The sequence below is a fragment of the Tetranychus urticae genome, chromosome 1, assembly GCF_039701765.1.
Source record: "Tetranychus urticae isolate SD_2017Ah chromosome 1, NJAU_TeUrti_SD_1.0, whole genome shotgun sequence".
NCBI lineage: Eukaryota > Metazoa > Arthropoda > Arachnida > Trombidiformes > Tetranychidae > Tetranychus > Tetranychus urticae.
The window spans coordinates 15,560,853-15,824,040 of NC_142958.1; the positions used below are offsets into that span (position 1 = coordinate 15,560,853).

General features: G+C 31.6%; 14 protein-coding genes and 1 long non-coding RNA gene across 24 annotated transcripts; 12 read left to right on the forward strand and 3 right to left on the reverse strand.

Annotated features, from left to right (window-relative positions):
- Positions 1 to 931: 931 nt before the first annotated feature.
- On the forward strand, positions 932 to 2,438 carry LOC107367619 (uncharacterized). The gene is made up of 2 exons (XM_089267134.1): positions 932 to 1,113; positions 1,177 to 2,438. The coding sequence occupies exons 1-2, from the start codon at positions 1,061 to 1,063 to the stop codon at positions 2,423 to 2,425; spliced, it is 1,302 nt and encodes a 433-aa protein (XP_089123260.1). The 5' UTR covers positions 932 to 1,060; the 3' UTR covers positions 2,426 to 2,438.
- Positions 2,439 to 3,264: 826 nt separating this feature from the next.
- Positions 3,265 to 9,541, forward strand: LOC107367618 (uncharacterized). Its single transcript, XM_089270374.1, has 16 exons — positions 3,265 to 3,736; positions 3,818 to 5,357; positions 5,424 to 5,494; positions 5,563 to 5,710; positions 5,773 to 5,912; positions 5,986 to 6,079; positions 6,140 to 6,288; positions 6,367 to 6,510; positions 6,579 to 6,839; positions 6,899 to 7,012; positions 7,087 to 7,143; positions 7,575 to 7,722; positions 7,796 to 7,969; positions 8,049 to 8,172; positions 8,239 to 8,978; positions 9,060 to 9,541. The coding sequence occupies exons 2-16, from the start codon at positions 5,297 to 5,299 to the stop codon at positions 9,539 to 9,541; spliced, it is 2,907 nt and encodes a 968-aa protein (XP_089126500.1). The 5' UTR covers positions 3,265 to 3,736; positions 3,818 to 5,296.
- Positions 9,542 to 11,664: 2,123 nt separating this feature from the next.
- Positions 11,665 to 13,039, reverse strand: LOC107367640 (procathepsin L-like). The gene is made up of 4 exons (XM_015935366.3): positions 12,882 to 13,039; positions 12,664 to 12,816; positions 12,051 to 12,580; positions 11,665 to 11,985 (listed from the first exon to the last, which is right to left on the reverse strand). The coding sequence occupies exons 3-4, from the start codon at positions 12,560 to 12,562 to the stop codon at positions 11,775 to 11,777; spliced, it is 723 nt and encodes a 240-aa protein (XP_015790852.2). The 5' UTR covers positions 12,563 to 12,580; positions 12,664 to 12,816; positions 12,882 to 13,039; the 3' UTR covers positions 11,665 to 11,774.
- An 829-nt stretch (positions 13,040 to 13,868) lies between these two features.
- LOC107367617 (uncharacterized) lies at positions 13,869 to 15,253 on the forward strand. Its single transcript, XM_015935342.3, has 2 exons — positions 13,869 to 14,567; positions 14,649 to 15,253. The coding sequence occupies exons 1-2, from the start codon at positions 14,048 to 14,050 to the stop codon at positions 15,125 to 15,127; spliced, it is 999 nt and encodes a 332-aa protein (XP_015790828.2). The 5' UTR covers positions 13,869 to 14,047; the 3' UTR covers positions 15,128 to 15,253.
- A 5,785-nt stretch (positions 15,254 to 21,038) lies between these two features.
- Positions 21,039 to 59,646, forward strand: LOC107367788 (lachesin-like). Of its 2 annotated transcripts, XM_015935539.3 has the most exons (8): positions 21,039 to 21,791; positions 24,015 to 24,145; positions 25,152 to 25,359; positions 39,754 to 39,936; positions 56,518 to 56,646; positions 58,184 to 58,471; positions 58,770 to 58,838; positions 59,398 to 59,646. In XM_015935539.3, the coding sequence occupies exons 1-8, from the start codon at positions 21,470 to 21,472 to the stop codon at positions 59,517 to 59,519; spliced, it is 1,452 nt and encodes a 483-aa protein (XP_015791025.1). In that variant the 5' UTR covers positions 21,039 to 21,469; the 3' UTR covers positions 59,520 to 59,646. The 2 variants fall into 2 exon arrangements, with proteins under 2 accessions (XP_015791025.1, XP_089122410.1); XM_089266284.1 differs by lacking the exon at positions 58,184 to 58,471 and having other exon boundaries at positions 21,046 to 21,791.
- A 2,649-nt stretch (positions 59,647 to 62,295) lies between these two features.
- LOC112539692 (uncharacterized) lies at positions 62,296 to 63,085 on the forward strand. Its single transcript, XM_089266753.1, has 2 exons — positions 62,296 to 62,555; positions 62,592 to 63,085. Exons 1-2 carry the CDS (start codon positions 62,405 to 62,407, stop codon positions 62,927 to 62,929), a joined length of 489 nt encoding a protein of 162 aa, XP_089122879.1. The 5' UTR covers positions 62,296 to 62,404; the 3' UTR covers positions 62,930 to 63,085.
- Positions 63,086 to 71,783: 8,698 nt separating this feature from the next.
- On the forward strand, positions 71,784 to 198,742 carry rdgA (retinal degeneration A). 9 transcript variants are annotated; one of them, XM_089266289.1, is made up of 13 exons: positions 159,360 to 161,320; positions 184,473 to 184,551; positions 186,149 to 186,232; positions 186,776 to 186,910; positions 188,729 to 188,830; positions 188,977 to 189,129; positions 189,385 to 190,764; positions 191,710 to 191,903; positions 191,993 to 192,090; positions 192,170 to 192,367; positions 193,052 to 193,577; positions 194,962 to 195,011; positions 195,050 to 198,742. In XM_089266289.1, the coding sequence occupies exons 1-12, from the start codon at positions 159,969 to 159,971 to the stop codon at positions 194,990 to 194,992; spliced, it is 4,332 nt and encodes a 1,443-aa protein (XP_089122415.1). In that variant the 5' UTR covers positions 159,360 to 159,968; the 3' UTR covers positions 194,993 to 195,011; positions 195,050 to 198,742. The 9 variants fall into 9 exon arrangements, with proteins under 9 accessions (XP_089122417.1, XP_089122413.1, XP_015793751.1 ...); XM_089266290.1 differs by having other exon boundaries at positions 159,361 to 161,320; positions 193,052 to 193,507; XM_089266291.1 differs by lacking the exon at positions 159,360 to 161,320 and adding an exon at positions 71,784 to 72,193 and having other exon boundaries at positions 193,052 to 194,242; positions 194,962 to 198,742.
- LOC149094659 (uncharacterized) lies at positions 92,392 to 100,159 on the forward strand. Its single transcript, XM_089266292.1, has 3 exons — positions 92,392 to 94,695; positions 99,438 to 99,519; positions 99,650 to 100,159. The coding sequence occupies exons 1-3, from the start codon at positions 93,635 to 93,637 to the stop codon at positions 99,695 to 99,697; spliced, it is 1,191 nt and encodes a 396-aa protein (XP_089122418.1). The 5' UTR covers positions 92,392 to 93,634; the 3' UTR covers positions 99,698 to 100,159.
- Positions 198,743 to 199,643: 901 nt separating the features above from the next.
- Positions 199,644 to 201,173, forward strand: ATPsynB (ATP synthase subunit b, mitochondrial). The gene is made up of 3 exons (XM_015938576.3): positions 199,644 to 199,768; positions 199,908 to 200,605; positions 200,684 to 201,173. Exons 1-3 carry the CDS (start codon positions 199,741 to 199,743, stop codon positions 201,059 to 201,061), a joined length of 1,104 nt encoding a protein of 367 aa, XP_015794062.2. The 5' UTR covers positions 199,644 to 199,740; the 3' UTR covers positions 201,062 to 201,173.
- Positions 201,174 to 202,011: 838 nt separating this feature from the next.
- LOC107370269 (uncharacterized) lies at positions 202,012 to 203,031 on the forward strand. Its single transcript, XR_001570585.3, has 2 exons — positions 202,012 to 202,491; positions 202,685 to 203,031. It is a non-coding gene; the product is annotated as an uncharacterized LOC107370269 (long non-coding RNA).
- A 2,080-nt stretch (positions 203,032 to 205,111) lies between these two features.
- LOC107370286 (uncharacterized) lies at positions 205,112 to 209,927 on the reverse strand. Its single transcript, XM_015938280.3, has 5 exons — positions 209,790 to 209,927; positions 209,510 to 209,667; positions 209,275 to 209,398; positions 205,475 to 205,604; positions 205,112 to 205,407 (listed from the first exon to the last, which is right to left on the reverse strand). The coding sequence occupies exons 1-5, from the start codon at positions 209,842 to 209,844 to the stop codon at positions 205,224 to 205,226; spliced, it is 651 nt and encodes a 216-aa protein (XP_015793766.1). The 5' UTR covers positions 209,845 to 209,927; the 3' UTR covers positions 205,112 to 205,223.
- Positions 206,007 to 206,887, forward strand: LOC107370284 (uncharacterized). Its single transcript, XM_015938279.3, has one exon. It carries the CDS (start codon positions 206,068 to 206,070, stop codon positions 206,818 to 206,820), a length of 753 nt encoding a protein of 250 aa, XP_015793765.3. The 5' UTR covers positions 206,007 to 206,067; the 3' UTR covers positions 206,821 to 206,887.
- On the forward strand, positions 208,187 to 209,118 carry LOC107370283 (uncharacterized). Its single transcript, XM_015938278.3, has one exon. It carries the CDS (start codon positions 208,246 to 208,248, stop codon positions 209,023 to 209,025), a length of 780 nt encoding a protein of 259 aa, XP_015793764.2. The 5' UTR covers positions 208,187 to 208,245; the 3' UTR covers positions 209,026 to 209,118.
- A 4,474-nt stretch (positions 209,928 to 214,401) lies between the features above and the next one.
- LOC107370282 (uncharacterized) lies at positions 214,402 to 216,395 on the forward strand. The gene has a single exon (XM_015938277.3). The coding sequence runs from the start codon at positions 215,177 to 215,179 to the stop codon at positions 216,182 to 216,184; it is 1,008 nt and encodes a 335-aa protein (XP_015793763.2). The 5' UTR covers positions 214,402 to 215,176; the 3' UTR covers positions 216,185 to 216,395.
- Positions 216,396 to 252,568: 36,173 nt separating this feature from the next.
- LOC107370290 (uncharacterized) lies at positions 252,569 to 255,196 on the reverse strand. The gene is made up of 2 exons (XM_015938285.3): positions 254,032 to 255,196; positions 252,569 to 253,773 (listed from the first exon to the last, which is right to left on the reverse strand). The coding sequence occupies exons 1-2, from the start codon at positions 254,952 to 254,954 to the stop codon at positions 252,924 to 252,926; spliced, it is 1,773 nt and encodes a 590-aa protein (XP_015793771.1). The 5' UTR covers positions 254,955 to 255,196; the 3' UTR covers positions 252,569 to 252,923.
- Between the last annotated feature and the right edge of the window lie 7,992 nt (positions 255,197 to 263,188).

Sequence of the window (263,188 nt, forward strand, 5' to 3'; positions counted from 1 at the left end):
TAAAGATGAAAACAGAAAAAAAGAAACAAATAAAACGTGTTTTTCAATCACAAATTCAATTGATTCATTAATAGATAGAAATAAATATTTTCAACAGAAAATATGATTCAGTTGTTGATGGCGCTCTTGATAATGAACAAGAACAGAGATTACAGTTAATGGTGACGATTACATGTGAGGTGAAGAATCGTAATAATTGATGATCATTTAGTTAAGAATCAATTTTATAACTGATTTCGAGTTGACAACATGAATGATTTGATTGAATAAATGATAACAAAAGAAACTGAATTAACTGTTTTAAAGAAAGATTGAAACAAAACTGTTTTCTTTGTCCCATAAACATTATCATTTATCTCGTTATTATTTTTTTTTTGCTTCATCAAAGTTAACTTTTGCTTGATTGTTGCATGAGCTGCCATCTGCAGTTATAACAGCTATTTAATCGACTAGATTTGGCTCAGTTACTCCATCTATCGGGTCGTTTACCCATTATTGATCTCTTAAAGTTTGGAAAAATAAAGTTTCAAGTTTTCAAAAGAAATGATGCTGATAGTAAGTGTCTAAAATTGGTAATGGTCTCATTACCAGGTCGAATACTCATCGATTGAAATTTATTTTCTTTCGAGGATGAAAAAATTCATTAAATAAATAATGAAATAGAATCAAAAAACTTAACTTATTAAAACTACAACTTTGTTTGTATTTCATGTTCAATTGCCATAGTTAAAACATAATTAGCATTTTCAAATTTTTCTGAGAGATTTGTTTTATCATTGTTATTGTATGAGTTAATCTGAATATCCATCTTTAACTTTCTTATTCCAACACAGTTACATCTAATCAACTGAAAGTGATGCTAATAATAATAAATTGACATTTGATAACTTGATCTCAGTGCATTCAGTCAATGTTAACCAATAAATCTTATCAACTACCAAGAAGAAGAGAAATATAAATGCAAACAAAAGTTTTATTTAATTGGAAACTTGCGCCTCAATAGCAACAATTAACTGTAACAACAAACTGAATTACAACGAATCTATAAAATCTAGTCACAATGGCAACTGGAAATGATAAACCACTCAAAATATTGTTCACTGCTTTGTTTAGGTAAGTTTGACTTGAATTTGAATCGACTTTGAATTTTCGTTAATTTAAACCTTTTTCATGCAGTCCTGGCCATTTGAATGCGTGTCTTGGTATCGGTTTGTTGCTTAAGAAACGAGGTCATCAAGTTTATGTTGCTCATCTTCCTAAGTACCGTTCACTTGTCGAAAAACATGGATTCGAGTTTATTTCATTGTTTGACTATGCTGAACCCGAATTTCCAATCATGGAATCACCACCCACACTTGGAGATCGTTTGAGATATGTATTCGAAAGTTCGCTGAAATTTACACCATTGGAGCGGTTAAAAGAGATGAAGACACATCCTTTCAATCATTTGATTCAAGGCTCCAAAGGCGATAATTATGCTATGATGAAGATTGTTAAAGAGATTAATCCCGATGTTTGCTTGGCTGATTACCTCTTCAATATGCCTTGGATGTTTGCTGTCGACTGTCCAGTGATTCCTGTCAAGTCTCTTAATCCAATTGATTTGTATAATGGTCCTCCTCCTCGTTCAGGATGTTCAGTTCATGATCCACCGACTGTTTGGGAAGAGTTCAGGCGATCGGGCCGGAAAATTAATCTAGAAATGGAAAGTGATCTTGAAAAGTTGTTCGCTCATTTTAATGTTGAATTTAAATCGTATAACTATGCACAACATTTGGGAATCTACATTTATCCGGGTCCATTGGATTACCATGAATTGGGTCCACCAAAAGAAAATTGGGTTCGTCTTGACTCATCTATTCGCTCGACAGAAACACCAAATTTCGAGTTACCAGAGAAACTTAAAGATAAACCAGGAAAATTGATTTATATCTCAATGGGAACGTTGGCTTCATTTGTAACTGAATTACTAACCATGATATTAACTCCATTGGCCAACTCACCTCATCGTTTCATCGTGTCAACTGGTGTTGATGGTGACTCAATCAAACTCCATGATAACATGTGGGGAGATAAATTTGTCAACGAGGTTGCTATTTTACCCAAAGTCGATTTATTCATAACTCATGGAGGAAGCAATTCTTTGATCGAAAGCTTAGCTGTTGGTAAACCATTAATAGTTATACCTCTAATTGTTGATCAGCATGATAATGCCCAACGAATAGTTGATCTTGGCTTAGGTTTGAAAATAAAATTGCATCAATTTAGTGGGGAAAAGCTGTTGCAAGCAATTGAAGAAGTGCTCAATAGTGAAAAAATTAGTTTAAATGTTGCTCGAGTGAGTGAAGAGCTGAAAAAGTCTGATTCAAGTGATAAAGTTGTTCCTCTAATAGAGCAACTCGCTCGAAATAAATCACTATGTTAAGGTGTTTGTAAAACATTTTCAAGTCTATCTTTGTATCAATATTATTAGGTGCGGGAATAAGTTCCCGGCTTTTTTAAGAGAAGTTTGAAATGTGTTTTAAGGAGAAGGAGTTGAGCTAGAATATTCAAAAGAATTATTAGCGAAAGAGGAGACTTTGGTGCATATTTCAAATGGTCAAACAGATCTTAAGATCAGCATTCTAGGATTTCTCAGGCCAATAAACTTTCGAGGTGATTTTTCGGTTTTTCATCTTCATTGGGCCCCACTTCAGAAAAATTAGTTCTCATAGCTTCAGAGAGATAGAAATTCGATTATGATATGTCTAGTGAGTGAAGCGGCTGGAAAAAAACTGCCCGTTCAAGTACGATTGGACTTTTATTTGGGGTTTTCTCAGATATTGGATATTTACAAATCGCGTTTTAGCATGAAATTTTACAGCCCATTTTCTCATTTTCTATGTTCTGCTAGTAACAATTGATCCATTCACATTAGACTATGTTTTGATCTGTTAGTGGAATAAATTTTTTTAGGTACTAACAGTTTGAAGTGAAAAGCTGACTTTTTTGAGGTCAAAAACCGCTTTTTGAAGCGGCTTCGAGACCTAGTTTTTTGGGCTTTTTAAAATGAAAATTTTCTCTCAAAATATGTTGGAACGTATGCAGAAAAGTTTTTTGACGATGTTTGAACAGTTTCCAGATAGTAATTCACGAGAAAATTCGAGTTAGAACAATCCCCGCAGAACCTTTTTTTCTGGATCGGAATTAATCATTTAAAATCGATATTTTGACCACTAAAATGTACCGAATCGAATGTGCCTTTCTTTGTAATAAATAGTTGTTAGTACACTCTATTAGAAAAAACGCTCAAACGACACTGAAAAAAAGAACCGATGGCAATGGAAGCCTCTTCGAAAAAAGCCAAGAACTTATTCCCGCACCTAATAATACCTTACTCTTTGGAATCGACTCTTGCTTTTATTGCACCAGCTGCCATCTTTAGTTATAACAGTTACTTAACAGACTAGATTTGGCTCAGTTACTCCATCTGCTGCATTGTTAACTAGTGATGCAGTATTGCATAAGAATCAAATTACGCGCTCAGTTTTCAGCTGATGCATTAAAGCATGCAAGTGGAATTGAACAACTCTCAAGAATTGAACAGTTTGTGACAGTGTGATTTGTTTCATGAAGATTTTTCATTTAAGAATTGATTACTTAGTTCTTGTTTTATGATGCAACCTAATAACCTTTTTACATACGTTAATATGTTTTATGATAATGAAATAATTTATTGTAAACTACTTTATCTAAGGTAGGTAACATCATTTTTTAATCAAATTTCATTACGAAGTGTCAAAATCAACGATTAACAGTTCGTCCTCATTTATTTCAGGATCATAATCTAGCAGATTGTAACCAGTAACTTTCTTGTTCATCAATAAAATGGAGTGCCCAATAAGTAAACCTGATTCATCAAGAATGATGGTTTCAGTCCAATATTAAATTGCCCGACAACTGGTCTGATTTGGCGGTTTTACTGAACAATGTTATGTATAAGTTCGAAAAATCGCTTCTCTCTCCCAACAAGAATGAGTTGACACTTTATGGAAAGGAAGATCAATAATTTCCCGAGATAGAGATGCTGTTATTGAAAACTAAGTTAACCGCTATTATGAGCTCTCGATTCTATCTTATGATTGTTTTTTGGAAGATTTGGTTTAATCAATGTGTAACTGGCCTCATTCGAATGTTTACTAGAAACAGTGATTGATGTCAATGAAAATTTCACTGTGAATAATCCTTTGTGTGGATAATGCCGGACTTTTCATTCTCCTCACATGATGAATTACTATAACGACTTCAACTCGGAATCTTTTTCAGGAATGGGTTTTCGTGTACCAACCGGAATTGCTCGACTATTCAATAATAACTCAATACACTATTGCTGTATCACTTAACTCAAGATGCATATTATGAAAAGGGCTGAATTTGACGAATTCGATATTAAAACAAAGGACACAATATGATAGAGAAACTTTATCTTTCCAGAATCACGTAAATTTGCGGAATTTCATAAAGCAGTGCATTCACAGCACGGCAGAAGACAATGGCATTTATTAGATCTTTCACTTCTTGATTCACTGGTTTGGTCTATGGAACCAATCGTAGAGTAACAAATTAAGGACGATTAATTGTATCTGAAAGGGTAATGAGCACGATGAAACTGGCTATGTATCCAAGCCAAATTATTTAATTTGACGCATTTGACTAACTTCGTAAAGTCTTTTAATCAATAAATTTCTGAAAAAAGCTCTAAATCAATGCAATTTATCTTTTCCAATTTTTGTTATCATTAGGGGTGTTTCCGATGAAAAATGGATCGAGTTATCTAGATCCAAAAAAAATCGATTAAGATCAATTTACATCGACATTTTTGGACTTAATTTGTTCTAAATGATCTAACGGCTGAAAAAAACATTGTCAGCTAAAAAAGTCACCGGAAGTGGATTAAATTAACATTTCATCGGAAAAATCCATTGTGACAAATCCATCCACAAAACGTCACAATTTATTGACAATGAATCAAATCCAATCTCAATAAATTTTTGATCGGAAACACCTTAGATTAAAGTGAATATCTGATGTCAAGTGTATCTTGATTGCTTCAATTACCCATCAATTGAGTACGGACAGTTTGATGGAATTCCGAATTCACATGAAAACTTGAATTCATTTCGAGTGCATGAGTTTGCCTATTTAGGGCGTTTTGTTATTGTTTATTGTAAATAAAAACTGAAGTCAAAATTTATGTTTATTTCATTTTGTTGTCATTAAGTTAAGTATTTGTGAATAATCAACTGGAACACACAATATGATTATGTTGACTTTGTTTGTATTTTTATGCACAACTGTCATAAGTGAAGTTTTTTCAGGTAAATTGTAACTGATTGATTGAAAAGCAATATCGACTGAGTATATTAATCAACCTATCATTTTAGTGATGCCTATACAGCTTCCTATGTACCTTGAAGATGGTAATTACTTGATAAAAGCGAAACTTGCAGTAAGAGTAAGTAAAACGAAACAAATCCAAGCTTGTTCGTCTCAGCTTAAATACGAATTTATTACAACTTCCAGGACAGTAGCCTTCAAATAAATATCATTGAGTACATCAAATCCATCAATGGAACAATCAGAGGCAGAATAGATTTTAAAATCGATGAAGCTGATGTTCTCTCAATATTTTATACGAATAAGGAGCAGTTAAATCGATTATTTGTTGGTGGTAAGTGCTTATAAAAGATTTTAATTTTCATTCATTAGTTTGATTTCATCTCTATTTTTTAGAAACCTGTTCGTTATTAAAATACAGTACAAGCGGTTGGAATTTACACTTGAATGTTTTGTTGTATAAAGGTTTTCTCAATCATTTGTTGTATGTCGGACCTTCAGTTATATTCAGAATCACTGGATACAGCTATGTCTGGGTAAGTCAAGTTGTTCAAGTCATTTAATCTACAATGTACATTCGAACTCATTCGGGTTACCTTTTGAATCCAGAAAACAGCAGAAGATGAAGTTATCAGAGGTGCTAAAGAACATGCTGCTAAAGTGACCCTTGATCGAGACCTCGATGTGTGGTTTTACTTCAAAGGTAAGTGTTTTTTTCAATGATGTGATTAACCCAAATTGATTGACAATAATGAGCATACAGACGAGAATTATGAAACTGGAATCGCAAAACCAAATAAAGTCAAGTTTCTTGGCTATGATGCAGGTATCGCTTATGCACCAAATGGAATGTATTGGTTTGACATTTATATGAACGCACGAGTTGAACAAAATTTCGATACAATTGTTACTGTAAGTAATTTCTTTGGTTAATTTGTTAATCAATTGCTTAAAATTTCTTGTCCTGTTTCGATTTAAATATAAACCTAGCCAAAGCCAACTATTTACTGTCAACAATCAGCTATTGATTCACTGGGTTATCCACATGAACCTTTTCCAAGAATAACAGAACATTCAATTCATTTCATTTCTAAAACCAAAAGTTTCAATGCTGGCCCATCAAAGAGAGAAGAAGTAAGATTTTTATCATTTCATTGGGTGAATATTTTAATGTAAAATTAATTTACATGCATTTATTGTAGGTTTATGCTGATGAAAGGTATCAAATCCTAAGCATTAAAAGTTCAACTGGTGGAGATAATAAGACTGAAACCATTTATGATTATCAATTAGGAATTGAATATGAATTGACAGAAGACGGAAATTGTTCAGTTTCTCCAATGAAACTATCAGCACCGGGTTTAGTTCAAGATTCATCATTGGGTTATGACATCTTTAAACTTGATTTGAATCGATTGCTCAACTTTCATTTGAATTACCGCTATTATGGACCAGCACTTTTCGTAAGAACTTTGTGGGTGCTTTTAATCATGATGTAACAATAAGTTAATGTTTATTTTAGGATGAACGGAATGGAATCGGAACACATGCTTGGCAAATAAGTGAAGAAAAGGCAAAAGTTGAGGAAAAAACGTATCCATATGTCGTTACTACTCAGTATTTTAACAAGTTGACAGTGAGTTTATCCAAATTCAGGAACAAAAAAATGATAAATAAATGGATTTACTTCTTTAAATGCTGTCTTCATAGGATATGTCTTCTGGCTATACTCTTGTTGGTACCATAATCAGTGCCTATGACATCGAAGTAAGTAACGTTCGAAGGGGTTGTTCAAATTTACAGTTGCTAGTAATTAACTCTATTTATAATTTTATAAGATTAAGTTAGATTAGAAAGTTTATCACTGAAACCGAATTGGAAGAAATCGAAAGAAAGATTCTTAATTATTAAATCGATGATAAAGTCTGGAAATTCCTTTTTCGAAATTGATTTATAATATTACTCAGTATAACTCAGCGAATGCCTGACCAGATGCTCAACATCAATGTAACTTTACCTTGAAACAGCGAAAATAAATGTCGCTAAACTTACATGTACTCGAGTCAAGTTTCAATGGTTACAAATTTATCAAGTTAAACATCTTAAATCTGAAAAGCTCTGGGTCAAATAACGAACAGCCGTAAAAAAATGATAAATAACAAAATATTTTGCATTAAATATTCCAATATTCTTTACAGTATAAATTAAATGCTTCACGTACGACCGAATACTTCTTTTATGGACATGAGATAAGCTCATCAGAATCAACAAGAAAGTTTAATGTTAAAAACTGCTATCCTGATCCTGCATCGAGAAAGACTATTGCAATGTATTTCACTTGTAAAGGTTAGTATCAAATCATAATTCAATTTAAACTGTCCCTTGAAAAGTAAACGAGTATTTTTTATCCATATTTTAGATATTCCTTGTGACTACTTTGATCAATATTATTACCAATTTCAAGATAAAGTTAAAGAATCACTAGTCGACTCTGGAACAATTGCAGCTTCGAGAATCGCAAGCATTGTGCCAATATTTAATTCCGATGAAATTATTATTTACATTACGATTTTGGACTTTCCAAGAATAAAAGGTAACGAAGCTTTACTGAAGAATGTCGAATGAGAAGTCACAATAAGTTAGTTTACTAATATTTCTTTTTTGCTAAATAGATGCATTCGAGATGCGAAATATGAAATTAGATGAAAAAACTTTAACAAAAGCGTCAAAAGTCATAATTGATGGCGATGAAGAAGATTGTTTGATGAAAAATTCTTATAGATATGAACCTTTCGAGTAAGTACTTGCGCTTAAGTCCAGTAATTATTGATTCAAGTTTGTAAATCTTTTAAACATTAACAGAGCCATTGCATACTGTAAGACTGTGGATGGATACTTGTGCCAGAGAATCGATGGTAAAAACGTAAAGCTTGTGGAAGATCACGATAATGGAGTTTCTTGTTCAGTTTTCATGACTCCATTGAAGAACGTATTTCGCTATAGCCAAGAAATACCGTTGGAAAACCTTCATGAGAGACTCAATCACATTAGTATTTCATTACAATCGCCTCAGAACAACAAGATGCTTACCTTTGCTCCATATCATGTGGCGGATGCAACAAAAGTCAATGACAATGAACATGCTCCGCTATTCAATTCAATCTTTAAAAATATCAAGTTCGTTGAAGACAAACTTAAGACGATGTCAGTTATTGGCGCTACTGATTCGAGTTCTTGTTACCGAAAATGTGCCAATTCAGACGAGAATAGTTGTAATTCATTCTCGTTTTGTGTTTATAATGATAGAGTTGAATGTCTTGTGTCTACCAATGAAAATATTTCGCCTCAAACAACATCTTCTGATGCCTCATGCACCACCTACTTAATGGACAATCTACAAAAGTTCAAGAAAATTCCGTCAAAAAGATTTACTGATAATCAAAATTCAGTATCGTTCGATAGTTCTCTTGGAAAATGCGCTTCTTTTTGTTACAATTCTGATTCATGTAAATCATTCCAATTCTGTTCTGGCTCATGCAGTATGGCAGGTTATTACACGGATGCAGCAAGTGATTACAGTGAAGATTGTGATATTTATATTCGTAAGTAAAATTCACTAATCGTTATACCAATTATCGCTGACGATTAATACAAACTAAAGATTTCTTTTATTTATAATTCAGCAAAAGTATTGGATAGGTTTGAAGTGACTGGAACAATGATTTTCGAGGACGTTTTTCACACTGAAATGAATCTCAGTTCCGATCAATGTGCTGCTCTTTGTCATGACTGGAACGATAAAGAAGTCACTTGTCAGTCTTTCAATTATTGCCCAGCTCATGCTAAAAAGCTGAGTATTTGTCAATTATCAAAGTATTATCCAAGTCATACTGCTGATGTGAAACTTGTTCATTCGGATACTTGTCAAAATTATCAAAGGAGTGAGCAAAGTTTGATTGACCAACAAAAAAACAACGCAATCACTAGAAGTCCGCACATTGGAACAATTTTTGGTTCAACCGTGTTATTCGCGGCAGCTGGACTTATTTTTGGAGCTCTTGTTGCTATTGTGACCACAAAATTTTATTACAGCAAGAAAAATGATCCATCTGATTCCTACAACCGTCACACATTCAGTTGGGATAAACAGTTGAATGAAGATTAATTGTAGGTGAAATCTAATTATGTTTTAAAAAGTGAATAAAAATCAACAATATGAAACCATCAACTTGATTTGATAATTCAGTGATGATAAAGTGATTCAAATCGAATTAAAATCTATCTGCTTCGATAATGACTGATCGCATGTCCTTTTCACTCAGTACAATCAATCCACTTTGAAAACCAAATTTTTAATGCTAACCGGCGTCAATGGGAAAACTTAAACTATTAATACAATAGAATCGTGTCCTACATCAAAAGTAACCAAAGTTGAACTTTGAAAACGATTTTATCTAAAATCAGATCGAGTAGTAAGTAAGAATCGAATGAATTTAAATTGTACAAATGAATCTTATTTCTCTAAAAGTCCATACGATTAAAGCTATTAACTTGAAATAAAATTTTTTTGCGCTTGTGAATCACACATCTCATATTAAAAGTTAAATCTTTAAAGTTTAAAGTTTATCTCGCTCATTGAACTTGCTCGAAGGAAAATACCTTCATGCCATTTTTATTTCCAATATTTTCGTTTTAATTATATTTTAATTATAGCCACAATTACGAGTTTTTAGCATAGCTTACTTATTTCTGGGTTTGTAGCATTGTACAGGGCTATTCAGCTACTTAGTAAGATGTTGAACGCCAATAACTTTGCAACCAGACATACCTTTGACCTGGGAATCGAATGCAGTGAGTTTGGGGGACATTCATTTTTTATGTTTCAAGGACAAGGTCATTCAAGGTCATTTTTCGGAAATCGCTGCTGCTCATGTTAGAGGTCATTCTGAGGGCCGGACATCATTTTCGAAGACAAAAAATCTTCCTGATCAATTTTCGACACTCTGTGATGAACGCTGCTTGAGTTATTGACATTTAAGTTTCAAAACTGCGTTAATTTACATTTTTTATTTTTATGAAAATTCGCATTTTTTATGCTCATAAGGACTAAATTGGAACTAATCGGCAAAAAGAATTCATCAAAAATTGTTGTAAAAATTGAATAAGACCTTGTTAAATAAACTTGCTTAACCCCATTCGTGTAAAGCGCTCCTGGAGCTTTGAGCAGTCACCTGGATCGCTAGAATGTAGTGGAAAATGAATTTGGGTTTTGATTACGCCCCAATGAGCATAAAAAATGCGAATTTTCATAAAAATAAAAAATGTAAATTAACGCAGTTTTGAAACTTAAATGTCAATAACTCAAGCAGCGTTCATCACAGAGTGTCGAAAATTGATCAGGAAGATTTTTTGTCTTCGAAAATGATGTCCGGCCCTCAGAATGACCTCTAACATGAGCAGCAGCGATTTCCGAAAAATGACCTTGAATGACCTTGTCCTTGAAACATAAAAAATGAATGTCCCCCAAACTCACTGCATTCGATTCCCAGGTCAAAGGTATGTCTGGTTGCAAAGTTATTGGCGTTCAACATCTTACTAAGTAGCTGAATAGCCCTGTATAATGTTTTATCTTGTTTTGATTTTTGAAAACTATTTTTACCCAAAAACCTTGAACATTATCTATTCAACGTTGCACGAATTTTTGCGATATGATTATTCTTTAAATCTATGTACAGTTAACTACCATAAATTGTTAGTACCAGCAATTTTCAGCAGATTATCCAATAATTACTCAGCCATAAAGATTAAACTGTTTGACTCGAACCCTTTATTCACATGTTCTTTGTAAGGCTATGCTAAAGGAGGAGTACCAAAAGAATAGGGAGAACGGTCACAGATATTTTCATTCTCCTCTCACATTTTTTTCGGGCTAACTGTTTGCTATTTTATTATTAATTCTGCCAACTTTTACCCACAGTTCAATGTTTGGAAACACGTTTCGAAGCCTTTTAAACATTATTATCTTGATATTTCATTGATCGACCATTTCTCAGTGTTTATCAATTTTATTTTCTTGTTGATCATGTTTTGGTTTAACCTTCGATTGGATTGCCTTGATGCACTTAAAAAAGGTTAATCGTTTGCCTGAACAAGAAAATATAATAAGAGAACCTTGAATTTCACTTTTTTACTTTTACCTTTTTCTCAGTGAGATACCTTCACATGAGATACACAGCTATTGATGTTATTCAAATCTAACTAGGGAAAATGGAGTTACCATATCAAATCAGAAGTTATTCATTTTTTATTTATTCCCGAGTTGGCAATTATTTGATCTGATTTTATTGACAAAAATATAAGTTAGTATTTGATTCAAATTACATTGATTCAAGAGAGCATCAGATTCTTGGGTAACTTGAGTTGTAAATAGCAATTCCACAAGTATTGTTTCCTCTCAATATTCGACCGTAACCATTTTCACCCCAATGTTCCCCCCAACTGTTCTTGAAGATCCAATAAGGAGTTCCATTTTCAGTTCCATAGCCGACTATTGGAACCAAGTGGGTAATTTTATCTTTAGGGCAATTAGGACTATTATAAATCCCTTCTCTATTAATGAAAGTCGACAATGGTTGATGATTAAATCTGTAAATAGCAAACGTTGGATAACTTACTTGTAAAACACGAAATCCTGCAGATCTGCGTAAATGTATCCAGCGACAACATGCTCAGCAACAGCATCACGGAGAGCATTCTCGTTGTACCTTGGAACGTATACAAAATCTTTTATTTTAATCCTGTCACATTCAGAGTTGACTTTGCAAGCCTTTTGACCAAATAAGTCATCATGTGATTCATACGGGTAACAATCTTCTAGACGTAATCCTTTACTCATTGCATATTGGTAACCGGTGCTCACAAATCCTATAGTGCAGCCTTTGGATTTAGGAGCACAGTCTAGTATATCTTGTGCTGAAAGATTAACCAATTTACCGGTTTCTTGAGCATAGGCAGCTTCGATTACTGCTGCACCAGTAAATGCCCAACAAGATGGACATGCACCTTGATCTTTAATTCTAGTCAAGATACCTTTTGTCCTCCAATCAACTGATTCTGGAGCTTTGAAATACGATTTATGATGAAATTTAACATCTAATGGTTGTGGTTCCACTTCTATCTCAGGCATTTTCGTTTCATTGATTGTCTTTGATTTTCAAATTCAAATAAGAAAAGTCAATAAATCACTCTAATCATTATAATGTATGAATAAATATTGAAATACTTTACCAAATCAGCAAACTTTGTGATTCCCAATTGATAACTGTGTTCACCTCGAATGGCCTTTTCATTGTGAAGTTTAATTTTCTTCAAATTTTCATTGAAAATATTCTTTCGATAAGTTTCTTCCTCGGAATTGAGATAAGTTTTGCCATGAGTTTCCTGTTAAACAAGGTACATAATGAAGGTTTAATCATCAATCTTCTTAAATATTAATAGTTACTCACCTTAAACAGTGTCCATTCCTTGTCGGTCAAAATAACACTTGATGTTGCAAAAGTAAAAGAGTTACAATAACTAAAAGCTGGTACATTTTGTACTGGGCAATGAGATACTTCAGCGTTTCATTATTGCTCACAAGCGTTTTGTAACGATATTTATACTAAAACTGTAGAACTACTCGGAGGCTGTGATTCATTGCAATCAAGATTTTTGGCGTTTTCTTATCGATCTGAGGGGTAATCACAAGATGAAATATTTAATCATCTTTTCATTCTTTACTAATAATGTTTCAATACGTCCATGAAAAATAAAGTCTGATGATCTGAAAATATAACCATTTCTGATTCTTGTCGTATTGCTGGAATGTGTGCAAGACTGATTTCTTTGTAATTAATAGGGTTATGTCATTTTTCTGTGTGAATTTAGTTACAATTAATACACTAACTCTGAATTATTTGTTAATATTATTCAATGAATGCAAGTTTCATTTAAGCTCGAAATGTTAAGTTATCATTTACGGTATTTTTTTGATACGTTTCATTGTAAAAATGTTATCATTCATTTATCACAAATAATTTGTATTGTTGAAACAAATAAGATCTGTGGAGCTTCAATTGATATCAACTTTAACAATTGAACAATAAGTAAAATAATTTCAGCCAGCTGATTTTTACAACGATAAATTGATAAGAAGTATGTTTAGGATTGAGTATCTAGATTTTGCCAGTTATGATTACTTCCATTGGTAAACTCAGCTCTTTTATTTTCTGATGCTGTTGCACTTGAATATTCATGTTACTTAAAAATGCCCATTCCTTTTCGGTCAATATAACACTTGGTGTTGTAAAAGTGAAAAGGGCTACAATAATGAAAAAATCTTAAGAGACTGAAATAAGCTGAAACTATGACTCATGGAAATTGTTGGTCTTATATCATATTGAATTCAATATTGTTGATGATATTAAACTATCCAAGGAATACTTGTTGAGAAAAATGTAGCATTGAAATACAGCCGAGAAAAAAAAGTTTGACATAACTAGTTAGTTACCACTAACTTCACGCATATACAATCGTTCATGTTTGTTCAAATGTTTGGTTTATGATCCACCGACTGTTTGATTGACTGTTTGACCGACCGAAGATTTCATTTACTTTGCTTCAGGACAACAAGATGTTTACCTTTACTCCATATCATGTGGCGGATGCAACAAAAGTCAATGACAATGAACATGATTCATTATTTGATTCAATCATTAGAAATACAAAGTTGGTTGAAGACAAAATGAAGACAATATCAGTTACTGATGCAACAGATTCGAGTTCTTGTTACCGAAAATGTGCCAATTCAGTTGAGAATAATTGTAATTCATTCTCGTTTTGTGCTTATAATGATAGAGTTGAATGTCTTGTGTCTACCAATATAAATATTTCGCCTCAAACATCATCATCTGATGCCTCATGCATCACCTACTTAATTGAAAATCTACAAAAGTCTAAGAAAATTCCTTCCAAAAGATTCACTGATAATCAAAATACAGTATCATTCGATAGCTCTCTCGGAAAATGTGCTTCTTTTTGTTACAATTCTGATTCATGTAAATCATTCCAATTCTGTTCTGGCTCATGCAGTATGGCAGGTTATTACACGGATGAAGCAAGTGATTATAGTGAAGATTGTGATATTTATATTCGTAAGTAAAATTCACTAATCGTTATACCAATTATCGCTGACGATTAATACAAACTAAAGATTTCTTTTATTTATAATTCAGCAAAAGTATTGGATAGGTTTGAAGTAACTGGAACAATGATTGTCGAGGACGTTTTTTACACCGAAATGAATCTTGATGCTGATCAATGTGCTGCTCTTTGTCATGATTGGAACGATAAAGAAGTCACTTGTCAGTCTTTCAATTATTGCCCAGCTCATGCTAAAAAGCTGAGCATTTGTCAATTATCAAAGTATTATCCAAGTCATGATGCTGATGTGAAACTTGTTCATTCGGATACTTGTCAAAATTATCAAAGGAGTGAGCAAAGTTTGATTGACCAACAAAAAAACAACGCAATCACTAGAAGTACGCACATTGGAACAATTTTTGGTTCAATCGTGTTATTCGCGGCAGCTGGACTTATTTTTGGAGCTCTTGTTGCTATTGTGACCACACAATTTTATTACAGCAAGAAAAATGATCCATCTGATTCCTACAACCGTCACACATTCAGTTGGGATAAACAGTTGAATGAATGATGATTGATTGCAGATAAATCTAATAATAAGTTATTAAAAACAAACAATATAAAGCTGGTTATTGTACAATTCAGTGATATCACTAATTCATAATTAATTATAATTCAATTTAAAAAATTAAGTTAACCACACTAGAGTCTGCTACAATCAACACTAATCGCAATGTCCTACACGCTGAGTCAATAAATTCAATCCACATTTAAGACTCGAATTCGCAATAAAAATCCTTTTCAATGAGAAAACTGTTTAAATCCCTTGAAATAAATCATCAGAATCAACATGGTGAGGGACTTTTGCGTTTACCTAATAATTTGCTGAATATTATTAAGAATTTTTAAAATTGATGAATCAAAGTGGCGAAACAGAGATGAGTTTAAAACAGAACAGATTTAAAGATGACAAAAGGAATTGATTAAAAGGTTAGAATGGACTAAAAACGAATAAAATCTCTTTTGAGAAAGAAATCTATTCTTCTCAGCAATGTTAAGGTTTGCCTGTCAGGCCTAACAGCATTCAGAAGGTGAATCCATTTATTAGTCTGATTTCAATCAAGATGCTCTTTCCTCGAGTTTTCATTTCAATCACACATTTAAGTTACACATCAATATGAATGAAGAAAAGAAGAGGAGAAAAAAATGTTAAAGTAATGATTTTTTGTTCGAATTGGAAAATTTTCCTTCCATTGTATGAGAGCTTTCAAAGTCGATAACCAATAGAGTCAATTTTGCATCATTTTTCCTTCTCGTGCAAACAGAAGCAGAAGAAAAAAGTTTTTACCTTATTCAGATTTTCTTTATTCAATTGACTTGAGAAAAAAAGTAAAAGACTTGAATATAAGATTATAAAAGTGTATTTTCAATGTCAAGAAAATCTGTTGAATCACATTGGTGCACATTCATCATGATAGTTTTATATCTGTCTACTTTGAACACCATTTTCTTTCCCTTCACTTGTTCGAACCTCTCATCTTGAACAGAACATTTGTTTACCATTTAAATGCAATATAACTCGAAATGTATGCATTGGGTTTCAACCTTTTTTCACTTATTCTCAGTTCATCTATCACAATGTGAATACTAATCTGTCTGTCATTTTGCCTCCCATTCATTCCTCTGCATTCATTCAATATTTTCATTTTTTCTTCTCAGTCTTTTTTATTGGATACTTTTTTATATTCGCATAAAAAGAAACGTTCAATTTAACTTTTCATTCAATTGTCAACTTGTTTAGACCTTTTCTTTTTAAAATTGCTGCTTAAATACAAAGAAATGATTGTTTCTCCGATTCAACAATTTTTTCTTGCTTCACATCAACAATGATGCAAAATGATCACTTAAAATAACACAATATTTGCAACCAAAAAGGCACTAGAACAGGTACATTTGCTTGACAGTTGATTTTTAACTTGTTTAGTTTCCTTGCGAAGCTCAATTTGTCCGATATTTAATCTCAAAGCTTTAATGTTGCTTCAACAGAAAAGAAAATTTCGATCGAATTCAAAGTAAAATTTTGATTGGGACAACATATTTTGATGAAACTTGAATAAGAATCATCACTTTGGAAGATGCTTGTTCTATTTCTGGGAGTTTTTTTCTATTTTCTTAGTTATCGCACCCTTATGCTTATGATATCTGAATAATGAGATGAATACATTAAGAGATGATAATTTGCGAATAAAAAAACCATCGATTGTAATTGACATTAAATGATTGTTTCTTGCTTTATTTACGTTTTAACCATTAACCATTGTCATTTATAATGTTTCTCATATTTATCGCTCAATTAGCTCAACTCAGTTTATCCGATCAATTCATTGACTTTCATCTTTCCCCTGTCTGCTTACTTTAGTTTCTGCATGTCAAATGCAGAGAAACAGACAGACGAATAAGAGTGGGGAAAACGAGGCAATAATGATGATTAGCATCATTTGATTACAATTTATTCACAATTATTGTGAGGCTCATGTTTATGCTGATAATGATGATGGTTTCAAGATGAGATTTACGGAAAATACATGTATCATGATAATTGAGAAGAATCGAGAATTTTTTGCTGCTCTCTTCTGGAAAGAGATGCTCAATAATCTGTGCAATCAACAACATCCAAGAAGGAAAATTGATTTAAATCGAGAATGGATAATGTTATTCGAGCTTCTAATTAATGGGTCAATGATGCTCAATTCCCAAAATGGTTCATTTTTTCCTTCTGAGTTATACATATTTTTGCTTCATTGTTCATGCCAAAAATAAATTATACTCTCAACTGATAAATGGAAATATTATGATACTTCACAAGAGTCACTTTCAATCTGTAATGCGTCGCATTTTTTTCCATCTATTAAAGGCTTCGAAAAGGTCGCCTGAAAATCACAAAGGTCGATTCTATTGACATTACATTACATTTCTGCATTTTTATTAAAATCACTAATTTGCACGAACTTTTTCTAAAATTTGTAATATTGCTCGATAAGTTTATTGTAAAAAATCAAATTAAAAAAGCTAGCCTTAAGGTTTCCAAAAGTTTCAAGCCCAATTGTCTGAAAACCCATTTTCTGAATCGAACTCAAGACACTTTTCAAAGCCCGCTTGGCTCTATCGATTAGCATTATAATTTGTTTGATTCACATAAGGTGAGCTATTAGCATCCATTGCTCGACATGAAACTGACTGAGAGTAAGAAGTTTCCTCTGCATGGTTATCCTTTATTTCACTCAAGTAAATATCACATCGGCTTCAGTATCATCCATCTTAATTGCATTTGAGAATAATCACGGAAATACAAATTTCATCCTCTTCTTGGTTGCATATTGAAGCATAAAGAAAAAGTTCACAATAGTTTGATGGGCGAATTTGATCAGCTTGTAATGAATTGGCAGAAATAGTGAAAATTATGTCTCATAATATTGATGTTTATTTTTCAAACACTTTCTTTATCTCTTCTACATTTGTGCTCAACACTTGTATGAATAATTCCATCATGAAATCCGATGCCTTTTCGATGCTCTTCTCATCATGATTCATTTTCTCTTTATGCTTCTTCATTTCCAATGTCAACTCGTTCAACTATCAATGATTAATCAAGCATGAAATATTATTCAGTCTGTATTGATAGAAATGTCTCACTTTAATTTGGGCAACTAAGATTGTTGAATCAGATTACAGTATAAAAAAGTGTTGAGTTACAAGTTGATGACTTATCAGTATTAATGAAAATGTTCTTGTCGATGAAAAGAGCAACATTTTGGGTTTTATATTTGCACGATCAATGCAAAAAAATGAAAGACAATTTAGTTTCATTCGACTTCCATTCCACATTCATTTCTTCATTTGAATTGCAAGTTTTGATCGAAAAAATTGCTTCGAACAGGAATATTATTATGGCTCAGTAGATTGATCAAGAGACAGTCAATGTCATAATCTGACCTGAATAACACTTTTATTCAGAGAAAGAGCAATTCTTAACTGCATAAGTTCTTTCTACATGTTGATTGATTTCAAGAACTGTTGCCTGATGCTTAAAAAATTAGACTGAATTAGCACTGTCGATAATTGAATACAGTTTCATTCGAACTCTATTTTGATTTCTTATCATTTCGTAACAGTAAAACGAGATGAAAGCGAAGCAATCCAGGGACAGATTGGAGGAATTCCAGAAGCCTTGGAATGAGTTTTCGTTGATAAGTTCGTTTCTCTGTTAATGAAGTCCGTTAAAAACATTCATAGTTTTGATCTGAAGTCTTACGTCCATGTTGAATGTCTTATACTGTTGATTCTTCGAACTCAGCATCTTCTTGGATGTTTCTTCTTTTGTTTCATTTTTTTATCTTAATCTTCAATTTCGAAGTTCATTTCATTGTGCAAGCAATCATTTAAGTCCATTTTCTTTATCAATAAAATGCTTTTCCATCACCATTATCATCATCAATTTTTGTTGAAACTTTTTTCTTCATTCTTTTCGGTTCGTTTTCCTACTTTACTTTTTTCACCTTTTTAGTTTTTGGAGTTACTTTTCTCATGATTTATCAATGACTACATAAAAAAGATTGGAAAAGTTTAGATAACATTTAATAAGCTCAATTTAACTTTATATTATTATTGTTCAAGGCAAAAGTTAGGGAAAAGATTGAAAATCAAATGTGTTTACCGAAAGGTTTTAAGTGCTAAAATAATAGTTTATAAACAAAAGGGTAAAGCAGAAGAAAACTGGAAATTATGAAACGAAAGAGTTTTTCATTCTTTTCTGAGCAGATATTAATAAAATAATTTGGGAATTTCTTTCTTTTTTTCATTCCAATTATCTTTCAAGTTTAGATGGAAGCTTTACTTGTTAAGAATTTCAAAAGTTTTGGTAAACATGTTTGAGGCAAACAGTGAATGAACAGTTTACAATGAACAAAGTGTTAGTATGTTTTAACAAGACAAATGAATCTTGTTTACACGTCTAACAATCAACTTGAGATTGAACTTTCTAATCAGTGCAATCATATTGAATCTTGAATCATCTTGAATGTTACATGGTAAAAGTTACGATCATTATTACCGTAAGATGTTTTCAACAAAATTCATGAAAAGTTTTCGTTTTCAAACTGTTTTCTGATTCAAAAGTCTCAAAATTTCACATAAACTACAAACACAACTTTCAAACTATGCTGGAAATGCTTTGAAAGTATTGACGAGCAAGTTGTGTCGAAATAAAATTAGAAGTCACAAAGAAAATCAATTACTGAGCCAAGAATTTGAATTGCTAATTTGATTACATCTGAAATTAATTTATTTAGCACTGAAAAGACTGAATAGTGATCAACAATTGAAATTTTGAGCTCTGAAATTCTCATTGTAAACTAATTAGACTTTCTTTAGTTTTGCATGTACACTGATTGACCTAAATATGATTACTTTTGTGTTCATTTCTTTCCATTAATAGTCTCTCTAATCAATTTCAAATGTTCAGGTTCAATGTTGGTATAATAACACAGTTAGAAATCTAATAAAAAGAAACTCTCAAGTCTAACATTACTTAAAGCCTCACATTTTGATCACATCAACTAATTGGTTCAAAAGTCAAACATGATATTAGTATCGAAATTAGCAATCCTTTTGTATCATAAAACACATAATTATACTGTTAATGAGGTATGAAAGTAAGGATACGATGAATCGAAAATGGCGAATTTCGATCATCATTTCTGTACCAGATTTTGTCCCAACCAAATCATTCAACAATTGCAATTGCAACCTTTACTGAATGTTTATTCGTACATATTTTATAAGAGCATTTAATAAAAACTCTGAGAGTGATTTTGAAAAGTTTTCACTTGAAAGAGCTTTAAACTCAGAATTGTACATCTTCGAATGATTAATAGCTCGATGAGCTTTGCCTTCTCAATTATGACCGATATTTGGATGCAAATTCGATATAAAGTTAATAAGAGTTATTTATGCTTAATTTTAGTCAGCTTTGATTATTTAATATTTGGATATGAATAACTTTACAATGCAAAACAAAGTTGATCAACAATATCAGTTAAAACAAATGCTATTCTTTTGATGCAAATAAGCATTTACTCTCGACTGTTGAACATCAAGTTGTGGCTACAAAACTGCATCTTAATTCTGTATATCTTCAGAAAACTTAGTGAAAGCTAATTCTATTCAAAATAATAAATAGTGAAACATTTTTCATCCTACGATTCAACGAATGTCAAATTTACGATATTGCATGAAAATTCCACATTCTAGAGACTTTCAAGTTTGATATTGAACATTGTGAATGAAACTGCAACCAAAATGTGAATGCAAGACAATGAATAGCGACTAGCATTTCATTTGGATGATAAACTGCGCAAAGTCAGCATCTCTTTATCGACTTCTCCCTTACTCGACTTTCATCACTGGAAACAGAAAAGTTTAGTTTCATTCTTTCATCACAATCATCATCTTCACTCTTTCCTTCAATTAGAGCACGTTAACTGCAACTTTTCATTCCTTGTGTGTTTAACAGTTTCAACAATCAACAGATTCTCAGTACAACTTGTTCAACTTCAACACGTTAACCATCATTAGTTTTAATCATGAAACGATCCAACTCAACAATTGATAGTCAACAGGATAGTACAAGAAAGTTTCACGAAAACGACTGGAGACAAACAAATTGCCTTTAAAGGATTAACACTTGAATATAACTTCGATTTGTTTTGTAATCAGTTTTAGTTGAATTTGCATTTCCATTTCGCTTTATGATTAACCAATTCTGCAAATGGTTTTGTGACAATCTGCTAGGAATATCACGGCTCATGTTTAATTGTTTTTGTTTCATTAAATACTTCATTGTTCTTCCAATCAAATGAGGATGAAGTTAATGACAAGGAAAATGTTTACCTCACCTTGTTATTCAAACTTGATGAGTTATTTTTGCTTCCTATCAACATTACAAGTAACTTGTGGAACCAACTTTATCTCATCCTTTCCTTCCTCAACTGTTGACAATGAGACTTCATTATTCTTCCATCATGACCATTCAAATGCTTACCCTCAACTAAACCATCCCAGTAAACCAATAAAATCAAAAAAGATTAAGTCAAGTGTACAGAAAAGAAGTTATAAAGAAAATCCATTGGATTCTCCTTATAGTTATTTTTCAACTGAACCTTCCGTCACAAACTCAGGTGAGTTGATCAATCTTGAAATGTTGTTGTAACAATCCTTGTTCAAAGTGAAAACAGAATGAAGAATGTAAAAGTTTTTTTTACACAACTAAATTTGATTATACTTGATTTCAATGAAGAGAGCAATAAAATTTTACTCCCAAGAATCAGATTAACTTTTACTCCCAATTGTGATAACACATTTTTCTTGTTGCATTTCATTTCGCACTTAACTTTTATTCATAGTAAACGGAAATAGAAATTTTGATTTCCGTTCATCTTCATTTTAACAAGCCTGAAATTCAAACATTTTCCCTTCATCCAACCAAGTCAACAGTTTTTGGCTTTTTGTCTATTCATGATTTCCCTTTCAATTTAACCTTTTCCATTGTAATGTCAATTCCTTTCATCTCTCCGAGCAAATTCCACTAAAGACTGGACTAATCTCTAACATGCTCTGGGAGGGAAAAGCTTTTAGTAAAATATCTCAGTCTTCAGGAGATACGCGTTTTAATTGAACCAATTGGAAATTACAAAGAGAGTGATTTGCTAGAGAAAGCAATCTCGACCAGTAAATTTTTCAAAACACTAATGAGCATCTACATGATGCTGAGAGAGAAGAAGATGCTCATTGAAATGAATAAAAAGCTTCAGTCATTGTCTCTTTGATAGCGAAAGTCCAGTCAATTGGACTGAAAAAACTCCCAGCATGGAGTGGATTGAATTGTAACGCAACTTTATTACGCTTTTCTGGTCAAGATATGATGAAGTTGAGTATGTAAGATCAATTGCAAGTTGAACAATCAACTGTTTGTACAAGAAAGGATGCATTGGAATTAATATATTAATATGATTAAAGTAATATTTGGTAGTTTCAATGCGAGTAAACAAAATCATCTTTTCTCATTCTCATGTCATCAATATTACAAGGCGCAATGCAAGTATGAAAGCCTAAAAAAAGAAGAAAGAAAAAATAAAAGTTATTAATATAATAATAATATAATAATAATGCATTGATCAGTCAATCGGTTTAATCAGAAACGGAAAAAGAAGAGTAAATAAAGAAGAGGAAAATGGTAAACATCGAAGCAAATTATTTATCAATCAACTGTTTTACTCATTTAATTAATTTTAATATGATGACAGAGACCCGAGCTCTTTGTAAATACAAAAAAATGCCATAAAAGACGATAAATTGTAGAGAGAAGGTTAAGTTGACCACAGATAATCTGAGTTGGAATTGTTTTGATCGTTTAAGGAAGCTTAACTTGGATCAAAGTTTGGGTTTAAGCAATATGGTTAAATGATCCGAAGCCAATTCAATTAGACTTGAACTGTCTTTAAATGATGCAGGGAAACACGAGTCTTAGCATTAAAGACTAGACAGTAAAAGACGGTTTGTCGAGAAGCAAAAGTTGAAAAATTATCATTTGATGAAATGCATTTGGTTATAGTTGATGATGTTAACTAGGAGTTGCAAGTTTTCATGAGCAAAGTTGAGAAAAGTTGGAGTGAAAAAATGAGGAAAAGGGATTTTCTTTCATGTATAAAGTTCTGAACATTAAAGTGATAATGTTATTGTTGTTTTTTTGATGATTATGAGAATGATGATGATGATGATGGAAAAGAGAAATGAAAAGTTGAATGGTTAGTGTTCATGGGGCTAATCTGAATCCTGGTTATTCAGAAAGGAAATCCGTGGGAAGAAGGCGTAAGAATTGGCAGAATCACGCAACTTGATTCACCATTAACTCAATTTGTTTGCTTTTCCATCATCAACTTTCTTCCTTGTTACCTTTTCTTCTTCTCTTCCTTTCTCTACCTTTTAAACCTTCCATGCTACCTTCATCATCATCATCATCATCTTTTTTCAATTATATTTATTCATATATTTACTTCTTATACACACACAGAAATCCTTTTTTCTCCTCCTTCTTCTCCTTTTTTTGATTTATCACTTTCAATTAACTCATTTGGGTTTTTTTATTATAACCCTTTTTTGATGTGTTATTTCAATCATCATCATTACGCTGTTCACTTTTGTATAATAGTATAAATAGAAAGTGAAAACCAAAAGACTGTGTAAATGTTGTGTTAATAGGGAACAAAAATAATCATCGCCTTCAAAGTAATCATAATGATCTGATTAATTATGTTATTCAAAAATGCCTACAATAAATGTTGAATTTTGATTAATTTTCTGTTTCTTTTTTGTCTGCCTTTTTCTCTCGTCGACATTGATAGATGAAAATGATCCAGGAGACAATTATATTGGAGATGTTCCCGAGTTTGTTGATGCCATTTCAAATATAACAGTTCCGATTGGACGTGAAGCCAGATTAACATGTATTGTAAGGAACCTCGGAGTTTTCAAGGTAAAACTATTTTCGCGTTTCATCCACTTTCTGTTTCTTTAAGCCCGACACTCTTACAGCTATGCACAAAGAGTTTCCTGGAAAAACTTTTAGCCTTTCATTTGCTTTGCATTCAGTGGTCATCGAAATGTTTTTGCAGACAAATGCCATCCAGTCGAAGCATTTCATATTAAATTGAAAAATGTTATATGAAAAATTATCCAGCAAAGTATATCTCTTTTTTTGTGCATTCAAAGGCTATCGATATGTTTTGTTTAATAAAATTCAATTTGTGAGGCAACATGAATCTATCATCAGATGACCATTTTTTCTGTATCGATAGTTCGTGATATTTTTTCGTGGTTTCCCTTTTTCATTTCATCCTTCATTCACCTTCATTCACATTGATCAGGTTATGGTTCATCATTAATCGTATCATTTCATATTTATTTTCATATTGCTTTTTCATACTGAATAATCAATTGTCTTTTTACCCTTGTACTGATGCATGGAAGGAAAACAAAAAAAAAGATCAAAATGCATTAACAGATTATGCACAAGATCTTATACAAAATGCAAGATCAATTTTATTATTTGTATTTACACCTTGCAAACGGAGAGGAAATAAAAGAAGAGAAAAGGAAATGAAATGAAAAAGAGTCAATTAATTTCAATTCATCAGTTGATTAATGATGCCATTGCACTGTTATGACAAATCAAATTGCAAACCAATAAATGTTTAGACTTGAATGTGAAAAATTTATGTTAAGAGGAAAACATTTTTCAATAACAGCACAAAACGTAAATTTTCAGTGTAAGCACAAAACAATTTTGACAGAATGTTTAGTCTTCCAAATCAAACAAAAAACATTTCAATAAACATTAACATGACCTGCAGTTGCAGCAGTTAATCAGTGCAGAAGCCTCGACCGCCTGCCCATCCCATCAGTTAGGGTTCCACCGCAAGTTTATTGAAAAGTAAATGAATGTTTATTGATGCTTTTTTCTTAATGCACTTAATCCTCAGGTTGCTTGGATGAGGATCGAAGATCAGACTATTTTAACAATACATGATCACATAATAACTCGCAATTATCGAATTGGATTGAGTCACAGTGAACTTCGCGTTTGGAATTTGATTATCAATGATGCCCAGGAAGAGGATAGAGGAGGCTATATGTGCCAAATAAATACAGTTCCAATGCTCTATCAAATTGGATTTCTCGATGTTGTTGGTAAGTAGATTATTACCTTTAACCATTGGCATAACTCAGTGAATCGGAAGCATAAAGATGGTGTGTAACAAGAGACAAAATTTGACTTTGAAATGAACAACTTTATTCCCTGAGAAATGATCAAATATGTCAGTGAGCCTGTCGAAACATAGTAATTGTGATTGAGAATTAAATTGTGTTTTTTAGTTAAAAAAAGTGTGCAACAACCAGCGAGACAAAATGACATTTTAATCAAAATTTATTGATTCGAGGAAAGAAGGCGTTTAAAGGATGAAAACAAAGTATCTAAACGAGTTAACATGTGTTGATCATTGATGCTCCTTTTGAAACTCATTAACGATCAACCTTTTTTATCACCTTTGCCTTGTTAAACTGTTCACTTTAACATTATCTCGACTAACATTCAACTCTTTGAGGGTCAAACCATTTAATGATCAATATTATATCCTTTTTTTGTCGCTCTTCTTCTCCTTCTCATCGGTGTATCAAAAAATAAAAATAATGTTGATGTGAATCATTGGAAACATCATCATTGAGACATCCCCATGTGCACTCACCATCATCATGCTCATCTTTTCCTTTCTCCTTTTTTCCCTCAACTTTTTTACTTCTCAATCTACTTTGAGATGTTTGCTGAACAAAAAAGCCAGCTCAAAGCAAAAAGTTGATGATGAGCAACAACATCAACAAGAAGCAACTTGAATGAGTTTAAACAAAAAAAGATGAAACACAAAACACACTTACACACTGGGAGTAAAAAAATATTACAAACAACGCAACCTTAGGCTAAAAAGGATGAAGAATATGTCGTGATGTGAATAACATTGTGTTTATCAAGCTTGTTTGTTTGATGTTATTCATGTCTCTCTTCATCATCATCTTCTCTTCGGTCCGTTTTACTCTTTTCCCTCTGACTTGGCGTGTAAAACATTTTTACTCAATTTTGCTCAGCTTTCAACTTTTTACCTTCCAAACCTTTTTGTTACCTTGAAACTTGAGATTTTATTACATGGAATCATCTCGAGTCTAGAAACTTTTTTGTTTCTTTTACTATTTCTGTTTCACTTTTCTGTTCTCTTCACACATTCACATTCCATATCAATACAGTTTTCACCTTTTCTCATCCTTCATTCGCCCACTTTTCTTGTTTATTTATTTTCTTGGGCTCAAGTTTTCTGTCCCTTTCATTGTTGATGTTAATTCCATTTCATTCAACTTTAGCCCTTCGATCATTGCAAGAGAACAAAGTTTATCTTTTTGTTTCTCCTGCTTTTCACTCTTTTTTATTATATTAGCTTCTCTTCCATCAATATTTGATTGTGTTTACATTGTCTGGCCACAATCAAGACGCTTGTTCAATTGTTTGAAAGCAAAAACAGGTTAAACAATGTATCACAAACATGAAAACAATGTAAAAATAAATAAGCTTCGAATGGGGAAAATGAAAAAAAGAACTTGACTCTTGGCTCATGACAAGGAATCTCATACTATTTTCGAACCTGTAGTCGGTGAATGAATACGAAACAATTCCAATCACTAGCTGAAGCAATGCACTTTTTACAATCGACTAATAACGACCATTTTTCCTTCAAACATTCAGACGATTCAGACTTTACATTTCATAGTAGCATTCGGAAAATAAAATGAGAAACCCAAAGTTCCTTTGTGAAAATCTTTTTATTGAGCGTTCAGTTCGCATTCATATTAACAAGTAACAAGGAAATCTTGAATATTAAGCAAAAAGTTACTTCAATAGTTTAATATCGTTAGTTTCAAATGAAAAGTGGAAAGTTGTTGTCCCACAACTGTTCATATAATTATTTGGACAAAGAGTAACAAATGAGTTTTGGCTTAGTTAATGATTAGCAAACTGTGATTGCAGCTGAAAGCCATTGAGTCCATTTTAGATTGAAATGAAGTTTGACTAAAAGCGCTTTGATGATTTAATTTTCACTAAAAGTATGCAATTATTTAATGATGGATTTACCAATAGATGGTAATAACATTTTGAGACAACAAAAGAAAAGGGTTGATGTGTTTATTAACATGAACGCATAATGGATACAAAAGGAGTGTAATAATAAACATGATAAAGATAATAGTTAATATGAAAAAAGCTTGTTCCGATGCTTCAAAATGAAAGAATAGTTGGGAGTGAAAGAAGAAAAAAAGTCGAGTTTTCCTCTTTTGGTAAACTTTTTGTTGCTGCTAAATAGCTTAGCATGGGAATGGTAAAAAAAGAGGATGATATAGGAAGCCATCCATTGGGAGATTTAGCATTCATATAAAATGGTCATAAATCCTCTTGCCAAAACTGAAGACAAGGATGCAGTTTAAAGTCATTTTTACCTTGAATCTCTCGTTATCCTTTGCCTCAACTCAATTCCCATTACCTTTTGGTTTCATCTCATTTTCCTTCTCGCTCATAACTTTCTGCTTAACCATTCAATATTTTTTGGATTTATCCAGTTACTTTTCTCTACTTTATAATATTTAGATTATTACTTTATCAACATGATGATGATGTTGATGGGTTGGAGTAAAATATCAGCCTTTTTTTACTCGGTGAGAGGCAGGGAGTTGGGAAGGAAAAGGAAGAAAAAATTAATACATATTTCTCTTCATCTTTACCCTGTTTTAATATCTGCTAATACCAAATCTTGTTTATTCTGATTATTCCCTGTTATTCAATCTTCCTGTTATCATGCGGGCTTCCGAACAAAATTAAGCTTTAACCTGACCCAAATCAATTTATCTCAATTATTATTTGGTCGTATTATTATAATTTTACGAAAGGTTCAATGATGATGTGATATTGATAATGAAGAGTGCAAAGGGAAAGCGATGAAAATGAATGAATTTGATAAATCCATTTAGCTTTTTAGTTCCAAGGAAAATTTTTTACTTCTTCTCTCTTCTCCTTTAGTTAACCCTGATGAACACTCATCATTATCATCACCATTACCTTGTCCATTCAAACTAATTGGTTCATGTTTGATTTCAACTTTTCTCTCAATTTCTTCTTTTCTATTTTTTCTCTTTGAAAAATTTTCTCATAAAAATGGAAACAAAAATGATGCCATTTTATTAGTATTAATTGATTGAGCGATATATCCTTAATGAGCTTCACTTATTTCATTAACTCTCTCATCATCATTTGTTTTAATTGTTAGCAAATTTTTCGACTCTTTTTTCGCTTCCAATTAATATTCTCACAAGCAATATCTCAATGATATCTATTAATAATGAAAACTTTGCCAATGCAATAAAATCGAGTTTATTAAATCGAAAGAAACAGTAAAAGATGAAATTAATTACCGATGGAATCATGAGAAGCAAAGATGAAAAGAAGTGTTTTCTTGATCTTTACTCCCAGTAAACTGGGAGTGAAAATTGAATAGTAAATCAAAGTTTCTTGTAACACTGAAGCATGAAATAATTTGTAGAAAAGAGGAAGAAAAAATGTGTTTCTTATTCATCATTTTGAGAGTTCAATGTTTTATGGTAAAAGTAGAGTGATGAATATTGTTGAACATTATGTTGATACATTGTAATCAAATGAATGAAGTGTTATAAGTAAATAAACGGAGTAAAGTTTAAAATTCAATGTTGCCTGTGATTGTAAATGATAATAATAATGATAATAAAAGTTGACAGGAGAAGCAGCAATAACAGTGGCAATATCATCATGATTTGTGTCATTATGCATTCGCTGTAGGATGCTTCAAGCTATCAACTAGAAAAAAAAGTTTTTGATAAATAAATGAATATACATGTCAATTCCAACTTGCTCTTTACTTTGCCAACTTTTGCCTAAACTGAGGCTCTCCTTTGACTACAAAAGAGATGAACACGGATGAAAGGAAAATGTTGAAATGTTGATAAAATGGTTGCAAATGCATGAAAAAACGACTAACATTTTGCACTCTAACTTGCATCTGGTTTGTTCATTCATCACACATGGATTAGAAGGGGAACTTGCAAAGGGATATTTAAAGTGCAACATGATTGAACTGAAGCAAGCAACAAAGTCAAATATCATTATTAATACAAGTTGATTTGATGTATTCATTGTATAAGATTGTTGGAGTGCAATTTTGGTAAACATGAAATTTAACAGCATTGACTCATTGAGAGTCGACTTGATTATATTTGGAAAGAAAGGACGTGACTGAATAGAATTCATATTTTCTTGTTAATATCTATTCACATGTTTATTTATCTGTTGTACACATTTTCATCTCTCTCTCGAAATCTTTTTTTTTCGAAAAACTTTTCAATGTTTGCTACTTTTTTCCAATGGAAAAGCTGAATTTTCCAAAAATGAATCCACAATCATGATCATGATTACACTCCAATTTACAGACTTTTCAAGTTCAAATTTTCTTTTCATGATTAGCTGATTCGAGTTGAGATAATCTCTTGATGTTTATATTTCGAAACTGAGTTTAGACAAATGTTGAAATTTCCATCTGATTTTATGGAAAAGAAAGAAGGGAAAGTCGAAAATGTCTTTTCATTGTTGAGGCCATTGCTTACCTGGTTATCATTTGAGTAGGAAGGAGAAAATTTTCTTGTGCATTCATTTATCATTTTAGCTTTTAAAATGTTCACATTTCTCTCTTTTACTGAATGGAAAAATTAATCAATTCTGGAAATTCATCATTCCTGGTTGCTAAGTGTTTTGTGTTTAACGAAATTCCTCATTTCAAGTTGATATCAAAAATAATATTAATTATTATTTCTTAAGTAACTTTGACTTTTCTCTCGGGAAATTTCAACATTTACAAAGAAGTAAAAGTTGATAAAATTTAATGTAAACAGCTACAATAATTATACATTATTAAAGTAACTCGAACCAGAATTTATATCGATTTGAATCATTTCATCATTAAAAACATTACATTTTCGTGTCAATACCATAATCTCAATTTTACTTCAACTTGCGTTTGTTTTCTGGTAACAGCAACTTTGCATTATTCAGACTTGTTTAAACTTTTCACAAAACTTGGGAAATGCAATTTTCTTGCTTCCATCATTCAATTTACAAGCCAATTTCAACAGAATGCTGCAACTTCATGATTAGACAAAGTCACAAACAATTTCATTCCAGATGATGAATTGTTTTTACACTTATTTTCCCTTCTTTTTTTATCGCGTTACTTGATAAATCAAAATTGATATTATCTTGGAGTGAAAATTGGATCGAATGAAATTGAAATGAATAGAGTCTCGTTTGATTATATTATGTTTCCATGTTTCAGGTTAACCCACATAAATTTCAAGTTTATGGTTTTTTTGTTTAGTTTATCAAAGCACTAAAAGGAGACGAGAAAAAAATAGAAACACAAAATTGGCTGAAGAGAAAAAGTTGGCTGAAATGGTTTAAAATGCAAAAAAAAGGTTGAATTGAAATACAATTACAATGAAAAGAAGAGAAAAATCGTGAAATAAAGTTCCCTTTAACCAGCAACTAGAGAAGAAGAAAAATTGAAAAGAAAAAATCTTGTTAATTCTCTAACACATTCCCTGAAAAGTTTGCAAAATAAAACTCTTCATGTGCAATAAAACTATCATTGAGCTTTCAAATAAATATTAATATCACTAAAACATTCGTAACTCTTTTAAATCAGTAAATCAAAAAGGCTCAGAACGTGTTGAGTTAGAAGTGGAACCATCTGTTGAAAGTTTCTCCTTTTTCTTCCAACGAAAGCGATGAACATTGAATTTGCTTGAATCAATTTCCATCAACAGTTTCAGCAACTAATTAATAGCGAACTATGAAAGGTGCTAAAGTCAACGAAGACGAAATTGAACTAAAAATGAACATGAATACTTGAAGAGCTAAATGCAGTTTGCAAATTTAATGTCATTTATCAGTCTGCTTTTGCTTCGCATTTCAATGAGAAATGTAAAGTGAAAAGCTTCTAAGAATCTATTGCAATGTTTATTAATGTATAATGTTATATGAATACTGTTCAATCCAGATAAAACATCTTGACACTACTTGATGCCATGCAATATGAAAGCAATATTAATATTTATTTTGCTTTTTTCCCTTATTCTTTGTTACTTTTTGCTTCTTGCATTTTTGTTGAGGCAAATGAAGTTTACAATTCAATGGAAACAAAAATCATCAATGGGTTGGAGAACAATTTTATTTATCAATTTCTATCCAATTCTCAGTGAATTGCCTTTTTCTCTCCATTCCATTTCACCATGATAATGATGTTATCTTCATCTTTTCATTCCATAATAAATAATGTAATGTTGATAAGTAAAATGATAAAAGCAAACAGAAGCAAGTTCAAGTTGAAAAATCAACAAGAATATCATGAAATCGAAAATCAAAAGCAGAAGGAAAACAGGAAATTTACTCAAAAATCGTTGCATAAAACAAAATGAAAAGGAATGGAAAGAAAAATATGGCAAAATTATGTTAAAATAAAAATCAAAAAATGAATAACAAATCTTTTCCAATTTCGGGTCTCGAGTTTTGTTTCCTCAGACAATTTCAGTTAAGTCTTGTTCAACTTCATCAGAGCTAACAGTCAAAGCCATGGAAACTATCATTTCAAATTCTTTACCTTATTAGTGTTTCAAAGAAAAAGAAACTCAGCAAATAGTGAGATAAAAATTTTACCTCTTTCTCCTCAATTCGGGATAAAAAGGATGAAACAGAATCATCTTTTTTCCAACCTTCTGTTTCTATTCTTTTTGCTCTTTTCCTACCAGAAATAAATCGGATTCATCATTTTCCTTTTGCCATGATTACAAATCGATTTTCATACCTTTTTTCAAGACCAATAAAATAGTATAAATATTTAGTTCAACTTGATTCAAACCCCTTTACATAACAAACAAAATATACTTTTCTGTTCGCCTCGCAACTCCAAAACAAACTTGCAACTTGAAACTTGAAAGGACAAAATGCAAAACTAATTTGCAAAAGCAAAAGTGAAAAACGAAACAATAATCGAAAAACTCGAAGAATTTGCAATAGAATTCAAAAAACTTAAACACTCGACCAGAATGAATTCAAATTGTCATCCCTCAAATATTCGAGGAAATCATGAACAGTAGAAACTTTGAAAGTTTTTCCATCTGCAAACCTGTTGTTTCTGTCTAAAAGTATTCCATTTTTAATCATTAAACAGTTTTCGAGGAAAAAGAAGGAGTTTAAACGGAAATTAAATCTAAATTAAAAATATTTTCCATTGTTGCAGTTTAATAAGAGTTTACCTTTTTGTTGAATTTTGGTCAAATTATTTTCTGGTTCAATTGAGAAAAATAGTTTTTCATCTAATTTGATTTATTTATTTATTCTCGCTTCTCTAGTTAAGGTTGAAACGTTTCCAGCAGATAATGTGGTTAGTCGATGATGAATCTGACAATATTGCAAGAGATGAGAATTGGACATTTTTGACCTTTCTTCGTTTACCTCATGATTTTGTTGAATCACGTTCGATTGTTGAAATTGATAATAATATTGAATGAAAAAAAGAGACAAAAAAAGGAGAGAGAAAAGCTATCAAACTGGGAGTGAAGTTTTATCAAGTTTGTCATCAATGAAAATGATATATATTTGTGATAATCATTTTCACTGTTTATTGTTACTGAATTTTCTCATCTTTTCCTTCTTTTTTTTCTCATTTTCTGTTCTGAATGTAAAAAGAAAAGTTGAAAAAAAGTTGATTTCTTGTGAATTTTCTTTCTTCTCTTCCATTGATACCTTTTGTTCTTTTATTCTTTTCATCAACTTTTCAATTCTATTCCATCTTTTTTCTTTCATTTCTTCTTCTATAATCAATTCGACTTCAACACTGTTCAGACGATTCCATAAGTTAAATAACTTTATTTTCAAGCAAATTGTTTCTCTCACCATTGATTCATCCAGAGTTGAGCTCGGGCTGTCTATCAAGACTTTTCTTCCTTTTTGCTCATCTTCCACTTTTCCTCCATCTTTGTCAAACTAGTCATTAACTGTGCTGAGATAAGGAGAAATAAAATTTCGAGACCATCAATGAGCTCAATTACTCGAGAATTATCTTGACAAACAAATATGCTGAGCTTGGTAATCATTGGTTGTTTCAATGTTCACAAGCCCAAACTTTGATTGTTATTTCTGTTGAGACTAGTCGAGAAACTTATTCACTTTTACTAAAAACAATGAATTAGTACAAGTCTTTTTTCTGCTGATGGAACACCAATGATTAGCTTTAGAACTCAATCAATTTTACTTTTATCTTTACCAAAAGATCGTACAGTCAATCGATAAGTTCACATCAATTCCAACAGATCAAATCTAAAAGTTGAAAGTTGCTTCAACAGTTTCAAGTCAAAGTATAATTGAAAGGCAATCTTGACTCTTGAACAATTGTTCATTTCAATGATTATCGTTTTAATGAAAACCGAGTCAAGCTGCATTAATCAAATGCCATGGGAATATGGAAATTCAAGTCACTCCATGTTTTTCTCCCTGTGCCCATCGATGAAAATTGAATCATCAAAATTGCAATCCAGAAAGTGGATCAAAATTTTCAACTTTAACCTTGCAAAGAATGAGTGAAACAAAATGAAGCCAAATAAGACAAAGCATGAAAAGAATGGAAATAAACCTGGAAGCGTTCAAATCGAAAGTTAAACTTGGAACAACACTGAACAAGAATAACCTTTCTTTCTGTTCTCTCTCTCTTTAAACCAAACAACCTTCAGGGTATTGAGAATTTTCAACTTTTGAAATGATCTGAAAGATGATGGGAGAGAAGAGAAGAAGAAACGTTTCGAAAAACTAACACAAAGTTTGAGTTGTTTTTTGCTCTTATTTTCACTTTTGTACAGTTTACTCATTCAACTTGTTTGCCAGTAAAAGCCGCAAGTCAAATCTTTAAGAGTTTCAAACAATTTAATTGATTAAAAGAAAGAATCCAGAGAAAGAAAGACGAATCAAGGAAAAAAGCGAAATTGAAACAAAATCGTTTAGCTAAAGGGTGACCTTAATTTTCTTAATTGAACAAATCTTTTATAACTTCGACTTCGACTAGAGTCAACATTTTGAAACCAACTTTTAATCACTTTACATTGCTAGTTATATTGACTTTACGACCAGAAAATATGTCAAATGTAACGTTTTCCAGTCGATAATCAGTCAAAAACATCATGTAACTATTCCTTGTTTAATATTCATGAGTTGCTTCGATAGAAATTAAAGTCTGTGGAAGCAAATTAAACATCGAATTTCAATTTGTTTCTAAGTTAGTTTCGTCGTGGTTAAAAACTGATCGATTTGATGGAAGAAATGATAATGAAAAGTTTGAATGAAAATGAAATTTCAAGATTTCTAATGAGCTAAACAAGTTGGAAGAAGAAAACGTTTGTGTTTATCGAGTTTTGATTTCCATTTCTTTTTTCGTTGTCCAATATTCTGTTTTGATAATCTCTACTACTGAATAGTCTTTCACTTGCTGTTGGACTGTGTTTTGCTCTTTACGCCAACCTTGGTGTTTCAGTGGTTCAACAATAACTCAATATCGGTTCAAGTTGAGGAAACAAGGAAAGGGATTAGAAAAGGAATGAAAGAGATAAATAAAATAACCTTACATCCAAGATGAAATCCCATTTAATCTTTGGTCAGAAAAAGTAAACTAAAGAAACGAAATAATGAATAGGTTTGTTTTCATCTTCTAATCTCTGTATTTGTACCAATTTTGTTGAGCTAATACAATAACCTCTGAGAATTGCGATACTTTTATTTAGGTAAATAATTTCTGATTGAAAAGTTCCAAGTCAATCAAACTCCCAATTCACCATCAAAGTGAACATTTTAAATGAAGTCTTTTGCAAACACTTTGTTGCAGTTTTGGCAAAAACTATTCTAGTTGAGGAGAGAAAAAATTGCTCACGGAAAATGAAATTGAATGGAAAAAAGATGCTTTTTCCAAGACAAAAACTCGACTAATGATAGGTTAAATTCCGATTCAGTTTTTTCTTTCTTGCTGCTGCTTGCTTTCGTGTTTATTGTTGCTCAACAATTTTCTGTCAGTTGGACTCGAAACTCTGTTGACGTTGAAATCTCTTCTTCCAAGCTTACACTTTCTGCTGAAATCTCATTTTATGTTTCGCTTTTGCATCAACAGGAAATATAATCTTATCTTGTTGAAGATGGATATTATTAGCTATTATATCAAGAGCTAATATTTGGACAAGAGAAATGTTTTTGTCAACAAAATGATAATAATGTTAAACAAGATGATGAAGATGATGAGGTTGGATAAACCGTGAACCAGTGTAAAGACAAAGCACAAGGCAAACCCTGGACAGACTAGCTACTGCAATTGATGAGAGTGAGCATCAAGAGATGAAAAAATATATTTATTTCTGGTCAACATTTAGATATCAAAACGAGCATAATCATTTCAAGTGATACTTAATTTTTACTTTACCATTATATTTTGTCAACATCTTTATCAACCCATTTATCCAATGCATTCATACAAGTGTCTTATGGTGAAACAACTTACACTCCAACATCAATCTCAAAACTCTCACCTAATAATTGCAAATCCAGCAACAAGATTGAAATTATTTTCCTTTTGATCTTTTCGAGCATAAATGATGCAAAAAATAACATTTCGCTCGAAAATAACCACGAAAAAGTTGGTTAGAAGTTCTAAAAAAACTAAAGTTCGAACTTTTGTTCTTAAAAAAGTCCAAAAAGAGAAAAATTTTCAGCTGAAACCAAACAAAAAAATCTATGAACAGAAATGTCTTGAATTCGGAAAAGTTCAAACCAAAAGTTTTTGTGAAAGTTCAAATTCCGCTTATGGATTTGGTTGAATGCACTGGTAAATGAATCTGGAAATTCGTTGAATGTTTGTTTGATTCCAAACCTGGATGATTAGTTAATCTCTCGAGTTTCATCGCATTTGAATGACTTTCCAGTTTCATGTAAACAGCTTTTCGAACTGCATTTCAACTCTTTGATTGCAATAAACTATGAAACCAGAATTTCTTGAAAGTTTTATCGATTCTCTTTTGCAAAAACATTTCAAATCTCAAATTCTGGCAATAATAATTGATTAATTCAGTGAATATAAAATTTTGTCAAAAAAGTTGCAAAAATTAAATAAAGGCGCAAAAACTTGAATAAGCACAAATCTTATCCTTTTCACAACTTTCAGTTTATATATTAGTATGCAAATTTTTACATGAAATTATTTTTTCTCTTTTCAAATAATACTTTTTTTCTTCCATGAAAAGATTGAATCTCTCTTTTACAAAACATTTTCAACACTTTATTCCAATTTTTTTTCTCAACTCCTTCCTTCTCTTAAACAAATTGCGACTCAAGCTTGGAGTGAATGTTGCTTTATCTTACAGCTTCTTTTTTAATTATCATTATTATTATCACTCAGTTTTATTATTAATAGAATGGTTATTTATGATTAAATTAATGCAAAAAGAAAATGAAAGGCTTAGAATTTGCTTCTATTCACAGTTAGTAATGATTATCTATTTTATGGAAATTCCGTACAAGAATGGATTCTAAACATGATAAACATTGAACCATTCATGATGGAGTAACACCAAATTTTGCATCATTACCAATGAATATAAATGAAGAGATTTGCCTGATAACTTAAGTTTATCATGCTCATCATTTGTCGATCACTGGAAACGAGGAAAAATGGTGAAAACAGAAAAAAAGGAAAAAAACTTTCCATTCCATTGTATCGACTGTACTTTTCTTTGCCAATTGCATCATTTGGTTGGAGTGAAAAAAGAAAATTTCAATTCAAATGAACTTTTTTTCCATTTTCTTTGTTTAAAAGATTCTCATGCTTTTTTACCTTTCACTTTTCATCATGAGCTTTGTTTACAAATGAATCAAAGCAAGAAACGAGAGAAAAAATCATCTTTAACATGAAATCAAATTCAGTGGACCTTAAAGTTGAAATGATGAACCAAAAATGAAAAGTTGAAAGAAGCAAGAAAAAAAGATGAAAAAATGCAAAACTAAATCATGTATTTTCATGTAATAATCGGTTAATATTAAAATGCTATCAATGTTTATATAAGTTAAATGTTCAACTTTACTTTATTGGGTTGCATTGAATGTAAAAAATGGTTAAATTATAACAAAAACTCCATATTTATATTGATATTCATTGGTTTTTTTACTCATTTCCTTTTCCCCTGTTCTTTTTTCTTCTCCACTATTTTGCATTTTACTTTTTTCTCACCTTTTAATATTAGTTTAGATTGAGTATTAAAAAGATATAAGCTATTATTTGGAAAAGTGAAATTGTTATCTGAAGGAAATGCAGAAAGAATATTCTTAGTTTCAAGTTTTTTTTTTGTTTCATTTCTCGAGTAATTTTTTTGCTCTTTAACCTTTTTCAATTTTCATTTTCAGTGTTGCTCAACTTTATACTTTTTTGATTCTTCACTTTTTTTCTGAGCTATGCTCAAGTCAAGTTTATATCCATTGGAGCGGCAACTATTTATGCATGCGAATTAATTTGTTCATGTTTCATCTATTTAATCGACATTATATTTCATTTTATAAAGTCATAAAGCATCGAGAATTCGTTTCCTTCAGAACTCTCTTCTAAACAGAAAAATCTTTTTCATAAATGTTTACCAAAAATGCACAGTTCAATATTACATGTTACGCCTCCGTAGCAAAGAAATTTGAGGCATCTTTGATTTAAGTACTTATTCTTGTAATATCTCGTTACTCGAGTCAAAGTATTATTGGAACGTGTCAGTGTAGCTTCAGAATAAGTTGCAAGACTTTAATTGCGCCTAATATTAACTCGGAGCAGTCAGAATTAATTTTGACTCCATAAGCTTGAATTGCTAATCGTGTGTCAAAGGGATGAGTTTTGGCAAAATAATAGCGATTAAATATAAAAAGATAACAAATTAAACATTTGAAGTTGAGTTTTGTTACTAAAAGTAAGGATTTGCATTCAACACAGAATATTCAATCAATGAAATGCATGTTAAAAATGTTTTTTTGTTCTATTTGCAAGACTTTTATTCTAATATGGAACCTTTATTCATTATTATTAAAATGCGAGCATACCTAGTAATCATGTTAACATAATTACCCTGTTGAATCAAAAAGCTATGCTAATCATGATAGAGTAATATCAAAATATATCTCTATTATAAAACAAGATAATAAATGAAAAGAGATAAATGTTGATACAAGGGAATTGGTTCACATTAATATCATCTAGTCTTAAGATGGAGAGAAGATTAAGTCAGCAAAAGACACGCATCATGATCAAAGCATTGTATCACATTCAATCATTCATCTGTTGAATTAATGATTAAATCAACTTTTCAGCCGGAATCAATGATGCATCAGCCATGACAATACGCTAGAGTCAATCATCTCTAAAGAAAGTTCAACAATTATTTAACAAAAAGGCGCAAAAGCCAAATGCATCTTTGACGAAACTCGATGAGCTAAAAAGCGCTTCCGAATACAGAACATGTGAAGAGTTAATCGAATATTGAACATTCATAAAAAAGCTATAAAATAGTCTTGATAAATAACTTTGATGCTCTATTGCAATATCAACTGAAGTCTTTTTCCTTTTCAATATGGATAAACATTGAAATATCATTAACAATAAATCAATTTGCGGTTCTAATGAAATCTCAGAGTAAAGACATTTTCCTTGTTTTTATATGATAATAAAAAATTGTTGATAGCGCATTACATTTGAATCTCAAACAGACCAAACCAAATTGATCTAAATATCTCAAGAGAATAATTTCCTGATAACCTTTTGCATGGAACTTTTTTTCCATCTCTCCTCGAATCAATTTGCAGTTATTCATCGTCAAGCTTTTTGCACAAACAAACCAAAACTGATTGCAATTTGGCACTTTTCAAGTCGAATTTCCAAAATCAAAAGAGATGAAATGACTTGGAAAAAATAATAAACTAAACGAAAAAAATAAGATAAGATAAGCGAAAAAAGTATAAAGTTCATGAGATTTTTGTTTTTAGATAATTTACAGGTCTTGTTGCATCATGAACAGAGTTTAATCTTGAATTATCATTTTTTGCATAAAGTTGTTACTTTTTTTAGCCATCTCATCAGATGCACATCAAGATCTTGACAAAGAGTCCAAAAATGATTAAATTTTGATTACACACTACACAAGCTTGTTTTCGAGCTCGATTTTTTTCATGTTATCTCGTCAATACAATTATCACGTTGCAGTGATGCTGCTTATCCGTTCACTGATAACCTTGCCAGATACCTTCTGTTGCAATCAAGTTTGGCTAATTTGCTTTTCTCTTTTGTCTTAACTTTTTTCCCACTTTTCTCTTGTTTCATCTGCACCACGTTTACCTATTCTAATTTCCAGTTCCTCCTCGTATATTAACGGCGGAAACAAGTGTCGATGTGATGAGACGTGAGAACAGTAATGCAACATTAACTTGTCGAGCTCGAGGCTACCCATTGCCAAGGATAACTTGGCGTCGTGAGGATGGTAAACCCATCGAGTATGGCAACTGGCAGGAGAAAAAAGATCAGGGAATCCAACCACGTAAGTTGATTTTCCTCATTCTTTTCGTTTCTTTTTTTTCTCCTTTTCTCATTCCACTTTTCCTACTCTTTACCATCACACCTTTTTTACCTGTTTTTTCTTCTTTTCTTCATGTATCTTTGTTTCATCCTTTTTTCATCGTTTCTTCACCTTTTCCTTTCTTCTATCGCCAACTTTTATTTTTTGCTCAACAGTTTTTTCTTCTATCCTGACATTTTATCATTTCAGTTTCTTATTCATTGTTCTTGAAACGTTCTTGCCTTTTGCAATCCATCATCAAATGAAACCTGAGAAATGATAAACTGCATTCTATTTCATGTATTACCTTACTCTTAGCCTACTTCAATTGCAAACCAGACGCAACTTGAATCAACTTCGAGCTTCAATTTTACTCATTTCAAGATTTTCCTCTTCTCATTCAACTTATTAATTCTCAGGTGCTTCAGCATAAAATTTCTTAGAAAATGTAAACATTCTTTCCAGTTGAATATTTTCCACGAGAAATTTACTAATTTGTTTTATTCATTAGCAAATTTGTGAATTACAAATTTTTTTTCAACCTTATTCCCAAAATGACTTTGAACCCAATGTTGATCTCAACAATATTCATAGTCATCAACTCAAAAAGCTTATTATCACTTTAAGAATGCTTTGAATGTTAAACGGAAAATTCAGTTGAATAAGGATTTAGTCGCATGCATATTCAATCCTGTGTTAATACCTGTTGACAATCAAGAATAAGATTTACTCTAATCTCGCAACCCAAAAATGTAATTCCGTACACATTTAACGCACGAAGAAGAAACTAATTGCATTCAAAAAAATGATGATAAACATAAATTTAAATTTCTCTCAACCAACTATTAAAAAAATGATTAAATTTGACTCAGTTAATTGAATAGAGTTTCAAATTTTTGAAAAGTTTCGAAATGAAATATTCCAAAATTCAATTTCTTTCACTTTGAGTAGGCTTTTAGTAAACCTTTAATTCTCAATTAATCAGACTCAATAAACCTCGAACAATCAACAAAATCGTTCAAACCAATGAAACGAATCGAATTGCAAGAGTATTGTCTTTCAGTTGATTAAACTCGAAACTTCGAATCCATAAAATTCAATTGACTTTTACACTTTTGCGGTTGCATTTTTTGTCGAAATACAATTTTTCATTACAACAGTTTTTGTCCAATTAATCGATTCCATGTAAATCATGATTGGAGGAAACTCGAAGATTTTTGCAGTTTTCTTATCATAAATAACTGAACAATTGACGAGTCACATGCTTGTCAGGTTTTCCTTCCAAGTTAACGTTTTCCCTAAAATTACTTTTCTGGTTCCATCAATAAAGTACTCGTTATCTTTACCATCGTTAACCCAAGTTGGCTCAAGTAAAAATAACAAATTTCAAGTCGATGAAACTCATGGTACGGAAAAGTGATAAAAATAATGATAATAATAAAACTTTTAAAAGTCAATTGAGGTTGACTTAAAGAAGTATCTGTTGGATGAAAACGTTTTAACAGTTTATCTCTGATCCTGTAAAGTTTTTTGCTGTTGAATGGGATTGCCTTAAGTGTTTTACCGAGCATCCACATCATTTGTGAGATGAACATTTTTTTTCCTCCATGAGTACAAGAAAAAAAAAGTTTAGCCTTTTGTTGAGCATTTTTCCGCTCTTCATTTCCCTATCACTTTGTGAACAAAAAAGTAATGGAAAAGTGTATAACCTTTTTTAATGTTGACAGGCTCATTTTGTTTCAAATTTGCACTTCTCATCAGATTCAACAACTTATTCTTTCATCACTTTTTAAATTTTATTCATTGAAAAAACAGACGAAAAGAAAATATCGTTAACATTTTCATCATTATCTGACAATCTTGGAATTCATTCTTCAGCGAAAAAAACATCAAAACTTGAACTGAAGATAGAATGTGTTTTGAAATTTATCGTCTCATTTTACGAAACTTAACCTTTATTTACTTGACTTGCAACTTTTCTTGGATTCATTTCATTTCGAATTTTTCGCAATTTCTTTTCATGGGTCAGTCTGAGAATCCAAGAATGGTTTGAAAGCAATTTTCATGATTTTCATCATTCAGTATTTACGATAATTAATAACCATTATAGTCAATTTACTTTGGCTAATTGAAAATTCTATCATCTTGTAAAAATAATATCGTCAAGAGATTTCACGGTTATCTGAAGAAATTAATCTTTTCTCGTTAGCAAAACTTGTTTCATTTTCAGGAATATTCAATGCATCATGAGGTACTTGAGGTGGTTACTGAAAATGCCTGACCATTAATATTATGGAATGAGTAGAAATGGAATTAGATTTTTAACAAGTTGAAAGAAAACATTGTATTTTCCTTATCAACATATTTTCCTCCAGATGAATGAAGGAAACAATTCGTCATGAAAATGTTTACACGCTTATAAAAGCTGAAAATGCCTGAAACTATTTTCATCTGGATAAGTAATTCCAACAACAAGCTAAATAGGGAATCATCATCACTGTAAAGTATTTATCACTTCCAGTTATACTCTTGCCATTCAAGTTAACCTTGTAAATGTTTTCAATAAAAACAAGTCCAAATGAACGTAAAAGTCAGAATGGATGGTATTGGCCATTTGAAAGAAAAGAGTCAATCAGTAGTTCCATGTGGGAAGCAAAATAAAACAATAACAATTTCGATATCAGGGAGTTTATTTTTTTCCACTTTTCTTCTTTTGTAATGATGAAAATTAACCAATTACAATTGTTTGGTCAGCAATTAAGAAAACAGAGAAAATAAGGAATGAAAAAAAGGAAAAGATGAGGAAGAAAAATATCACCAATAAAAGAGTATTTGGAAGAAGAAGAAGAAAAAAGTAAAAGAAGAAAAGCGAATCAAAGTGGCTTAAGGTGATTATGAGTGTAATGGTTTCTTATGAAAATATAACCATGTAAAGTAAGACTCTTCAAGACCACTAAAAGTTCTGAGAGCAAGATTGTCAGAGAAGAGAAGCAAAAGGACAATTAGTTTTTTTGGTGTTTTTGCCTTTACTCTCTTGTCTCGATTGTTGTTTTGGGTCAATTTCGAGTTTAACTTGTCTTCTTAATGCTTCATCACCGTCATCATTGCCAACCATCTTTTACCTCTTTTCATTTCTTTTTATTTCCTTTTTTTCTCCCTTCATCTTTGCCTTTTCCTTGCTCACCAGCAAATATTACCTCTTTAGTTCATCACCTCTTCAACCAGAATCACCCTTGAGCTATTGTTAACTGGACAAGTTGAATTTGTCCCAATAGAATCAAAAAGACGAGATGAAAGAAAACTGAGATTTCCGTATTTTCTTCATCAATTTCCGTTCCAAAAAAAAGAAAGTCCAACCTTTCATCTCAAGCACAGTGATTAAGTTATTCACAAGAGTCTAACGAGTCGAGGATGAATAACTAAACAATTTTCAGCGAAATGAGACATTTCACAGAAATCAATTTCTTGGCTTCAGATAGTTACAGATTATTCTTCTGATTTTTTGATGGAAATATTTCTTTGCATTTCGCATAAAATTGTCATTAATTGCTACAATGTAATTTCAACTGAGAGTAAGACACTCATGAAAAGTTCGTACAAGTTGCGTGACATTTTATTGTCTAGAAGAGTTTACTTCTGATGATGATAACGATGATGAAAACTTGTGAGTTTTATGGATTTTTTATTTACTACAAAAATGCCAATTGAATAATGTCGATTCAATTGTAATTAAAGGTTACATGGCATTTCACAGGGAAACCCAAAGCTTCATTTTATTGTTTCTATTATTGCCCTGAATTCAAGTCTTTTTTTATTCTCGTTTCCTTTTTGACCATCGCTTTCAACCTATTTAATCTTGGTTTAACCTTAAGCTAATTTACCTTTAAATGGAATCACCAAAGACAATCAAAGCTTCATTCCAGTTGCTTGTTCATCTTCTTTTGTCTTCTTGTTGGCCTTTTTTGTTCTTTACTCTTTTTTCCCTTCTTTTTACCCTATCAATTTCGAACCTTATTTATCTCGATGCTTTTTTTATACAATCAACGTTTACTTGATATTTATACTTATTTCCTTTCCAACTTTCATTACTTTTTATCGTTACAGACAAAACCTATAAGAAGAAACTCTTTATTATTCGACTTTTATTCTCATTTACTAATTTATTTTTTGACATTTTTTCACTTTCTTTTCTCATTTACTTGCAACTTTTACTTTTTTCATTCTCATTCTCATTCTCATCATCAGCCTTTCATCATTTCATCATTTCAAGTCATGCTTTTTTAGTTATACTTGATTAGCACCTAATTTGGTGTAAATTAAGGTTCAACTTAATCAGTGTGATAACAAGATTAATCATGCTCAACTTGAAATAAATCTTTGTCAACTTTGTAGCCTCGTTGTTCTGTATTTATGCTCATTTAAATTAACTTTGATGCAGAAAATCGTTTTTTTGATTGTCAACTATTTTCGTCTCCAATTACTCAATGCATCTGGCTAAATCCCTTTAATCTGTGTCGTTTGAGGATAAATAAACTTTTCTTCAGTATCAAGCAATAGTCTAATTTCATTTCATTAGAAAAGCTTTTGTCAAATTAAGGATTACAATCATTTTTATTCACGATATTAGATAATAGAGGGAAACGATTGATTAAAATGACTGAATTGGAAAGATTCTTACATAAAATTTCGCGAAATTATAATTTCTGGATGAAACTAAGCTTACTTTTTATGTTAGCCCAACCAAACAGATTTTTTTGTGTAGTTCAAGATCTACTACTGACATATACACTGCAGCGTAAAAGTTTGGAACCGGTATTCATTTTGATGTAGGGACTAAACTATTGATCATAATTGGATGAACTTTTACAAGATCGTAGGTCTCAGTGATCAATATCAACGTTTGCTCTATATGCTTACACTCATTATGGCACAGGATTCTTCGATGTACATTGCAGAGTATTGCAAGGTTAGATTTTTGTTTTCGACTTTTCGAACTTTTCATACTTGCTGTACTTCAGCAGCAGACCTGTTTCATGACATTATATCTTGTTTCCCTGAATTATCACTAAATTAGGTTTCTAAATGAAATCTTCAATCGTTTTGCTTGGCCGTAACGCAATCGGAACCGTGATCTATATTTGATCCCCAACTTCCACCCTGAGTGATCTGAGTGAGCTCAAAGTCTAGTAAACTGGTGTAGATTTAGTTAATTTTTTGGTTAAAAATGTATAGCACAAGACTTTAATTGATAAATATAGTCATATAATTTGCGATTCATGTGAATAAAATGATTACAAAGAAATGGTGGAATTCTAGTTTTTATAATAAGATTTATTAAATTGAATTATTTTCCATTTTAAAATACATATGTAAAGGATGTAATGCGTAAAAAGTGAAGATTATTTTAATTTGAGTAGAATGAAGATAGAAATGACAATGATAAGAATGGTGCCGGAAAGAGAAGAAGACACAAACTGGACATTCTTATCAGTGTCTTTTTTACTTTAATTCTTTTCAAATCTATATCTATACCATATATAAAGTCAAAACATGAAATTTTTGCGTAAAGATTGTGGCCAAACTAAAAGGATTCTAAAGGAAATTTTTTCACAGCCTGAAAGCCATGATTAAACTACATCCACGAAAAATAGTCTGAGCTTCATCGGAATTCAGGTACCTGAGAAATTAGCGTTTAAACAGGGTAGGGGAAAAAATGCAGAATCCGTATCTTTTACCATTGACTTTGGGGGAAAAATTTTTTTGATTTAGGTTGATTGCTGGTTTATTGTTAAATTAGAAGGATACGTAAAATCATTTTTCGAGTAAAGAGTTAGGTAAAAAATATGTTGCCTCAACTGTTGAACCAAGTTTTATTTTATTTTTTCTCATTGACAATGGTTTTTCATCAATAATTTGAATTTTTAAATGTGGATTGGATTTTTTGTATTCAGTGAAAAGATCAGTCATGATCGTGGCTCAGCTTGTTAAAATAATCCTAAATTTTTACGCGTTACACCCTTTATAGTGTGTAAAATGTATATTTTCGGGCACATTGATTTATTTTTGCAAAAATTTTCAGTCGTTTGCTTTACGTGAATATCCAAGTATATATTCTTAATCTCAGATTGATCGATGCGACTTTTTATGCGAGATTTGAAGCTACCGGGCTGAAATTCAACATATCGTTTAGTCTCATCAAAATAACAAAAAATCAAATGAAATTTTTGTTATTTTGATAATACTTAACGCAGGCTGAATGGCTTTTAAGACTGAAGAGGCTGGAGTGTCTGAAGATAACGGCTGTTCTAGAACAGTGTGATCGTCTGAACTGGATGGGAAATCTTGGCGAACAGCAGGTCTTATAGAACCAGAAAGCGCGATGATTCCAACAAAATGATAGAAAAAACGATTTTTCACACATAATTTTGATTTTTCAACTATTTCAATTTGACTAAAAGACTAAAAAATTCACTGAATCACTTTTCAAACTTCAATCTTCAATTGATACTTTTTCTCTGGAAAAAACGACTTTTATACTCATTCAATGATACAGATGTGCAAATAGCTGCATTGTCCGATGCCATAAAATAACATCAGGTAATCAACAAAAATTATAATCATGTCAATTTCATGCCAATGTTTATTTGTATAGTAATTTTTGAACTCGAGGATAATCAAACTGGAAAAGAATAAAATATCGTGGAGTTTCTTATACTGAATTAATCTAGCTTTACACAAGTGATGCTTGTTGATTTAAAAAGCTAAACAGCTTAATCCAACTTACCATTCCTGAGATATTGATAAATTACGAAAAGTGATTGAGGTAATGGAGTCTGCACGATATTTGATTGTATTCCATTTTGATTTACCTCGAGGTTTTAAATTACTAAACAGATATTTATTGTTATTGAATTGATATGCAGACAAATTTTGTTGAGTCATTGATGTTTTTATGAAAAAATGCAGCTATATGCACATCTGTATCAATGGATAGTATAAAAAGTGGGTTTTTGCTGCTCGAAGACGAGACACACTGTTATGGAAAAGCCTTTAGCTGCAGATGCTCCAGCAACTCCCGTCTTGGCAGCTATTTAGTCTGTATTCAATCAGCGTTCAGTCAGATCAAAATAACAGTTTTGTTATTGTATTTTAATGAGACTGAAGGACGCTTCGACTCCTTGTGACATAGCCGCATAGATAAATCTTCGATTGATTTTATATTCACGCGAATCGAACGATTGAAGTGCCCGAGAACGTATTCCAAAATGCAAAATAATCCAATTTAATAAATCTTATTATTTAATCTAGAATTTCATCCAAAAGCTCATGGCATGTAGAACTAATATGGAATACCAGAGGTTTCTCGGTCAGTAGCTGCATAAGGCGAAATGTATGGAAAAAGGTCAAAATAAGGGTTTTTCATAGTTATCTTTGAAATGACTTATCAGGTCAAAACTAATTATAAATCATTAAATTCATGAATATTAGCCAGAGTCATTCTTGGTGAAGTTGAAAGATGAAACAGGAAAAGGTCAAAAAGTTAAAATTTGAAATGATTTTAGATTAAAGGTAAATCATGACTAATAATTCATATTAAACATTTAAATAAATAAGGTTAGTTTAAGTTATAATAAATCAAGTAAAGTTGATACTTTTAACTAACAATTATCATGATAATTTTTGGACTCTTTATATATAACACGTAAAATAGTGAAGAGAAGAGATGAAAAGAGAAAGCCTAATTTAAGTTGAACTGATGATGATTGTTGTATGTAAATGTCTCAAGATATATGCACATGTACAAAAATGTAACTAGGAATGATTTTCATGATTACCTTTAACATCCTCTTCATCATCACTATCATCACCATTATTATAAAGAGCATAATAATGGCAATCATCCAAATCTGTGCAGTCAAACAAGGTTACCCTTTGATTCCTTTACTTTTTTCTGGTGTCATTTTTATTATCATACACTAGTCAAACTGTAATCATCATTATCATTAAACCATCAAAAATGTTGAGCAAGGTTGGAAAGGGCAAAACTTTGAACCACAAAGAAGGAAAGAAATTATCATCATTTAGTGCTAAGTTCAAGCTCATTTGTTTCATTTCATTTCTTTTCTGTTGCATTTATTCTTCATCTCACATTTTCAGCCTAATCATGAGGTTGCCTTTTGCTTCCTGTGATTGCTTATTAGAAGCAAATTACATTGTAAACAATAAGCACAGTAAAGTTAATCGTTGGACCAATTACTGTGGGTGGATCAGGAGGGGTTCAAGTATGCTCAGTATTTTTCAACTTTTGTCTCTGATTACCTTTTTCATGTTGATCGGTTTCCTCTTTTCTCTTGCCTCGACTTTTCAAAGAAATTATTCATTTGTACAAGTTTGATGATCTGAATGATTAAATGAATTGATAATGTAAATTATTTTCAACGTAATTCTAAAGGATCAAGTTTATTCTCTGATAGTTTCACAAAATTGTTGAAAAACTATTCTGATTGCTGGTGTCACAAATCTTAAAAATTGAGTGAAATTTGCAAAATCCATTTACTGTATAAAAATACTTATTTGACTTTCACGTAAGACTGTGCCAGGACATTGCGCCTGTTCAGGTTCTGTACACAAGTTTAACTTTTATCTCGCTCAATATTTTTATTGCTTTATTCAATCTGTATTGCTGCATCGTAATTTCAGCAATGAAATTTGTGATTAAAAAGCGAGGGAATATTGACAAGATGTTTTTTTCATGAAAATCTTGCAAAACTATCGACCATGATTGTTGATCGAGTGATAGATTATCGTTTGATTGAGCGGTGAAAGGATATTTTTGTTGAGGTTTACTGATCTCTAAGATATTGTTAAAAGGTTAACTTTGCAAAGTCACTTTAATCAGATGAAAATAAAATCAACTTGAAAGTGAGTAACAAAACAGTCACACAGAATCTTACACAATGTAGTGTTCACATTGACCAACACAATGAGCCCAATGAAACCAACAAACTTACGGAGAGTGAAACAAAAATTAAGACTAATGGTAAATGGGTTTGTCATTGGACCTTCAAAGTCATAATTTACTACTTGTTTGCCGAGGAAAAACTTAAGGTCAAAATAAAGGTTACAATAAGTCAATCGGGAGAATGAATCCTTTGCTTTCCTTTTACTCTTTTCCCATTTTCTTTAGTTTATTTTCTTCATCATCATTACAACAAACATCATCACTTTTTGACCAATCGATGGCTTTTCTTTTCTTCCTTGACTTATTGTCATTCTCCATGCCTTTGATAATCTTTTCATTCAAACAACATTAGAAAAAAAAGTTTGATCTCAACACTATCCAGCCCAGTCTCGATCCTTAAAAGGAGAAAAGTCGCATTCCATTATGATACAAGTTCGATAAATTTATTAAAATATAAATCAGCGCCATGGCACAATCTAATATGATTGATCTCGCAAGATCTGCCTTGGCACATAATTGGATTCTTATGTTTAAGATGCAACATTTTTTAGTTTAATTTGCATGTTTTTCGGAGCTAGTATTGTCTTCAGATGGAAATTGATCATTTTCATTTTGATAAGCGAGTTGATGTTAGCTGCAGTGTCAGTTAAGTAACTCTGATCAGTGATATCAGAAGCGTATGGTTCCCTATTAATAAGAGCTCAGCTCAATCTTCAATGTTGCTTACTTGGTTATAACCAAGCTGTTCATTTGGTTTGCCTGCAAAATATTTCGTTTTACACTTTTCTATAAATAACAATAACATTTCATTCGATGAATTTTTATACAAAATATTTCTTTGTGAAAATAATGAAATTTTTCTCGAGTAAATGTTACAAATTGAAACAAAATAAACTTTTCAGCAATTCATCACGATTTGCCAATATTGTAACCAAACTCTTTTACTTTCATTTTTACCAACAAAAGCTCATTATTATAACAATATTAATAGAAATCGAATATAAATCAACATGAACGATATTCTGATTGAACTTACAGGCAAAAACTTATAATAAATTTCCAATATCGTTGATAATGGAATGGAAAAGAGTTTTAATCTCAATAATTCATTCACTTTTTTATACGCTTTACTTGATACACTTTATAACTCTAACACTTTCATGGGTTTGCTAAAATGATTGACCAACAAAGAATATCGAGAAAAAATTTAAATTACCGAATCAAATTTAAAGTGAACTGAAACTTTGAAACTCTTTTTTCCATTCGGTAATCAGATTATCATGCATTTCACTGAAACTTTGAAACATTTGAATAAAAAATGATAGACAAAGTTTCTCTTCTTTTCGGTTCAATCTTTTTCTACCTTTACTGACTTGTGATTTATGTTCAACAGTTTAAATAGTTTATAAACTATTTTCAAGTAAGCAAAAAGACTAAACTAATAATATTTCAAGTTTGTATAAATCAAGTTCAGGTCAACCCATGAATAAAATTTTCTCTCAACATTACGATAACTTGAAGAATGGATAAGGAAGGAAACGCAAAACATGGTAAAAGAAAATTTTTTTCCCATCAAATGATGAATGTTGAATCATTTAGAGAATCATGAAAGGCAATATTTTGTTTCAAACTAAAATGATGGAATCCCAAATTACGTTTCATGGAAAGGTAATGAAAAGTAAATAAAGAAATATCAAAAGATAATTTGTTGATGAACAAGTTGGAACTCTTGATTAGCAACTTTCATTCCCTTCTATTCATCACTCTTGCAAGGTAATTAATAGTTGAACCTGAGATTGCAAATTACGTAAATTTGAACGAATTCAACTTGAGAATAATTTTAGTTGATATTATTTCAATTCTCGCGAGATTTCCGGTCAAATTAAAATTCATCCAAATAATCAGTTTACAGTTTTTTTTCCTTCTTCACTCCTTCATTAAAAGTAATCAAATGAAGAGTAAATCGTTTAGTGACTTGGTTTGATGGAACAGCCAAGATAGATTTGATTCGAGCAGAATTTTGATGGTGAAGAAAAGAGCATAAAAGGTTACTCTTCTGATCGAAATGATAATATTCAGTTTGATAGATATAAATAAATTCTCAGATTTCAAGTGAAATTTGAACTCAAATCAGTGAGGAAGAAGAAAACAGAAAAGAAGGAATTTAGAAGAGAAAAAGACTTTAAAATGGTAATTTGTCATTTGATCAATCATATTCTGAGATTGCAACTTTTCCATTTCATTTTTGCTTCCATCATTTTGTTCAGCATCAACAGTATCCACCATCATCATCATCATTACCATCTTCTCTTTCGTCATCACTTCACTTCATTTTTCTCTTTTCTCTTCTTCTCTTTTCATCATCATTATCATCATGTTATTTTCATGATAATTTATGAATAAATGAATCAACTTTCCATTTTGTATCATCAATATTTCCAACAGTAAACAGATAAATCTCTTTTTTTATTCATTCCAATTTTTCCACCTTCAAGTTGCAAGTTTACTCGATTACAATGAAAACTTTTCCAACACTTTTCTTATTCATTTGAAAAGTTGGAAACAAAAAGTTTTTTTATCTCTTCAATTCGTTGCAACTAGCAAAAGGTAAAAGGTGCAAATCGTTAGCCATGAAAAGAGAAGTAAAATTGTGATGAAAATTTCTTTAGGCTATCATGGTGTTCTGGTGAGGTTTAAACATTACGCCAATGTTGAAATTTAATATGACTTTTCTTCTTCTTTTTGCACATCATTTTACTCTAATTAGGCCAACAATTGTTCAACTTTAAATTATAAATTGAATCCATTAACTTGAATCAATTTATTCTTCGTCTTGATTCGTGTTTCCCATTTCCTGATGATTCAAATGAAGATAATAATTGCATAAAGAGAAAGAATATTTTTTTCTTCTCTCTTCTTCTACTTCTTGGAATTTCCTTGCAGCATTTTGCTCCAATGATTATTATTGTTAAATGTTGTTCAATTTAACATCTGAACATGAACGATAAGAAGAAAAAGGGTTTGAATATAAGAATATTAGAAGTGAAAAAATGCAACGAATAATTCATGATTCAGAAGCGTGTATTGATCAGTGAATCAATACAATCAAACAATAACTCAACAAAGTCGAGTGTTTTTTCATCAACAAAACTGATAAAAATGTTGTTAACTCACCATCATCATTATGTTGTGTATAATAAAAAATAATCATTATGAAGAGAAGAATTAGTTTCAATCATTTTCCTTCTTTTTCCTTCTCTTTCACTGTTGATCAATTTACAATTCTCAAAAATCGTAAACTCAATTTGTTCATGAAATGAGAAACGAAAAGATTTGGTAAAACCAATTAGAGATTGAGTCGTTCTTTTGATTGTTCATTTTCTTCAAAGTGGACAATTAACTTGTAAAATGGATTCAGGTTAATAGAAGCAATTGTTGAAATTGCCAGCCATTTGCTCATTTATAGTTTCCATCATTTCCATCAGAATCGTTGCAACCATTTGCTCAAGTAAAACTCTTCCGTTCTAGACTTCTGAGACTTCTACATTATCTTAGAAGTGCGTGCAGAATCATAACTGATGAATATTATTAAACCATTAAACCTTTTCCAATTAATGTATGGTCATTACAGAGTTCAGTCTCTGAATTTCGTTTCTCTTGTAGTTTCAACTTGAGCAAAGCAAATCAAACTTGGTTCAGTTCGTTAGTTTACACAAAATATTTTCTAGGATCAACCAAAACTGTGAAGTTTCTTTTGGTCTGTTAACACGATTGGTTTACGAAATTGACTTGAAACGAGATCGTTTAAGAGAATGTTATTTATTGCATTTTACCTGAAACTTTCAGTTCGCAACTAATGCATTCTCTGGTTTTTAATCGTCAAGAATTTGGAAAATTCAAAAGAATGGAATTCAATTTAGAAAAATTTTCTACGTTTGAAATAAGATATTCAGATTTGACTGGGTTTTCGTTTACTCTTCCTGGAAAAGGTTGGTTGATTGGAATGTTTTCATTGTTATCGATTTTATTGTTTGGTAAAGTTTGGATAACAACAATCAAATAATTGTTGTTGTTGAAATGATGAAAAGTCAGTGTCAGAATGAATTTAATTGTAGATTATTTGGTGATTTTCACTTCGATGGATAAATATTTGGTTTAATCAAGTGAACAAAAGTGAGACAACCTTTGGGTTCAATGAATATAAGCATTTGTATAATTACCAAAGGCTGTCACATTCTTGAAGGAAAAAGATCTTTCTTTAGTGGGAAGAGGATAAAAAGTAGAGGAAAACAGGCAAAGAGAAAAGGGTAAAGAAAAATTGTTTCAGAATACTTTTCAACAGATAACTTTCAATATCTATTCTGATTTATTCTTTTCCTTGTTTCTCTACTTTTTTCTTCTGGTTAAAATGGTTAGTATTATTAGTAACGCAATTTCACTTTTACCATGTAAAACAATGGAATAATATTGATCATCATCATCATTGCCGTCATCATCATGATATTGATGCATCAGTTTATCGATCGAAAAGTGGAAAAAAGGAAAACAGAACAAAGAACAAAGAAGATGATGATGATGATAAGCATCCAAAGTTGAAGTAAAATTATCAGTTGCATTTGAAAATGAACACCAATTACGAGCAGTTCTGGTCAAGATTTCATTTCCTTCCTTTCCTTGCCAGCAGAAAGTGAACAAAGAATAATTTATTAAATCTAAAAATATGTCCATTTCATTTTCCATTTGAATTGAATCATTTTGGAAACTCTGATTTATCAATCCAAATTGAGAAACGAAATCAATTGAATCAAGTTTTAAATCCAATGGCGAAATGATGAAATGAATATTGCATTGAAATCCATGAATCAAAGTGAAACATTTTGCAGTTTTGGAAATGAAACAAGAATAAAAAAATTGAAACATTGACTGTTGAAATTATTCATTCGTGTGTTGATGCTCAACTTGTTTCTCTGTGAAATCAAAGTATCTATTTATAGTTAGATTCAACATTGAAATAGACTTTTCTCTTTTTTTGCTGTTGATGATAAACGAAGTGAATTACTTTTGATAAATTTTTCCAATTAGTGGTCAAACTTGTTTAACCCATTGAATTAATCAAAAAATGATTGGTAAAAGTTTCAATTTTCATGTTAATTTTTCATTAGACTAAGTGTTATCTTTTGACGTTTCACTAAACCTTTTTGTACAGTCAACAATGAAAGATTAATTAGCCTGAAAAATGATTCTGAAGAGACAAAAAAAGATGAGAAGACAAAGCTAACGTGAAAAAGGAGAAAAAAAATTCTATTTACAGTGATGATGATCATTTGATATGAGAGTATCGTCATTCCCTGTATAAACAGAACATGATTGGAAAAAAAGAGAGAAAAGGAAAATGAACATTTTTGATTAAATATGATGATAAAATTTGATTATAGTAATGATAATGATAACATGAGATGAAAACAAAGTAAACCACTTGACTCAAGTTTCTTGTTAATATCAATTCTATTTCCGGAAGATTAATGAGTTTTGACATTTTATCCTCACAGAAGAGGCCAACAAGGAACTGAAGAAAAAGGTAAATCTAGATATTTATTGGAATATCAAAGTTTACTAATTTTCAGTTTCGTTGCTTCTTTCAGTCAATTGAGTTTTTATGGCAGCTATTGGGAGTTGAAAACAGGGAGTGAAACAGGGAGTGAAGTTAAGTTAAGTAGGAATATTTTTTTGGTTTGTTCTTCAAACTTGCAATTCCATTGGAATTGAAGTGAGCCGAGATTTGCGAGTGTAAATTGGTTAATGTTGATGTTAATGATGAGTTTAATCTTGGTTGAGACGAACTTTGGATCGAAAATCTGAGCGCATTGAAAGTGTAGACCCAATTGAACCCTTGGGAAGCATTAAGGTTCGTTGGTAAATTAATTTAAATTGAACAAGGTCCTAACATTTAAAGATGATATGAGTTTGGAGACAAAAATAATCCAAGATGATTCTATTTACGATGAAAGGTTCAATTTACATTATCATGAAGCATTTTATGCTTAAAAGCAGAGCACAAAAAGTCGTTTCCATCAGGTGGATATAGAATGAAATAACCTAAGATAAGCTCATGAAATCATGGTAATGAGAAAAAATAATTGTTGCTCATTTCTTTAGCATAAAGTGTAATTTGAGAGGCAAAAATCTTTTCCAACTTTTTTCTCCATTTTCATCCTTTTCTTTTTTTCATGTCTTTTTTCACCTCACCTTTTAGGTTAAACAAGGTTAAACTTTTGATTTGAATGGCTCGATGAACCAGAATTGAGCATGGAAAAAGAATGAAACTTTCTTGCTCTATCAAAATGAAAATTGTCATTACTTTTTATTTGCATTCTTTGCACAATCCATTGATGAGATTGACTCAATTCGAAGGAAAATACATTTAAAATCTTCGAACTTGTATTTCCATTATTATCGTTGATTTATCGAACAAGAACATGAAGTTGAAAGTGTTGTAAATTATACAATTTTGATTATTTTTGTAGTAAAAAAAGTACGAAATTGAAAAGTATTTAAGTTGTGTCTGCATGGAAATTAAATTGAATTTTCATTTGAATACTTTTACTCTTCTCTGGTAAAATGTAGTTTCATTAATACAATGAGTTGAGCAATCGAAATTTTTTCTGTTTTCATATCAAATTTCTTAAACAAATTTATCGTAACTTTTCATTTTCTTAATAACAATGATATTAATCTCAACATTTATTTGTATAACTTTGAATGAGTACAAATTTGAACTTTCACATTATTCAACGTAAACATTTCAATTATTTGTTTATCGAAGTTATTGTTTGATATTTCATTTCTTATTAATCATTTGGAAAGTGATAAAACTATTTATACAGGAAAATTTCGAAGCTAAACTTTTCGATTTTTTGAAAATGCAGAAATCTATTTTCATAATTTTGTGCAGTTGAGTTTTCGGTGTTTGACCTTTTTGTTCAGTTTTTTGTTCAACTTACGTTGGAAAACCTTTTCCAGGATCGAGATGCCTTTTCTGAAGAAACCTTTAAACTCTTTTTTATCTCGTTTTCAGAATTTTCTCTGAAAATTAATTCTCTTAAGTTGTTGATGGTGATACACTTTGCTTTCAAAAGTAAAGTTATCATTAAAAATTCATCTTGAAAAATTAATTATCATCACGTTATGTTTGCTTACCTTACCAAATTTGGTTCGTTGAAAAGCTGTTCAGGTTAACTGAGTTTCTTGTTTTTCCATCATTTTCATTCTTTGCCCAGCTTTTAGTCATTATCATCACACAAAAATTGCTTGAATATTACATTATATTGAATACAATATTTGAAATGAGGGACGAAAACCAATTTTTCCCTCCAAGTATAATTCACTGTTTATTCATTAATCATTTTTTGCCTCTTCATGCTCTTTCCACCCGACACTCTGAATCAAATCTTTTCCTTTCCAGCACTTTTCCATCCTGATATTATCTGACCTTTTTACTCTTTTCAACTTTACATTCTTTACAAACATTTTCGTCTTCATCCATGATAACAATGCCTCCTAACTAATTAACAAAAATTTCTTTTTTCATTCATTCTTTTCAGCTGAAGAATTTGAAGGCGAACAACTGACCATAAACAAAGTGAGTCGTCTTCACATGGGTGCTTACCTTTGTATAGCTACCAATGGTGTTCAACCTTCAGTTAGCCACCGAATCATCTTAAATGTTCACTGTAAGTCAACTTTGATTCCTTTGTATCCACCATAACCTCAGTCTCCATCGACACATTAACCGACCCTCAAGCCTTGACTTAGCTTAACCTAAATTCACTTGACTTACGGTTGATGATTATTGGCTGTTGTTGCCTCTAATGGGAAACGAAAGTAAACGATAAAAACAATAGATATTAATGATACATATTTAGTGTTGATCACAACTCACCTCACTTGACTTTTATTCATCTTTTGCCTCCCATTTACAGTCCCAGTTCATGTAGCCAATATTGTTTTGTTCCAGTTCTCCACTTTTTTCCATAACATTTTCTTCTCGCTCATTTTCAGTGTTGATCATCATATAGCACTCAATTATCACTTCATTCTTAACAATTCTTTTCAATATACCAACATTCGTTATACTCACTCCCACCACTACCATCATCATCATCATTATTAGTATTGTTATTATTATCATTATCATTACCTTATTCTTTAGCTGACATTATGCTTTATTAAGATTCTAACGCCTAACGAGCCTGAATTGAACTGTGAATATCCACTCAACCTTCACTATCATTTTCTTTCTTCCACAACAAAATCTTCTTGTTCCTTTCATTTACTTTTTCTCCTCTTATCTCTCTATTACTGATTCTTACTCATCCTTTTTTTAACATGACTTTTAGCCTTTCATTGTCTCTCTCTCACTCTCCGTCTCACTCTTCTGAATAACATCATCTTTATCTAGCCTCCAACCCATGAATCTCTCCCTCTTGGTCTGATTAATGGTATTATCTGTGTAGAAACATGTTCATCTCAACTTATCTCACACACTCACTATTCATCTTGATTGTTGTCTTCACTTTTTTTCCCTCTTCCTGACTGTCTTTTTATGTCGCCCTCTTACCGTCTCTTTCGCCATTATAACACTTTCATTCACTAACCATTATCATTCAGTTCAACTTGCCTTCTCATCAACATTTCTCATCGCCATCACTATCACCATCAATATGAGTTTATCATCATCTTAATCATCTTATTCTTTGTCTAAATAATGTTGACCAATAGCATTTTTTTGTCTCTCTTTTCATTCTTCATATTGCTCATCTTTGGCGACAAAACAACATGTTTCTCCATCACAATGAGCGATTCCTTTTGCTGTACACAAAACCAAATGATAATCATGATCGCAAGTCAAGCTGACTGCCTTTTTCTGTCCCATCAGTTTGACTCCTTGTCCTGTGTTCATCCAATTTGACACAAATCAATGATCAATTGCATCAGCCTTTTTTGTCTTCCAAATCATTCCTCTTTCTCTTCTCTCTTTACTGAATCTTGATTCTTTACTTATCTCCATCTTACTCCTATCAATTCCCATTCTTGTTGTACTTTTTCATTGTTATTCTGTTATTTATTTTTTCTCTGATTTTTTCCTCTTCTTTTTTTCTCTTTATCACTCGGATTCGTCTTAAATAATCTTACAAATCTTCTTCCTTTTCTTATTTCTTTTTTCTCTCTTTCTGCTATTCTTTTGTCTACTAAACATACTGTGATCAGTTCCGCCAATGATATGGGTACCAAATCAGCTAATCGCTGCATCAATGGGCAGTGATGCAGTATTGATTTGCAATACAGAATCTTCACCAAAATCAATCAACTATTGGACAAAAGATGATGAAGATGCCTTAATATCTAACGATAAATATGAGATACACACCGTTGAGAGGCTTTATCGAGCCCAAATGATACTTAAAATAAAAGACATTTCACCAAATGATTTTGGAACCTTCAAGTGTTATGCTCGAAACTCACTTGGTTCAACTGAAGGTTCAATCAAATTATATGGTATAACACCTTTTCTTTTATCCATAATCTTGTTCCTCTGAATTATCCTTATCATAATGATAGTAACACTATTCATCTGATAAAATTTTCCTCCCACACTTTTTCCTATTCAATTCATTTCGCATGAAAATGACTTTGAATTCTCAACTTTACTTTTGCCTCCCTCATATTATTCACATATTTTTTGCTAAATGATTAGCCTTTCAGTTCCAGGTTTTATTTGGTCGATCAAATTTGTTTTTCCCTTTAGGCCAATTCGTAGCTAAAAGTAAATATTTTTTTTCATTTTATTCCACAGGCATTCACTCTCCTGGAGGTAAAGGTGCTCGTCGTGATCCAACCAATGCTAGAAGTCGAAGTTCTAACGGTAATTTAATCATAAAATTGCATTTTATAAAAATGTTTTTCGAATTTTCAAAGAAACGAAAATTTCGCAAAAATATTGTCCAACGTTAAATAGCAACCTTGTTTTATTGATTTATAAATTTGTCTTCGCTTAAAGAAAATAAATTATTGAATCAGAACCAGAATTTCTAGCCCGATAGACAATAGTTCCTAGCACTTGATGCAATAATGAATGATGATAGAAAAATATTGAAGTCCCGATACATGAAAGTCGATAAATAGTTATCTAATCAATGTTGTAATGAAATTGTGTATCAATATTGAATCAATACTAAAAAGATAATTCAGACGGAATCAATGATTAAAAGTAGATTGCTTAGCGACAAAAACTATCGATAACAAGATAATAGTTTATTCAGTTTCAGTGCAACGAAAATTCAACTAATGAAAGAATTGTATTACTAATTTTGCCTTTTCATTTCTATTTATTCTCTAAATGAAATTCTGGAACAAACATGAATGAAAACACACATTGGATACCTTGGAATTTTCACACAACTTTACTGGTTGACCCTTCTCAGATGGTTCCGATGTTAATAATGATATAACTTCAGGTAACCAAAAGCAAAGTAAAACAATGTCCATAGTTGTTAACCTTGTAAATATCATTTTCAATTTAATCTTTGTAACTATAAATTATTAAGCAAACGATATTATAATAAAGTGTAAAAATTTCTTTCATGTAACACAAAGTTGTATATTGTTTCCATGTAAATTAATCGACAATTGAGTGGCGAAGAGAAAATAAAATTTAAATTTGCTTTTTTCTATCCAATCTGTTGCATTCATTTCGGTCTTACGATCTTTCACTAAATAATTTGCTCGGCATAATACAGCAACTTTCGTCATTCTATATTTGACGTCAAAATCATGAGCCAAAAAATGTTGAGTACATCATGATGCACGTTTTACGCCAAGTTTAAACATCTTTGCAAAATTGAATCAATGTTAATAGCTTCAATATCGAGAGGAAATATTGATGAGTAAACAATAATGAATATTTTATTGAAACGTGAACAATCCTGGGTTAATGGAACCATTTTTCATCTTTTCTTAATCATTACATAAGATACTCCCATGTCAAGTTTCCGATTGACCTGTTATCAAGAATGTCAGTTGTTCGAAGGAAAGAAAAAGCGTTCAGACTATAGATTATATAAGTGATTATAATGAGATGAATTCTTGTTTTCTTTCAGCCTTTGCTTGGTTGAACTTTTTTGCTTCTTTGTCCATCAAGTTTACATGCTATTCATGTTTTACTTTTGACCTTTCGATTAAACCCCGAACAGACTGTTTAAAAATAGAATAGATCCTTGAATTTTATGAGCAAGTATAAAAATTATCTAATTTCAGGTCGCTTTCAAATCGCTCTTGATGGGATCTTAGCATTCATAAGAAGTGGCTACAAAAATAAAAGTGAGAAATGAGTTGGAAGTTGATAATTTTTGGACATTAGCATGAATACAGCTAATATATGCAAAATTGTGCACTGGCCTATGGGAATGTGGGGCTATACATTGAAAAATTGAAATAGAGTCAATCCTTCTTAATCCTGCGAATGAACCTGTAAATTCTAATAAATTACTCGTGTGAAGTTGAAATGCTTGATGATACACATACTGCCATCTCTATTAGAATATTCAAAGTACTGCAAGCTGTATCCGATTAAAAATAGTTATACCACTTTTAATCTTGGTGCGATAAGATTAAATCTAACGAGGGAACCTCTCGAATTGTTAAATCGATATCGAGATTTTATTTTTAGATATCGGTACATTCGACCTTCGACCGGACTAATATAATAGAATTAGCTGCCACCTTTTCGATTTCGGCATTTTATTAACTTTTTTCGAAAAAAAATTGTATGCTCTTCTATGGGGATTTGTATTTGTTTTATTAGATGAATCTACATGGTGGGCCAGATACTAAATTGAAACGACTTTGATTTTATTAAATTTCATGAGATTATCACACAGAGATGCAAATTGATTAGCACATTGATTAGCATCTTACAACATTCAAGCATTTTTGCAATCAACAAAAATTGACTATCTCAGTTAATTACTGAGTTATTTAAATTTAATTGAAAAATGGAAAAAATTTACAGCTCCCATTGAATAGCATTGATTTCTATCAAAAATACAGTTTTTAATAAAACAAAATTCAGCACGTTTTTTGGCTATCAGTCTGATGATATCTGGGCTATGAAATAAAGTTTCCTGAATAAAGTTCATCCCTCCATAGTAATGTTGATTCGATCTTGAAACTAACTCCTCCTAAAAATTTAACAGAATTAAGAAGGTTTTTAGGTAAAGTTAATTACAACAGAAAGTTTATCGATAATATTACTGAAATTTTAGAACCATTGCATCAATTACTTCGAAAAGAAAATAAATTCTGCTTAAACTCAGACTGCCAGAAATCTTTTAATTTAATTAAATCATTACTTACCTCAGAGCCAGTATTGAAAATGTTCAATCCCAATAATGAAATATTAGTTCTCGAGACAGATACAAGCAAAATAGAAATTGGGGCAGTTCTTAAACAATGTGATGAATCTAAACAGTTAAATCCTGTTGGTTACTTTTGAAAAAAATTGACTAATTATCGGCAAAATTATCCAGCTACTCATCTTGAGTGTTTAGCGGTCGTTGAATCAATTAAATTCTGGCATCATTATCTTTATGAAAGGCAATTTACTGTCATTACTGATCATATTGCCCTGAAATCAATTAAAAAAATTAATAAACTTAATATTCGGTTATTTACATGGGCTTTCTTATTGGTCAAATACAATTTCGGAGTAAAATACCGACCTGGAATTGAGAATTTAGTAGCTGACTATTTGTCCAGAGAACTGATTTCTATTGAAGAGATTGAATTGCCTCTCAAATTGGTTAATTTTATTAATTTTAATGAAATTAGAAATGAACAAATCAAATTGAAAATGAATTTGTCATAACTGGTTAATGAAAATGGATTGTGTTTTAAAATTGCCAAAAGGGGAAAAAAAGGTTATTTTACCTGAAAATTTAAGGATGAAGGTAATGGAAAGAGTCCATCAACAATTCGGACACACTCCTCGAGCCAACCAGAGAAAGCACTTATTTTGATAAATAACTGTTTTTTTGTAAAGCAGACCAATGTTTGATAGACTCGTATGCAAAATTATCAAAAATCAAAATCAAACTCAAACAATCGTTTGATAATATCATAATATTTGATTGTCTCGCATGTCAAATTGAATTAAAAATAGATTTTGATTAAACTTGAATAAATATTTTGATCAGTATTTTATTATATCGAATTTTGGGTTTCACGCGGAGTAATTTTAATACAATTTGACAGATCTAACAGACTATGTCCATAAATTAATTCAGATGTATAAACATCTGTGCATGTGAATGAGTATAAAAGTCTAGTTTTTCAGAGAAAATGTATCAATTGAAGATTAAACTGTGAAAAGTAATTAAGTGATTTTTATATTCGTTCAAACTTATAAAATCAACTAATCATAAAAAAGTTAAAATGCAATTAGATAAATCCGTATCGTATTTCTTTTTGATGGCAATTATTGCTATCGTTGGTTTCATTATGACTGTGTCTGTTTCAGCTGCAACATCAGGTTCTTCAGCCACTTCAGGTTCTTCAGCCATTTCGAGTTCTTCAGCCACTTCAGGTTCTTCGTCCGCTCCAGGTTCTCCATCCGCTCCAGGTTCTTCGTCCGCTCCAGGTTCTCCATCCGCTCCAGGTTCACCAGCCGCTCCAGGTTCTCCATCCGCTCCAGTCGCTCCAGGTATTCAAAATGCTAAAGCTTCTTTATCTCTTTGTATACCAAGTCTCAATGTTGATTTAAATCTATTTAACATCCTTGATCTGCTAAGCGAAGAACAGATTCTTAATCTAACCCCTTATTGTATAAAACTACTACTAACTCTCAATGGTGTTGATTGCAGCGGATTTACAGATGAATATCTTCATGCACATGCTCTTGAATTACTGATACATGCTAATAAAGGATCGAAACAGAGGATCGTAGGATTGTTAAGATGATAGTGTTCATTGAATTAACATTCATGCAGTTATTCATTGATAAGATTCTCGGCCTCGCTTCTTATCCATGAATATATACAATGTAGTGATCTAACATGAGTTGTACAATTTCATTACAATTAACACATACTGATTAAAATAAAAAAATAAAATTAACCAGATTGTCACTAGTTATTACATTTACCACAAAATTCAGCACGTTTTTTGGCTATCAGTCTGATGATATCTGGGCTATGAAATAAAGTTTCCTGAATAAAGTTCATCCCTCCATAGTAATGTTGATTCGATCTTGAAACTAACTCCTCCTAAAAATTTAACAGAATTAAGAAGGTTTTTAGGTAAAGTTAATTACAACAGAAAGTTTATCGATAATATTACTGAAATTTTAGAACCATTGCATCAATTACTTCGAAAAGAAAATAAATTCTGCTTAAACTCAGACTGCCAGAAATCTTTTAATTTAATTAAATCATTACTTACCTCAGAGCCAGTATTGAAAATGTTCAATCCCAATAATGAAATAGTTCTCGAGACAGATACAAGCAAAATAGAAATTGGGGCAGTTCTTAAACAATGTGATGAATCTAAACAGTTACATCCTGTTGGTTACTGGAAGAAGACCGAAGAAACTGGACGGAGAATAGTTGCAGCGAAAGCGTTTATTAAGCTGGGGACGTATGCAGGTTAACAATAGAGGTATACAATAAATGGTTCACAATTAAGGGTACAATTAGTATTGACGATTAACAAGTAAGGTTTACAATTTGAACACAATTAAAGTTACAATGGTATGAGTTACAATAGAGTTACAATAGAGTTACAATAGTTTAGGTGGTTTTACGACTATAGGAAGGTAAAGGTAAAAGGAAGGAAAAGGGAACCACCGAATTCTACCTAGAATTGACCGGTGGCTGGAGAACTAGTTGAAGTGAACTGGGAAGTTAATTTGACTTTTACAATTACAAGCGAACTCTTTTTATACTAATTTTCCATTTGACTCTCTCATTTGAATTTAGCTCACTCTATTGATTTCTTTATGATTAATTATAACTAATATTACTTTGGCTAATTAATGTTAATTAAACTTGGATGAAATATAATTAGTCAATGGTACATTAGCTATAAACTAGAAGATTAACCTGAAGTTGACCAGTAGTAATAATTATTGGTCATTATCACTGGTCAACCACTATGACTAAATATTCAAAATTAAAAATGCAAACTTTCAACTAAGTGATAATCAATAAATTGATTATTTCATTTGTTACACATGCCGGCCGCTATTTGGAACAGTCCCTGTTCTTTCAACCAATCTTCAACGTTTTTCCCATTGAAGTCAAAGAATCGCACTGTCTCACCATCAGGTGCTTTCCTGTGCTGCTCTAACACTTGATAGTACCTTCTGTACAAGCGAATAACATATCTCGCAATTAAGGCTGATTCTGGAATAATTTCATCTGGTTTGCTGTCTTTTAAACCTTTAGTTTTTGGCAAATAAAATCTGATTAATCTTTCCAGAGGAACGTTTCCAAACAACGATTTGGCATTTACATGTTCAATATCATTGATAAGCAAATCATTAGGTGTGATCTGAAGGCTGGTAAAGGCCTCATCTTTGCTATCAAAAGTGAGCAATCGCATGTCTTTACAAAGATGCAATACATCTTTCTTGATTTCATCTAAAGATTTAGCTCCTTCCATCTTCAGCTTTTCCTGAATCAATTTAACATTAGTGGCGTAGATCCATTTAGCTCCTCCTTTTCTACTATGATAATGACCTGCAATTGCCACACTTTTGAGAGTACAGGACGGATAGTTACAATTAACATATAAAGATACATTTTTCTTCTTATCATTTTCAGGTCCAAGTCTTAACAAATCATTGAGACAAGAATAGAGATATTCTCCAGGACGTTGATTAGAAATTTGCTGACAGAATCGTTGTCTTTCTGCGGCCTGTTTCCTTCCCTTGCTTTTTGTTGATGATTTCCCCGGTTGTGTCTGATTCATCCGATCCTGTTTATTTAGAAAGGGACAATTTCGAAGTTCGTGACCTGTTGCGGTGCAAGCTAAGCAATTGGTGCATTTTGATTTACGATGTGAGCCGCTGAAGCATATTTCGCAATGTTTCTTTTTGATTGATTTGTAACGTTGGTTACCTAATTCTACTTTGAATTTATCAACAGCCAAATGCAATCTTCGATGATTATAGGAGGAAATAGTAACTCGTGCATATTTTCTCTCATTTAATTGAGTAGATTTAATGGTGAAATAGTTTCCTTTCAGCTCTGTCTTTTTAGGAAACCCATTATTGAAGAAAAGTGCTTTTAAATATTGAGTAAGTACAACGAAGTGGGTGACTCTTCTTAGGATTAGCCAAGCTGGTGGTCGATCAGGTGCTAGATTATATAAATAAGGTTGATCAAGGAGGGCTTCGTTGGGTTTGTAAGTAGGCTTCATTCTAAAACAAAATGAAAAGGAATTAGATCAAGTGTGAACGGTTTCACAGGGATCAATATTTTCTGCATCGAAAAATTCTGAGCACATGCGGGAAGGGAATATAGGTAATTTATGATCCTTGTGGTGCGCCATGTAATCTATTAAATACTCATATAAGTATCTAGTATTGTTTAGGAATCTTTTCTCTAAAGCCCTATTTCCTTGATCCTTAGCTCTGTAAGCCAGTTCTCTTGTTTCGCAAAGTTTTATTAAAGTCTTGCAATATTCTAATACGATTCTGTGGTGAATATGTTGTTCGGGAGTATTTATTCCACCTCGAATCCAGAGAGACATTATGTGTTCATTGGCGTATCTACTTACAAATTTATAAATTGCTCGGTCATCCATGCTTAAATTGTGCAGAGAAATGTGCAAAGGAAAGTGCAAGAAGAGAAAGAGAATAATTAAAATCTAAGGTTAATATTAATATAAAGAAGTCAAAGGGATTTATCGATATTGATGCGCTGGCATAGAGTAACGATGAATGGGTCGGTCTGGAGATTTGAGTCTTCTTTGTGTACAGTCAAAGCAACTACAGGCCTTCTTATCAAGTAGTAGCTACACTCTATCAACTTAAAGAATATGAGGATGACAACACAAATTGCAATAGTTGCAATTCCAATGTTGATCAAGTCATCCACTATACGTTGATACCATGGTTTAGCGGAAGCATTCATGGCCTTTTCATTTTCTTTTAGGATTCCCTTTAGAAGCTCAATTGGTGCTGGCTCCAGATTTACAGTTTCCGGATCGTAAGGCATGACTTTCCAATTTATCTTGTTAGACCAGGTTGTTATTGGTTCCGTTTCTAATTCAACTATTTTTGAAACAGTGTAAGGACTACCATCGATTGCGAAGGGAAGTGATCTAGAGATTTTCAAGATCCTATTTGAGCAAGGTTTTGTTAGGTTAAACATTGTCAAATTATGCCCCATACAATAGATGTAAAAATCGTCGTTGACTATTTTGATTTGCGGTACTTTGACCACGTACTTGTTAGTCTCTAAACAGTTTGATAATTTCCATTTTCCGAAGTGAAGAGGTTTTTTACAGTTTTTCCCAGCAAATAATAACTTTCGTTGATTTAATTCCTCTCTTGAGATTTCACAGAGTTCAGTTGATGTTTTGTTGATTATGACATATTCGGGACCATCGTATGTTTTTAAGCAGATTTCAGTACCATTTCTCTCCTCAATGAGTATGAAAGGATCTGCTTTTTGCACCACGATTTCTTCTGCTATTACATCAACATCAAATAAAAATGATAGAAAGTTTTCATCATTCGTATTTTGAGCTGAACAACTTGCTCTTGACATGGAGTCAATTAAGCATTCACTCCCACATGGTAATTCAATCTTGAAGAAATTTATCGCTGAATAGGGTATTTTACCGGTGTTTAAAGCACTGGTGGCTGTTTCTGCCATGATTTCTTGCATACGGTGCAAATTATAAGTGACAGTACCCGCCATAAATGCTGTCATGGGTAAGATGTTTTGCAGTTGCTCGATGTCCATTTGTAGCTGCTTAACCTGTCGAACTAGGGCATTCACATTATCTTGATGTACAGCTAATACTTTGGTAGTTACATTCATGAAATCATGCATTATTTCGGAGCTTGATTGTGGTTTCGAGCTAGACAAGACTGTACTTGTCACGGCACCTGCACCAAACATAAATAGCGAGTAGAAAAAATATGCGGCAGCTGGCAAGCCACGTCTCGAGCGTTTAGATACCTTTGTGCATTCTTGTATTATCTTAAGCCATCCTTCTCTTATATAGTACTGACACTGCAATCTTATTGCCGCTAATATTTCAACGTTCGTCGTGAATTTCACACATTCTGAAATTTGCGATTTACAATTTTCGCTTGATGAGAAAAGATATTTGCAAGCTTGTGCAGTCTCTACGGATCCTATGCTTGGTGATTTGTTTTTAATCCACTCCCAGGCACAGGTTGTCTCATTAACCCATTCAGCTTTAGCCATGTCATCCAGAGTGTAAATAGCTACGTTTTTGATGTTACATGGGTCTACTAGCAATACCGTGTAGTTTACTAGTCTTCTTCCTTCTAAAAATTTATTATCAGTTTCCCGCCATACTAACGGTGTTCCGTATTCATTCCCACAAACCAAGGCAATGAAGTAAAGTAATGCTAAAGATATCAGCGAAACTCTGTTTCTTCTTGTTCGGATTACCTTGTGTTTAAGTTGAAATGGTTTACTTTCTTTTTTGTCCACTACTTTTTCAGTTGGTTTTTCTTCTTGAATGTATGGCTTGATCTGTGAACCATGTACTCTGAATGGTTCTAAATCGTCCTTTTTGATGTAATATGTTGTTTCACCAATTTTATCAGTGATTTTGTAAGGTCCTTCATATTTAGATTCTAGTTTGTTTGATCGGATGTTCTTCTCTCGCAGAACTGAGTCTCCGATGTTAAAAGTCCTGATCTTCTTTTTGCTGTCATGAATTTGTTTTTGCTGTTGTTTTGCTTCCTCTGAAAAAATAGCTGAATGGTCTTTAACCAATGCCCACTCTTGCTCGATGAATTGACAGTATTCCGATAAAGAAGTCTCCTTTTCTTTTGGCTCCAATTTTACGTCAATGGGTAAATTTGGCTGTCGCCCATACAACAGGTAAAATGGTGATAATTTTGTGCTTGTATTTGGACTTGAATTGTAAGCTAAGTTTATTAATGGCAACACTTCTGCCCATTTAGCACGATTTTCATCTTGACAATAGTGCATTAACATTTGGCAGATAGTCCTGTTTACTCTTTCCGTCAAACCATTTGTCTGGGGATGGTAAGGTGTTGAGAATTGCCATTTAGAATTCATGAAACGACTCAATTGTTGGACTGTTTCGGAAATGAAATTACGTCCTTGGTCGCTTAAAATAGTTTTTGGACAACCGTGTCTGCTAAGTATCTGTTCAGTCAGAAATTTTGCAGTGGAATTGGCGTTCTTTTTCGCAAGGGCCCTGAGCTCTACTCACCGAGTAAAGTAATCAGTGGCCACAATGATGTATTCTTTTCCAGAAGACTTTGGAAGAGGTCCTAGAATGTCAATTCCAAGCTTCTCAAACGGTGCTTCGACTCTTATCGGATGCAGCGGTGGATTTGTTTTACCTAGCCCTTGTTTGTTCATCTGACAACTATTACAGTTTTTGACGAACTTAAGGATGTCTTTATTCATTTTCGGCCAGTAATATTTAGGCTGAATTTTCTTATAAGTTTGTAAGGGTCCGGGGTGGCCAGAGATCGGATCATTATGATAAGATTCCAAAATTTTCGTTATCAAGTTTTCAGGCAGGACTGGGACCCAAGTGTCGCCAAACTCGGTTATTACCTTCCTTTCCAATATCCCATCTCGCATTCGATGCGAATGTTTTTGCTTCTTTCCTTTACCTTGTGTTTACCTTCCATTTCTTGTATTTTGAATTGAACAAACGGATCACTTCGTTGTTCAGTTAATAATTCTCCTTGTTCCTCCTCTTCTTTCGAAATTAATAGTGTGAATATATCATCACCTTGTTCAATGGTACATTAGCTATAAACTAGAAGATTAACCTGAAGTTGACCAGTAGTAATAATTATTGGTCATTATCACTGGTCAACTACTATGACTAAATATTCAAAATTAAAAATGCAAACTTTCAACTAAGTGATAATCAATAAATTGATTATTTCATTTGTTACAGTTACTTTTGAAAAAATTGACTAATTATCGGCAAAATTATCCAGCTACTCATCTTGAGTGTTTAGCGGTCGTTGAATCAATTAAATTCTGGCATCATTATCTTTATGAAAGGCAATTTACTGTCATTACTGATCATATTGCCCTGAAATCAATTAAAAAAATTAATAAACTTAATATTCGGTTATTTACATGGGCTTTCTTATTGGTCAAATACAATTTCGGAGTAAAATACCGACCTGGAATTGAGAATTTAGTAGCTGACTATTTGTCCAGAGAACTGATTTCTATTGAAGAGATTGAATTGCCTCTCAAATTGGTTAATTTTATTAATTTTAATGAAATTAGAAATGAACAAATCAAATTGAAAATGAATTTGTCATAACTGGTTAATGAAAATGGATTGTGTTTTAAAATTGCCAAAAGGGGAAAAAAAGGTTATTTTACCTGAAAATTTAATGTATCAATTAAAGATTAAACTGTGAAAAGTAATTAAGTGATTTTTATATTCGTTCAAACTTATAAAATAAACTAACCATAAAAAAGTTAAAATGCAATCAGATAAATCCGTATCGTATTTCTTTTTGATGGCAATTATTGCATTTCGAGTTCTTCACCCACTGTAGGTTCTTCGTTCGCTCCAGGTTCACCATCCGCTCCAGTCACTCCAGGCATTCAAAATGCTAAAGCTTCTTTATCTCTTTGTATACCAAGTCTCATGGCTAATTTTAATCTATACAACATCCTTGATCTGCTAAGCGAAGAACAGATTCTTAATCTAACCCCTTATTGTATAAAACTACTACTAACTCTCAATGGTGTTTATTGCAGCGGATTGACAGATAGCAAAATAGCAAAATAATTTTAAAAAGTTATCCTCAAATAAACAGTTTTATTTAAGTACATGAAGTGAGTAAGAAAGTCTGAAGTATCTAAATACATTAGTTCAATTTTGTATTTACTCTTAGCCATTCAATACATTGGTGCTGTTATTAGGTACGAAAAAAAATAGACAAAATACGAAACAGAGAATAGTTATTACGGCCACTGTAATGCTTATATTAGAAATAAATAGAGTACATTCTTGAGAAACGCGCAGCATCTTTCTGGTAGTCAAAAAATCAATTGTTTCACGTTTCAATTCATTTTACCATTGCATATATTAATAATTGTTATGATTGAACTTGTACACTGCTTTCCTTGCAGCATCATCAAGATTGTCATTTAATTAATCAGATACAATTATGCGAGAACAAGCAATAAAGGCTATTTAAAAGGACAAATACTAAGTAAATTGTTGATTAGATATCAAATGAAATTTGTGCAAAAGCAATTTCGTACGTTGACACTATGTTTATTTGAAATTTTGCCAGCTGCCATTACAGTTAGGCTTTAAGCGCAAAAATTGAAGTTTTAATAAATTCACTTCGATTCACTTAATATAGAGGTCACCAGAAGCAAGAATCATCCAGCAGTTGTCAGGGTTACCAAAAACATGTTTCAGCGCAATGACATTATTGGTATGAGAAAAGAAGAAATAAAGTTCGAGTTTTCGAAAAGAATGACAGAGTTCCCCGAGTAATGTAGAAACATTGTTTAAACCGATATCAACTTTTATTACAAGCAAGTTTATAATTTCGTGTCACTGTCAACAATCAACATGCATTTTCAATAAATTTTAAATGAAATGTCTCACTTTCCTTATTTCTTCTTTTCAATGTTTAATTTCATGAAAAATTTCAAGCTTTACATTAAATTAACCCCGTAATCCAACTAAAGCAACAACTGGAACTTAATGGATTTCATCGATTCAAATTGATTCGATCCAAAAGAAGAGAAGGAGAAATTGATTCATCATTGATCAACGATAACATCATTCTGAATAAAACGAAATTTTGTTTTCAAAACTCAAATTGGAAAACAATTTTCAATGGAAATGGATTCTACCCTTCACCACCAAAAGTATGACAATCAAATACAAAATAAAGACAAGCACTTTGAGGTTCAACTTTCATAGTAATTCAAAGTATAAATAAAAGTGTTTAAATATTTGTTCGTCCAAGTTTCAATTGTAAACAAAATGAAGAGTAAAAGTTTTGTTCCACTATTTTCCCTCTATTATCTGTGTTCAATTTATTATTAATTATTGGTAGTGATTCAATATTCATAATTAAACAAGAGATAAAAAGAAGCAGAAGAGGATAAAAACAATTCTAATAATGAGAATAGTGATTGTTTATACTCGGATTTACAACTTACCTTTCAGTGCTTCAATGTAATAAAGTTAACAATCGAGAAACAAAAAGGTAAAAAAAACATTGGAATAACAATGAATATTATATTCATAACCATGGGTATAGCTTATGGTTGTTGATTATGTTGATCATGGCCATGATGAGGAAACATGTTCAATAAAATATCAACATTGTGCTCTGTGAAAGTAAAAATAAATATTTTCATTTCTAAACATTCCATGCCTCATAACGTTTCCACTGATAACAATGTGATGATGGATAATGGATGCTTTGCTTGTTTTATTGTTTGTTTTCTCCATTTTCTGTGCAAAAATAATTATTCATTTCATCATTTTTTGAAGCGACAACTTTTGTTCATCAATTTTACTCTGTGATTTGTGTCAAGTTTAACTGCAAAACGGATTACACTAGATGAATGTGAAAATGTCAAGTTCAACTCACAGTAGACAACCAAGTGTACGTCGTAACCGTCGTAAAATCATAACTAGTGGCTCTTCCTCGGTTGCTAGAAGTACTCGGGCACTTGCCTCAGCCAAGACTACTTCACTTTTCCCACTGACTGATGTAACCAGTCCAGTGGATCCAGTTTCAAGTTCAACTTTGACTGCAACTTATTTGCCTAAAACGGAATACAATTTACCCTCAACAGTACCAACTCCTTCAAAACCCTCACCTTTACCCACCATCATAATTGAGGATAGTGATGCTCCCAAGTCAGGTCAAGATGAATACGATGAGACTAACCTGGTCAGCATTCTTGATGAATATACATTCAACTCAATGGAAACGAAACCGCTTGGGTATAAGCTCTCTTACAAGTAAGTGACTTTTAATTTTCTGTACCATTGACAGCTCGAGTTGCTTCATTCCCAAGAACCCATTTTGAGTCTAATCAGTTTAACCAATTCAGACATTGTTATGGTTAACAACTAATCTTATAACAATTTTAAAGGTAAATACAAAAAATTACCATAACAATCGAAATAAAATGGTGTTGCTATTTCACCTTCTTTTCTGTTCCACCTTTCATTATTTTTTTCTATCTCCATCTTTTTATTCCAGACGAAAATATGTTCTGTTATTGACTTGTAACAATCATAATGAACATCGATAAATAATGTGTTACACAAAACTGTTAACATGGAACTGAGTAATTTGGGAAATTGTGCGAAAATAAAATTGGGATATTTTCTTGTCTTGGTTCCATTCTAATTACTTATTCATTCATCTCATAGTGTGAACAAATTAACATGACAGTCAGGTTTTTTTCTCGAAAGTTATTCGATTTCGTTGTGCAACTGCTTCTCAATTATTGCGATTTTGTTTCAATTTTGTGTGAAAATAATAACAAGAATCAATAAAGAGCAAAGTAATGATGAACCATTTGTCTGAATGGAAGTGAAAATTGCATTTCAATGGTGAAATGAAGGTTGAATAAAATAGAAACATATTGACTTGAAGGTTTCCTTTTCGTTTGCCCACAGGAGTTACAAGTGTCAAGAAAAGGTTAGTTTTGATTGTGATAAATGGTAAACTGAATATTTAAAGCTCTAATCTGAACAGATCAATGAATCAGTGAGAAAAGAAAAGTTTCAAAGGAAAATGTCTGACAAAAAAAAGTAACAGTGAAAAGGTGCAAAGTATTGCAATAGTAGATAAAAAAGCAAGTCTATCATGACCAAGAAAAGGTTATAAAAAGAGTTGGAATAGTTTGGAATAAAAACTGGGAGTGAAAACGTTGGAAGCGTTTCAATCTTTTTTCTTGCCCTTTCATTCAAACTTGTTACCTTTATTGACTTCTAATCAATCCTATTCACATCGAAAGACGAAACATTTTTCAACACTTTTATCCAGTCCAACTGTTTGCATCTCAATGGATGGTGAAGCAACACCAATCTCGACAATTTGTATTCAAGTCGAGCATTTTTGTTGCCATTGTTGTCATTAACTCTTTTGTCAACAGGTAAACTCGACATTTTTGCGAATAAATTTGCATTCTTTTACAGTTGCAATTTGAAATGAATTTCTGCTTCTGCTTTTGTTCACCTTGATTAAGTTCATTTTTTGAAATTTTCAAGATTTATTTCCATCTGGATTGTCTGTGTATAAACATTGATTAATGCAAACTTGTTTGTTACCTTTGTTTTGCTTCTTTTCTTGAGAAGCAAATTTCATGGAAACATTTTTTTTCTCTGATGAGAAAATTAGGTGCAAGTATTCAGATAAGATGCAGGTTTGTGGAAATAGAACAAACACAGGATGGAATTTTTGCTTTTCTTTTTTATTCTTTTTTTTACATCCCATCAATTGTGCCAGCATTTCAACACACAATCATGAGCATGAACAACTCACAAGATTATCGTCGAATCAAACGTGATCACAAGTTTTCATCTTTTCCTATCTTTTCGCCACCTTTTCTTGCTCACAATTTTCCTTCTCTTTTCTTTGTTTTATCGACTTTGATTTTCTTTTGAAACTCGATTGATTCATTAATACACTGAAAGACTTAATCTAATTCCCTTTATCAATTTCATTGGATGATTATTATCGCTCAATGAGATCGAGACAATAATCGAGAAAAATGGATGCTAAAAATAGGTAATGAAATGAACATTTTTTTCTTCTTTTCTCCATCTTCTCTATTTATTTTTGTCATTTCTATTTTTCCATGAAACTTCATTCTTCAAGATGAATGTTTACAGGTTTGGATTGTACTTTTTTCATCAAACCTTTTGGGCATCGACAATTTGCCAAACATGGTTAAGTGCAATCTAATGAATACTTTTTTAATCTCAAAAGGTTTGAACAAGTATTGAACTGAAAAATTGAATAAACGACAAAACTTGAAAATAAACATTTTTTTCTCCATTCATTCAGTTGGCTTTGTTGGAGTCTCATCAAAGTCTCGAAATTTTTATGAATACTTTTTGTCAATCTTTCATATTCTCAATCGAATCAATAATGTCTGACTCTTTTTTGCATTCATTTTCATGATGAAAAGGAAAGAAGAGGATAAACATTTTCCTTCCACTGAGATCATTTCAAAGATCAATGTAATAACAAATTTCATCAGATTTATCTCATCATTCCACGAGCTTACAGATTACTTTTCACCTTGAGATCAGATTAACTTATTGGGGTTGTTGGCGAAAGATTATCATGAAAAGGATAAAGAAAAAAATAAACATTTCAACTTTCATCAAGCCACAATTAGCCAACCTTTACTCGATAAACTTAACAGATGGAATCTGAATACCGAATAAGTTGGAAAATTTTCAAATATTCAAATTGAAACAACTAAACGAAGTGAAAAAGACTCAACAGAAAATTTTGTTAAATGTGTAATCTTGTTTATTCAAAGTCGATGAAAAGTTTAACCAAACAAAATTTCATCGACAAATATCACGTAAAGACAATGAAAAATGAATGCAAAGAGCAAGGTTGTCTTGGATGCCCTTGAACGAGAGAAATTTTTTGAAGGAAAAAAAATTAAATGCTTTACATTATTCATTTGGAAAGTTCAATTGAATCGTAAAGGTTTCCTCACATTTTCCTCTCCCATTACGTGCTACTTTTTTTGCCTCTCTTGAAGATGTGACCCAAATGGGTTCATTTTGGTTGAGTTTTCACTTTCGACTTTTAACGGTATTCAGTGGACCAGTGAAAGGTATGAATTTCAATATTGTAATAGCATGTGAAAGAAGATTATTGATTTTCATTGTAATAATTAGATGATTTCATGTCTATTTATATTCACCAGAAGAAAGGAGAATGGCATAAAAGAGGAGAAAAATTTTCTCGTTCATTCAATAATCTACTGTTTATACAATAATTTATTTCAATCAAAATTTGGGTCAAGTTTTGATAAATATTTTTCCAACATTCACTTTTGGAAAACTCTTTACCCTTTGCTTGCTTGGAATCGCCTTTTTATCGCTTTTCTTCTCCCCTTTGTAACCTTTTCTCGATTCATTTCTTTCTTAATCCTTGATAATGTTCACTTTTATTCTTGCATTCCCTGACATGACATGAACATGATAAGGATGAATTATTGTTAACATTAATCTTGTGAAGAAATTAAATTAAGATTTGTTTCTCATGAAATCCGCTAACATAACTGTCAATGTTTATAAAAAACTGTTTAATGATATTTAATTTTATTGATTTTCTTTGCCTGTTTGGGTGCTGTAATGGTTGTTCATGTTGGACTGGAATTACTTTTAAATTTGTTCAACTTGTGAATAACCTTGCCTTTAACATTTGCCCTGATAATGAAATTCCAAGTTGAAAGTTAATGAAAAAAATGGGTAAAATTTTGAACAATTCAATTCCATTCTGGACAAGATAACAATGATTGGAAACAGATTTCGAGTTGGATGGGAAACAAAAAAGGTTGAGTGAAAACTGGTGCAACTGCTTCTCTTCTCAACAAAATGGGTAAACATTGGCTGGGATCAAAATTGAATGATTGGACAAATACCAATATAAAGTTTTGGACAATGATTAGATGAAGAGCATTCCCTTTGGAAGTTTATTGATTCACGTTTTTCATCAAGAATGTTCAATGTTAACACAATTGTCAGGCAGAAATTTTTTCAATTTTTCCCATCTGAGCCAACTGCTGCACACGGGAGAAAAAAAAGAGCTAATCTAGTCAGCTAATCTATAGCGTTGATTACGCACTTTCATCAAAAAAAACTGTTTCTTACGCGGACAAATCACCGACAGCAGTTCGCAAGATCTGAAGGACAACCACTAAACCATTCAAAGCTTCCTCAGACGCAAAACTTGATCGCAAAGTAGAAGTGTCAGTGCGGGTTACATTATTCGAAGATTTAATTTATTAAACCAATTCAACACGTCAAGGTACCGGGCGTTTTTTTTCATTTTACGCCTGTTCGCAAGCATAACTCACGAACGGTTGGTGCTACAGACCTCAGACTTGACTCATGAGCATTCACAGATTGAACAATGATAAATTTAACCGCTCAAGGTCATTCAAGGTCAATCTGTTATTTCATGGGTCAAGTCTGAAGTCTGTAGCACCAACTGTTCGTGAGTTATGCAACAGGCGTAAAATGAAAAAACGCCCGGTATTCTTAAAGTTAATATCTACAATTTAATCAGTCAATCTGAGAAAGGTATAACTTATGAACACAAAGGAATTGTTAGTTATCATCATTTGAGGCAATCAAAAGTGGATAATCCATGTCACACTCGAAACGGGTGATGTTAGCATATGTGTTCTTACAAGGATTGTAGAAGATCAACAAGACGATTTTGCTCTTGATTATAGGTGTATCTGTGAAACCGGTTATGAGTTTGCACTTAACTAGAAATCATGTTCACCACTTAAAGAGTTTCTTTACTCGCAACAAAATTTTTTCACGGAATATTGATTAAAGATGGTTTCAACTCACAAAGACCTTTTTCGGATACTATAATACCAATAATGAGTAGATCTTCTCGTTTTGATTGTTCTTACCAATCTCAGCAATCTCTATTTTATGCTGATATTATTGATGTTAAGCATATAAATAAAGTTGATTGAACTGTTGAAGAGAACGTTCTAGCATCACAGGATGAGGATTGAAGGATTAGCATTGGACTGGGAACAAATAATTTGTATTATACCGGACGTTTTCTTCATTTTACGCCTTCATGCAGGCATAACCACGAATGGCTTGTGCTACAGACCTCAGACTTAAACCATGATCTTATACAGATCTTCAGCCATAAGTTTGATCGCTCAAGGTTTTTCAAGGCCAATTATTTATTTGACCTTTAATTGACATTGAAATGTTATTTTCTGAAACTGCACATATTCATAATTCTTACAATTGGATAGATAAAAGTAATTTTTAGCAAAGAAATCGATTCATTGAACGGCATGGAATGGCTCATATCCTGTGGCCAGAATGAGTTATTATCATTTGACTACCTTTATCTGATCTGAAAATTGCGGATGCGGAAAATGACATTCAATGTCAATTAAAGGTCAAGTAAATAATTGATTTTGAATAACCTTGAGCGTTCGAACTTGTGGTTTTTCAATCGATATAAGCTCATGGTTTAAGTCTGAAGTCTGTAGCATACCTTATTCGTGAGAAAGTTTATTGTAATTATGTTGCAGAAATTCTGATTCTAATATTTTACTGATTTTGCATATGAAAATAAGCTGTTTCTAAGTTACTCCATGTTCTTTATTTCATAAAATGTAAACAATTCCCTGTTTGATGATATGTTTTGCAATTTTGTTTCTGTTTCCAATACTTATTTTCTCATGAGCTCATTAAAATGTAATATTTCCAGGTGAATATCATAATAAAACTTAACCATTTGTGATAACTGAAACATTATTAGCTATTTTCTCATTCAATTTGCATTAGATGAATTGATGATAAAATACTGAATTTTGCTGAGAAACGTTAATCCATTTACCACAATTTAATCCGATATTAAGATACCTTTGAGAATTGAATGTGAATCAAATAAAAGTTGGAAAAAGGTTCAAACAGTTTTTTTTCCTTCTTCTTCAGCATTTGGAATTAAATTTCACAATTGTGTTTTACATTCCAATGTCAATCAGAAAATAATTCATGGTAAAGTTGAAGTTTCAAGGTCTTTGATGGAAATGTTTCAAAAAGAGAAAATGCAGAGAAAAGTTCATTGTAAATCTATTTTCTCCATTGATTTCCTGTCCCTGAATTTTAAATTTATAAACAAAAATTGATGAATATTTGAGGTTTCACTTTTCTCTCATTTTTTCATTCATTTTTTGGAAAAGTTCAAGTTGAAATAAAGTCAATCTCACAACAAATGATATCAACTTTTTGCCTCCTAAAAAGAAAATCCATAAAAATTTGATTTTCTTCGATAACTCACCTTGAACTGAACTGAATCGGAAATCAAAAAGTTCTACTTGAAGTATTTTCTCTGTCAAACTTTGCGTCCCAATCAGTTTCCGGTTCAAATAAATATCAATTTCATTTATTTACTCACAGAATTTTGGTTCATTCCCGCATTTATCGAACAATAATTTGGTGTTAATTTCTGACAAAAATAGCTTTGCTTCAGGCTAACTCATGATTGAATTATGACCAAAATAATTCGTTGAACCGAGCAAAGTATACAATATTGTAAAGTAAAGTCCAACTGAATGAGAAAATGGATAAATTTTCCTTTTCATTTGACCATTTGTCAAGTCATTTGTAACCTGAATAAACTTGGATCAAAATGAAAACTCTAATTTCTTTTTTTTGTTGATTCACTATTTTTGATCATTCTATTATCTGATTCATACCAAGTTAAGATGACACCATTTGAGATGAACTCGGAATTGAAATGGAAACTCAACTGCAACATAAAAGAATTGAGCATGAAAATTCGACGGCAAATTTATTCTAATAGATGACACTTTACCTTGCCAAAGTTCATTCAATTTTCTCAAACAAAAAACCAACAGTTTCCAACTTCTGTTGTTACACTTTTTGTTTACATTGATTTAAATCGCAATTTCATCGTCATCAAAAGTGAATCGAAATTTTGTCCAAACAGTTTTTTCTTCTTTTCACTTGAAACACAGATTCCATGAAACAATTTTCTGTTTTCAAGAATGATAGTCTTTAGTGAAATGGATTGCTCAAGGTTGTTTACCAAACTGACCAGATCTTTTTAACTTATGATATTTATTGTAATCATGGATCATTATCGTTGAAATGTAATATGTTGGTTAGAGTGAATTTGCCTGAAGCATTTTTCATTTCTAAACTTTGACTTGTGGATGAAAGAGTAAACAAAATGAGAAACTGGGAAACTGAAAAATGAGAATAAAAAACTTTTCCCAATGAAAAATGAGTCTAAGCAAGAATGTTGATAAAAAGTAAATATTAATATATTATTAGTATAATGCAAGCTTAATGAAGCTTCCAATGAATGAGAAACGAAAATAATTCAATGTTTTTTTCTTCACACAACAGCTTATTTTATCCCAACTAAGGCTGACAAGCAAAGGTGTGAAATCGTAAACAATTAAGGCGATTCGTTGGAAAAAAACTGTCAGAGAAAATTATTCCAGACAATGAAGGTATTCAGTGAAAAAGTAGAATCGAATAACAGAAAATTCCTTGGAGCTATCGCCTTATTACTTTTTTCCATCTTTTTATTCCTTATTAAGTATACTTTTGGAATTTCTTTTAAATTCTCATTCCAAAACATGTATAAACATATACACACTTGATTGGAAATAATGGATGAAAAATAGCTAAAGATGGGAAAAATTGAACTTTCAGCAGTAATCATGCATGTTGGTGGCATGTTCAATCAAACTGTATTTGATCGATGTTGCCTGAAAAGCAGGGAAAGCATGAAACTTTATCTCATTTTGTCGATTTTTTATAAACGAAAAACACAGTGCAGACTTCTCTTGATTAAAATCACATTTTTTATGCTATTATATCATCAATCCAAACTTAAATTTTCCAAAAATAATATGGAATATCATTAACAATTAGCATAACAATATAGTTATTGGCACTGTATTTAGTTTTAGTTTCAAAGCTTTTATTTAAAGAAAAACCTCGAAATCGAAATAATCACAACAGTTAAAGTTTACAATTCTGTTCAGCCGTTAAATTCTCGTTTTACCCCAAACCGTTAGAAACAAACTTGGGTTAGATAATATGAGGCTGTGATAATGAGGATCGACAATGCAATTTTAGGATCAATAGATCTGTTTACAATGTAAAAAACAATGAAATATCGATTATCAAAATTATCAACAACACATGTGGGTTAAAGTTAGAGAAATTCATCTCCTGAACATTTTTTAGTACAAAACTTGCTCGGTAACTGTTATACATGGGCCCATTCCGGCTAAAAAGCATCTACATGTATGTACCGTAAAAACTTTTCATGGGCATTTATTTTAACGATTTACTCTTTATCTCTCATTTTTTCTCACTTTAAGATCAGTATCGTTATTTAAGGAGACTCATCATTTGATTATTCTCCAGTCTTTTGATCCTTGAGATGACATGCCATGGGCTAGTATTCTGTGATGTACTGGAACAGGCGAAACTAGGGAACACTAAGCTTAACAGTAAACTTTGTCTCCATAGTCTAAACAATACTCACTCCAAAGAGTTTTTAGTCTGACTGGACTTTCAGTTGGGAAGTCATGGAGTCAGCCAAAATTAAACTATCATTGAACTGCATACTTGCTAACAAAAGACCCAAGTGCTTTGAGAATTGTTAAGACCATGTCTCTATACACTACGCTATCAGTCGACTACATTTTTACATTATTTACTTGCAACAGGTTTAATTGAAACAGTAACTATAATTTAACCTCAACTCAGCAAAGAAAATCATATCGTGTAAACTTTTCAATTCCCTTTTGTTAGGCAAGTTAGATTCAAATGCAATGAAAAAAGAAATTATTCCCAAAGTAAACAGTGAATTTCTGCTTTCATTTCGTTTCACTTATTATTAATAATATTATTCAGGTTCATTCTGTGCCATTCATTCCATTGAAAATATTCTTTTCTTTTGCTTTGAAACTTTTTGTTCTAATCTATTCGAATGCATGTGTTTTAAATTCAACTTTGATGCAAAATCCTTACAAACTGTGAAGGTACAAGCTTTCATTAGTCAATAGCTAATAGGCTTTTTAATTGTTTGGTTTATTCATCAACTGCAAAGTACTTACAAATTAAGCGACAATCTTCGACTAAAAATCTGGAATGACTAGAGATGAGGCACATTCCGTCCTTTTCAATTTTCCATCTATTACTTGTTTGATACAAGAAAGCTGCAAAAACTTTTCAAATCCATTGAAATTTTTATTACAAAAGAAACTTGAGAAATGCTTTGAATGAGCAATCTCTGCTGAAATTGCGTGGTTATCTTAAGATATTAAATTCATCATTCATATGAGCATATTGCATGCTGACAACAAAGGAAAACTTTGTGTTATAATAATAGCGAATCTGTGAAACTCTTAGCAAAACTGTTGTATTGGGATATTCATTCTCAATAGGTCACACAAGTTTCGTCAAGCTCTTATTGAAATTTTCATAATCTCAATAATAAAGTATTCGAATAAATCGAGTAAATCTGAAAAATGAATCAACTTTTCCATGAGACGTAACAAGATTCAGAAAATGAACTCAACTGAACACATAGTTGATCATGTACTTTGAAACAGGATTCATTTTTAATAGCGTGACTCGAGTAAAAAAAACAATGTTTATTAATATCAAAGATACATTTATAAACCTGTACTTGATTCAAATTTAATCTATCTGGACTTTTGCGTGTTACTGCAGTTAATATCATTACTTTGAATAAAATTCTAGCCTTTCGCGGTTGAATACTTGCTAAACTCTAGCATTCAATTTATTTCAGCTCGTCCATTAGGTTGACACTATTAGTAGATAAAGGTTCGGAGGTGACCCAACATGTCCAACCTGACCCAGCCTAAAATCTTATCATAAGCTTATTTGTGTTAAATGATTGTCAACTATGTAGTTATACAGGGCATTTCAGCTATTTTGTCCGATGTTAAACGCTAATTATTCAGCTCTTGAATGAACTAGGGAGATTGAAGGGCATTTTTCGGAAATCGCTGCTGATCATGTTAGAGGTTAATACAAGGTCTAACATGATCAGCAGCGATTTCCGAAAAATGCCCTTCAATGACCTTGCCCTTGAAATATAGCAAACAAGTACCTGAGAAACTCCCATAAATAAAATACTATCTCCCTAGTTCATTCAAGAGCTGAATAATTAGCGTTTAACATTGGACAAAATAGCTGAAATGCCCTGTACTTTTTAAAGCTTACAATTCATGTTTATTTACAAAAATAGAATTTTTTCAACTTTTTTAGTTTCAGATTGTAACAAAATTATGTTTATAATTGAAGTAATCAAATAGATATATTGTCTATTCATTGTCTATTCATTATCAATATATCTATTCATTGTTGATAATTATGGATATTAGTGGGGAAAGGAGAGAATGGTGATAGAAAGGCGCAAATCTCAACTAATATTTGTTACTGTTGGTGCTAGTCTTATAATCCGATTAACCTTCGCAATTAGTGTTAAGTAGTATTTGGCTCATTTGATCGATCAGACATTCACTCATGCCGAAAAGAGCGTGAAATTATCGATAGCAAGGACCGTGCATTGTTGCTACATCAATCCTCGAATTAATTTAAACAATAAGAAATCATTTCAAGATAAATAATAATATTTTATTTATTAAATATGACAAAATTTTAGGCGAATTCAATTCATTACATTCAACATATATTGTTGTAGAGTGTTGTTATTAGTTATAAGCACTATACTAAAATCGGTATTCTATGTATTTAATATATGGTAATACATCATAATTATTTTTGCAACAGGGTCTTTTGGTCGAACATTCAAATCAACAAATTTTCAATCAACTAGACAGTGTTTCATTATATGATCACGAGCATCAGGAATGAAGCCCCATTGTCCACGGCCATCTATTTTGTAGAGGAAAAGTTTGGCCGAATTTCCTTCGCGAGTGGAAGTTTAGAGAGCGTCCCATCTTCTTTCTCATGATCAAATCAGATCGATCGACTTTCGCCATGGAAATGCACATTAACATCCATTTTCATCTACAATGATTTATATTGGTATATTTTTTCCTTTACATACATATTTTCCAACTTTTCTTTGAGTACTTTAGCCAATGATTGATGTGGAATCATTGAATATTAGCAAAAAATATCGACCTGGAAAATTATTATGTGACCTTATTTTGATCTCTAACATTGTTAGGAGCGATTTCGGACAAATGACCTTGGATGACCTTGACCTTGAAATATGACAAACGAATATAAGTGAAATTCGCATTAAATAATTCTTGAGTTTCTAGCTCATTCTATCATCATTCTCTCCTTTCCACATATTTCCCATATCCATAATTATCAACAATAAATAGATATATATCTATTTGGTTACTTCAATTAAAACCATAATTTTGTTCAGATCCAAAACTAAAAAAGTTGAAAAAATTCTATTTTTGTCAATAAACATGAATTGTGTTGAACTTTCATCTACTAATGACACTTTTGATATCGAATCTCCTAAGCTGATCAAGTGTACAAATTGAATGATATAGAAAAAGATCACAATCGTTCGAATTTTAACAAAAATTTTCTCCCCTTATCATGTTAAACAGAGGGACAGGTTATAAGGTATGACTGGTAAAGAATGGAAATAAAATCTTTGAAATTTAATGGCGACTCACAGTCTAGACATATTGTCACCAAATTAGACTTGTTTTAACAGAAATTTAGTGGGCTTCAATTTTATACCATTTTTAAGTTAGTTTCATTTTGTTATTCAATTAAAATGGTGCTAAGTTTAAGTGATCGTCGAAATATCATAGTTTCTTTTGTTGGTGCTCACCCAGAACTCAGTTTGTATGAATGCAGTAAACGACTGAGTGATCATGGAATCAAATTAGGTGCAGTCTATCGAATTGGTAAAAGAGTTCGGAAAAAGAAAACATAACTAATCATGAAAATTGTGGCCGAAAACCGATCAAAATGACGGCGCGCAAATTGGCCCGTTTCAAAAAAGTTGCTGAAGGTTGGAATGGTTCACAAAGAGAACTGGCCTCAAAATTCGATATTTCCCTCATCTATTGCCAGGAATTATTGAAAAAATTTGGTATAAAAGCCTGGAAACGGATCGATGCACCCAAATCAACTCCTGGTCAACGTGAGAGATTGAAAGTGATGGCAAATGAATTAGTGCCAGTTAATGGACAAATTGACCTGATAGAAGATGATGAATCCTACTTTCCACTATCAGGGAAATTGAATAAGTATTATTTAGCAAATTCCCCACAAAAAGTATGTCCTGATACCCGATTCAACCCGAGGTCAAAATTCGAAAAAAGACTATGCGTTTGGATCGCTATCTCCAAAAAAGGCCATTCTGAACCATTTTTTCTCCCGGCAAATTGTGCGGTCAATTCAGAAATATATCGGACCGAATGTATTGAAAAAAGATTGGTCCCTTTTATCAATAAAAATTACCAAAATTGGCGATATTTGTTTTGGCCAGATGGCGCTTCAAGTCATTATGCAAAGGAAACTATCGAAACACTCGAAAAAAATGCCATAGAATATGTCAAAAAAGATCAAAACCCACCTAATGTGCCGCAATTAAGGTCAATTGAAAGGTTTTGGGCACATTTGAAACAAAAAGTTTACTCTAAAAATTGGTGTGCTGCAAATTTCGACAGCCTTAAACGCAGGATTAAATCTAAGTTAAATGAATTTGATTCTGAATATTTTATCAGATTATTTGTCCATGAAAAAGAAAAAATCAGCTTAGCAGCTGAGAATGGACCACTTTCGGTTATAAGAATGAATTAAAGAAAAAATTCTAATAATTAAGCTCAAAAATTGACTAAATTGATTTATTTCCATTCTTTACCAGTCATACCTTATATGACAATTTCTAGGTATTCGAAGATCATTTGCATTTGTAATCAGGTAAGTTTCAATTGCAAATAATCCAAGAGAATGAGAAGAAAAAAATGATAAAAATTTTGATTCAATTACCTTTCTGAATAATCATTACATTACAGTTTATCTCTACAGTTATGAGCATTTTCATGATTCTTTTTCTTGCCTCCAGCTGATTATCAATGATAAAAGTAATAAAAAGGAAACCTGAACGATAAAGATATACTGAACATGTCTTTGAACAAGTAAACTAAACCAAAAAGTTTCGAATTATCAACATTAAGGACAAATGTACTCATCAGATGGTCACATGAAATTGTTCCAGTATAAGTTGAATGTCATAGGAAAGCATCAAAGTAAGATAAGATCGACTAATAAAATAAACAAACCAATTGATAATTTCATTACAAGTTATTTCAAATATAAAAAATCGATCTTGTTCAACTGCAGTTCTTAATACAAAATTCAAAATCCTCAATATTCTGAGACACTATTCAACAATTTTTTGAGAAGAGCCTCCCAGTCAAGTACGATTGATAACTATTTTGTCAGCTTCAATCACAGTCCATCTGTTGTTTGGACATTATCTGTGGTTATTCTCAAACTTCATTTATCAAAAGCACGCATTTTCCAGATAATTACACAGTCTGATGGAATAAGATGGAAAATTGAAATTTTTCCTTTTCCATCAATAAACTATGTTCAATGTCAAGAGAAGAAAATGAAGAATAAAAAGGAAAATGATGATCACCATGATTAAGTGTTGCCCAATGTTGACATGAAATATCGTCAACTGTAGATGTAATCATTTAGTTGACTGTAACAAATAATAACAGCAATGCCAAATGATGGGTAACAAAAATGTTGTAAACAAACTAAAGCAAGTTGATATGATAAGCATCTCTATTTATGTCTATTTATTTATATAATGTCAACCTTACATCAATTATTTTCTTTCCATTATCATATCGAGCATTTAATCTTTTTTTTCTCGATAACTTTTTCTTTTCTCTCTCTCTCTCTTTTCATCGTTATCTACAGCTAACCCTGCATCTTTACCTTTTCATGTTGAACTTTTCTGTAACTGGCAAAAGAAGTTGCATTATAATCTTGCCATCAACACCAATAATTCCCTCTGATAATTCAATATTGACCCAAATACCTTGCAACTTGAATTGTACTCTTTCACCTTTTCCTTATTCCTTTACCACTCCAATTAATTATCAATCATTTCCAAGGTCAATATTGATTGTTGTATTGATATAATTGTGGTTTCTCTCTATCCTTTGTTAACCAAGAAAAGATATGAAAAGAAAAGTCGAAAGAGAAGAAAAAACTTGTATCAACTTTTTTCCCTTTTCTGTCAACATTTTGTACCTCTTTTTGGTTAGTCTCAACCCTTTACTTTTTCCTTGCATTCCCAGCTCACTTTATTAAACATCATGTTAACCGTCTGAACATCTAATCAACTTGATCACCTAATTAGTCTTCTCAAGTTTCCTTCAATTTTGGCTCCTTACTTCATTTGATTTCAAATCAATTAAGTTGTCTGTTTTTAGTAAACTTTTTTTCCCTCTTGCCTTTCCACTAATAATTTCAACTCCAAGCATTCAAGCATCAACTGGTAGTAAACAGAATCTGAATTTTGTGTAAAGTGTTCTTCAAGTGATGTTTCTTTCCAGTTGAACATCGTTTTTCGTTTAAACCTTTTTTAATTTCATTTCGTCTTCCATTGGACAGAAATGAGGAAAAGAGCAATTATTATTCTCGAGTTTACTCGAAAAACACTTTTCATAGACAATAATTTTGAACCCTGTAAAGGGGTGAAACAGGAAAAATTAACAGTTGCCTTCAATCGTTTACTTTCATGATGACCAAGTTTATCTTGGAATGATTTGTGGTAGGAAAAAAGACACTCTTTTCCACCATTATTTTCACTTCAACTAATGAACCAGAATCTCTTTTTCATTTTCATTAGTCACTCTTTCGTTTACCCATCCATTTCATCTTCAATCTGATGACCTTTCATAAGACTCTTTCACTCTTTTTGTTTCCTTTTACTCTTGCCATTCTGTCTCTTTACCTAGACTCTTTATCAGACCTTCAAAAATGGTTATGAACTGCAAAGAAAATCAGGTTAATCAAAGAGGCTGTTTTGTGGTGGTTATCAAGAAAAGGAATAAGGTTGAATTGGAAAAGAAAATAAAATCAATTGAATGATTTTCAGACTTTTCTTTCTTTCTCTTCATGGTAACTTATCTTTCAACTTTGACTCTCTTTTCACCATTTTACTCTTTCTTCTTCTTCTTCTTACCCTTCATTCAACCCATCTTGTTATACAACAATGGAAAGAGTTCCATTGGCGTTTCACTCGATTAGTTTTCCACTGAATTTTCACTAGTTCCATCTCTTCTTTATTCAATCACTTCTTGACTAGCGAATTAAATCTTTCACATTCGATGTTTCTTCCTTCTGTCTTGTCTCCAACCATGAAAATATTTTATGCTGATGGATGCTGAATATTTGATCCTTTTTAGATAACAAACTTGACACTTGCCATTTGGCATCTGATGCAAGTTTATCCGTAAATCCGTTTTACGAACCAATTGTTTCTGACCTTCAACTGTTCAATTTGTTGAATTATCAAACTGATTAAATTGAGATTAATAAGCTTCCTCAGAAAAGGTTAAAGATTGCATTTTGGCTTTAATTTTCTTTCGATTCTTGACTGCTGTGAACATGAGTTTTACGGTCAATAAACCTATTCCTTGAGTGATTCACTATCGGAATTTCCACTGTTTTAAGCTTTCGACTGTTTGTATCCATCTTGGCTTTTTTAGAAATTTTTCATTCTTGGAAAACAATCTGCTAAATTGGATGGATAAACAACAATGTTTGACTTGAGAATTGAATTGGAACCCTTCTTTAATTGGTTTTTAAAGCGAAAAAATTTATGAGCTTAAGTTTTTCAATTTCAAGTTTTGATATTTAGAGTCAAATTATTGAATCATTTCATTTCAAGTTATCTTGAATTTGTTGGTTTAAGAAGACCATTTTAAACTTGAATCAACTTGAATCAATATTTAACCTTTACTTACGATTATTGCACATCAGTATCAAGTGCTAGTTCACAGACTGTCTGATGAACATTTTCTTCTCCAGACATGTTCCACTGAATAATTCTGGCTTTAAAGTGCATCTTTTCCCATTGTGATCAATAGATAATGTTGTTAACCAACTGTCAATCAAAAGTATTTCATGTAATAATCTCTGATTAACAGATTATTACTAGACAGTTTTATGTCATGATTATGAAAATGATGGGGGGAAAAGTCGACTTTAGTTGAGACACAATTTCACCCTGACTTGGAACACTCCTAATAGACATAATTAGAAGATATAAATTTCGAGTTTAACCGTGATATAGTCATGATCATAGGTGTGAAATGAAAAGGCGATAAACTTTTGACAAGCTTCGACAGTTGATAGATGAGTTATTAATGAATGCATAAAACTCTTTTCAAAGGTTAACCTTAACCTAAGTTTTCACTCAGACATGATGCGACTCAATGTTGCAAATAAATCATCAAAGATGATTCTTGGATCCAATAAAACTGCCTTTTATAAAAAATGTCGAGAAAAGAAAGTCGACAAAAAAATCAATTTTATTCAATTATTGAGTGTTTGGTGTTTTACTCAGCATGTTGCTGTCACTTCTTGCCTTTACAATAGAAGCTGATATCAAGTCTGTAAACCTGTTGGCACGTCGTTATTCATGCTGGTCGAGATAAAATCGATTGTAAAAAAAGAACAAGATTCGAAATGAAAAATCAGACAAAACCCAAAAAAGAAGTGGTGATTGAAGATTTAAAGAGCAAAACTAGAGTCAAGAAAGAGTGACCATTAATCAATCATGTGCCTACTAAGCCTTTTGTTATATTAAAGCGTAAAAGTAATCAAGTTAGCGACCACAATTTAATAATAAACGAGTAAACCAAAGTATTGATGGAAGTGAGAAAAAAATGTCAAAGCATTGACTTCAATTGTCAAATAATAACAATTTATTATATAAATCTTTTGTTGAAATGAGAAGGCGTTAAGTGAGAAAATCAGAGAAAAGAAGAGAAAAAAAATCCATTCAAAGGTGACAATCAAAATGCGTAAATAGCTGATAGAGAATTAATTGGTAGAAAGAAAATGATGAATAAATGTGACTCCCAGTAGGGATGATAAATGAAATTATAATCGAAATTCGTTGAGCAAAGAAAATGGAAAAAATGATATCAAGTTGTAAACTATAATTTGATAAGGGTAATCTCTCAATTACAACATTAATTGCATATAAATTGAAACATTTACATTCAATTTGGAAACTTTTCTTTTGTTCGACGAAAAAAATTCGTTTCATGACTCAAGTTTCTTTTTTTACTCCTTTCAACAAACTTCTCGGACTTTACAATTTTTACTCATCTTTACTCATTTTTTGTTCATTTTTACCTTTTCTTTCACGCTTTCAGTTCCATTCTTGTTGGACTTTTTTTTACTCTCCTTTTCTTTCAACGTTTCATGTTTCCAGTTTCACTGCTATTTTTAACGATGCTCTTGAGAATTTTGGTTTACAACTTTGATTTCATGCTATTAGCAAGTTCTTCTTTACTTTCTTCTACTCCATCTTATTTATCATCATCTTTAACGAACATTTCGTTCTCTCACAGATTACTCTTTCTTCACTCCAAATTTATTGTAATACTTAACTCTTAGTTTTTTTTCTTCACCTCTTCAAGTTCAACTTACCATTTGCAGGTTTACATCTTTTTTATTCTTCATTTCATCTTCTTTTTTATCAATCCAATTCAAACACGATATTATTATAAAATGTTACACGATAATATCATCATAAGCTACATTTTATTACATGAGTAAAGGAAAGAAAGTTTTTTTCAGTCTCTTCTTGTTTGCTCATTTTCAATATCTTCGGTGTTTTGGTTGGAATCAGAGCCAAGATGAAGATGGAAAATAAAGACAAAAAAAAGTTTACAGAAAACCATCAGTATCATCATTATTCTTTGGTCGATAAATATTATACAATATAATGTTGATAACGATGATGATGGTGATGGATAAGGAAAATAGAACTCGATATATTGAGAAGTAGAAAAGATGAATTCAAGATGAAGATGATAATGTTGCTCTGTTAACCATTAATGTTGAAAGCATCAAGAAAACTTTTATTCTTCTCTTTCTTCTCAATGAAGGTAAAACTTTTTGCTCCTCTTTTTGTCTTCTTCCTGTTCTTTATCCGATGTTGCCAGGACATCATTTACATCTAAACGGATAAATGATGATATTATATTCAATTTGAATTATTAACATGAAACATCAAAATACCTAAAGATAATGGAATACTTTTTATGGAGCAAAAAAGGAAAGTCGTTAACAATTCAAGGTTACTAAACTTTCGGTTACTTTTTCATTTTTTGTGAATGATTTTATGCTCTTGGTTGATTGTTAAATAAATCAAGCCTTCATTAAAAACAATTAATCAAAAGACGGGGAAAAATAATTTTTTACAATAAATTCTCATGTTTGCTTCAATTATCATCAATTTCAATTTTTTCATTCTTCAACACTCTTGATACATGTTTGCTAATTTGACAATTAAATGAAACTTCTTGCCAACCTTATTGACTTTGATTCCCTCATGCCTGTTTGTTTTTTATCATTTCCCACTGTTTTGTTTCTTTTGAAGGTTTGAAGTTTGATCATGTTTCATCAGAACTTTGATTAGCGTTGAGGCTTTAATTCAATTAAGAATAAATAGCTTGTAGATTGCATATAAAAATTTCGTATTCTTGGCGAGACTCATTTCTGTTTCTAGACGTTTCATAGCAGACAATCGGCAATACATACCTATAGTGAACTTGAACCCAGATATTATTAATTTTAAGGACTCAATAATTGAAATAATTGACGTTTATATACTTATTTTTTTCAGTTAGCGGTACAAGAATCGTGACATAATAATTTACATGATTGTAAACATTGATTATAGCTATTATTGAAATGGAAGTTTTTTTCTAGTTCATATTGCATCTTGCTTAAAATAATAATGGATAAGAGAAAAAAAGAACAATTAGACGTCAATTATTTATGATAGTCATAGCATCTAAAAACTTGCGTTTGAAACAATTTAACTCAATACTATTGGATCATGAGGAAATCAATATATAAGTTTCTTTCAAAGAACATAGATGGCAATAGTATATCGGATGGGTGTAAGTTGTTTGATATAAAATTTCAGCATTATTTTATCTGTATGATTATTTTATTTAACAAAACTTTCAATGTTAATTCGTGCAACCCCAGCTAAAATATTGACTTGGAAAGTAAGTTTTAGGTGAAATTCAGTACACATCCAATAAAGTTCTTAAAGCACATATTGTAATTAATATCATCACTGGTTATAGAATATAACAGAAATTCGTTGAGTAATAAACAGATTAGGTAACCAAGATAATGCTGCTTGTTAAAATAATATCGTTATAAAAATTATAAGATATCCAGGTATCCAGGGTTTGTAAATATTGAATACAAATTTTCCTTACATTTTATTGTTTTGAAGGATTGAATATATTTATGAAATTTACTAAATCATAATTACTATTGTCATATATTAGAAATACAATGAATTAATAATCATAGAAATGTCTGTTATGGTTAATTTTCGCGTGGGCAGTCGAAAATAAGTAGGTCTTACAATGTGTGCCAGAGAAATTTAAATAAAAAAGAGTAAAATATAGATGATGATTGATACCGAGTAGTTGGTTGGAACTAATTAATTACTAAATAACTAATGTGTGCCTTGTGTTTTGAGGTTTAAGAATGCTAAATCATAAAGTAGTCTGAAAAAACTTATTAAGGTACACGCAAGTAATACCATATCATAGGTACATGCTGCAATAAATAAAATAATATTAATGTGTAATTTTTCTATTATAAGTTTTACAATACTTTCTTTTTTCTGTCTTTTTTAGCGTTTTAATAAGATTTTCATGGGTTTGAGTTTTGCTTTTTAAAATCTTAGGCCAACATTTATGTCAAAAAATTTATAGACCGGTTGAGTGCGAGGAAATTACGATAGAAAGCGCCAAAACGGCAATAGTAGCATGGAGCATTCTCCTATTAATCATTGACTTTTTGTTTTTCGAATTTTCATGATTGTCATCATTCTCATTCACGAGATGGCATCATCTGGGCTAAATAGTAGCATGTAACTCTGTTTTTCAATGGACTCATTTTACTCTCATTATTTTTTACTTTCCAACTAAACGCGCTCCTCAATGCTGAGCATCACTCCATATGAGAGTGTCTACGTTGGATAGTAAGAGAAGATAGTGAGTGACTATGACAGACTCTGTTTTCTCTTCTCAACTCCCTTTCCTCCTTTCTGTTCGATAAAGTTTCCTTCTCACTCGCAACTCATTGCCTCCTGCAATTCTTACCTGAAATAGAGAGAGAGAGAGACAGAGAGAAAGAAAGAAAGAAGAGATCGAAAGGCAGACCACTGAGACAGGGCAAAAAAGGAGTTCAAGTAAAGCTAAGGAGAAACATGAGGGAGCAAAGTGAACCTGAATTATCAGAAGATAGTCAAAAAAAAAGTTCCTCTATTCAACATCCTGGGACAGTTGATCAGTTGAACTGTTCAACGATATCGTGCTCTATCTGAATCTTGTGTGTTCAAGTAATCTTCAAAAGTTCATCAGTTCAATTAGCTAAACAATGTAACAGAAAGAAAAAACATTTTGTCATCTCTCTTTTCCATTGCATGTGATATTAAATGAACAAGTTTAAAATAGAAATGAAACTTTTAGTAAAATAATATTGTTGATTGTGCAAACCAGAGATACAAAAATCAATTTCACATCCAAGGTTTTTCTACTTTTGTTTATCAAAGAAAATGATTCAAATCATATCGGCTTCATCTTTGCTGAACAATATCAATAATTGATTTGCAAAACATCAACATGGAATTTCATTAAATTTCATCAATTGTGATTAAAAATGAATTTGTGGTTAACCTCAAGTCAATTGAAAAGTTGATAGCCTTGCAACAATTTGATTCAAAGATGGATTTAGTTGCTTCTTTTACGCTTTACAAGGTTTACTTTTGCTGAGCCTTTTGTTTATCACATTGGATACAATCATGATAAGTCTTTGACTGGATGCAATAGCAAGTGTAAATGGAAAAAGAATTTGTTTTGGAAAAAGTTTTCTCCAAGCATTTCAAACATGTGCAAGAAAAATTGATCGACATCATCTTTTTTTTTCATCATTTACAAACCTCAACGATCCATGATGCAATGTAAAGCAATAAGTTTTGAGCAACCTTTTGATTGTGAAATGAAAACCACAATTTGAATGAAATCAAAGAGGAGTAATTGATCCTTGAAAAGTGTACTTTTCCTTTGTGTTATCAGTGTTCATGTCGCAGACAAGAGCAATCATCATAATCTATTATTTGGTTATCATTGCTGTCATCAGAATCACCATAAACAACAACATTTATTATCATAAGTAATTATCTTTAGTAGAAGTAGAAGAAGAAGGAGAAAAAGGTTGTTTCAAGTTGTTATCATTTTTCATTTTCAACCTTGTTCTTCACACACAATATTGCAAATGTCATTACTCTTTTAGTCGACTTTTCAATTACCATAATTGTCACCACTTTAACCAACTACCATGCAAAGATTTAGAGAAAGTTTTTCTCGTCGACCAAAAGACCAGCAGGATTCATCACCCAAAGATTCAACCAAAAACTCACCTTCTTCCCCTGGATCTACCAAGACTATTTTTGGCAGTACCGATGGAGGAGAGACGAGTGGTGCAAGTGCATTTACTTTTGCAAAACCGAGTTTAAATTTACTTGTGCCACCAACATCAATGGACCAATTTGATGTTGGAACTCGATTGATATGCAAAGATTCAGATAATAGCAATAACAACAGTAACAATGGAAGCAAAGACAATAGTGCTGCAGCAACGCCAGAATCTGATGACAGTCTGGCACCTTTGATGAACCGAGTTGAAGCAAGTTTGGCTGTTGCCACTGACCCTGCCTCACTGTTGAACAGTCCATCGAAATCGGGTCGTTCAAGGTCTTTTGATTCAGCTGCTGCTGCTGCAGTTCGTGCTGAGGCGGCTTCGAAAGCAAATTCAAGACGAACCTATCATAGAGCCTTTATTTTTCTAGAGCTTCCCAAGTGGCGCATGTTGGTTCGTAAAACGGCTACTTCAAGCTCTTCAAGTCTAATCCATGAACGTGACTGTTTCCATTGTCAACATGCCTATGAACTGGCTAAAAGGGCTGCAGTATCACCACCCATATCAAGCGCCAATTCAGCCTCTTCTGATGGAGAAGAGAGTGACAATGAATCTACTTCACCACGTGTCCGTACATCAAGCACGGGAGAACCAGAAGATGAGGATGCAACCAGTGAGTGCATTGAAGGATTACCAACTGTGATTCTCAGTTTAGCTCCGGAGGTTGAGAAACCGACGGAAGAAGAAGACTCGGGATTAACTTTCATTTCACTTGAAGTTCCTATTCGAACCAAATCGGGTCGATCAGCTTCTGTTGATTCATCATACCTTCAAGTTCCTCAACAACCCGAGATTGGCATTTGTGAGCTTCCACCAGTTAAAGCGCAAAGATCAAGATCAATTGATGTTGCGCTGCCAGTCGGACCTGATGGACCATACATTGTTGTACCAACTGAAAAAGAACAGCCAATCATAACTCAGTGAGTTTCACTTTTACTTTTTATTCACATTTAACTTCACACAACAACCAAAGTACAACCAGTGTGTATTTGGTTTATCACAATCTAACCAAATTGACTCGAGTCAACATTCATCAAACCTTGATAATTGCTCATTAAACGTAATCAAAGAGTAACGTAATTCATTTTACAACTTGCTCCTTATCGCTCAATTAATCATCAATACTATTCAAACTCGTCAATTGTTATCTCAATTTCAATGCTACACAGAACCAGTAGTAAAATAATCAAAGTCATTTTTTATTACACTTTTGATAGAGAATCAAAAGACATCAAAGGTTTAGTAAATTGTTTCACACTTCAAGGTAAAACAAATGTCAACATTTCACTAATTTACATAAGAAAAAAGAAACATTTTGAACCTTTCAATTTCTGAGTAAAAACAAATGAAATTCATAAGCTCTTGTCATTTCAACAATGAATTCAGAGAGCAAGACGCATTTAATAATCTGATATTCAGGTAAAGTAAAAATTTTTAAATGCAATGAGTTTCGTCTTTAAAGGATCAAAATAAATGAAAATTCTAAATTCTATTGCAACCAGCAATGAAATCAACTTGGTCCAATGATTTCACGGAATGTCAGCTTTTCGAAATTCTTTTGACAAAATTATCGTTCGATATTTCACTGATGCTTTTATTGAAGTGAATCAAGGCATTGGATACCGACTTTTAATCAAATTTCAATATTTTCTTCTTTATTCTCCAAACTGACCATCATGACATTTTTCAGTTGTTTGTCATTTCTTGAGCCACGATTTACAGAAGAAATGGCAAGATTTGGCTAATCTCTTTTGTCATTCATTAAACCTCTTAACAAGCTAATTCAAAATTTTGATTTGTTTTGATCACTTGACTTTGTCAAATTATATAAAGTGAAAAGATTGGAATTAACTGACCAATTAGTGTCCAACTAGATGGTGACGGTTAACACAAGTTTGAATACAAGAAAACAAGATTAAGAGGGAAAAAAGCTTTACCAAGCAAAATACTAACCTGAAGGTTTACCTTTTTATTTTTAACTGATACTAATTCCTAAGCTTTTTCCTTCGTAATCCCAATGTTTATTAGCAAAAAAGCAATGCCAATTCCATCATGTTCTCACCATCATTATTATCATTCTCAACTCTAAGCATCTTCTTTCACCTCATCATCATCATGTAATTCTCGTCTTTTCCATCCATCAATTTCTTTCCTTTCCTCATCCAACTTTCATTCAATCTTACCTTTTTGCCTCAACATGGAAAAGTTGCCTTCTCTTACTTGGCACCTTTAATTGATAAAAATAACTGCCTTACCTTGTCCTTCTTGAAATCTCATTATTTTCACAGTCTTTGGTGAATCTTGTTCGTTGCAACGAAAACAGTTGAAAGGGTTTAGCGGAAAACGAAAGAAAAAGAATTTCATTAGATGAATAAGTTTATTGAATTTATTTTCCTCTCCATCTTGTATCATCATCTCTTTTCAAATCTTAAAACACTCAGATAATTTCCCAAAGTTTCTTTTCAAATCCCATGTTTCTAATCAATTTACCATTGAGACAAATTTCTTTACAATTTTTCATTCCCTTCACTTTAACCGTTTCATTTGTGTAATGAAATTTCACCAAATCATTTCTTTCCTTTTAACCCAATATAACATACTTTGAATAATCATTGTTAAACCATCAACCAAAATCTCAAGTGTTCCTTGTTCACTGTTAAATAAAGCTATTGATCCCAATGAACACTGTTTACTCAAAAAAGAGTCGAAAAACGTTCCGTAGTGGACAATTTACTCTTATTTGAGTAAACACTACTTTTTGAGTAAAATTCGATTCAATTTATATTAAGTTTTTTTCTGTGATTCTAAAGAATTTTATAAGACTCTCAAGTCGTATGAAAAATTTAAGATTCCACATTTGAGATTCTTAAGGTCAAGAATCATCAAAGATGTAGTGACGTCATCAACATTAAATTTACCTGATTTTATCGGGTTTTGAACCCAGGACCTACATGGCACTGTACTGTCCTCTAAACCACTCGGCTACAAAGAGAGAACTAAGATTATTGTAGCTATCAATGAAGTCTACAATAATTAAAGTTCTGAATGAAATTGCAAGTGGTTAAGTCTTTATGAATCTCCAGTGGTTGATTCTGCTGCAAGTCTCTATGATTCTAGCTTTTCTATTCAGATAAACTTTCCACATGATTAATTGCTCGAATCTCGAATTTTTGATTCTTGAATTAAAGATTCTTATTTAAAATACGGAGATTCTCTGAATTCGATGATTTGTAAGTAGTTTTTTAACCAAAATTTACTAAAAATTTTAATGATTCACAATTATGTGAATTATTTGTTTTAAATGATAAAAAAGAAGTAAATATTGCTTCCACAAAAATTTCCCAAAATTTTTCAGTAAAAATGAATTAAACGGTTACTCAAAAAAATTTTTATGTTCATTGGGATATTAAAAAACAGAGAACAAGAGTTTTGTCATTTTCATGATAACTAATATTATCTGTTCAAAGTAAACCACAAATTCATCAAATGTATTAGCATGCAAAACTCAGTCTAAATAAATTTGAAAAGAGTTTGAAAAGAGGAAAAAATTCCATTGTCTTTTCAAGTGTTTTTGTACAAAATTGTGATTAGAAAATGTTGAACGATTCCAGAACTCTACTTCGTTGATTCGATGATTAAAAATTGAATTTTCTGTGGAAAAGCAAAGTCGAACAATTTTGCATCAATTTTATTAGCAAAACTCAATTATTGGCTTTGCATTCGAAGCCGATGTAACATTTTGCATTCTCTTCACTCGACTATTTTTCAAGTTTAATAATGTAACATTCGTGTTGACTTGATATTTAATTAATGTCATCAAGATAGAGTAATACCGTAAGAATGACTAATCATCAAACTTGCTTTTAAACAATGAATATTAGCCAGAATTTAGAGTTCATCATCTTCTTTAGTTCATTGCATGTTGAAAGCGAAAAAGAAAGCAAAGTTTCCTCTCAATCTGCTTGCTAAATAAGTTCATTCATCATTCGAGTCTAAGTGGAATGAGAAAAAGAAGAAGAAAAAATGGAAAAAACTCGCAATTTTGTGATAGAATATTCAGAATAGAAAATGAAGAGCAAAATGAGTTTTCGATTATTTTCTCGACAATCCTTTGTCTCCAAATTTTCACCTCATTTTGTTTACCCAAATAATTCCTTTAATTAATAATGCAAACTCTATCATTACCATCATTATCAGGTAATAATAACAAGATTTGAACTCCTTTTAACCAACAGAAAATGCGAAAAGAGATAAAGATAAAAGGTAAAGTCAACCTCAGAATAGCAATTTTCATTTTCCTCTTTTCCATATTTTCACGAAACATAATTTTGAAACGTAATAAAAATGTCGATTGAATCGACAGTAATTACTTCAAAAGAATAATTTAATTCTCGAAAAGTCCAAATGCCAATGAATTTCGAGCAACATTTCGAGTAAAAAATTAATCGAAACTTGAACTCATCCAATCTCTTGACCAATCCTACGAAAATGCTCAAAATTCAAGTTGTAATTTCAAGTTTCTAACCATTCAACTCTTATCGATATTACATTTCGATTTAGCTTTTCTTTTCATTGTTTTCAAGCATTTTCTCATCATTCTTGTTTCTCTTCAACAGATTAACGTTCAAGATTATTCCCAGTTAATATTATCATTCCCTGTTCAACTTGTTCTAGACTTTACAGAATGTTATCATCATTATTACTCTATCCATCATCTATTATCTAATATTTACACTTATCTTTGAACATCTTTTTTCTCCAACTTTACCAGTTTACCAACAATTTCTTGATTACCTTTTCTTACCCTTTGCTACTTAAGATTAACCAGTTAATGTGAGCAACTTTAATTTCAGCATCACTTGTTCATTTGCCTGTTAACCACTTTTTTCCATTTCAGTTTATTCTTGACCTTAGTTTTCTTTTTTACTCAATTTCTTCTTTTTTTCTCTTTTCTGTTCACCTTTCATTTCTTATCTCATTCTGATTGCAATTTTTGCAAATCGCTCTCTACTGTCGTCATTGTCAACCAATTCAATGTCACTTCCTATTCGATCTTTTGTTCTCTAATCTTTTCTCATCAGAAACTTTTCCACTCAAACCTTTACTCTATTTATCTTGTTCTGGTTTTTTTTCCTTCTCTTGAATCAAACTCTTTTCATCAGAATTTTTCTTCCAAATGTTAACTTTTAGCTTTCCTTTATTTTCTCTTGGTTTACATTCGCTCATTTAACTACTTTTACTTTCAGTCTTTTTTTTCATCATTTCCCTTTATTACCTGAAATTGAATCAAATGTACGACACACAATGAATATGTTATTGTCAAGTAATCTAAAAAGATGAAGGTGAAAGAAAGGAGTGAAAATATTATCATTGCCATTATTGTACCAGTTATGCAAAATGAAAAGACAAGCCATGAGAAAAGAAGAGAATATGAAAATAGCCAATTTTCAATTCTTTTTTATTCTCTTTTCTTTACCATACACTTGACTCTTTTCAACGCAATTTTTTTCTGCTAAACCATGTAAATCTCTTTCAATGAATCTCATGACTGAATAACGTGGAAAGAGAAAAGAAAAGAAATGGCAAAAAACGAAATTGAACAATTTTTTCATCATTATTTTCTTGCTCTCTCTCACTCTTCTCTATTGGACATGTCAAACAGTTTAGCAAAATCCATTGACCTTAATTTCAATGATTCACGAAATGGCAAGTTTCAACTTGAAGGAAGAAAGAAAGCAAAAAATGTAAATATATTTTCCAATGAATTTAACATTTCATATTCATTCTGGACAACAATCTTCAAACCCTTTCCATTGAAAACTCTTCAATATTGAACATTGATTTTTCTCCTTTCCTCATTTTCTTCACTAATAGCTTTCATTTCACTTTCATCATGTAATGACTGATAAAGCGATGAAATAGGAAACCGGAAGTAAAAGAAATCGAACATAAATGGACATTAAATCAAAATCCCGTGACAAAGTGTCATATTGCAGGAATGAAGAGCAAAATGCAAATAGAAATGGGAAAAGAGAATAAAGGTTTTTTGAGCAGAACTTCGAAATAATGTGGAAAAATCGTTCGAAATTTTCTAACGAAAAGATGGAAAAATTCGAATGAAAATTCCACTAGAGATTCTGATTGGTTCCATGAATATTTAATGTTGACCAAATTTTGAGCATTTTATGGAGTTTAGAGAAGGGAAAAGTTTCAAATTTCTAACTTGAATGATTGAACTTGTATTCAATGTTTACCTTGTTGGCAAAGTATTGATTCAGATGGTTTAGTTGAGCATTAAATTTTCATTTTTACTTATAATTTTGTGTTCGATACATGATATTGAAGCAACTCTCCATGATAGCAAAAAGATGAAAGCTTTTTCTCCCTATTCGAGGTGTTGCTTTTACTGCATCTAAGGTGGGAGTTTTGTTGAGAAAACTGAGCAAAGAACAAAATAACAATTTCGTTCAAGGTGAAAATTTAATGTCACCAGTTCAGTAGGAAAAAAAAGACTTTTTGCTTCTTCCATCAAATATCTTCAACTATCTTGATTCAATTGAAACCATTTCAGTTTCAATGTGCACATAAACTCGCAACAAAAAACAAATTAAAGTTCATCTGTCAGAGACTGAGAAAGAGATTAAACGACCTTTCAATGTTTGAACTAAAAATGTGACGAACAAATGAGCAAAATGAAATTGCAAGATGAAAAGTCAGGCGAGAAAAAAAGTGTTTGAATTGATGATAAAAAAAGTTTGAAACGACAAGTAAAGATGCTCTAATGAGGATGATAAAGTGTGCCTGGGTCAAGCATTGGCCATTGATGGAAATCAATGAAACTTTATCGACTTTTTTCTCACTCTTTTTAATTTACTTTTTACTCTAACGAGCAACTTTTATTTTCCAACGAAACGCAATTTTTCTCGTTCTTTACTAATGATCGAGTTTTGAGTAAACCTCTTCAACGATCATTTCCTCTTCATTATCGTCGATCTTTTTCTTCATCTTTTTACTTCGATTTTCAATGTTTTAATAAACGGAAAAAGAAATTCGATGAAAGGTAAATAAAAGTCAAATCAAGAGACAAGTTGACGTGATGAATTCAATGAAATTGAATGTTGATGGAAACGTGGTGCAAAAAGTTTCACCTTTCATGGGATTGAAATTTCATTTCTTCCAAAGGTCGACTTTTCTCCATTTTACCTGTCCAAGTTGAAGCGATAAATGGAAAAGATTACATCAACTTGAACCAGCAATTTATGTTTCTTTTCATGGGTTGAGTATTACTTTGTTTGTCATGATAAATGTTTGAATAAACTGAAAACTTTCAAGTTTAATGAAACTTTACTTTTCTATTTGCATTTAATGTCATAAAGGTTGCATCGACTTGCAAGTGATTTTTGCTTTTTTCATTCACTTTTCACCATTTCAACTATTACTTTCAAGCGATGTTGAAACTTTTTATATTCAATGAAAGCTAAAGCATCAGCAAGTTTTAATTTTATTAGCGTTTGTTGTGATTCGAGTTTGGCTGAAATTATTTTATCTACATTCATCTATCACTTTAAATTGGTTATCCAACAGAAGACATGAAAGGTCATTTGATTAATTTATCATTAGAGTTGAATCTTGAGAAGATATTCTATTATCTTGATTATTTTACCTCTTTTTTTGTCGAGTGAACTCGACAATGAATTACAACGGTAAACATTGAATGTAGTGATAAAACAAGTCAACATTCAACATGATACCATTAGTGTCAAACTGATTATCAGTTACAGTGTGAACCAATCAATGTCATTTAATCGAAAATTGTTGCCTTTTCAAAAGATAAAACTTGAATCTTTACCGATAAATTCAGTTTACCTGTCAAACTTGCGTGATGTTACAATGCTAAGCTCTCAATCAACTCTTATCTACAAAACAATTATTTAACTTATCTTTGCTCATCATTTCTTTCTGTTGTTTCAAAGAACATTTCGGTTGCGACAATTTCAAGTAGCCCAGTTGAAACTCATCTATTTTTTGTCTTTCGATACAATTACCATTCTTGTTGGAGAAAATTTAATTTCCACTTTAATGAAAATTCTGGTCCAATGAAACAATAAGGAGAAAATGTGATTTGTTCAGTAAAAGTAAATTAGAAATGGAAAAGGATGAAGAGTTTAACCTAATTCAGCTTATTTGGTCTGATTTGTATTCTTTTAAATTTCATCTTCTTTACTTGTGACTAAATTATTTAAATGATTATCACCACCTATTTCGCTTTACCCTAAAGTTAATGAACGTAAACTGGTTGAAATTGTAAAATCCTCGTTAATTAGATAGTATTTTGCATCAGGTAAGGAATGATCATGATTAAAAATGTTTGTAAAATGAAGGTAATGCTTTTAATGATGGAAATGCGAGTGAATTGAATGTAAGGTAGACTGGAAAATGTTACATTTATAATACAATTCTAGAGTAATCTAATTTAAATGAAAATTTCATTGCTCTCATAAAGTATCACAATGCAAACATTTTTTTCACCAAACTGAAAAGTAACTTACGAGATGCAAATGATTCTTTTGAGTAAAAAGAGTAAAGTAGATTACTTGACTAACTTTTGGAAGCTCCAACTTTATTAAAACCTGTTCTTTCACATGAGAAGAAAATGGTAACAAGAATTTTTTTCAAAATGGTGAATTCCAATGACTAAGAACGACCAACCCGCTTAAGATCAATGATCGATCAACTAATGACTTTATCACCTTTCAATACCAAATGCACCAAATTCGGAACAATCGTTGTCATGGAGTCGTTATTGAAATCTAGTCGCTTGATTGGCGAATTAAAATGGAAAACTTTTCATCTTTTCTGATTCTTTGCTAACAGTTTGATGCATTGGTTCAGTTTTTTTTATTGTCCGAAGATTTTATTGGCAAATGATGAAATGAAAAGAAACAAAGAGTTTACTTTAAAGTATCAGTTTCATGAGCATTATCGTTTGTTTGCTTGAAATTCTATTGTTACCTCAAGGTTTATCATTTCAGATAAATTGTTGCTTTTGTTTTCCATTGGTTGGTTGACATCGAATATCGGAAACGGAAAATTGTTCATCTAAAATTTCTTACCTTTCGATTCTTGGCGAATAGAAATCTCTTCTGTTCTGTTTCAACTTGCAATCTCTCTTTTTATAGCTCATGTAATGAACACTATGATAATAATTTCCTGTTTCCGATGAATCATTTTGTTTTTCATTTTTCCTTTTAAGCTTTCGCCATTATTGTTTCCTTATTGTTCCCTGTTGCCATTAAAATTGTGGATCCATATTTTTTGCTCAGTCAAGAAACAAATGAAATGATACTTTTAAAATTCTTTCAATTTTCATCAAAGTAAATATCTAATTGAGAGTCCATCTCACTCTCATTAATCAAACTATTCAGTCCATTTCCGATAATTTAGTTGATAAAAAAAAACATCAAAACTCATCAGTAAAAGTTTAAAGTTTAATCTCATAAAACTAAGTGTGGCAATGATTGAAAATGCTAGTAACTTGTTATGGTTACAAAACAGGAATAAACAACTCGATGAAGTGAGATGCCTCAAGAAAGTTCTGTTGGTGAGTAATGAGTAACATTGATTAGTTTAATAGAAGAAGAGAGAAAAAAAGAGTTTTTTTCTCATTACACTGTTTATTCAGTTTTATTGATTGAAAATCATTTGCACAAGAGTTTCAGGTGATGTAGCTAATGGAAGGTCAAATTTGCTGCCTGATGATGCAGCTTACAGCTTTCAGTTAACCTGAGCTTTAGACTCTTTCCCTTCTCAGTGAATGTGTATGTCACCTAATCACACGATGATATTGCCAAGAATCAATTGAGCTTAGGTAAAGATTTTTTTCTCTTCTCACTTTTCCTCTTTTGTCATCATCATTATCATCAACATAATCGTCTCCATGATTAGTGAAGATGAACTGTGGATGAGAGGAAACAGTGATAAGAGAGGAAAAAATTTGAGGTAAAAAATGATGGAATCTTGTAGCCATTCAAGGTGAAAATTGGTTAAATATTATTTATCAATCGAGACGAACAAGAAGAAGAAAAAATCTGATTTTTTTTGGAATTTACCTTTTCTCTTCTTTGCATTTTACTCTTCATCGTCCTGTTTTTTTCCTTCTTGATCCTCTTGATTTTCCCATCGGCACAACCTTTTCTTGGTTTAATGCAACACTGATTCACTAATGTTGCACAGATGAAAAGGTTATTAGGAAAGAAAAATTAGTTTCATCATGTTGAGTTGCGACTCAATTTCAACAAAAGTTTATCGAAACATTTTCAACTCTTTCCATGCAACGAAAGAATCCATCTTGAAACTCTTTTCCTTTTCCTTGAATATCTTATTCATCATATTTCAACTCTTACCTTTTCTCATCATCATCTTACCTTTTAATGATTCTTATTGATTTTCCGATATTCGTTACCTTCAATATATTTTTCTTGGAAACTCATTCTTTTTCCCATTCTTTATCAATCAATCCCTTTTCCTGGTGTAACTTTTGTCATATCAAATGCGTGATAGTACAATTGATACAAATAACATTGATTATTGTTTGGTTCATTGTACATTCAAATATCTATTCCCAGTGACTTGTAGTCTGTTAAATGTTTGTTTCGTCAGAAGAAAGAGAAAAAGATGGAGAAAAATTTTCTTCTCTTTCATTCCCTGTTTTCATTCCTTCTTTTCTTTATTTATGTTGTTTTCTCGCTTGCTTTCATTTTCACTCATGATGATCCTGCTGTTTCAATGTTTATTTATTTTTCTTTCAGAATAAGTAGACGAAGAGAAAAAAATTGAAGCAAAACATCACTTTCATCTCTTCTTTATCACCAAATCTTTTCACTCTATTCTGAACCGCATCACGAGCATTTCAAAACATGTCAGATTCATATCACATTTGCATTTGTAATCAATTTCAACTCTTATATTTTCATCTTTTACTTTCAACGAAATCTTGGTTTACAAGAAGAAAGCAACAAGAAAAATCGTTGCTCAAAAGATGAACAAGACGATAATAATTCTTCTTTGTTTTCATTTCTTATCATTTCTTTTCGCCTCAACTGTTGATAAAAATTCATCTCCCTGGTGTCATGAATTTTCTGCAACATTTCAATAGTTTGATAATCTTTACAAGTTTTGATAAACTTTTCCTTTCAATATTTGGTCAAAATGAAGAATTAATTTTTCGATAAATTCTTGAATAAAAAAAGGGAAAAGCCTCGAGAATTTTAAAATGATCAAAAGTTGATTGTTCACTTTTTGAAGAAGAAAAAAGTAATATTTTGTTCGAAAAATTGAGTTGAGTCGAAAACTGAGATTCTCCATTTCGTCGAGTACAATGTAAATTGGCTGTCTTTAAGCTGATTAATGTACTTGGAGTACTTATGGTAATATTGAATAATTGGGATTTCCAAGTAAATCTCTTTTGTTCTTTTCTTTTGCATGTGAAACTTTAACGAAAAGGTTCATTAGAAGACTTTTTGATGCAAACATTTGTCTATTCATTTATTTTGTTTACGTAATGTCAAAGTTACAATTGGAAAAGATTCTGGAAAAGGTATTCATAAATGAGTTGACAGATAGCAAAAATGATAACGCTGAGAGCAGCAGAGCAAAGAAGGTAGAAAAGATAATTGAGAGCAAAATTCTGGACTTGATTGGGAATGACGAAAATTACTGAGTACTTGAGGCTAAACCATTGATTGCTGCAACTTTCAAGAGTTGATTTGTCCAAACAGTCAATAATCATTGTTTCTTCATGCTTCTTTGACATTCACACAAATGCTTTTCCAGATTCATATTTACATTATGATAAGAAAAGGAAAAGATTTTTGTTGGAAAAAAGTTTACACCCAAACTTTGGCTCATGCAATTGCATTTTCATTCTAGGCTGTGACCTTAATGAAGAATGATTAGAAAATGAATTTTCCCTTCAATCTTGAACCGATTCAAATTGCTCATCAGTCCGATTGACTGAAACAATTCTTTCCATTTCAACATTTTCTTGACCTTTTCAAATCACAGAATTCAACTTTTCTTCATCAATCACTATTAGTAATAATTCATGGAATATTCAGACGAATTTCGGGGAAAAATCGATTGTTCCATTGAGTTGTAAAATGAGTTTACAGATAAAGTGCTGAGATGGAATGAATTGAAATACGAAAAATATTAATAAATGCTGAGTTTTGCCATTTGCTTTTTCAATATTGAACTTTCAATTAGTTTACCTTTTGTTTCCAATCAAGTTGAACGGATAAATTGAGACAAATTGAACTGTATAAATATTGAATGATGAGCCATAAGGTAAGGAGAAAAATATTTATCTCCAGTTAGATTAACTTTTATTTTCATTTCATCTGTTCGATTGGGATGAAAGTTGAAGAAAATTTGAAAATGTTTTTTAAACTTTCCAATCATTCGTAAGCTTTCTTTATCACCTTCAATCAATATTTCATTTCAACATTGGCTGTTAAAATGTTGATGAGAAAATGAAATGTTGGACAAAAAAAACACAGAAGAATAAGAAGAAACAAAATGATGAAATAAGGAATAAAAAATGGGATAACATGAAATGTTAAAGTAAATCAATTTCAATATCACATTTTACCTGGAAATTCGGTCACTTATTCATTCCGAGTTTTTTTCATTTTGCTTAAGTTCTGGATTCATCCCATTTTCGGTCAATCATTTTCTCTACAAAATTTAAAGAAAGTGAAAAGACATTTTCTTTTCTTTTTTGATTCCATTTGTTGATTCAATTGAATAATTTTCAGGTTAAACATTTCGGCAACCTTTCGATGGAACAAAAATTCAAAAGAAAAAAATGTTTCATCCAAGAACAGGTGAAACTATGCTGGACACTGAATAGAAATGCTCTTTAAATTAGAAACAATTTCTATCAATTTGCATTACTTTACCTTTCAATGGATTTTTAGGTGAAAATTTTCGTTCCATTAACATTCAATCAGAGTTTTGAGAAAAATTGGTCGAACTAATATTCTTTGGATTTTTGAGTTTCGAGGAAAGTAGAGTTTAATGCGATTTCAATGTGCATATGCTTTTGCTAGTAATTAACTTTTTTTGGTTTATTTCTTATTCCAAACGAAAGTTTGTCCATTACATCAATTGATTCATTTATTGCTTAGAATCAATCAAATTTTTCTGTCAACCCGTCAGATCATGAACAACAAAAGAACACAAAAAATGCAACAAAAAGCTGATGAGTGATTAAGCCGAAAAATCGTATCAATCAGATGAGTTAATTGAATAAATTTACTTTCGATTTCTATTCACTTTCATTAAATACTTTTTCATAAACGCAAGACTCGCAATATTGGAATGAAAATGTCAATCAATTTTGTATTCATCATTAGATTGATTGGAAAATTTGCTTCAAAATATTCAGATCAAATACTCAGACAGTTTTTTCTATCATTTTTTTTTCGTTTACCTTTTGCGTGACATTTTGCAACGAACATTGCAACAAGAAAAGGAAACTTTTAGAAAAAGTTAAGATTAAGAAGAATTGATAATGAATGAGTTTCAGAATAGCGACAGAAAAAAATATTGAAGCATCTTTTGTACCAGGTCAAGTTACGTGATGTTTCTCCTTCAATAGATAAGGCGGATTCTATTCGAGTTCATGCATGAACTGGCAAGAGCAAAGAGCTATAAGAAAGTTTCGTTTTCATGTTTCAATTGTTTCATCAAATAGAGTTTTTCGTAAAATTAGAGCAAATTGTATTCACACCACAATTTGGTTAAAAGGTAAAAATGAGCATTTAATGATGAGAATCGTCTGCCTTTGAATGTCAATCAATTCTTGGAGGAATAATAAAATAAAAGATTGACGAGTTGAAGTGCTGTAAACTGACGGTAAGCGAATCCAAGAAAGGTTAACCTTTAGCTCGACTCGGTTTTGCATTTTTCGCTCAACATTGTTTTCGTGACTCTGTTCAATAGCAAAGTGTCGATGTAATCTAATCCATTGTAAGATATGATTGAAGATGAAGGCGAAAGATGAGTCTTGATGAAGGTAACAAATGAAGAAAAGTAAACAAAATGTAACAAGCAAAGTATTAATAATAGCAAATGATGATAAATAACTTTTGGTCTACATTATTTTGGTTAACTTTTTTCTCCTCTTCTTCACCATCTTATGTATTTAGACTGCACCTTTTTCCCTCATCTTTATCATCGTCTTCATTTTTTTTCTTCTCCTTTTCTTTTTTCCATTCACATTCTTATCCTTACCTTATCACTAGGAATTAAGACACGTACAGTGCAAGTAGCATCACTGTGATCTGAATCATAACTTTACTTGAAGAGTATAATCTGTCTAAAGTTCATTACTTATGTTCATCAATTTCAATGTAACAACCTTTTTTTCGCCTTTCCTGAGCAAAAGGCTTCCAACGTTTATCTTTTTCAAAGTAAACTTTTGCCATTTTTTTCTTCCTTCTGATGAGATAATTTCAACTCTACTAGTCAACATTACCTTTTACCTTTTAATTTGCTATCAACTTTTTTAAGAATATTTTTCGTTGCAAATGAGGAGAAAAAAAACAAAAAAAGCAAAAACTTTTTTAATGATTTTTCAGGTATTTGTTTTCCAACGTAACTAAAGTATTTTTCATTTCTTTTTTCATAAAACCTTGTATTAAACGTTAATAAATGTTGAACAGAGTTTTGGATGAGAAAAAAATAATTTTGAAAACACAAATAAGATGTAAAAATGTAATTTCAAAATGAAACTTATAATGAATATTTTCATTTGCCTATTTTTATCCACAGAGTTTACTGACTTATTTAATTTACTTTCTTGCTTTATTCAAGTTTCATTTTTAATTGAAAAAATTGTCAATCGAGATGAAAACTTGGCAAACTTTTGCTCGATTGAATTTCATAATTGACCTTTTCTCTCTCAACCTGAGCGACAAGTTTCGAGACAAAATGCTCCAAGCAAAATGATAACCAAGTAATGCTATTAACGATGTTTCATCAGAAAATGAAGAAAAAGTAAAAAAAACTTAATCACTGGATGATAATGATGGGCAACCAAGAAGTAAATGATGAGAAAGATTGATTTTTCGTCTTACAATTGAAACTATTATCTTTTTCCATCAACATCATGTTGCCTTTACCTTCAATAATTGATGAATCTTTTGATGATTAACGTAATTGGACTCAACATTCCCTGTTGATAAACTTTTGTTTTATTGAATCATTCAATTTCCATCGAGTTTTAATTTCCTTTCTTCTTGATAACAGTTGATGAAAAAACTATTATCATTATTGAATATTCATTATTTGAAGAGAAAGAGAGAGAAAAAAGGAAAAACAACTTTTCTCCATCAGAATAAAGACAATTGAATTATTCTCAATATTGTTCACATTTTCATCTGTTGCATTTGAATTATGGCAACAATAATTTACTGAAAATAAAGTGAAAAGAAGACTAAATTTTTTTCTCTTTTCATGGTTACATGCTAATGAGCATTGAAATGGTTTGTCGAGGTTTACATCATCAGCAATTTTTTTGTTCGTCAGCTAATCGTGTTGGCTCATTAAACTTTAAGGTTAATCATGAACATCTTTTTTTCTTTTCGTCCCTGCAAAACAATTGAATAGCTTATTGTTGTAAATTGAAAATTAAAAGTAAAAAGTGAAATGCTAACAATTGTCAATTGTAAGTTTACTCTCATTTTTATTCATTCATTTTCGCTTCCATTTTCTCCTTGAAGAAATCTTTTTTTCTCTCATTCATTTCCATCTTATAAACACGAACCTTTGGAATTAGAATGAAATTTGCTTTTACTTTTTTTTCCTTTTTCTGTTCACTTTCGACTTTATTCCTTTTCATGAGTTACATTATCATCATTCTTTAACATTATTCTTATTGAATTCTGTAGGTAATCAGAATGATTCTTGTACTTTCTTTCATTATTCATCATGTTTTCTTGGTTATCCTTACATGGAAAAAAAGAGAAGAAGAGAAAAGTAAGGAGAAAATAATACCTGTGAATCCAAAGTAGCTCATTATAGTGATGACAAAAAGAAAGAGAAAAAACCTTTTTTTGCTTTCTTTGCTAATAATGAAAGTTTCAGTGGATAACATGAATGAGAAAGAAAGAGTCGAAAATATTTTATTGATAAATTCATTTTTATTTCTTTATCGAGTTTTCAATGACATTCATTATCATGTTGACATTTAATTTCATCAAAATTGCAGCAAATTGTTTCATATTTACATTGAAAATGCATGAGTTATTTATGCATTAACCTTTCACAAAATCTCATCATGAATTCACGTTCTAATCAAATAATCGTTAAAATTTTATTTTTGACCTGGTTTAGCTTCTTTGACCTCTAAAATACATGTACTGAGCTAAAGTCATGAACTGCAGAATCCATCTGTATTAACACAAAATGAAACTTCGATGAACTTTTCTGTTCTGTTATTAAAGTAGATATTTTCGTGCAACTCATTTCACTGATGTAACTTTTGATGATCGACAAGAAAAATGAACTTATTTGACAAAATATAGTTTTCTGTTTCTGTACAGCAGATCACTTCGATTTTTAGTTAAACCGACCATTTTCTTTTTCAGCAAGAGTTGGAAGGCTGAAACTTATTATTCGTCAATAAAAATTGTTATCACACATCATGGAGTGAACTGTTTCAATTTGTCGACAGTTCTCTCGATTTTTGTGATTTGTCTTAAAACTTTGAGTCTCAATATTTCAAGACTAGTCACAGTCACTGAACACAATACATTCGGGCATCAAACTTTAGGACACAAATTATTAATAAAAAATCATCCACAAAATGAGAACTAAAAACGAAATGAAATCCTACTCTACAGCGGCACACAATGTTTGAAGTTTGAAAGCGATCTTATCGCAACTGTCACGTGAAATTGATTGCCCAAATAGAATCAGTTTTTCCCTGAAATTTAATCAACAAAACTGACTTTTTAAACGTCTTTTTGTTGTAAAAGTTGTTTCATCTTGCAAGTTGTCTTGTTAGTCCCCAATGTCAACCTTTTGTGTAAACTCTGCTAAGCTTGATGCAATTACAAGCCAGGACGTGTAAAGGAAAAAAATGAATGCAAAAATTTGTCATAAAATATTCTGTTCAAGTGACTCGGTAACAAAAGGCATGGATTTTTGTACATGACAAATGACTTGATTTTACAACTTAGCTACAGTTGATTTTAATGTTGGACATTTTTATCAAATTAACTATTTCAATTGACTTTGGCAGAGAAAAGTAAACGTGCCTTGAGGGTAATTTCAATAAAAGTTATAAAACACAAAACTTGAGTGGGAACAAGATTCCAATAACAATGAAGAACTACAAGAAAAACAAATTTAAATTCACTGTCTCTAATAATCACTGCTTTAAACTCGAGGGTTGAACAAATGCGCACTTCGGCATGCAATTAATTTTAAAAATTTTGCACACTTCTTTTAATTAGCGAATCTCACCTGAAAAATGATTCAACTTGCACATTTATTTTTGTTGTGCGAAATTGTTTATTTGAGAAAAAGCTAATCTCAACTAAATGATGAAGGAACAAAAAAGACAACATAATCCCAATCTAATGATTACATGGTGACAGTTTGTGTGCCACTCAATTTAATCTCCAACGAAATCTAAAAGTTTACAATCAGTTGTCAGTTTCAAACTCAGTTCTCATAACAAATCAAGGAAAAAGTGTGAATCATGGATTTGGTGAAACAGAAAATGAACAGAAAAAGCAAAATAGGAAAAGCTTTACTCAACCCTTCTTAAGATCATTAAGATTGATTGATTTGCAGAATAAAAAAAGTTTACCATTTTTCTCGAGTTTAGACTTTTATTAGATTTAAATTAGCGATTGAGCAAAAATCTCAATGGAGTTTTCACTCCCTGGAGTGTATTTACCAGAGTTGTTGAAATTTTTGAATTCGTTGCAAGTTGTTATCTTGGCGATGAGAAAAGCAAAGTTTCTCTGTTTGCTGAGGGTTAATACCTTGACTAATGTTATCCAGTGAATGGTCAGTGCATGAAAAGTGGGTAAAATGGTCATTGGAGTTGAATGATGCAGAATGATTACGATCCAAGAGGAAAGAGAAAAGTTGAATGGAAAGATTTTTTTCTTCTTGTTGCTTTACACTTCCATTTGACAACAGTATTAAAGTAATCAAAAAAGGAAATGATAACATGAGCCAGAGAAAAGGGTAAATAGTGAAGTGAAAATTGTTTGTTTAGTGTCTCAAAGAAAATGATGAATTAAAAGAAATGTTAATCTTGAATGGAGAAAAAATAAGATGCGAAAGGTAATTCATGTTTTTTTCCTTCTTTTTTTCCTTTACCCATCAAAACTCTTTTACCCTTTTTACACTCATTGAGCATCATTTAACGTGATTACAGAACAGTAACTCAAATTAAATGTTTACAGTTTGATGGATAAAACCTTTTTCCTCAACCATTCAAGTGATATCTTTTTGCATGTACAAGTTTATACCGATAATCGTGATCAAAGTTTCATTTCATTGTAACTTGTTTATCGCCAGTTCGAAACTTTTCTTTTTTTTACACTTGAAATCCAAACTTCAGTCTCTTTATTCAGTTGTCCATATGAATGTCAATGAGTTGGACCCGATTAGACAGCTTGGAATCAAACATCTTTCGTGTTTTTCATTTGAACCGCAAATGTTTCTCATAGACTCAAATTTCGATCATTTAACCAAAACTCTGATTGATTGGGATTTGATTGAATGATCAATTTAAAGTTTTCGTATTCAAAGTTTGACAGGTTTTTGTTTCGTTGAAAAACTTTTGTCTTTCAATGTTAACATTGAGATTCTACGCCAAACCCTTTGGTTATTAAACTCTGTCTGAAAACATTCATTTTTTATTTTCCTACTTTTCCACTCAAATTTTTCCTCATTTCGATTTTGCTCGTAAAAAGTCTTTCTTTTCTGGAAAAGAATGATAGCTGAGTGTCAAAAACTTTTAACCGATATTAATAAACTGTCAGTACTGATGAACAAAGTATCAATGAAGCGTACTGTGAAATTCTTGATGCGTCGATTACCAAATCGTGATCCGAATATACAAAATTTTCTTTACAGTTGTCTGTGAATCTTATGGATGTTTCAATTGACTCTATATGTATCCTTTTAGAGTTTAGAATCTGGAAAATTTTCATTTTACCTACGATCTAATTAATTAGAACCTCTATCCGTAAATTAATCATAATATTATTAATATAACTTTAATTTCGTCTTTTTCAATTCATTAATTGCTGTGAATATGTTGAATTGATCAGCCATTTGAAACCAATGAGAAGAATCATGAAACTGGAATCGATTCAGAATGGATTTCTATTAAAGCCATCTGAACGTATTACATTTTTTCAGGTTTAGCAAGGTTTGCTTGAGGATTTTCATCAAAAAGTTTTGCATTTATTCATAAAATAATTGAATGCGGTTGAATGATTCGGAAACAAGTTGTTTCGCAATGTTTCATAGACACTGAAGTTATTGTTTCAGTGAATAACTACTAAAAGATTTGATGAAATCCAACTCTCAATTATTATCGCATTTACAATCCTTTCATTATGGCTACTCATAGCACAGATGCAAAATTCTTGAAGCTCATAGCATCAGGAAAACAAGTTAAAGCATCCAAATCTAGCATCAATTTTTTGAACTTTCTGTTAGTGGGCATAATGAAAAAGATTTTTTCAAGAACAGAGAGCACTCCATCCATGAGTATGCTTCCGAATTTGATTGAATTCATTTTTTGATTGCTCATTAAATTTGAATATTTTAAAACTGTAACATCTATCGGGCATGCGAAAATCTACCAATATATTCTAACTCATCATTGAAAGTTAACAGTGCAAATACTGTAACATAAATTTTGCTGTAAACACAATGGACATATTGAAAGAGAAACTGAAATCTAAGCTTGAAAATTCATGACTGAACTGAAACCTGTTACTTTTTCTGTATTTTCATTTACTTATTCTGGTTCTTTCTTCGCATTCGTTTCCATTGGAGCAACAATTTTCTTTACAAAAATAATGAACCATATTATATTCAATTGTGTTTATTTTAAATTTGCACTTGGCTTACCTATGTTGCTCCATGTAAAACTCTGTTTAGCAAAGTTCTATTCATGTCTCCAACAGTTGCATTCCCTGACGATGGATGATTCCATGTTTCTCTATTTCTTTGCCATTAATTTGCAAAATTTACTCTACTTCTTTTCATCTTCAAACATTTAAAATCATTTTCCACCCAAGCATACAGAAGCAAAGAAAACCTTGCCTCATGACAATAGGCATCATTTCAGCAGACATGTTTGTAATAAACAAACCATGCAGATTCAACAGAGAATCAACAAATGTTCCATATTTATATTGAAAAATTGAAAGCACAATTTGTTGCAACCTCAAAGTTTACAGAAAAGGTCAGTTTCAATCCTAGACTAGACTCCAAGTAGACTTGCGAATAGCTACTTTTCCAGTCCTGAATCTGATTCAAATTAACCATTTTTTCCTTCTCATTAGCAGTTAATTTTCGACAAACAATTGCAAGCTAATGAACAAGAGTTATGTTGGAATCGGTGTTTATTCTTGTCTGTTATGTCAATCAACAAAAGTCTAATCGTTCTCAAATGACAACATAGTATCAATCCTTTGATAGTAACCATGGTTTCCATTTGGTTTGCAAACTTACTTCTTCCTATTACACTTGTAACATTATCATCATGTCCATGAATGTTCTCATTACTCTGTGTAAAACCATAATCATTATCATCTTTACTGTCTATGTGATCTGAATATTTGCCATTTCCTAGTGTTTTTGGGCAACGAAAAAAAAAGTTGCCTGTAAAGTTGAGAAAAAAAGTTCACTTAAAGAGATGAAAGGCAAAAATGTTCAAAATTTGCTTCCCTTTTCAACTCTCAGTTGGAGTTTAAATTTACCAGTAAACCATTAATGTCTCGACATGATTTAAATGCCATCAATGACCAAAAATATCGAGGAAAGCAAATGGAAAAAAGCATTTATTCCAATCTCAACATTCAACTCTTCATCTCAATTAATCACCTTGTTAACACTTTTAAATGATGAACAATTATAGCTAAGTAATTCTGCAATTCCCTGGATGATGAGCAGCTTTCCTGTCATTCTTGGATTGCCAGTTTTTCCAATTCATTGCATGAGACCAGATGAAAGCAGATTTACTCTTGCAATCAAATAACCCTTTACAATCATCAATTTGTCTTTTTTTTCCTCACTTCTTCAAACTTTTTTCTTCTTCTTTTCACCTTTTCTCATCTCAATCCTCATTTCATTTTCAAAACTTTTCCAAATTGATTGACATGGAAATTAAATGTCACTCTAACCGAATTGCAATATCAAATGAATTTGAAAAGCTTTTTTTTCTCGACTTTAACTCTTGAACTTTTGCACCATTAAAAGGTAATCAAATGATTAAATGCTTTGCATTTGTAAAATTTAAATCATTGAGCCATTATTATAAAGAATAGCAAAAGTTCAATTTATTCAACTTTCCATTCAACTCTTTACACTTGGAAAATTCATTTCATAAACAGATTTACATTCTCATTGCCGGTAACACACAATAACGATAACTTTTGTTATTTATTGCTAATCATAATTGAATTGGTTTTATTGATTTATCACAATTGGTAAATAACTTTCAAAGATTATTATTGAAGAGCATTTATTATTGATGCTATTGATAAAGTTTATGAGCCATTTGTGATTGAGTCTTTGTTGCATCGAAATTTCATTTCGTTATTTATTAAAAAGCAATTTTGAAGAAACGATAAAATTACCTTCGATTGATAGTCATTGATGCTCGTTTTGGCGGAGAAAATTGAAAGAAATGAAATTTTCTAATTCAATTTTGACTAAGTTTCTTAGAAGTTTCATCGCATTTAATTATCCATTTAATTGGATGTTTTAATTATTTTGGTTTTATGTTTTTCTTTAGTCTCTCGTCTTATTCACAGAAGCGTCTAATTAATTTGAAAAGTGGATAATTACTTGAATGGTTGCTTGTTAAGAAGATAAACACATTCTTTTGATGTTTCAATTAACTCAATTAAAGGTACCTGAATCGGTTAATGGTGAGGAAACAAAAAAGGTTGTCTCTTTTCATGCCAATATTGTAACTAATTGGAAAATTAGTGCAAAAGAAACATTAAAGATTCTGATCGCCTCAGGATTCGGGTAAATTAAGTCTCATCCGAGTTGAGCCAAGAAAAGAAAAAATTGGACAAACTTTTCAACTAAAGTAGGTTCGAGCAATATTTACACTTTTGAGAGTAATTTACAAAAAAAGGTAACTCAAGAAAATATAGATACAAGTAAACATTTGGCATTTCGATCAATATTTATCAAGGCAATTTGAAGAGTCTTTTTGCAAAGTAAACTATCGAGTGTTTTTAAAATTAATTGTGAAAAATGAAGATTCGGGTTCGATTTCAATTACCAAAAGATCGGTTGAACCAAGGAATATTGAAAGTAAAAAGAACGAAAAAGAAAAAGTTAAGAATGGACAAAACGATTAACAGAATCTTTCATTATCTAATTGATATCGATATTGAACTTTTCTTCCATTTAAGCTTCTCAATGTTCAAACTTCATTCAAATTTCTTGGTGTTTTTTCTAGAAATTCACATTCTCTTCGTCTTAATTGAAACATGGTTGTGACGGTAATATTTTTCTCTTTCTATTTATATTCCCATGTATTCTAACTGCATTTACAAGAATGGATAAGATCTGCAAACACCTTTGCAGAGGAATATTCAAAAAGATTTTGTTTGACCTCCGAATCAGGGGAAAACAAGAATCGCTAAAAATCGCATTTTATCTGCAGTGATCGAACTGAAAGTTGGCACGAATTTTAAGTGAAAATCAACTAAAAAGAATTGTATTTTAAGAATTTTATTATTGAACAATGTTTCAAGAGTCACAAATCTAGCGATCGTGAACTGAAAAACTGCCCCGATTAAGATCCCTGGGTTTTTAGGGGAGAGCTCATCGTGGCTTTCTATCGCCTTGTGGCCAAATGTTGGAGAAAAACAAAAGAATTAGATAATGGCTAATCCGGAAGGGTAAAGAAAGATAGTTAAGTAGTTGAAAGAGTATTAAGGAATGACCGATAAAGTTTGACTCTAATTTTTTAGAATTGAATTGTGTCAGTTAGACTAGACTTACAGGCAGCATTTAACTGTTAAAATAAAGGTACACTTCACAAGCACGTGTTGTGAAGAAATTAATCATTTCGACCAAAAATTGCCAAGTTATGACCTTAAATGGACAAAGGCGTCAAAATCTGATTTTGCCTTTAGCCAAAAACCATAAATTTTTCAACTTCATACTAGGGTTTCGAAGATTTGGTGTAATTTGGCCTCAAAGTTATTGAGAAAGATGTAATTCTCTTAATATAACCCAACATAGGTCAATTGAAAGGTCCAGGCCATCGTGAAAACTACATACCATGGGCATTTGATAAAAAACGGGCTTTCAAGCCTTCTATATGACTTTTTAAAAAAAGACTTCAATTTCGAATATTTCGAGCATTTATTCTAAAATAAAAAGGTCAGAAGGTCAACTTGCTGCTGTCGATGAGATATTCGCTCTTTTTTATGGAGAGCTCATTATGAGCTCAAGATTTAATTCTATTTATTATTGAAAAAGTATGGCTATCACATTATCATCTTCGGCTGACCTAAAGCCTTTGCGTATGATAACTTGACTTTAATCAAATCAATCTTTGATGCTTTAATGGCTGAATCATATAGACTCTAAAGATGTCCTTGTTCAAAGTCATGCAATTTAACACAACAAAAGCTTGAAATTCAAGGTATTTTTAATGTTTTTGTTTCGATTCGTTGCCATTTTTGCTCATTTTCGTCATGAATTTTGAAGGATTAAGCTTTTCTAATAGTGACAGCTTATATGGACTTGAATTAACCAATGAAACAAAAAAGAGTTTTTGCCATGAAAATTGAATCGATTGATTGTGAATAAAATAACCATTGATATAAATTATTCAGAAAGGCATGAATAATTAGATTAATATACCTTTGGTGAATATTTACAGACAATGCAAACTACTTTTCCAGCATTGTTTCCATCATAAAAAGAAAAAGAAAAATGCCCAAAATCATGAATACCTTTTTTATCTGGAAACAAATCAGGATTCTATTATTATCCTTGAAGCTTTAATTTCATTTTTCATTCAACCCTCATCTTCCAACTGACCAGTTTAAAATGGTCATTTTACTTTTCACCATCCATTAATAATATTCAATTTTATACTTTATATTCACATTTTATCCTCTTTTTTCACTATAATTAATTGACAGCTTCAAGATATTCACCATTTCCCTCATTTAATGATGCAAAATTTTTCAAATGCTTATCAACATTACCATCAATTATTTCAGTACAAAAAAGGCTTTTCCACTCTTTTTCCTCATTCACTTCTCAGTTACACTTTTGTTTCAATAATGCTGCTAATGTTAATAATTAAATGCTCATTGTGTGTTTAGAATTTTTCTCTTCTCAATTTGAGTTTACGCTCGACTGACAAATTATGTGAAACAGTTAAACTCACAATTTACCGCAATTTGATAGTTCAGGTAACCGGAAACATATTAACTGAGATAAAAACAAAAGCAAAGCATTTCTTTTGGTTACAAGTAAACTTGAAACAAATGTAAGCAAATGCGGAGAAGAGCATTCAAAAGCGACAAAATTGTGCACAAAATGGATGAAATCCAATTTCACTAGAAATAGGCAAAAACAAGAAAATAATTGCGAATGGAAAATGATGAAAAGTGATTGACATTATAATCAGATTGAGTTTCGATTGTTGCTTCAAGTTATCATTATCCAATTTTGCTCACAACAAATGAAAAAAATGTTCACAGAATGAAGCTTGATTTAGATTTGGTCAGAAAATGTGATTTCCTATCAAAGGATTAAATATCGTTGCTTACAAGCTTCAGAATGTAGCTTTGGAACTTATCGAAATTTCCAAAGTTTCCAAATTTCGTTCTCTCATGCAACTTCAATTGGAATCGGAAATGATTATATTCTCATTGGTCAAGTGTTCGACTTTGATAGAAACATATTCACAATCTTTGTTTTCTGATGATTTTTACATTTTCAGATGAAATCATCTGTTTAACAGAAAAATTTAGTTTTGTGTAAATCTAACTATTTTGATTATGAGAGTGTATTTTGTATGGAAAAATGAACGGAAAGAGAAAGAATCTTTAACATCTTTCTAAAACGAAATTCTAATTGAACTCTCGAGACTTGAATAATCTATTCTATCTTAAAGTGATTTATATCTATTCCAAGTTGACTGATTACGGGATAATAATAAAAAAACGTTAGAGTTGAAAAAGCATTTATTTGTTGCTTAATACTTTTGTGGTGAATATTTTTCATCTGAATAAATCTAATTCTCCATTTTATCCGTGTTTATATCAATTCAAGATTCGTTTTTTTATTCCTTTTTCAGTTTTACTCTTGTTTACTACAGTAACTCAACTTTGCAAAGACAATATCACTTAACATTGAATAGCTTTTCGTTTGTTTCCCAAGTCTCTTGGCAATTGAGGAAAACTGCCAAGACAATATCATTAACTGAAATGCTGAGTGAAAATTAAAATATAAATAAATAAACGAAATGAATTTTTAATATTTAACCAGAATTAGAATGAATTGAAACAGGCAAAAGGTTGCATCAAAGTTACAAAATGATAAAACTGAGTAGAAAATTTAGAAGAGAGAAAATTTTCTACAAAATTTCGTTGGCTTTTCGAACCATTTTCGTTGTTTTTTCCAGAAAAATAAATGATTACTTATCGATGTAAAGACTATTAAGAGCACTCAAAATGACCTTTCAGTCTAAACAATCGAGCAACATTAATCAAATGATTAGCCCAACAAGTTGAACAATTTACTTCATTTTTGAATGATTTACTCTTTTATTACCAAAACAACTGTAAACATTAACAAATGGCACTGAATAAGCTCAATTTGAATGCTTCTCAATGATTCAATTTAAAGATGGAAAGTGCAATGAAAATAAAATGTAAAATTTTATTGTTTAGATAATCTACTTTTTCTGGTTTCCTTCAACTCTACTCATCGCTTTTCAACCAAGTTGATGAAAGTGAAATGAAAGCAAAATGGCAGCAAAAAAAGGATTCCAAGTGTTTGCAATCAGATTGTGGCAGTTAATTTACAAGTTATTCAGAGATAAACAAGTTTTTTTTTCTCGCATGGAAACCAATTTGGCAAACTTGGGATTCAGCAAATCAAAACAAACTCACTTGATTTACACAATCCTCAAGTGCAACAATGTTGATGATGGCAATTACAATCGTAGCAATAATAATGGCAATAATTGTCTGAATAAAGCTTAGTGCGATTGTAAGCATTTTTATTGTTTCGTTGAATTGTTTATAAAGCGAGTTGAACGAGAAAAACAAATTGACTGAAAGTGATGTAAACTTTTTTTACTTTTCATTGTGTTTTGTCTGGAAAAACATGAAAATTTTTGTTTATTGTTTACCAACAATTGGATCAACCCTTTTGAAAAGATCAATTTCTGTCCAACTTTTTTTCCGAACTCGAATCTTGTTTTCCATTGAAAAGTTTGAATCGGAATAATAGATTAAATTGAATTGTTTATTCATTGGAACCATTTGAGAATGGAAAATGTATCGTCATTATACTATGAACTCGAGTTACCAGAGGCATTGATGGAGGAAAAGGTCGGAGGAAAAGACAATGAAAGTGACTAAAAAAAGTCATTTGAATAACAATTGCATTTGAAAAGTTGGATCTTGATTGAGCAAAATGAATTTTAAATTAAATCATTTGAAATGATTTTTCTGCTTTTGCATTTACTTTATGTTTAGATTAATATTGAATGAATGTTTAGGTGTGCTATTATTGTAATCAAAAATTCAATTTGGTAATCAATTTTTAATACAATCGATTTGTTGGCCAAAAAATGAATAAAAAACTATCGAATTCGTTTTTCTTTCATTTATTCTTGCCTTCTCTTTAGGTTAAAATGGGTAAAAGATGAAGAGTCATCTCTATGAAAATCATTTGTTTTCACCTTTGAGCTATTTTCATTCAAAATTCAGTAATGATGAGACTTCAAAATTTACTCTTTTACTCAATAACATGTATTCATATTAACAGTTTATATGCAGATACAACTTGATTTACAAGGAAAAAACAAGTCGAGAAAAGTTTATAATGTGATTTCATTAGAGAATGAATATTATTTGAGAAAAATGAATTTCAATTCAATAATTCAATTTGGGAAAATTGGAAACGAGAAAATTTACCCTCGAAAAGCATCGAAAAGTTCAAAGGTGATTATGTGATTTTCACTGAAAGAATGATGAATTCATTTTTCTTAGTAATACACAATTTTAATTGTTGTTTTGCCAAATGAAATAAATTACAATTAATTTCTGTTTTCATTTATTTTCACCTTTTTCTCACTCTTTTTATTCGTTCTGGGACCGAGTTTGAGAAATGAAAAATGAGCCATTAAACGATTTTCAATTTTATACTTTAACCTTGACAATAAATCTCTTTTTCCTCTTTTCACTTCTAATAGTGATTCTAGCAATAACGATTATAAACAATAAATTATAAGCTTTTTTATAATGCTCATTGAGTAGCCATTAATGACGAATCCAAAACCTAAAACTTGTTGAATCGAAATTCGTAGATGCTACTGATGAAAATGACTTAGATTTTATCTGATCTAATCCTGATTCCTAATTATGATTGGTGGGATTTCGAATGGTCTGTTCAGAATTTATTTGCAAATGAAATCGACTTCTGTCCAAATTCTGAATACAAGACTTTGTTTTCGAGCTTTATTGTCGATGAGAAAGAAAAATCAATGTACATCAAATAGAATGAAATTTCGACCTCGAGTTATTTACAATGCAACAAATTCATATTTTTCTGATTTACGTGATGCACTAAGAAGAAAGTCTTCGATTTTGCGATATTCAATTCTGCTCAATCTTTCCAACTTGTAACTGCAACGAGTTCAATATTTCTTTACATAACATTTAAAAGATTGGCTCAACGATAAGTATGACTGTTTCATCGTCGTTTGAATTGATTTCTTGATACTTCGATTAATAGAACTTCTATGAAAGATGCAATTTAAATAGCCAGAAATATCACTAGAGGCATTTTTCGATCAGAGTTTTGTAAATTTTGTAAACAAAGACATTTGATACATATAAATACAGATAAACAAGAGAACAAAAAAGTTGCACTTTGACAGAATAAATTTTCCTGTTTCATATGACCAAAGGCACAATTGAATAAAACAAAAGTCGAAACATTGTTTTTTCAAGTTAAAGTTCATCTAAAAATAAAGTGGAAACAGTCGATATTATTATTTAATGGATAAAAAGGCGTTCTTTTGTGATAAAGACTCAGAGATGGATAAAGTTGAAAAGATTAAAAAGTGATTTTGTTCTATTTCTCTCAATAATACGTGATCTTTATTGCAACTCAAAAGGTTGATGTTTCATCAAAAAAGACACAAACTCAGTGATTGACTAATGAGCCACCATTATGATGTTTAACATTGAAGAATCTTCATTACTTGTATTAAAATAATTAAAATAAAAAAGTCAAATTGTAAAATCACTTCAACTTTAAACTCAATCAATAAAGAGCTCGTTTGCTTTGTAATATTTTTGATGAAAATGATAGCGTTTAGACACGCAATCTAATTGTACTTTAATTATCAAATTTATCTTTCACCTCATTTTCAATCAACACATTGAAAGGTGAAGAAAATAATGAAGCGCATAAAAAGATTGACCCTTTTGAAAAGTCAAATTCGATTCTCTGGAAAATTATGGACTTGAGTAATTTTGATTTCGATTACGTACAGCACTCGACATTTCTCGCTTGTTTTGAGTTCTCAACAAGTAATGGTCAATAATAGCCGACTGGTTATGATATTAGTCTGATGATTTCTTTCGCATTACCAATGACTTTGGATACAAAACTTAATATCAAACATTTTTTTCGATGGCACTTGAGTTGATTCAATGTTTCAATATTTTGAGAATGAAAAAAATCCAAGCTTAGTCTCAAAAGCTTTTCATCAGATTGTTGGTCAGCATTTTTATTCACTTTTTTGTCTTTTCTTTCATTTTCACTGGTTTGTCTTTTGTTCCGGTGAAATGATCAAATGTTTGCTTAGCGGATTCTTTGCCATACTTTTCGTATTTCCAAATGACCCGAGGAAATGTTCAGTTTTCAATAAACTTTTCAACATTTGGTAAAGGTTTTAGTCTCTTTAGACCGTCTAACCTTTCTGCTAATCTTTCATCCTGAACAAAAAAGTACGCTTTCACATGATAAGTTGCCTTTTCTTTCATTTCATCTCAACATGATAAAAGACTCACCTGAGTCGAAGATTATTTTGTTTTTCAGTTTCTACTTGAATTGGCTTTCATGCTCTTTGAAACATTATCATTTATCAGGAAAGCATCACCTTAATATTAATATCATCTACCTTGTAGCAATGATTCAACTAATGTCAAAAACTTTTTGACAATGTTGCTTTTCACTTGGATGAATTTCAAATTGAACATTTCAACATCTCTGTTAACATTGGATAGTCACAATGTTCACTGACAGTGTCACCTAACCTTTACCTTTTACAAATACAAAGCTTCTTTTGCCTTTCATCAGAGCAAACAAATGATTCCAGTTGAAGAGTTAATTTCACAGAATGTAACTCTTTAAATCTATAAATCTGTAAAGATTGAGATTATTGGGTGAGATTTACATGAATCAGCTTAACAATCAAAAGTGAGATTATCCCTTCAATCAGCATCCATTGTTAACCAACTGGAAATCGGTAAATCTAGAGACATTCAAATGTTCAACAGAAAATATTGAATATCTGAATGAAACACAAACTCTTATCAATATCTCAAATAATATCATGTTTCACATGAAATCATAATCTTGGTTATCTGAACATTTGTTATATTCAATCATTACAATTACTTTTGTATTTTCGTTTCAAACCATTCACAGGCAAAAAATCGGATCGAACGATATTCACAACACTTCGCAAAGTCCAAGAAAAATTTCATTGAATACAATAATTTAAATTTTCAGAGCCAAACAGAAATAAAATTCTGAGTTTATCAAAACTATTCATGAAACATTATCATGAAGAGAACAATAAATTCAAGACAAACATGTTTCATTTTACAGGTAGGTCGACAAACGTTGTTGTAATCATGACAACGAAATGGAAACATGAAAACGATGAAAGAATATAGAATTTTTGCTTTCTTTTGCACTTTTTTTCAAATCAATTTATTTTTTTGCCAATCAAAGGAATCCTTTTTTGATACGGAAAAGCAAAATACTAATGAAAAACTCATCCGTCTACCAATGCAGCATCAACTTTCTTTGGACCAAAATTTTTTACTTTTTCACTCTATTTCTTTTTACCATGAAATGTGTTTTAAAAAAGGTAAACCAATAATGTCAAATAGAAAGAGAAAAAGTTGAAAAAATTGTTACATTATCAAGTGTCATTTTTAACCTATCCTCAGGTAACAACGTAATCATGCCAACTGACATGGACACACGTCTTTGAGAAAAAAAGGTTGCAAGTTGATTCCTTTTACAGGTTTAAATCTGGTCTTCATTTTACTCTCATTGAACAGATGAAAAGTATCTGTATGATTAGGTTATCTAGGACAATGGGTTAACAATGCCTTGAGGTTGGTCATTGAAAAGATTGCGTTTTGACCATTTAAGGGAACAAAGTTGAAATGTAATAATACAAGAAACAAAAAGCAATCTCAAAGTGATTAAGGAAAAAGAACAAAAAAGTAGAGAAAATGGACAAAATTTTCCAAAACTATTCTTCAATTGGTTTCCACTTTTAATTTTTTTCCATCGATTGTTTCATTGAAAATACTTTGGACGAAATTCCGGGCATCAATTGTTGATTTAATCTTCTAGAAGCGATATTATCATAACCATTTTATGGGATCCATTGAAGAAACCAAAGTGATAATGATTATTCTGTAAGCTTGGTTAATCTAATCATAAATATAAAAGTAAATCTTGAAATGTACCAAAATAAGAGTTATAAATGGTCGTAATGAGAAGCTTAGAAATGATTTTTTTCCCTCTCTCTCTGTCTCTTCGTATGTTGATATTGACTGTCCTTTGTAACCACATTAAGCAGATTCACTTGCGATCAATAATATCTGTAATTATGTATTATCTCTTGAGTAACTAGATAAATTGGAAGAGACAATTGCAATAATAATATTGTGAGATGAAGAAGCTGGTAAAACATTTGTTGTACAGTTTTATCATGTCAAGACGACTTTACCTTCTCTTGACTCTCAAAGTGCCTCTCTTTGTTGTACAATATAAGTATAAATATTAACTGTAATAACTATATTTACCTTTACCAACACTGTAATGCCATTGAAGTCAAAACCAAGGTAAAAATGAATCTCGACTAATAATGGTTGAAAATATTACTCATAATAACGATAATAATGCAATTTATACTCAAAGGAAAAGGTCAAAAAAAAAATTTTCTTTTCCATTTTACCTGCAACTTCTCTTCGACATTGACTTTCATTGATTAGTCTTGCCAGAAAACTTGAGCAACTTCAAGATTAAAAGTTGGAAAATCTTGCAATGATGAATTTTTAGGTTAAATAGCATTTTTCCAAGCCAATGGAATTACAAGTTTAATCTTTTCATTCAATGACTGAAATTCATCTTATGTCAATGAACATGATAATTCAACTTTTCAGAAAAGGTTCATTTCATTGTCTTTTCGTTGGCCTTCATTTCCATCTCTTGATTTTCATGTCAAACAATCATTTTGTACCTGAAAAGGAAAAAGAAAGTTAAACAGAAGAAATTTCTCTTTATTTCTTTAGCCTTGCTTTTCGTCATTATTGTTCTGGATATACTTTTTTTTCGAAGGTAAACCTACGAACAGAAAAGATATAAAATCCATCAAAACTTCTAGCATTGCTATTAAGGTATCATCATCATTATCAACATTTCATCTACTTCATCATCATTAGCATCATCAATATCATTAACATTTATTATTTTGCATTATTTCTTCTTCTTCAATCATGATAATGAACGGTTTCAATTGTCGATTTACTTAGATACTTATATCTTTTTACATTGAAATTAAATTATTCTGTTATGTTCTAGTTTCAACTTTTGTATTTACTTTACCACTTTTTTTACCATTCAACTTTATTCATTATCGTTACATGGAAATGTTTCAATTGCATTTTTATCATCAATTTATTGCTTTAAATCATCATTATCAAGATACTTATAATCAACACTTTGAATACATTTACCTTGTAAAAGGGCGTGTAATACAAGACTGTTGATGAAAAAGATTTTCAAATTTTACATTAAACGTAATTTCGCAAGTGTTTTGGAAACTTTAAAGCAATTTAAACAATTGACGGCAATTATCATGAAATGATCGACTTCTATGAGCGAACGAAATTTCATTAAAAACTCCATCTTATGTGAGTTGATTTACACTGATCAAGTTAACAGTTTTAGTCATTGATTAGTATAATAGAAGAATAAACAGATATCGCAAATTCGTTGTTGGAGAAACACTGAAAAGTTGATTTTGGTTCAACTATTAATCATTAGATGGCAGTTCTATCTAGTTTGAAACTGAATCTTTTTCCATCACGAACTAGACGAGCTTATCAAGTGTCACTAAACCGATCAACAAAGGCATCCTCAGTCGAGAGTAATTTTTTATCTTTTACCAGACAGTCAACTCTAAGTGTCAAGATCAAGTTAAGTGAAGTTATTTTATTTAGTTTTATTTATTCATTTTAAAACATGATTTTAACACATTTTTATGCAGCTTGATATGAGAAAGGGTAACAGAAGTCTATGGAAATGTATACGAAACCAAACTTTCAAATATAAACCTTATTCCAAAGTGAATATCAGGGAGGTGAATCCTGAGGTGAATAACATCAAACCTCATTGAAGTAAAGACGAAAATTGAAAATCAAAGTTCTTTTTAAAAGAAAACTTTTTCACTCAAGATTAATGGGTTAAAACTCGATGTTAGTTAATGGTTGCCAACCAATTGGTCAAATTCCTGCCTAATGTGAGTATTAATTATACCTGAATTTACAAGTGAAAAAATGAAAGATTACAATACTAATGATAAAAATATTGAACGTCTTTTTCAGGTTATTTTTTGAGCAAGTTTCGATTTGGGTTCAGCCAGAGAATTTGAAATTTTGTATTCGAAGCTGATTGATCTGAAAATGGAATAATGAACAAAATTTGATTTGGAGTCAATCAATTTGAGTAGAAGTTGAAATGTTTTCAAAGACAAGAAAAAATGCAAAGAAAAGAGATATTGAAATTATTTTGGAAACTTGATGAATGTCATAAAATTCATCGTCACGATTCAGCTTCAATTAATAGGAAAAGGGCAAAAAATAAGATTATTTTATACGAATTCATTATACTGAATATAATAATGATGATTTAGAGAGACAAAAAGTAAAGAAAAGTTGAACTAAATGTAAGGCAAACTCCCAAATCTGATAAATGAAAAGAGACTGGGAGTGAAAAGAATAGGTAGAAAAGCAGAAAAAAAAGATTAACCTGATGACTATTTGATGCTCATAAATGTTATGTTATAATCTATTTGCTGTAAGGTATCATGGATACTTGGGTGGGATATTTATAACAATAACAATAAAAAAAGTTGAATAACCTTGTTCGTCTCAGGTTAAGTTTTTTCCCCAAATTTTGTTCCATTTAAGGTGAATCTTGGAATGAGCAAGAAACAAGAAAAATTTGTAACGCTTCGACTTTTACAGTAAATTTGAACCTAACAATCTGATTAATTTGGAAAATAATTGCTTCTCTTTTCCAGTTGCAAACTATTCTCGCTTAAAAGCCTTCCCCAAATGCATTGATTATCATTCATCGGAACATGGATTCCATTGAGTTAAAAAAAGTGAAAATTAAAAACATTGAAAATCAAAGTTTGGATAAAATTTTGCGAATCGAGTTGATAAAGTTCAGAAGTAAATACAAAATTTCATTGAGTTTTCTTGAAAACTTCAACACAAATGGTTACATTGTGCATCATGATGTTAGATATTTATGGTTTAATGATTACAAGAATGGAAATTTTCATCACTTTTTCCCCTCTTTTCTCAACCAGATAATAATCTTGCCTTTACTCATGAAACCATTAACGATCATCAGCATTTCAATTCATGTAAACACATTGTTCTGAAATAGATTAAAGATGAAGCCTTTGCTTGGTTATTACACTGGAAAATGAAGAAACTTGTTGAAAAATTTTGATACAAAAATGATTGAAGCATGTAAAATGAAAGAAAAGAGTTATCACTAAATTTTTCCCAAATTTTTTTATCAAGTTCTAGATAAAGCTAAATCTTTCGAATGCAATGAAAATTTGTCGAAAATCGAAAAAATGAACTGATTACAGAAAACTAATGAAATGATGCATCATGAACCGTTACTTGTCCATGTTCACTTTGATTAATTTGAGCAGATTGCTATCCATTGATTCTTGATGCACAATTGATTTACAAATGAATCATTTCTTTCGCATTTTCCCTGTCGTTCCTCAACGTTCCTATGGAAATGAGATAAGTATTCATAATAAACGTATTATGTGATTATATCATGTAATATTGATGAAGACTAAAAATGTGGTTACCAAGGTAAACAATGAACTGTATCATGAATTGATCAGGTTGAGAGAAGAAGGTAAAAATGTATCGATTAAAATTGATGAGCAAAAAGGTAAACTGTCAACAATTTATCAAAATAAAGTGAATATGAAAATTGAGAAAAGAGTGTAAAACAGATTAAAATGTGATCATAGGTTAAATGGGTGTCAAGTTGGATTGACTAAGTGAAGCAAAGAACCACTTTTCTTGATCAAAAGTTAACTTGCAAAAAATTGACTCGAACCAATTGCTTTCAGTTTACTCATGTAATTGTAACCGAAACACAAAAAGTGATCAACTCTTGATGACAATCAATCATCACTATTGATTGATTGCATTTGCATCTTGAACCAATAACTAAACTTGAATAATTCTTGTTCACATTTTACTTTCTTGTTTCAAGTCCAACAGTTTGAGCAATTTTTCTGCTCAATTTAATAGTTGTTCTGAGCAAAACAAGGTGTCGCCAGTAAAAGCATGAAAAAGCAACTGGCAGACTAAATGGATGAAGAGAAATGAAGAGAAGAGACGAAAAGAGAGAAAAAATGAAAGAAACATTTTCTCACTTTTTTTCTCCCTTTTCGTTACATTTTCCATTACTCTTCTCATTATCATCCTTCATCATCCCTCATCATTTCTCATCATCAATCTCATGTAAAGACCTCTGGTGTTTTGTTTGTATTTTTTTCTTCTTCTCCTCTTTTCTTCTGTTCATCATTTTCATGTTTCAACACTGAACATTCTCAGTTGAAAGTAAACTCGACAACTATTAACATCATGAGAGTTTTCAAGGGAAAGATGCAACAATTCACCAACTATTGCATGGGTCAACTTTTATCATGTTCTGATGATGCCTTTCGATGAATTTCCCTCTTTTCCATTTCAAGTTTAAACTCTTTTATCGAAAAGTTTTTCTTTCTTTCAACATTTATCCCAAAGTGGAATGTATTTTCAGTTTCAAACTTGGATTTATTCATTAAACACTTTTCAAATTGTGATTATCAGTGTTTTTCCTGTGCCGTTTCAATTTGTTTTGTGATTTTTTCTTGTGAAATTTTCTTCAACAGAAAACATTTGGAATATCAATTGTTGAAATTTTGAACCAAATTTTCTCCTCGCGATGTTGTATATTTATCTTATCTTTATTTTGCTCGTGCAAATTCAATAATCGATATCAATATTTACACCGTCAACCTTTTTTCAATCAACTTTACTTTTTATTGTTATCACTGTTTGGTGTTTGTTAATAACGTGTGTTTGCTGAGAGGATAAGGGAAAGCAAATAATTTGCTCTCTCTTTACCTTCTCACCTTCACTCGAATCACGATCAATATCATCTTTTTACCCTTTGCCATGGCCATGCAACGGATTAAAGAGACTTTACGTAAAACCTCATCCCGTGACTCGTTGGATTCATCATCTTCTCTAGACTCGAGAGATCAACAAGTGCCAGGTTCACCTAAAGTTGACTATCACCGTCTATTGGCCTCAACCTCTCCCAGTCCAAGTAAAAGTCCGAGTCGATCAGCGTCACCCGCATCACCGACCCCTTTACCCTCAACAAGCACATCCAATGCTCCATATACCTTTGCTTTGGTAAATATCTCTTCACTAGCCAACAAGTCAGAAGATAGTTTAGACTCGCCTCGAAAGCAGCGAAAATTTCGAAATGAAGAAGCATCGACTACACCCGAATCTGAAGATACCCTGACATTGACCCAAAACTCTCCCACCAGTTCCTCCTTTACCCTCACTTCCTCGTCTTTCCTCCAAACTCAACCAAGTCAGCTTCTCCCCACTTGTCCTAGCAAGTCAAATAGATCAAGATCCTTTGATTCTGCTGCTGCTTCAGTGGGCGCTTCAAGTACAACTTCAAGTGATAGTCCAAAAAGCACCAGAACTCATTTACGAACCTCACCACCCTTCCTCGAACTGCCCAAATGGAAAATGTTGGTTCGCAATAAAAATACCTCTTCCCGTTCCACCGATTTAACTCCTCATGAACGCGATTGTGTTCACTGTGTTTTGGTTGTTGAACAGAAGAAAGATGCTTTTCTTGCTCCTGTAGTTTCACCCTCTTCCTCTTCCCTGTTGGCTCCTTCGTTTCCAGGATTTTTTGCTGCCTCGGGATCTCCCAGCAATTATTCTCCTCCCCTTTCCTCTAGTCCTTCCATTAGTTCTGAAAGTTCACTTGTTGAAGACTCGGATTCTGAATCGATTAGCACAAGAGTGGGTTCCCTTGGACAAAGCGAGTCAATGGAGGATGAGGTTTACACTGATTCACTGGATTCGTCCAGTTTACCAACTGTGACTCTCAGTTTGGCTCCAGAAATTCAGATAACTCAGATAGAAGAAGATTCTGGACTAACTGTTATCTCACTGGAAGTGCCGGTTCTTCCCAAATCGGGAAGATCGGCCTCAGTCGATTCATCGTACCTTAAAGTTCCCCAGAGAACCGACATTGGCATTGGTGAATCACCGCCAGTTAAAGCACAAAGATCTCGATCCGTTGATGTTGCCCTTCCAGTCGGACCCGATGGGCCCTACATTATTGTACCAACAGAAAAACCTCAGCCAATTTTAACACAGTAAGTGTTGATCCATTTACAAATTAAAGATTCACAGAGAAAAAAAGACAAAAAATCGATTAACATGAAAACTCTATATCATGGAAAAAAGTTCCAACTTATTCATCTCTGAAAACAAACGTTGATGCTTTCAATCCTTTTCACACGATGATTATCTGAGCCAAGCTAAAGCTCTAATCATTTTCCAGAAAAAAGACAAAAAATTAGCAAATATCTAAAAAAGTTTAATCCTGGTTTTATGTTCCGCTTTTAATTCATCATTTATTGCTCAAAACCCATTTCATCATTTAGTTTATTCCTATCATTAATCATTTTTCTGGATGAAGAGAAAAACTAAATTTTCTAATCAACCTTTATTGATCCCATCAAGTTTACAGTTCACCATTCAAGAGATAAATTATTCATTTTACAGAATCTCGAAAACAACGCGATAAAAAATAAATGCTGAAAATTTCGAGAAACAATAAAATTGAATATTTGTTCAAATTTTCAATTTTCATGAAAAATGTTTACTCGAATCATTAGGTGAAGGTGAATGGCTGAATTGGATGAATGCATGTTGAAAGGCCTTACCTTGTCTTGAGTCTTTCAACTTTGCAAGATTTCATCTCAACATTGGGTTGAGTCTAAATGAATTACTGTAAAGAAGGCAAAAGGTAATGATGGCGATGATGAAAGATAAGACGAAGATAAAGGTTTGCTGACTTTGCCCATTTTAACTCAAATTACTTGACACTTTTAATCGATTTAACTCAACCAATATCAACTTGATTGTTAACCATAACTTTTGATTCGACTCTGTCATTCTGACTACTCGACTGGGAATCAATTCATTCCCTGAAGATAACATTTTTATTCAATTCTACAGTTAGTTTAAAGGTGCTTTCAACGCCTATTTTTTGGTGAAAGTTGATTAAAGTTACAGTAAAAACAGTCAGTTTTCTTGAAATTCATTTACTCGATAAATCGTTTGAAATTTCATTTTGAAGAAGAGAAAATGTTCAATAATTTACTTTATTGGTAAATAATTGATTTTTTCAAGTTTTCTCCGCAATTTATAATTGAATTTCAGCCTTTCCACATTTCTTTGCCAATCCCTTGCACTTCTCACTGACAAACTTGAAATTGATTGAAGTATAATGAGAAAATTATTGAAACAACCAAAAAATGGTGTTCTGTTGCAATCTCAGGGAAAGAGTAAATAATCGATGAAACTGAAAGCGATTGGAATTGAATAATAATGAAAATTATGAAACAACTTGAATAAATATTCGACCAATAGTCGAACAAAAGTTGAAATTATTTCGAAATGACAAGAGTTTTGTTAAATTGTAATACAATGTTAACCAGAATTGAAAATGGATAAAACGAAATCTTCTTAAAAATTCGATTTCCCAACATTCTAATGAGATAAACTTTTTGAGTATCATGAGATTCTGATCAAGGATGGCTGAATTTGTAGTCAATCGTTTTCGTGTTCACCAATTTTTACATCAACTTCAATGCAAGTTGCTTTTTATAAGAAATCTTTGTCTTGGCTTCTTTCGTTCAAAGTTTCAACTCTATCCTAATGATTTTTAAATCTTTTGTTGTTCACGAAATGTCTGGTCAAATATGTTGCGCATGTTTCATGTTGTGAAAATTATCTGCAAAATTCTGCAATACAAGTTTTCTTCTCATGCAATAAGAGTCTATCTGGAAAGAGTTTTCTCAACTCCATCAATCTTGTTCACTTTGCTCATCTTTATTTTACTTGTTTACAGTTTTCAGTTAATGTTTGAAGCACACAAATTTGCTTTCTCAAGAGTCTCTCCCAGTTTAACCATTTACCTAGGTTGATGAAATGGTATTAATGATTGATTGGTGCAACCACATTTTGTCCTTTTCGACTTTTCAAGAGATTACCTTTCAACAGCAAATTTTGGCTTTACATTCATTTCTTGCTCTTTTCTCAACAGTAACTTTGCCCGAGGAAAGATAAGAAAAGAAAAGAAAAATTGGTCCAAAAATTGTTATTAATTTGTTCAATTCATTGCCTGGTGCAATGCAATCGTTTGTACCATTAATAAATCTCTTTCAATTGTTCCATGTGAAAACCAAAGTCTCATGGAAAATTTCGAAAAAATTCATTCTTTTGCCTTCCTCATCAATTCAATCGCTCCAAGCATTCAGTTGCATCAACAATACCTATTCCATGTGATCCTTCAATATGAAAATAAATCAAATTGTTAACCGAAAAATTCAATTTAAAGGTGAAATATCAAAATCGAATCAATGACAAAAGGTTGAATTCGAAAAAATTGGATGAAACTGATCAACTCAAACATTTGATTCAGATGCAGTATCAAAGAGTATCATGTTATACATTGCTGTAAACGAAAGATTAACAACACTCAAAGTCAACTAAAGTTTATTTAAGAACAATAAAGTTTACTGAAGCGTTAAGTCAAAGTTGCAACCCAACAGGTGAATAATTTGGTTTCTTTTGTTGCCTCAGGAAACATTCAGTTTGCATATCAATGAATTTTTACTTTTTTCGAGTCAAAATCGATTCGAGTTATTTTTCTTTTCTTTTTCATTCCAATTAAAATTCTCAAAAGTTCAGTCAAATATCGAACTCATCTCTTATCGAAAATTTTTTGCCATTTTTCGTCCTTCAACAAGTCGTTACTTGAAATGATAATTGTAATGCTGATGAAACTAAGGACTTGGAGATGAAAGGTAAATGGAATTGTTTTAATCAATAGAAATGGAACAAAAAATGCATGAGATAAAATGTAATCTTCTTGGAAAACTCTGATTAAAAGAGAATCCAAACCATTTTCTTCTCTCTGAAAACTCGAACCTGGTTTTCTCTGGAAAATTAATCTCAATTTAACTCTCAATTCAACTAGGAATTGAGGTACATTTCACTTACAACCTTTTATAAGGTGAACATTTTTTTACCTTTTTTCTCATTCTCTTGACTTTTCATCATTTGAATAGTTTCATTTTGTGAATTTACTTTTCTCATTTTCTTCCAATGGCTCATTTCGTAGATGAAATCAAGTTTAACTGAAAACACGATTATCGTGATTAACTTTTTTTCCCTACTTGGAACAAAGCATTGAAACATTTTTTTCTCTCGATAATTATGTTTCTGTTATTTGTTTTATTCATCATTCTGTTCATTCCCATCCCAGTCTCTTGATGAAAATAATCAAACATTAATAACAACATAATGAAACATTTTCATGTTTCCATTTTTCCCTCTTTTTCCAAAATTTGATATTCTTTTTGTGCTTCATGGAAAAAAACCTTTTCTTTTCTTCGCTTGGAATTTTCAATTTTGGCAAACGTTGAATAATCATTTGCCACCTTTAATGGTTAACTCCCAGTTCGTCATAAAAATTTGAATATTTTCTCACCATTTTGCTCGACATTTCTTTTCCTTTTCAATCTGTAACTGACAATTTAGCCCCTTATGAATAACTCAAGTGAACCTTTACTTTTGGTGTTGCCATTTCTTCCAATACAAATTCAGTGTTGCCTTCAGTTGAAACAAGTCAACTAATGAAGGAGAAAAAAAACTCTTGTAAAAGCGCAATTCAGTCAATCATTTTTCTCGTTTTTCTTGCTTCCTTTAGTTTCCATCTCAATTCAAATCTTTACTTCACTTGTTCAACATGAATACTTGAATCAGTCAATTTCGATGATAAATGATAATAGTTTGATCAAAGCTTGAAATCATTGGATATTAAAAGTTGAAACCAAAGTTTACCCAAAAAATTCAAACATTTCCCAATCAAGCAAAAAGCAAATGTTCTGTGATTAATCTTTTGCTCCAAAACAGTAACAGTAAATTCAGTCGAATTGCAAAAAGTCGAAAAAATATCTTAAAAAAATCAAATTGACTAGCAATTCGAACTACTAAATACAGCTTACTTCAAATTTCACTCGATATCACTTGCTTATCCAAAATCAAGACATCGCAAGGTTTCTTTATGACTGAATAGAGTTTTTTTCAGGTAACTATTTCCATCGAGTTCAGGCATTGTTCAGTCCAGAAAAAGTGTAACAAAGGCTCACATTAAAATTTTGATATTTACTGAGATTAAATGAAAACTCAATTTTTGCTTGAAACTTCAAAAATCTATTTGAAATTAGATTCAATGAGCTGACTAATTTGTTTGCTCACCACCTGATTGGATCAACGATTTTTCCATTAGCTTGCATCTTGCTGATAATCTCACTTCATCTTATTCATTTTCAATCTTTTTTTTTGGTTCTTTACATGCAAGCCTTTTTAAGCTGTTTTCAAAGGAAACACTGGAAAGATACTCAATCTTTAAAATGAAACTTAATTCTCAATATTGCCGTAAGGATATAAAAAATGATGGAGAGGAAAAAGTACATCATAGATTACAAGATGAACAAGAAGGAAGATGAGGTCTTCTTAAAAAGAGCTTAGAACATTTTTGTGGTTATATTACTTTCGACTTATACTTTTTTGCCCTTTTTTTCTATTCTTTACATTTTATCATGATAACAATCACCAGCATCTTATCCAACTTATTTATAGTTTTTTTATCTTTTTTCCTTTTCTTCATGAAAAGAAATACTCTTTGCTTACCGATTGAACAAACATTAACACCGAGTGAAACTCGAAATAAGATGAAAGGACGAAAAGAAAAGAAGTTGATAAAAAAGAAAACGAAACTTCGCTCAATTCAAATTGCTCAACGTTACAAGAAATTATCATGTTCTCTTCTCATAATGAGTCTGTTATTCAGTTAAAAGAAGAAATTTTAAACTCGAAGTTCATTATTTTAATTGAATAGATTTATTAATCTGAATACTTTTCATTACATGGAAAATGTATTCTGGTGAAAAGAAAAAGAAAAAAAATTGAAATGCAAAAGCTCATATTAATGCTCTTTTTACTTCAATTAACGTTATTAACTTTATTCCCTTTTCCTTCGTAACGAAGAGAAAAGCCAAGTTGGTAATAACGATAATTGCTATCAACTGTTTTCCATTATTCACTTTTCATTGGTTCAAAAGGAATACTTATTATTGTTATTGATTTAAAAATTTATCCTTTTTTTGCCACTTTTGTTCCATCCATTGTTGCAAGAATCAATTTCCAGTAACAATGAATATTCAACTCTTTTATCGCTCAAGAAATTCAGTTTCTTTATTAATTCAAACGTCATTTGCAACAATAAAAGAGAGTAAACTGTCAATCAATTTTGCTCCTTTATCATATTCCATGACAATTATTTCGAACAACAAAAAGAATAAAATTTTCATGCAACATTATTCGGATCAACAATCAAAAGTTGACAAAAGGTCAGTTACCGTCGACATTTCACGGGTCAAAAGCAACTCAATTTCGAATGTTAATTTCTAATCAGATGATATTGACTACAAGACTCTTCGAATAATCACAATCTAATCAATGGAAATTTCGAATTGAATAGTCTCGAACTTTACAAACACTTTGAGGGAAGATTTCGACTAAATTTTAAACTCTATTCTGACGATTTCGCAAAATGATTTCAACTTTTGCTTTTAAAAGTCAAAGTAAAGTTAAAAATCGAAAAGCATTTTGTTTCGTTTGACGAACAGGTTTGTTTGTTTGTTTACTGCAATCAAATGTGATACAAGTTGAAGTGAAGCAAAAAAAGACTCAATTATTACATAATCTTCTGAAGGTTAAAAAAGATTCTCTTCAGATTATCAGCACAAAAAATCCATCAACATGTACAAACAGTTAACCTTTTACTAAGCTTGTTACAAGGCTTAATGGTGTTTTCATTGCTTCCTTTACCTTTCACAAAATGATTCTTTTCGTTGGCAACCATTGTCTTTCCCTGTTCTCTCTTCATCTGCTCTTCTCATCCCCTGAAAAACATACATTGACTTGGTCACTTTTTGACGGAAAATTAATTCCATTCTCTAAATTTGTGCGATAAAAGTTGAATTATAGCTGCGTATCATATCATGTTACTCGAGACAGATTCATTTACTAATGGTTAAACAATGATTTATTGGATAAGCAGCTTAATATTACGAAGTGAAATAAAAACCAAAATAAGGAAACAAAATTGAGAATAGACAGTTGAGCAATTTCAGATTATCCTTGTTTCTTGGTCAATGACTATTAACTTTTCGAGATGTGATTCAGTGATTGTCTTGATTAACACCAATCATACTCAATCCTTTAATAGAGATTTTCAAGTTTCTAAATTTATCTTTTTTCTATTTCAAATTGGGTTTTTTGTACTTAAGCACATATGCTACTCGTGTTACTTTATATTGTGTTCACAGACAGAATCATGAATAAAAGAATACTTTTGTTAAATCAGTCCAAGAATAGCAAAAACTAATGAACGAACCTTGATATTTGGCTTTTTCTGTCTACTGTTTTCAGCACCAAACATCAAAGAATGATAATCAAGAAAAAATATTCATCTCGATATGTTTACTGTTCATCTTTTTACTCTTTATTTATCATTCTTTCCAGTCCATCAGTACTTTCTTTACCATATTCATTTCACCTTTTATTTGTCCTTTACTTTACGAAAAAAATTCAATCAGGATTTTCAATTCCATTGTGGCCTTTACTGACGATTCTATTCAATCGCGCAAAATGAGTGAATATTAAAATGACTTCAAATTGAAAGACTTTTCGAGTTGTTATTGAATTATTTCCGGTTATTTTGTCATTACAAAGATAAATATTTTATCTGAAAGAATGAAAAATTTCATTAAAGTTTATCATGATTTCATGTTCATTAATACTATTTGTAACGAAAAGCTAAAAGTTGCTGAAAAGGTAAACAATTTTTTCTCCGTTTCTTTCAGTTGTATTAATCTCATGATTGATTTAAAATGTAACCATTAACATTCATTGATGTTTTTTGCTTATCATTATTATAATGCTTTTAGAAGCTCTCTTTTTATTGATTTGTTCATGCATTACAGGTTGATGAATGCTTCAACAAGGGAGTAAAATGAGTAAATAGTCGTTATAATGAAATGATTAAATGTATAAATCACGATATTCAATCAAAAATTCAATACAGTTTTTCAACTGGAAAATTCTAGATTCATGAAAAAATAATGAAAGAAAATTACTTGAAAAATGAATAAAAAATTAAAACTAATCATTTTTCAGACTTCAATTCAAGAGCTTCTAAAAACTAAGATTTGAAATCTTGAAATGATAATAAATTGTTAATTAATCAAAGAGGCGAAATATCAAATTGTGCAATTTTGATAAGCAAAGGTTAAACATGAAATACCAAGAGCTCAAGACAAGTACCAACAGAAAGAAAGTGTTTGAAAAGATCAAAAATAAGACAATGATGCAAGACACTTCAAATTAATCTACACTTGGAAATAAAAATTTATAAATTTAATAATCTCGTTGAGATGACAAACACTCCAGTCTTGAGCATCTGCTTCTGTTCAATCTTTCACTAATGCCTCAGGTGATTGTCATGACCATGAAATTGATTGATAGAGAAACTTCTCAAGATTTGTTCAACACAGAATCCAAAAAGAGAAATGTGTTCAGCATCAACTCTTGAAGGACGAAAAATGCATCTTCACTTACCTTTAACCTCCCAGTTTCAATGTGTAACTTGGATCTTTATCGAATCCAAAAGAGTGGGGCTAATGAAACTTGTTCAGTCAGGGAAAAGAAAATTTTTGAAGTTAAATTTTTGGAGTTTTACCTTTGAATCGACAGTAGCGTTTAAACATTTGTCTACAAATGACTCGAAACCAATTTTAACGATGTTACAATGAAACATTCGACCTGTAAATAACTAAATCTTTGAATCCTAATGTGAGGCAAATTGTGAATCTAATAAGGAAAGTTCAAAGATCTTGTAAAGAACAAAAAATACTGTAAGAGAAAGAAATACCTCAAGATTTCGTTCTGAGGTACCACAAAATTTATCAAACTTAACTTTAGTTAGAGAAACAACATTAAGAACATGTTGAGTTAAAATGAAAAATAAGAATCAAAAACTAGGAACTGAAGGTTAAACTGAATTGATTGACGGAATAACAGAGTAAATGAGCAAAGTGTTAACGGTGATGAGAAAATACTTAATGAATTGTGTCTTCATTTGAAAGGGTATTTATACAAGTTTTTATCAATGACATCATTTGAGTTGGCCAATGACAAATAGATTAGATAGGGGAAGGAATGACTAACTAGCACCAACTTTACATTCAAAAACACACGAACACAATGAAAAATACAAGAAAGATTTGATGATTACCTTGGGTAATCCAAGGTAAATTTTTCTTTTTTTGTCTCATTTTCTTATCAATATTTTATCGTTGGATTTGCAATTTTTTATTGCTTATTGCTTTGCCTTTTCTCTTATTTTATTGCCATTACCATGAAAAGATTTAAGCTGATTCAATCTTCTGATTCTTCTGATTAACATGCTAAATGTTATATGCAAATGAAAACATTTCAAGCCAAGAAAATGTTCAACATGCATTTTAGATTTGTTTAATGGAATCGATAGAAGCTAATCAACTTTAACCATAAAATCGATTCAAATCATGTTCTTAAACTCTCTTCTCCTTTACCTGAATTACTCACTCAATTTTCTTTACTTTTTCTCTTCCGACTGTAATATAATCTGAAAACCAGAATAGATTCACCATGCAATATTCTTTAATAGCAATTTAATTGCCTTTCGTGAAGCAACAAAAAAAAGAAACAGAAAAAAGACTTTTAACCTTGAATAACAATTTTTTTCTCCTTTTCCTGATTCTCCATGTGAGTTGAATTCATTTCCGATAATATCAAATGTTTAAATCAATAAAGTTTTGAATGATATTGAAAAGGATAACCAAAATGTTATTCAATCTCAACATAACTCTTACCAATACAAACCAGAATGTTCACACTAAATTAATCACAGGTTTCAAAGAAACTCAATTCACCTCAGCAATTAGGATATTTGCTAATTAAATAACTCAAATGACTTGAGGCTGCTCAAGAACATAATCATTTTTACTTTTCATTCACAAACACTTTTTGTTTCAAACTCGTTAACAAATTAATGTCATCTGATCAAAGGAACAGAAATGGTCAATTTGATGACTAAGGATAAGGTCGAAACCAGATCTGATTATTTAAATGGATTATTTCAACTCAGTGCGCAAAATTTGGAATGAAAAATGTGTCGAAATCATGGGAAAATCTATGTCATCATGTCTTTTCTCTTGAAATTCATTCTTTCCTTTTGATAATTATCGAATATTTCATTACAGTTTTGCCGAATTTTTCATTTCCATGGTTGAAAGGGGAACAAAAATTGGACTTTCCTTTTGAAATAAATAAAGTTTCGGTTTGACTAATGATAATTAACAGTAAAATATTAAATTGATGCACATTAAATAAAGGCTCATGTTGACTGAAATGGAAAAAGAGTTGAAAGAACAAGATTCATGGACTTTCCTGGATAATGATATTTTCACTTGTGACAAGGTGAATAAGTTTAGAAGAGAAAATAAAATGTCACAATGTTGACAATCAAGTTGGCAGAATATTTCATGTGAACAAAAATGTCTCCAATGAAATGAGCCTTTTAAAAGCATGAAAAAGGAAACTGAGTAAATCAAGTCTAAAAGTGAAAATGAATTTTTTTGCGTCATCTCAACAACAAACTTGTTCACTCAACTGGCCGTATTGATGCAACGAAAACTGTTGACGACAAAACTCAAATGTTGAAAGTTGAAAGGAAAAAATTTATAAGAATTCATTTTATTCTCATTTTCATCGGTTCATCAACTTTTCCATTCAAGTTTATTGGAAGGAAACTTTGGGAACGGGGAAAAAAGGAAGACAAAAAGATTCATCAATCTTTTATTAAACAAGATCTATTTTTGTTGTTCTGTGGTTTGAAAAATCAAGATGAATGGTGAAAAAGTGAATAAACATCGAAGAAGCAAAAAAAAGAGAAACATCTCTTTCACTCCTGAAACTTGTTACTTTTGGATAAAAGATGGAAATTTCAAGATATTTTTTTTCGAGTTCTTTTATCTGGCTTACAACTTTATCATGATATTAGAAGAAATCATTTTTCTTTGTTTAATGTATTACTCTTTAAGCTGTTATTCATGAAATTAAATTCACTTTTCAGTCTTTATTCTGCTCAATTTGGTTTTACTTCCCAGTCTAAATATTGATATTATTATCTGTTTCCATGAAGGCAAATTCTGGTTAACACTGAACCAGTCTAATTTGTCAAAATTTAAGCCTCTTTGTGGTCTTGCACTTTATTATCTTTGCCTTGTCTCTTAATATCATTACTTTTTATTGTTATTTTACTTTTTATTATCATCTTGTTGATTCTATCTCAACTCTGAGTTTCTATTAAACTATCTTTTTTTTAATACTAAATAATGAGAGTAAAATTCAATTTATGGCTCAGCTTTTCGTGAGTCGCTTTAATTTATTTAAATATTATTTATTTATTTCTCATTTTATTCCCTTCTTTGCCTTTATTCTTTCATCTTTTTCATCTCTTTTTTTGTTCAATAATGTTGAAAATAAAGTACAAAAAAACAGAAAAATTGTTATCTTTATTTTGATGGTGCTTGGGAGGGAAACACAGGGAATGCTATTTGACTCTTTGATTACATTTGAATTATTGTTCATCAAACTGAAATTTTCAGGTTTGTTTCCTTGTAAATTTAACTATATCATGTAAAGAGTATTTTTATTTAGCTTAACCTTGGCCAACAAGCAATAATAATAAGCTTGTTCAGCTTTTATGACAGTTGTTAAATGACTTTTCATTATAAGATTATTTTTTCATGAATAGGAGACAAGAACTGAGTAGAACTAGAATTAGAAAAAGATTGACTCAAGAGTCGAGAATTGCAGCAATAATCCAATGATAATTGACAGGGACTTTTCACTCCCAGTTATTAGAGAATTAGAAAATTGGAAATAATTGAACATTTTGAATGTTGAATTTCGTTGCGAGAAAACAGCAAAATCAATTTAACATCGAGTTCAACTTTGATTAGAATAAGTAATGAAAATAAGCTCAAAAGGATGGATTCTGCAGGAATGGTAAATGAAGGGAAGTAAATTAATAAAATGATAATATTCGTTAAAGAAGATTAGTAAATAGAAAAGGTTAATTTCTTGTGAGAATTAAGAATGAAATTGATGACGAAATGAGCTTTTATAGTTTGAGAGATCAAGTGATTTAATGTGATATTGACTCAACTGCTGGGAGTAATCGGGTCAACATTTATATTTCTTGTTGCAGTTTCCATTCAATTTTTCATTGGCATTTCATTTAGAGTTGAGATGTTGAGATTAATGTAATTTATTTATTGTAAAGCCAGATTGAAACTTTTGATCATTTCAATGAGATTAAATTATCTGAATGCATTAAGAGGAAAGAAGGTTGGAAAAGCAAGTTTATCCATTTCTTATCCTCTTTTATCCTTTTCAATGTTTTCTTTCACTTGTTTATTATTATTTTATTACAGTGATGATAACTTCCTATTCAAGGTGAAACTCAACATTATTGCTTTTACAAGTGAAATGTTTTATTCAGAAAGCAAAAAGAAAATTGAGATTTTATTTCCTCGAACAAACCATTCCATTTCATTTCAACTTTGATCAATACAAAATGCTCTTCAATGTTCATCTTGAAATGAATTTCCAACAAATTTATCACTTTTTTACCACAAAATTGCACTTTAATTTTTTCTAATTTCAATTCGACAACTAAATAACATTATATTTAGAGTTCATCAACTTATCTGAATCTAATGAGAAAAGTTTTCTTTTCATCATGTTCTTCCATTGCTGAAACGAGCCTTCAGGGCATTGAATTTGAACAATTTTTCTATTACATTTGGAATGGTTAAATGTGTTAAATATGTTGTTATAAGTGATTATCAACATTTTTTTGTCGACTTTTTTTTCTTCAAATCAATTTCGAATAATGAATAATGAATAAATTGAACACTTTTGAATCATTCATTGAAATCTTCATTTTTAATGGTTACCATTAGGCTCAGTGCTCGAGTGAAAAAAGCTATTTTAGGCTTAATTAGAGGAATTTGTTTCAATTCGGAAGTGAAGAAAAAAGTCAATGCGAGATTCCATGAGGGATGGAAATTTCGTTGAATAATGAAATGAAAATTGACAATAAAACTCAATGAGAACGATAAAGCTAATGAAAGTTAATTAGCCTAAAATAATGTTTGAATAACATTAAAATAGTGAAGAAGATAATTATCTATACTGGGATGGAAAATTAGATGCAAGTTATGCTCAAATTGAGAATCCAAATTAAAAGTTTCAAATAGACTGGATATTGAGACTCATTAGTATTCATGGGATGGTGTTTCATTGCAATTCTCAGAGCTGCTCTGATAATAAGACAGATGACAAGTTAAGATGGATCAGTTGTGAGTTAAAGTATCAACAGTGAAACTCATTAGTTATAATCAATTAACATACAAGAAAATAAATAAATTAAAAACTATGAAACTCGATAATCGATCAACTTTTTTCGCTCATCATATATTCAACTATTCACTGTAACCCATTACTAATGGTCAAGTTATCGAAGTTAAAAGTCGATAATCTAATTTATCAATAGTCTAACAGTCTTATTTGCATATAAAAATAATCGAAGCTAACTCTTAATTTGAGACTCTTTCAAGCTAAGATTCTGATAATTGTGCTTTGAATTCAAGTTGAATATTTAATTATTAAAGATGCTTTTTAACTGTTTGGTTTTGTCTGTGAAAAATTCACTGGAAATTATTTAAACCTAATTAGCTGATTGATCACAGGGAAAGTTTTCACTCTACATTTTTGAATAATTTGCCTGTGAATTGAGGTGAAATTGTCAGAGAATTTGAGATTTCCAAAGTGAATAATTTTCACCTAATTTACATAGATATTAATGTTAAAGGTAAGTGTAGTGAGAGATTATTTTGCTCATGCAACAGGAAAGAGAAGCTGAATAATGATGATCGACATAATAAAGGAAAGTTTTATAAGGACGAAAGAATGAAAAGGTTGAATCCAAAGCGAATCATTATGACCCCAGAAAATGAGCTTAAAAGTGATTAGCAATATTGAAAAACAAATTGATCCAAGAGTAAAACTCGAGACTCGAATGCGAGAGAAAAGCATTATCCATTATTGAAAGACTTAAGCTCAAAGTTTTTCCTTCTTTACTCTCAATCCAAATGTAACGCTTTTAAGGTTGAAAGGTTGAAAGAAAATGAGAAATTCTTTTTGCCAGATTTTCCATCAAATGAAGAGTAAAGATTATCTATCAGATTTTACGAGTTTAATGGAAAGGTGAAGACGTTGAAAGAATACAAAAAGATTCATTGTCTTCGATTTCGGCATCACTTTCATCTTCACTTGACATTTACGTAAACATTTTCCTCCACCTTTTCTGTTCATCATCTGATTAATATTCATTGATAATATCTAAATGTAAAGTTGTTTCCATTTTCATGATCAACAATTGAATGGAAATGCAATCCATTATCATGATTACAATTAAAGTGAGAAAAGATTGAACATTTTTGTTACAAAAATCATAACTTTTCTCAACTCTTGTTTGATGAAAGAGTTGGAAATGACACTGATTGATATCATTTGTTTTCACCATTATTTTCAGGTTCAACATTGTTCAACTTTCAATGTTCAATCCTGAAGAAAAGAGAGTTTTCAAAAGAAAGATTTCACTCCAGCAAAAAAAACATGAAACTATCATTTTCAATGAAATATGATAATAGCTGGGAATAAAGACGCTTTCAAGCAACTTTACTAGATTAATTAGATTACATGTAATTTACTTGTGTTTTTGTGTGTTAACAAAATGCAATTTTTTTCCTTCTTTTCAAAGTTTTTTTTCCTCTCTTGTTGCTTTTCTCAATCCTTTATTTACACGAAAAGTAAACTTAGATCATTATTCATCAACAATATCACAGATTCAGTTTCCATCTCACCTTGAACTCTAAAAATAATCACTTTGTATCATCATTATCTTGATGAATCAATTTGCAAGAAAAGAAGACTTTTGATGAACTTTTTTTCAAAGTTGACTCTTTCAAACAGTTTTCGGCTTTTATCAGAACTTTTCATCTTTTTCTTTCTTTGAATGCGTTACAATGAAAAGAGCAAATATTTTGCAAATTGAAATATCGAAAGGATAATTGGAATGATCGAGATTGAAATTTGCTCAACAATAGGTATTGAGTGTAAATCTGAAATTGAATATTCCAAGTCCAATGTTTACTCTAAATTGCTTGGAGCTTTATGCTTGTTATCATTGGATAAATGTTAAGATAAACAGTTCATGAAATGTTCAGATTTGTTCTTCATAGAACTTGCTTGCAATCGGAAAATGTTTCTTTCTGGGGAAAAGAGAAAATAGGTGAAGAATGGAAAACGAATCGAGAAAATAGAGAATAGAATAAAACTTTTTTTTCTCTTTCGCTTTCATTCTCTTGTTGCCCTAAACTGGGTTGAATCAAAACAAAAACGAAATGATTTGAAATGCAAAGAATCAGAAATAAGAAAATGTTGAATTTTCATGATTTTTTTCTATTTTCTTTTTCCCATTGTCTTTCTGTTCAAAATTCACTGTTCAATATCATTTGTTATTCTCTTTTTTTTCTTTTTCTTCCTTTCAATTCCAATACTTCTCACTTTTGGCAATAAAATATTCTTTTGATTACAAGATTTTGATTCATTTGAGAAAGGAAAACATGAAGTAAATGGGAAAAAGATGATGATTCTGTTTGAAATAAATTGCAACAAGTTGTTTGAACACGGAACAGAAGAGAAAGAGAAAACCCTTTTCCCCCTTTTTTCTCTTGTGCTTCATGTTGTGTCAATTTTATACCAAACCAAGCATTCAAAGGAATGAACATATTTCCAGTAAAGCTTTTTGTAAATAGTTGATTCTTCAACATTTTGAATGGAAATTTATCTCGAGAATTAAACTCGATTCTCATTGAAACGTCTAGATGCTTAATGAACTCCAGCTTTTCAATTCATCATTTATCATGAGAATGTTGAAAGAAAACTTTTTCTCTCGTTGGCAACTCTAACGGACAAGAAGATTTCTATTCATTCATTCACCATTCTCCACGAGAATTAATCATGTAAAACTTTTTAGAACTCACATGATGCTTTCCATCGAGTAAATTAATCACTGGAAAAGTTTCCATCGGAATAATGATTCTTTCAATTCATTCATTCAAGTAAAAGAGAGAAGAGTGAAAATTGCTTGAAATCGACAGAAAACAGAAAATGTTTTTCTCTTGGATTTTTCACTCTCAGTGAGTTTGGAGTTTTCAGCTTTTGATAAACTTGTTGCTATTCGAGTGAAGAAAAAAATCTTTTTGCCCTAAATAAATATTAACTAAAATGGAACCACAATCTCGCCACAGACTCGTTGAGTCTGAAAGTTGACCTTTGATTCCAAAGGCAAATGAAACTCGTGGATAAACAATGATAAATGACATTCAGTGTAATTCAGTTGATTCATAGAATAATAAATGCAACGTTTGATTGAGTTTAATTGGAATGTCAACAGAAAGATTATTAAACCTTGGACAATAGTCAAAGATTATTGTAATAACATGATGAAAAGGAATGATTAGGTTTGCAAGTTGAATATCATGACCATAATAATAATCGATTGATGTTGAAAGATATTCACTTGAGATAGCAATATCCATGAAACAGAAAATTGAATGAAGAAACAATAAATATCCGTTTTGAGGGAAAAGAAGAAAATTGTCGATAAAATTTCGTTTTCCATTAAATACACACAGATTTACAGTCTAACAAGATTAAATCAACAATCAAAAGAGTTTATTGAATAAACTTTGAATTAGCTTTGAACCGTTTCGAGTCATTTAATTTGTCCAATCACGGAATGAAATTAAATTGAAAACTTCTATTCAATTAGTGAGAAAAGTAATCAAATCTTGGTCGATTTCAATTTTCATAAATTACTTTAAATCGACGGAATTCTGTAAAATAGAAAATTGAACTTTAGCAAATGGAGCTGAAAATGAATTTCCTGTATCAATGTTGATGTCATTATATTATTATTAACAATTGCTATAAACTAATGGATAAAACTCGTTGATGTTTAGTGGCGCAGTTTAAGGTGATAATTGAACTTTATCATTGAATAATAATTTGATTCACCGAGCAATTAGGTTGGAAGAAGAGGAGAAAAAATGTCAACAGAAAACTATTTTTCCCTCTTTTGTATAAATATCATGGAATAATTAGTTTGGTTAGTTTGTGAAATTAATGTTAACATTATCATCGTTTTGCATATCGAGCGAAAGATATAATGCAATGAAAAGGAGAATATTTTTCCCCTGAAAAATAATATACAGAAAACTGAATACAATAAAAATAATCTTGTGTAACCATTAATAATTGTTTTGCTTTTATATTAATTTCGTAAATTAGAAGGCAATTTTTTCTCTCCTTTGCTTGTCAAAGTATCCAAGCAGTTGTTGAGTTTACCATAACAATAATTAGGCTCAGCATTTGAATGGAATCGCATAGAATGGGAACCAAATATTTCAACAATTCAAGCTCAATAAAGCAAACTCGAATCATATGAATGCAAATAAATTACTCATTAAAGTATGCAATGAATCGAGAATGAAATGTTGCACTAATCGAACAAAAATAAAAGTAATTTATTGATGTTCGTAAACTCACAACACGGCTTCAATCAACGTTCAAGCAAACTTTTATCCTAATAACTCGAACAAGTTGAAGGTCCGTTTGGAAATTCAATGAAATCGAAATAAGAGTCACTCTTTAAAAAGTGATTCGATTGAAAAGTAACGAATTGATCCTTTTCGCTGTTTCTCAATTTTATTGAATCAAAGTTTGGAAGAAATGCTAAAATTATACAAAAGTGTATTAGTGTTGAAAACGCAACAATTTGTGTTTGACTACGAATTGATTGGATTGCTCAAGAGTCCGGAATTGTTTTTTACTTTTGTATCGTATTCTGGTAATGCTAATGAGACAATCTTTGAAACACGCTTTGAATGTTTAATTTGAATGAATGCAATTGATCTGTAAGAATGGATTGAGATGTGCATTAACCTTAAGTCTGACTTTTTGGGTTATCATTTCATCTTCTATTATTTACTCGACTATTATTAAAATGTACATCACAGACCTTTAGTCTACCCACGAACACGATGATTCTTCTTCGTTTGATTTACCTTTTTATACTAATGTTAATCTTTATTACTATGATACATTTCCATGCATTCCCAAGCAACGGAAGAGACTCATAATGATTATTTTGATGCATTCAGTTGCTCAAAAATTGAATGTTAAACAGCCAATTGATCAGTGATTATTGGTAAATCAGACGAAATAACAAATTTTAGCTGAAGCATTTATGAATTTTTCTGCATCAAAACATTCTTCATCTAAAGATCATGTTTTTCCGTGTCTCATGCTTTGACCACACCAATCAATCGATTCAGTGACGTATCCAATCATTACTATGGTTACTATTGGGAATAAATAAAAATAGTAATGATGATTATGTAAATACTGGATATGAATAATGAGCTGTAAAACGAAATTGCAATTTGCTATTTTTTTATATTCTGATGAGCAAAATTAACGATGTAAAGACTATTTAAGTTAATAAAATTTAATGAGTTGCAAAGGGAAAAGCAGTTATTCTTTTGCCTGGAAAAAGAATCAATAATGAATTTCGAAACGACTTTTTCACTTTGTGTTGTTTAGTTCTCACAAATAATTCAATTAATTTGCAATTAAAAGAAAGTCAAAATTATTGATCTTCTATCTTAACATTTTCTTTACTCAATTCATTGAATTTTCATTGAAAATTGAGAGACGTTCAATGCCAATATTCAGATCTATTTTGCTCCATTTGTTGAGGGAAAATCTAGTTCTAAAGCATCCAAGTAAAAAACTTTACCAAACTAGAAAACTCTTAAAGATGAATACAATCTTCAATTCAGCATGAATCATTTGAAAACATTTGCAGTACATAAATAACCAGTTGAGTGCACATAAAGTCTCAATGTTAGCATTGTTCAAACACAACAAGCTTTTCAAAACCAAGGAATGAAAAACTTGGTTCAATAACAATCAAACCAAGATTGAGCCTGAAATCGTTCATCTTAGCATGTTTAATTATCATTAAATAGCTTATTAATTAGTATCGATTGCAATTTCAAAACTTGCATACGTAGCATAATGCTGAAAGAAGCTTAACTCAGCTCAATGCTAAGACGAAAATAGAATCTCATCCAGAATGATTCGACTGCTGTTCTTATTTCCTTTACTTTATGCCTTTGTATCTTTGCAAAATTCCAACAGAAACAATCTTAATATTTCTATTACAAATGCTTATAAAACGGGTTCTGAATGTGTATAAAATAATGTGTTTTGGGTCGACTTGAGTTGAATATTGTTTGCCAACTTTTGCCAACTGATTCTATGAAACAGTTTGATGAACAAGAAACATTAAAATATTAACGAAATAAGTTAAACCTCAAGTTGCTTGGCCATTAAAAAATCGAGATCTTTTGGTTTAATATTTCCTTTTGTCTATCAATAGACCGATTCCAAACATATTTGCTCATTAAGATAGAATGAAGTTTCATTTTTGGATCTTTTTGCGTGAGCATTTCTCATCATTTCTTCAAAACTCAAATTGGACAAAAACTTTTCCTTTTAATATTTTTCCAATAAAATTCAATATTATTAGAAATAATGGGCATTAAGTGAACAAAGAATGATGGTGAAACTTTTCCTGTTAATAATAACTGCAATGTTGAATGAAAAGGAATTACGAATGGAAATATTAATGTTTTTAAATCTTTTTCCTGTAAAACTTTTCTTTCGAGCACAGTTTTACATTCTAATGATTAACCCTGGTTGCAGCAAAAGACAAGTATTTCATGTTTAAACAAAGATGATTAAACAAGATCGAATCCTCTTTGAATGATTTCTTATGTTCATTTTAAAGATTTTATGGAAACTTTTCTCATGTAAAGGAGAAAAGAAAAGGTTCTAAACTTTTTATTCCATTTCATGAATAACATGAACCTTGGCTAAACTTTTACCGTCCAAAGAGTTTTCCTGGTTCCAGGGAAGCCTCAAGTCTACAATTTCCAGTCAACATTACCATTCCTGTCATAAATAATGAAATGCTTTGGACTTTATCATGTTTTGTGATTTCAAGCTCATCTAATGCCTTAAGGTATTGAACAAATGATAGTTTAGCAAAGGTTTTATCCTTTTCTTTACCTTTTTTGTATTCAATTGAATTGAATTTCGTTTTTTTCTTTTTCTCTGCTCGACCTTTACTTTGCAATTGAAACTCAATTTTTCAAGTTAAAGGTCGATGAAATTGATTTCAATTGGATGATCAGAAATGCAAAGAGTTTTGGTCTTTAACAGGGAATTAAAGTTGAATCCTTTAATCTTTCAAGTGAACAGCCCAGGAATATTGAAGTATCATTAAGTTGAGTATGAAAAAGCATTCGACTTTTGCAAAAAGTTCTTTCAATATTAAAAGTTGTCCTGAAAAGAGAAGAATATTCAATTCGATTCATAAGATGATTAAATTTAGCCAACATGATGCAAGACCAATACCTGAACTTGTTTTACTTTATTAAGTTCATGTTTGATTATCAATTGAAAGTTAATAAACAGTTTAATATAAATCTCAAAGGTAACATCATATTGATGGAAAATTGTATTATCTTTAAGCTGTTTCATTATTAATATTTAACTGAATTTTGTCATTCGTTTATCAGGTTATCGATTCCATCAAATATTCATCAACATTTTTCACATTTAAATAAATAGTTAATCAAGTAATTCTCAATATTCACTGTTACAGGCAATTTCATCATTTTGCAATTGTTTTAACCATTCTCCAGAATAATTGATTTATACATTGAATTATTTCGCTTTTCTCCAAAGAAATTGAACGAAATTCAAAAACATGGGAATGAACGAGAAACACTTAAAGGATTGGTTTGAAAAGAAAACACGAGTCGAGTTTTCGATGAGGAGAATTGTGCTTTTCGGTTCAACGAGTTGAATATGATTGGAATAACATTTTGAAGAGAAAACTGAGAGTAATCGAGTTCAACATTTCGAGTGATTGTTTGATGAGAAAAGTCAATTTATTCGAATGATTTGTTCACTGATGGGAAAACACACACAGTTTCAGGTTGGAATAATGTTTTCCTCATTGACCATCAATAGATATTAAATTGAATCATCAACTTTGCTCGCCTAATGTTCATGTCACTTGGTAACAATTAGAGTAAAAAGAAAAGTTGACGATTTAATGAAAGAGTGAACACTGAAACACTGATGATAACTGGTTAAACACTTTAGTCCATTTTTTTCATTATTCAATATTCAGTTGAAGTAAATTGTTTTCCCTGTCAACAATTAGTCTGTTATTATCATTTAGCTTGTCGTTCACCTGGATGGGAATGAAAATAATTGTCTCTCTAAGTGAACCTGACAATTCAACTTGCAAGCCCACCTTTTCATGTTGACAATAATTTTTCAACATTAACTTTCATTCCTATTATTATTATTTGCCTCTTGACCGGAAATGTTACTCGTTTATTTTCCCCTTTTCTTTGCTTTACTTTTCTTCTTTTTCCCTTTTTTCTCGTAGTATCGTTTCGTACCTGGGATTCAGTGCAACTTGAAAAATGATAATTGAAAAGGAAATGAGAATTTATCACGAATTTACCTTTCTTTTTGCTCATCTTTTTCTGTACAAACATTTTGACCTTTTGCTGGAAATTCAATCTTCGAAAGGATTGCTTCGTTGTAATAAAATTGTCTATTTAGATGCGATTAATCTTTTACCTTTGTGTTTAAAGATTGAAGCGTTTAAATTTGATCTTTACTTGAGTTTAGTGTTAAAATATTGCCAACTAAATCGACTATTAAGATAATAAAATGGATGAAGTTGAGCTGAGAAAAGATGAACGGAAGCATAAACATTATTGTAGATCAATGAGTTGAGTAATTTTCATCAATTTATTAATAAGTACTGAACCGAAGTAGGCTAATGTTCTGAATGGGTAATAAAAAAGGTTGCCTTTACAAGACGAGAACAGGGTAAAAGATGTTAACTTAATGATGGAACATGTTTCAAGAGCATACTTGCATTTGTAATTAACGATTCTAATGATGATTGAGGTGTGCAAAGGACGAAATAAAGTGTTCATATAAGCTTCGAGTAGGCAATTGCAAGTGTCTTAGTGACCACTAATTGCTTCAATTCAGACTAGACAAGTTTAGTTATTGCATTCGCACAAGATTCTGGCACCTCAGCCAATTTACATCAAGAATGGATTGAAAGCAAACCCAACATCTCGTGCCTTTGCCATTAAAACGAATACTTTTTTCTGGTTTACTTAACCAGAGAATGCAACAATATTTAGCATAAACTGCATTTCTTTTGGATAACTTGAATATGAGACATAATTTCCGATTCTACCTTAGCATTATTCATTGTAAAAGTAGTCGATCTTTGCATTATATTCCTTCCGATCTTATCATCAAGTGTGAAATGAAATGGAAAAACGATGTTAAACTGTGATCGAAGCTCAATTTGTTAAACGCTTTGAAGGAGTCAGTCTCTGTGAAACAAGTTCATTCGGACTTATTTTCGATTCTCATTCAAATGTAATGCATTTCGAAATTTTACCTGAAGATCTCTAGAGAAAACTTTAGCACAAGAATAACTCTTTTTTCACTGTTGACAGTTTGATGAATGATAAATCAACTTGCAGATTGAATTTAGTGAATCATTTGAATTCTTTTGACCTCAAACAATATCATTGCAAATATTCATTAAATGTTATTTTTCGTCGAGTAAAGAGACACATTAAAAGGTTTGAGCAATAGCTCAATATATCAACTTATTAGACTAAAATCTAAATTGTGTTCATTTCCAACTTGTTTTTTCATCATCTCACAATTATAATTGCTATGATAGCAAGCATCAATAGTGATGAGTACGATAATTATCATTCATGAGTTACTTATTGAATGGAAAGCTGAATAAATTGAAAGCTGCCGAGCTAATTAAGGCATCACTAAGAAGGTTATTTAGTAAACATTTTTTTCTCCTTCTTTCCTCTTCATCATCAGAATTTTAAGCTTACTCTTCTAATAAAGATACAATACTTTTCCACTTTTCAAGATGATAGTTTGTCGTAAACACTGAAACTATTGAAAAGTAAAAGCAACTAATTATTTCATCTAATTAGTGTAAAGAATTTGCACTGAACTTTTCTTTTTTCAAGGAAAAAAAGCTCGAAAAGAAAAGGAGAAAAAATGTAAACAAGGAAAAACACAGACAAGAATCAGGTTCAATATGAAAACGATGAAAGTTCTGTATCAACAAGGAAAATGGAAAGCACAAGTAAATAGAGAAAAGCTAATTATTGTTGAACAATTATTGAACAAATCAACCTACAAATGTGAGAGAAAATATTTCAAAAGAAATTCTCTGCTCATTAAAACTGCAGACAATTGAATCGAAACTTCTAAAAATAACTTTCGAGAAGCAACGAAAATTAAAAGTAAACCTTCGTCATCAAACTTTTTTTCGATAAACATTTTTCTTGATTAAACTCTTTTCCAAAGTGTATCAAAATGTTTCAATAAAATGATAATGAGTTGTGAAGAAAAGAAGAAATTTCAATAAACTCGAATTTTTTATTTGAGAAAAAAAATGAATTGAAAATGTTGAATCAATGAATAAAGTGGTTAAAAAAGCAAACTCAATGTTAATGATGTAAAGTCGGAATAAAAATGAGGGAAAAGTTGATTCAAAGGCAATCTTTTCGGTTCATTAATTGAATCATTTTCTACCTGAAGAAACATTCTTTACCCTTTTCTTTCCTTATTGTAATAGTAACAAGTTTTTCATTTGTCATTTGCAATTTTTATCATCATTATTACTTGGAAGGTGAACACAAGAATAAAAAAATAGTTCTCATGGTTCTGTGTTTTTCTTTCAAATAATTTATTATTCACTTTACAATTCTCTGCTTCTTCCCTGGTTCATCTTGTTGAGTAACAACACTTTTTTACCCTGGCTTATAATCGATAGTATTAAAGGGTAAAAAACAGAGTAAAAATGAGTAGTAATGAAGCAAAAGAAGAATAAGAAATGAGGAAAAACAAGATCTTTGATAGTTCAACAGAAGAAGAGAAATATTTCTACAGAATAATCTGAAGAGAAAAAAGAAGAGCAGAAAAAAAATAAATGCTTATAATGATGATTTACTTGCTTCTGTCTAATGGGCAATCCTGAAAGACTGATTATTCTGAGTTTTTTTTCTCTCATTCGTTGAACGAAAATAATGATAATTTTATTGTTTCATTTTCTGCTTACTAAGTATGGTCAGATTAGGCTTTTGAACAAGCGTCTGAATCGATTCTACATATTTTCATGTCAATTGTGTAAACACAAAGTTGAATTTGATGGACTGAGGAAGGAAAGGAAATGCAAAAAATGAATTTTCACCAAATGATTATTTTCTTCATTCCTTTTCTCAACTTCAGCTACATTCAGGTAAACGGTTTGAAAAGTAATGAAACAGAGAAAATGGTTAATCTGATTAAGCTTTTCATTCGAAAAGAAATTCTCTTGCAAATACTTTTTGCATTCTGTTATCGACTAATGAATAGCTGATGAATATTGCAAATAATCATTTCCATGCAAGTTTTGAATTCTTTTCGGACGAACTTGAATTTTCAAAGATTTTCTTTTTTTTCGAGTTTTCTGTTTTTCTCGTTTGTCTTTAATGGTTTGATGGACAGTCAAAGTGATTAAAGGAGAGATTGAATTAGGTTTGTATTGATGATGAAATGATTGAAATGGAATTGTTAGTCTTTCTTTTTGCAGGGGATTCCCAGTTGAAGATGATGTTGAAATGAAAAAAGTAAATATCATTTATTTTCTTTTGAAAATTGCCTGACGAAAGAAATTCAATGATAATTCTTTTATTCTTCATCTTTTCTTGGTCATCATCTTTTCATTCATCGAGTTTTTTCTCCTCAAGTTGATGTAAGTAGAGCTCTTGAAAACAAAAAAGGACTTTTGGACATTCAATGTATTATGTTTATCGAGAATAATCGGCAGAATCGATTCGATAAGTGTTATCCTTATTGAATTAATATTATTGTTTGGGTTTAATGATGAACCAGAATAAAGAAGACAGAAGATGAATATAATGGAGGAAACAGTAAGATTCAAAGCCATTGTCAAAGATAACTTCTGATAGATTGATTATGATTCCATCGATTCAGGGAAATTCTGAATTCTTTTTCTCTCTGCCAAAGTTGCAAATTTCAAATGGAGAAACAAATTAGCGAAAAAATGTGATAAATTTAACAGAATTTCAAAAGTATTTATTAGAACTTTTCTCTCTTCTTCTCAGCCTTGCTTGCAAAAGGACAATTTGAAAAGGTTAAACTTTTCATTCTCGAATCAATTTATTCATTTATTGGAAAATCAACATTCAATGAATCATTTGTTGAATGAAAATCTGATGTGAAAAGAGTGAAAAAAAGTTTTCGATCTCAACTATTAGTAGCTTTTGTTGCTACTTTTTACTATAAAAATGATCAAATTTGTTGTTATCCTTGTTATTCAGACTTTTATCACTTTTTCACTCCCAATTGTACTCAATCAATGAATTATAATCAATCACAACTATTGTCGGCTATTCTGACTCTGTTGAGAGAAGGGAAAAAAAGTAAATGTGAAAAGAGAAAAACCGGGGAAAAAGTAATCTTAATGATGTTCAGCAAGAAAACATTTTGCTTGCATGATTATAGCAACTTTGATTAATTACTATTGATTGATCAATGAACAGTGAAAATGAGGAAACATTTTGATGGTTAAATTTGATGGAAAATCAATTTTTCGCCTTTTCTCTCTTTCACTTGTAACACCTGAAGCTATTCGTTAGCAGAACTTCTTTTCTCTCACCTTCCCTGTAACCCAAAAATGAACAAGAATCTCGTGTGTTGCCCTTGAAGCAAAGCAACCACAAATACTTTTACTTGTTGAGTAAAGGCAAAGAGTTTTTTTTGTCGATCCTTTTCTTATTCGTTAGAAGGGAGTGAAAAGTATTGACACTTATTCAGATACAAAGAAGGGAAGAAAATTGAATTTACATTTTCAAAGCTTATCAATTTATTTTGATCATTTAGGGTTGGAAAAGACTAAGTTTTTTTGCTCTTTGTTTTGCTGGAAAAATAAATTCAATTTGGCAAACTGTTGCTTTTGCTGGTTGGCAAAAGGCATCGGCAAAAAAAGTGATTCAATTTGATTCAGATAATTGAAATGGTTGCTTGAAGGTTGTGTAAAAAAAGTTGATGAAAGTGAACTTGATGATAATCAAATTGAAAGTCAGACAAAATGATGATTTCAGATATTTTACCTTTTTTACCTTCTTTTTGGCTCATAATTTCGTTTCAATCTTTTCTCTCCTTTTCAATTTGTGATTGTGTTTTACTGCAAAATCAGCATAAATTGAATTTGTCATCAGGTTATCATGATGAAACACATGCATTATCAATGAAAAGAAGAAGAAGAAGCAAATTGAAGTCAACAATTGAAAGAATAATGTTGATAGAAAAATTGAGTGCTTTCAGTTTTTCCTTTTTTTGCTCAACATTTTTACGCTTTCATTTGCTCAGAGTTTCACTTTGCATTTTCAAGTATTAATCTAGTTGATTATCTGTTGATTTGATTGTTTTCACTTTTCGAAACGCTTTGAGTAAACTGTTTGGTGAAAGAAGAAATAACAGGGGAAAAAGAAGAAAAAATTGTTCGATTAAACTTTACATTTTGGCCAACTGATTGTCTTAAAATGTTGCTGGTAAATGCAATTCCTTCAGGTAAAACTATTACAAATTGAGTTTCTCTTTGCACTGCCAATGATACAATAATGATTGACATGTTATTCAGTCTATTTTGTTCACCTGGATTCTGTTTGATTTTGTTGCCTTTGTTGATGGCCGAGTTGCTTCTGGTTCTGGTTGCTTTTATTCTCATTTTTTATGCTTCATGTTTCTATTTTGAGGGTGGACAGAAAGTGAGAGAAGAAGAAGAGGAAAAGATGTTGAGAAAAAATGGAAACAGGTAACCAAAAGGTTGGGAGACTGAAGAAGAAGAAGAGAAATAAAAATCATATTGAAAGGAGTAATCGAGGCCAATCGATAAGCTTTTGCTCTTCTTCTCTTCTTCTTCTTCCATTTGTAATAAGGGAATGAAAATTCAATGGTATAAGGGCCATAACAATATATCTTGACAATATTAACCAGAATATTTTTGTTCGTCTTCGCCTTTCCCTTCGCATTAATAAACTGATAAATAAGCTTATAAACTGATTGTGTACTTGTTGGCTGCATTGTTGGAGTGACAAATGAAACTGCTATTGAGAGGTGAAAACATGAGAAGCCAGCTTAAATTTAACTCTTGTAATGACAAAGGAAAACATTCAACAGTCAAAGAAGTACACCGAGTTATTATAGTTGTGATAAATGGAATATCAAAAATTACTCAGACAGTTGCATTCTTTTTCTTTGGTCAGTCTCTTGTTCATTCATTTGACCATTTAAAGTATTAAAATGGCTTCCAGTTTGTTGCTTTCAATTTATTCTCAACTTTCTGCCTTTTTTTCCTTAAGGCTAATGTGTGTGAAATGCATTACGCATCGTTGAGTTTGATTTCAATTTTCAAGTTTTACCAACTGGTCTAGACTAATCAATGTTGTCCAGATAAATCATTCTGGAGTGAATTAGGTTTGATTAAAGACAGTTCGAGCATTTGAAGTAAAGGGAAAAAATTTCAAGTAAGTTTTGTAAGTTTGAATCTTTATCGCTTAATCTTGATCATAACTTTTACCAGCTAAAATTGCAAATTTTAAATGTATGAATAACAGATATTGACCATATCAAGTATTCAGTAAAATACGGCGATTTTGAGTTTCAAAACGAAATGCTAAGTTTATTTATTTACAATTAGAAATGAACCAAGCATTGAAATTTTCTTTAGATTCATAATCGTCGTGATTAATTTCATCCTACTGACTTTTCTTACAATTGAAATTCTGCTCAGTACGCGGTGAACCACAGATTCGGAGAAATAGTACATGAGCCCGCTTGACTAACAAGTAGTCATAACTTGTAAGTTATGATATAACGTTCAAGGATTATGACTGAACGCCTCTAAGTCAGAATTGACTCATTATGCGGTTACGATATTGTTAGCTGCTCAGTATGGTCTTAGGTTAATGTTGGTGTAGCCAATATTCACCGTACCCAAAAATGGAGAGAAAATATTCAGGTTAGGGTTGATAATAACACCAAACCGGCTGTTCCGACCATAAATTCAAAACGAATAAATTTCCAACTTAAATTTACTTCCTGATTTATGGTTCCTCTCAAGTCAACAGCTTGTGAGTCTTGGTTGTCGTAAAAATAGTCACTGAGTATTGGAGGGTCCATGTTTGATCTAGATTAAAATGTAAATGTAAATTGTAAACTACATCATTCATCATTCTGCATAAACAACTGCTTACATCTGATTATAACCTTAGTTACCAGTAAAGGTTTAGCAAACTATCGCCACCTTTTAACTGGTAAAGCAACCAATTGAAGTTGACTCGTAGAGTAGCGTTGCAATCGTCTAAAAATAGAATCAAACAGTTGAATTGAATTTTCAATCGATAAAGTAATGGTTCAGCTATTCCATAGATGGCATGTTAGTCAGTGTTACAATCACAGGGTCATTATCATCATGCAGTTTCAGCCTCATCATGTCTGACTAACTGAATGAATGAATTGAGGAATGAGGGAAACCGAGTGAGATTTCATATGAGACTAACATGAAAATAAAAGCCTCAAGAAGCAGGGAAAAAAATATGTTGCTTCTGTTGTTCAGTAGAGGAAAAGCCTGATACATTGAAGCATCGAGTTTGGTGTTCAACGTTGAACAGTGAAAAGAGATAAAGGCATTTCAATTCTTTTCGCCTTTACTCTCATTTCATATCAACACACAGTTTTTTGTTTTCCTTTTTTTTCCCTCCCAAGTAAATACAACTTTCATCCTTCAATCTTTCATCAAATATTATCATTCGTTTTGTTTCATCACTATCATTATCATCACCAATCACTCCAAGTTGGTTGATGAACAAAAACAGAGCAAAAATTAACCCAAAATTTAATCAACTTTATTGATAAAAGACCTATTCTTAAACTGTTGACATATGAACAAATAATGAAAAACGGTAAAAATATGATTGTGTTAATTTAATAATAATGTTGATAAACAGTGTCTTTGCTTTGTGCAACAAATGAAGGATAATTTTGTTTGCCATTTTCCGCTTTTCAAAGTACAATGTTTAACTTTCCAGATTGATAGTTTAGTTGATGAACAATATTTTCAAAGTCAGCCTTTCCATTTGCCTCTGTGAATTGATCATCATCAGTACCTTCAATTGTTCAACTTGAATCGTCGCTGTAGCTGATCTTTTTGCTTCACTAATATGCAACGTCTTCGGGACAAGTTTCGCCGTAAAAATGTTTCGACTCCGCGAGTTGATAGATCTCCAAGTGGCAACATTGCAACACCTGCAACCTCTTCGGGTGCCAGTTCACATTATCTCAATAACGTGTTGACACTCGATTCCACTTCTGAAAGCTATCACTCTCTTATGGTGCCTGATTCGTGTGCTTCAACCTCCAATGACAAGATTGACTCTTGTGGTACCAATAGTTTCACCAACAGCAACAACTTGTCCTTACCTGTTGGAGTTCGTCAGATTCGATCAGCTTCTTACGATGAGATTCGTATTCGTCGTGACATTGATTCTATTCGACTCGATGAACTTGGCTCTACAACATTGAGCACCGAAGCTGACCCTTCTTCCCTTACAACTGAACCCGAGGCTCTCTCGTCGGGCAGTGAAATGCTTGATGTACCCTTGGCAGCTAAAAGTGCAAGATCAAAGTCGTTTGATTCGGCTTCGGGCAAAGAGGCCATGAGTGGTAAATTGAGAAGTGGCTCTTCCATATCTTTTCTGGAGATTCCCAAGTGGAAGCTGTTTATAAGGAGATCTTCGTCACCCTCATCGGGTCGGGCTTCACCTTTTCTGTTTTTCGGTGAAAAATGCATCCATTGTTCCCTGGTCGAGGAACAGGCTGCTCTGAAGGCCTTGCAGCAAACTTTTGTTTCATCAACAGGTTCATTAACAACTGAAGATGATGATACAGATGACGAAGTTGTTGCCACTTGTTCAACTAGACGGTCATTTAGACCACGAAGACGATCGACAAGTGATGACTTGAATGAAGGTGAACATGATCATGCCACTTTTAGCGGTCCATTTGACAAAAATCTCGCTAAAAATATTCTCAGTAAATGTGGTTCTTCATCTGAACCAAGTTCACCCAGGGATGAAGAAGAGACTAAAAGTGATTCCGAGCTAATTTCAAAAGCAACTGGCACTGATGTAGACATTGCCACTCACGTAAAAACGGCTCGTATAGCAAGTGACTCGGATGCTCAGTGCCTCATTTCGGGTGACGATATATCACCCATGGTCACACTGTCGGCTGCACCACCACCAGAAGCACCATCACCCTTGCAAGAGTTTGAAGAAGACTTGGGTAACGGAATAACTGTAATCTCCTTGGAAGTTCCCTTGACCAAACAAAATAGATCCGCTTCGATTGACGCCTCATTCCTCAAAGTTCCCGAGAATCTCGGTTCTCGGCCCAAAGAAACATCGCCAACAAAAACACAGCGATCACATTCAGTAGACATTTCGTTGCCCACAAAGCCAGACGGACCTTATCTCATCGTCCAATCATCACGACCTGAGCAAATATTTTTAAAGTAAGTTGAACAATTGAAGCTTCAAGTCAAACACAAAAGTTTTCAAGTTTTTCCTTACTATCGAGATGAAGCTTAAACGACAAATGCAAAACCATTACAGTCAACCATTAATCTAAATTGTCCAAAGTAATTGCAAGTTGACTTCGAAAAAGTTTGCACTTTGAAAACACATAAAATGGACATTGATAAATGTTCAATCCAAGGGAAACGAAATGCAATTTATTGCCTAAAACTAAACCAAACTGAGCGCATGTTTCCCTCGCTCAAGATCAGGCAAAAAGGCATTTACAATTTAAATTGACATTTGATAACTTGTTTTGATAAAAACGAGTTTGCAAATGAAAATTTGCAACGATTGAACTCGATATTCAAGTGCATTATGATGATTGTTGTTTACATTGCATTATTTTATTTACTTGAAAAGCTTTCTCCTCATTTCCCAAATAAACTCCCAGGTGATGTCGTAAAATATTAATAACCAGCAAATGTCCATTGTCAATTCAAGTTTAATGGTAAAGTTGGAAAGAAGTAGATAAAAGAGAGAACCATAAGAAAGAAAAGGATTTCCTAAAAGTGATAATTCATAAGTTGACATTCGCCTCATCCAATATTTTCCATCATGAAAAGAGAAGAAGAGCAAGAAAAAAATTGCTGTTCCATTTTCATCTCTCACCATGATCATGTTTTCACCCTGTCTGCACTTTTCATCTTTTATATCTTTTCTTTTCTCTCTTAAGAGTTTCCTGCTTTCCATCATTATTGCAAGTTGATCATAACATTATCAACATTTTATCTTAACCATCACGTAGACAACACTAGAAGCTCATAATACGGTTAATAATGAAAAGGGCAACATTTACTAACAAGTAGTTGTACTCGTTTTCAAATGCACCATTTACAGATTCAATTAGCATCCAGTTAATCTTCGGAATCAAAATGAATAATCTTTTGTTCCATTTTCCATTCTCTTGGAAAAAAAGGGAAGAAAAGAAAATTTTCATCTCGATATTAGCAAATTAAATTATGATAAATAAGGAAATCAATTTCTCGATTTAATGGACAATCAACTTATTCCATTTGCAAGCAAATTGGTTAAAAATTTGAATCAAATTGAGAGCAATGAGTTTCATTCGGCCTTTGGTTTCAGTCAAATTGACCAACCTTTTCGATTCCATTTAAGTTTGTTGATTCTTGTCCAAAATGAATTTATCGAGTTTCGTTCTGTTCAGTAAAGATAGTATTACGTTTGCATCGTTACCCTGTGATTCGCTTATTAACCCTGTCAAGTGGATTATACCGTCTAAAGGGAAACAGTTCAACTTGAAAAGGTAAACCACCAAAATTCATATATTTTGACAGTTTAACATTGAAATTGAAAAGAGCCAAAAAAATTTCTCCAAAGTCAAGAAAAGGTTAAATTTACATGATGACTGTTAACAATTTGATACTTTTTTTGCTCTTTAATCACTCGATACATGAAAAGAACTCCTTTTTTCTTTACTCTCTTTCGACTCTTATTCTCCTGTCCAACTGTCAACCTGACGGATGCTGAGTTGTGAGTTCAATTAATTTCCATGAAATGGTAAAAAAGAACGACTTTTACAGATTCTTCATTATCTCTTTCACTGAACCAATCTCTTTTTTTCTCCATTTCTTTTCAACAACAGAACTAAACTTTTTTCCTCCTCTTTTTTTCCCTTCAAATTGTGTTTATTTTTTTCCTTCTTTTCTCGAAAAATTTCTCATTAACTTGCACTTTTCTTTCCCTCTTTTTGCACCATTCAGTTTATTCATCAGAATAACGTTCAATCTGATTATTACAATTACAATTGACTTTGACTTTTAATTAGCTTCCAAACTTTAAACACTTTCTTCTTCATTCAATCCCAACTCTTCTCATCACCTTCAATAAGATAATTTAATGTCACAATATTCAAGCAATTGTTTAGTCAACTGTCAATTCAGAATTGAAATTAGCCAAGTTTATCAGAACTTTCCTTCTGATGTGATTTGTCAACTTTTCAAAAGCCTTTGTAAAGCAAAATAAGTAAAAGCTAATTTCATCTGAGTCTTTCAATGCAATTTTCTTGCCTTTTACTTTAATCATGAACTTATCAGAAAATATTACAAAATATTTTCTTAACATTAATTGAACTTTTCATCTTTTCATCAAATCATCTTTCATCGGCAATTTAAAAATGATTTATATCACGATCATGTATCATTATCACTCTCATCTGAAGTTGCTGTTGAGTTTCTCATCTTTCATGATGAAAATTCTGATGAATAACTTTAATCTATCGATTAAATCATTTCTCTTCTCATTTATTCACAATTTGTTATCATGATTTGATGGAGAAAAAGAAGTTCAAATTTAATGAAAAAAGACAAAAGAGGAGAAAACTTTTGTTATTGTAATTTTCATAATTTGAAAATGAAATTTGAAGCAACAAGAAGAAGATTAGAGTTTATGAAAGTTTAATATTGAGATGAGACTTGAGCTGTTTCAAGTCTAATGCAACAATTAGACGAGTTTTGTTGTCACTTTATTGAAATTTAATTCTCAAATTGTTGCAATTCTCATGCAAAACATGTAACCCTGATTAACAAAAGAAAATCAATTTTTGCGTAAAAATGAACATCAGTGTCAACTTTTCCTTCTCAACGATAAATATGGAAAAGTTTGAAAAGAAAATTGATGTTTCACTTGATATTATTTCCCATTTAAACAGGGATTGTCTTCTTTTCTTTGATACAAAAGTGTCAAAATTAATTCTTTACTCATGATAATCACAATGAAAAGTATTACATTTCAATTTTGATAATCTTTTTACCCTTTTTTTCCCTGTCGAGTCAATTCCGCATTTCTGGATTCTCTTCATTTCTCACTTGAAATGTTCAACAATTTACCTTCAAGTTATCTTTTTCTTCTCACTCACGTTTCCATTTTACTCTGAAAGTTCTTGTAATGCAAAACCTTTTTCACCTCTGGAACTGTACTTTGAAGGTTTATCGAAACGAATGATTTTTATTATTCTTTTTACTTTTGTTTTATTTCTCCTTTTAATGACGATAATTGGAATCTATTGATTACTTAATTACATTTCAACATTTTCTGTGTTTTTTTTTGTTTCTCTATTTAGGCTCATTCGTGCGTAATTCAATTCTTTGTTATGATTAAAACATGATCACTATTTATCAACATAATTTCATGTTCTTCTCATGAGCTATAATGAGAACTTTTTTTGTTTCTCATCAAACTGATTACATTGAACAACACGGCGAGTGAAAAAAGTAAAGAAATGATTGAAAAAAAAACAAAAAGCAACATTGAATATTCCAAGCCTTTGCTCAATTCAGCTAAATATAACATTTTCAGGTTTTTTTAGGTAATAAAGAATGTTTCGTTTCATGTAAACATTTATCAATCAGCAATAAAAAACATTTTTCACTTGCAACAGCATGGAAATTTGATGGCCAAATGTTGGAATAAATAAGCTATTTAAAGGATAAAATGGTTAACATTCAAAGTGAAGCAAGTGTAAACACTATATTAATTGCTCTGAAGAAAGTCGTAAAAATGAAGATTCCAGTAAACGATAATTCGTTGCATGTTTAAACAGAAGCGTTTAACCTGAAAACTATTTCCATGAAAACACGAAACTATCATGACCGATGCAGCAAATGTTGAGGCCAATAAAGTGTGGTTTAACAGGTTCATGTCAATGTTGAACTTGTTGACGATTCGAGTTGAAAATTAGCATTCGATTCGTAAAATGTTTTAATGTTTCTTTTGCTGTATAATTGTCATCAAGGGAGTTGACAAGTTATTTACCTTTTTGCATTTCCTTCAGTTTTGCACATTTTTTTTGATAACTTGATAAGAGTAAAATATTATTTTGCTATTTTGAATCAGATAACATTGAATGTAAATGAATCGACAATTTAAAGTTAGTATCAATTCTGCTATTTGCCTGGTTTACTCTGAGCAATAATTTCAATTCTATTGAGCTTTTCTTTGCTTTTACCTTTGAGTCCAATAAATGGAAATGAAAGGTATCAGTTAACATTGAAACGAGCAAGTTGAGAGAGAAATAGAGAGAGAAATAATTCCAACAGAATTTCGTCAAAATGCGAAAAAAAGGAATCAAAAGAAACAGAATCATCAGAATCCTATTTGCATCATTATTAACCTTTACCTTTTTCTTCTCCCTTCTCCTTCTCATGGTTACCAATTTTATTGATCCATCATCTAATTCAGTTAATAAACAAGTTGATAAACATTTTCACTTGTGCGCTGTTGCAACCAAAATCTTTCAACTTTTTCACTCTTTTTCAGTTATTTTTTCCTTCTCTCGATATTTCACATCTTTAGTCAAATTCATGAGCAAATTTAAATTTTGCAAAAAAGTTCATTGCTCTAAATGGGAATCTGAAAAGATTTATTTTATTTGGATAAAGAGGTTGCTTTTGAACGAAAATGCACTGGATAAGAGAGAAGAGCCATGATTAAAATCATTCATCTAATCATTGCTAAGAAACTGTAACATCAGAAAATGACCTTTGAATTTAGATCAGAGGTTACATGAAAAGTAACACTGGATAACCTTGACAAAGTTCTGAGCCAAAGAATAGATAGAAACATTTTCTCTGTTCTTTTTATTATCTTCTAATAATATCTTCCTTTTCATGCTGTAATTTTTATTGCCTTCATGGTTGTTATTGCTCACTAGAGTAAAATGATAACCTTCATAAGGATAAAGTTTTAAGTTCACAGATGAATAGTCAACCAGAATGACACTGAGCCATTCCAGATGAAACTTGTAAAGTCGAAAATTAGTAAATTTCAACATTCTGAAAACAGAAAACATTTCAACAGAAAAATTATAATTACAGTTATGAATTCCTATTATTAAGGCTGATTAATAGATCAGCCGAGACCAAACAAGTTTTATTCTACTTTGGTATTATATAACTTGAAGAAATGCATTCGATTCTCGATTTCGTCAAGCATTTTCATCAAATGGTCTTCAAGCGAAATACCTTAAACAGGCGTCAAAACTCTGACTCTATGCTGTACCCAAACACCTGCCATGTCAACTTAACCCGAGTTTTCAATAGAAGAAGCAAAATGCATTCCCAATGTGAACAAATTTGTTAATTTGATTTGCATAATAAATGAATGTTCCAACAATAAAAGACAAAAGAAGAATGCTGAGCGTTTATGGTGTCAATTAGTCTTTGTATTAATTATAAAGCATTGTGCTGCTTCATTAATTATGAAAAGGAAACAAAGTCATGAATATTGGGCTGAGGAATTGAATGAGTTGTTCTTTTCTCATTTTTAAGAAAATCTAATCATCTTTAAAATCAGAATCTTGAAAGTGACTTTCTTCTCGACCCACCCATAAGAACATCTATCTGTATTTTCATTAAACTTGATAGTTCGATATTAAAATGTTCATTTTGCTTTTGAATAAATTATTAAGGTTAGCAGGTGAATCCAATTTTCTTGCCAATCCTTTTCTGTTCAATATTTTCATGTTTTCCCCTCATTTTGATACAATTTGCAACTCTAAACGTTGATCATTTTCGTGATTAAACTTGTCTATTAAACTATAAGATTCTGATGATGACGATAATGAGGATAAAAGTTGCAGGGCAAACTGTAATTGACATGTTTTCTTAACATTTTTCTTCGTTCAACTTTTTTCTCTCTCTACAACCTTTCATTCAATTTTCTTGTTTTCCTTGCAAAGGCTCATCCAACTTGCCATCCTAAAAGTGAATGAAAGAGAAGAAGAAGAAAAATGTCAATTTCAGGCTGAACACATGAAACTGATCTTATACGTTGCAAGTTGACAAAAAAAAGTTTTTATTTTCACTCTAAAATCCTTGTAAAGTTAATAAGACACTTTCATCCTTCCTTCATCTCCTCAACCTTTATCAGCCTTGTTCTTACTTTACAATTTTCTCATTCCCTTTCCATCATTATCATCATTAAAACTCATAAGAGTTTACAGCTCTAATTGACAATTTCGAGTTTCGAAATTTTCTCCTCTTTAAAAGGACCCTTTTCCCTGTAAGGTAACCCTTTGTCGAAAAGAGAAAGATACAAAATTCTATAATTAAATGGCCAATTAGGGTGAACTTGAATTTGATATGATGAAAAGCAAATGTTGATCGATTCAATTCACTTGTAATGATCAGGGATTGGCAAATGAATAGTTTGCCGTTGAGATAATGATAGTTGTTAGACTCTCCTTGTCCTGCAATGTCAATCTTTACATAACTTCAACTTTTGGTGAAATCTTTTCTTCCAGTTGAATCGCCTTTCGATGTGAAATAGGAATTTATTTGCAATTGAATTTCCAAATTTTATCACTAAAAGTTTATGTCTTTCAATGAAATCAAATTAACTCTACAACCAAATGAATAGTTTCTCGTAATTTACCGACAATTTAAAACTCATTTCAATATTGATTGATTGCATGTGAAAAAGGGAAACTTTTCATTTGCATTAAAAGTGGAATATTATTGAAAAGCTTTGTTTGATAAAGACATCAACGAATTTTTCGTCAAACCTTATTTTTGTTTTCTTTTGCTTTTAACGTAATTCAAAATGATTCCATGATATTGAAATATGAATTTACTTTGCAAATTGAAAGGCAAAAAAATGTTAAGTATTGAAAATAATAGAAAACAGTGTTTCAAAAAGAAACTCAATATTCATGAGGAAAACTCTTTTTTAATGTTTTCATTTCTTCTCCTTTCGAGCTCTTCTTCATGTCCAACTTAACCAACTTAATAACAGTGATGTACCAATAACCAATAATGATAATGGTCTTTACCAAGCAAAACAAAAATGGATTTTACAAGTTGATATTATGTTTGGAATGATCAAGATCTTTACATGGTAGTTCTGCTCTGATTGTAGCTTTTTTATTGAACAATGGTTTCTACTGGTTAGGCCACAGGCAATAACATCTCCATGGAGAACCTGAGAAACATAATCAATAATTTGAAAGTTAAAAGGGTTCCAAGGAAGAAGTGACCATTCAATTGGTGTTTACCTCAAAAGTAACCATTAATGTTTCTCCAAACATATCATTATGTTTCGTTGCCTTTCATTGTTGAATGATAAATGATTTGGTTCAGAGTTTGATTGAGTAAAGCCAATTGAAAACGAAACTTGAGTTGAAAATTTAAGAGTATTTTGTTTTAAAGAGGTTCCATCAAGATTAGAACTTAAAACTTGAATGAACAATTTTAATGACAAACATTTTACGAGTTTTCAGGAAAAAATCCCTAATTATTGGCTGCCAATCTTGATCTTTAGCATTCTCATGGTGATAAGTCGATTGCGTGGTAAAGGTTACCCATATTATCATATTCATTATAAATACATATGTATGTTGATATAAATAGATTTAGTAATTTTTTATAATGGATTATGAATCAATTATTTATATTCAGAGTTTCAATTGTTGTTGGCAAAGGAAAGCTCTACGTTTAATCTCTTCTGTGCAAAGAGCTTTTTAACGAAGAATAAACGTAACTTCGAACGAAATGCTTCAATTTACACGAATTTCAATACTTTTTCTACTTTGTGCCTCGAAACTTCATGTAATTTGACTGACTTTTCTGGACTTTTCCTGAATTCGGCTGTGTGAACATTGGCTCGAAAACAGTTCTAACTTTATATTGAACTATCCTAAGCTCCAAGAGTCTTTTCTAACCATTGTTGACTCAACTGGGTTGAGCTTGTCATGAGAATATTCAGAGGTTAAGTCTAGTAACCTAATAGGCAAATAGATCACAATTAACACTATTAGTCTGACGAGAGAGACTATCCACAACTTTGTCCAACTTGTGTTTAACTTTAAAAGTTAACTTGTTTGATGTCTTTTCATAAGCTTGACTTTCCATAAAAGAAACGACAAATTAGATGAAAAATTGTTCAATAATTTATCAAAGCTTATTTCATCCAACTTTAAATTCCATTTACAATCAATTTATTTTATTCAATTTTTCAATACTTTTACTCCATTCGATAGCAATGAACTTTTTTTGCTATTCTTTATACTTCCAATAGAATGGAAAAGCACAAAATATTACTTCTATTGTCATTACCTTTTTCAATATTTACAATTGTGTCTAGCTTAGTGCGATTAAACATAAAACGAGAATGAATTTTATATCATTACTGGAAATGCTAGCAATTGTTTAGTTGAGCTCGAGTTAGGAAATTGCGACAAGACTAAGTTGAATAACCAAACAACTTTTCTCGTTTTTTTGTGAAACTTTATTTTTCTGTATCAGATAACATGGAAAAAAACAAACCTTTTGATTCTTTCCTGTGATAGTGCTTAAACTGGTCTTTCCTTCTCAGATAAAATGACCACCAACAATTCAGCGGAATAATCTTGATGTAACCTTTTTTCTCTCTTTTTACACCAATGATTTATTCGAAGGCAAAAAAAGGAGAAATAAAATGGCTTTACCATGAGGATGGTAATGATTCCAATTGTTGATGATAATGAAAAAAGGATTTCAATGTAATCTCTTTTCAGGCTGAAATTTACTTTTTTGCAGTTCGATAAACAATATTATCAAAAGCTAAACAGGAAGGTTGAGACAGAATACGATAACATGTTATTGCTCAGTAACTTGTTATCGTTCAAAGAAAAGAATGGGAAAAGGTTAAGTAACGAAAAAAATCAACTCATTAATTCTGAAGAAAATTCTGAATTCTTTCTGAATTCCCTTTGATCATCTTCATTATCATTCCTTTCTCTGTCAATGAGTTGCAATTGATATCATTTTTACGCATTTATCACTTTTTCTCGACTAACTATTGAAATTCATTTTGATTTTGCTGCAGCTTTTTGTCTGAGAATTTCAAATTTCAAGATATTCGAAGGTTTCAGCCATTCTTTTCTGATTCGCTTATGTTTCAAACGTTTTGAGCTCGCAGTTGAATGGTGTTTGATGGCTTGTTTGCTTAGTTCATTGAAGAGACAAAAAAGTTCCGGCAGAAAAAAATGTCACATCACATCATGAAAGATGAAAAAATGTTTTTCCTCGCATTTTTTCTCCCTCAAACAATTCCATTGTTATCATCATGAATAGCTGAAAAAACTGAACATCTTCTAATCATCCATTTCTCCTCTTCTCGTATATCCTTCTTGTCATTGTAATTGTTTATCAAAGAAACAAACTGATGACAATTAATGATAATGTTTAGCATTTAGTGGAAAAAAGGCTTACTGTGCGAAACTGGATTAATGGTTCAACTGTGCTTTTCAAGTTTCGTCTGTTTACTTGAAAAAAGCGTTTTTTGTGTTGGAAAACAAAAGACTTTGTTTAACTTTGATATTATGAACAGTTAACAAATGTAACTGTAACAAGTTCATCTTTAGGCTGTCATTCATTGTCCAGAAACGAGAAAAAAATGACCGAAAAATGATGATGATAATAATGGTAATGATAAGTTTTTTATATAAAAGCTCATCACTGTCAACAGGATCAAATGGCCAACAGTAAACTTTGATTTGAGCATAAAGAGAAAAGAGAAAAAAAAGGTTCGAAGAAGAAAAAGAATAGCTTCATGAGTTTCTGGTTATTCATTTCATAACATTATTCTTGATGCTGATTATAACCTTTGCCTTTAGCGTTTGCCAAAAGTAAAGAGAAATAAATTTTTCAACGAATTAGAAAAAAATGAGTAAACTTGGAATTTATCTGAGCGTAAAAATGTTTAGAAACGATGAAAGCCGAACATGAAATTTTCGTTTTCCTGTTTTCTCATAATGATGATGACAGCAACTTGACCATGAAGTATAAGTTGGAAAGAATCAGATTAATTTTCGAACTTTTTTCTTTACTTTCAACGCTCTTTCTTTAAATAAACCATTTACTATCGTAATTTTGTCATGATAATATAATTCTGTTTGAAGTAACGAATAATTTGAATAAATTTCTAAAGACTTGAAACTTGAATTTTTACACTTTTCTTATGAATTTTGTTATCAAAAATTGCAAACATTAATAGTTGAGCAAATTGAAAAAATTTGCATTCGAAATTGAAATTGAAAGAAAAGGAATAAAATATTTTCTTCTATCCAATTTTTCCTCTCAAATTGATTTTGATCAAATCAGTTTGCGGCTTTTGATCTGCAATCTGGAGTAATCTCCATGAATTTCAAGCTCTTATTCATTCAATTCTTTTATGGTCAACAAAATGTTCAATTATAGCCAATACTTGGAATGGCTAAACACATGGAGATGAAGGTTGAGAAAAAGATTGAATCGAGATAAAAGGTTTCATTGGCAGAGTCAGAGTCACATTCTGATTGAAATTGGAATGAAAAATCAGCTGCAACACTGAGCTCTAATGAACACGATAACAGCTCTTGAATTTCCTTTGACAAGGCAAATGACCTGAAAGCATTGCATAAATAAAATTTGGTTACAACAGTTGAATAAAAGAAGATAATTTTTTCAACTTTTCATGTTTAACCACTTCACATCAAGTTTCAATTATCAATGAATTGAATCAAAATGAATCTTCTTGTCCTTTACATTTGCACTTCAGCTTTTGCTTTCCATTGAACAAAATGTTTCAAAATTGAATATTCCAATAAATCAAAGCTGAGTGAAGTGAGTTTTTCAATATTTTCAAGTTTCATGCTTCGACTTGAAAATATTTTTTCCTTCAATGATATTCAACGCAATCAAGTCGTACAAGACCAAAAAGGGTTTAACCCAAAAGCATCAGATCGCAACAAATGGCAATGATTAAATGGAAAGGCAATTGTTCATTTGATCATTTCAGGCACATTTAATAGACATTTGTTTCCATCAACATTGTATTTCTTTATATCTTTTTCTCGTTTTTTTGTATCAATTTTCCACTTTTCCTAAGCAATGTCACTATCATTCACCAATTTCATCCCTTTTCCTTTACTCTCTTCACCTTCATCTTTTTACTACTTACTTTTCATCCATTTCTTGCCTTCTCTTCCTGAGTCTTGATAAAGACTAAAAGCTTTAAGCCTACAACTTGCTCTGTAATTTGATCAAATTCACTGCAACATTTTACTGTATAATAAAAATAACGATTCTCTGATAATCCTGATCATGAAAATCAATTGAAACTGAATGCAAAATGAAAGGCCAAAAATGAAACTAGAAGAGAAGAAGATGTAAAAAAGATTTCTCATCTTGATCATCTTTTATCATCCTTTACCTTTAACAGTCAATTCTCGAGTAAAAACATTGAACCTCATCAACCTTGCTTTTACTTCTTTATGTGTCTCAACATTTTCTCTTCCCTGGATCTTCCAACGATAATGATGATAATGATGAAACTAAAAGCAAAAGTTTAAGCCAAACACTAGTTATCCTCTTGAGACATGTTATATCATAACCAGGGAGGAAGGAAAAGACATGATAAACAAGAGAAGAAAAAACAACATAAACAGAAAAAACTGATACATGAACATTGTACCAGAAAATTGAATGTAAATGTGATAAGTAAAGGACTAATTTGAAGGAAAAGCAAAGAGGAAAACACAAGAAATCGATACTTTTTTTAAATTCAATCAAACCCGAGATCAACCATAATTCATGACAACACTTGTAATGAGTCGAATGTTGCAAATGAGAAAATTGAATTTTCTCATCAACTAGATTCTCCAATCTGATTTACTAATGTAAGGTCAAGATGATGAGTTTTCTGGTTCTTTCCAAGCTCTAAATTGCAAACAATTTTACTTGCAATTTAATGACAATCAACTGAACATGAAATGTTCATTTTACAATTGCAAGAGGAAAAGTTGATTACCAAGCGATATTGTTGTAACGTCAACATGAACCAAACGTTATTCCAACATTGAACATTGTAACCAAAAGTAAAAGTAAACAGAAGAAGAAGCAATTTATTTATTTATTTATTTATATTAATTTTTACTTCTTTTAACACCATTTCAGTGGTTTTTATTATTTCAACCATTATTATCGTTTCCTATTATCATGGCCATTTGCCATCAACATCGTAATCACGTAACACTGTCTACTTTATGAGAAGTATGAATAGAAAGTGTTGAAGAAAAATTTTCTTGATAAATTTTTCGTTTCACCTTTTAATGAGAGTGGAAAACATTCGTAAAAATAGTTATTAGAAGAAACTCGAACCATGAATTTGTGTAAATTATAAATGAAACTAAATGTTGCAGAAGTTCGTGATCAACAGAAAAGTCTCATAATTAAAAATAATTTCTCCTGTAAATGGAGATTCTCTCAAATGTATCTTTTAGTTGATTGAAACGAACTCGAAAAGAAAATCAAAACCAGAATTTCGTTCAAAAAGTAACTATTCTCACATCAAACTCGACTTATTCAGAAGTTTTCGTAAGCGTTACAAGCTTCGTTACTCGAATTTGCTTCCAAACTGAATCTTTCGCTTTTCATTTTTCGAATGATATGTTCTCTTGAATAATTAAATTTCTTTCTACTTTTACCTTTGCATGCTAACTTTTTTTCGTTGCAAATTGAAACTCTTTATCGCTTTAATGAAAACGGAAACCTAACCTTCGAATTTTTCATTTCCAATTAACTTTGTTTTGTTTCTCATTTTTTCTGGAAAATGCAAGTTAACCAAAAGTATTATAACATTTCTTAATTGTATTATGCAAAGTTCAATATTAAATGTTGAGTTTGCAAAGAAATACATTTTTGAGTTGAAACTTCTCAGCACTTTTTTGCCGATCATTAGAAGAGGAAGAAATAATTCATCTGATAATGATTATTCATTCCAAGAAAGTTTTCACCTTTTTTGTTCCATCGACAGGAAAAGAGGCAAATATTCAATTTATTCAACGTTATAAATGATCTTTTGCAATATTGATTATACGAAAATAGCAAAAATTTAGCAATAAAAATGATAACAGAAATTTACTGAATCGTTAGTCAAGATCAAATCTTTATTTCAACCTGAAATAGAATTGAGAAGAAGAGAGAAAAAAATGAGGAAAAATAATGAATATTTTTTTCTATTCTCTTCTGGTTTCAACTTTTTCACTGCCACTGGACACTTTTTCACTTCTTTTGTATCAACATTTCAACGGTTGAAAAGTTATCAATCATATTTTTTTGGCCTTCATCTGTAAAATTTTGCTGAACTTTTATTTTGATAAAATGCTGTCAGAAAGAGAAAGAGAGAGAAGCAAAAAATGAATGAATTTGACAAACTTTCTTCTTCCCTTTAATCTCACTTTTACCTTGGAAAATCTCATCATTTATTACAAGTTATCATGAAGAGTGAAAAGTTGATTGAAGATTTTATCGCTTTTGTTATTAGAAAAGCGAGGAAAAAAATGAAACTTGAATGTCCAACTTTTCAGCTTGTTCGAGGTGAAGTTCACTCTATCTGCTACTTGATGATGTTTAATAATGATGATAATGATATTGATGATGCTAAGTGAAAGTAATGATAACAGGAAATGAAGTAAAACTGGTGAAAAAGGGAAGAACAAGTTGAGTTTAAGGTTGACATGATCATAAATCACAATGTATCTGAAAAATGGAATAATGTAAATTATCATGAAAAGGGGAAAATGAAAGGGAAAAATGAAAAACATTTGAAAAGCAATTAAAGGAAACAGATGAACAAGAATAAGAGTAAATATCGTTTCAATAGTTTCACCGAATGGTTTAAATGGTGGAATATCGAGAAAATTATTTTCCCTTGTTCGATGAGAAAATGACAGTTGGTTAAGTTTTACTTGAATTGTGTTCTTCATTTCAAGTTGTTTTTTTTCTCATTAAATTAATATCATTTATCATGTTGAGGTTTCAAGTTTTCAACTTTATTACATTTCCTTTGTAAATTATGTGTGCGCTTTTCATTCAACAAATTGCTTTTCCAATCAACAGGGAAGAATGAGAAAACTTTTCAAATTCATCATTAACAGTCTTCTTTCAATATCAACTTTACTCCAAGTTTACCTTTAATAGAAGCGAAATTTCCTTTTCCTGATTTTCCAACATTTTAATCAAACTCAAACTTTTGACTTTTAATTGAATTTAATGTCATTTTAGTCGCTTACAGTAATTGCTTTACTTCAGGGAAACTTTAACTTTTCCTTTTTTTCGAAGAAAATTTTTATTTCTTTCATGGAAAAAGCCCGAGAATAACTTTCAATTGGATAGAGAGAAATAAAATTTGAAACGAATTCTGCAAAAAGAAGAAAAAATTAGCTGATTTTTAATTTGAAATGAGCAACGATCCGAACAGAATAACTTTAGTTTCAAATGTTTCGTTTTGATTGAAAGAAATTTTCGAACTTGTATTTTCCATTTAGAGACATTCTCATCTTCTGGATAACTCATGAAATGCTAGAAACTAGATCAGTTTATAACTTTAGGCTAATCGCAATATTACTTGGACAAATATTGTCATAAGATAATGATGAATATGAAAGCTAAATGCACAGCTTTTGTGATGAAAGTACATTTACTGGAATTTAATGGAAGAGAGAAAAATTTTTGATCCCTTTAATGGTCACTCATTTTCTTCATCTCTCTTCTTCCATCTAAATATTTTTCTCTCTCTTTTCATGTCCATTCTTTTGAACACTTTTATCAAATAATTTCCATTCAATATGAAAATATTGGATAACTAAAAGTTCAAGTTGCACCCAAGAGTTTTCTCAGCCATTTCCTCGAATAATCAAAATGATAATAATTTTTTGTTGCCTTTCAAGACTGGCTGAAAAAGAGAGAAAAAGGAAGAAGAATAAAAAGGTTATTCTGGTGAACTTTTCGTTGGAAAATGAGAGAAAGAAAAGAATACCTTTTTTTCAATGAAATACATTCGTTCATCTAATGTAACGTTATAGCCAGAAACAGAGAGAGAGTCGAGAAGTAATATGATAATAGTTGAAGTAACAAGAAGAAAATTTAATAACTTTTTGGGTCGAAAGTTTTTTCTTCTTCATCTTGGAACGATTCAGATTGTGCAAGTTAACATGAGTCACGTTTGAACAATCAATCCATTAATTCAATTCTGCACTTTAAACCAATCAAAATATGTTCAACTTGAGAAAAGGAATAAGTTGAGTTTCCAGTAAAAATAATGATTTACTTTGGATGGAAATGCACTCGATTCTCATGCTAATTGAACCAAATGGCTGAATCCTTTTTTCTCTCCATTGTTTCAATTTGGACTTTCGTTTGAAGTTCAATTGAAATTCAACCAAATCCAGAGAAATGAGATTCAAGATTAATCTTTAATCAGATTATCTGTTTGGGTTTGTTGAGATTGGTTTTTGCAACTTTTATTCAATAAAAGTTCATTAATCTTGAGAAATGTAACATTCTTATAGCATTTTGCTCTTCTCCATTGATAAGCAGTTCAATTGATTTCACTTTGAGTTTCATTTCTTTAGTTCATTGCATATTTCATGACTTATCTTTGGCTTTTTGTTTCTCATGTTAATCATGCAGAAGAACATGATTAGGAAGAAAAGGGAAAATGAAATGAATGGAGAAAAGTTGATCACTTTGAAGAGGAACATTTGATGAGAAAAGCGCACATCGAAAAAGGTCAACTTTATCTGATTACTCGAGACTTTTCATCAATTCTGATTTATAATCAAGAATACAATGATTCTTTGGTCAATCAGTTTAGCCTTTCAAGACACAATTCTTGTCAATGATAATCTTAACATGATTACAGTTGCCTTTCCAAGAGAAATGCCTTTTTCGTTGAATAATTGATTTGACAGATAATATTGAGTTGCATGATGTATTCATGTTTTATTTTCACAGAAAATTGAATAATTTTGAGCTTGAGATGAATTGAGATGAAATAAACAGAGAATGTAATATTTCACATTTTTCTTGTTCTTTTTTCATGTTGTTCTTTTTGTTTTACAATTTATTTAAATCTCGATTTGAACATTGAACAATTTCCATGAATCATTTCTCTATCAGCAAATATTTCAAGGAAAAAAGCAGAGAAAATGATGAAATTGAAATTGGTGAAAAGATGAAAATTTGTGATTCTTCATTTAACTCATCTTTCAATTGAATTTTCAACCGATTTTTTATTTCCAGTCATTTTGAGCCTCAACTTTAACCAAACTTTGAAATGTCAACACAAACATTTTCAAATCAAAGTGAAAAGTTAATCTGAAACTTATTCAATCACAGAACTAACCTGAGTTGATGTAATAAGAGAGAGAGAGAGAGAGAGAGAGAGAGAGAGAGAGAGAGAGAAAGAAAGGTCAAAAGATAAATTGAATTCTGATTGAGAGAAGAAAGTTGAATCATTTTGCATTTCATGATTCAGTTTTGGAAACCAGAAAGTAAAGGTAGAAATAAAAGTTGTGACAGTTTCTAGCATTTGAGTGAACACTTTTTCCATCATGTAATACATTTTTTCAATCCCAATAACATTCACCAATCAAATCAAAATGATGAAGTGCAAAGGAAACAGGGAAAAAAGAGAAAAGGTCGCAAAATGATGGAAATGATGAAAAAAGACAAATTGGTTAAGCAAATAGATTTTGCGATTATCGAATTATTTTTTCTCTCCATTTTCCTTTGAACACACAATAATGACTATTTTATAAGCCGATTTTGCATCCATGTCATTTGCCTGATTCATTTCTGAGTTTATCTCATGAGAATGATAATGCTTTCTGAATAATATGGAAACATGAGAAGAAACCGTTTTCCCATTCTTCCACAATTATTATCATTTTTGCATTTTGACATTTCATTTGGTTAAAAGTTGCTCATGATGGTAATGATGGCAAACCAAGAAAACAGCCAAACTCGACACAGCCAAAGTCGAACAACGAAAAAGAAGAAAAAATGTCACTTTTCTTATTCTTTTCTTGGTTTCTTCATTCACCATCAATTGATATAACCAACACAAAAGAGTAAAAACTCTTTGACAAAAGCAGGGAATGATAAATATTATCATTTGATATGAACTGATAATAGTTTTTTATCCTTCGAAAGTCGAGTTAAGGTGAAAATTTCAATGTTGGATGGAAATTTTTCGCCAAAAGTTCGCTTCTATTTTCATCTCAGATTCTTGTTTCTGTTTCTGTTGCAATATTATTGGAAATAAATCATTCATCTAATTGAAACCTTTCATTCAACGCTTTTCTCATCATCATCATGACTTCATCAACATGATAAATCAATATTATAATAGATCAATTTACGTAATTATCTTCTCATGATTCTTCTTCCAGATTCTCATGATTATCATCATGATCAACTTTAGTCAAAGTAGAGAAAAAAAGAGAGAGAGAAAAAAATTGTTCTACTCAATCACCATGATTGTTATTCATTATTAATGATTCAGTTTCATATTCAAAGAACATTATTTTTATTCGCTCAATGCTATTATTATCAAGCAATATCTGTTTACCATTTCATGATTAATATTGTTCACTTGAATTGAGTCTAATTTCATTTGGTTACATTGATAACTGAAATTAACGGTTCTTTTGCTTGTAAACATTCAATTAATTGTTAATTACAGTAATCGCACCAATTGAACAGTTGAAGAGGAATCAACAAGAAAAGTTGAACTTTCAATGTTGACAGAAAAAAGGATTCAGAATACATTATCAAGGTTGAAATGTTAATGAAAAATGTTTCAAAATGAAATCATTTGCATCAAAGTGTTATTTAATATGAAACTTGAATCTTTTTTTCCTCAAACCTTTCATTTTCCAATTTCAATAAAAACAGAATCAAAACATGATATTGAAATGAATGAAACTTTGCAAAAATTCTTATCAAATTATTCTAATCTGATGAGAAATTAAAGAGAAAATCCTTTTCTACTTGGAAAATGTTATTCTTTGCTGGGAGTGTTTTTCAACGGAATTTCGTTGTTGGAACATTTTCGTACAATAAATTGTTGATAATCAATATTGTTTCGGTTCGAGTTGAGTGAGTGGAACTAATTGATGATTGATTAGTCGATTAAATGAGTTGAAACTTATTGCAAGGTTATCGAAGTTTTTGATGGAAAAATTTCTACTTTCGACAAATTGAACATTCGAAGTGATCAGTTAATGTTAACGACAATAATCATGAGTTTGGATAACAAAAAGAGTTGAAACACTCTAAGCCTGTCAATCAATCAAAAAGACGACGAAATGATTTTCTTCTTCTTTTCGAAATCTCTTTTCTCGAAATCACTTTTCGAAAATTTCAAAGATTTAATCATTGAAATGATTAATTGGTTGAATAAAATTGAATCTCAACATTAATGATGTTAATGTTTTAATAACAATCTATTTGGTTATCATCAAGATTAACTTGTAAATCGTTTTCGATGAAAGGAAAACTACGAAATTGATAAAGTTTTTGACCTCAATTTTGATTGTTGATAACTTTTCTTGTTCAATATATTGATTCCAACTGTGACTACATAATTTATAATCATAATAATAATAATGATGAAAACAGATTATTGAAGCAATGTACGATTTGGTGAAACATTAATATTGACCAAACCTTAAGTTAATCAATCAAAAAATTGTTGTTCAAAGTGTAACTTCATTATTACATTATTCAAAGTGATGTTGAAGCAAAATGCAGGGAAAACTGTTTCATGGGAAAAAAAGAGTTTAAAAGGTGAATGAAGGCAAAAATTGATTTCCAGTAACATTGTTATTAAAGATTCGAGATTTGGTGAATCTGGAAACAGCGCAGTTCTCACTTGTTCAACACTTGCAGTAACATTGAGTTTCCATTTTTTGGATAAAATTGCGATTCCTTCTGAACATTATTCGCTAACCGAAAATGATGAGATTTTTTTACTTCTTTTCGCCTTTTATTTACGAAAATTTTTCATCTTTGTTTTGACACTTTGCTTTCCTGTTTTCGTTATCAATCTTATTGGAAAATTGAGATTTTCTGTCTTTTTGTTCAGCTTCATGAAGGTTGCTTTATCGAGTAGATTCTTCATTTTCTCACTTCTATTTAAATGTTAATAGACTTTGCCAGTTCATTTATCATTGAGAATATAAATTGAGTTAATTTTTTCTATTTTTTATTTTTCCCTTTTCTTTGCTTTTTCTTGCCATGATTGAGATGAAATTTCCGATTCATGGAAGAAAAGGTTGAGACGGAAAAATTGATGTAACAAGCTGAAGATAAACATGGAAAGAGAAGAAAAAAGTGAAAAATGATTTTGTCAAAGTTTTTCCAATGAATTGGGAAAAGTGTGAAATGGTGAAAACGGAACAAGTTCAGTGAACAAATAAAGTGAGAAATGATGAAACTTTGTTATCATTGTGATTCAATTGTTAACATTTAGAAGTTGCAGTTGGCGTGAAAAGCCTTTTTTTACCTGAAACTTGAGTCTCGAAGGAAACAAGTCGATTCAGTTTGTCCACTTGAAGGACAGGAAAATCCATTGGAATAAAACGCTGAAGCAATCTGACAAGCTTCGTTTTCTTTCCATGATAAAGATCTTCAGAAAGATTATCATTGTTTGCTTTTTCCTTTTCTCTTTTATCTGCATTTTCTTGTTCAATTTTCTGTTCGACTTTCAGAGTTCAAGATTAGTATACAAATGATAGACTCATGAGAAATTATTTCTTATTTGTTTCGCTGGTTTTCAAAGGGATTTTCTTATTCTTTTGTTTCTGTTGCTTTTTTATTGAACTTTAAGAATTGTGATCAACAATGGAATTTGAATTTTTATTCTTTATTCTTTTGCTTCTTCTGGTTAACCAAATGAATTGAGGTTTGGCTGAGTTTTTGGGTAAAGAACGAAAAACGCAATTTCATTTATTCCAGTGAACATGAATAAAGCTTTGCTTTTATTCAGGCAAATGAAGAGCAAAGAAAGTGTTTTACATTGAAACTTGTTTCAAGAAAATGCCATTTTTCCATTTTTTATATTTACTTTCATAATTTGCTTTATTTGCTGTAATAATGTTTACGATTCATTAATAAAAGTTGAACTTTTATTTACTTTACCAATTTTGGTTTTGGCGCTCTTCTGGTTGAAGGATTAAAAGTACCTTTAAAACGCATTGAGAGATGGCGTTTGTAACGACTGCTTATTATATTTGTTTTGCATTCAGATTATGATTTGATCATTAAGTGTTTAGTTTGATTTATTTTTACTTTTAGACTAAAAGTTTTAGTCTTCCTTTAATCTGTGCCATTTAATTTTGTTACTTAATTGTGATTCTCTGCTATCAATTAATAATAGCAGATTACTTGTAATTAGATGAGTTTTTAATCATTGTTTGAGTTTCAGTCTAAACTTATTCTCATGGATTTATTTTTGGCTTTTTTCCTTTTTCTCTAGTCGCTCTCTTTACCTGTTTGTCTTTCTTTTTCTTTACCTTTTCTTTCTCCCTTAAATGATTTTTTCTTCTTTAACCTTTACAATTAGTTGGATTAACTTTGGACTCGGATTTTATTGTTGCTTTCATGGAGCAATCTATTCAATATTAATACTCTCAGTCATGACACAATAGACGTTTCATCTTGATTCTCTTCTGGTTCAATCCCTTTTGTTATTTTGTTTTCTGGTTCAATCTTTTACTGCTTTATCAGGATTAGTTTTGTATTGATCAAGTCTTTTTGTCTCACAATCATCATTCCCAAATTGGCTTAGGATCATTGGAAACTAGCTTAATAAGTTGATTACATGATTTAAATTGTAAAATTTTTATTAACCTTTAAAATGCGCCTTGTTCTGGTTTCACAGTTTCTATACGTTTACCGCTGAAGTAATTAGTTGGAGGAAAATCTTGAAGTGAAATTTTTTACCAATGTTCAAATTATGTGGAAGGTTTTAGATTAATTAGTGAATGGTTTTGATTGTGAAAAAGTATCATTGAAAGATTGAAAGATTTAAAAATTGCTGAGAAAAGATTTGGATTCGAATCCAGATCAAGAGCTGAAGCTTTTCAATTAGTCACATGTAAAAACAGCTGATAACTGGTAATCTTGTTTTATTTTTTCCTTTCCTTTGAGTTAGTAATTGATTGTTAATGATAATGGAAAGATGATAAATCCTTTCAATAATGTTTCTTTAATTGTTAAATTGTTTCCAACGTTTGATCAAATTTACTCCAAGTAACCATAATTTTACCATTAAAAGTGAATAGTAAAGATTAAATAGAAACAGTCATGTTAACCAAATTGAAACTAATTTGAGGAAAACAAGTGTAACACTCACTTGCAATTGAAAAAGAGATGTTCTTGTTTTTGAGCTCTTCTGTTACCTGTTGCTTCAATTTTAAATTAACTATGAAAACGTCTTTCAAAATGTCTGTAAATGTTGACAATAATCCGTATCCATTGTGAATTTGTTTGTTGTATACATCCAGTAATTGGATGTTTTCAGTGCAATGTAAGTAAATTACAAGATTAATCACTGTAATACCTCTATACTTACGGTGATAAAAGACGGCCGTTGCTTAATTTCATTATATGTGACAGGCAAAGATTGGATAACTTGAACACTTTTCACTGTAAACATTGGTTTACAGGGGAAGACAGCTTGTATCTCTGAATCAACAAATGAACAATTCTCATGTTATTAAAAGGGAAAAAGAAATAAGTGTAAAAGTCAAAGAAACGGATAGTTTCCAAAAGAAAGAAAGGAAAGAAAGAAAAACCAAGGCAACATGTAAAGTAACTAATTTTTTGAACGATCCCTCAACGCTTCTCTAAAACCGTTTAACCGTTTTACATTACCTTGGCAAGTTTTTGCTTTTGTATTTTCCTTTAATTAATCCTGTTTAATTAACCTGTGTACAAATGTTTTAAACGACTTTACGTTACTAATACGTTGTTAGAAATGGTGATTACTCAAACAGCCAACAATTCATTTGAATCAACGGTTATGGTTGACGGTGAAAATAGTGGGAATAAGCTATTCTCACGTCGTCTGACCAGATTTCCATGTGCGTATCAATAGACTCGGAAAAGTAGAGGGAAAGTTGAAAATGTTAAGTTGCTAATATGAAAGTGTGTTTAGAGAGACAAGTGATTAGAGTAAGTGTATTTAGTTAAAGTCAAGAGGGTTTGATTTTTTTGTTAACATGAAATTGGTTAAGTATGGTTTCAACAAAGCATTTCAATGGCATCTTTCAACTTGGTGAACCTGTTAGTCCAGAGTGATTTACATTTTGTCTTTTTTTGGAAAAGACTTTGTTTTTTTCTGGTTTCTCTTACCCAAATTGATGATGGATCCTTTGGCTTGCCTTTTGCCATTATCATTGTTCGTTTTCTTAGTGCCATTTATCTGTCTGATCGTCAGTAAATTACAATGATTGTCAACACCATCATCAAAATCAACTTAATCATCTCATGAGCCCTACAAATCATTCAACAACAATCCACCTTCATCGCCAACATACTCATTATTATTACTCTTACCATCGTCACTAGCTCTTTTTTTTAACATAATCATCATTATCATCATCATCATCATTATCAGTTACATTATGAATTATTTGCTTTATTAACTTAAACAATATACTAGAAGCCGTATTAGTTGTTAGTATTGTTTGACCAAAAAAATCTTGCCATTTATGTTGTGATTATTGTTACAGTCCATTTCTTGTTTATAATTTGTTTCGGTTATGTTATTATTTCACCATCAACTCTATCCTTTTCACCAACACCAATACGATAACTAAACCTGATCGGCATCATTACCTGCTTGTGTAATTCAATCTAACGTCCACTAAATCAAATGAATGGGATTTTTGAAATTTTGTCTAAAATATCCGTCCAAATTTATTCATCATCTTTTATCTGATTCCATGTAAAGAAAAATCTCAACCCAAATTTAATGATCTTTCCTTGCTTTAATCATCTTGTTTCTGCTATATTAGTCCATTTCAAATGCTTCAACTTAGTCAACTTGCCTTTTATTTATTTCTGCTTCCAATAACTCGTAGGCAAACTTGTTTTTTCCTTATCCATAAATTAGTTCGTCCATCAACATTTGTTGTATTAATGAATGTTGGCTCGAGTTTTTGTCTTTGGTTTTATCAAAAACAAGAAAACTTTCTCCGCTTCCACCAAACCTTTCAATAGACATTCACTAATTCATTTTTTTCTCTCCTTCTTATTACAGGAAAGCAATACAGGGTGAGATTAAGATATCAACTGAAAACGGTGAAACCCGAACTCTAAGAAGTGCTCCGGACTGGGGGGTATGTTATTGATTACCCGATTTTAACCATTGAACAGCCGTCTACATGCATTTATCCTATCAATCAAGTCAATCATCTCAGCCTAATCAACTCGATCGACTCAAGCAAGAACACACAACCCTTGACATTTCATTCCAGGATTATTTGCTAATCACCCTCATCACCAGTTACATTTCAAGCAATGGTTAAGGAATAATGGCAGAAATTCATCCATGGATAAATTTGTTTGTACATTCATTGTTAAGAGCTTAAATTACTCGATTAGTGACTTTTATTTTGTTTCCTCTACAAAAATTAGTAATGCAGTTATCAAAATGAGTACGCTCAATTTAACCTATTGGCATCAATCAATCGATTGAAACCATTATACCTTTCCCAGCCTTGTTAATTCATTATTCAACAATTAGCGGATGAGAAAACACATTTAGATATTGTTTTATAGCAACTTGAAAACCTATTTTTGCACTTCTGTTATTGCCTTTGTTTCCACCAACCATGGATGATGTTAGCGATTCCGTTTGATATACACATGTTAGTTTCCCGGTTCACAAGGTTTACAGTTGATAGTGAAAAAAATGACAAAAAATCATGTTAACACGGAAGTCGCTAAAAAATTGTGATCATAGTTTATGTTGATTTCAATTTCCATTTCTAGATTGAAAGATAGATTCTACTGTTTTCTCCCTGAATCAGAAGCTCAATTTCACTTTTGCATAGTAAATTACTTTTCATTGATTTCCTTTCACAACAATTTGATCAACTCTTCTCCATTAATATCTTTCCACAGTTGATTCTTAAATGTTAAAATTAGCAATATAATTGAATAGTCATAATTTGTCATGTTCATCATCTTTGCTTTTCAAACATGATTGACTGTCTTTACACATAATAGATTCTGATTTCCTCAGTTGCTTGTCATAACAGTTTTACGTTGATCATCATTCAATTTGCATCATTATTTCACCCAAGTATCACCATTGTATTGCAATGAGGTAAACATGAAATTGAATCAATCTTGCTCATTTATTTCATCATGTATTTAAACATTGTTTTTAATTTTTTAGGTTTTTTTTCAAGATTTCTGTTAGCTCGATGGTTGAGGAAAGATTGGGTTAGCGTATGTAAAATGGACTTGAGATAGTTTTGTCCATTCAATTAAAAGGAAATTTATTTAATTAAAGAAGAGCTTGTCGCTACTTTAATTGTAATCAATTGGATTGATGTTGGATTCACTGAAATAGTTGGGATAAAAGGAGGAAAACAAACGAGTTTATATGATCAGCAGAGTTGATAATTTTTCAGCCTTCCTGTGTTAATATTATTATACCATTGACATCCTCAAGGGAAAGACATTTTGTCTAACTGTTTACGACTGATGATTGTCATTGTTACTCTCAATTGATAACATAAATTGACCAATTTAGCGTTGACCAAGATGGATGGATCAGGATCTATTGATTGGCAAAATTGAGGTTGACACTTGATTGATTAGCTGAGATAACATACAAAACCAGAAGATGGTTAATCCAATGGCTGATTAATTCGATAAACTTGCCTCTAATTTTTGTTCCTCTACGATCTTTAACTTTATTTCTAGGAAACCGCTATCAATGGGGACCATTTATGGGTTTCAACCAGTACTTCTGGTGATCTGTGTTATGTTGGTGAAAATGAATGCTCAGTAAGTTCAACTCTTTTCCTTTCCTTCCAGCTTTAATTATCACCAATTAGACTGCAAATGAAGCCTTTCATCAATTGTCAATTTTATCCTTAAATTTGTTTTCTTACAATTTCACTTTTATTGTTTCTTATTAATTCTTTATTCTGATTGAATCATCATATTTGTTTAAAAAAACTAGTTACTCATGCTTTTCAAGGCTTCAAAATCTGATAACATCAAACATCGTGCTTATTTCACTTCATAATTGATCCAACACATGATAACATTGATTAATGTATTTTTCATTCCCATTACATAACATAACAATTTTTTAACATCACTTTAATATAGCCAGAAATGATTCAAAACAACAAATTAGAAAATGATAAAATCTCGTTTTTTTATTATAATTTCAGAATCTATTTTTGTAAACACTTTAACTATCAAGTCCTAGACTTGTAAATTACCATGAAAGATGGTCAAAATTGAATAACTTTTCTAATTCATTAGCTTCAACAATTGTATAAACTATGGACTAATGTTATCTCTTATCTTTTTTCACAGAAACAAGGTCCAAGACTTTGTTGTCCAGCCTGTAAAATTACAGCCCACACTGGTTGCATCGGGATCTTGATTGATAAAATCAAGTTTCACTGTAAACCGACTTTCAAGGATGTTGGAGTTCGTCAATACAGAGAAGTGAGTATCTTCAGTTGATAATAAGTTCATACATCAGAATGGAAATGCAAAATTTTTCATATTTGCAATTGATCGGTAATTTACGCTTGAAAATAATGAAACAAGTCAAGATGAAAAATCGTTGTAAATGAAATTCTTATTTTTGAACAAGTCTGGTCATCTTGAAGAGGAAAGTTCACATCAATCAGCAAAGTTGATTTCATTGCAATTACCTTTGAATCTAGGCTTTTCATGAAAACCCCTTTCAACCCAAACTTCATGTCCATTAAAGTGTGCAATTGTGTCTCTCCATTACTCATGATATTGTTTTAATAACTTTAATCGCAATACCAATAATGGTAATGATAAGTTGATCAACATTGATCTATATCGTTGAAATGATTGTTGATCTTTACTTACATGAAACGAATCATTTTCCCTGTTTGTTCATTCCTCTCACTCTTATCCTCTTCTGTTAACATTAAAAATCATTAACAGAATCAGAATGAAAACAGTTTACTCTCCATCCATTATTGATTGTTTAATCTTTCAACCTTGTTTCTTTATCTTTGTCAACAATCATTTTCTGTAATTGATTGGTTTCATCGGATTAAACAAAATAATCTTTCATCTGACTCCCTCTTTTACCTCTTCCTCCTCCTTCATCATCATCATCATCTTCCTCTTCCTCTGCCAATAAAACCAGAAACATCTTATTTAAGGTCATTGATTGATATGGTGAAAAAAAGGTCTCTTTGATCCAATATTTATTTGCAAAGATCAATTTACAGTCAAGGTTAGCTAAACATACTGCAATCAATATTATTAACTTTCAATCGTACATTTGATTAATACAAAACTCTGATTGAAATACCTTTTTACCATGACAGATTCTCACGCGATTCAAGTCACTTTTGATCCTATTGATTTACTGGTTGATCGACGATTAGTTTTATGCTAAACAGATTAAGTGTCAAACCTTAAACTTTCCCTATCCAATTGTAATCCATGTTTAAATCTGTTCATCTGTTACACACTAATTAAATGGTAATCTAATTATTTTACCATTGATTGATGGTGATTACAATGGTGAGTGGTTAAAGACAGGGAACCAGAAACGAATTGAAATTAACAGTTAACCTTTAACTCTCTTCTATGATAATCATTAACAATTTTCAGCTCACTAGTTAATTTAATTTATCCTCAAATTTTATTCGATTAACACAATTGATTAAAAGAATTGAGTTAACATTTTGTTGTTCCTGTGAAAGACGAGAATCGACGGTAAAATAATTCAACTCTTAATAACCTGAATTCATTAGTTTTAAAAGCTTTTCAATGTTGAAACACTTTCCATTGAATTTTATCATTTTTTTCCCTTCTCCTTCCCAGTAATATTTGAACAAGCTTTGTTGACTTATCTGGACTATTCTGAATTGAGTTAAAATTTTTGGGTCAATTGAAAGCTAATTCATGAGCTATTTGAACTAAAAAAATAGTTAATTTAATTAAAATTATTTATGAAAAATGGATCAACATTTCATGCAAAATATTCAAAGTTCATTCCAAAGATTCTTTATTCTTTTCAACATTCTTTTTCTATTTATACACTTTTATCAAATCACATAACCTTTCAAGTGTTTTGTAACCTTTCTGAATATTTTAAACATAACACCTGAAGTCTTTCAATTTAACTAGATTTGAGGCTTAAACATTTTATCCATCATGTGTATACATTGAATGAAAATTGTCCTTTCTGGTAATATGAACTTTTGCAATCTGATCGACATCCTATGAATTAGTTGATAACATTTTTACTTTCTATGTTTTCTTGTTCAGCAAACTGTTATACATCATCATTGGGTTCACAGGAGATCGCAAAAGGGTAGATGTCGTCAATGTGGCAAATCGTTTCAATCAAAATTGTCTTTTGCCAATAAGGTTGGTTGATTGAATCATTTTCACCTTTTATTGTCTATTAATAATCTCCTTTCTCTACATCAATGATCATTTTTCTTGTAACCATTTGTTAATTGATATTATGAGCTAATTTTTTTTCCTCTTTTCTTCCCTCTTCAATTGTTCAGGAAATTGTTGCCATCAGCTGTTCTTGGTGCAAAACTGCCTATCATAATAAAGAAAACTGTTTTACCTTGGAAAGACTCACAGAAACATGTAGTTTAGGAATTCATAAAGATCTTATTATACCACATTCTTGGATTGTTAAATTGCCCAGAAAGGTAAAGGACTTTCTGTGAAAACAGACGGCATTGGAAAGATTATTGAATGGCTAATGTTTATCTTTTGACTGACAGTTCTATTAGTTGAGACAATTTATTGGATTGATTAAAACTTAAGATGAATGGAGTAATTGTCCATGGGTGAAAGAATGTCAATGACTCTAGCTATTCAAGAATCATTAATCAGTGGTTGTGTTTAATTTAATATTGGGTTTGCTTTTCAATTAATTTTTGTTGTACTTCTTTCTTATTTAGGGTTCTTTTAAATCATCTATTCGTCGATCTCCAAAAAATAAGCGATCTTCATCCAAAAGAAGAACCAAAAAAGAAGATGCTTCGCCAATTGTTGCTGTTTCAAGTGAAAACAGTCACCATCTTCCAGTTCACCCTTTATCTTCATCATCTTCCTCTTGTTCACCACAGCCACCTCCGATCCATCCAACAGTTGGTTTAACCTCAACCTCAACCATGCCACCTCAATCGAGCTCTGCACCGCAACCCTTGACTCCTCTGTCGGCAAATCAATTACCATCTTGTTCTTTCTCTTCATCCGCAGTTCTTTCACAATCTCAGCCTAACAATTCCAATCCAATGGATATATCATCATCATCATCATTAGCAACATCATCAACAATAACAGCCACATCATCAACCGCAATCTCATCATTGGGTGCAGGTCCACAGCCTAATGTTCCTACACCTCCACCTCCTGGTGCAGTTCCCACTGAACCTCGGCCTTCTCTCTGTGCCCCCGGACAACACCGTTCCTTTGCAATTAAACCCATCCCATCGCCTGATTCAAAACCTTTACTGGTCTTTATCAATCCTAAAAGTGGAGGTAACCAAGGGTCCAAATTGATGCAAAAATTTCAATGGTTACTCAATCCACGTCAAGTTTTTGATTTGAGTCAAGGAGGTCCAAGGCCTGGACTCGAGTTGTACCGTAAAGTTCCAAACTTAAGGATACTTGCCTGTGGTGGCGATGGAACTGCTGGTTGGATTTTATCTGTTCTCGATGAAATTGGCTTTAAACCTTCGCCACCCATTGCTGTTCTTCCCCTTGGAACTGGTAACGATTTAGCTCGTGCTTTAGGCTGGGGTGGAGGTTACACCGATGAACCCGTGTCCAAAATTTTGTTAAACATTAAAGACGGTGAAGTTGTTCAACTGGATCGTTGGGATGTTAAAGTGACTCGCAATACAGATTTAAATTTAATTGAACAAGCAGCCGATACACCTGAAGGTGCCAAAGAGTCTTTACCACTCAATGTCATCAACAATTACTTCTCCATTGGTGTTGATGCTCATATTGCCCTTGAATTTCATGAAGCACGTGAAGCTCACCCCGAACGCTTCAATTCACGACTTCGAAATAAAATGTTTTACGGTCAAGCTGGAGGTAAAGATCTGCTTCAGCGAAAGTGGAAAGATTTGGTCACTTACATTACAGTTGAATGTGATGGAGTAGACTTGACTCAACGGTTGAGAGATTTAAAAGTTCACTCGTTGCTCTTTCTTAATATCCCCTGTTATGGTGGAGGTACTCGGCCATGGGGCAGTGCATCGCCTTCTTTTGAATTACCACGAACTGATGATGGTCTAATTGAAGTTATCGGCCTTACAACTTATCAACTGGTAAGTTATTCAAGCATAAAAGGTTTACGTTTAAACAAAATTGAACCAATTAAGAGACAAGATTAATCCAATTGTTACCAGGATGCTTAATAAAGATGACAGATAAATTCATCTTTTAATAGCATTCAAGATTAATGGATTCCACAGCAGGGTTAATTATGAGCATTACAGTTACTAATTACCCTTTTCTTAAACACTTTATCCCTCGACTGATTATTGTATACAATTATCTCTTTATTTATAATAAGCTATTATTTATAACTTTAGATATCCTAAATGTTCAAAGCTTGATATATTGGCTGTAAATTTTGGTCAATGTTATTGAATGTTAAATGTTTAGTCAATGAATAGCTTTATCACAAACATATTGTCAAAGATCAAAACAACCGTAATAATAAGGCTCTTCAATTCAAGGAATGAGTTACTATCATTAGGATAAATTTTCTCAGCTGACCAAGCACATGATCTGATTAGGATAATCTTAAATCCTTGAAGCTAATTCCAACATAAGAGTGTGAAGTGTATATCAGCATTTATTTTCATTTGTATACTTCAACACCTTATCGGTACATCTTAAAGTATATTTTCAAATATCGGTAAATATACTGAAATATTCTGGAAATGTTTTCTCAGTTCTTTTGACTTTTCTTTGGTAACTGTCTGTCGAATAGACTGTTTAACTGATGAGATTAACACTTTACTATTGTACAATTAATTACTTTGGTAATCTCTTGATAGTCATTGTTGTTTAATCACATTAACTCTAGTTTGACTTTAGTTGACTCGATTGTTTGAAGAAAATATAACCAACATTTACATTCTCGTCATTTCATGTTGGTCAAGTTTATCTGTTAATGATTATTGTCAAGCAATTTGGTTGCTAATTTTTTCTTCTTTCCCTAATTTATTCTTCTACTAATTCATCTTTAATCTACTTTATTCTAGCCTCTTCTTCAAGCAGGTGGTCATGGTTCATGTGTAGCTCAATGTAAAGAAGCTAAAATAATTACTCGACGAACGATTCCTATGCAAGTTGATGGTGAACCTTGTCGTCTATTACCTTCAATTATCAGGATAAAAGTGAAAAATCAAGCAAATATGGTTGCTAAATCTAAAACTCATTGCCAGATAGCTTCCATGTAAGCTATTGGAAAATTGTCTTTTCTCTTTACTCTTTATTGATTACTATTGATTATTTTGTTTTTATTTTACTTTTTTCCGCCAACAGGCCAACATTAGATCGGGAAATTGTAATTCCGGTAAGAAAATTGAATATCTTGGATTATGAAACATTCCATTATGATAAAAGTAGACTTCATGATGCTTGTAAGTATTTACTGCATCAATTGTACATTCAATTATCATTGTTAACTAACTATTGAATTTTCTCATTTTCCTCCAACAGCTATAGTTTTAGGTAAACTACAAATCAATCCGGACCTCGAGTTAAACCATGTTCGTGCTTTAATCAGACAAATGGTTGCAAACCATCGGAAAGGTTCAACTTCAATTCATATGCTCAATAAAGAACCAGGAGACGAGATGGCCAGATATCGATTGGAAAAGGCCTTCGATATTTCAAATGACTGGTGTTTCGTTGATTGTACGTAACCGTCACATCTATTTATCTAAACACAGTTAACAACAAGTCCCATTAATAGGAAATAAGCATCAAGTGTGGGATGCATTTAAAAACATTTCAGTTTAACTTGAAGGCAAATAAGATTCAAATCAACCAGAAATTCCTTTGGTTTTTTCCTTATCTAACATCTAATTGCTTATTCAGGGACATCACTTTTAAATTACCTCAAAAATGACTGAACAAACAGGGGAAATTATGAAGTAAATTTAACACTATTTCATAAATTGAATTTTCCACTTTCATGCTCAAACGAGATTCAATGTTGAAAAACAAATATCTCATGTCAAATGTCAAAGCTTAAAATAACTTTTTGTTCAGCAAAACATTTCAAATTGCTCTCTAAATCTTTCCTTACTCAGCCAACAGGCTAATCTAATTGGATACATAAAATGTGAATATCTCTGCAAAGACAGCCATATGAAAAAACGTTGATTAGGAAAATGACTGAAAAAATTAATGAACACATACTTTATTGCTCTTTAATTACAACTGAAATGATTGTGTTTAAATGAGCAACTCTCTTTTACTTAGCAAAATATTGATTACTTGCTGTGTTTAGTGTAAACAATGATTCTGTAATTAATAATCACATTAATTTGGTACAACCTTTTCTTTCCTTTTCCTTTTGCCTCATGAATCATGCAGCTTGTACTGCTGAAAGATATTTTCGTATAGATCGTGCCCAGGAGCATTTACACTATGTTGTTGATATATGCAATGATGAACTATACATTCTGGATCCAACCGATAACGGATACGATCGTGATAAACTTGCAAAAGCCTCAAATGTGCCTACAACCCAATTAGCAGACAATAGTCCCGCCAGTGGGCTGAGTGGTGATGAGACGCCTTCACCAGTTGATCCTGCTCTCTATGGAGACAACAATAATACAATTGTACTTTTCAAGCCTCCCACGACCAAGGAACCAGGATCGGGTAAAGATGATTCGGGTGATACTTTAAACGTAAATACTGCCAGTCAACTGTTAGAGGGGTCATCAATTCCAGGGACACCGACAACTGCAACAGAAACATTAACAGAAACAGCAACAGAGTCCAACAATCCTAGTGCCTCTAAAGAAACCGTAATGAGTGATAAAGGTAAAAACCTAAGTAATTACAATGTTAGACCCAATAATGAGATCAATGTTGATGAAATGATTTATCAAAGGTTAGTTTATTCAACTGATGAAAGACGTGATATTGAACCAAATTTAGTGGACTTTAAAGCCGAGGAGACTTCAAATGCACTATTTAGATTTAATAGAGATGAAAGGAATCAAAGTGATTCATATTTTCACAAAACGGGTGATAATAGTAATGATAACAAGAGTGATGCCAATAACACTGTAAATGAAGCCATTTCTAGTTTCAAGTTGAATAAGACTGCCTGTGATTGTGTCAGCTTAACCAGGTCAGAAGCTGTTAGAGTAAATGTAACTGGACCAGATAACATTTCCATTGATTATAATTCAAATGAAATTATTGAAGCTGTTAAACGAGCCGATTTAACTTCACTTAAACGTTTGCGTGAACAGGGTTACAATCTTTCTGCTGTTGACTCCAATGGATTAACAACTTTACATTATGCTGCCATGTTGGGCTATCATGATATTATACAATATCTGGTCGACTTGCAACCCGACCTTATTAATTATAAAACTTATAATGATGGTCAAACTCCATTACATTATGCCATCCTCTATGGTCAACGTATTTCTTGCTTTATTCTGGCCGCAGCGGGTTCCTCAGTTACAGATGCAGACGCTTATAGTCACAATGCTAAAGACTTGGCAATTATGAAGGGTGATCACGAACTTGCTGCTTATTTAGATCGTGAGTTGAACTCTTAATTGTTTTCCATCATTTTATTGTCACCAGGTTTTCAGCTTTCCTAGTAACTTGATCAACGTTAATCACATTAATATTAATTTTTTTTTCTTTTATTTTTTTTCTTTTCTCCTTTCCTGCACTCCAGCAATGCATGAAAATTTCACCGCTCAAATAATAGGATTAAGATGATGGCTTTGATTAACCCAATAAATGATATGCATTAATATGTTGAAATAATCCTGGCCATTAACGATGCAAGACTAAACTTCAAATATCCTTTGTTGAATGCTAAATCATTAGTTATATGCTTTTCAACTTAGCTAAATGGATTAGTGTTTTTAATGCAATTTTTAATAATCTTTGGTAATTTATCAAACATTAGCTTATTTAAGGCTATTTTTTAATGTAATTAATGCTGCTTCTCCACTTGTCCGACCTTTTACTCTGAATACACCAAAATTTTCGATCTTCATGCAGAATAGCTGAATGGCTCATGTTGTCTTATTCTTGGACTCTCTTCACAAATGCTATTGTCATCAATTATCATTACTATTGTCACCAAACCTTTTATTATCACCATTTATCAACATGAAAAGTCTCAAAACGAATGAAAAAATTGTAACCGCTTTAAGACTAGCAACTAAGTTATTACCTAATATAATCCAATCATCTTGAAACTACTATAATCTTAATTAATTCAATATTTTGCTCTTCTTTTACAGAATTTGCATGTTACCAGGCGACTTTCAATGAACGGGAAACCACTGTTTGATTGAAGCAGATTTAACTTGATAGGAAAAGGGTCAACAGTTGAATCATGATAGATTATTTAATTACCGTTGATTGTTGGCCATCTGTTTAAATACCCGAAAAATGATGGTTTCGATTGATTTGGAAGAGCTGTTAAGGAGAAGATTATCGTTAATCTAGTTTTGTGTGCCTCTCTGGTAAAGCCACATTCCTCATTAATTTATTTACAACCAATACCAGTGCTGATTGACTTCATCATTACCATCCTTATGACCATTGCATTTAGACATTTTAATTGCTGTTAACTCAATCAGCCCATTGTTGAACATCAAAACAGTTAACGGGAATGACTAGGAATCAGCTTTCATTATTGATTCTACCTTGCCGATGATTAAATAATAGGCGGATCTGGTTTCATTTTAATACTAACAAGAAATATTTAAAAATTTGTTATCAAACATGCAGTTGTTATTGGAATGGATTTGCTAAATCAGATGCAAGAAAAGCTGGCGAAACCATTAGTTGACCATGAAATTAACCATTGGAATTAACCTTTTGGTGATGTTTCAGCCATTTTGTTTACTCAAACCGACAAAGCAAATACAAACAGAAGCAAGTTAATCATTTTTGGAATCGTTTTATCTGTTGAAACACAAACAAACAATTGATTATTTTTGGTACAATCAAGTATAATATCCGAAATCTTGGTTTTTGTTAATCTATATTTCCGTTGCTGATGAGAACGCAAATTAATAAATTTTGTATCCTCAATCAATGAAAATACGATAAAGCAAATTACATGACATCATTAGCCGTTACCTGTTAACATTTGATTAATCAACTTTTCTCTACATCTTCAACATTACATTAACCATTTCCATCTTCATCCTCTTATACTTGTTTCTGTTCTGGCATCATCTCTACCATCTATTTTCCTTCTTGTTGCCTGGAATCAGATGATTAAATTGACAAACAATTCACCAATGCATATATTTACCTGGAGTCATTTCAACATATTGGAAAGAAGAACCTCTGTCTCTCCTGTTTCTTTATTTTGTTCATCATGTTTACCATTTACATGAAGATGCACTTTAACCAGATCTAAATCACCAAACACGAAATCTCTCCACCTCAAGTAATTTAATTGAAAATATAAATATACATCAAGTCAAGTCCAAACTGATTTACCATCAACAAGGTAACCAAAGCATAAATGAGCAAAAACAACACTTACCTAGTCATTGGAAGGAGGAAACTTCAACGGATTAAACCAGTATTTTAATAATAAAAGCAAAGAAAATACAAATTGAATTGGAACTTTTTTTCCCTTTTCAATTGGATTCCTCTTTTTTTTATCATCCCTATTGGCTCCTTGATGGTCAACCTTCCAACAATTTAATTGTCAAATTTATAATCTTTTAACGCATTTAATGATCATAATTCATAATAACTGATCTTGACGTTACTATTATATCATCAAAACCATCATCATTATTATTATTAATATTATTATATTATTATAATTATCATCTCTGTTATCACCTTCTTATTAATATTATTATTATTGGATAAACACTTGATTACCATGTTAAAACAATACCTGATTTCACCGAGCTTTTGTAATTCAAACAGGACAAAAAGCAAGTCAACTAAGAGAAACAGATTTTCCTAAATTGGTTCAATCAAGTTGAGCACCGATGGTCCTTTAAAAATCAAACGAGTTCACAAAATCAAAGACGAAATACGAGATTCTCACAAGTGAAAAATTGTAGATAAACCTGCAGTCCAAGAACCTAAAGGATCTTCCTGATTTTGTGGTCTTCAACGATATCGTACTTAAATTGTGATTTATAAACTAGACAACCAGATGACTAGATAAAACTTGAACCAGTCTCAGTAACTGCAAAGCAATGAAACTGAACGAGACTGGCAAGATTATCAAATATATCATTGGATGCAAAACAAAGAAACTGGAGAAATTTTGAAAAAGACTTCAAAAGATCTTTAGAGAAACAAATTTCTTGCAAACAATTGAAATTGTTAAATTGTGATTCCATCATCCTTTAAATTTTCAATGTTTTATCAACTTTAACTTCATTATATCAGTGAAAACAAGTTCAGTTTAAAACAATTTAGTTTTCATATTTGCTAGCTAAATGAAATGGACCCAAATACGACGTCGTTAACCACTTTACCATTTCTCTTGGACTCTTTTTACGTAGTCAGATCCAAACCCTTTTTCAATGGACGATTGATTTAAATGATGCAAATTAATTCAAATCATTGGCTGGTATAAAGCCAGGATCGAGTTGGAGCAAATTGAAAATAGACGAGAAAAGGGAAAAGGCCAAAATTGTGTCAAAATTGAATACAATTTACTTTGAGTACTAAGTAATTGTACTCATAAACTGTAGTTTCATCGAAACATGTAATTATTATTGTTCACTACGGACACAAGTTATATATGTATACATTGTAAACCATTTATCCTGCAAATCACTAGTTTTATGAACAACTCATGCACCAGGAAAGCAAAGAAAGTCCATGGTATTGAAGTAGAGCATCAACATGTAAAATATTTCACTGAAACCTTTACATTCCATTCTCTTGGTGTTTATCAATCGTTTTTTTGCATCGATTGAATTCAAAGGAACCACTTGGAAGGAATATCTTTTTGATGGAAACAATGGAACAACATGAAATGGACTCTTTTTTCAATTCCATGATGAAGACCAAGAAAGATACATTTTCCAGTGTGTTTACTTTCAACAATCAACTATCATTTCTCATCTTAAGCCAATCAAATGTAATCGTAACCAAAAAACAACACAATCAATCACCTTATTCATGCTGTTATTACACACACACACTTAGCCTTAACACTTTATTAAGATTGAGAACTGATTTATACTTGTACTCAATTAATTTACACTTCACATGGAGAAACAAAAAGATATGCATTGTTGTTATATTTATATTGATTATACACTGTAAAACACTTGCCTGCTCCTGATCCCATTGAAATCACCTTCATCCTATTACTTGAAATGCTGTTTTAATTAACAAACTGTCAATGTTGATATCCACCAATTAATTGTTAACGTTTAAGGAAAACCTTGTGCCTTCTTCTTCAGATCTTTTCTCTTCCTTACCATCAATTACACCACAAACAGGGTTAATTTAATTTGAAACCAATCCACCTAATCATCACTCTTTTTCTTGCTCATTGTGATTAACCGTCGAAACTGGAAAGAGAGCATCAAAAAGTCTTAGCATTGCTGGAAACACTTACACATATATTAACATTTATAAGGTGATTGTAACTGTGTTTTAACGCATTATCATTTTTTGGCTTAAGCTGTCTTCATTTCAACTCTATTGATCCTGTTTCACTGCTTATTGTTGATTTACAAAACCAATTGTCTCACAATTGATGTTATTTAATCCATTGGTCATCAACCTCCAAGAGTTATGTCCATTGATCGCCATAATTGTCACCATCCACGGATTTCAATGTTTTGTTTTTTCTTTACCCATTGGATCTCCTTCTTTTCTTCATTCGCCAAATTTTGTGGATCATCTTTAGTTTCAATCATCTGTTATTAATAATTCTTTTGACAATCAAATCTCAATCATTTTCTTTTTATGTTACAAATTTACGATTGAGTTGTGTACAAAGAGCAAATTTTATGCAATGTTTATGTAAAAGTTAAAAATTTGTTGACTGTATTAACATTAACCTTTTTTTGAATATTTTTTTTTTGTTGTTTCTGTTGTTACCCTGTAATGTTGATTTTTAATTCAATGATTGACCTGCTAAATGGACTCTGTATACATTTTGCTCGTTATTATTCCAATTTTGAAGGAAACATTCAAAGACAATTAGTGATTTGTAAGATGGGTTAAACAAAAGGAGACTTTAAGCTGTATTAAACACTAGGAATGAATTAAACAAAAACCCAAATGAGTGGTCCAAATGAAATAAATTATGCACTGTTGAAAAAACTGATTAGCCAGTTTGTTGTTATTGTAAGCACCTTATTCACTGTAAAACAATTTTAAGAAAAATTAAACAAGTGCTTTAATTCAATTGTTAAAACAATTTGTCTCTTTTATTGATAAAACTATTCCCATGAAAAAGGACTCATTGCACTGAAAATTTTTCAATGTTATATCCATACTCGTTAATACATGACTTTATATGGGTGAGTAACTAGGGACTTGAAGTTTAGTTATCGCTGAATACAAAATAAATCATTAATAAACGATTCCGTAATAAAAATTATAAATCCAAAACGGTTGTTATAAAAAGACACAGTTACCACATTTCTGCATTAAATGGGCATAAACAGGCAAATTTAATTTCTTTGCCTTTGGACTCTTTTTGTTTAATGGAAAATGAGAAGTGAATCCATTTGTGCGATTTAAAGATTTCTCTTATGAACAGTATTTGAGAGAAACGAGTCCAAAGTTGAAACTTTGATGGCCTTCTGTACAATCATGGAAGCGGATTTTACCACCAAACTAATTCTAACGAATCACATTTTGTGTTTGCCGCTGAAGTGAGTTTGCATTGTATTCGCGAGATGTCAGTTATATTGAATCTGCTGCCATCTGTTGTTCAAGTTTTGCCAAGTTTCACCAGCCGATCTAAAGGTGAAATCAGGTTCAGAAGAAAAATCTGGTTAATTAAATTAATTGCAGTGTTTAATTGATTTTTTTCGTTCGGTTCATTGTGTCACCCGAGTAAAATGTTTGTCCGATTTGCTTTTGCCTCCGGTAAGTTTTTATTATCAAGTGATTATTGTACTTTAACAGTTACTTTACAATGTTCACCTATTTTGCTAATGTTACTCAATGTCAACAAATATTTTGATTTGGAGAAATTTCATTTTCATTTATTTTTTATTTTGTATAGGCTCAGCGCTAGCTAAGGCATCTAAAACTGGATTGAGTCAACAGACATTCAACAGCATTAGAGGCTTGACTACTAAAACTATTGGTGTTTTTGGTAATGAGCTCAAGGAGGTCGATGTTGAAAGTGAAGTCACTCCATTTAAATCTCATCTCACTCCTAGTACTCAGGAAAAGATTTACCCCACAGTTTTGGACAATTACGAGGATATTCCAGTTATTGTTGACGGCAGAGAAGTTAGAGTAACTCGCGATGATTGCTGTCCTGCATACCCTCTAATACCTAACTTAGCACCTCCTAATGCAAAGCCTGGTGAGACTGTAAAAGAAATTCCAAAAGGTGTCAACATGGCTGAAATTCTGGGAGTCAATTTCGCTGAAAATATGCCAACTATTGATGATGACAAAAATCCGCAGCGTGATTTGGTAAATTTCCCTGCAGATTATCAAAAATTACAAGTTGAGGCTCCAGTTTACAGAATGTTTTTCTTCCCATCTTGGTGGTTTGATCCATTCTATAACAAAACTGGAGTAACTGGACCTTACATTGCCGTCACTGGTATCACTATGGCTGCTCTTTCTAAGGAATGGCTTGTGCTTGACCACAGTGTTCCTGGTGGTATCGCTTTTTGGATCATTCTCTTCCAAGCTTTGCAAAAATTCGGTCCTAAGCTTAAAGATCACTCTATTGCTGCATTCTTGGTACGTTTTTCTATCTTCCTCACCCCTTTTAATATGTTTAATATTCCAGCTCATTATTTTTTACTTTCTTCATTTCAGAAAACCATGCGTGGATGGGCTGATTGGAAAGATGGATCAGTCAAATTACTCAACAATATAATCGAGTTTAACAACAAGGAAATCCAAGTCGGTAAAGATCCCAGCCCACTTTTCAATGTTTATCGTGAAAATGTTCATCTCCAGAGGGAAGCTGAATATCGAAAACAATTAATGGCTGTATACAAGGAAGCAAAACGAAAGTTGGACTTGCAAGCTGCTTTAGATGAGGGCAAGAAACAATTCGCTAGACGATACATGGTCAATTGGATCATAGAAAATGTCAACAAGAGTATAACACCTGAGAAAGAGAAGAATATCTTAGACCAATGTATTGTTGATTTGAAAAATTTATCCGTTAAGCGAGCAAACTTCATCTAGATTGGCTTTTCTAGCATGAATGATGAAGAGGAGGCTACTGTCGTTTTAATTTGTAAAATATCAAATAATAGGTTCTTTGGAGAGAATCCACATTAAAATCATTAAGATGTTATTTTTTGTGTTTTTTTAGCTATATCTTTCCATAAATAATTTCATGGTTGGACTTTGATTTATACAAAACAAGAAAAAAATATTTTGGGCCAGTTTAGTTATTAATAAATGCGCTCTTAAAAAAAGTATCATAAGGACGTTTGATTTTCACATTTTTGAGTGCTCTTCGCTAACAGACAGTACATTAGATTCAGGCAGAACATAAAATTGCATTAAATTTAATGCTTCGTTAATTTAAACTAATTAAACAGAAAAATATTAAGATCCCTTGATGAGCTAAACTTTCTCTAAACATATTCTCTCGGTTTTTTCGATGCGTTAAAAACGCGTATAAATAAATAATTTGGCGTTTTATTCCATCGGCTGGTAAAAACTCTAGTTTCCCAGCATAGTAAGTGACTGACTGACAAGACATTCAAAAATTTTCAAAACTTTGCTTTCAAAAATTTTTGCACATAAATTCTCTAATGATTATGGAATAATTATCAACAAATCAAAAAGTCTGATAAATTAGCTACGCAAATAATTGAATATCCTGATTGCTGTTGAAGACCAATGACATTTTTAATATCAATAAATCGGCAGTAATTAGTTTGTAAGTTTTTCGATACAATAGATGTTTTTACAAAATAACATTTCTACAGATGACAGATTATAAAACTACATCGGCTTGAAACTTTGAACATTCGCAAATCTTCAAAAAGATCAAATCTAAAAATTGAAATCACGCTTTTTTGCCATACTTTGGCTCTTCAAATGTTATTTGTTTATCTCGAATCACACATTGCAAGTTGCATTGTCCAGTTCTCACCCATTTATGACACTCAATTGAAGGTTACATGAAGACTGCATCATGCATATTCAATCCAAATGATCTTTTTAACGAAATCTTTGAATTTGCATCAACCGTAATACACAATTAACAATGCTTATCAACATTGGTCAGCTCTTTTGGAAAGAGCAATTATCTTGACACCTTTTGTTGATTTACCCAAAGAATCGAGCTAAACGATAGTATCGATTAATTTAATTAATCGATACTAATTTCATCTGTTTCCGTTAAAATTCATACGTTTCCTTTCTTGTCTTGAGTATAAATTCACGACACTTCATCAAAGCAATCTTCATTATTTTATAAATTGTTATTTCGTTTATCCACTCGTTTGATCCAGTTTACTCATTTGTGCATTGAAAATGCAACACACTAGCTTCAACAATAGCTGAGCTATTATGTTAGCAGCTCTACTTGGAAAAGCTGCGATGTTACTCCACGTGTTTACCTTGGTATAGATGTTTGAACATATTCATGAATCCTTCAGGTAATGTCTCCTCTCCCTTATCATACTTTGTTCATTCCACCCTCTTGGAGTTTCATGTTAATTATTAGCTTGAAACTAATGCTAAGGGTAGGAATATTAATTTTCGATTGGCCTTCGGTCTTCGTTGTCTCAATCATCGAAAGCCATCCTCTAACTCTCGAACATGTTTTAATGGAATTATTTTCTATTATAGATATCAATGACCTTAGATGGCTGACTTGGACTTCTGTTGGCATATTAAGGAAGCTAAAATATAGTGATGGTCGGTGTCAAAGCTATGATTTTGAGATTCCTAGTAAAACCTCTCCATTGGGTGGACTAAAACATGGTATCGAAGTCAATAATTGTATTGTTGAGTGCCTCAACTCTTACCAGCTATTACAACCGTAATGATTATGACTCGCGACATGCTTGTTTATTTAAAATCAATGTTGATTAAAAAATGAACAGCCCAAATTATAAAGCAAAATGCTGTAGATTAACCATCCAAAGTCACAGAAAAAGTGAAACTATGAATTAAATTTAAATTATTTACACTGACTACTTGCAAGTTATCATTACTTGTACGACCTTTTATTGGTTAACCTCTTTCAAGCAACTCTTTACATTAACCTTTCTCTAACCAAATGGGAGTCAATTTTGGCAACCCAACAAATTAAATTAACTTTTACTTGTTTTTTTTGTCCCATTCAATTGTGTCTCAACTGGCCATTATCTTTGTACCATTGTTATCATTATAATCAAGACTGAATAGCATATTAAGTGAATTGAATGTAACAATTCAATACTCATTTTGCAGTAATTTTTGCTTCCATTACAGTTTTGTTGAACAAATTGATTACCCAAACTAAAAGGTAACCAAGAAATGCTGAAAATAATGACAACGAGTATCATCATCATTATTGTCATTAAGCAAAGAGTAAAGTTGAAAGGAAAAAGGTTAACGTTATTTGTGAGCCTCGGGGTTAAATTTTCATGTCCATTGGCAACTAAAAATTTGCACAGTAAAACAGGTAAACAACTAATCAGTTGTTTTTATCAATGCCGAGAAAAAGAAACCTTTTTCATTTTCATCATTTTTTTTCCAAATGTTACAATAAAAATGAATTGAAATTAAACTCACTTGCTTTTGTCTGATTTATACATAATACTAAAGATATATACTTGGATAAGCTAAAATGTTAGTCAAATCTTGGCTCACCTTTCACCTTTCACCATCTTTGAAGAGAAAGTACAAGTCAAAAAAAGACTTTCTCCTCAAATAAGCTTTGAAGAATAAAAATGAAGCAAAAACCTTTCACCTTCTGTTTCCATTTGTTCATTTCTTTGCCTTAAATGTCGATAGACCTTTTCTACCTTTTGTGTGCATACAAGAACACATGAACATTGTACCTTTCATCTTCAATGTAAAAGTAAAAGGAGAAGCTTAGAGCCGGCAAACTTGACCTGCCTTGACCCTCGGATAAAACCTAGAACATTAATGTTAGACACTTTCCAGGAAATAAAATGCAAACATCAAACAATGACAACACTAAATAATTACAATTGAAATCAACAATTGTACACTTCCTAGTAATCTAAAACTAGCCAAATACAAGGCAATTTCCCGTCCAGCAAATTAAGCCAACATTAAAACCATTTTATCGATCATTGGTCAAGTATTTCCCTTTAAAACAGAACCGTAATGTTTCAGTCGCTAGCAAAAACAAATTATCCAAATATCCTTTCAAGAATAACCCTAACAAGAACAAAAGCATCACAAGGATGTTGAGAAATTTAGAAGCAAAACACGCTAAATATTGACTTTACTATTGGCATTTAGCTCTTGACCATTGATTTACCATTCAATTTAACAGTTTAATCATTCAATCCAATACAAAAGATACTGACAAATTGTGAGCATAAAGTGATGTCAATTTTGCAAAGTCGCTCAGCAAAAATAGGAAATATGTTCAAAAATTGACAAAACTACGCTAAGCTTAGGGATTTATTTGAGATTTACCTGTTGATCAAAAAGCTTTGAGTTTATCAGCTAATAAAAGTCTGTCCTTTGTAAAACTGTCAGACCTAAGGTTAGTTTTGACAATTTTACAGACATGTTCTGTTTTTATTCAATCTATCTTGTCTAGTGATTCTGATGACAATTAACTAAAATTATTCTCGCTGATAAAACAAGCATGATTCATGAATGAAAAGCAATGCAAATGAACCGATTTCAACATTGTTTCTTTGAAATTGTATCTGATCAATTTATAAGAGCAAACAGATTCAAATTTATACAGAGTAAATAGATTGCGAAAAATGACTGTTCAGGCTTAGTCATTCATACATTTAGCTTTGCCAAATCAAACATTTTTTGGGTATCTTTGGTTCTTAATAATTACCAAAGTGCTTAATATTTTCATTGATTGTTTTGTTTGAAATGGTTAAGAGTAATTTATATCATTCCATTTCGCAAGTTGATTACAACTCTGGTACTTTAAATGATTACTTATTTCGTGTTATTGTTTTCATAGTCTTTTTAACAGATTAATGATCGTCACTTGACGTCAACTAAACAGAAGAGTGAAAAGAAAATCGAAATCGAAATAAAAACAATTTACTGCTTTATTAAGCAAAGTTCATTTCTAAATGTTTTTATTTATCGTTTACATGCCGTAGAGATTTGTTAAAAAGTCAATAACCATTGACGATGAATGCAACAGGTTAGACATTATTGATTGAACCATTTTTCATAAATTTTTCCTCCCTGAGCATTTAATGACATATGATGGTTGTTTTTTACGCCGATTGCATCGATTGACAGCATTTTGACCAGCGAGTTTGTAGAAAAATCTCTCGACAAAATCTTCAACTTGAGCAGAACATGATCCAGAAGTTGATCCAACAGCACATTCTTGAAACTTTAGGAAATCACTGAAAAACAAAGAAAACACAGAATTAACAAAATGATTCAACTGATGGGATAATTGCGATTACTTACCAACAGATAGCATCTTGAGTGAAAACTGTCAAGTTGAGCCGATTTGTACCAACCAAGTGAGTAACGAAAGTCGCATATTCGTCTGAACAATGATTTTCTTGGTGTGACCATCGCCAGAAACAAGGTTCATCTAAAAAAAAGGATAAAGAATCATTTAAATCTGGATGAGTTTAAATATGATTGAAATTAAGATAATTTTTGCAATACGAGACAAACAATGATTTTAATGGTTATTGTTTGTATCGAAGGCAAAAATAGATCATAAAGATTGATTTATTTTTGCCTTTGCATAAACCACAACAATCAACTACATAACAGAGGCAAATGATAAATACAATGGTTATATCTTTAACTAATCCATCATTTTCAAGTTAATATACATCAGCTGCAAACAAAGGTGTCGTTTTGGTGTAAAAACAAAAAAAATGAATCGTACGTAAGTATAATTACTCATTCTAGAAATAAAAAGAGTAAATTGTATGAATTTCAGTATAAATAATAAGCAACGGAAACCGATTCTTCAGATTAGTTTTATCCAAACAAATTGTTGATTCAACTGTTACTTATAACTATATCTTTCTATCGTTTACAAGATGATCTTTTTGGGTTTCACGATTGCTGTAAATTTTCTAGTGTTGGCTGTTTCAGCTAATAAAACTGTTCCAGTAACAGACTCAACACCAGGCCAATCGACAAGTGATTTTAGGCCTCGAACAGCTGCCAAAGTATGGAATCCTTGTGGTACTAATTGTCCTTTAACCTGTGCCAATCCTAAACCTCGAGCCTGTATTAAATCATGTAAAGCTGACTTCTTCTGTCCTTCAGGATATTTGGAAAATTCAATTGGTCAATGTGTTTTTGAAGAGGATTGTGACAACTTGCAACCGATTCCAATTGATAATCCTGTACCTTTACCTCGACCATTCCCAAGATTCCCAGGTTTCCGTCCATTACCCAGACCTTGTCCAAAACCTTTCCCAATTTCAAATCCTGAGTCAACTGTTGAAAATTCAACTGATGTTCCAAATGATTTTAGTCAATTCCCTGAATCAAATGATTTCCAATCCTTCGAACCAGTTGATTTTCCTGTAATTAAATTATCGATGGGCCCAGCTCGACCAAAACCAGTCTTCCAAATATCTCCAGTCAACTTTGATCCAATCGCTGTAGCAAATGGAGCTCCAATCCCACCACCAGCTGTAGTTCGTACTTCTGGATCTAATTTCCCTTATATCTCAATGCCAGCCATGGTACCAAAATCTAAGCCTTTGATTGATTTGGATCCAACTGTTCCTCGACCTGTACTTCGAGTCAGCAAAGAACAATCATCTGAAAATGAAAATTGATGAAACTGTAAATCATTAATTTTGTACTGAATCTTATTGTTAAAATAAATAGTTATTCAAAAATGTTCAGAACAATATTTCACTGCACAATCACATTGACCTGTAAAATTTGAAACACCGGTCAAACAAAAATTAAGCTTTTCTCTTGTTAATAAATGAATATTTAGTAAATCAATCAATAACTCAAATAAATCATTGACTCAACAAATCATGGAAACGGTTTTTACTCAGATGACGAAATTAGAGTGATCGCAACAGCTAGATGATTTTACGGAAAACCAAATGTAATTTAATCATTAGTATCTCAATATGTATTTAAATTTATCATAAATGATCTATCTGATAGCTTTGGTCAGAAAAATCTATAATTATACCAAACCTTTTCCATGAATGAAAGTAGTTTTAATTACTGAAAAATGACAGAAAATTACTGATCAAACAAATTGTTAAATGTTAAAACGATTAAAGTTAAATTTAATTTTATGGATATCAAAAGTTTAAAGTCACTTTAAATTACTATTGTTACTATCTATTGCTATTTGCTTTTGTCGAATTTTGTTGCAAAATTTGACTTGATAAACATTGAATATATTTCAAGTGTAAATAACTTTGAATAAACTTCTAATTGATGTCAAAAGCGGCAAATAAATTCAAAATGAATCATTTACGGTTTTGCAATTCACAAAATTAAGCTAAAGAGTCAATCACAATAAACAGATCCAAAGACTTTGTACAGTTTTTGTAATTTTCTTACGGCGACATCATAATTGTCTTCTAAGGTGAAGGGTCAACAGGACTAATGGGTCAATCATTAGAGAGGCTAATTGTTTTAATTGTAAAATTTAATGGTTTCCTCATGAAGTTCACCTAGATGGCACCACAGGAAAACTACAAAAAATGAACTCGAGGAAAAATTTTAATTTATTTATTTCAGTGTTTTGTATATCATTTGTGTATTAAACTATTTTTGAATACTCCGTACACCTGATGTTTTTATCACATAGTTTGATTTTCATTTGTCATTGTCAAAAACTATCAAGGTAAGTCTGTGTCTTTCAATATACTATTTTATTCTTTTAAAAAAATTTGGTGTGAATGCAAATCAAAATCAAACAAATTTTGACTCTTGTTTCTATAGCAAGGTGAAAAGAAATAAAACTCGAGGAAAAACTGACTAATCTGATCAAAACATTGTAACAATTAATCACAAAATAAACTGTAGATAGAAGTTTTTGCAAGGAATTAATATTCTGAACATGAGGAAAATGGGTGGAAATAGAGACAGTAAACACATTAATTAGAGTAAACATATTTGATTCGGTAGTATTTAAGGAGAGATGGAAAGCAAAAGAAATTCATTCGATAAAACGATCAACTTACCTACTATTAAATTAAATCTTAAAAACTATATTAACAAAACTCAATATGAAGTCCATGATAATTATTTTGGCTATGCTCTTCTCCTTTGCAGCTTGTACTCTTCCCGATTTATCTGCTTCAATCATTATTGGTACTACTGGTGCTTCGAAAGTATTTACTGAACAGTGCGAGAAACCAAAAGTATTTCTTGAATGTGGATCAGCATGTCCTCCAACTTGTGCTAAACCTAAACCCACAGTTTGTACGCTTCAATGTGTTAAAGGCTGTTTCTGTCCAAAAGGCACATTTTTGAATGATTCTGGAAAATGTGTTGAGAAGTGTTCGAGCGATGGGAACCCTTGGTGCCCGAATTCAAAGGTATACACTGAATGTGGATCAAACTGTCCTCCAACTTGTGCTAATCCTAAACCCGGACCCTGTGGATCTGCTTGTGTTAAAGGCTGTTTCTGTCCAATAGGCACATTCGAGAATGCTGCTGGAGAATGTGTTAAGCAGTGTTCGAGCAATGGTTCTAACTCCCCAGGCAATGGGTCTAACTCCTCAGGCAGTGGGTCCAGCGCTTCGAGTGGGTCCAGCGCCTCAAGCGGTGGGGCTAGCTCTTCTAGCGGTGCGTCCAGCGCTGCGAGTAGTGCATCTAGTTCTTCAGGCAGTGGACCTGTTTCTAATGATGGTTTTATCCCGAAAGTAAATAATGATTGTGGGTCAGCATGTCCTCCAACTTGTGCTAATCCAAACCCCGTTTGTACTAAACAATGTGTTAAGGGAGCTTTCTGTCCAGAAGGCACATTCGAGAATGCTTCTGGAGATTGTGTTAAGACATGTTAATCATAACGGTAATAGAACCACAATAAATGTTGAATATCTGATATTGCTTGTAACATTGATGATAATTCAATAAAGATCATTTGAATACACTGATGTTCCACTGTTTAGTTCTTTTCACTACTTTCCCAGGTAAGATTTCACTGAATAACAGCGAATCTTGTAATGCACTGTTTAAATGTAGATGATGGCTGTGATCTGGTACTTTGATGGGTTTTAACTTAGCAAGAATGAATATGAGTTGTGACTTACCAGTGCTTTCATAGATGCCTTCGGTACAATTGGCATTAGAGAATCGGATGACTCTTTCCTTCAAACCCTTTCTGCGCGGTAAACAATCTACTCCATGTTTTGTCTCATTCCAACAATCATTGATCTGTGAATACAATAGAAATTATAAATAAAGGTTGTTATATGATAACTGAATTTGTTACATGAAAACGAAGCAAACAAGTTAATAAAACGAATGTTACTCATAAATTCATACCAAGAATTTCGTTACACCACAACGAGCATGTAAATCACCCTTTGAATTGATTGGCAAGTCACTATCAAATAGATTTTTCATAATTGAATCACCAACAGCACAAACATAAGGACAGGTTGATTTCAGAGAGCCACTTCCATCTTGATCTGGTAAGTAATCTAATCAACATGGTAATAATAACAAATAAAGAGTTGAGGTTGGAGCAAATTAATATTCAAAATCACAATAAATATAGATAAATCTGATAGTTCTGTTTAAACAGATGACTGTTATAGCAAACCTTGAGTATCTCCATATAATAACCAGGTTATAGCTATCCAAAGGCTTATTAACATGTTTAAAATTAACGCGCAAAACAAGAGTCAGAAAGAAGTGAGAACAAAACAGACAAAAGATGGCTTACTGCAAACAGCAGATTATGTAAAATGTTAAGATTTAGACTCTGCTTTATTGTTGATTAATTAACTTTATAATTGTGCTATCATTTTAATGTCATCTTAACTAGTGTAAAGAAATATCTATTGGAAACATTACTTGGAAATTACAATCATGTTAGTGATCGATGAGACCAATAATGCTAACCCAAGCAAATAAATATCAAACCTCTTCTGCTAAGGATTTACCCAACAACCCAAGTGGTGAGTTAAGCAACAAATCTTTATTTTGAAATTAACGGTTTTTTTGCTTTTTTTATTCAGGAACATTTTCCGTAAATTATCTCCAATTAGAAATGAATTGCTTCGAACTAATATAATTGAATTTATATACAAGAAAAATTGTTCAGTCTTGATATTTACCTCAAAAAGTGAAAATCAACTTATCCATCGATGTAAACAGTTGCTGTGTCATTAACTTGACTGATCTATCTGATTGTTCAAGTTTGTTTTCTGATTTCATTTGGCTTAAAATGAATGGTTGGATGGAAAGAGACTTCAATTATATTCCATGTTTCGAAAGGAGACTAAAAAATTACCAAATGGAAGATACTTATAATGGTGGTTATCACTTGAAAGTTTTATTTCAAAATCAGCTTTCCATATTGGATGATGATGTTATTATTTTAACCAATGATACTCTTTTTCTGTGAATTTCAGTGAAATCTCTTTCAAGAACAAATTTGTGGAAATTACAATCTAATGCTTATGTCATGAAATCGTTAAATATTTCATGATAATAATAGTAACATTGGCAACTCTTTCATTGGAAATTTCCTTGCTCCAGGATTTCAAGTCTGTGATATTTATATATTTAACAGACGATTGATGATATGATGTCGATCTTGAAAATTAATATTATCACAGTTATACAATCACTTGTATCTGTTGAAGATTAATCTTACAATGTTATTCTCATTCTTGATGACTAAACAACAACACTTGTTCAATATCCATTGAACTTAAGGCAAGTTATAATCCAACTATCAAAAGGAAATATTACTAATTTTTCTAATTGTAAAAATGAGTTTTAAATTAACTGCTTTTGATTTGTATTAATGCGAGTAGGTTATTTTATGTTTCGACTTACCGTTGATTACTATCTTGACAATAATCGAATGATTCACAATTGAAATCATTTGATTGAGTACATGTTTTAGCACAATCAGCTATTGATCCATCAGATAGGGTTGACACGGCATCCAGAACTAGACTTTTGCCAGGATAATCATGAAATAGATTCATAAATGATTCTGAATTGGAAATGAAAGCAAAATTAATTCAAGAAGTACAAATCAATGTGACAGTATATTTACTTTGATAGATGTTACACCCGTCTGCATGACTTGTTTTGTCTTTAAGTGAGTCTTGCAATGAACTTGATGTTTCTCCACTCAGAATACATTCCTTATTCTGATTGACGCAATATGAAAGTGTATTACAATCATCATCATTCAAACAAGCCTTGAAACAGTCTTGAAGAGTACTTTTCTCGATCTTGAATTGTGCTTCATTGAAATGTCGATCAGTTTCAATCATCGGAAAATCTTCGGCTCTTAAAGGCCTGGAACCACACTCATATAGTTCCTGGGAAATATCATCAATCTCTTCAGGACCATTCACAATGAACATATCTATACAGCCGGTTATCGAGGCTTTATCTCTTATCTGTTGTAACACGCTTGACATTGTCGATAAATAATTTTTGTTGATCAACGGTTCAACATCGCACGTTAAAGATCTTGAATAAGATCACATTTTTCACAGTATTCTGTTTCATAAAGAAAAACCGATTTTACAAAAATTGAACAATCATAATCATCACAATAACTGAAATCAATACAGTTGGGATTCGCAGTGCACAGTTGTCTACAGTCCTCGACTTTAAATCTTCTTACAACATTTGAAGGATTGATAATTTTAAATTGACCCGAACGACGATAAGCCTCAAGGAAATTTACACGATCATAAAGCTTAACAGTAACATATGAATTAGAGTCGACTTCTTGAGTATGAATTTCACCAATGCTAGTAATTTGAATGAATGAAGTCAATAAACTTTCAGTAGATCTCTTGATTGTTTCACTATTGTATCCAGCCATCAAAGGATCTGAGATCAAGAGTTGAAACCAAGTATAGCTTCCAGGTTCTTCATAACAACCAGAAACATCGAATCGATCTTCATAATCAATGTCAAAGTCTTCGTAATTAATTATGGTTACTTCAATCTGAGTTGGTGAATCAAAGTAATCAAAATAATAATCGTTTCGATTTTTGGTAAATATGACTTTAGTTGGCACCACACGGCATGAACAAAATCACGCGCATTCTTTTTATAATAATAGTCGACAATGGCAGCAATATTATCCGAAAAGAAGTTTGCTGCTATGTATTCTTCAACTCGAAAAGGTCCTAAAGGTATATCACCAATAAAAGTAACTCTATGATCTCGCCTTGGCTTCATTATCAAATAATGCAATAGATTGGAGTCGCGATCTTGATGAAAAGGCCAACGGGTGATTAGTGTATCATCAGATGTATAATCTGATATATTATAATGGCATCGACCGGTGCGTTCATCAACTTGGAACCGCCCTAAAGAGAGGTGGCATTTCAATGGAACTAACAAAATCAGTTTCTTCTTGGATTTCGGATGAAATGACATCGCCTCGTTTCATTACTCGAGCAGTTGATTTGATAAACTTACCATTAGAATAGGTTATTATCGCTTCCATGTTCATAGCAAACTCTTCAGCTTTACTAAAATCTGGCAATGGAGTGTAAGGACTGTTACCTTTAAGCGCACACCAATAACTCAATGGATATGGAATGGGATCATCTGATGATATCACCAACGGTTCGAACATGTAAAAGTTGTAAACATATTTTGACTCGGAGTCAACTTGCTTTTTGACTATTGCAGTTTCATTTATTGAAATGACCTCCTGAGCTTCGATCCATTCAGGATAATACAATGAGAACCGATAAGGCAATGAGGCCTTAACATCAAAGTAAAAGTCAATGTAAGGCCCATTAGAATCAGTACAATAAAACCAGTGATTAATAGTACGACCTTCAATCAGTTCGGGTCCTAAGAAGGAAGCTTTATCACTGATTTTGTGGGCATAAATCATCAACACTGTTGGTCCCAAATGAACCAAATCTTTAAACATATCTGAACTAGCGACAATATCTTTTGGTTTAAACCAATCTTCGATCAATTCAATTTTCTCATTCTGAGTCAAGTCCCGGCTAGAACATCTATTTTCTTCAGCAGTAATCTTTTCCTCTGTTGAATGATAATAATAACGTCTATTCAATTTGTCTTGAATGGTTGCTTCCAAGTCGATATATCCAGCATTATTTTTCCCATCATAATAATCATGGACCAAATTTTTTTGAGTTGGATTAATAACTTCAACAGAAGCATGATAACCTGTTTGTTTATCAATCAAACTGAGAACATTTGGAACTTTCAATTCAGCAACTCTACACCTTTCAAGGCATTTGAAATCATCACAAAGAATTGAGTTAATTAAGAAAAGAAAACAAAGTGAAAAGAAAAATTTGAGACTAATTTTCATCTTTGACTTGATTGTTGACATTTGATGTTGAAGTTGCGAAAAGTGGATTCAATATTCAATTTCCAATGAAATATACTGATTGAGACACTTTTTGACTTCACCTTATCTCTCAATGCCAGCCATGGTACCAAAATCTAAGCCTTTGATTGATTTGGATCCAACTGTTCCTTGACCTGTACTTCGAGTCAGCAAAGAACAATCATCTGAAAATGAAAATTGGTGTTCTCGCGAATCATTAATTTTGTACTGAATCTTATTTTTAAAATAAATAGTTATTCAAAATTTTCAGAATAGTATTTCACTTAATAATCACATTGACATGTAAACTTCGAAACACAGAGTCGGAAAAACAAAAATTAAGCTTTTCTCTTGCAGGATACAGAGTAATTATCGGATCAATGAATAACTCAAATGAATAGTTAGCTGAACAAATCGCGCAAAAACCAAACAATATTTGCAGATCATGGAAGTGGCTTTTACTCAAATGATGAAATTTGAGTGATCACAACAGCTAGAGATTTTACGGAAAATCGGATGTAATGTGATCATTAATTTTTCATAATGTATTCAAATTAATCATAAATGATCTATTAGAGAAGCATTTAATATCTTTGGTCATTGTAACAAGAAAATGAAAGCAAATCAAAAACCAATACTAATGCAAAAGCTTTCCATGCATAAAAGTAGTTTTAATTGCTGTAAATTAACAGGAAATCACTGATCAAACAAATTGCTGGAACAAAATCAGTATGAATAAAATAATGAATATAATTTGAGTTGGAATACCTATGAACAAACTCAATTTCATGTCAAAAGCGGCAAATAAATACAAATTGAATCATCAACGGTTTTGCAATTCACAAAATTTAGCTAAAGATTCAATAACAATGAATAGATTCAAATGATGAAAATTGAAATTTGCATTTTCTTATGGAGCGCCATGATTGGAGAGGGTTAATAGGACTATTGGGGAAATCATTAAAGTGGGCTAATTATTTTAATTGTAAAAATTAATGCTTTCTCCTGTAGCTAACCTAGATGGCACCACAAGAAAATTACATAAAACTCGAGGAAAAACTGTGATTTATAATAATTTATTTCAGTGTTTTGTTTATGATTTGTGGTATAAATTGCTTTATAATAGTCCTAGTACCTGATGATATGATCAAATATTTTGACTTTCATTTGTGTCAAAAAATATCAAGGTGAGTCTGTGTCTCATTATTTTAGAATGATTTTTATACTCTTGTAAAGGGTTGTTTATGTCTACCCAGCAGTGAACTGCAAGTCTAGTTGCTCGGCTTCACTCTGCCTAGTATCGAGTAATTTACGTTGGAATAATCGGTATCCTTATTACTGTAACAAGGTGAAAAGAAATAAAACTCGAGGAGAAACTGACTAACCTGATCAAAACATTGTAACAATTAATCACAAAATAAACTGTAGATAGAAGTTTTTGCAAGGAATTAATATTCTGAACATGAGGAAAATGGGTGGAAATAGAGACAGTAAACACATTAATTAGAGTAAACATATTTGATTCGTTAGTATTTAAGGAGAGATGGAAAGCAAAAGAAATTCATTCGATAAAACGATCAACTTACCTACTATTAAATTAAATCTTAAAAACTATTTCAACAAAACTCAATATGAAGTCCATGATAATTATTTTGGTTACACTCTTCTCCTTTGCTTCTTGTTCCTTTCCCGAGTTCTTTTCTTTCTTTGGCAAGCCTCACTCTTCCGACAGTGGATCTGCTTCTACTGATTTTACCAACACTTCGAAAGTATTTACTGATTGTGGATCACTATGTCCTCCAACTTGTGCTAAGCCTAAGCCCGGAATCTGTGCAACGGTTTGCGTTGAAGGCTGTTTCTGTCCAAAAGGAACGATTGAGAATGCTGCTGGAAAATGTGTTAAGCAGTGCTCGAAGTCAAAGGTATTTAACTCTTGTGGATCACCATGTCCTCCAACCTGCGCTAATCCTAACCCCGGGTTCTGTGGAACGGCTTGTGTAAGAGGCTGTTTCTGTCCAAAAGGCACACTTGAGAATGCTTATGGAGAATGTGTTGAGCAGTGCTCGAGCAACGGGCCTGCATCTTATGATTATATCCCAAAAGTATATAGTACCTGTGGATCAGCATGTCCTCCAACTTGCGCTAACCCTAACCCTATCTGTTCGCAACAATGTGTAGAGGGCTGTTTCTGTCCCAAAGGCACAATTGAAGATGCTTCTGGAAAATGTGTTAAACAGTGCTCGAAGTCAAAGGTATATAATGAGTGTGGATCACTCTGTCCTCCAACTTGTGCTAACCCTAAACCCGGACCCTGTGCAGCTGTCTGTGTTAAAGGCTGTTTCTGTCCAAAAGGCACATTCGAGAATGCTGCTGGAGAATGTGTCGAGCAGTGTTTGACCAATGGATCTAGCTCTTCAGGCAGTGGGTCCAGCGCCTCGAGCGGTGCGTCTAGTTCTTCTAGCGGTGGGTCCGCAGCTTCGAGTAGTGGGTCTAGTGCATCAAGCGGTGGGTCTAGCTCTTCTGCGAGTGGGGCTGCCGCTTCGAGTGGTGGTTCCAGCGATTCGAGTGCTGTGGCCAGTGCTACGAGTGGTGCCAGCGATTCAAGCGGCGAGTCTGCTTTTAATGGTGATTCAATCTAGAAACGATAAACGTGGATCAGTATGTCCCCAACTTGTAAGAAACCATTTGTTGAGGGAACTTTCTGTCCAAAAGAAACATTTAAGTATGCTTCTGGATAATGTGTTATGAAATTTTAAGCATAACAGTAAGAATAGAACATAAATGTTGAATATCTTAAATATTACCTGTAACATCGATGATACTTTAATAAAGATCTTTTAAATACACTGACATTTCACTGTTTACTTCTTTTCATCACCTTCTCAGGCAAGATTCCACTAAATAACAGTGAATATTGCAACTGTGTAAATGTAAATGATGGCTGTGATTTGGTTATTTGATTGGTTTTAACTCAGTGAGAATAAATGTGAATTATGACTTACCAGTGCTTTCATAGATGCCGTCGGTACAATTGGCATCTGAGAATCGGATAACTCTTTCCTTCAAACCCTTTCTGCGCGGTAAACAATCTACTCCATGTTTTGTCTCATTCCAAAAATCATTGATCTGTTGATACAATAGAAATTATAAATAAAGGTTGTCATATGATAACTAAATTTTTTACATGAAAATGAAGCGATCAGTAAAGGTCTAAAACATCCAAGTTCAGAAAAGTCATTTTCCATCAAAATATTAATAAGTTCTGGGACCTTGCTTCTTCATCCAGTATATATTGACAAGCTTATTAATTATAGTTAATTAACGCCGATCGAGTCCAAAAATGACCTAAATTCACTCATATTGATGTTTTTGTATCCTTGAAATATTGAGTCAATTGAAAAAGTCAAACTTATACAAAATCGAAGCAAAAGTCACTCGACAGAACTTTTTGATCCCCAAATAAATCTGTTTATTATTTAATTTGTTATTACGGGCTAAGAATTAAATTTTAGTCCAAAGTCAACTTTAAATCCATTGGAATGATTTATTTCACTGTGTCCATTTGAGGTTGAATGATTAATCAGCCATCGTCTGTATAACAATCAATTCAAACCATTTTAACCCAACCTTGAATTTTAACCGCTGTTGACAGTCGAAAATAAATGCCTAAAAAAAGGTTACAATTGATTTTCACTTTTCGATGAAAATGACTTTTTCTGACAATTTGCCCTTTTGATCATTACTATTGCATTCATTATTGTTACCGATAATCATAATAACCTTTCTTGACACATTTTGATTTTCCAGTGAAAAATGACTTATTCCTCTCTGAATTTTGTTACCTTGCAGTTGAAGAAAGAGGAAAAAATTCATTTCTACCTTTTCTTCAGGTAAATTAACCCAACCATTTGATTACTCAACAAAAGAAAGCATTTCAAACTCTAATCAATAATGGGAAAGTTGGAAAAAGCCGATAACATGAAATTATCATTAACAACAGCAACAAAACAACAATTTACATTACAATTTTTTTCCTTGGCTTCCCTTTTCACCTTATAAACACCATTTTGAGCGCCCAAATTGAGCCAATCTTTACACTTATCATTTATTATTGTTTCCAATTTTACCATCACCTTTATCATCTTCCTTCAAAACCTTCAGGCTGTAATAATTATTTTCCGTTGTTTACACAGAAGCAAATCAAGAGATGAAAAAAATATCAACTTGAAATATAAATTTTGAAAAGTTTGCTCTTTTTACAACTCAAATTATTGTAAAAAAATATCATATTTTCAACTTGCAATCTTGTTGACAATTCTAGACTCGTCTTTTCAGGTTAAAGGTTAGATTTAGAGTTGAAAATAAATGTCTTTGAGAGTTAGTTTTACAATGAAATGAACAATTATTTTGTTATTTTTCGGTGAAAATTTAATATCAATAATGATATAGTCGAAATGAAATAGAATGAAAAATCGTCTAAAATACGTAACAATGTTTCTAATGAATTTTAACCTTTACTTGAAGGATAGCTTTAAGAGTACTTCAATTGATGTATCAAAACTTGACTTTCATATGTTGTATTTGATTGTATCACTGATTCATCTTTTGATTAAACAATTGATTTAAAATTGAAAAATAGAGAAATATCTTCATTTCATGATTTAAATTACTGATTTACCTTAATATTTGATAAACATTTCAAGTCCAAATATCATAAATTGATTTAAAATATCATTAATATAAAAACCAGATTAGCGAAGCTCAAGTTTTCACAAAGCGTGAAGCATTCAATATTCCTGAGCGATTTGTGCTAAAATTAATAATCAACATTAAATATGTTTAAATCTTGTTAATCTTTTACCATCAAGACAATGAAACTTGATAACTTAATCTTGATTAGATGAAAGGTTAAGCCCTTGTCAGTACCAAGATTAAGGTGTAATTCAAGGTTGAACCAAATATCAAACTGAGAAGGTTAAGAATACAGATGATGAAGATGAAGATGAAGATGAAACAGGGAAAGCTAATTGCCTTTAACAGCAAGTCAAATAAATCACAATCACCTCACAAGACACAGAAGACACTTGAGTGGCTCTCTCTCTCTTCCTCTTTCTTTTCTTTCTCTCAGTTTGACTCTTACTTTTTGTAGTTAAAAATGCTAATCAAGTAAAGGCAGTAATCAAGCCAATTGATTGTGAGTAACAACTGAAGAGACTTTGATTGCTTTAAACACATTAAGACACACACAAAGTGAAGGTAAACTTTCATCAATACGACTCTCAATGTTACGTAGTTATACCTTAGTTGACGATGCTTGTTGTTATTTATGTGAAGCCATCTATCAACTTTGATCGCCTTTAATTTTCAACCTCTCAAGACTTTAAAATTAGCTCAACATAGTAAAGCTAATTGAGATACTTGTATTACTGCCAAGTGTTTAGATCATTTTAAAGACAAATTTCAGTCCGTTCCCGATCAAACCTTTCAGTATAATTTACAGCAAAAAGAGAAAGTAAAACTCGAAAATTGAATATTCAAAAGTTACAGGTGAAAGCTTTAAAAATGCAACAGCAATCGTAATTGAACTGATTGACCGATTCCCTTCTTAGCTCAAAACCAAAGAGAAAAAATAATTTCAATTTTGGAAGTCGAATCTTTTGAACAAAAAAAGTCGAAAATCTCATTAGCCAAACTCAATTTACTGTTTAATCAGGTTTTGCACCAATCAGAATGAACATTCGAGCTGATTCGGAAGAAGAATCCAAAACTGAATTTCAACTGTTAATATTTTTTGTCATCAGTTGGATCAAACCTTAACTATCAATTTCGAGCTCAGGTGACCATTTGCATTGCGAAGCTAAAAAAGGAAATCGATTTCAACTTTTCGACTGAAAGGTTAAAATTGTAATGATAACTGTAATTAACTCGATAGATGACAATGTTGCTATTAGCCAAGAGTTTTGATAGACTCGTGTCCATTATTTCATCCTTTATCATTGCAATTGTTTCTCTTTTCCTGACAATCGTTTTCCTTCTTTCCTTTATTTTCCTTGACCACAACTATTTTCTTCCTCTTTTTTACTCTTTCAACTGTTTGGCAAAACTGTTTAATCACAATGACCAGAAGAGGTAAAGAAAAATGTTGAAGACCAGCAGCCAAGAAGGGTCAGCAACATTGGTGGTCATCGTCATCAATGGACATTTACTCTTTTCCTTTTCCATTCAACTCTAATTTGTTTTCACTTTATTTTAATCAAAATTATAACAATAATTGCAGCAAATTTTCAGACTCGCATTTGAAACCGTTTCCTAACATCCATTATATTTTGTCCAATATTTTGAAGTGCAATTTCCATTGTGATAACCTGTGTTTACCTTTTGAAAAGTTGCGAGTAAAGCAACCAATTATTATTATCAATGTGAATCAATTTCAGTTTCAATTGTAAGGAAACAAAAAACAAGTTGAAAGTAAGCTAAAAAATGGAAAGCAAAAGATCCAAATAGTTGAGTAAATTGATTCAGGCAACTAAAGACAAAAATCGTAAAAAAAGAGGCAAACATTTTCTTCCTTAATTAGTGTTGAAGAGAAAAAAATGTAAAGTTAATTAATTTCCATTGATTCAATTGGAACAATCAGCAAACCTTTAGATTATTTCTGATCATTTACCTTGAAAATCTCAGTGTGTTTCAACCTTGAATCTCACTTTTCACAAATGAGGTAAACTCATCCAAAGGGTTGACCCTCAACTCGAGGTTTCTCGGCCTCACTTGATATTCATAACCATTGGGTTATAATTGAATTCTCGTTATCGATATAATTGTAGAATAGAGGAATCATGATATTCCGAAGAAATCGTAAAAAAAGAGATTCATCTTAACAAGTTAATGTCATCCTTTGGCTACAAATTAACCTCTAAACAAACAGAAACTGTGCTTGAGACAACCTCATTAGACTGGGTTAATTGGCCTGAAAAGGTGAATTGAAACGCGAAACAAAAAGCAAACCTTTGATCACCTTTGAGTCGTCTGGGGTCATTAGAAGAGACAGTTGTGTGGTCACATTTGAAGACAACAATTAAACTTTACAACTTCATTAACGAAAAGCAAAGTCAACTAGAAAGTAGAGGAAAATATGTATTTAATAATAGTTGACCACGCGAATGGACAAGAGTCGCTCATTGAGAGAAGACGTTTCATCTCAATTTAACTTGTAAAGGCTTTTGTTGAGCAAATATTTTCATATTTTGCTTCGTTTTCGCTTCGCTTTCATTGCCATTGTTTTCCTCAAATTGTTTGTTTACTTTACCTTTTCCGACTCATTATCAATGTTTGCTTGTTTGATTAACCTTTCGCCTCAACATGAAAATGAAGTTATCATTTAACAACCTTTTTTTGGTCCATCAAGGTCAACCATTGTTATTAGTTATGATTATAAGTTATCAAGTTTTTTTGCTGTGTTTTAGGCAACAGTAAAAATGTAAGAGACGAAAACGAAAAACAAACAATTCTAATTATCTCAAGCCAACTGAACACACACATTGAACTATAATTCAACAATAAACATTATTCTTGCTCCAATTACAATTTATCGTCATAAATCAATTGGAAATTACATTTGTATCAATTTGCAAATTTATTGAGATTCATCTTTAAATTCATCTTTAAATTGCATTCCAAGATTTAACCATTCAGTTGAGCCTCAAGATAACAAGTCACATAACAGCTAATAGATTGTTTCAATTGAACAATAATCTTTAAATTGTTCATTTACTTTGATTACTTTGATTGCTGCCTTTGGCTAAATGATCATTTAATGACACAAGTCCAATTAAGTTGAGACACGCGTTCAATGAAGAGACTTGTGACTATTTTTTATCATTGAACAAGACTTCTTGTGATGACACAAAAATTGATATTTTTATTGTTTTTCAGGTTCAAGTTTTTTGGATTCTCAAGTTTTGCTCAGCTAATGAATTTAATTAAGATGGCTTAATTAATCTAGAATTGATTAGTTTCTTCTCACACTTTACCTTGGCTTCAACCTTTTCTTGAACGTTAATCTTTTGGGCTTGAAAGATGAAACTTTTGCTGTTGCTAAACAATTTCTCAACTTGATTTTGGGTGAAAATGATTATAATATGAAAATGAAATGTTAATGAAAAAAAAGAGATTCTTGTTCATATTTTATGATGATAACATTTCATCTGCATTTGATTTACAGGGTTGATCCTTGAGGCGGTCATTATATTATTAATTGGTGATTCTAATGAATGGCCAAATTAAATATTTAACCAAATTATTAGTAGAAAAGGTTTGCAAATATTTTGAACAAGAAAAGGCTAAATCTATTGATTGAAACATCATCATTTTTCATTGAATTTCAAACAATTTTCCTGTCAATAAAATTGTTGCAATTTTGAAGGTTCGAAACTTTCTTCAACCAATTATCAGCTTCAAGTTTCAATAGCGATAAAAGATTTGATGAAAAATAAAGTAAAATTGATGTCCAATAACAAATCATTTTCACCATTCAATTATCGTCAAGAAAAGACCTTTTCACTTCTATTATTGGTTTCAGGTTGACTTCAAGTTTTCATTATTGAGATATTTTCCATAGCTATTTGCATAACTCAGCTAAACAAAAAGAAATAGGAAAAGCCAAGAAAATTATCGCCTGTTTTCATTTCGATTTCATTTTGGACTTATTTTTGTTCGATAGTATTGGACATTAATATCGATGTCTAAAATAAAAAGATATCAATAACATTCTATTGTTCTACTATTCTTTCTATTGAAATACATCGTTACTTTTGGCCTGACTTTTCTTTTCAGTTACTACAGTTTTCGATGGACCTTTTGAAAGCGAATTCAAACTTTTCATCTATAGATTCATGAAAATTTTATTTTCTGAAAATTCGAAAGAAATGAATAAAACTGTGTAAATTGACTGAGCAACTTTCTTCATGAGTTTCGGTGGTAAAAAGGTGAAATCGAATGTCTCTTGAATCGAAAATTAAACTCAACTTTAACTCGAACATCACATTTCAAAGACAATATTTTCAATATTTTGCACTGAAAATCTATTTGATGTAAAATCTAATTCAGCTTGAATGGAACTTCAATTGAAAGATTTCATTATCAATCAAAGTTGCCTTTTAAATGTTAAATTAATTCCAACCATTATCACATGAATGGTAAACTTGTGAGGTTCAATTTCATGGTTATCAGTTGAATAAAGTTTCAATTTATGAAATTGTTCAATTAATGAAGAAAATGTTCCACAAGAGAAAAGTTTGCAATAAAAGTCTCATGTTTATTGGTTACAATCAATTTAACTAATAAGTTGAGGAAGAAGCAATAAGATAGTCAATAATGTAATTATTTTATCCTGTTTTCTTGGTCATTATTAATTATTAATTGAAGAGGTTGTTTGTTTGAAATTAAATACAAAGTGGAACCAATCAACAATCAAGTTGAACGAAGGTGATCAAAACGCAAACGGTAATAAATAAAAATCTGTCTCGTTTTTATCACGATTTAATAATCTTTGACGCCTCAAGGAGTTCATTTCAAATTTCATTAATAAATATCATTTTCTCAACATTTTTTTTATCATTTCATATTTCAGTCTAGAACAAGCAAAAGACACTTGAATAGCGAAACTTGGCAAGAGTCTTGATAACGCAAAGATTTTGTTCAAATATTTTCACACCTCTAAACTGGTCGGTATTAATGTCAAAGTGACCAAAGTTGAATGTTGTGACCGGGCAACATTGTCCTGAGCCAGTCAAGCCCAGAGTCAATGTTTAACCACAAGTAAACATTAAAATGAAAAGAGGGTCAAAGTAAACTCGCAATTTGACCATGGATCATAAAAAATGTTGACTTGAAGTGTTACGCCAATATTGTGGTTCACATTGGTCACCTTAAGCTTCTTTGGATATTACATCGGCTTACACTGGCTGTTGACCCATTATTATTGGTCAAAAGCCGAGATTTTGGATTAATATTTCTTCTTCTTCTTCAAAACATTTTTGTCATTTACAACTTTCACTTTGGTCAGCACTTTTCATTATCTTTGCCTTTTCTATTTTCTTGCCTTTCCATGGGTCAACCTTTTACGTTATTTTGTTTAACGTTTAATTTACTTGGCAACTTGTACCATTGGTCAAACTGGTTACTTTAAAGGTTACTATCTAAATCACTGGAATGACCAAAAGCAATGGAAAAGGTGAAGAGGTTCAATGAAAATAAAGGTTATCACTGTAAAGATAACACTTGAAGTATTAATATCGTGCTACTGATTAGTCTCGAGGTTTCTTTTACTAACAATTTTCGTTGTCTGATTGAGTAAAGAGCCAAAATTGCTTGGAATCAATTTCAATTAAGTGCTTCTCATTTCATGATAAAACTCTTACTCTTTCTTTTATTATTATTTCGCCAATTTCTATTGGCAATTTATCACTCTATAAGTGGACACAACTATTTTAATTGTCTAAACCTTGTCCAACTTTAAAACTTTACTTTTGTTTATTGAAGGAAAAAAACTTCCGATTCGCTCATTTTCCAGCCAAATACTTCTGCAAATGTCATCATGAACTTAATGTTTATCCATAAGATGGAAACATGGAAAAGTTTTTTTCTCAACAAATTCCATTCTTTCATGACAATCCAAAAAGTTGAACATCAAGAATCGCACACTTTTATGATAAGTTACTAGATGGACTCAGAATCAGAAAAGGTTGACTGCTCATGAAATTTGAATCCTTTTCTAAATAATTTTAAACATTCTTTAATCTTGTTTCTCGATTAACTCTTAATTGTAAATTAATTATTATTAAACAACTTCATCATGCATAACCTGAGACTTGAAACTTTTCTCATTTTAAACACTAACCTTTTAATAATCTCATTAATCTTGATCAACAACAAAAAAACACTTTATTCAGATAATATGATACTTAATAGTTTGAGAGATGATTTTCAATCACATTAACCATGATAATTGAACATTAATTCAGAAACAGTTTTCATTGTTTTGAGCAATTTTCAAATTTTAGCAAAAATGAAAACTCTTTTAACTGTTTGAAATGTTGATTAAAATGTGAACAATTTGAAAGGCCAACAATCAACTTTAATGTTTCAATAAACAATTTTGATTACAACCTTTTCATTTCAATCTCAATAGTTTATTGATTAACCATCAATTGTTATTGTTGTAACTTCATTTTCATCTTTTCCCGTGTTTACAGGTAAACAGTTTATCTGTAATTATCAAAGTACAATTAGCTCATGTGATTGACGGACTAAAAATGAACGAACAAGAAAAAAGCTCAGAATAATAACTAAACAGGTAAAGGCCGTTAAGGACACTTTTGTTCAAGTTAAATGTTCAATTCAGTTTGAATCATTTCTCAACTTTTGTAAAATCTCAATGATAAGAATCAACTTTTCAAGTTTCAAGTAATCAATGGTCAGTCAATGTTAAAAGCTTCATTTTACTCTTCATTTCCAGTATTGAATCTTTACTCAATGTTTGGAGGAAAACATTTCGAAGTTTTCCTTTGAATTAAATTTGGAAAAATGAAAATTATTCAAGTTGACCATGAAAGAAAAGAAACAACTGAATAGGTTTGTTTGGTAAAAACAGTTTGATATTTGGTCAATAGTTTGGGGAATGTTACCCTGAAGGGTCAAAGTAATGTTAACCTTTTTCCTTTCAACTTTACTCTTTGCTTAATGACAATAATGATGATGATACTCGTTGTCATTATTTTCAGCATTTCTTGGTTTACTTTTAGTTTGGGTAATCAATTTGTTCAACAAAACTGTAATGGAAGCAAAAATTACTGCAAAATGAGTATTGAATTGTTACATTCAATTCAACTTAATATGCTATTCAGTCTTGATTATAATGATAACAATGGTACAAAGATAATGGCCAGTTGAGACACAATTGAATGGGACAAAAAACAAGTAAAAGTTAATTTAATTTGTTGGGTTGCCAAAATTGACTCCCATTTGGTTAGAGAAAGGTTAATGTAAAGAGTTGCTTAAAAGAGGTTAACCAATAAAAGGTCGTACAAGTAATGATAACTTGCAAGTAGTCAGTGTAAATAATTTAAATTTAATTCATAGTTTCACGCATTCTGTTGCTTTGTAATCGTTTTGCTTTAGCAAATTTTCCGTTTTTTAGTCAAAAATGAACAAAGTTTTGTTTCAATATCATAATCAATGATAATCAATATTTTCAAATCTTGACTCAACTCTTTTCAAATCACTGGGCTTTTCAATTTTATCAAATTGCTAAGGTTAAAAGATTTCAAAAACATCGTTTTGTATCATTATATTTTGCACAGCAATCGATTAGGTGCTTCAGAAATGTATTGATTACAATGTAATGTTCAAGTTGTAATAACTAAGAAGCTGTTCAACAGCTACTCAATTCAAAAAATGTGATCACTTCGTTGGTTAAGATTACAATTAACTATTCAAATTGCTAGCTTTTACTGTGGTGAAAAAAAGATCAGAGTTAAATTGAATGCTGAAGGTCATTTGTTTATTTGGCCTATTAATGTAATTGCTAAATTTTCTGCTCGACTCAAGTGCATTTTCAATGAAAAAGATTGGCTTGCCGAACTTAAGCGCCGTTCATTTTCCAAGTATTTTAGTCGCTCGATTTATCCCAAAATATCATTATCTGAATTCGTTTCTTCCGCTTGTGACTCTAGTCTTTTCACACTTGCATTGGCCAACATTTGATACTTAATCAAATGCGAAATCATGACAATCGGAATAAAGGTTAATATGGTAAAGTGAAAAATGGCATAATTTCTAACGGTAAATATGTTCCGTTTTTGGGTTGAAAAAAGGAAAATACGATTATTTTCTTTCAACATTGTTTCTTTTTCCTTCTTGTTCATACAACAACTGGACAAAAGGTAAGAGGAAATATCGTTTGATAAGTTAATTGGGTTATCAAGGTAACCTTGAGATGAGTTTTGATTCTTTCCTTTATTGCTGGGCACATTGTTGTCGGCAAAGGCCCTTCTTGGATCATCGTCTTAGCCCGAGTTCATTTGATTAGAAAGAAAAGAAAAGAGAGAAAAAAAACTTATTTCTTTTTATTGTGAAATAAGATGTAAGAAAATGAATTTTAGGCAAAAAAATAAAATCGGAAACGAGTACCAAGTTCAAGGTTTCTTTTCATCTCTTCTATTCATTTCCATTCCTCTTCCATCCTCATCTCTTAATACTTGTATAAGTGACTATATCATTTGTTGAATGTGTCACTTGAATCGTCAATTTGGCCTAGTAACCGATTTCCGTACATTTTGTCCCTTCTTTTTTTCCTTCATTTTGGGCTTTATTTTCATCTTTTTTATTTCATTTTATCGTCTTTTTTTCTTACATCTCGAGGTCAACCAATCTTTTGTTATCGATTTGTTTCTTCGCATTTCTCTCTCTCGTCTTAAGATGAACAAGAAAATGTCTCCTTTTCCTTCCCCGTCTCATTCAGACCTTTGGCCCTGTCAAACATGTGACATTGAGCCGACTTGAGATGCAAAAGTATCTTGACCTGATGTACTTTTATCAATCAAACTCTAACATCACCCAAACAAACTCTTTTATGTCAAAATGAATTACACTTTTTGATCAAAACCAAAAAACTACAAAAAATACAATTTTACCCAAATCCAAAACTGTCCATGCGAACTCGAAAACTCTGAAAACTTCAAAAACTTTCAATTTCTAAGCAAATAAATAATCAAATTGAGATTCAAATGAAAAGGTTGATTAAGTTCAGGTTGAATCCAAACGGACTGCAAATGAAATTCATTGGAAAATTTCGAATTAAAAATTTTCGATGAATTCAGCAATCGTTTTAATAACACAGCAACTTCAATCTAAACATAATCTAATAAATATATAAATAAATCTAACAATTTTGCATCAAATATCGCACAACTGTCAACCCTATTCAAGGTAATTCAAGGTAACAAGTTAAACAGAAGCTCGAAAAAAAAGAGTAAAAAATGGTTCAAATCCTTTTCAATTGAATGTTTGAAAAGGATTTCAATTGTGATTGATTGTAGAACCGTTAGTTAAAATGATTAAGGCCAAAAGCATATCAACTTTTATCCATATAAATAATAATAGAGATAAAAAAGTTTACTCTTTTAACCTTAAAAAGTAGGTTCTAAGGTTTTAAAATATTAAATTAGGCCAAATCTGTTCTTGTTCTTGGACTTCTTTACCAACAACAATATTATTATCATTATTAACATCATTATTATTAATATTGCATTACATTTTCCCCTCAATAAACACATTACAATACAAGAATACGGAAAGTAGAAAAAAAAAGAAAACCCTTTAATGTTCCAATTTTTTTCTCTTGCAACTCTTTCTTTTCCTCCTTCTTACCTTTTTGTCTGCTGTTGTCCAGTTATTCTAACGTCCAAAGACTAACAAGCTTATGGACACAAAGTTTTTATTTGGCAACAAAAAAAGAGAAAAGAAAAGAACTGAGAGAGAAAAGAGAATCAAAGATGAATCTTTTTTTTGAAGACAAGTAAATGGTTCCTTTTCGCGAGGGAGAAGATGGAAAAGAGGAATAAGAATAAAAGAAAATAAAGAATCAAAGTTCACAGGTTAACCTTTTAAACACTTTGACCGAGGTCAAGGAACCAAAAGGTTAAACAGTTAAAAAGAGGGTTAAAAGTCTTGGCCAAAGTGGACAGAATGTCCAATTGTTGTTTAAATGGCAGCTTCAGTCTGGTTTTACATTTCACATTTGGAAGAAAAAAGTTCAGACAAAATTGAGATTCAATAAATATTGAGTTTTACGATTAGTTGAAAAGTAAATGAAAAACTCGGATCATTGGATTCGCTCATCGAAACTTGAAATTTTGGCCAATTTCGGAATTTCGTTTTGGAAATATTCCAATGAGTATTTGATTCTTTTTTCAATTTTAAATCTTTTAAATGATCGTGTTTTCCTTTTCCACATTTTGTCAGATTGTTGATCCTTCGACATTTGATCATTGTTTACTCATAGGTAATGGTCATCAAACTGTTGACCTTTCAAGTGAGTTTTCCTTTTCATTTTTTTCTCTCCAAAATAAGTACAAAAAAGGTTAAGTTTATATTTCGTTTTTGATGGGGGCTCATCTCGATGGACAAAAGTGTTTACTGTTCCTCTTGACCATCATCATGAATTTTAATGTATCCTGTTTGCCCACTTTGTTGATGTTTTTTTCCTTCTGAATGGTGACACTTTTCATTGACGAAAGTCGATGAAAATAATAAGATTGATGAACATGGTTATTGAGTGGACCAATTGTTTGAATAATGGATTAACCGATTGGCCAAAATTTGCAACTTTTTTCTTCTTTTTTCAGGTTAACCTTAATTAATTCATGAAATTGTCTGGACATGAATATATTGAAAAGGTTAAATGATTGTGTTGATAAAAGGTGAGCAGGAAGATGACAACTGTTTACTGTTTATTTTATCATTTTTCAATTTCGATCGAGAAAATGGACTTTTTATTTTCTTCCCAAATCAAGTGGAATAAGGAAAGATGCTATTGAGAGTGAAGGTAAAGGTTAATGATGATGGAAGAGAGAAAGATGAAGAATCGAAGGAAGACGATCAAATGATGAATGATGAGTCGAGATGAGTTGAGATCATTATTGAAGTGAATCTTTACTTCATCAGGGAAGCAACAATTGTCTGTTTACTGTTCATTATTTATTCACTTTTGGCCCATTCAAGAGTTAATATCCTTTGTTGATTCATTTAATATCAACTTTTTTTGCTTCTTTTCTTAAAAAAACAAATCTCTTTTAATGGTCAACATCAAATGAACCTTTTTTTTCTGCTTGACCCGATATTGACCGGAAATGGATTAACAAGAAACAGAGACAAGAGATGGACAACAACAACAAAAAAGAGGATAAGAAGGAAAAAGAAGAGAAGAAGAAAAAATAGATCAAAATAAGGTCATCAAGAGAAGAAAAAGAATAAAATTTCTCTGACAAAATCTCAAGATTACACAGATGAAATGCTTTGATAGGGGATAAAACTTTGATAACATCGAGTCGAGTAAACATTAATGTCCACTTAAAAGACTTTTGATTAATGTTGAGTTTCGACTGTCGGCCAAGTTTATCCACAAAAAATGATAAAATTTAAGCTTTTAAACCAGACATTTAACATTCATTTTTGACCAAAGTTGCTTTCATTTCACTTTTCAATATAATTTGCTCCCTTCAAATGTCCAAATTTAGCTTGATATTTATCAAAGAAACCGAACTCGAAACTCTTTTCTCTTCACTTGTTCTGCTATTAACTTGAAAATTTTCATTCTAATAACTAACGTTACTTATGAGTCTGATGATGAGAATGAATTTTTTTCCGAACTTAACTGAAGAAAAAAGTTGAAAGAAAATTCGCTGATGATTCAAAAGAAGATAAAAAGTTGGAATTTGAATTTTTCGAACTTTTTGAAACTTGCATTTTCTTTTCTGTGTCGATAAAATGGTTCTATTATGAAATTAAATTTGAAATTAAGTGAATGACCTTTTGAAGAGAAAAGTTTCAAAATTTTGAGCGAACAAAGAAAAGGTTGATTTGGTCAAGATTCGGGTTTCCGTTTGTCTCTCACTGAATTACACAAAATTCATCCATTTTGATCATCTTCTTTTTGCTTCACAAAACACTAATTTGTTTTATATTCACCAATTTCAAGTCTCATCTTTGGCAACATGCAACACTCGTCAACAATTAACGCACAGCTTAATATCGTTTATTGCATTTCTGGTTATTTTTAATAACAATTGCCTTCACTTTTTATCTCATCATTATCACTTAACTGTAACTTTGTTTACCAGCATTTGTCATTATGTAACTTTTATTTAAACATTTATCGTAATAAAATAATTTCAAGCGCTTATCTAATGCGTGCTCAGATTCAACTCTCATTTGACCCTCTTTAAAGTCTTGTATTACAGTTGGCCAGTTAATTGGATCGCTAATGCAAATATGAGAAATAAAAAAAGACTACAAAAAATAGAGAAACCATGAGAAGGTTAACACCTTTAAAAACAAAAAACAGAAAAAAAAGTTATTAAATTTGGCCTCAATTTAGAGATGTTTTTCAACATTGCTGGACATTTCAAAGTGATGCGCCATTTTTGAATAATAATTCAATTCGATATTGATTTTTGTCTAGATTTTATTTTCTCTGCCCAACATTCTTGACCAAATGAACATGTCTTGACTTTGCCTTTTTTTTCGGCCAATAAATGTTGACCGGTCAAATGCAATAATTGATGGTTTAATGTTGCTGGTCCCTTTGAAAGTATCAAATTTGTCACAAGCAAATTATCATGAAAAATCCATAAAACTGTTTCAAAGTCAAGTTTAAATTGAAACATAACAGTTGATCAAGATAAAGGTAAGAACCAAATCATGGTTAATCTTTGCACATTAATTTGTTTAGCCAATCCAAAGTGCAAAAGATGAACCGCTTCATCAATGGAAAGGTAATAAGTTTTTTTTGTTTAACTTGAAAGGTTAAAGGTAAAACAAGAAAAGAGGCAAAAATTAAAGGATAAGACAGGGTGGCCTTAACTGATTGAAGGTTTTTTACCTTTTCTTTGGTTTACATTTAAAGAGCAACTTTGAACAAACCCACTTCATTAGCTTACCTTTAATAAACTTTTACATTCATTTTTACCTTTTTCCTCTTCTTCTCCTACATCAGCCTCTTGACCTCACCTCAAAGGCACAGGAACGGACAAGATAATAAGTCAAAGGTAAGGAGAGGCTAAAGCTGTATGATGAACCATCGATAAAGACAAAAGTGAATCAATGATGATGTTAACTTGTCGTTATCAGTGTTGATACTTGAACTTGTCCATGTCAAGATCATTAAGTTACATGAAAAGGTAAAACAAAATGTAACATTTACTCGAACCACTAACTCATGTTAACATAACTTTTTTTGCATTTCAACATTTTCCAATTATCGAGTAAAGAATGCAGAAAATTGGTCAAAAAAACTATAATTGAATCATAAAAGGAAAAAATGTAATGTTATCCTAATTCTGTAGATTTGCATGATTAGAGAAAAGTATAAATGATAAGAGAAAAGTTTCACGAGAAGACCAGAAAACGCTTTTCTCGAGATAACAGGTAAACAGATTCATGGTAGCCTTTGGTCTTTGCTAAAAGGGAATCATTAGTAAATGTAACTCCTGATAATGCAACAAGAGAGAAACTCGAGATTGCACTTTTCTCTATTCCACTGGTCAAAGTGATAATTAATTGTGAGTAATTTGAACCTTCCGATGGCACCTTAAGGCCGTTTAAATGGACTCATCTTTCGTCTCCATTAAGTGTTTTCCTTCATCATTCCTTCACAAGCCCATATCTAATTGTAGCCTTGACGCCAATCCCTAAATCCCTTGATAACTACAAACAAGAAGAAGAAGAAGAAAATTTTCAATCTTTCAATGTTTTATCATGAAAATGAGGGAAATTGAATTGCAACAAAAAACAACCTTTAACATGTTGACCCTTAAGGTTGATCAGCATCAGTTTGCTTCCTTTTTTGTACCTTTTCTTGTTACATTGGCTACCAAAGCTTATCATCTTTAATGTGATCACTTTACCTGTTGATATAAACTAATCATCTAATGAGTAAAGTGAAAAGTAAAGTCATATCTTAACCCATGCCATTACCTTGTAATGGATCACTTGAAATAAGTAGCCAATGTTGAGTACAAGACTAAACTCATCAAGGGTAAGGTCAAGCAGAATATGATCGAAAAGCTGACATCACCTTTGCCCTCTAAGCTTGCAAAAAAGCTTTATCCATCATCTCTTCATGAGTGATAACATTTTGTAATGAAAATTGAAAAAAAAGTTGAACAAAGCAAAATGTTGTTCACTTGAACAATGAAAGCTAAATAAAAATACAGATTAATATCGTTTAAACGCAAGTTTGCAGATTTAATTTTTCAAAGTAAATTGATACAATTTCAACAATTGATGATGCGTGCGGTGGAAATGAATTTAAATGAGTCTACTTTTTATTCATCATGGAAAGCACATTCTGTGTAAAATTTGTTTTCGTGTCCAATGCACCCAATTCAAGGAACCTTATTAGATGTAACCTCATTTTAAAGTCAATGTTAAAGTGTCTAAATGTAGTGCTTTCACCCCGTCCATCAGTAACAACGCCTTCGACTCCCTTTCAATGTTGATACAAAATTGTTGGCAAAAGTCACGGAAAACAAATTACCTTTGATTTGGTTGTTACTTTTGTCTTATGTGTGTGACTGTGCAAGTAACTTGTCCGTCCTCAGTGTGGTCCAAACACCATTTCACATCTACTTACAATCATTGATCATCTTTTACCGCGTGAAACAGTTATTATTATATCATTGATGGTTCATCTTTTTTATTACCATTTATCACAACTAGCTCATATTGATACAATTATTTTGTTTCAACATTTTTCTTTAGCTTTCACTTTTATCGCTCCATTTGAAAATCATATTTCATTTACCAGGATGTTGATTGTATAATGATGATCATTATTACCGGCAACAAATTGAGATTCAAAACGCAAACTGATAAACATTGGCGTGCTCAAGTCTCATTTATTCACTATTCAACTCTGATAATTTTGCGATAAGTTATTCCAATAATTATCTATTGTTTCAATAAAATCGCTCTTCTTAACTGTTATCGCCATTACCATTTGTACGCATTTGTGAGAAACTTTTCAATTTATGAAAAACAATTATTAAATCGTTTACCATTTGCAAGGATAAAATTAATTGTTTATTAATAAGTTCAAATTTCAAAGTACAATATAGTTTGACCTCATTTTAATCAACTTACTGGACACTCATTTATTTATTTTTGATAAACTTTCTTTGATTCAAATCTTCAGATCAAATCTAATTCTAATTGAAATAAAATTTTAGTATTGAAAGATAATAATTAGACATTTGTATGTTTAGTCATCAGGTGCTCTATCAGATTGAGTTTCGTCTTTTGAATTTTCGCTCGCAACTTCAACTGTCCTTTTTCGGTTAAGAGTTAGACAACACAAGTTACTAGCGGTAAGCAATTGACCCATTATACTGATTCCAAACCAAGTACTGACCAAACTGCCGCTGAAGATTAGGTAATCTGAGAGAGGAAAATCTTCTTTGCTTTCTGTTAAAGAGTCAAATTCAGATGAGACAATAAAGTAAAACTTGAAGGATTCTTCACCTATCTTAACATCTTGAGGGGTTGTAGCCATTGTGAATGAATATCGAACTGAGTTGCACATCGGTTGAGTAACAAGTGATTCACAAGTTTCGAAAATTTCAAGCAATGAATCATCTTCGGTATCGTTGGACGAAGAAGCGAAACGCATTCCATTTGATTGACTATACTTTTCTAAGTCTACGGTAGTTTCAGGATAAAGCAGTCCTGTTCGGGCAAGTGAGTGGTTATTAAGACAATCTTCAAAGACTTGACGTCTATCATAGTTCTTGCACATCGTTTTGTACGGAGCAGGTAACAAGTTTAACGTATGTTTCGTAAAGCGAATCCCAAGTGAAACCTGTTTGCCCTTGTTATTTGCAGCAAAGGCATAAAAACTATTGTCTTCAACCAAAGCCTTTCCCGGATAAACGAGTTTCACTAGCATTGCCGTCGCATTCAAAGGAAATCCTAAAAAATAGTTTGCACTGTAGACAGCGGCTCTTGCTCGTGATACTTTTATTGGTGACCCAGTCGAGTCCAAGCACGAAATCACCAGAACTAAATATGCTGCTGAAGCTCTACGTTTTAATCTACATTCACCAATCTCGAGTGGATCCTCTTCTGATTCAGACCAATGAAGTCTCGATAAAAACTTTTCAATCGGATACGAGTGCTTGGCAATATCAGATAATAACAAAGATGGGCCAAATTCTTTAGAAAATAAGACGGCATTCGTTATGTGGTCATCGCAGTCCTTCTTCCCTGTAAAATACATGCAAGTTGACTCGAAGCTTGATTTATATTTTCGTTTCAAAAAGTTAATATCAAACGCGAACTGATAAGGAATTAGAATATGAATTTCAGGCAGTTCAATTTGATTCGCAATATAATTGGTAACTTCTTTACGAACATTAAATTGAAGATAATTTTGGGTCAACAGATACAACTGAAAGGAAAAAACGACACTGCAAAAGGTTCGGATTGAGAGCGTAAAGATTTTCTTAAACACTGGAATCATTTTCATGAACTTCCAAATGCCCTGAAAATACCTTAGAGAAATGAACATAAAAAGCACACTTGGGTTGAGTGACTCAATATTTACCATTTATGTCAAACGATTGACCATAAAACTAATCAAAATGAAATATTCATTTGTGTCAATACTTTACTTTTTTTATACAAAAATATATTCTCATCAATCATTGAAGTTTTTTCAATTAGTCGAAGAAAATGTTTCAATTAATTGAATTGTATATAATCGATATAAACGTAATTGGAATGAGCGTCACATGAAAAAACATCAAATTCAACTTGTCCATCAAGACTGTCTTCAAACTGAATTGAACAATATAAAAGTTTAGCCCACATAACGATATATTAGTACAATGAAAAATTGAATCGAGCAAAACTATTCTCTATAAAAGTTTTTTTTCTGATTTTCTGAGTTTCTTTGACTAATTTTTCAATTACCAAAGTGATTTTTGGAGCAATTAAAAGTCGATTGATACTTGAACATAAATTTTTCAGGGAAATCTTGTTAAATCGTTTATCAGAAGGTGACTAAATGGAGATTTGATTTTTTTCAAAAGAAACTGAAAGAAGAAAGGAAAAGCAAATAATTGCATTTGGGTGAAATTGATATCAAATTAATATTAATGGTAAATAAAAGTTGATTAGCCGCAATCAAGTTAAACTTTGGCTTTGATAATAGCAACAATTTTCCTATTTTACCTCATTTCTTTTGAAACTCGCAACTCAAGAACTCATTTGTCTTATGAATGAAAGATAATTAACAAGTTTCCTCAATGAAATGCAAAGTGAACAGAGCCTCAAGATTAAGAGTTTCTTGTCTTCTTACCTTTATTGACACCTTGCGGGCTTGACGCTGATAATGTGATGTACCAACAACGCGTGCTGATTTAACCCCTTAAGGTAAAAGTGAGGCAACAAGAGAAGAAGAAGTAGAAAAAACACAAAAAAAAGTCTCAAATTATTTATCACCATTAACATTATTATCGATAATAATTTTCTTTATTATCTGTCATGTTATTGTTATCATTAGTCTCAAATTCATTGCAGCACACTTCATGTTCCTCCTTGAAGGAGTTTCCTGACAAAACAAGAAAGTGAAATGAATAGCAGCAAAAGGAGGATTCAATTTACTTGCAAAAAAGCGATTCTCAAGCTTCTAGTTTCACTTTCCTTTTCCTCTCCTTTTTTCACATTATCAAGCTACTGCTAATGATAATATATTGTGTATCATCATTACCAGCCAATGTTTCATTTCAATTCCCAATTAGCGCAAATTATCAGTTTATTAATATTTACTGTAAACTATAATCAACTCTTCTCATCGAAAAAGTTTCAAGTTCCAAAAGTTATGAATTATGTTTCTCAGGTTTGCCTTTCCTTCCTTGATTAACTTTTTCAATTTCAATTTTCAATTCTTTTGTAACCTTAAACAACCATAATAAAGCAAAATTAAACACTGTAATTGAGGCTCAGTAAAGGCAAGAAAGAGTTTAGATCTTGCAGGAGTTGACCAGATATAGTAATTAAAGAGCAGTAAAAAGGTTAGGTCAAGTCGAAGTGGAAAAGAGTAAAAAATTGAGGAAAAAAAGAGTTTTTTAGATTTTCATTTTTTAGAAAAAAATTGGCTTTGTTTGCCTTCGAAAGTCATTAATACATTTAAACAAAGACTTTTGTACTTTTACCAATCTTTGGTTCGTCTGAAATTTATGCCATCACCTGATTGTGGTCATTATGATTGGCCAAAAAATGGACCAATATTTGGTTGTAATCAAGTTGCTTTGAAATTGGGTTTGAATAAATGCTAAAACTAAATTTTCGTGTTTCATCGAAAAGTGTTGACAAAACTCGGTCAAGTTTGCAATGAATTTGGCGTAATTTTGCACACTTATTGTTGAAAGGCTAATTAGACGAAGAAGCAGCTTGAAGACGGTTTGATGTAACATGAGCACCTTTCGAGTTTTACTTTAGTTTGTCGAGTCAACTGTTGACTAAACTAAAGCTCAACTTTAATTGAACTCAACGTTATTCAAATGATTCCATTTGTCAATTATCCTCTCTTTTTGTGGGCCAATAAAAGTATTTGTATCATCATCGTTTTGTACCTTTATTCCTAATCCATGTACTAACAAGATGAAGATAATAAAAAATTGGATGATAAAAAGAGAGAAGAAGAAGAAAAGTTATAACAATATTAAAAAAAATAATGCTAATAAGGAGAAGAAAAAGATCAAAGGTAAATTGTGTTTTTTTTACTTCTTTTTTCTTGTTCGTCCAATTCATATTTAAATATTCATGGTGTTCTTGGTAAAGATGATGATAAAAGATTGCAAACGTTGCTGGAAGCCTGTAACAAGGTCTCTCTCTCTCTCTACACAAGTCATTATACAGTCATACCACCGCTTGTGGTTACAGGCAATTCAACAGTGAATATACAGTGGAATGGAAAGAAGCACGAAAAAAAGGTTGAAAGGACTCGGCAGGGTGACGAGGTCATTTCCGTTTAGTCTGACAATCTATACTTTTGATGCAAGTTGACAAGGGCGCAAAAAAGGTCCGACAATCAAGTTGCTCCATGTTACAACAGAATGGTAATAATCCAAGTAACAATGAAACTTTTGGCTCTTCAACAGTTTCCACTGTTTCACGAGTTTTGTTGCGCTGCGCAATTTTTACCTTTTTTTGTTTGTTCGTCAGTTTCCTTTGTAATAGCAAAAGGTTGGACAAAAACATTTTTTTATTAATTTATTAATATTGCACGTCAAATCATCTGAAGCTATCCAATGAACCAAAAAGAGTGAAAAATCGAAAAAAAATTTTTTCCTTTATCTTGAGCATCAATAACAAGTTGTCCTTCAAAGGACCTTTGTTGACCAAGGTTCGATAAGGTCAAAAGTGAGCATCTTTTCAACCATTAATTCAATTATTGCAAGTAAAATTTTTTATGCTGCAATCAAATGATTATGCAGGGAAGGGCGTTCAGTTGTTGTGCTCTCTGGGTGGTTTACCCATTACTTGGTTAAATGCAAAGAGTCGCAAATAATGGTCAAGAAATTGGTTGACATTTTTAGTTGTTTTGCTTTCTTTCACTTTCAAAGGTCTGTTCAAATCTTGTACCTCGTGAAATCACCAGGAGTTGAGCTTGTGTTGATTGGATCTGTGATAATTTTCGGGACATTAATTTGATCGTTGAAAACCTTCTCCACTTGATTGAGTCTTTATCCTTCCCTGTTGGAGTTCCAATTATCTAATCAACAGACCGCATGATTGTATGTCTTGAGATGGTCAGATCAAAGGTTATCTGCTTATCAGATAAACATTGTCAAACTTGCCCAACACCAAATCAAAGGAACGCAATCTTTTTGTTTCATCGAAGCCATAAATAGTGTTGCACATTATCGTGTTGAGGTTAGACTTTTATCAAGTGTCTCATGAAGATTGATCCTTGGTTATCTCTGATTCCACAAGCTAATAGAAAACGGATTTTCGAATTTTTAGATTTTTGAAGAATAATTAATTTAAGTTAAATAAGAATAATAAGTTTTGCGATTCTTTCATTCCGGGAGAAATTGCTTTTTTTCTAATTCGGAATTTTTATGTCTTTAAAAAGTCTTTAAAACTATGAAATAATCATAATTTATTGCAATCTAAAACTGAATTAAATTGTTCTTCGAAAAGGCCAAAAATTCGAAACCCGTCAACAATTGTTGAGCCCAGTGAAAAACAATCAAGGATAAGCCATCATGAGACACCTTAATAGCTTTACTGAAAGCAAATGATTTGCAAGATTGTTTCAACTTGAGGGAAGGTCTTTGGCAAAGAGGAAAATCAATTCGTGAATCACGATGGAAATGGTGAAAAGTGTAAGCAATAGGTAAGTGAGCCGCAGGTAAATGGGCCACAATCGTAATCTTGTTAAATGGTTAATTCATTTTCAATACTTGTTACTGTAAGCATTTTGTTTTCCGTTGGTTCATTAAAAATTATCTTTTTTCCATTTCTTTTCTCTTCTCTCTCATCTTCACCTTCATTTTTACACTTATGGTCAATTTGTTAATCTGGCGCACATTTTCACGGTAAACATTGCTTAGGTGAATCAGGTAAATGTTGCTTATTACAAACTGTCCATCATTTTGTTTTCATTTAACCTTAGGGCTGATGAGAGTAGAACAGCAAATAGTAGCATTAAGAGAAGCAAAAGTTAATCAACTTTCAATGTTCAATATCAATTCAGTGGAAATGATTAAAAAATTTTCGATAAAAAAATTATTTGATTCAATCAATGCAAAGGCAAAACATTAATATATTCATTGAACCCTCTGGTTATAATGAAATGAGGAAAAAAAAACTGAAACCAAAGGTTGCAAATGTGCCATATTTTGTGACACAGGTTACTTTCAATAAAACATTATCAATAATCAGTTTAATGTTTGATCGTTTCAACAATAATAAAAGATGGTAGAATAATTATTTAAGATTGTGACGTTGGCACGAGCGAAAAGCTTTTCAAAGATTATTATTACACAGGAGAGTGCAAAGGTAAGAAACAAGTAAAAGCCATTGACAGATGGTTTCAATAGTTTAAAGACACAGAGATATTAACAGATGGTCCAGGGTCTTTCCTCCAAAAAAACCTCTTCTCTCTATTCAGGCTTTCTTCTCCTTCACTTTAATGTTATCCTTTTCAGGCTTCTTCGACTTTGCTTTTGATAAAAAGTCGCGAGCCAAGTTGAAGACAACAGAAGAGAGAGAGAGAAGAGGGAGAGAAACATATACACAGGTTAGACACTGAACAGACTGTTTTGTGCCAACACACGCACGAGCCTGTCGACTCACTCATTTCTCTCTCTCTCATTGCAAATAGACTTGAGAGAGTAAAATGAGCTGCTCAGAATAGGATCAGGTAAGATAACAATAACTATGTTATCAAATACTGTTTTCCTAACTGAGGATAAACCAGGTTTCCCCCTTCAACTTGTAATACAAACTTGCATATGAGTTTAGTTATGCAACAGTAGAGAGTAAACAGAAGAGGGAAAAACAGCGCAGACGACCTTTTTTGCGACTCATTTTTTTTATTGCGTCAAGTTTCGATAAATGCTTGTTATTACTGCTCAACAGATCTCACTTTTTTTGCCATCGATAATTTCCGTCTTTTTTTCTTTACCTTTCTTCTTGAAGGTATTATGTATTGATAACACTGGGCATCTATTCTTGTGCACTTTTACTTTTTTCCTGACACGAGGTGAAATTAAACACTTGGTTGACGTACAACTTTTTTTTATAAAAGTTTTTTTCGGTTTGAATTTTACTCAACCGACATAACACTTTGATTCCGTTGTAAAGTTAGTCGAGACTAAAAGCATTGGTTTCAAGTTGAAGAGCACAAAGCGGTCAGTGTAATATGAACCTGGTCAATGAAGGTCAACATTCAGGTAGCCGATTCATTGAATTCATCGATTTCAAAAGAACGATTCATTGAAATTCAAGAGCAATAATGGGCCAATGATATTTGATATTTCAACCTTTTTCAATGTTCATTTGCAAGCGAAAAACTAAAAGACTTGAAAAGTGCGCAACTTTTACTACTTGAATTTCAAATTTTCAAACAAAAGTTGAACACACAAAACATTCAATATTGCACCGATTAACCCAACACTGCTTACTTACGAGCTACCAGCATTTGCACACAACTTTTATCACCAATGTCGGCAATCGAATCAAAACTCAACTTGGTTTCCAGTTGATAGATGGCATTGTTTTTGGCACATTGAAAGGCTTGAGGTAAAAATGTTTTTTCAATGTTCTTCTTTTTCTCCATATTTTACCTTTAATCAGATAATGAATACAAGTCAAGTTAACCTCTTAATTAGCGATGCTTCTTCATCGTCTTCATCATCCTCATCGTTTCCATTTTAATCTAATGAGTTCACGATTGAACTGCCCAATACACTATCTATAACCTCCTCAAAACCACCTTCAAATGTAAATCAAACTGATTTTTCATTTTTTTTCCTTCTTTTCGTTGAAGAATAACAAAAATGAAGGAAATGGGATGAAAATTATTCTTTTCATCCTCATCTTTTTCTTTCTCATTAAGACGTAATTAACTCACAAGGTAATTTTATTAACCAAGGTAAAAGCCAAGTTCTTGTTCAACCTTCACTGGTTAAGTATAGTGCAGTAGATGATTATTAATCTATTATTTTGGGCAAAATTTTTACCTTTTTTTCATTCAACTTTTAGTCTTCTTTTTCATTCCAAATTTCAAACTCATAAACTGTAAATTTTAATCAACCTCATCTAATGATAATCATAATACTCTTAAAAATTGGTTAACCAAAAGTTAACTTACCGTAACTTTACTGGTTATTTATCTTGTTTTTGTTTTTACTTTTTCTTGTTCTTCTTCGTTTACTGATAATTGTTATTGTGTTTTCGTTAACGTTGATTGCCAAGTAAATTGAGAGGGTTTGATGAAGATGATGATCAAAGCATGGATAATCATATCAAAATTTTTTAGTTTACCTTCTCATGAGGTGTACCTGAACACGAACAATTCATTGCTACTCTTTTTTAATCTTTTTTACCTTCTAATCTTGATTCTCTCTAGATTCAATGGGATCAAAATGATGATGAAAAAGATTTATTTTCTTGTTAAACTTGCCTCCTTTGCATGATTAAACTTAACGATGATATTATCTAGAGTAATTAAATAATCAATCTGAGTTGAGTCTCGTTCAAGTTAACCAAGTAACAGTAGAAGTAGCAGATTAATTGCAATTGACAGGCTTAATTGTTGAGGAGTTGAGTATCCATGATAAGCAGAGCCTTCAAGAGTAAAAACGGAACAGCTAAAGTTTTTGCGAATTTAAATTTCGAAAGATTTTGCTTGAAAAAGCATTTGCTTTTTTCATTAAAGGTATAATGTTGGTTTTAAATGTCAACTTTAATGAACGATTCGATGTTGATTTTGAACGATTACGATTCTTTGGACATGATTTCGAGTTACTTTTCGATTTGCACGCTTTTAGGACTATTTTGATTTCCGTTTATTTTGCTGGTGCTGTGAGCGTTTGAAACATTTTGGAGTGAATATGTTATTCCATTTTGTTTTCAAATCTATTTGTTTGAGAAAAGTTTACGCTTTTTGTTGGTGGAAAATTAAACGAATTTTAAACTTTTGTTTCGTTGATTGATTAATACAATTTTACTTCCTGTAATCACTGTTTAACGCTATCGTTTGTGAGAAACTTTTTGCTAGTTTTGATGAAAAATTTTTGCACCCAAAAGTTTAACTCGGAAGAGGAAACAATTTTACAACTTGACCTTTCCCTTCATCTCTTGGTGAATAAATGAAAGGTTAACCTGCGTGCAAAGTGATGATACTTTTGTTGCTCTTTTCCTTGTTGAGTCGTGTCATCATTGAAATATTATATACATGATAATGATGGCGACAGAATGATGGGAAACTAGGAAAAACAAAACTTTGGATAACCATATTCATGAGTTTACCAGAGACAATGAGCCATCAACGAAAAGGCAAAACAAATGGAGTTTACCTTTGGTGCCATTGTAATGTAAACCCGAAAGCAGATATAGAAAAGGTTACATCGTTAATGATGATCATCACGAGATGAAAAGTAAACGGAAAACACGATCAGTGAGAATATGATCAAGTTAATCTTGGATCATTTTGTTCGTGTTTTCTTGGTGCTCACGGGTTTACCCAAAGAAACGGAAGGAATAATTTTGTACCCGTTTCACCTTTGGATAGGGTCAACCTATTGAGGTCAAAGTGCACCAGTTTCTTGTGTTTACAACGAAAAGAAAAAGAAAAGGTAAAACAAAATCATTTGTTGCCTTCCATCAATTAGAGACCAATAAAGTCTTACCAATATAGCTCAAGGTAAAAAGTGATCAGATTAGAGGGACTTTACTGGGAGAAGAGATAAAGTTAATTAGTTGATTGGTGAGGAGGCAATCAGTTGGTCGAGTGAATAAACACAGGCGAAACCACAGTTTGGCGTTTGCTCAACCGATCGCCAAAAAAAAATGATTTACTTTTTTACGTTCGATACGTGATATTTGGTAATAGAGAGGGCGGAGGAGATGCAATGATGAACAGGGTTACATGGTTTCAGTGAAAGGCGTTTGACCAATTTAATTGATCTTGCAATATTGATGGTTACAGTGTTTGTTGTTATCCACAGAATGATGAGGATGATGGTAAAGTAGGAGGAGGATAATATTTAAATGTTGATTCTATTTTCTTTTTTTTGCCCACTTTTCGATTGTTTCACAAGTTATCTTAAATGGTGTTGCGTTTGGAGTGTTGCGTTTATTTAACATCGTGACTTGTGGCAATAAGTTGAGCCAAGGATATGTTGATGAAGAAGAAGAAGAAGAAGAAGAAATGTAATATTAAATGAACAAGAATCCTTTTCTTACTTCAAGATTAGTTGGTGCAGTTTTGCCTTTCTCTTCATTCAATCATCGTGACTTGTCCAGTTACCCGTGACCCACGAACCTCATCGATAAGCACATTAAAACAATGTTGGCTCAAAGTGGTTTTATGCAAAAATGATAAACATAAGGCAAATAAAAAAGATGATCATTTGAAAAGATTTCATCAATAAATGTTCAAATGTTCAACATTAAAACACTGAAATCGAATGTTGACTCACCAAAATGTTTCCAGTGTTCCGAAGTTAAAAGAGTTTTTGCATTCGAATGGAAATTTAAGTTCGATCAACGAAATTAATGTCATTTGGAAACTTTTTTTTCTTCTTAAGAATGGAAAAGAATTTGGAAATTTTGAAAATTTCTGTTTTCTAAATTTGATGAATGAAAGTTTTTGCTTTGAATTCATTGAAGTTTATAAAAATTGAAAGTGAAGCACCCAAGACCACCAAACTGTTGCACTTTAATGTTTTGTTTGTGGTTGATTGGGTGGTCTTCAAAGTTGAAGTGATTCAATCAAATTGTCTATGGCTATTGAATAGCAGTAAAAGTTGCAAAAGACCATTTATATTGTTCACTTTTACCTGAATGATAACCTCACCTTTAAAGGTTGTGAAACATTTCATCTTTTGATTGATTCCATGAAATTTACTGGGCTCATCAGTTGAACCATTTTACAACCGTTTTTCACCATTGTTTGATTAGTGCTACTTGCAAGCTTTTCACATCAACAATTAAAAAAGTTAGTAAATCCCAAAAAACTCAACAAAAAATAATTTATGAAAATTTATCAAATTTCTCTTAATTATGATATTCTTACTTCTAGTAAAGCCAAGTTTTCATCATTAAAATGCTATTATTAGTATAATAAATTATTCAAATGAGAAACGATTCATCAAGGAATGTTGCTCAAGTTATTCACGCAACTGTTCACTTCTTTTGTGTTAACAAATTAATATCACAGAGTTTTCATGAGCTTTGCATATACTTTTCATTTCCTATCAACTTTTTGTGTTTACAACAAAACAAGTTTGACAGTTTCAACCTTTATGCTTGTTTCAGTTAATTAATTAACATCATGATCGTGCTTCATGATTAAACAGTAACAAGAAGAGGTCAACTCATTAAATTAAATATGAAGGCAATTAGTCGAAAAGGTTGGCAAAGTCCATTTTCGGCCTTTTCTTGTTCTGAGGAATGTAAATTTGTTGCAAAAAAACTTTGTCCAATTAATCATGAAAGTGAATAGATTAATGATTAATCTTGAAATCAATCAGAGGTAAAGAAAAAGAAAAGAATTTCTTTTGAAATTTTACTTTTTCTTCTTGATTCACTTTTGCCCAAATGAAGATAATTTATTATTCAAGGTTTGCTCAGTTTTGGCCCGTGTTGTTGATTAACCCCAGAGAAGGTCAAGGTTAATTGTGATTCAAAAGCGCAAACATAAATAACTAAAGTTGTGACTGAATAAAGTTAAAGTCTGTTGTTATTCAAGGTGGTCCAACCCCTTAATAAGGCTGTTCAAATGAGTACAAACGCCTCAACCATCAAGAGTTAAACAACAATAATTTCAATGAATTATTCCAAGTGATCAAAGGCTTTCAAAGGCAACTTTTCTCACTTCTTTGGACTCACTTGAAAAGGTCACTTGGAAAGACACTTGAAAGCGCTCCATTTCATGGCAATTTTTCGATTTTCTTCCACAATCGATTCCAGAGTGACCATAAAGTTTTTCCAGCCCTTGACAAGAGTCTTTTGTTGAAGCCATTTAAATGAAACTGTAAAAGGTTAAAATGCATTGAACAACAAGAAAAGGGTTTACTTTCGCCATGATAAGGGTGTGTTCATGATCATCATTTCATTGAAAGAGAAAATGTTTTTTTTCTCTCTTCTTTTCTTTTCCATTTTTATACAAGAAAAGTGACAGTTTTTACTTTTTGTTGTTGTTCTGGTTAAAGGTCATTTAGGTCAGCATTATCAACAATTATTGATTGAATTAAAGTTCATGGTTGAGCAAAGCTTGTATTTGAGAAGAAGAAGAAGAAGAAAATAAACAAAATGAACAACCACAATAAACACATTTTCTTGACCTTACCTGGTCCTTGTCATGTGCTGGTCATCTTTCCATTGTCCACTGTTGTCCTTTATTGTTGACCCAAAAATAGACCAACTGTTAATGTGTAATTGGTGGGTGTTAACATTTAAATTTTTACCTTTCATTCGACAGCAAAAACCAAGAAAGTTTAAATATGAATAAAGGTCTTTTACCTTGTTGTGGGAGGAGAAAGGATTTTACATATAATTTCATTGAAAGACATTAAACTTTTACTTTTATTATTATTGGTAACATCATCATCATTGCCATCAACAACAACTACTGACCATTATCAATGTGCTGCTGTTACTTGAAGATGACCGAGAAAAGAAAACTTTTCCTTTTCATTGAAGAAAAAAACTTTTCCAATCTTGTAAAGTATTAATGCGCTATCGTCTATCCCAGGTCAGTCACTCTCACCTCCGCACCTCGAGTTTGTTTTCCCTTTCTTTTTCTTCTTCTTCTTCTTCTGCCAAAATAGATACAACCTTTGAAAAGGTAAAGATTACCTTTTAAACGGTTCTTGTACTCTTGGTAAGTAGGGAGAGGAAAGAAGAGAGTGAAAAAAAAGAAGAGGGAAAAAGAGATGAAAGTGCGAAGGTGCCATATGTTCAGATGTGCTACCTTTGTAAGTAAAGTTTTCAAGCCTCAATTCATAATTTTCTGGTCAATCTCTGTCAATGAATGCACATTAAGAGAGAGAGAAAAGTGAAACTCGTGCAACATCGGCAGAACCACCTTTCAATTGAAACATAAATGGTTTATAAAAAGTTGCATTTGATGGTTTTGATGGTTGGTGGTTAGAAAAGGCGCACTGCGAAGACTTGAATAAGACCTCAATCGAGCTTTACGAATTAGCTTACAATTGACAGACTCGACAAAACTTTCTCTCTCTCGCTCGCTCTCTTGTCCTCATCAGCATAAGCACACTTTGTGTTTAATTTTAAACTTAATACCGTAAATCAAATGAAGATCAGGTAAAAGGGAGGCCAAGGAAAACATTGTTGCTTATTAATGCTAGAAATGAGTACAAAGACAAGCAACCTGGTTGTTTCAACCTTTTACCTTTTCTACCAATATTAATGCTCTTTATGTGTTTTCCCCATTCTTTTACTTTGCTTGCTGACTCTCGCCATCATCAGCTAATCCTCAAATAAATAATAATAATACACTTTGTCTCATTATTGATATTCACTATAAATTATTACCATTATGATTGTTGATAATATCATTATTGAATCAATGTGTACATTCAATGCTATTTTTGGCCAGATGAAGATGATGATTAAGGTTATCATAAAGTTATCAATAAACTTGAGCATAGAGTTTAGCTTTAATAGGATCCATATTGTGATGAAATTAATTGTTCAACCACCTTTACTGTTATTGGTACAAAAGATAAACTCATCCAGCCTCTAATCTGATTATTGAATGTTTTCATGTTTTTAACCAATTAAAGCAATGACATGTAAAGTAGAGGAAAACAACCGTTTCGAGTTTAAAATTTCATCTAATCAAACATTTCTAGGCTCAAATAAGTTACTAGCAACTATTGCAAATAAGAAGAGAGAAAATCTCAAATCGAAGATTCACTTTTGGAATCGATTTTTGAAAAGTTGACATCTAACATTGAATAATTTTTCAGATGGATTTGAGCATCAACACGAATTGATTCACTTTCAACGAAATTTTCGATTCGATTGAGAGTCGATCTCAAATTCAAAACATTGAAAAATTCAGAAAATTCATTTGAAAATGTCAATTACAGACGAAGCCATCAGAATGCCTGTTGATAACAACAACTTTCATTTCGAAACAAACTTTGTTTGGAGAGTTGCGAATGTGCAAAAGGTCAGTTTTAACTCAAAACTTTAATGATTTTGGCCAATGAAAAGCTTTATTATCCAAACCTTAAAATATTTCGAACTGTTGACCTGATTTCTGATTCCCATGAATTTGCAAATTCGCTACAACAAAACAGTCTGAAAATGCATTTAAAACGCTACTCAAAAGTTACTAAAAGTTTTAATGAAAAGTAAAAGATAAAAATATTTCCTCTTTTCATCAAATTGTAAAAGTTGTTTTGAAATTGAATCGGTTCAATTTCAATGAACTTTTCATCTCTTTTTTCCCACAATAAATTATTTACATTATTAATTCATCAAACAATAATGGATGGAGAAACATGATAAATTAATGAAACTAAAAGTGAAAATGAAGACAACTCAACTGATAACAGAATTTATGCACAAAACAACGCAATTATCAATGAAAGGTAAAGGTAAGAAAAACGAAGAAAAAAGAAGAGAAAAAAAGGTGAAAATGATGTATTGAAAAAGGCACAAGTCAATTTACTGTTGCATTTTACCTGCAAAAAAAAGTTGTGCATGTTTATGGGCTTGAAGTAACTCCTTGTTTGCTTTGTTGTTTACCTGTTGTTTCATTATTTCATTTTGAAGACTAAATCATGAACAGTCAACTGATGATTCAAGTCATTACTGGGAAAGGCTTGTTTATTATGAAAATTACTAGAAAGGTAAAGAGAGAGAATAGAGAAAAAGTGAGAAAAAAAAGTAATCTAAAAAACTCAATATTGAGCATCGTTTTGATGAATTTTCTTCTTCTTCTTCTTGTTTGTCTAAAGTTGCCTGTATAATGGACCTGAATGAGTGAGAGAAATGAGTGAGATTTTTTCACGATTTTGGCCCAAAACAATTAATTGCGTTTACATTCATACTTTTCTCAGGTATGATGATGATGATGAGAAGACCTTGTTTACTTTTGCAATAATCTTGGAGGCGTGAAAACTCTTTGTTTTCTTTGTTTACTTCTAATTAACTTATCCATCAAAAAGCCAGGTAAGAGCAACACTGAAATCAATGTTAAGGGTATCAATAGACATCATGTTTAAACACTTTTCTTGCCATCCTTATCATCCTCATCATTTACTTTACCAATTAGATTCTTGTTCATCTTCATCTACTTTATCCTACTTCAAAACTTTAATCTTTGATTCTGCTTCTTCTTCATCAACCTCTTGTGCTTCTTAGCTTCGTGAAAATGAGCTCAAATTAAGCGATAACATCTTATCCCATAGAGCTTTGATTCATTATTTCTGGCTTGTTAATCATTCTTGCCATTCAATTCATCTTTAATCGCACATCCAAATCAGTTGAAATAAACATTTGTTTGAAGTAAAATGAACATTTTTTTCTCTGCTTTTCTCTCATTTCCCAAAAATAACATTAAACTTCCGGACCATTTCTACCTTTTTTTATGATAAACTGAGAAAATTTGAAGAAAAATCATCATTTCAAGATTCTAATCTAATGCTAATCTTCACTGCTTTTTATTTGATACAATTTTTGTTGTCCTTTTTTTGACCCAAAAAAAGTACAATTTCTTTGGTAAAATATCTTCAAGATAAGGAAATGTAATATTTTTGTTTAATATTATACTTGAAGATGCAAATAAATGAAACTCAAACGATGACGATTCGTGTACCTTTACAAACGGTCGATTTATATCTTTACCTTTTATCTTTTGATTTTAAAAGAAAAAAGAAGCATTTTTTTCTATAAAAAAAGGTAAGTAAATCTGTTTCTTTTTTTTCTCCATTTACTTGACAAGAAGAGCTTAAGGTTGGCATAATAGGCTATAATGTACAATAACAAGTGAGCTTAATATTGGCTAACATGCTCTGTAACTCCATGTATTATGTCAACGTCTTTTCCCGCCAATTGCAAAAGATGCTGAATTTGAAACAAAATATTTTGGACGCGAAACAACTTCAATTCTTAATAAAAACGCCATGATGAAGAATCCAAATTTCTTAGGAAAATTAAAAAATCCAATTCTGTTGAGTTGCACATAAGTCAATGAAAGACAACGTCTTAAATGAAGTTTTTAAGTCAAAAGTCTTCAAACTATTGATGAACTCGAAACTTGTAAAGAGAAAGAAAATTCTGATTGAATTCTAGTATTCTGTGTTTTATGATGCTTAGTCAGTGTGCGAGTTTCCAGTCAATCTGAAATGTTTTGAATATTACATTCGAATAAGCTGGAATTATAATTTTCTTTAGATTTTGTCTTAGTGTTTGGAGTTCAAACTGCTGTTGAAGTTGAAAAAAAGACGCTTAAACCTTTCGATTTTTGGTTTTCAATAGTTGAGGTGAACATTTAGAGTTTTAAAATTTACCTGCAAAATTGTGTCTGTAAAAGATAACATTTCTAGCTTCAATTGATCACCAGCATCAGAATTTGTGATTTATTATTTGGCAAAATCTATGGACTTGATTGTCACCTTTCTCATTTCCATGAAATAATAGCTTTTCCTGGTTGTCAACTTGAATGGAGTTTACCTTTAAAGTTGATTACTTTCTGTTGCTCTTTCCGTTTTCCAGCAATTTATTAATGCAATTTTCTGTTTGCTCACTTTTGACCTTTGATTTGTCGTCCATTTCCATGTTACAATAATGGGATATTTAAATTTTTATGTGCAACTTACGACTGGACAATGTTATCAAGACACAGAAAGGTATTAATATAATTACCAAAAGGAGCAGAAAAAAAAGTTGAAGGTAACTTTAGCATTAAAGATTAAAATGAAATTTAATATTTTTTCTCAATTTCACCTTTGTTGGAATTATCAACATTGAAAGAAGAGGGAAAGAAAATACATTTACTCTATCCAGGTAAATACCGAGTATCGACAATGTTTATGCACATATTTATAGATGAAAAGGTAATGGACGATGATGATGATGATGATAATGTTAAAAGAATGAGGAAATGTGTTTTGGTTGGCGAGTGAAAAGAAGAGGGAAAAAGAGATGAGGAAAAATGATGACAAGAGTTTGCTCGCAAATTGAATTGGTGCTCTTAGTGCGGGGTAAAGTGGTGTACAAAAGGACCTTTTAGGTAAAGGAAGAAGAAGAAGCCCAAAAAGGAAGCAAAGTAAGATTGAGGGTGGCAGTTTACCTGAAGAAAGGAGGAAGAAGAGGAAATGTTGAGATGTTGGCGAGATGAGGAAAAGACGAACTTGTAAGAGGAAGAAGCGAAGGTAGTTATTATACTTGTACATTCGTTTTCCCTTCTTTGCCGCATTTCGATATTTTCCTATCAATAATTTGGACAAAGTTTGATTAGAGAGTGGAAAGGAGACGATGAAGAGGACAAAGTGGCGAGAAAAGAGGAAAGACTCATCTGAGAAGAGGATGAATCTAATTATCTTGCATATTGTCGTTGCTCTCGCTTTTTGCCAACAAAAGTGTAAAAAAAGGAGCAAAATTGAAAGTATTAATAATTATTATTCACCTTTTCTTTTGTTTTTTGCTCGACTTGGGACAAAAGTCTCAAGTTATTATTTTGTTAATTATTGTTATTTCATGTCAAGGTTAGGCTCTGATGGTTACCATTGCACAAGTTACAACAGGTATTAGAGCTTCGAGTCAGGTCAATAGTCAAATCGTCTAACCTATTTTGTGAAATTGATGACTGTCCAGTTGGTAAAAGGGAAAGAGTCAAATCTTTTTCTCAAATTAAACTCATTGCTAGAAAAAATGAACTAAAAAAAGGGCGACTCGAATGAGAATTTTTTGAGTCAAAGGTCGCTAAAATTAAACATCGATACTGCTCGTTTCGGAACAAATTTGCTTTCAAAATCTTTCGATTTAATTTGAAAATTTAACAAAATTTCATTCTTCTTTGACCAATTTTACATCCGTTTGAAGAGCGACCAAAGTGAGCATTTTTCAAGTCAATAGTCGATACTGATCAATACTGGTTATTTTGAAATGAAACTTGATGAATGTCGCTGAAAATAATTGAATTTTGAAACAATTTTGCTTGGAATTTTCAATATAATTCGAAATTTTTAAAAATTCGTTTTCTCTTTAAGTGTGATTCTTGAAATTTTCAACAATAAAAAGCCAATTTTCCAATTAAATATTGATTTTGAAAATTTAAACATTATTTTCATGTTTATCTATACTGCTTGTAAATAAATGCGTAGAGTTTGTACGTAAGATTCATGTTGATTCATGAAAAGGCAACAAGTCAACTTTGATTCGTTTTAATATTCCGATTGTCAGATAACAATCAAAAAGCATTTCGATTTTAATTTTTCCCATTTTTCGCTCTTGTCTTCTTCTTTTTGTTGCTCATTTTCAATTTTAATTGCATTCGATTCATTATCCAATCACGAATACCTTTAAGTTGTTAAAATGAAAAAAAACTACGAAAAGCACTGAAAGTGCTATTCCATTTGTGCTCTTTTCAAACCTTTAATCATTATATTATTAAAGTGATTAACAACGAACGCAAGGTTGACTTGTTTCTTTTGTTTACATCACTTAATATTCAGGTTTTGAATCAAATTTTCACTTTAGTAGCTTTTAAAATAAGTTGAAACGCATAAAATTGAAACTCGGTAAAGAAGAAGAAGAACAAGTTGAATATCATGAAGGAGCAGGAAAGACTCAATGATTGGCTGAACAAGCAAATAAAGAGTTTCTCATGACGGAACAAGAAACTCCTCTTATAGGATTGAATCTGAAAAGTCTTGAAATTAAAAAGCAGAAAATGAAGGAAAGAAAAAAAAGTTTACTCAAAATTGTTATAGAGTTTTAAATATCATTTAAATGATTATTTACACTTGAAATTGATGATGGTGGATTGAATAGGAATGAGAATTTAAATTGTCAATAAGATTGATTCATTTGCATGAACATGATCAGTCAAGATCAAATTATCGTAGAAACGGGAAAAAAGGCTAAAACTCGAAGTCAAAACAGAAGATGAATTTGGAAATGACCCACCGAATATAATCACGCATCTTTTGTTTTCCGAAGGCGACCTTTTAAACCTTATGATGGTGGGCAGTTAATGCCACGGGTCTACAGGAGCCAAGCCCAGGTCACCCAATGTCATAGGGGAAAAGCCCGTACATGAGTGTCAAACTACCGCTCCTAATGAATATGACGGCAATAGAATGGTAAATTTCTTTTGTCTTTTTCTGTAAACATTTCGTTTCATCATTAGTCTCTCCTAATGAATTGAGATTGATTCAATGGAATAAATTGTTTCACTGTTTTTTTTTTCGCTACTGAATTGCGTTTAAATACTTCGCGAGTAATGAGAGTTAAATGAATGGGTAAAGTTTGTTTGAGTAATAACCATTTTCGTCTTTTATTTACAAGTAAAATAAGAAAACGTTTTTCGTCTTTATTTATAAAATATGTATAAATTTATATATAAAAATAGTAATCATGAATAATATTATCTAGAACTTTTACTTTATCAAATAATTCGCACAAAAATAGGATAATATTTATATATTTATATTTGTTTTGAGCTTTTCTTTCTGCTTAAAGCATGGCCAAGTTGATAATACTTAAAAAGGTTTTTGGGGGAAAAAAAGTTACATTTGATTGGAAAAAAAACTTTTAAAGGAAGAAAAGGGGCAAAAAATGTTGATATTTTTGTTTTTCAATACTTGAAGGGTTTTATTTACATCAAGAGAGTAAAGTTGAAAAGTCAAAGATGTCGCCTTCATCTGGGTTACATTTGGCATCCAGTTCCAGTTGATCATAAGAGTAAGGTGACATTTCAGATGAAGCAATTGATTTGGGCGATATTATTGAACAGGGCGAGTTTTGTTGTTGAAATTGAGCAGATTGTTGGTTGTGGTGATGGTTAATGATTTGTTGCTGATGGTGTTGGTGTTGATGGTAATGGTGAAGGTTCAAGTGATGTTGAACAGTGGGACTAAGTTGATCTGGATGAGGTGAGTTTGGTGAATTTAATTCCATTGTTCGCATTTGAGGTAGATTTAGTTGTTGTTGTTGTTGGTGTTGGTGATGATGATGATGGTGAAGTTGGTGATGTTGTTGGTGATGATGCTGTTGTTGCTGTTGATGGTGAAGTTGCTGCCCAGAGTGATGGTGACCATGTTGTTGCTGCTGTTGGTGGTGTTGGTGGTGCAAGTGCTGGGCATGATATGCATCATTAACTGTCGTCACTGAGACTACGGTTGCTGTTGAGGCTACAGTAGTTGGTGATGAGGTTAATGGTGACGAGGGTGAGGATGAGATTGAGATGGATGCACTGTTGTTGGTTGGGTGAACTAGCGAAGATGTTACCGTTACTGATGTAGGAACCGATGATGAAGAAGGAGAAGAAGAAGAACAAAGATTTGAAGATGAAATTGATCCATTATAATGATGTGATGATGATGAATCATGGTAAGGAGAAAGTGATGAGACAGAGGAAGATGGAGAAGCAATACTACTGGGTGAACATAATAACATGCTTGATGGATTGATATTTGCATCAGGATGAGGTTCATCTTTCATGATAACATCACTATTATAAGATGCAAAAGTAATGCAAAAGCAACAGCAAATAGAAAATGAAAAAAAATAAGAAAAAAAAAACAAGCAAACATGAGTATAAAATGTTCAAATAATGCAAAAGTTTTATGTTGATCAAAAGCAAATTGTAATTTCATGCAAAAAAAACAAATTGAATGCAACTTTTGATTCGCAAGTAATGCTTTTTTTGTTGCTTTTGTTTGATTGAAATATAGAAAAAAATGGGAATAAAAAAGATGAAAATTCTTACCTTGATGAGAGGGAAGATGATGAAGATAAAGGTGATAATGAGGTTGCTGAAGTTACTGAGTTTAGAGCTGAAGCTAACTGATCCAAGGCAGCATCATTGTTTAGTAGTTGCTGTAATTCCCGAATGTATTGAACGGCTGATCGAAGTGTTTCCACTTTGGACATTTTCTTGTTCTTGTCCTTTTGTTGCTTTGGTATGTGCTGACGAAGAGTATTGAAACCTAGGTTGACCATTTTAACTCGGTTACGTTCACGTTCATTACGACGAGCAACGGCAATAGGTGCTATCGTCGAGTTGGTTGAGGTTGTTGATGAGGAAGATGAAGATGAGGATGAAGAGGAAGATGAAGAGTATACAAGTGAACGACGAGATGTCAAGGAAGGTGAAACTGTTGAACGAATAGAGTTGACTCCCTTTCGTTTACAACGAAGTGAATTGGAATTGTTGATGGAAGGTGAAATGGTCGTCTTTTTGTTGTTACCTCCAGTTGTGATGAGAGTAACCGAAGGGTTGGACTCAATGTTACCTGATGATCGCTGGAAATTAGAGTTAACAATTAAATTGGTTGCCGTTATTTGGACCGAAGTGTTTTTAACATTGCCGTTGTTTCGATTGTTGTTGCTGTGAACATTGATTATCGGGCAATTGTTTTCATTATTATTTGGTTCAATTTTTATTCTCTTGGCTGGACTTGTGTTTAAAGGTGATCCAGGTGAGGTTGAGGTTGATATGGTTGGAGATGAAGTCTTGAGGTTGGACAAGTTGTTGGCTGGATAAACCATTGTGCTTCGGTTGTTGGTGTCATTGGTATTGCTGGGTGTTGAAGAGGCCAATAGGGTTGTAAGGCTAACCTGTGATGAGGCACTGTTTTGCATAAAATGTGAATAAGAGTTGACTCCAGTTTGATATCCGATTGTTGTCATGATGAGATTGAATTAACAGGCTTAAACAATTGAAGAAAAAAAAACAAAGTCAATGTTGATCAACAAATAAGAGTCAATGATGACGAGTAAACATGAAGGTCGAAGGTTCGAAATTTGAATGAAAAAAGTGCGAAACAACAAAAAAAATAGTAAAATAACAAAATTCAAGTTTGTGCCCGTTTCGTTTTAAGGCTTCACTAAAAGTAACATTAGGCACGTTGTACCACAGGGTAAAGGTAAAATAACACTGTGCTAGTTTGAAAAGGTTCACTTGCTTTTGTCAGCTCACTCGGGCCTCTTCTTAGACTCTCTTTTACTCTCTTTCTCCATCTTCATCTCGACAAAAGGTGAAACTCCTTGGTCAACTCCTCAAGAAAGGAAAGAAAGAAGATGATGTAAAAAAGATGAGGAGGAGAGTAGAAACTTGGAAGGCGGGTTCTAAGCAAAGAAAAGGTAAAGATGATAAAGAGAGAGAAGAAGAAGATGGAAGAAAGGTAAAGACGAAAATTGCGTTTCTCTCTCTTTTCAATCAGAAACAATAAGTTTATAAGTTTGGATATTTACAAATCATGAAAATGATTCAAATGATGAAATTCCACTTTTCATCCAAATTCAAGGTAAAAATGAAACTGAAAGACAAAGCAAACAAAAAGCGAAAATAATTGAAAGATAAAAATAAATGCTTTTTCAATAATTATCAACAATAATTGCGAGGTTATTCAAAATATGAGCGAATTTGTTTTCTTCATTTCAATTAACTTGATAATTGTTGAAACCAAAATTTAGTGCTTTTCATTTTTCGAGAAAAAAAAGTTTCGAATGAAAAGTTTTTGCGAAAATAAAATTTTCAAATTAATCGCGAGTAGGAAATTAGTTTTACCTTTTGTACTTTACTGTGCATTGATCGAGTCCACAACAAAATACCAACAGTGGTATATGGATGAATGAGTTGGTTCACCACGTGCATAAGGAACACGCGTTGCTCCTTCTCTTGCCATTAGTTGATTAACTGTCAACCTCCCACCTTTACCTTTCCTTTTACCTTCTCTCCCTCAACTTTTTATCCCTTTGGAAGTGCAATTATCGAATGGTAAAGATAAGAGTTGGGACACACGAACACCGGTTGATAAGACACCGTTACCTTTGACCCTTGCTTGGTTTATACCTTTTACCGGAACCTTACCTGACCGGCGTCTATCATTTCCTTAACGGAACTGCTTCATCTCCTCATTTAATCTCAACTTGTTTTTAATAGTTGATTGGATTTGAGCAAGAAAAGGTAATATCAGCCAAAAAGGTAATTTGCTGTTGAAATATGGCAAGATAATTAGATTTGGTTGGTTGGTGTTTTCAATGGTAATTTCAATGTAACACTGAAAAGACTTTTACTTGAAGAATGCATTTTAGTTGTTAAATTGTTTACCAATGTTGTGTGCCAGTCTCGTGCCTTGTCTTGAAGGTTTATCATTTAAGCGCCAAATCACTTTATAACCTCAGAGAGACGCACTTTTACACGATGATGATCAAGAGGATGACGATGATATAATGATTATAATGCAATAAATGATGATTATGCAGGGAAAGAGAGAGAGAGAAAATGTTTTTTTCCTTTCATTTTCTACTTTCTCAGTTTACTTTTTGTTCTCCATTCATTTAATATTTCCAATCATTTTTACTTTTAAATTTACTTTTGTTTACAATTTCCGTTGGTCAGTTGGCTAGTCAACATAATATCAGGATATAAATCATTGTTTTTATCATTTCAATCTTAAAGAGTTTCCATCATTTTTCAACAAATAATTGACGTTCAACATTTCAACTCAACGCAAGTCTGACCTTTAATCAACTTAATTTGATTAACTTGAAAAGGTTACCTTTGAACGTGTTTTCACTTCCAATTTATTTTTCGAACAAAAGAAAAAATATCGAAAATGTTCAAAATTTAGTCTCTTTTAGATCGACAGTTAGTTCGTTTACACATTGATCCTTTTCATCGGACCTCAAAATTTGCCAAAAATTAAAATTCGCAGTTTAATGTTGACTTTTTAATCAATCGTAAGAATAATTTTCTGAAGATTATTTTAGTTTTAAAAGTTTCATCGACAGCACAGTTTCAAAGAAACAAAGCTTGACCTTTGAGATAATTTAGTTTCTTAAGCAGACAATTTATTAATGTCATTCTGTTGTACATATGTCAACGCATTGAGAGACAATTATTATTTGGTGGTCACTCGAATGACCATACTTTACCCACATCATGTGCAGTTGCTTTCAAGTTTACACCGTTTAACCCAACTTTATCCAACTGCTTTTCCATGTCTGTTCATCTTTTGGTCACTTTTGGTTAAAATAAATTACGATTTGACCTTAAAATGTCTGTGGTTCTATTATTGTTTTCGTGTGTTATTGGCTCTTCTTTTTGTTCACTTTGACTGGAAAAAAGAGTGTAAATGTTTTCACGAAGTGACTCAGGTAAGACACGCGTCTTTCAATATCAATCTTTGTCCATTTATTGAGTTGAACACTTTTTCATCTCTATTTTCATCACCTCCATCTTGTCTTATGGCATTGCACATCTTTTCCTCTCTCTCTCTCTCACTTCCCTCACCATCTTTCGTTACCTTTATCTTCATTTGCAAATCTCACCAGGTAATCTTTACTTGATCTGTTTACTTTTTCCTTAAACTTCACTTTTGACCCTGTTTTAGGTAAACGTCAATCCAAATTTAACCTTTATCTAACCTTAGGTTATCAACACTCATCTAGACCAATCTTGCCATGTTGAACGTAAACAGAATTAACAAAGTAAATGTTATAAAAAAAGTGATCGTAAACAGTTTTTCCTTTCCATTGCTTCTCATCATCTCATCAAATACAAGAGTCCAACATGATTACTCTTCATGTTACTTTTCAACAATCTTTAACTGACTCTTCAATTTTCAATGATGTCGTAAACAAGTATGGAAAAGCTGAAAACACAAAGAAAAAAACAAAAGCCACCTTTTTTATCCGTTAAAATAGTTGAATAAGTTGTTTAACACGCAACGGTAAAGTACTCGATTAATAGCCAATAAACATTATGTACCTTTGTATGCATCTGCCATTCATTGAACACGGGCAACAAAAAGAATCAACAATTACCAATGAAAATCTTGTCAAATCTTGTTTATGAAGCGTGTTTCATTCACTATATTACTTGAGCAAAATCAACATCAAAAGTCTCTTGATTCGTTTACAACATTATGTTCATCAAAACCCGCCTCAACCCACCACTCTTGATTCACGACTTTCATCTCAAATCTTGAAGCTTGCGCTCAGTCGAGATTAAAATTAAATTGAAAACACTTACTCTTTGAATCTTGAAACACTAAAAACTTGAACAAAAATCATGTTCGAATGCATAAGATTTTGAAGCAAAATCGAAAATTGGAAAACTCGAGAAAATCAGTTTCGTTAAAAAACTTGTTACATTTGCACACAATATTTGCTTCGAGCTTGGCTTTTGAAGTTTTTGAGATCAACTGCTGTAGCGCCATCTATTAGCAACTTTGTCAGTCTACAATAATATTGCAAAAAGTCCGTTAAATTGTTTTGAACCAAATTTTTGAAAATTAATTGTACTTTGTAAGAAATTTTTAATCAAATTTTGAAGCTCTAATAGCGACGAAAAATAGTTGAATCGATGGCGTTTAAAATTATTTCCCTTTTCATGACTTCAATCATAATTGAGGTCAAATTTATAGGAAAATTAAAAAGACCGTGTCGAGTCGACTCTATCAATGGCCAAAATGCATTTTGGTGTTCAAATAAATTTTCATGGACACAAGATGAGCGATTTGACAAGCAAAATAAAGTTGAAATTGTTGCCACCTGTATCTTGATCTTAATTAACAATTTAAAAAACTTTTAATGAAATTTTCAAAAGTAAGCTTTAAATGCAAGATAATTTGCCTCTTGTTAAGCGACTACAAAACGGTTTGCACGGGTTTTCAATACTTTTCATTATATCTCGAGTGCAATTTACCTCTAAATTGTGATAATGTTTCTGTTGATAAAGGTGAAATATGATGAGAAAACAAGATTGATTTGCATAATATATGAGCACAATTGGTAAACAATTTTACCTTGTAAATCCATTTTATTCAAATGCTCTTGACCAAAGAAGAAGAGGAAAAAGGCGCACAAAAAAAGTATCAAATTTTACTTTTAAATTACAGTTTTTAGTCAATAAATTAGTGTAAATTTATTAGGAAAAACACAATCTTTTCCTCTTTTTACCAGCAAAGCAATCAAGCAAACAACAATTGACCAATTCATGTTATTAAATGCTCTTAATACCATTGCCTTTGCTACCACAGAATACCATTACAACGTAATAATAGCCAAGTTTGTTGGTCAAGAAAAGAAGCAAGAAAAAGATCAAAAGTCCGAATAAAGAGTAATCCATTAAAAATACATATTGACTAGTTAAGCTTATGTAAATAATGGTTGTTAAATATTCTCATTGGCACTACTTGACCAATGCAAGGATTTAAGTCTCTGTTAAAGACATATAAAGTTGAATAGTTTTTGGTGGTTTCACGGAATGATCACATTCAGTGAAAGGTAAAGGTGATTGGGAGTGAGGAAAAGATTGGCTTTTTATTGCAAGACTTAGGCCATTGACAAAGGTTACTTGTGACTTGAAAGGCGACTTTGGGTGCTGTAAATAAGCCAAGCTAATGGCAGTTAAATGGGCAACCAAGACAATCGGTTGAGGCGTGAATGAAATGTTAGAAGGTGAAGAAGGAGGAGAAATGGTGAATAAGATGTAAAAATTCAACTCTTTTCTTCTCTTCTTTTTTCATGTTATTCTTTATCGCCCAGTCTTGAGACTTAAGATTCTTGACCAACAATGCATTTTGATTATTTTGGCTCAATTTCAATTTGAACAAGCTTGTGAAGGAGGAAGGCAAAGAGAAGAATAAATTTTTTCATTTTTCTTCTTCTCGAGTTTAATGAATGTGTAAGAAAATACATGTACTTTCTGTGTGTGCACATTGTTCAGGTAAAGAAAGGTAAATAGTAAATGAATAGAGAGGCGAAAAGAAAACTTCGAAGACAATGATTTAGAAATAATCTTTTCTCCATTTTTTCTCTTTTCTTTTTCTCTTGTAATTTCATATTCAAGGATTATTCAGTTGATTCATTGTTGACAGGAACCCAGCTTATTCCGATAGTCAATAATTTATCATAATATTGGTAGGTAAACCCTTTGATTATCCGTATTCTTTTCAGGGTATAAATGTCACTGGTCAGTCTATTCTCATTTTACATTTTGACCCTTTTATCAAAGTTTTTTCTTCTTCTTTTTTCGTGAATGAAAAGAGAATAAAATAAAATAATATTCAAAGTTTATCGTGTTCGCCATTGTTTTGGTCAATCTTGCTGAAGCCCTCATTGTCCGGTTGTAATAAAAGGTGTGAAAAGGCGTTTGCATGAGCCTTTACACTTCTCTTCGTGCGACACAATTGACACCTTCGTGCTATTATTTTAAATGATCTGTTTATTTAAGCCCACTCTTTTGTCTAATTTTGGCCTTTCTATTCGTTCAAATTTTGTGGTTTTCGTATTCACTTGAAAGGCGAATTTAAAGAAATGGAAAATTTTAAAATGTTCATGAATATAAAGAGTAATTTCATGTTGTTTTGATATTGATATTCAGAAAAAGCAATGAGACAGTTTAATGTTGTTGTTGACCAGTTCAATGGTCAATTGCATTCTAATTTTGTTTTTATTCCAATCCACAAAAGATTTGCTCAAGTTTTTCATATTTATGTGACAGTTAAAGGCAAGTTTCAATGGAAGCGGCCGACGTTTATGATATTAAACTTATAAATGAAGACAAAAAAGTTCAAAAGTTTTTCAACAATAAAACTCAATCTTCCGTTTTATTTACTACTTTGGACAATTTCATTAAAAGAATAGTTTCTCAAAAGAATGAAACTGTTATTTAGATTGTTCTGCTTTCACCAATTTCTGAATTCGTAGTTTATTTTGTCAGCATTATGCCGAACTAAAAGCCTTTGAAAGCATGTCATTTCCATTCAAATTTGAATATCGCAAGAAATTTTGTTAAATTGAAACAAAAACTCCGAATCCACACTTTAACCGGAAAATGTGATGAATTAAGAACTCATTGAATCTTTTTAAATTGTAAATAAATGTAAATTCGAAAAGCATCTTTAACTAAAATTCAGATTCTTTGTTTCAAGGAATTTCATTCCATTTTCAAATGATAACGTTTGAAGCATGAAGACTGAAAATTAGGAAAAAATCGCGAAAACGAAACCTTTCTCTATATTTTTGATTAATATTGGTACAACTACTCACCACTTTTGCTGTCAACTGAAAACACAAGAATGGACAAAGAAAAAGAAGTAAATAAAAAATGGAAAAAATTATATCCTAAAATCTACAATTAAACTGATTTTTTCCATCAAATTGTTCCGTTTTACCTTTTTTCGTGTGACAAGTTTAACTGAATGGAAAGCAAGAGAAAAGTATTGATTGAACAAGGAAAGGATTTTGAAAGAACAGGTAAAAGAAAATGGAAGAGAAAAATTGCCCTTTAAATGAAAGGTAACGAAAAGAATCACATCATGTGTGGTCAATTTTAATCTTGACCAACAATGAAAAGAAAAGAGGAAAAAGACAAAACAGAAAAGGTCATAATTTAGAGTTTCAATTGAAAAATGTTGAGGTAAAAGTGTCCAAAAGAACGGATCCTTTTCCTCTGAAATTTGTCGCAATTGTTTCCATTGCGATTGGAAACTTTGATTGTAAAGACTTTTGTCGTTGTTTGTTGTTGTTTCAATTAATTATACAAAATGACTTATTATTGCAAGCTAATGGAAATGATGAAAATGGAAAATAATGAAAATGAATTTCTTCAAAAAAAATCGGTTTGGCACGCGATTTGTTTGTTTGCCATTTAATTGTGTGAAGTGAATCGTGAAGTCAACAAATTACTTTCTGGGCGTTCATTCAAATTTCAAGTTCAATTAGCTTTTCCATTTTTTGCACATTTCTTTAAAAGCCAATTAACAGGCGATATTTTGTGGCTTTCGATGTTTCTCGTTTGTCACCGGAATTGTTGACAAAAGTCGATAATGTTTATCCTTAATATATGCAATTTAATATTCACTTAGCATTGATAGATGACAAAAGGTAAAATGATTTTCACAAAACAATACAGTTTACCTTTACATCCGGGTAAGACAATAGGGAAGAATCAAGTTCTTAATCGTCAATTCATTTTCTTTCAATAAGATGTTGAAGTTTCTAATAATGTTTCATTAAAGCTGAATAAACAAGTTTTCACTGCAATTTCGTCTTCGGGCAAAAATTCAATTACTACAATTATCAATGATAAATGTCTAAAGATAGTTTGCAGTTTTCACGCTCAATTTTCATGACTTTACTTTCAACCATCTTAACGATTTAAGGTAATCCACTCAACGAATTTTTAGTTGAATATTGAATTTTCAAGAATTGTGTTGTTTGAGTAATATTTAAACGCGTTCATCCTTTGCTTGAAGTGGCTCTAAACCTTTTTGTCAATGACAATTATTTGACACAAATGAGGCTCAATTGACAAAGATAATTAGACAATTTGTAGAGTAAATAGCTGGTTCCCTGTAAGTTCGCCAATTTTAAGCTTTAAAACAAACAAAGAGTCCAATCCTTTTACCACTTTAAAGGAACATTGACAATAATTATTTACTGCTTTGGCAAGTAAATTATCAATTTTGATCAAGATATTCGTGTACAGCGATCAAGCTCAAGCTGAATTCCCGGGTTAAAAATGTAGCTTGATTTTGCTGTGGACATGCTTATTTTTCTTGGTAACACATTGCAATGCATTTTGAGCATTTTCATAACAAGGCGTTAACTTTCTTCCATAGCAAAATAGATAGAAGCTATTGGCAAAACCAATTTAAACACATGATAAGAACTGTTCATGATACTTTCAATTTATGCATTTGGATGTGCTATTTATTGTCATGTGATTGGTATGGGATCTTTCAGGCCATATCAAATCTAGTTCAAGACCATAAAACGCATAAAGCTAGAGGTTGCCAACAATGAAATAGAAACAGAGTGGCATATTGTCGACAATTTTGTGATTCCAATACAATATCTTGCATCAGATTTCAAGGTGACATAGTATGGACATGGTGTGTAATCAATCT

What these genes read in the sequence shown, in the direction of transcription:
- LOC107367619 (XM_089267134.1), top strand. Translation starts at nt 1,061, where the DNA reads ATGGCAACTGGAAATGATAAACCACTCAAAATATTGTTCACTGCTTTG. An exon ending in TTGTTCACTGCTTTGTTTAG is followed by an intron (nt 1,114 to 1,176) that starts GTAAGTTTGACT and finishes TTTTTCATGCAG; the next exon opens with TCCTGGCCATTTGAATGCGT.
- LOC107367618 (XM_089270374.1), top strand. Translation starts at nt 5,297, where the DNA reads ATGATTATGTTGACTTTGTTTGTATTTTTATGCACAACTGTCATAAGT. An exon ending in CATAAGTGAAGTTTTTTCAG is followed by an intron (nt 5,358 to 5,423) that starts GTAAATTGTAAC and finishes CTATCATTTTAG; the next exon opens with TGATGCCTATACAGCTTCCT. An exon ending in AGATTGTGATATTTATATTC is followed by an intron (nt 8,979 to 9,059) that starts GTAAGTAAAATT and finishes TTTATAATTCAG; the next exon opens with CAAAAGTATTGGATAGGTTT.
- LOC107367640 (XM_015935366.3), bottom strand. Translation starts at nt 12,562, where the DNA reads ATGCCTGAGATAGAAGTGGAACCACAACCATTAGATGTTAAATTTCAT. An exon ending in CAGGATTTCGTGTTTTACAA is followed by an intron (nt 11,986 to 12,050) that starts GTAAGTTATCCA and finishes TTTCATTAATAG; the next exon opens with AGAAGGGATTTATAATAGTC.
- LOC107367617 (XM_015935342.3), top strand. Translation starts at nt 14,048, where the DNA reads ATGTTTACCTTTACTCCATATCATGTGGCGGATGCAACAAAAGTCAAT. An exon ending in AGATTGTGATATTTATATTC is followed by an intron (nt 14,568 to 14,648) that starts GTAAGTAAAATT and finishes TTTATAATTCAG; the next exon opens with CAAAAGTATTGGATAGGTTT.
- LOC107367788 (XM_015935539.3), top strand. Translation starts at nt 21,470, where the DNA reads ATGAGGATGAAGTTAATGACAAGGAAAATGTTTACCTCACCTTGTTAT. An exon ending in TGGATTTCTCGATGTTGTTG is followed by an intron (nt 25,360 to 39,753) that starts GTAAGTAGATTA and finishes TCTAATTTCCAG; the next exon opens with TTCCTCCTCGTATATTAACG. An exon ending in TAGAAGTCGAAGTTCTAACG is followed by an intron (nt 58,839 to 59,397) that starts GTAATTTAATCA and finishes GACCCTTCTCAG; the next exon opens with ATGGTTCCGATGTTAATAAT.
- LOC112539692 (XM_089266753.1), top strand. Translation starts at nt 62,405, where the DNA reads ATGCAATTAGATAAATCCGTATCGTATTTCTTTTTGATGGCAATTATT. An exon ending in GAGTTCTTCAGCCACTTCAG is followed by an intron (nt 62,556 to 62,591) that starts GTTCTTCGTCCG and finishes CATCCGCTCCAG; the next exon opens with GTTCTTCGTCCGCTCCAGGT.
- LOC149094659 (XM_089266292.1), top strand. Translation starts at nt 93,635, where the DNA reads ATGCAAAGATTTAGAGAAAGTTTTTCTCGTCGACCAAAAGACCAGCAG. An exon ending in GAACAGCCAATCATAACTCA is followed by an intron (nt 94,696 to 99,437) that starts GTGAGTTTCACT and finishes CATGTCAAACAG; the next exon opens with TTTAGCAAAATCCATTGACC. An exon ending in GAAGAAAGAAAGCAAAAAAT is followed by an intron (nt 99,520 to 99,649) that starts GTAAATATATTT and finishes CTTCACTAATAG; the next exon opens with CTTTCATTTCACTTTCATCA.
- rdgA (XM_089266285.1), top strand. Translation starts at nt 159,969, where the DNA reads ATGCAACGTCTTCGGGACAAGTTTCGCCGTAAAAATGTTTCGACTCCG. An exon ending in CCTGAGCAAATATTTTTAAA is followed by an intron (nt 161,321 to 184,472) that starts GTAAGTTGAACA and finishes TTCTTATTACAG; the next exon opens with GAAAGCAATACAGGGTGAGA. An exon ending in CATTGCCAGATAGCTTCCAT is followed by an intron (nt 191,904 to 191,992) that starts GTAAGCTATTGG and finishes TTCCGCCAACAG; the next exon opens with GCCAACATTAGATCGGGAAA.
- ATPsynB (XM_015938576.3), top strand. Translation starts at nt 199,741, where the DNA reads ATGTTTGTCCGATTTGCTTTTGCCTCCG. An exon ending in CCGATTTGCTTTTGCCTCCG is followed by an intron (nt 199,769 to 199,907) that starts GTAAGTTTTTAT and finishes TATTTTGTATAG; the next exon opens with GCTCAGCGCTAGCTAAGGCA. An exon ending in ACTCTATTGCTGCATTCTTG is followed by an intron (nt 200,606 to 200,683) that starts GTACGTTTTTCT and finishes TCTTCATTTCAG; the next exon opens with AAAACCATGCGTGGATGGGC.
- LOC107370284 (XM_015938279.3), top strand. Translation starts at nt 206,068, where the DNA reads ATGATCTTTTTGGGTTTCACGATTGCTGTAAATTTTCTAGTGTTGGCT.
- LOC107370283 (XM_015938278.3), top strand. Translation starts at nt 208,246, where the DNA reads ATGAAGTCCATGATAATTATTTTGGCTATGCTCTTCTCCTTTGCAGCT.
- LOC107370286 (XM_015938280.3), bottom strand. Translation starts at nt 209,844, where the DNA reads ATGTTAATAAGCCTTTGGATAGCTATAACCTGGTTATTATATGGAGAT. An exon ending in GTGGTGTAACGAAATTCTTG is followed by an intron (nt 209,399 to 209,509) that starts GTATGAATTTAT and finishes TTGTATTCACAG; the next exon opens with ATCAATGATTGTTGGAATGA. An exon ending in ACTCAAGATGCTATCTGTTG is followed by an intron (nt 205,408 to 205,474) that starts GTAAGTAATCGC and finishes TTTGTTTTTCAG; the next exon opens with TGATTTCCTAAAGTTTCAAG.
- LOC107370282 (XM_015938277.3), top strand. Translation starts at nt 215,177, where the DNA reads ATGAAGTCCATGATAATTATTTTGGTTACACTCTTCTCCTTTGCTTCT.
- LOC107370290 (XM_015938285.3), bottom strand. Translation starts at nt 254,954, where the DNA reads ATGACAACAATCGGATATCAAACTGGAGTCAACTCTTATTCACATTTT. An exon ending in TCATCTTCCCTCTCATCAAG is followed by an intron (nt 253,774 to 254,031) that starts GTAAGAATTTTC and finishes ATCTTATAATAG; the next exon opens with TGATGTTATCATGAAAGATG.